Source organism: Haemorhous mexicanus, chromosome 10 (assembly GCF_027477595.1).
Source record: "Haemorhous mexicanus isolate bHaeMex1 chromosome 10, bHaeMex1.pri, whole genome shotgun sequence".
NCBI classification, from domain to species: domain Eukaryota; kingdom Metazoa; phylum Chordata; class Aves; order Passeriformes; family Fringillidae; genus Haemorhous; species Haemorhous mexicanus.
In genome coordinates this window covers 25,054,334-25,333,537 of record NC_082350.1, presented here as the reverse complement: position 1 = coordinate 25,333,537, position 279,204 = coordinate 25,054,334, and the positions used below count along the sequence as shown (strand labels likewise).

The following is a 279,204-nucleotide window of genomic DNA, read 5'->3' as shown; positions in this document are numbered from 1 at the left end:
GGCTGTGCCAGCTGGGATGGGATCCCAATGGGCACCATGGGCTGTGCCAGCTGGGATGGGATCCTAAAGGGCATCAGGGGCTGTGCCAGATGGGATGGGATCCTAAAGGGCACCATGGGCTGTGCCAGCTGGGATGGGACCCTGATTAGCACCATGGGCCATTCTAACTGGGACAGGACCCCCACGGGCTCCCCTGCATCCCAACACCCTGCAGCCCCCGCTCCTCCCAGGCACCCTGTGCCCCCTGTGCGGGTGCAGCCGTGCCGGGGTGCAGCTGAGCCGTGTGCCAGCCCCGCCGTGCCGGAGCATTGTGCCGGGGAAGGAGCTGCCTTTGTCTGGCGGGCAGCAGGGGGCCTTTGTCCCCACGGGGCCGCCTGGCTCCCGGGGCTGGAACACCAAGATCAAGGCATGGGCAGTGGGATGTGCAGCCACCCGCTCCCCCTTAGAAGTTGTTGTTGCTATGGGGTCTATTGTTGGCAGCTTTCCCCCAGTGCTTTACATCCTGCACCTTGCTTTTCACAGGGTGAACAATAATGCAAACTCTTTTTGCTCCTGGAGTTGCCTTTTCACAGTTTCCCCCCCTTTTGCAACCTCTAATGAGTGATAACTCTAAAGAACAGCACAGTTCTCCAAGAGGCTCCCTCCCCAACCCCAGCTTACACCGTGCTGCTTGCTGGGTTATTCTGCCCGAGAAGCCCAGGAGAATCTGCATATTTGGGGATGTATTAATTACCCAACGTGACATCTCTAACTCTGCAAAGATTCCCCCTGGCTAATGAAGCTGTCAGGGCAGGCTCCACACCGATGCCGCCCTGCCGTGGGTGCTGGCCCATGGCCAGCACAGCTCCTGCTGTTCCCAGCCCCAGTCTCCAATCCCAGCAGCACAGGAGCAGGATCCAGCCCTGGCTGCTCCCATCATCACCACAACAGGTCCATCCTCCAGCACTTCTGGATTGCCTCAGCAAAAAAACCAGCTGGAAATCAAAACTGTTTGGTCTCATCTATTAATCCTGGAGGTTGAACCTGCAGCAGGAGGAACCAGAGCTTTGATCCTTTCAGGGTGTGACCTCAGGCCCCTGCAGATCCTCTGTGCGCTCCTGCAGGGCTCTGAAGAAGACAAATGGAATGAATTTGATATTGTGCCAGGGACAGGAGCAGGATCCCTTGCCTGGGTCCTGGAGGGCAGAGGATGGGCAAGTCCCTGCACCAACACACCACTCATTTCCCATGGTCAGGTTCCCATCCCTGTTCCAGCAGTGGGGAAACATCCCAAGAAGCTGGTCCTGCTCCTGGGAGCCTCCCCCTGGCAGTGCTCAACCCCATGCTCCCATCCTCAGAAATCTTTCACGAAACCCATTGTAAGGGATGAATATCCCCATTATCGGAGCAGCTTTCCATGATGGGACTGATCTTTCCTGCTGATACAGACTGGGCTCCCTCAGCTCAAACCCAAGTTGTAAAATTCCTTAAATGGAAATTGATATTCACGTTTAAATAAATTGTTTTATTGGTTTAAGAATTCCTAATGATGAGGAGCAGGAGGGCTGCTGGAGCGCGTGCCAGATCGTCTGCTTTCCTAATGACAAATGTTTGAATTAAAATAATTCTAATTAAATGGATGTCAAAAAAATGTTTCAGTTCAAAACACACTTCACAACCTCACATCACATCCTATCAGGCAGCGGAGCACATGACAAAACACAAAACAAACTGAGACCTTTAGGCAAACATTCCTCAAAGAGCAGCGGTAATTCCCAGCTGGCTGTGCCAGTGCCAGCAGCCAGAGGGGTGGCAGGGCCAGGAGTCACCTGCACCAAACCAAAGCCACTTTTGGGGGCTTTAATTACTCTGACATCACGTGACTTTGTATGGCTTCAGCTCTCCTGGAGGATGTGGGAATCTTCACTCTCACCCAGCACACACGGAACCAGAGGCAAGGTTTGCTCTCCTCCTACCTAGGGTGGTTTTCAGGGTTGGATTTGGATGATTTCTCCTTTGGAGTGGTGGTCTGGGGTCACAGAATCATCAAATGGGTTGTGTTGGGAGGGGCCTTTAAGGCCCCATTATTCCACTCCCCACTGTGGGCAAGGACACCTTCCACCATCCCAGGGCACTCAAAGTCCCGTCCAGCCTGGCCTTGGACACTGCCAGGGGTGGGGCAGACGCAGGTTTTGGGTCAAGGGGTGCCCAGTGATGCAGGGCGAACATGGGAGCAAGCTGCAGAAGCTGCACCCAGGTGCTCAGTGTGATTAGGAGTGCTGCAGGAGGGGAAAGGGGGGGGGAGTGAGGAACATCAGCAGCAACATCCCCGGGACAGCTCTGAACCCCCCTCTCTGACCCCAAAGGGATCTAACAGGACTTGAGGCCATTTATCATTTTCTCCATCTGACCCTTTTAATTTCCCATCCCAGGAGTATTTCCAAGGGATCCCCAGCCCCTGGGGGCTGCAGGTGAACCTGGCAGGATCCCATGAGATCCCCCATCCTCTATCCCACATCCCACACAAGGCAAGGCCGCTCTGCCGGCAGGGCCAAACGCTGTAATTGGATCTTAATTACACAACTCTGAGAGAGGTTATTTTTATTTCTTTGTTTGTTAATGCAATTATTTAGCTGCCCTATTTTAGCCTTGACCTTGCAGGAAGAGGGTATTTTCCAGTCAGCATAATGCTTTATCTTTGAAAGCTCCAATCAATAAGGATAATTAATGATGCCTGCTGCAATGATAGCCTCAGCAATCATTATCCCACATTAATCCCTGCAGTCAGCCTGGGGTCAAGGCCATCTAAATCATTCACCTGGGGGTGGAGAAATTCAAATAATTTCCCCATTTAAATCCAAGTGAACAAATCCCACTGTATTTTTCCGAGCTGTTTGGAAGAGGCTGCAGCCTGTTGCAGCCGTGGGTTTGCAGGAGCTGTGGATCCTCCCTGCAGGAATCCAGGTCCCCTGGTGGGGATGGCAGTGGGGACATGCCCCAGGGACATGCCACACGTGCCACCAGGTTCTCCTCAAACAGGCAGGAGGATTTGATGTGGGGATGGTCCCACTGCCCACACAGCAGACCCTGGTCCCAAAACTGGGATCACCCGGAGTGGTTGTGCTGTGGGAGCAGGAAGGGGGTTGTGCTCCTCTTGCAGGGACAAAATGGCTCTGCCACCAGCCCCAGGAGGGGGGGTTTGTCAGCCTGGGTTGTGCTGGAAAAGCCTTGGGACACCCAAAGAGGGGACAAGGCATCTCCAGGACATCTCCAAGAGGAGCAGAGGTCTCTCCCCAGGGTATTCCTGTTCCCCACCAGCCCCCCAGACTCCAGCCCATGCTTGAATTCCTGGGACAGCCACCTGCACAACCCCTGTTCACCCAGCAGCTGCTGCTGCAGGTGTCCCCAACCCTCCTGCTCATCCCACATCCCATTCCCAACCAGTATGGAGTGAGAGACTGGCAACAGGGTGTGAGCACAAACTGCAAACCCATTGATCTTTCTCTTTCTTCAGCCTGTCCTTGGCACATTTATAATCTCTTAGGGGCAGGGATGCATGTGGGGCAGTGTGGAGAGCCCAAGGAAAACTCTTGGCAGGTTTTCCCTCTGGAATCTGCAGCCATCCTCCATGGCTGCTGTGCCTGGCTGTTTTTAACATCCCCTGTCAGAGGGGTGCAGCTTTTTGACATCTCTGTGCTAGCAGTGAAGATATCCCTCTGCTCCATGCAAAGATAATTTTTGGGATACAGCCAGCACTGGGGGTGCATCCTGATACCTCCCAACATAGTCAGCTGGGAGAATGCTGCATCCCTTTGACCCCAAGGTGAGGAGGAGGACAAGGATCCCATCCAGCCCCGGGTGCCAGTCCCAGCCAAAACACCCATCCGGTGCTGCTGGGCAGAAAGAGGCACCAAGGACTTTGTCAGGATATGGAGAAACCCACAAAGCCAAGCTGGTGTTATTATAGAACGGCTGCAGAGCAACGTCCTTGGCCAAAAACCGGCGTTGTTGGTAATCAATACAGTTTTGCTGATCTAAAGCTGCCTCTGGTGGCCCTTGCAGGGCTGGGTTTTACAGCTGGACGTGTGGCCTGCTGTGATGCCCACTGCAGTGTCCTCAGCAATGCCCACCACCATGCCCTCCGTGATGCCCACCATGATTCCAACTGAACACCCACAATAATTCCCACCACCATTCCCATCAGGATGTCCAGCACCTGCAGGACCAGCAGTGGAGCAGGGTCTCAGGGCTGTCCCTGTGTCCCCTCATGGTCTCAGCCCAGTTCAGGGGCTTGATGGCCCCCAGGGTGGGAGAAGTTTGAGACGTGCCAGCGTTGAGTCCCTCCATGGAAACAAAGGGACAATTTGGATTAGTTCTGATTTATGGCTCTGTTATGACCAAGTTGGTGTCTTCACCAAAGTCCTTCTCCCCCTGCCTGGAATTAATTCTATATTAACTGCAGCATATAATTTATATGTGGACACATCCACATATTCAATAAATTATGGCCTAACTCTATAATTCCACAGCTATAATTAATTACATTAAAGACCTCCATTTTAAGCCCACAATTAGATAACCCTGGGAGACAATCCCGTTAGCATTTTTAATAAATACTTGTGTTTGAAGCTGTTGAACAGAGCACCTGATAACTGATAGAGCAGTGTTAACATCTGTTCCATTATTTCCACAGGACGTTGCTTTAACGTAATGCTCCTCACATAAAATATGCATTTGTTCTTGACTGTCAAGTGCCTCTATTATTTTATTAAAAAGTCAAAAAAGAATATAATCAGACTTCATAATTTATGTGTGACATTTTCATTACAGAAAACTTTATGCAAAATTGAATTCTAAAATTTAATTTCCTGTGATGTTTAAATTACTTACTATCTGGCTCCTCTCCAAACATTGTGATCACTCCAGGCCCCATATGAATTCCATTAAGGATATGTTTAGCTGCTGCCAAAACGTATGGGGTATTTTTCTATGTAATTCCAAGAATATGCTCCCTAAATTTATTTTGTGCCAGTTTAAATAGTTTCTCTCATGCAGGAAAGAAACACAAGACATTTTAACAGCTGCTATGGCTTTTTTGGTTGTTGTTTCCCTTGGGTTTTGATGCCCATCGTGGTTCTTCAGTCCCCTTAGCCACAGGAGAATTCCCAGCAGTCTGGGAGGACTGGATGGAGACCTGAGCTTTGAGGGTGCCCTGCTCACCACGTGCTCTGTGTTGCACTGGAAATTAGCACATGCAAATTAGGTGTAATGAGTGTGTGGCTGAAGGAATATGGCTGGTGCTGGTTCAGTTCCCAACGTCTGGGGTTTTTATTGCCCCTGCTCCACATCATCTCCCTGGGATGTCTTCAGTATCCATGTAAGGAAGAGAAAGCAAATCAGGGCCTGGAGAAGGGCAGGAATTGGGAATTGTGAGATTCTTGAATGGAACCTGAGCGGGTCAGACACAGAATCCCAGAATCCCTGAATCCCAGAATCCCAGAATCACACAATATCCCAATCTGGACCCACAAGGGTCAAGTCCAGCTTCTGGGCCTGGAGCAGTGGGGGGTGTGGAAGGCCCCATGGAGGGACAGGGGGATGCTCCAACCCCACCAAGACCCACAGGATGTGTGGAGCCACCCCCTCCCTGGTCCCATCACCACCAGGGGTGCTCAGGCCACGCATTTCAGCATCTCCCAACTTCATCCCTCCCTCGGAGCAGTGTCCTCCGGCTGTGTCCATGGTTGTGGACAAATATTTGAGGAATGAACCAGGTGTCTCTGCCATCCCTGAGCTATCCCAGCTCTTCCTGGCAGCTCTTTCTAAAATCAATCTGCGTTTTGCATGGCCTCATCCACCCGGAGCCAAGGCACTCTCAGCACTGAGATCAATACATCCTCCGGCCCAGCGCTATCGGATTCGCTCCTTTGCTGAGCAGAACCCGCCAGTAAAACTCAGCCTGCTTGGGAAACACAGCCTGATCTCATGAACCTTCAGAGAAATACAGGGAAAACCTTCAGGCGTGCTTTTGGAAACAATTCCAAAATTGTTGTTGCTGTAAAATTGTCATGTTTTGTGTGCTGTGATTGACGGTGATGCAGGAACTGCCAAAATGAAGGTGCTGTGCCAGATTCCTGCTTCCCTCCCTTTGCCTGGAACCTGTGAGCAGCAGTCACACCCTGGTGCCTGCGTGGGAAGAGTGACTGGGAATAAAGAGATGCTGGGAAAAGGGGATGCCTGGACAGAGCCATGCCTGTGCTCTTCGCAGTCAGCTTTGGTGTGGATCAAGGAGATGAGCACGGTGGTGAACATCCCAGGATGTCCCAGCAGATCCCAGCACATCCCAGCTGATCCCAGCATGTGCCAGGATGTCTCAGCTGATCCCAGTAAATCCTTGTTCATCCCAGCACATCCCAGCTGATCCCAGCATGTGCCAGGATGTCCCAGCTGATCCCAGCACATCCCAGTAGCCCCAGTGTTCCCAGCTCATTCCAGCTCACTGCCTCTTTAGGGATGTTCAGGAAAGGCCTGAGCTCACTGACTCCACGTCAGAGGAGAGGAGAGAAAATCCAAAAACCCCTCACCTGCTTGGATGGAGTGGGATTTTGCAGATGCCAGGGGGTGGAATCCCCTCCCCAGGGACACGGTCCCTGCTCCCTGGCCATGGGCATCCCCCTGTGTCAGGGCTGCCTTTGGATCTGATCCCATTGCAGGTGGGGAAGCGGGAGCAGGGCTGATGCTGGGAACACTGCTGGGATGGGCCCTCTCCCAGCCTTCCCTGGGCACTGGGAGGCCAAACTGGTGAGTGGAAAGCTCCCAGTTGCCGTTGGGAGTTCCGGTAACCGGATCTACCCGGGCCAGTTGCGAGCACAGAACTAATAAAGGATGCAGCCGGGCAGATGCCGAAGGAAGGCTGGGCAGGAATAGGATGACAGAGCAATATCACAGGAGGTAGGATCCTGCTGAGTCTGGAAGTGCCTGATTTATTTATATTCAGCTAAACTGAAATATTCAGAAGGAGAAAATCTTCAAGCTGGACCCTTTCGCTGCCTCCTTCTGAAGAGAGGGATGTGTGTGGTGTTTGTCAGGGAATGATGCTCACCCTCTGCCTCTTCCAGTGCCCAGCTCCCATTAATTCAGGCAGCACAACTCCAAGATGAATTTTTTCTCTGATACCTTGTGGTTCACAGATTGGGTGATGACAAAACGAGGTAATTTATTACCAGTATATTAATTTATTTATTATTGAACATTTGATTAACCTGTACACTTTGCTGCCTGCTCTTCTTCAGGGGTTTGTAGTAAATGTATTCATTTATTCCTGAGTGTGAGCTGGTACCTTCATAATTCACCTGTTAATTTTGTACCCCTTAAACCCTCTGTTTAAGGGTTAAACACTAATGATGGTAAAGCACATTCTCATTCTGGAGAGCTGCTTCCCTCAAAATCTGCTTCCCCATTCCAGGCTCAGCCCTCCTCGTGTGAACAGGTCATGCATTTATATGGAGTCCAGCATTTGTAGCCTGTTTCCAATCCTCAATGGGTCAGAACCCTTTAGACAGACTGTAATGGAAAAGTGGGTATAAAGGGTGGTCACCATTCCTGCAGGCTGTTCATAAAACAGAATCACAAAATCTCCTGAGCGGGAAGAGATGCCCAAGGATCATCCAGCCCAACCCCTCCCTGGCCCTGCCCAGACACCCCACCAACCCCACCCTGGGCATCCCTGGCAGCGCTGTCCAAACTCTCCTGGAGCTCTGGCAGCCTCGGGGCCGTGCCCATTCCCTGGGGAGCCTGGGCAGTGCCAGCAACTTTCCCTGATCTCCAACCTAACCCTCCCCTGGCCCAGCTCCAGCCGCTCCTTGGGTCCTGTTCCTGCCACAGAGAGCAGAGATCGCTGCCTGCTGTTGGCTGACCAGGGCTGTTGGTGGGTGATGGACATGTGACCCCAGTGGGAAGATGTTCCCTTGCAGGTGAAGCTTTCCACAGCTCTGAGCTGCCCTTGACCACCGTGGCAGCCAGCGCTGGTGCTGAGGGGAGTTTTGAGGGGGATCTGGCGTTTTGGGGCAGAAAACTTGAGGGAAAAAAGGGCATCTCACAGCGTGGTAAAAATAGTATCGTGGGGAAGGGAGGGGGCTGTAATAAGAAACACGTTGGGCTGGAAATAACTTAATTCTGTCACAAACACCAGCTTAATGTATGCCCTTAAATTTGCAGCCATCTAGCTTTCCCTGCAACATCCGCCCGTATCGGGAGGATCTGCTCCATCCAGACACCGTGGTGCCTCGCGCCCGCGCTCGCAGCAGCTTTTAATGAGCATTTCTCTATTTATCTCATGTCACTGCTTCCCCAGCAGCCCCGTGCCCGGCCTGGCCAGTAAAAGCCATTATCTCTATTATGCTGCCGATAGCCCATCGCCGGGATTGCTGCTCCCTAATTGCTGCAGCACCCTCCTCCTCCTCCTCCTTCTCCTCCTCCTCCTCCTCCTCCCGCTGATAGATTACCCCGGGCTAACGGCCCCAGAGCCCGCTCCCCAGCGCCAGCCGAGCCCCAGCTATTGGGCTCTGCTCTCAGGAATAAATCCTAAGCTATCAATATATAATAGGGCTAAATAATCAACAGCTCGAGACGTTGTCTGCTCCGGGAGGGCTCCGCCGCGCCGGGCAGTTTTTATCGGCTATAATTAGCAGCAGGCAGAGCCTGTGCCTGGCCAGGCTGTGCAGGAACGAGGACAGGTTTTATGCACGTTCTAACATGATTTAATCGGCTGCTCTGCCTGTCTCGATAATGTGCAGGGGTGTAAAAAAGTCCAGCTGGCCTGGGAACGTGTGGGAAACATAAATCCTGAGGCGGGCGGCTCTGGAGGGAGCTCTGCCCTCGCCGCTGCAGAGGTGCCTTATTCCTGATAGCAGGGGAGCGGCCGTGGGAGAACTCCGGGGAGAGGATTTGGACGGGGCTTGGAGCAACCCGGACTGTGGAAGGTGCCCCTGCCCATGGCAGGGGGTGGGACTGGATGGGCTTTAAGGTCCCTTCCCACGCAAACCACTCCGTGACTCTGTGATTCCGAGATTCTGTGATTGTGTGCTCAGCCTCGGGGCTTCGATAGGAGGGGCTTTGGATCCATTTAGGAGGGGCTTTGCAGCCAGGAGCAGAGGATGCTGTTGGAAAACGTACCCAGCCAAATCCGCTTGGGTAAAGTAGCTGCGCACCAGCCACGGGAGGGGAGGAAGGGAAGGTGCCCCAAAACAAGGCAGTAAAACTATAAAGTTAATGAGGAACCCGTGTCCTTTTTTACAGTATCACCCTTTACAACCCCCTCCTCCGGAGCCAGGCTTTCAGGGGAGCGCAGCAAACGCTGTAAAATGGATGTTTAATGTAGCTGGGGGCCAAGAAAAACATTGTATAATTGTAGTAAGCAGCTTGCTAAGTAAAGTGATAGCGTTTAAAGGACAAAATACAGCTTGGGTTTGCAAGGCTGCACAGGCTCCAGCCTCAGATTGCCTCAATAACAGTTTCCTCCTTCCACTTACAAACACATCTCTGAGAAGATTTGGGATGAACATCTCTGGCTTTCGAGATCAGCTGCTGACTAGGTCTGCTCTGGGAATAAATGACTTGGAACCGTCAGTCCTTGCCCCACTCACACCAAATTTGTTTGATTTTCATCCTTTTATGCAAACAGGATCTGTCCCACTGTGTCCCAGCAGGGCACTGGGGCAGAGAGGGATGCTCCCCTGGGATAACCACCCCGGCTGCACCCACACTTCAGTTTGGCTCCTGGGGGTTCTGTGGGGCCCCAGCGCCTCCCAGCCCACCCCAGCCCAACCAAGACCACAGTTCCAGTGATTCCCAGCCTGTGTGATGTGGTTTGGGCTGGGTTTCTGAGGAGAAGGGGCACGGGGAAAGGGATTTGTGTTTGGCTGGTTGGTGGAGTTAAAGTCTTCTTTGCCTCCCAACACTCCAGGCAACGGTTGCTGTTCAGCCCTTGTAAATTCAAATTAAAGGGCACCTGTGGCTTGGCTGTGGTTTCTAATACAGAAATTACTCTGTTGTATGTAATCTATGTCCTCAGGAGGTGGGGAGTCCGCTGCTCAGGACTTGCAGTGTCTGTGCAACATCCCCCCCTGCCCCAGCGGTCCCCTGGTTCTCATCACCACTGAGAGCCACGATGCCCAGCCTGGGCCATCCCCCAGGGTCTGCAACTTCTGCTGGAAAAGGTGCTCACTTTTCATGTGATATTTCCTGTTCAGAGGTGCTGAGGGTGTCACTGGTAAGCTCAGTGAAGTGAGGGGCTGAGCCTTTCTGGTGGCAGTCAAGAGATGGTACCGCTGCAGAGAACTGTGACCAAAGCACAGCCTGGTGTTACAGCAATACTCTCAATTTGGGCAGAAACAGCAAGATTCAAGTACAAAATACCCTCCTTGGCCCCTAATTCTGGGGCCTGTTCAAGCTGAGAATAAACCCACGCACCTCTGCTTTCTGTGTGTGCACATAATGGGAAATTTCATCAGCTGCAATATTCCTGAAGACAGAACTCGTGAGATATATCACATGTAAATGGACACATCATCTGAGCAAGGCCCCATTCATCAATAGCACTTGGAAATGCAGTGGAAGATCTGATGGGATTATGTAGATCTCAACTATCTATGGGTGAATGAAATTGGGTAACCTTAGCAACCCCAGGTAGGCTTGTGCAGCTATGAATCAAACGTCAGCCCGATGAGCTCTGTGCAAAATAAAGAAATAATTCTTTGAAATATTCATAACAGGCTGCAGAGTATTATTTTATCAGGCTCTGCCTATTATGCATTTTGGAAGCCAGGTTTTAAAAGAACCAACATTAGCATTTACATCCCCCACGCTGGCATAAATGCTTATAAATAAACCCAAGATGAAACACAACCAGAAACTGAAGCAAACCAGGGCTCCTCTTCCTGCTGGTGGAAAGGGCATCTCCCACCAAGCAAATATTCCAGCTGGAGGAACAGCACTGAGGATGGGTTATCCACAAAGGTTTGGAACAGCACCTCCCATGATCAGGTTGGATAAAAACAAAAGTGGTACACTGTCCTTTCACTTGTGTGAAATTCATCAGGCTGTTTTAATGCCAGGAAAAAAAAAGGTGGGAAAAGCTGAAAGTGTCCCTTAAAAGTTGATTAAGTCAAGAAAATGTATGGTTTGGGGTACTTGTTGTGCTGTTTTGATTATTTATTTTGGATATCCAATAAATAGTTTAAATACATACTGTATCTTCATTTAAAAATCCACAATTACATCTGAATTTGCAGAGAATTCCATATCCCTCTGCCCTTGGCTCATGTTCAGCTCCAGAGAGCATTCAGGCACGCGCCAGCTTTGGTCTCCTTCACACTGAAGCACTGAAGTTTTCAAAGTTCCCTGATTTTTCACACATGGAAGGCCATCCTTTATCCCTGGCATTGCTTGGAGACCGTCGTTCTCATCCTGCAAATTTATTTTTAATTAATTAATGGCCACTACAGTGACCTGCAGCAGTTGGGATCACCCACTCCAAAACAGACAGCCTCTGAGCAATCTGGTCCAGTGGAAGGTTGGATGATCCTGAAGGTCCCTTCCAACCCAAACTGTTCTGGGATTCCATCACAAGGAGAAGACAGGGCATGGCCAGGGTGCTCAGACACCTCCAAGCCTCCTCCTCCACCTTGGTGCTCCCGGCAGATGTTCTAAGGTTCATCTGTGGCAGAATCACAGAATCCTACATTGGGTTGGGCTGGAAGGGACCTTAAAAATCAAAGCCTAAAGCTGGAATGAGGTTGCTGAAGTTTTCCATACAGCCTGAACACTAGAAGTTATGTTGATAATTTAGAATCTCACTTTTCCTTCAAAATAATTCCTCATACTTGTGGTCAATGAAAAACCCCAAACATATTTGACTCTTGGGCTCCAGTTCCCTCTTGCTTTCCAGGTCCTGAACACTGAAGAAATCAGATTACAGCTCCCCAGCCCTCTCAGCACCACGTGCCCTGAGGAGGGCTCCAATTTCAGGGCCGGGAACCACCCATTTATTTATTTTATGGTGCTTTAACCCACCCTCACACTTAACAGGCTGGCAAGCTCTGCGCTCTGTTTCTTTATTTCCCAAACAGCTCTTAAAGAATTAGTGTTTCCATAAAAGCTTCTCGTTCCCGTTAAACATTTTGGGTGGTGCTGGAGAGCTCAGCAGTGAAACCACCCTGAGAATTGCAGCAGCAGCTCTGGAGCTGCAGCCTTGTTTGTTCCAAATCACCTCCTCCGATGGCTCTCCCCAACGAGCTGGATTAATTGTTCAGGACCTATAGCACATGCTTCAGTGAAAATAAATTACTTTATTTCTATTACACCACCAGTGGCTGTGTAACTTAATTTCATTAGCTCAAACCTGTTGAGAGTGTTCAGATTTCCATGGCAGGACGCACTCGAAATGAAAAGACGCCTTCGATTCCCAATTAACAGAATCGCTCCCTTTCAACTGAAATGAATGTTATTGAAACCAATTAGCATAGACTGGAAAATCTCTCATTAATGAGGGGAGTGTGGGTGAGTAAACAGCAATGAAAAGATGAAATTAGAGAAGAGGCTCTTCTTGTTGGCCTGAATAATTACATGCTTAGTTGCCTAATTGTCTGGTGAAAAGCCTCGCCGTGCTGGTAACAGATTGCCGTGTTCATTAGGCTGCAAAAGGCCACCTGCTGCTGAGGCTCATTTTCCTGCAGTCTATATCCACGTGTTGCTCCCCAGGGACTGCTATTTGGACACAACACTGGCTGTGAAAAGCAAATGAGCTTGCCAATATGCTGCAATATTGTGTCCTTTATGCCAAGATACAGAAGCTTAATATGTCAAATATAATGAATAAAACCAACAGCGATAACGAAGTTTATGAGGAGAGTGACCTTCCAACACGGCCTGGTGCAGGAGGGCAGGGCCCTCCATGCAGATGTTCCTGCCTGGCCTGGACTGCTCCGAATTACGGAGCACAAAAGAGAAATTACAACCGCCACCCCTTAGACAATGGCAGAAGGAAAGCCCACAATGGCAACTGGTAAAATTGGAAACAAATGTGAAATTCCGAGCGCTAAGAAGGGCTCGCGAAGCTCAGCATTGTTCCGATTTGCTCCGCTGTGGCAATAAACATCAAAGGCAGGAGGCCTCTGCTCCAGCCCTGCCTCAGATCATTCCGTGTCTTATAATTGCTGGGTTTATGGGGCTTTTAAGCCAGGCTTTATTGCACAGCACTGTTGGCAGGCAGGAGTCACCCTGGGCACGGAGTCGAGGGGCTCTTGCTCCTCCGTGAGCCCCGGCACGTGCTGACAGTCCGACCTGCCGAGGGTGGGATGGAGGCATGGAGCCTGCTGGAGATGTGGGATGTTGCAGGAGTGTCCAGAGAAGGGAATGGAGCTGGGGAAGAGTCTGGAGCTGGGGGGGCTCAGCCTGGAGAAAAGTAGGCTCAGGAGGGACCTTCTTGCTCTGCACAACTCCCTGACAGGTGAGGGCTGGTCTCTGTTCCCAAAGAACAAGTGAAAACAGCCTCAAGTTACACCAGAGAAGGTTTAGGTTGGATATTGGGAAAATTACTTCATGGAAAAGGTTGTCCAGCCCTGGCACCGCTTCCCAGAGCAGTGGTGGAATTTCCATCCCTGGAAGGATTTAAAAGCTGTGTGGATGTGGCACTTGGGGACATGGTCACTGGTGGCCTTGGCAGTGCTGGGGGATGGTACGACTCCCTGATCTTAGGGGGTGTTTTATTAATTAACAGCTCCATGATTCCATGATTCCATGTCACGCACTGAGCAGGAAGAATTGCAGGGTACAGCAAGTTGGTTCACAGTCACCAGCAAAAAAATCAGGGATGTGTGGATCTGATAATGGATATGGGTATTGATGTACACATTGGGGGGTATTATACTACTGCAAGTACTACTAATGAACAGCTGAGGTAACTAATACTAATTGCACTGGGAGGGGACTGGCTGTTCCCTGCTGTCCCCCATGTGGGGACAGGATCTGTGTCCCTGCAGCATTGCCAGGACCACACTGGGTGAGGAGCAGCCCTGTTGCCATTTCACTGCACAAAACGTCTTCCTCCCCTAAGTTAAAATATGGCATGCCAGCAGTTTGAGCCCCTCACGATGGTGGCATATCCTGCGCTATCACACAGAGCAGCCCCCATTGTCCCCATGTCCCAGCTGTGCCCGAGGCTGGATCCACACGGGTTAAACACAAAAGCTCCAGTCGCTCCCAGTCGCTCCCAGTCGAAGGCTCAGGTGACCATGGGGGAACAAACGCTGCTGCTTTGCCAGGATTTGGATTGCTTTCTGTGGAGAGGTGAGCATGGAATGAGCCCCCTCATGAATGCAGAGAATGATAAGATGAGATTGAGAAATGTTTTTAGTGCTGGAAGGCAAGGATGATGCCAGCAGTGGCACAGGTGGCGTTGAGGGGAGCACTGGGAATGTGGTTCCAGCGGTGGAGCCCTGCGCAGGGCACTCCCCAATGGCCGCCCCACCCACAGGTCCTTTTTAGGGATTGCTGTAGCAAACTCTCCCTCCCTGACCATAATCACGGCCTTTATTAACTCCATAAATTGCAGCACAGGGATTTCACCTCAATTAGCCATCAAGCGTCCATTACAATCCCTTTGGAATGGCTGCTGGTATCCAAAGGTGTAGAAGCAGGCCGCGATCCTGGAGCAAGGGCCTGTTCGGAGGAAGGAAACAAACAGCAGTTCCCAGCAGGATGTGCTGATTTCTCTGGAAATCCAGAGGATTAATGAGCACACAAAACACAAAAAACACACAAAAAAACCCACACAAATCCTGCTCTGAACCAGGTCAGGAATTGCTGTTTGACTCCGGACAAACAAAACCTGCTGAGGCCTGCAGGCCCAACTCCCATGAAAATGGTGGATCTGCATCTGCTCTACCTCAGCTGAGGGGGCTGAGCAGTGACCCCAGGGGCCAAAGCTTTGAGACCCTGCCAGGGTGTCAGAGCAAACAGAGTCCCCTCCCCTATGGACAGGGACCCCCTAAAGCCACCTCCATCCCACAGCTGGAAGGGGATGTGGTGCAGCAGAGCCAGGAGGCCTCACACCATCTCCCCTCAGCAGTTACCACCACAAAAACCATTTATGGCTGTGCCTGAGGCCGTGTGCCCACCTGAGCTACAGCTCTGTGTCACATCCCAAATCAAAATTACAGTTCCATGTTACCCTGAATGATTTTTACAGCTCTCTCAGGTTTTATTCCGTGAAAAACCCAATGCGATTACATTATTTAGGCCACTTGCCAACTGGTTAAATATAATTGACTAAATTAATTACTAAGATCAGTTTTACAGCAGATTAGGATAATTTATTGGGCAGTTTGTTGTTTTCCTAATAGTCTCACCTGATTGATGGAGAGGCTTGGCTATAAATGATTTTTTATGACCAAGAACAGCAAACACAAACTTAATCAGGTGTTCCACTCTGCACTGAGGAAAGCCTGTGTAACTTGGATAACGTGCAGGTATAATTCTTTGGAATGCCTGTGCAAATTTTGAGTGATTAAAGGGGAAAAAGCTCAGAGAAAGACATTTATGTGAAGCAGCTGGTTTGGGGGGCAGCCCCAGCTCACCTCTGCTGCTGAGCTTTGGGGTGATGGGGATGTGGATGAGAGCTCAGCCCTGGCACTCACCCTGCAATCCTTTTGTACTGTCCCTGTGGGGATAAACTGGCACCTTTGGAGACTCTCTCTCTCAATCCAACACATTTTTGGGCCAAAAGTTAGTTTGTTAGTGACAAATCAACAGCAGAAAATTGAAAAACAATGACCCAAACTTAATTAAGAAGTTCAAAAAAAGAGCAAAGCCTCTCTGGGTGTGCAGCAGCAGGTTCAGAGATCCCCTCTCAGAAAGGTACCACCTGCAGGGGGTGAGGCACAGGATGTTAATTGCATTGCACCGACTCCTTTTCATGCAAAGAGGGAATGGTTTTCAGACTGCTGATGATTAATGTGGTTATTGATTAGTTGATCAATAAGGCCATGATGTCTAATTATTGATAATCCTTCCCCAAATGAAAGATCGAGTGTAAGAAGTGCTACTTACAGAGCTCAAAATATAAAGTGATTCAGTGTGAAGCCTGGTAATTGAAAGTCAAACTAATTCCATAAATTAAATCACAGCAATCCATAACATTTACCTGATAAATCCTTTGGAAAGCTTTATTTAACTCTCAGTTCTCATTGAGAAAGGAGGCTCCCAGGAAAGTGTCTCAAAGTCTGGGTTTGAGGTGCCTTTTCTTAATGCAAAAGTTTAATTTAATATAAGTGTGTATAATAATGACAGTGGTTTGCAATGGCTGATCTCACAGCTATAACTGAATATATTTTGCTACAACTTTTTGCTACAACAATTTATTTTGGAAATTTAAGGATACTGGTACCAGTCACACCAGTCTATCACCTGTACACCAAATTGTTTTCCAAACTTCCCTGCTAAGCCCTTTCCCTGCCAACCATTTATATCATAATTAGAGGGGGGAAAACAACCTCCCTTTTCCCTGACAGCCCCTGCAAGACTTTTTAGGCACTTGGAAGAAACAGAAATGAACAAAACTACCTTTTTTAAAGAAAGGGGTTTCTCTTTTGAAATCTAAGCATTGGAAGAACATTTTGAAAAAGGCATTCATTAGGAATTTGTGTTAAATACAATGTAATGGTCCCCAAATGACAGCAGTGATTTGGTTCTAAAAATTGCCCCATATTTAATAACAGCATAAATCACCTGTAAAAGATTCTTCACACCAAGTGAAACTGCTTTACATACATAAACCCCATAATTTGTTTTTATTGAAAAGATTCCGACAGTCGAAGGTTATTTATGTTTTTAATTTGTCTGCACTACTAAATAACTCCCTGCTCGGTGTGCAGCCCTGTGGGAAGCCTTGGACGGGCAGGGCAGGGGAGGCAGGGCTGGCTGTGGGCTCTGGCTCTCTTTGGGGCGAGCACATTGCACAGAACATCTTTGCCCTGAGCTGGGACACCCCGGAGCCAGGGGTGCAGCTGACCCCTCGTGGGAATGGAAAATTGTCATAAAGTCTTTGCAGTTCCCCACCAAAGCCCCAGCTCCAGCCTGTTCTAAGCTCTTCTACACCCTCATTAGTCCTGGAGCAAACATTAAAAAAAATTGTATCCCAGAGAGACAAAATCAAAGAAGTGGGTGCCATTTAAATATAAGCTGGGAAGTTGTCCTGAAAAAGCATTTTCTGTCCTTGGGGTGATGAGGGGGAGGGCTGGGCTGGGAGCAGCCCTTCCTGGCAGGTCCCACATGGGCTGGTGGCACCCTCCAGCTGGTGCTGGTCCTGCCAGGGCTGCAGAAGGCACAGAGCCACCCGTGGGGACCCGGGCCGTGCTGGCTCCGGGATGAGCAGGGCAGCGGGAGCCGCTGAGCCCCTGTGGGTGTCCAGGCTAACCCAGTGTGTGACTCCGGGCTCCCCGGAGGGCAGGGATCACGGCATGGGACAGAGCTGCAGCTCGGGCTTTCCCCTGCACAGCACAAGCCTTGTGCTGTGGGAAGCCCTCGGCTTGCCCGGGTGGCAGCGCTGTCCCCACGGAGCATCAGCAGGGCACAGACACCCCCGTGCCCCCCCAGCCCTACCCGGTGCCATCAGGGGCTGGGGAGAGCCGGGCAGTGGGGTCTGGCAGTGCCAGCCCTGCCCGGTGTCATCAGGGGCAGCCGGGCAGTGGGGTCTGGCAGTGCCAGCCCTGCCCGGTGCCATCAGGGGCCGGGGAGAGCCGGGCAGCGGGGTCTGGCAGTGCCAGCCCTGCCCAGTGCCATCAGGGACTGGAGAGAGCCGGGCAGTGGGGTCTGGCAGTGTCAGCCCTGCCCGGTGCCATCAGGGGCTGGGGAGAGCCGGGCAGTGGGATCTGGCAGTGCCAGCCCTGCCCGGTGCCATCAGGGACAGCCGGGCAGTGGGGTCTGGCAGTGCCAGCCCTGCCCGATGCCATCAGGGACAGCCGGGCAGTGGGGTCTGGCAGTGCCAGCCCTGCCCAGTGCCATCGGGGCAGCCGGGCAGTGGGGTCTGGCAGTGCCAGCCCTGCCCGATGCCATCAGGGGCCGGGGAGAGCCGGGCAGCGGGGTCTGGCAGTGCCAGCCCTGCCCAGTGCCATCAGGGACTGGAGAGAGCCGGGCAGTGGGGTCTGGCAGTGTCAGCCCTGCCCGGTGCCATCAGGGGCTGGGGAGAGCCGGGCAGTGGGGTCTGGCAGTGCCAGCCCTGCCCGGTGCCATCAGGGGCTGGGGAGAGCCGGGCAGTGGGGTCTAGCAGTGCCAGCCCTGCCCGGTGCCATCAGGGGCAGCCGGGCAGTGGGGTCTGGCAGTGCCAGCCCTGCCCGGTGCCATCAGGGGCTGGGGAGAGCCGGGCAGTGGGGTCTGGCAGTGCCAGCCCTGCCCGGTGCCATCAGGGACAGCCGGGCAGTGGGGTCTGGCAGTGCCAGCCCTGCCCGGTGCCATCAGGGGCTGGGGAGAGCCGGGCAGTGGGGTCTGGCAGTGCCAGCCCTGCCCGGTGTCATCAGGGGCTGGGGAGAGCCGGGCAGTGGGGTCTGGCAGTGCCAGCCCTGCCCGGTGCCATCAGGGAGAGCCGGGCAGCGGGGTCTGGCAGTGCCAGCCCTGCCCGGTGCCATCAGGGGCCGGGGAGAGCCGGGCAGTGGGGTCTGGCAGTGCCAGCCCTGCCCGGTGCCATCAGGGACAGCCGGGCAGTGGGGTCTGGCAGTGCCAGCCCCGTGTCACGGCGCTGTCGCGCTGCCGGCACGCGGCACTGGCAGCTGTGACAGCCTGATTTAATCTGCGGGAGCCTCGCTGCCTCCGACCACTGCGCCGAGTCATTAACCTTGACTCGCATAATTGAATTCAAGGTTGATTGCCTGTGACCCTCCTCGGCGAGGTCCTCCAAATGTACATATTCATTATGAGGCGCGGGGCTAAATGGATTGCACAGGGAAAGCTGTAGCAATCAGCCTGCTTGGTATGCGAGGGGCGAGGAGGGCACTAATTGCATGTTAGAGCTGAGGATTAGATTATGAAAAGAGTGAGAAAATGAAGATAGATCCCTGTGACACTGTCAGATTAAGGGCAGCCATGCACAGGAATATGACATTGAAAATTTACAGGACTGTTAAGGCAAAGGAGATTTGAAAGGGGGTGGTGGGTGTTGGGGTTTTTTTATTATTTTTTAAAATTCCCATCTATTCTCTCAGTTAGGAGCTGTTTAAAAGCACAAGCTGACAAATGCATGTTTTGAATCTCACTAAATGCTGGGGTGGTTTTGATGTCTTTGATGGTGGCTGTAAGGAAGAACATTTTGAATATTTTGCCCCAGAGCACCTACTTGTTGTTTAATACCACCCTGAGCAGCCTGGTGTGGGGAAGGTGTCCCTGCCCAAGGCAGGAGTGCCAGGCTGAGCTTTCCAAACCATTCCATGACAATTCCATGATTCAAGTTGTCCAGTCAGGGCCACCACTGTGCAAACACCCAATGACCCAGGGGGTGACAGGCTCAGCAGGCTCTTGGAATCCAGCAAAACTCACCTTGGGAATGGGGAAATGTCTGAGTCCCCAAAGCTTTGCCTTGTCCTGATCCCAGATGGGGCTCCCAGAGCCAAACCTGGCTCTGCCCAGCCCTGGAGGGAAGGTGGCCACCAGCAATCTTTGAGTTCACATCGCTGTTGTTGTGATAGCTGGGTAAGGATTTTCCCATGTTTTGCTGCAACTCCAACCAGATGGGATTTTTTCTTGAATTAAACGAAAGTTAAGTACAAAAACATTTTGCCCGCAGGGAATTCAGATTCTCAATGTGCTTTTAATAACTGTTTGTAAAACATTTAGGAGAATCTATGGCAACATGTTTGAGGGGAGGGGGGAAATCAAATTATTCTTGCCTGAGGATGTTATTCTGGTATCTAAACTTTATGAATCATCCTGTGTGGCCCAATTTCTAGGCAGTTACACTGTGGAACAGAATGGAAGTGTCTGAATTGAATCGATGTAAAATTTTTTAATAAAGATGTTAATCACAGCCATTGGCTGGCAATCTATTAAGGACTTTATACTAATTTAGATGTCCAAACCTCTGCAGTCTAATAAAGCTTTAAAAGCCCAGTTCAAATTAATGTTCTTGTTAGAATTGATTGCAATGGGTAGGCCCCAGTTTTGGGCCACCTCTCTAAGCCTGCTCTTGTGTTAAAATCAGACTTAAAATCACAGAATGGTTTGCTTTGGGAGGGACTTAAAACTCTCTTCATTCCACACCCTGTGCCATGAGCAGGGACACCTTCCACTATCCCAGGTTGCTCCAAGCCCTGTCCAACCTGTCCATGAACACTTCAATGTGCCATAAAAATTGTGTTTAATTCCAGCATTTCTGGAGGTGGAAGCTGACCACCAAAATCCTGATCCAAACATTTTGCCAACATCACAGGGGTTGTTGTTAAATAGAGAAATTCAGGTTGCAAATGGGGCAAAAGCTTATGCAGGTTTTTATCCCAGTCCTACAAAAGGAGGTTTTGGGGAAACTTTTCCCCTGCTACTCCCAGTTCTTGTCATCCCAGGTGTCAGGGGAGGCTGTGAGCACCTACTGATGGAAGGACCAGGCAGAAAGCACCCAAATGTCTTCACACAGATGCAACCTGTACCTTTCCCAGGCAGCAGTCTCAACTTTTATGCAAAAAAACCTCTTTTTGCATAAGAAACAAATCCTGGGAAGCTGCAAAAATCATGCAGAGCTCCTGGGATCTCTCAGCTTCCCCTCATCAAGGAGCAGAGCTCTTCAGCCAGGCTCCAGGTCACTCCCTGCTCAGGGCACCTGTCCCTCAGCCACCTCTCCAGAACAGCAACTCCATTAATTTGATTAAATTCCCAATGTCCAGACCTTGTGGTGTTGTAAATAACAATGGGATCGGAGGTGGCAGCACATCCCAAAAATATCAGCCTTGTGAATTGCTGGGGTTTTGGGGGTTCTGATGTGTTGAGGACATAATTAGTGGGACAGCTTTGCGCTTTCCATCGCAGGGCTGTGTCCTGAAAGGAGGGCTTCTCACTAAATGATCTGTCAGGACCACTGCTGGGTGGGTATGAGCAGAATTTTTATGTCCCGCTCATTAAATTACCACGGGCTATGACTTTCTAGGCACTGGAAGTCAAGGGAAATCATTGCTGACTGACAATCCGGGATTGCAGGTTACCAACAGCTGCCTCAAGTTGAATAAGACTGACAAATGACTGCTCCTTGCACAGGCCTCTAATAAAATCACCCAGCGACGTGGGGGCGTCTGTGCAGGAGGGTGGTGACACCCACAGAAGGAAGAAAGAGTTGTTTATTCACAGGGGGGGAAAAGGAGGAAGTTTCTCAAGTGTTCAGATTCACCAGCAGCACGTTGCTCTGTGGAGTTACAGGCAGGCAGTGAGACAGCTAAAATCCATTTGTCTCTAAAAATCCCTTTGATTTGTTTCAATTTATGAATGAGCTGCAGAGAGCGAGGCAAGTGCCCAAGGAATGTAAATGAAGTGGCTGTGCCATGCTCTGTGGAAAAGGCCCCCAGACATCTGATGAAGGAAATTTTCTGTGAGGAAAACCCGGGATGTTGGCATTTTGTGAATCCTAAAAATACCCCAAGACAAATAGTCTAACTCACTACTGCTGAAATTTCATTTACTTACCAACCACACTAATGAGGCACTGCAGAGGGACTTCTAATTAGATCCACTTTATTCCTGTCACTGAAATTAATTTATTTGCTTCAGCTCCTAGAACTGGTTTGATATTATCCTGATTTTTAAGCTGGGCTGTACAAAGCTGGGGCTGGCTCTGATGTTTACACCCTCGTGACCCGAGGCTGGAAGTGCAGGTTTTGCTGCTGGGTTGGTCCCAAGCAGAAGCTCTTCCTCAGCAGGTTTGGAGCATCCCTGTGCTGAGCAGGAGCCAGGGGAGCTGCAGCCCTGGGCTGGCTGTCCCCAGAGCCCCGGGCAGGGCTCTAAGTAAGCACTAAAGCAGCAATATTGTGCCACTTGGCGATTTCCTGCCTCATGCATATTCAAAGAGGGAAGAGGCTGCATGCATAATTCATCAGCCATTACAATTGCATTATACTATTTATACTATTACTTCGGGAGCTGTTTAAATTAAGGGTTACAAATGGCTCGTTTGTTTTCCCCTGCTCCGGCAAGAGGGTTCAGCCCCTCCAGGCTGCTGGGAGGGCTCTGGCCAGGGCTGGGGGCGCAGAGGGGTCCCCAGCCAGGGCACCCAGGAACTTTGCAAACTTTTGTCCCGCTGGGATTTGATTTTACTGTGAATAGAGCCCCCTGGGTGAAAGCCCAGCCCCGCGGTCCAGGAGGAGCTTGGTTGGGACTCTGGGAATGCTGAATAAATCACAGCTGTGACAGTGACATGGCTTGAAATCCTCTTCACACCCCAGAAAAACTCAGAGAAACATGGGAAACCCTCAGCTGGTAACTAATTGTCGACTAACTGCTAAACCCCAGGTCTGGCTGCACAGATTATGACTCTTGGTGCCTTTCCAAACATTATTTTATTAATATGAATAATATATTAACTATTGAACAGTCTGGACTGCATCCAAACCACTCTGTTGTAAGTGCTTTGCTAAGACTTACCAAGGATATTTACTTCTCTAAACAACAGGCAACATTTGTATCGGTTTTGGTTTTATTATTGTTTTACTAAATAGTTATGAGAGCACCAAGAGGGGGATCTGAAGATTTTTAAAACGATTTGAAAGATAGTCCATAAAGTGCTTTACATCTTGGTGAGTTTAAAAGGTGAATTACTGTTCTTTAATAATTTAAAGAAAGCCCTCCAGAATGCATTTTTAAATGTATTTCCAGCTAAACACAGGATCCTGTCCTGGGCTCTCATCACCAGGGGATCACGTCAGGATGAATCACAGCAGTCAGGGCCGTGTAATTGAGAGCAAAGCTGCCGAGGGAAGAGCTGCTCCCCGGGGACACCCAGCAGATACCTCTGTTCATTACCCTATGCCCAGGTCACAGGCCAGGGACAGATCTGATTTAGATATGACTTAAAATTCAATTTCTCAAAGTTTACTTAAAATTACTGAGTTCTGCAAACGCTTTTCTAGAGGGGTGGGGCATTAAACTGAGAGAGGTTTAGGTCAGATGTTGGGTTAGATACCCTTTGTGGTAGGAGGTCCCAGCTGGAGCTCGGGCAGCAGGAGCTGGACCCAATGATCTTTGTGGGTCCCTTCAAACTCTGGTTACTCTGTGATTCTCTGTTTCTGTGAATAGGAAGGAATTCCAGGCTGGGAGGGTGGGCAGGCCCTGGCACAGGGTGTCCAGAGCAGCTGTGGCTGCCCCTGGATCCTGGGCAGTGTCCAAGGCCAGGTTGGAACAACCTGGGATATTGGGAGGTGTCCCTGACCATGACAGGGGCTTGGAATGGGGGGACTTTCAAGGCCCCTTCCCACCCAAACCATTCTGGGATTAACAGATCACCCCCACTCCTTGCAGATCTGCAGGACTCAGGGATCACACAGCAACAGGAGAATGAAATGAAACTGGCTGTGACAGGAAGCCCTCTCTGAGTCTGCAGGGTCAGGAGAGACCCGGCCCTTCCCACGGCATTTCCCAGCCAACCTTGGCAGTGGATGCCAGGAGCCCACAGGGCTGCTCAGACACCCCAGAGCTGTTCCCCACCCCTGGCAGCATCCTCTCTTTCCCCTGCTCCGTCGAGGGGGTGGCTCCCACATCGGTTTGGGGCTGGTTCCCGCATCACTTTGGGGGTGGCTCCCACTCCATCTCCCCTTCACAGCTGAAGCAGTTTTGCTGTCCAGCACGTTCCCATTTCGCTGCCCACACCCAAACTGGCTGTGACACAGGTGTGCACAGCTCTGAGCATCCCTCGGGGTGACCCCCAGCCCGGAGAGTTTAACCTTCACCGAGCTGCGCAGACATAAAAGACACCTCTAAGTTATAAACTCTCAAAATCCCCCAGGCTTGCATTAACACGTCCCTAGGTGTATTTTTTTGCCCAGCAGACCCTTCAGGAAGGTGCATTTTGCCTTCCAGCTCGAGTTTCTGCATTTTTCTGCCTTGTGGGGAGGTGCCGTTTCACCTTTCCCACACGCTGGGGGCTGGGCTGGGAGGGGACAGTCCCTCCACGCGGGGTTAAGGCAGTGAGCTGCCTGCCCAGCAATGAGGATCCTCTTCCAGACAGCCCATCATCCACTAATGGGACTTAAGACAGTTGCTGCCTCATCGGCAGGAGCGTAATGATCGCTGGGCAGGGAGAGACCCATTATCCATCATCCATCCTTCTCCTCTGGCTGATGATAATGATTTCTTAGTTCAACAGTGGTGCACTGGGACCTCGGTGCTTTGTGCACGACTGGGGTTTAATATCCTGATCAAGACAAATACAGATCGTGGCCGGGCCATGGGGCCACTGCAGAGGACAAAGCCAAAAGGCTCCCTGGAAAACTCAGAGGATACACAAGAGCCTAAGAAAACCTGAGAAGTGCCTGTGTTTTGTGCAGTGAGGAAAAAGTCACTACCTTCCCCCCACAGTGCACAACTTTGAGATGAGGATTTGTGTGTAAAGAATCTGATTACCAGGCCAAGAGAAAACCTAAAAGCTCTTGAAAATGTATTTTTACTTCCCATTTCATTCTCTCCAGCTGTTATTCTCCAACTCAAATCACTCTGTAATTCCATTGATTGAATATCGTCATTTGAAGAATTACAACTCGTGGATTTAAACTGAAGGAGTGTAGATTTAAATTGGATGTTGGGAAGGAATTCCTGGCTGGGAGGGTGCCCAGAGCAGCTGGGGCTGCCCCTGGATCCCTGGCAGTGCCCAAGGCCAGGTTGGACATTGGGGCTGGGAGCACCTGGGACAGTGGGAGGTGTCCCTGCCATGGCAGGGGTGGAATGAGATGATTTTAAGGTCCCTTCCCACCCAAACCACGGGCATTTCACCACGGTGCTGGTGAGCAGTGTCACGGTGATGCTGAGCCACCAGGGCCGTTGTCCCCTGTCCCACCCCCAGCCACAGCAGCTGTACTCATCCCTGGCAGGGAGAGGGTGAAGCCATCTCACCACACCCTCCCTGCCACTCTCAGCAACTTCAAGTCCAATAAAGGATGCTCAGAAGAAACACAATAGCGAGAGCGGAGCCGCCGCTGGAAATTAAATCTGAAAGACGAGGATTTATTCTTGTCGGGGCTCCTCGAGGAGCACGGGCACACCGGCAGCATGTTAAACACTGCTCAGGTTCAGCCAGACAAATGTCCAGGCAGCTCTGCTGCAATATCCATTTGAAAGGAGCTTAGTGCCACGAGCCTTTCATCTCAATATTCCTGAGGCCGGATTTGAAAGTGCTTAAGGTTAAATATTGCTCACTCTTGGAAAGAACAGCTCCATCTGTCTCGTAAAGAAAAAGCTTTCAGTCTTGGAGGTGCTCAGGGAAACTCACCCATAAACACGGGCAGGAGAGGCTGCACAGGCAAAAGACTCCTGTGGGCCCTGTCCCAGGAGTAATTGGCCCCTCAAATTGAGCAAGGATTAATCCAAAACACCATATATACAAAATATAATCCATATTTTCTGTGGGACGAGTGACCTGCCTGAGTCAGCGTTGCACAGCTGGATCCTCACATCTGGGCATCCTGGAGAGTGAGGCAAGGAGAAAAGTCCCATCTGACCCTGAAGGATCCCAGAAAAGCACTCCTGACGTGGTCCCTGGCCTCAGGACAGAGCCTCTGGGTGCTCCTGGCTGACTGGAAGCTGCCACAGCATCTCAGAGGCGCCAAGAGACTCCCGGGCTGCTAAATGCCCAATTCACTTTTGAAAACCAGATTTAAGCAGCTGGTTTTGAACATTTGTGGTAAAAGAGAGACCCGAAATAGCATTGTGTGATTTGGGGTGAAGTGCCCCGAGGCCTGGTGATAATAATTGTAGTGCTCTTTAAAAAGAAAAATGACATTTTTTTCAAGGCGGTGAAAGCCGCTGACGACATCCCTGGGGAGCTGGGGAAGCTTTGGAGAGGAGGAATTCTGTCTTTTCAGAGGCTGACAAATGACAGGCTCAGCAGCCTGGAACGTGTCTCCTGGAGTCCTGGATCAGACACAGAGTGATGCTGACAGTGCCCTGGGCCCGTGGTGCCACTGACCAGAGGGACCATGAGAACCCTGGCCAGCAGCTGGAAAAGCCATCGGGTTTTCCAGGGGAGCTGCTGGGAAGCTCTGCTTTAGGAATCACTCCCTGCTCATCCTCAGGGAAGGAGCTGAGGTGGGTCCTGCTGGCAGCCTGGGAAGTGTGGCTGCTTCTCCTCTCAGCTGTGAATCATCCTCAGGGTGTCCCAAGGCCAGGAGGGGAGGTCTGAAGGGTCACAGTCCCTGCTGCTGAACAGGTTTGTTGGAATAAAACTGATCCAAGATTAAACTGCATTTAAATGGCTCCTCATCCTGTGAAAAACACTTTATTGTGCAGGTTCTCCTTCAGTTTGAAACCTCTTCCCACCACCATCCTCACTCCTGCTGCATCTCCCTGCTCTGCTCAGCCCCATAAGGTCCCAACACGACCTGGGGTGTTTTTAACCCCCCCAACTCCAGTTTAATGATTGACTGGGAAGATGGTGCCACACTGGTCATTCCACATTGCCAGGAGAGGCTTCCAAGGAAAACTGACTTTTAATGTATTGATCGCTGCTATTTGATTACACTGGGAAAAAGGTCGGAGAGAAAATGCCAATAACAGTGCAAAACTTGAAAGCAAATTAATGCTTTCCATCGTCACCCTCCTGCCTCCCACCAGCGCCACAGAGCAGCGGGAAGCAGAGCCTTGCACAGAGATTTTCTGTGAGGTCTTCTCCTTCCCACTGCTGGTGAAGCAGGGAGAGATGTGTGGTCTGGTCCTGATTAAATGGCCCCAGACTGTGCCCAAAGGTCACACCACTGAGGTGTGGGTGCTGGAGCAGCTCCTCAATCCCAAGGACACATGAAAAAGGGTGCCAGGAACCCAAAACCGAGACACATTTTCAAAACCTGTTTTCAAAGTAGGTTTGAAAGAAGGGCTCTGATATTTTAAGTGACTCAGGAAGAACAGAGAATCACATAAAATCCAGAGGCACCTACACCATGGATGTCCTTCAGCAGAAGGATTATCCTGGACATTGGGATGTTCATCTGGAGCCACTGCCAACCTACACTCACCCAAAGGGGCTCTGTGGGGGAAAAACAAACCCAGCCAGAAGGACCAATGAGAGATCTCACAGAAACACACAAAAGGGACCCAATCAATACCAATAAACTCCTTCAGATGGTGATTAATTAATAGCAATTAATTTTGAAAAGAAGAGGATATTGACTTAAATTGACAGAGGGGCTAACCTTTGAGCAATTCAGAGAAAACATCTTTAAAGCACAGTGATTAAGTTGTAGAAAGTAATAAAAGGGCTACACTGCCTCCAGGACGAGCTGAACCCAGCTTGGGAGTGGTGTCAGGAGAGCTCTAATTAAACGTTGCAGCTTGATAAGGTAAATTGATTAGCTCGGCTCTGCCAGGTGGGATTTAAACAGGCATCTCAGTTCAGAATGTGTCCTTTGTACCAGAGAGCCAGATTCTGGCAGATCATTAAAAAATGCCAAAGGCTTTGCAGGCTGGATGTGCTGCAGCAAGGGAGGCTCCGTGGTGTCCCTGCCCATGGCAGGGGTTGGAGTGAGATTGTCCCTTCCAACCCAAACCATTCCATGGGTTTATGATTCCGTGACACCTCACCTCCTGAGAGGTCCCAGCCTTTCCAAAACCTCCTTATTCATGGGAGAACAAGTGTCCAAATGTCCCCACGTGGATGCTTCACTGGAAGGCATTCCTGCAGGTTTCCTCACTCCTCAGAAGGTTTTGGCAGCCTTTCCTTCTGATCCAGGCACAGGGATTGTTGTCTTTGAGCGAGCAAAGAAAGCTCCAGAGTCCAACCTGGGTTAGGCTGGGGGTGAATTAAGTTAATTGTGAGGTGACATTAGGGACATGAGGCCTAAACTCCACTCTGACAATTTGCTGATAATTAATTATGAGTAAGTACTTGGTTGTTCTGGGGCTGCATGTGGTGATGGCCAAGTGGGCAAAGCCCGTGGCCACAGCAAACACGAGTCTGCCTTGGTTTTTGGGCTCCTTGTTTTCCTGGGAATGTAAGTTATTGAAACCCTCCTGGAAAGGAGACAGTGACATCTGGCAGCTCTTTGTGGTGGGATCAGGAGACACAACAGCTCAGCAGGTCAAAATTGTCTTCTGAAGGCCTTAATTTCTTCTCCCTTTTCTTCCTCGACATCCTGAAGTCCTGGCAGATCATTTGAAGGAAGTCCTAACCATAATCAAGCAAAACCAATTTCCCAACCTTCATAAAATGCATCCCCCAGAATGACCCTCCATCACAACAGGATGCTCAGAAATTCCTGAAACTGCTCCTGCTGGGAGCTCCCCGCAGGCAGGAGAGCCCAGCTGTGGGTTTTCCAAGGAAGAGGCTGTTTCTTTTTTAAATAACTTTGTTCTACCTTTATTCTTGAGTGGAACAACGATTCAGGAGCTGAAGGAAATGGTTAATCACAACCACGTTGTCTGGGACGCAGCACGTGGGCTTGAGCATTATCTGATCACTCTGTGGGCTTGGAAAAATCATCTCCTTTCCCAAAATGTGCTGTTTTTAGCTGGTTTTTGCAGGTCTGGTGAGCTTCTTCAGAGCAGGCATGGAGCTGTTTACTAACAATTATTTCCAAACAGATAATTAAAAGCTGATTTCGATAAAACCTTAAAAATAGAGGCATTCTAGAAACCTTCTCAGCTCGTTTTGAAATGGCTCTTTTAAATGTCAGCGGATGAAAACATCATCCAGCAACAGGGAGCTGGGCCCTGTTTTGAAAAACAAATAGCAGTGATTGGATTCAGCTGTGCAACAATGGGAACGCTGAAAAAGCCCGGCCAGGGCTTCACCCCCACGGAAGAGCCCTGTCCTTCCCCCCAGCTCCAGGGCCACAGGCAGGAGGCAGAGCCCAAGAGGTGCCAGAGCCTCATGGAGAACCCCTTGTCATCCTTGTTCTGGGCAAAATAAAGCCATTTCTGTTGGCAGAGATTTGGGAAGGATCCCGAGGTGTGGTCGGGTTTCTCCCTCCGAGCTGAGAGGCTGAAGACAGCCCTGTCTACAACGGCTCGTGGAGCAAATCATTATTGAGGCTGAGGACCTAAAATGACCTTGCAGAAAGAAAAAATTGTCATGGCAAGGGAGAAAAACCCACCCCAAGAGGGTCTATTGTTAATGGCTGGCACCGTTATAAAGTTCACAATTGGTAACTTATTTAAAGATTATTTTTGCCCGGATTTTTTGTGCTTTGTGCAAATCTGACTTGAAAGGAATGCCATTCTCTCAGCCCTCTCCCAACACTGGTGTTTGCAGCCATGAGCAGCCCCTAAACTTGTATTTCAGCACTAAAGACAATTGTAGAAGCAGATCCAGATTCTGATATGACTTTTTAAAAACAAATAAACATCCCCCACTGGGATTTGCAGCCCGTGGCTGCAGGGCCACGCTGATGAGTGGGAGCTGGAAAAGCTCATTGCTGGGGCTCACCGAGGCACAGAGGGAACCAAACCAGTTCTTGGCTGTTCCAGCAGAGAGTGAGAGAAGAAAACCAAATGCAGGCTCCGAAAATGAGATGAGGTTTTTAGATTTCTCTCAATATTATTAATCTACAATGCTGTCTTTTAGCACTCTTGACCAACATTTTCATACAATTTAGGCTGGCGCTGCTCCCGATGGCTTGGGAACCATCACAAGCTGATTTGGGTGTTGCATTTTGACACATTAACGGGTGAGGACAACACTGCATCCCACTGGAGTCAGCCAGGAGGTTTCTTCTTGCTTGTAGGGCTGGAGGAACAAGAGTGAGACCTCAGCCCTGGGGTCCCTGCAGGTCATGACCCAGCAGCAGACCCCAAGTGAGCCACTTCCAATGTGGTGGAGCCTTGAGCTGTGAAAAATGAAAAAAGAGAGGAAGAAAGAGAGAAAGAGAGAAGGAAAGGAAGGAAGGAAGGAAGGAAGGAAGGAAGGAAGGAAGGAAGGAAGGAAGGAAGGAAGGAAGGAAGGAAGGAAGGAAGGAAGGAAGGAAGGAAGGAAGGAAGGAAGGAAGGAAGAAAAGAAAAAGAAAGAAAGAAAGAGAAAGAAAGAAAGAGAAAGAAAGAAAGAAAGAAAGAAAGAAAGAAAGAAAGAAAGAAAGAAAGAAAGAAAGAAAGAAAGAAAGAAAGAAAGAAAGAAAGAAAGGAAAAAAAAAGAAGCAAATTGAAGCAACAGAACTTTGGACTGTTCTAAATGTCAGTTTATCTCTGTTTTAAATATCAGTCTAATTCAATTTTAAATGTCAAGGCCTGATTCTCCTCCAGGTCACACAGGACTGGTGTGGGCCCTCCCTCCCTGCTGGGCTGCAGAGCCCAGGGATGCTCAGCCTGGCTCTCCAAGGGGGCTGGGGGCTCAGAGCCTCCCAAAATCCCCCAGCAGCAGTCCAGCTTCCCCAAAAACTGGGAGGAAAAGGAGAAGTGAGGGTCTCTGAGCAGAGTAAAGGATCTCATGCGTGGGACACCCCTTGAAGCTGTGACCACGAAGGACAAAGCTGCCCCTGCCGTGGCCTTCCTGACCACAAGATCTCTGCTGGCTCCCAGGAGCCCCCAGGAATACTTCTGATAGAAAGCTGTGGATTTTTGGTCAAGACTTGCAGCAAAGGGACTTTTATAATAATATTTTACTGGCTGTAGCATGCCTGGTATTACATGGGAAAGAACAAGATAGGAAACACATGTGCAGATATTATTTGCTGCAGAAGTTAAATTCCATCAAAGACCACAGAAATATTTACGTTTCTAGTTTGTAATGAAAAACTGAGTTGTAATTATGGATTTGCAGAGGTGGGAGCACAATATCAGCACGGCATTTATAAAAAAAATACTCATTTCCAATCCTGAAGCCCCCAGTCAGAGTGAATCTCAGAAATACAGGGACACCTCCCTTCATAAAGCTGCTACAGCATGTCCATAATCCCTTTTCTTTTATGATCCAGCTCATGCACAGAATTTAATAACATTGTATTTGCTTTACCAAAGGCACTGAGTGCACACATGTGGAAGGATAAAGAGAGAATGTCTCAGGAAAGGGGAAGATGTTCAGCTCCATCATGGAGAGGAGTGAGGTGGGAATGTGGCTGCCCAGCAAAGGCTGCAGCGTGAAATCCTTGCTCCAGAGACACCGTCCCAGTCAAGGGAGTCTTTGGAGCCCTTGGCAGATGAAATCTTGTCCTGTGAGGAGCCAGGGAAGGGTTTGTTGGGAGGGAGGCTGAGGACACAGTGAGAGCTCTGCTAAGCTGGTCTGGAGGGGACTGAAGTGCATCCAAGGGATGTGTCCCAGCACAGTGACCATGATCCCGCTGTGTCCCCTCCCCAGGGCTCTGCCAGGGGACACTGTGCTGCCAGGCCACCAAAACACCTCCTAGAGGTCACCACCCTGGAACCAGAGTGTCTCCAGGGAGCAAGGTGTGGCTGTTTTGTCCAAATTCAGCTCATTTTCAGTTACTGACCAAATGTGATCCCCGTTGGACATCCTGTGGATTACCTACACTCAGAACTGCATCTAGGACCAGGAATTTTTCACATTTGGCCTCCAAAAGCTCCAACAGAGACAGATGTTGCTTCTGCAAAGGCTTCTCCAAAGGCAGCAAAGTCCAGAGCCCAGGAAGGGGCAGGCAGGAAGCTCCTGCTTGAAGGGATAACATTCATCCTTCAAACAGCATTTTGCACACACTTAGGGATGGAGATATTTAGTGCAGGTGCTCTGGTGACCAAGGGAGCTCAGGAGCTCGGCTTCTCCAGCAGTTTGGTCCTTTCTCCTGCACTGGGAAGGTGCAAATGCCCTCCTGGGATCACCCAGGTGGGCTGGAGGTGTTCACACACCTCTCCCATCACCCATTTGGGAAAAATCCCACTGCCTAGTGGGGGTTTTCCTGGGAGAACCTGGGGGCTGCGCCTCCCAGCATTGCTGACCCAGTGGTGATGCCCAAACCCTGCATTTGACAGCCCAGACATTCTTAGAAATACCTTCAAACCCGGTTAAAATGCAGAGAGCTAATTTTCCAGTGCTCAGTCTGAGGCAGCAAAACTCAGAATAACTAAAATAAACTCTCCTAATGAGCAAAAAAATCCTTGGCTATGGATGTGTCCAATGGTGGTGACGACTCCTTATTGATTAGGTTGAACAGGATTGCTCTCTAATTAGTGACCCACTGATGTCCTAAAAATCTTGGCAAAACCTCAAAGTTGGAGGTGGTTATTAAACAAGGTTTTAGCCCTGGGTTTCCCTTTAATCAATCATAACAATGTGGCTGAAAGGATTCATTGAGCACGTTTGGTTCCCCCCCCATTTTGCAGGAGTTGGGTGGCAGAGGAGCTGGCACAGCCTGCAGACCACCACGGCTGCTCCATGAATTATAAGGAGCTAAATTTCCAACGCTCCAGCCACCTCCCTGAGTGGTGTCACCCCACAGGCGTTAGGGGAGAGCATTTTAATAATGAAAAGCTTAAAAATTATAGATCTGTAAGGGTCGAATAAGCTGTCACACCTTCAATGAAGATAACAGATCTGTACAAGCACCTAAAATATTCCTGCAGACTTTGGAATTTAGGCTTATGGCATAATAGCATTTGCACAATAATTCAATCTAATTGTGTAGGGGAGCTGTAAAACTGCTCCATCTCTGATGCTTTACTGTGCAAGGGGAAAAAAAAAAGGATGCTGTTCCACCTTTTTCGCTGACATCTAATGTTTCAGGTTTTTAAAAATATTGTATAAAGACTGAGATTTATTTCCTAAGATGTTTCATTAATGGTTGTGGCAGGCAGCTGGCCTGAGGTTTGACACACAATAAAATCCATGTCAAGAATATTAAAGATAGTGCAAAAGATAACTATGAATTTACATTCAAACAGGCTTTTGACAAAGCCATTGCAACAGGCTCCTAATCAGGTCTTGAGACCCAGCCTGCCCTCTCTTTAAACCCGTGATCTCGAAAAGGAGCTTTAAATTGGAAATTATTACACATTAAAACCTCAACATGGAGCAGATCGAAGCGGATCGATATCTTGCCGAGCACAATAAATCAGCTGCTGCTCTGCGGTTACTGTTTGCTGAACATATTTAAATTTTCTTGTAACAAATTAATTCCAACATTTTCTCTTGATTGAATTAGGGCAAGTGTTGGAGCTGTCACAAGTATTTCACTGCTTCAGGGAGACAAATTGCTCGTCTGGACATGGGTAACAAGCCAAAGTGTTGAGTCCCTGATAATCTTTCCACTAATTCTCCATTACAGCAAAATGAAGCCATAAATCACCGTGACAGCTGATCGATGCAAACATTGTTTCCGCCATGATTGCCAGCGCTCCCCGCGGACCCACTGTCCGCTCACAATTCCCGGGAATTACTCCCCGGCCAGGCTCCCCGGCCTCGCTCCGCAGCCGCTCCCGTGCCACAAGTAACCATCTCATTTCAGCCCTCAGCCCTCCCCCAAACTGCAGACATCCGTCCTGGTGCCCCGTTTGGGGCCATCCCTTATGGCTCGGCACCCTCCCTCCCGCCAGCGCTCTGCCGGCCCAAAAAAATGGGATTTTAAACCTCCTGTTGTATAAAAGGATTCTGCGGGCTTGTAACAACATCAGGCTCCAGCCCTGTCGCTTCCCCTTAACTAACTGGTGGCAAGTTGGATGAAATTACTTGACCCTTTATCGAGTTCTGCTAATGCCTTCTAAAAAAGAAATTAAAGCCGCCCGCGGCGCGGCCCCCGGCAGCTCTCCGTGCACATTTAATTCCAGGGAAGATGGATTAAGTAGCTCCCAGGACTAATTCACACAGAGGTGGCTCTGTGGTGCTCCTGGCTCCGGACGAGGAACCCGGGAAGGCACCACAGAGCCTGGAAAGATCTGTGTGGGTTCTCAGCCCCAATCCAGACTGGGAATTCCGGATTGAGACGGGGCTGGAGCGGTGCTCCGAGGAGGAGGGCCTCAGCTCCCAGCTCCAAGTGGGGATGTGGCAAGGGGGACAGATAGGGTAAGTGCTCCTAGGAAAGCCTGAATCCCATGAAGGAACTGTTTGCAGGGCTGAGACAATGTAATAAAAGGGATGAGAACAATGGAGAAGTGGTTCCAGGAGAGCCTTAGGATTGCTGATGGAATGTTGTCCCCATGCGTGACTGAGAGCGGCACGAGGAGCCCACTCTGGGACAAGTCAGTGAGGTTGGACCTCTGACCAGGCAGGGCTGGATGTCACAGCCCTAAACTGTCCCAGCACCAGGGCACCTCAGCATCCTGGAGAATAATTAAGGTTGGAAAAGCCCTCTCAGACCATCGAGTCCAACCATCCTCAGCACTGCCAAGGCCACCGCTGAGCCACGTCCCCAAGTGCCACCTCCCCAGGGCTGTCAAACCTCCAGGGATGGGGCTCCACCACTGCCCTGGCACAGGACAACCCCATTGGTGCAGAAATTTCCCAAATATCCAACCTGAAGCTCCCCTGGCACAATTTGAGGCCGGTTCCTTTGTCCTGAGCACAGCAAGTGTGTCCCATGTCACCGGGGAGGTGCCAGGGGAGAGGGGGAACAACAAATGTGCACAGTGCAAGTGCATCCAGCAGATCCCTGCCAGGGAATAACAAGACACTTCCTAATATTAAGGTTTCAGAGCTGGATCATTCTAGATACCAGTGATGCTGTGTTGTCAGCTCTGGAACTCCCCTGTCAGGAGCAGAGGAGGCACCACCTTCCCCAGGCTGGTTATGGATGAGTGAACCCTGGGGAGGCAGCGAGAGGGATCCAAGCTCCATTTCCTCCCATCAAACACGAGGTGCTCCATCCTGTCACAGCCTCCCTCCACTCTGCAGCAAATCCCAGCCCGTGCTCCGAGGAATTCCGTGGAGGAATTCCCTCTGTGACCTCTCCCAAGGAGCCAAAATTCACCCCCCTGTGCCTGCCTCGGCCTCAGCTCCCGATTTTCCCTGCACAGGGCAGGTCCAGGGAGCTCAGCCCGGGATTGTGGGGAGGATGGGGGCTCCGGGGTATCCATCCCCATCCCCCGGAGCCGCTCCCAGCGCTCCCAGCTGGATCAATGCGGGATCGTTAGGGAGGAGGGACAGCGCTGGAGGTGACCAGAGACACAGGCAAGGATAGCAAACCCCGGGCTGCCGCGGGTGTGATGGATCACAGAATTTAAGGAGAGCTTAAAAAAATAAAAATAACCTCTGCACCACTTCTGTGCCCTTCCTTTCTTTTCCATGCTGCAGTTCCACTTTGGAAACTCTTATTATTATTGAAATACACTTAATTGAGGCACGTTTAACTGAGGTTAATTGAAATTCCACTGCCACAGCAGTAAATCAAAAAAGAGGGGGAAAGATCAGAAAGGATCTTTTCTTGACATTGCTAAACTCCAGCTTGTTTTGCTGTTCCAAACTGGAACGCTGCTAATAAAAAGCCTTGTTCTTTTGCAGTAATTGTGCGTTTTCAAATATTGTTTCTAAGAAAAAGAATCTATTAAAACCAGAGAAACAATCCCAAAGAAATGCCAGTCAAAGCCATTAAGATGTTTTCACTGATGCACTGCATGTAAATCTGATTTATGTTGGTTTAAACAGTTAAGAAATCCCCGAAATAACTTCATTTATTATTTTATTGCCTGATTAATGGTTCAGAGGAACTGATTTGTAGCTGAAGTTTTACAGAACGCAAAATTAAAATAAGAGCCTTTTGTAGAAACGTCCCGTATTTGTTCAATTATGTGTTCAAAACTGAAGCAAATATAAAAACTTCAATAAATATATTTTCTTCCAAGGAATGACATGCTGTGGGTTTGCTGTTATTGTTGGGTTTGATGTTTTTGCCTCTAAGGAGGTCAGCAATATGGAAACATAAAGGCCAATTTAATTTGTGCATCTGTGGCTGCCAAGTATTTTAATTCCGACAGCTGTGACTGAAGAGTTAATATTTTACTTGTCAAAATCCAAAAGGAGGCCAGTGAATCACTCTAATTCTCATTAAGAGGCTTCCCCCCAGTAGCACCCTAATTCAAAATAATGAAAGTAGAGACTGAGTGCGATTCTAATGCCAGTTGAGACCTATCTTTTAATATTTCTCTGGTGATGGATTAGGGATCGGGGAAATTCATCTCAGATCATAGAGCCTAATTTAATAAGGGATCATTCCAAGAGTATTGCATTTTATAATAATGTCATTTAATGTGTCGTCTTCCATTTTTACTGTCCCATATGGATGCTTACACGATGGTGCCACAGGGATAAACTTTTAAAGAACCAGGCTCGGTTTTTGTCCTGGGCTCCCCTTAACGAGGAAGTTTATCAAGGAGATGGTTTATTAGCCAGCTCTGGTAATTGTGGGGTGCTTAAAAGAACCTTTGGAAGGCAAGGGAATGGCGACAAAAGCCACACTTTCAAACCCTGGAGTGGAGGGGAAGGGAGAACATTTAAAAGTACATTAAAATCTGATTTTGGCGCCTAACGCAATTGCATGACAAATGTGGGCACCCGCTTGTTTAAAACACACCATAATAAAATCGTTTTCCCTCTGTAACCACATCTCCATACAACGTTTCCCACTTGCTTCCTCAGTGTATTCCTGGGATTATTTAGCTAATTGCTTCTTTGGGGGGTTTCATGCCTGTTTCCCAGCGTTCTTTTCCCCAAAAATACAAAGATTTGCCACGCTGCGAGGGCAGCGATTTCAACAGCCATTAAGGGATTAGATGTAATTATTCTGTCTAAATATTTGGGCTCTAATATTGAATTGAATTTGTGTTTCTTGGCATTGCACTGAGGGGGAGATCCTGGGTGACTGCCACCCTAAACCTGAGCTGCTCAAGGTCAAGGAGCAAGCCAAGCCCCCAACCATCAATGGCTGGAGATTGCCAGGAGCTGTAGAGCTGCAGCCTGAGCTTTGGGTAAGCACACAAAGCCTTTAGGAAAAATGGGGCCATAATGAGGATTTTTGTTCCAAATCCATTGGCGTGATTAAGTCTTTATTTTCAGGTAGCAACTCGAGGGCTGCACTGCAAGGTTTGACAGAATGGGATCAAACACAGGCAGGCTGAACAGGAAGCAGCTGAGGAATAAATAACCTGCTGTAAACAACAATCTCATTACAGCAGTTTTTTCCAGCGTTGGAATGGGGTGTCTGAAAGGGAACACAATTAATACAAAATGAGGTTTTTCGTATTTTCTCTTTCCTCCTGAGTGCTTTCACAGTTTTGTTGTCTTTAGAACATTGTAACTTCTGGTATTTCTTGCACTTTTCCTCATACAGCTCAATTTTTTATCCCTGCCTCATTGAAATTATTCTTCCTTGGCATTTCTTTTGATTTTCTGCTTTTCTCCTTTGACATTTCGCACTTCTTTCTTAAGTCCCCATTTGTTTATTGTTTATTCTCTTCCTTTGCCTCTTCCTTCCATTTTATTCCACTTCTCCCCAGTCCAGTTCTTTCACTCCTTTTCAGGTTTCATTTTTGAGCCATGCCTTTGCTTAAACCAACGTTTGTAAAACTCTTTGTATGAATTGGAGAAGTTTCATCGAAATTTTATAGACTGAACTCTTTCCTTCTCACCATGCTATCTCTTCATGTGCCAGTGTCCTGTTTGTTAAACTTGTTGCTTTGGATTCAACATCCAACGTTCTCCCCCCAGTAGGAATGTTACAAATGTCCATGTCTGGCATCTGGAACTGCTTTAGGGGTTTGCAATGAGAAAATTATATTTATAACTGGTTTAAATCAGAAAAAAAGGGGCTCTGGTTGCATCTGAAATAATTAAAACTGACTAGCTTATATTAAAGAATTAAAAACAAGCAAACAAAAAGTTAAATAAACAGGGGTTGAGGGCTGGTTTTTCAGTGAACGCTGCCTGTGTGAGGGACCAATTTCCATCTCCACCGTTTGTTTTTCCCGTGTCACCTGCATTCCCATCCTGCAGGTGCTCCAGGCCAGCTTGGACAGGGCTTGGAGCAAGCTGGGCTGGTGGAAGGGGCCCATGGAAGTCAGGGTGAGGGGAGGAGGGGGACACACAACCAATCCCTGGGCATTTTTTGGAGCTCTCCTCTGGAAAGGAGGTTCCCAAAGGAGGAGGCTCCTCCTGGGGCAGCAGATTTCAGGGAAGTTAAGCTTGTCCCAGCTGAGCTGTGTCTCAGGGGTTCAGCTGGCCCAGCCCAGGCTGCTGAGCTGCCCCTGCACACCCATCCCAAAGTGCTATAAATAGAAACATCCCAGTGGGACAAAGGGGACCAGACAGGAGCGGGGTCCTGGTCAGGAGAGAGGAGAGAGCAGCAGCAGAAAGTCACCCCCTGCCAAAGATCACAAACACAGAATGTTTCCAAACTGACTCATTCCTGCCTTTTCACCCCCCTTCAGCCCCCTCTTCCCTGTCCCAGCCCCGAGTCCCTCCAGGAGTGCCCGTCCTTCCCTGCACCTCCTCCTGGGGATGTTAAATTTGGCATTTCTGCCTCCCATCACAGAGCTGAGCTGCTGAACCCCCAATTCCAGACTTGGGAGCCCTGTGACAGCAGAAATACCTTCGGGAGGACACTCCAGGAAGGAGCTCTCCATGATGCTCTCCCTGCAGGTTTCCTTTCCTGCCTTGTCAGGCCCTGCCAGGGGATCCAGCTCAGCCCCACCACGGACCACAGCTGCTTCCACCCCATCCCTGGAAGTGTCCAAGGCCAGGCTGGAAGGGGATTGGAGCAGCCTGGGATGGTGGAAGGCATCCCATGGCAGATGAGCTGTGAGGTCCCTCCAGCCCACTCTGGGATCCCAGGATCTGTTCTCACATTTTCAGCCCTCCATCCACTCCAGACCATTCCCATCCATGATGTCAGGTAGCAGCTCATGGCTTTCCTTTTGTTTCTTTCTGATCCTTAAATTAATTAGAATTCATTTTTAATCAGAAATTCACAGTCAGTTCACTACAGGAATTTGAGAGTTGATACTTAGGATAATAGAATTGTGCAGTTAAGTCTTAAGGCATTTTTCTTTAGCTGTCTGGACAGGTATAAATCAGTCTGCAGAAAAAAAACCAGGCTGCCACAGCAAATATTCTTTATTACAATACAAAACTGATTTTCAACAAATAAAATATGCTGCTGTGGTCAGGACTGGCCCAAATCTCTGCCTGCTAAAGGATTTGCAGACAGCAGGCACGGGGAAAGACAAACACCCCGTGAATTGATGCTTTAAAGATCAACCCCTCACACACAGCAACTGCCAATAGTTTCACTGAGCAGAAACCAACATCAGCTAAAATCCACCTCGTCCTTGAGAGGGTTGGGCTCTTCCTGAAGCCTTTTTTTTCTTTTTTTTTGTATCCAAATAATCCAGCCTGAAATATTGACAAAGAGGTGGTAGAAATGGAACCAGATAGGCCATGGAAATGTAGCCAGAGCACTCAGCCTGTTCTCTCTGGTACTGAACTGGTATTTTTCCCTTTGCAGATACTTTATTAAATGCCATTAACTTTACAGCTGCTACTCCAAGTATCTGCCCAGTGGGGAGTGTCTGAACACGAGGTAACTCTGATTCTGCTCTGAGGCTCTTGCAGCCCTTGATCCCTGAATTCCAGCCCTGGTGGCTTTAGATGCACAATCATCATTAGCTTTTCCTTCCCTGTGGATCTCGGGGCTGGTTCCCAGGGGATGGGCTGGGAAAAACGCTGTGGAAGGTCCCTGTGGACAGCTGGAGCTCTGCTCCCCTCCAGGAGAAGAGAGGGAAGATGCTGGGATTCATCTCCAGCAGCAAGGAGCTGCTCCAGCATGAGGCTTAAGATCCCAACACGTCCTCCCAGCTGGAAACCTTTTCACATCACTTTGGCAGAGCTGTTTGCTGCCCCGTGCTTTGAGAGGGAAATAAAGGCGCTGGGAAACGACTGATCCGGGGATGTTTTCCCCTCTGAAATCCCAAACGGAGCCTACAAAGGGCTCGAGGGTGCCCCCGGAGCCCGGGGCTCTGTGTGATTTTTTGGCTGCAGAGCTGTGTTTAAACACACACAGCTCAAACACCCGGGGAGGGCTTCCACAGCTCTGCCACGGCCACAGCTTCGGCTGTAAACTGGAAACCCACTTTGATCTCTGCAAACAACTGTCTGTGGGTTTGTGCACAAATAAATGTTAAACCAACAGTTTATTTTGGGGACCCAGTGGCTCTGCTGAGAGCTCGGAACACAAGTTGTTACTTAGGCTTGAATTTCCTTTAAAATGGATGTCAAAAATAAAAATTATCCTTTGTGAAGTCGCACTCACACAGACAGAGCTCCAGCTCAGTGAGTGCTGCTCACGAGACTTTCCATGGAGTCACACCCCACTGGAATGTTATCCATGTGCTGCCAACGAGGGAATTCAGTTAGCATTAAATGGTATTTTGCATTAATTGTGTTAAAATGCTCACAGTTTGCTGGTAGCCAGGGTGAGGTTGGCAGTTCCTGTGCCTCTCTGAACAAATCCTAGGGGAGGGAAAAAATATTATTTACAGCTTGAAATCTTCTGTCTCCCTTTCCATCACTGCACATCCCCTCTCCAGCAAGGTTTCCATCACCCTCACTCTTGGAATTGCCTTGCTGGCAGCAGGTGCAAGGCCAGGGGGACATTTGAAGAGGAGGAGGATGATCTCCATGCCCTTCATCCAGCTGGGATGCCTCCAGGAACCCCCCAGCTCCCCTGAAGGAGTTTTGTTTTCCCTGTCCCTGGGAATATTGGAGACAGTGGCCATTCATGGATGATGGATTAACAGAGAGCAAGAAAATTGAATTTCCTGCTTGCACTCCATGATTCTGGTCCTTCTGTGGGACACAGATGTGCAGATGTGACATCCCGAGGGCCAAACTGGGGATTTCCCTTCCCACCTTTACCTGCTGAATTTCCAAGCTCTGGGAGGGCCAGCACTGCCAGCCTGTGTGGCACAGACTGCCCAGGCTCCCTTGGGTTGTTTCATCCAGGAAAAAATTGGTGAGTGAGCAAAGCATTGCATGAGTCCACCGGGGTTTACAGAATTCCCAGAATTCCCAGAATTCCCAGAATCCCTGGGTTGGAAGAGACCTTCAAGACCACCCAGTCCAACCCAGCCCCAGCACCCCAACTGAACCCTGGCACCCAGTGCCACATCCAGGCTTTGTTAAACACCCCCAGGGATGGGGACTCCACCACCTCCCTGGGCAGAACATTCCAGAACTTTATCTCCCTTTCTGTGAAAATCTTTGTCCTGATATCCCACCTCAATTTCCCTTGACACAGCCTGAGACTGTTTATTACAACCAGAGCATCGTGCCCAGCTGGGAGGGCATCCAGGGGACCTGGAATGCTCCTGGCTTTGTCCATGGCTCCCACCAGACTCCCCATGTCCCTCCCCATCCCCACATTCCCTGTCCCAGCTCCTCCCTGTCCCTGTCCCCATCCGTGGCCCATCCTGGTTTTTCCCTGCCTGCAGGGATGGGTTCCTGCTGCTTTGGCCCCTCTGTCACACACAGAACCTCCCTTGCTCCCTCCCCAGCTGCAGCAGAGCTGGGATGTGGCTCCCAGCCCCCCTGGCTGGGCTGGAGCCCTGCACAGCACCCACAGCCCCCAGACTTCAGGGCTTTGCTGGAATTCACTCCTCTGGCTCCTTCCTGAACCTTGCCATTCAAGGACCCACAGCAGTTTGCTCCCCAGAGGTGTTCTCAGGCTATTTATTTCCAGGGAACACAGAATCCCAGAGCAGTTTGGGTTGGGAGAGGCCTTAAAAACCATCCCATCCCACCCCTGCCATGGCAGGGACACCCCCTGGTGCTCCCAGCCCCAGGGTCCAGCCTGGCCTGGGACACTCCCAGGGATGCTCCAGGATGCTTCTCTGCAGGAGCTGCAGCTGCTTTTGACAATCCTACACCTTTTTCATGTGAGGCTGCTCTAAAGACTGCCCACATTTTGTGCCTTCCTGGGTGTCCCAGGGCAAAGATTGGGAATGTCAGAGTAGGAGAGCTGGGATGGACATTTGGCCTTAAAGTACTGCCCAGGACCTGAGCGATAAGAGCCACGCTCAGGCACATCCAAGAGCCTTGGGCTGTAATTTTCTTAGATCTTTGAAGCTAAACAAGGTTGTGCCAATTGGAGAGCTGTACAGAAATCAGGGAAAATGCAATTTGTGGCCAATGCATTTCTTCTGCGCCCAAATCTGGTTGTTTTGTTTTGTTTTGTTTTGTTTTCATTTGCATTCTGCAGCTCCTTCTCTGGAAAGGCTGGCTGGAGGCCATCCTTCCATCCTCCTCCTCAGACCACAGGGCCAGGGGGTGCTGCCCACAGAGGGACCCAGTGCAGCCTCAAGAACAACTTGCAGAATTCTGGAGGTTTTCTTTAAATTTTTGCAATTTCAATTCCACATTGAAATTGTGACCGTCCCCATTTTATAGGTGTTAAAATACAAAAGTCTGAGCATTTTTCAGGGCCAGGCTGGACTGGGCTCGGAGCACCCAGGGATGGTGGGAGGTGTCCCTGTCCCCAGCAGGGAGTGGAGTGGGATGGGCTTTCAGGTCCCCTCCAACCCAAAGCATTCTGTGATTCTCTGAATTTTAATTGCAAATGGCAGAACAAAAGTTCCTCTTTCTGCTCCAGTTTTTCTCTTGGCTGCTGGAGCCTCCAGCATTAATCCACACCTCTGCTCCAAGTTCTCTGACCTTAGACAAGACCAAACTCCCCTTTTCCTCCTTGACAACAACTGAATCCACTGAACCCCCCGAGATTTCCCCACAGGACTGACCCGTGGTTGTGCAAGCACACAGGAAACAGTTAAAAACAACCCCAAACCCTGCTCAGTGTTTGTTTTTATTTTCCTGAAAACTAAGAAAGACACTTAAAGAACTCATGCACGACTTGAAACAAAATTGAAATAAATTCTTACCTTTGAGAGCCCTTAAGACAAACTTCTCCCAGGAGTACTTCACCCAGAACTCAGCCTGGCCCAGGCCATATCTTGGCTAGTAACAACTGAAGTATGTATGTTCCATTTCTGAGAGAAGGCTTAATTCATCTTAATTCATCTTAATTCATCTTAATTCATCTTAATTCATCTTAATTCATCTTAAATCATCTTAATTCATCTTCCTGCAGGCCCAGAGCAGAGCTGGCACCCTGTAAATCTACCTCTGCATTGTCCCACAGACACAGCTCAGGGCAGAGTTCTGCCAGAGAGCTCGGAGGGAAAATCCACAGGCACTTCCCCAGCCCAGGAAAAGAAGTTCTTGATTTCCAGCAAAACGAGTAATTAGAAATTAATCCAAATTAATTACATCTGAACATAAGATAATGCATGAATTGCAAATGTTCCTATTTCCTTTAGCAGTGTTAATGTGGCCAAATTAGGTTTGAAATTCATACAGAATCCTTTACCTGGGTAGGAAAGTATTGTAAGCAGCTTGTGGAATTAAACTGATTACACATGTAAAAATTGTCATCTGCTTAACGGTGCAAAGCTCTTTGTCAGCTGCATGGAGCAGGGACAAAACCCACCAGGGTCTGTCACCTCTTGTGCTGCTGCAGGGCGAGGAGGACAGAGCTGCCACTGCTTCCACCAGGTCAGGAACTGGCCTGAGACCATCAGACCCATCAGGAAATGCTGTCCTGCAGCTCCAGCCGTGTGGGAATAACCCAATCCCACTGCAGGGATTGCACAAGGAGGAAAAGCAGCTCAAAATCGAGCAGGAGCCCTGGGATGAGCTCCCACCCCCGTGCAGAGGAGGATGGATGTTGCAGCTGTGGGGTCTCTGTAAGGGAATGGCTCTTTGAGTAACTGGGATCATCTAACCCAGGCATGGGATGCCAAAGGGAAAGATGGGATATCAGGAAGGAATTCCTGGCTGGGAGGGTGGGCAGGCCCTGGCACAGGGTGCCCAGAGCAGCTCTGGCTGCCCCTGGATCCTGGCAGTGCCCAAGGCCAGGCTGGGCAGGGCTGGGAGCAGCCTGGGATGGTGGAAGGTGTCCCTGCCATGGCAGGGCTGGGGTGGGATGAACACTAAAATCCTTTCCAAACCAGTCTGGGATTCTGTGGTTTCAAACCCATCAAACCCAGTTAATTCCTTACCCCATTGTTTCCCTTTTCTTACAGGGTCAGGACCCCAGCAGAATTCCTGCTGCAGTCACCAAAGTCACAGGGAACATCCCTGAGCTCCCTGCCAGGGACAGCAGGAACATTTCCATGTGGTTCCCATTGTCCTGCATTTAACCTCCCTGAGATATTTTGGGGCAATTCTTTATTTACATTTGCTTTAACAAAGAATATGTTTACCTTCTTCCTAAAGATTACCACATGGCCAAACACTTCCAAATCCAAATATTTCCTGAAGGAGAATCTGCATAATAATTAAAGTGTGTACATAAAGCAGAGGAGTGGTGAAAAAGATGTTCTGAGTGTTCACAGGGATTTTGTAAGGGGCTCCAGGCAGGATCTCAGCTCCCAGCAGATTGCCAGTCTGGGGAAGTGCAAGCCAAGTTTCCACTGCTTAAATATTTACTCAAAGGACAATGAGAGGGTGGGAAGTGTGTTGTTGTTAATTCTAACAGTTTGCACACTGCTGTCTGTGCTGGGGTGCCAAACCCACTCCTGGATGCTCTGGCAAACCAGGAGGGGAGGCCACCTGGGCCAGCCCTCAGCAGAATTCAGTCACTGAATTAAAACCACCTTCAGGAGAGTCCTTGTGTCTTCTTCTGGTTGCTTCCAAAATTCAGACAGTTTGTTCTAAGAGTGTGTAGAGACAGGGCAAGGGGGGGGATGGCTTCAGAGTGATGGAGGGCAGGGATGGTTGGGATTTGGGCAGGAATTGTTCCCTGGCAGGGTGGGCAGGCCCTGGCACAGGGTGCCCAGAGCAGCTGTGGCTGCCCCTGGATCCCTGGCAGTGCCCAGGGCCAGGCTGGGGCACCTGGGACAGTGGGAGGTGTCCCTGCCCACAGCAGAGGGTGGCACTGGAAAGAGATGATTTTTAAGGTCCCTTCCAACCCAAACCTTCCCATGATTCCACGATTCTGTAGCACTCAGACAATCCTGATTTCCCAACCACTGCTCCAGCAGGGGTAACTCCACCCCGTGTGCAGCTCTGCTCCAGCTGGAGCTCTCAGCAGTGGCTGCTGGGTCGTGCTCTCCTCCTGGAAGGAAAAGAGCTCAGTGGGTTTGGATTGCTGTGGAACAGGAATGGTGGCAGTGGCTGCCTAACGTGGCAGTGAGGAGATGTTCCCCTGGTACAGAAGGTGCAGTTTGTCAGCCTCTCCTGGGCTCTGGGAGTGAGGAGATGTTCCCCCTGGTACAGAGAGTGCAGTTTGTCAGCCCCTCCTGGGCTCTGGGAGTGAGGGGATGTTTCCCCTGGTACAGAAGGTGCAGTTTGTCAGCCTCTCCTGGGCTCTGGGAGTGAGGGGATGTTCCCCCTGGTACAGAGTGCAGTTTGTCAGCCTCTCCTGGGCTCTGGGAGTGAGGGGATGTTTCCCCTGGTACAGAGAGTGCAGTTTGTCAGCCCCTCCTGGGCTCTGGGAGTGAGGGGATGTTCCCCCTGGTACAGAGTGCAGTTTGTCAGCCTCTCCTGGGCTCTGGGGCTCTGCAGGGCTGGGGGAGGGAGGGTGACCACAGGTGTAAAACAGCTGAGTGTCACAGAGAACAGGACCTGTGGGGTCAGTGTGCCCCCACAGCCCCCAAGTTCTGAGCACAGCTCCCATTTCACAGTGACTGGAGAGCACTTTATGCACACCCAGGAAGGGAAAAGGCACGAGTGACAGTTCTGGTGCAGGGGACACATTGAGCTGGGCATCCCAACCTCCCACAGCTGGATGTGAGCAGCTGCTGAGCAGTTCAGCAGCTGTGGGTGCTGCCTGCCCTGCCCAGGAGATGCAGAACCCAAGGTGGGAGCTGCAAAGAGCTGCCAGAGGGAGGGGAGGAGCAGCAGCTGCAGGGGCTGCACACACCTGGGGATGCCCTGCAGGACCCCAGGTGACCCCAGGTGACCCCACACAGCCAGGGCTGCTGCACCAGGCTGGTGTCACCCCTCAGCCTGAGGGGTGCTGCAGCTGCACTCCTGAAAGCATTACTCAGACTGTCCTCTGTTCCATGAATGAGCTGGAGGAAGATGTCCATAAAGCTCTGGCACTGTGTTTTATCAACCCCAGCTCTGTATCCTCGGGGCTTTCAGGCTGGCTGTAGTTGCTGAGAGAGCCAAAGTGCCCCTCGAGCCTTTTGTGCATTTTTACCTCCCCATTTTGGAGCCCTCTCCCAGGTTTTTTCTCTGGGTGATTTTTCCCTGTGTCAAAGGAGGCTGCAGGAAGCACGGGGGTGTGTGGTGAGCAGAGTGCCCGACCCACAAAGGCCATAAACGCTTTGTGATGGGGGAAAACATCCCAAACCTCTTTCCCCGATCAGAGAAAAGCCTCCCTTCCCTCTCTAGGAAAAGTTGAGGCTCTGGTGAGCACAAAGCAGCAGTGCTGGAGGAGAGGCTGCCCCTGCAGCAGGGAGCAGGAGGGAGCAGGCACAGCCCGGGATGCACGCACGGATGATGCGGCAATTCCCGCCCATCCTGCCGGCAGTGCCGGGCACTCACAGCGCCAAAACTGGCACTCACAGCGCCAAAACTGGCACTCACTGCGCCAAAACTGGCACTCACTGCACCAAAACTGGCACTCACAGCGCCAAAACTGGCACTCACTGCACCAAAACTGGCACTCATAGCACCAAAACTGGCACTCACAGCGCCAAAACTGGCACTCATAGCACCAAAACTGGCACTCACTGCGCCAAAACTGGCACTCACTGCGCCAAAACTGGCACTCGCTGCGCCAAAACTGGCACTCACAGCGCCAAAACTGGCACTGACTGCGCCAAAACTGGCACTGACTGCACCAAAACTGGCACTCACAGCGCCAAAACTGGCACTGACTGCACCAAAACTGGCACTCACAGCGCCAAAACTGGCACTCCCAGCCCTGGCACTCCCAGCCCTGGCACTCCCAGCCCTGGCACTCCCAGCACCAACAATCAGCCTCCCACGGGGAAGGGAGGAGTTCGTGTGGCTCTTCCCCCTGCCAAAGCAGCCCCGGTGTCAGCCCAGGGCTGAGGGGTTGCTGGGCTCTGGTGGCTCTGCTGGTTCTGCCCTCGGGAATTGGGCCAGGAGGAGCTGGCAAAGCAGCACAAACACATCCCAAAGCCCAGAGCCTGCCAGCAGAGCAGGGAGACTCGGGGTGTCGAAAATTCTGAGGATTTCCTTCACTCACACCAACTTAATTGCCTAAGGAACACCTGGAGAGAAGGCTGAGTGCTGGTGTAAAGTGTGAGTAGTGACAGCTCCCGTGGCTGGGAACACTCACTGGATCCTCCAGGAAAACCAGGGGCAGTCGCTGCTTGAACAGGGAAGTGAAATTTAAAATTGAGCACAACTTTTCCAGGTCCCTGCAGAGCTTTGCTGCCCACCTCAGAACCACCAAAGGGATGCAGGTCTCCTGCTTTTATTCCTCAGACCTAGGCAGGAGGTGACCTTCAAGGTGCCCTTTCACCTGCTGGCACCTCAGAGTGGGGGAGATCAGGCTCAGAAATAGCCAGGGACTGAGGATTCAAGGGCAAAGAGAACGGGAACAGCCACAAAATGGAACAAGTATCAATATTTACTGGGCAGGAAAGAGCACAGGCTGTCCTGCTGGCACAACACATCCTTTATCCCGTGGCTACCCAGCCACAGCTCCCTCCAAGGGCTGCATCCCCCAGAGGCTCGGGAGCTTTTGCAGTGCTGCTCCTCCAAAAGGCAGCTCTGAGAGCTCGGCCTGGAGGAGGCTGAGCTGTGAGAGAGCCCCTCGGGACACAGCAGCTCTGTGCCCAGGACTCTGCCCCTTTTCAGGCACGCTGTTTCCTTCCCTGCCCTGCGTGGAGAGCTGAGATCCAGGCAGGATCTGTGGGGCTGGAGCTCCCTGCCAGAGCTCTGGCTGCTCCCTGCCCTGTTCTCCTCGCTCCTGCTGCTGCAGAGACACAAGAAAATGTGGGAGCTGCCCCTTCAGCCCTGCAGAATCCTCATCAGGGCCTGCTGGGGCACCCCACGGGCTCTGCCAGGACAGGAACAGGTGTTTGCTCCTTCCTGCAGCATTTCTGGATCCCTTCTCCAGCCCCCCTGCCCAGGCCAGCACGTCTCCCTGTCAGTCCCACACCAAAGTTTTATCTGCAGGAAGCACGGATTGTGAGAGCTGGCTGGTTCCTGAAATATCCATAATTAAATTTGGGGAAATCTACGGGGTTTTATAGAGGTTCAGACGCTCTAAGAAATAAAATAGAAACAGAAGAGTCCTGGCCAACTTCTGTTGGCCTGTAGACTTATTAGGGATTCCAGTCCAAGGAAACCAGGAATGTGAGTATTCCTGTCCAAAAACATCCCGTTAAGGCTATTTTATTTTAATCACAGCTGTGCTAAAAACCACACAGTTCTCTCACACCATCCAATCACCTTCCCTGATAGGATGGAAGCCCATTTTCCCTGACTTTTTATTACAACCATCTTGAAGACAGACGTGCCAAGAGCTGGGGGAAGGTTTGAGGTTCCCACCACGTTTGTGTTACATCCCCAAAAACCTGCACAAGGCTGCTGGGCAGCTCCACCTCCACCAGGTGTGCTTTAAGCAGAGCAGGTAGGACCTGGCAGGTTTATTTGGAGGAGGGAGAGGGTGGCTGAGGCTGGGGCTGAGCCTGCCATGCTCTCATGCACGTATTAATGAACTGCTCTATTCGAGATCAATCGACAGCACCGGTACTTTTATTGACTTTATAATTAGCAGTATCTTACTTTTGCTGGAATAAAGCCGTTTTACCTAATGCAAAATCTATCATTTCCAGCCCGTTCTTAGCACAGGAACGGCCGAGCTGCTTTGGCTCTCGCTGCCTGGGGCCTCTCCGGGAGTGCCCCGACTGTCCCTGTCTTCATCCCTGTCCTTGTCCCTTTCCTTATCCCGGTCCTTATCCCTGCCCATCCCGCGGGGACACCTCGGGCTCTCCCGTCGCTGCCCGCCGTGTCGCAGCCGGCCCGAGGGACCCTTCCCAACCTTTCCCGAACCTTCCCCGCCCTTCCCCGGCGGGGGCTCGGGGGCTGCGCGTCCCCCGCCAGCCCCGTCCATCGCTGGCCCCGGAGCGGCTCCTCCCGCCGGGATTTCCCGGAGCTTCCCGGCGCCCCGGGAGGAGCGGGAGGAGAATCCCGGCGTGGGGGAGGGCCCGGCCCGGAGCGCCCCGGGAGCGGGCGGGTGCGGGCAATGCCCAGGCGGGTGCGGGCAATGCCCAGGCGGGTGCGGGCAATGCCCAGGCTCGGTGCGGGCAGTGCCCCGGCTCGGTGCGGGCAATGCCCAGGCAGGTGCGGGCTCTGCCGGGCTCGGTGCGGGCTCTGCCGGGCTCGGTGCGGGCAATGCCCAGGCGGGTGCGGGCAATGCCCAGGCTCGGTGCGGGCTCTGCCCGAGCACGGTGCGGGCTCTGCCGGGCTCGGTGCGGGCAATGCCCAGGCTCGGTGCGAGCTCTGCCGGGCTCGGTGCGGGCAATGCCCCGGCTCGGTGCGGGCAATGCCCAGGCTTGGTGCGGGCTCTGCCGGGCTCGGTGCGGGCAATGCCCAGGCTCGGTGCGGGCTCTGCCGGGCTCGGTGCGGGCTCTGCCGGGCTCGGTGCGGGCTCTGCCCGAGCTCGGTGCGGGCAATGCCCGGGCTTGGTGCGGGCAATGCCCAGGCGGGTGCGGGCAATGCCCAGGCTCGGTGCGGGCAATGCCCAGGCGGGTGCGGGCAATGCCCAGGCTCGGTGCGGGCAATGCCCAGGCTCGGTGCGGGCAATGCCCAGGCTCGGTGCAGGCTCTGCCCGAGCACGGTGCGGGCTCTGCCGGGCTCGGTGCGGGCTCTGCCGGGCTCGGTGCGGGCAATGCCCAGGCTCGGTGCGGGCTCTGCCGAGCTCGGTGCGGGCAATGCCCAGGCTCGGTGCGGGCTCTGCCCGGGCTTGGTGCGGGCTCTGCCCGGGTGCGGGGGGTCCCGGTGCCCCCGGATCCCGCCCTGGAAAAGATTCCGAGCCGTTCCGCTTTGCTCGCTTTTATTACCTGAGGGAACCTGACAGAACTCGTAAAGACACAATTGCTATAGAGCGTCCGCCGGCCGGCTCGGCTGCCGCAGAGAAGCCCAACGCGAACGTCCCGGTTTGTGCAGCCGAAACTCGGGGAAAACTCACAGAAAGTGGAGGGAAAAAAATGTTTAAAAAAAGCTGCGCGGAGGCGAGCGGCGCTTCCTCGTCGTGCTGAGCGCTATCGGCGTGTCGCGACATCTACGGAGCGGAAAGAAACGTGCGAGATCTACAGGAGGTGAGAACACGGAAAAGAAAGAACATCACAGCTGGCTGGACACCGACAGTCCCGGCAGGGAGCTGGCACCGGCCCCCGAACCGTCCCCCCGTCAGTCAATAGGCAAAGTGTCTTAAATTCATTACTTGGCACTTATTGAAATTCGTGACGTCGAGAATGGATTAAAAAAGGTGAAGCAAACCTGAGTGAAACAAAATATATTGTACTGACAACAAATGCAATGAGATAACAGCATCTTGCTTTCTTTTTTTTTTTCTCTTTTTTCTTTTTTAAATAACTTAAAATACACTAGAAAAAATATGGTCAATATAAATAATTTTGTTTTCATGGAGAACAAATAGATACAAAGCCCGTCCATACCAAAGTTCGCGTAGAAGAGCTTTCCCTCTGTCTTGGCAATAAGCATGAGGGTCAGATGGCAAAATCTGGGATAACAATCACTGACTGCAGGGTACCCCAGGTTAAATAGCTATACGTCTCTCAAATAATAATAATAATAACCAAAAAAATCACAAGGTTACGTGAATAGATACACCTTTATGAGATAAAATGTAAATGTTTGACAGTCAACTATCAATTCACAAGTTATAGCCAAAATAAACTTTGTTCGTGTGTATCAACATATTTTACATGTACCCAGTACCTCTTATTGGAATTTGCCGTGGTGTCAAGTGGTGGATGGGAATTAAATACTCTCTTTTTTTTTTCCTTTTCCTTTTTTTTTTTCCCCCATTTATTTTTGCCCTCGGGACAGGAGATCCCCGGCAAAGGGAGGCAAAGTCCGCTCTCCTGGTGCTTTCTGCTCCCTTTTATTTCAGAGGTGGGACAGCAAACGACCAACAAAGATTTGAGAGTGGAAAAGGTAGCGCTTGATCTGCCTCTCTCTGCCTGCTTCCCTCCAAGATTAAAGGAGAAAGAACCCAGCCACGTTTGTTTGTTTGCTTTTGTGGTTGTCTCGGTTTTTTTTCTACTAAAGATGAGGGTGAAGTGCAAGTGAATCAAAGGACTCCATCAATGAAATACAAATACATGCAACCCGGAATGCTGCTGGAGGAAGTATCCCGGACAGTTTCCCATTAGAAATTCGCAGAGAAATCATTGTCTTTTTTTTTTTTTTTTCCTTTTTTTTTTCTGTTCGTCGTAGTCTTTTTTTTTCTTTTTTTTCCTTTTTTTTTTTTTTTTTTGTCGCTATTCCAGACGTGGTTGTTAAACTCAAGTACCTGATGCAACGTGAAAGGAGGCCCGCCTCTCTTATCAAATTTCTTGTATTAAAGTGAACTTCGCAGAAAAAGGTCAGTTTCAAAACCTGTGAACTTCCCAGCTGCGCGTCCTCTAATTCCTTAAATAAGTATATATCTCCCGTCCGTTTCTCCTCTCCCTCGTTTCTTTCCTTTTTCCTTTTTTTTTTTTTTTAACTTTTTTCCCTTTTTTTTTTTTCCCCTTTTTTTTTTGGAAAAAAAAAAAAATAACAACAAAGCAGCAGCAGCAGCAGCAGCGCGGTCACAGCCCCAGGGCGGCGGCGTGTTTCTTGGCCTTCAGGCGGAGGTCGGCGATGCTGGAATTCTTGCTGGTGGTCTTGGCGGCGGCGGCGGCGGCCACCACGGAGGCGGCGGAGGCGGACTCGGCCAGGGTGGCCAGCGGGAGCCCGAAGGGGGGCGCGGGGAACATCATGTAGGGGGCGTGGGCCAGGTGCGGGTGCAGGTGATGGTGCGCGTGGGCCACGGCGCTGTCCAGCTGCAGCTGCGCCTGCACCTGCGGGGACAAGCGCAGGGTGGCCCGTGTCACCCCCCGGGGCCGCGCGGTCACCGAGCCACCCGCCCGAGCGCACTTGCCTGCTGGAAGGGCATCCTCAGCGCGCCCACGTTCACGTAGGGAGCCACCCGGCAGGCCTCGAACTGCGTGGCGGCCCCGATCAGCACCCCTGGCCGGGGGAGCGGAGCGGTCAGCGCCGGGGGCCGCGGCCCGAGCCCCCCGCGCGTGCCCGCGGCGCGCCCCCGGCCCGCTACCTTTGTGCAGCTGGTTCTCCTGCTTGCGGCACTTGGCCCGGCGGTTCTGGAACCAAACCTGCGGGGAGCGGAGCGGGACACGGCGTCACGGCCGCGCCTTCCGCCGGCAGCCCCAGAAAGCCGCCCGGAATAACAACGGCCACGATGGCAATCCATAGAAATGGTTAAAAATAATAACGATAGAAATGGTTAAAAATGCCCCAAAGCCCGCGGACAAAGAGGCGCGGGTGCGCTGCGCTCCCCCCGCCCGGCAGCCCCCGCTCCCCAGCTCCGAGAGGCAGAAGGGAAAGAGCCCAAACCCCCCGAAAATGGCCAAGCGCAGCGTGCACGCCCCGGGGAAATGATTTCCCGAGCCCCGGGCTCCTCTTTCCGCGCCAGACTCCCAAAAGGCTGAAATCGCCCTCGATACCCACTGCTGGCGGGCGGTAATGGCCTGAGAAGCTCGTGCTCATTAATAAATAAATTAATTAGCTCTATCTTACAGAAAAACTCAACAACAACAGGCTTTTATGACTTTTTATCTTCTTTTTTTTGTGGGGGGTGGAGGAGAATCACGGTCCTAAAAGCTTCGCTACAAAGAAGTTTCGAATTTCTCTGTTCACTGGAGTGTAGCACAGAAGCGGAATAATTATCTCATTATCATAATAATCTAATTTGCTTGCACCGAAGAGGCTGCCCCGTTAGACGAGAACGTACTTTTAATATTGGAAATGGAATCGTTAAAATAAATTCCCAGCCTGAAGTTCTGCTGGCTTTGGGAAAGGAGGGAGGGAAAGGAGGAGAGCCGGTCTTAAAACATGCCCGTTTTAACCCAGGGCTCTGCAGCGCATCCCAGCAGCCACATCGGCCAAGGAATCCTTTCCCCGCGGCCAGAAAAAAGGAAAAAAAAAAAAAAGAAGATAAAAAAATTGCATTTTTTGAGGTCTTATTTAAAGAGACAAATATAAACGGGAATTCCTCCCGCCCTGTCATTTTCTCCAGCCAGGGAAAATCTGCCCAAGAGCCACGTTCGCCCTCAGCCTCCCGTGGAAACAAACGCGCCTTCCATAATTTACAAATTAGAGCAGATACGAGGCAAAATATTATTGAAAAGCGGTTTTTTTCCGGGAGGATTTCTAGGGAATGGGGTTTAATCTATGTAAATCTCCAAAAGTTATTATGCACCCTGCGATTTGGCATCATGGGAGCGCGGATTATGCGCCGCCGCCGCCTCCTTTGTCGAGCACCTCCCTGCTCCATTTTCCACAGCCAACAACTTTTTGCCTTGGTTTTGTTAGGGTTTGGTGAACAGAAATAAAAAATAAATTTAAAAACCACGAACAAACACAATTAAAAACCAACCAACCAAAAACCAACCGAGCAGCCAGAAAAAAAAAAAAAAAGAAAAAAAAAAGCAACTAAAAAAAATTAAAAAGGAGGGGGAGAAGAGAAGGAAAATGAAGACTTTTATTTTTTTACTTCAATTTTTTTTTTTTTTTTTTTTTGTGGTTCAGGCTCTGCCAAAAGGTGCTGGTTTTGAGTTTTTTCGGTTCCCGTGCTGGCTCTGCCTCTGTCCTCACAACCTTACACGATGCAGGGAAACCCCCCAAGGACTGAGCGCATACTTGGGTGCAGATGGTGCCTGCGAGCACAAAGATTGAGGGGGAGTATCTGTTACAGCGATACTTTCCACCAGCTGCAGATGTTCGGGGCCTAAAACTTCTCCATGTGTTCCAGCAAATAATGACCATCATTTTCTCTTCTTTTATTTTCAGAACGGAAATACACCGGAGCAGCTACATTTGTTCTCATTTGAGGGATCCCCTTCCTCCCCGCTCCTCAGCTCATCCCGACAAAACTCGCAGAAAGCAGCCCAGGGACCCGTTTGGAAAAAAACTTCGGGAGGGTGCAAAGCGCAGGTTAAACCCAGAGAAGCCGCGGCTTCCAGGGAGGACAGAAAGCTCAAAATATCTCGGGTTAATCCCAGACTTTCTGTATTTCATAAACCCCAACAAAGCACCCTCGCTCAATTTTCGTGCCGTTTCAACATCTAAGAACTACGAGGCGAAACGGTTTGAAAATGCATCTGTCATTGTTTCACTCTGCGGTGTCTAATTCAGTTTATGGTCATGGACATCCATGACGGGAATCGGTGTCCATGGATGAGCCGGGCAGCGGCACCGGGAGCGGCTGCCGAGGCAGGGATGGCACAACGGCGGAGCTGGGAGAAACCGCGGCAGAACCAAGGGACGGGGACACAAATCCCGGGCAGGCAAAACCCTGCGAGGCCGCTGGCAGGTTTGCCGGTGGAAGTTGGGAGCCGGGGAGCTGCGGAGCTGCCTCCTCTCCCTGACAGAAGGATGGGGCTCGTCCCCATCATCTCCCCGGCTCTTCCCGAGCTGCCCCCTCCCCCGAGCACACGCACCCACGCGGCCCCGGCTACCTGCACCCTGGCCTCGGAGAGCCCCAGCCGCTGGCTCAGCTCCTCCCGCATGAACGCGTCCGGGTAGTGGGTCTCGTCGAAAAGCCTTTCCAGCTCGTTCAGCTGCTCCAGGGTGAAATTCGTCCGGCTCCTCCTCTGCTTGATTTTCGTCTGCCCTTCGTCTTCCATCGCTTTCGCATCCTCCTTGCGCTCCTTCAGCTCTGGGGACACTGGGCACGACACAGCAGTCAGAGCGGCGGGGCCGGGGGCACCGGGGCTCGCCCCGCTCCCGGCGCTCCCGGCGGCCGGGGGGATGCGGGCGGGAGCCCCCCGGGGCCGGGGCAGCCGGGAGCGGGGCCTGTGCGCCCGGGCCGCGCTAGGCCGCCTCGGCCGCTGCCGTTCCGGGCTCCGCCGCTGGCTCCGGTAACCGCTGCCGGGGGGAACGGGGTCCGCACCGAGCCCTCCCCTCCGGCCCCGCCGCGCCCCCGGGGGATGCGCAGCAACAGGTCCCCGGAGTCTCCGCCGGCCGCCGCGGCCCCTCCGCGCCCCGCGCCCCCCGGGATCCGCTTCTCCTCGGTCAATTCTCGGCCGGAGACGCGCTCCGGGCCGGAGCGCCGGGCCCGCGCCCCGACCCCCCGGGGCCGCCCGGCCGGCACGGCCCGGTCCCGCCGCGGCTCCCCGCCGCACCGATCGCCTCATTGCGGGCATCCGATCGGGGATGCTCCGGGCGCTCCGCCGGTCCGAACAAAAGGGCGGCAGCGACCCGCGGGTCCCCGCAGCCACGGGCACGGGCCCGGCCGCTTCCCGCAGCGCCCGAGAGCGGCGGGCGGCCCCGGTGCCGGCCCGCGGTACCGCGCGGAACACCCGCAGGCGGATCTGCCGGAAGCCGCGGGGCTGAGCGTGGGCAGCGCGGCCCGGCCCCACGCGAGTCCGCGGAGCCGCGGGGGAACGAACGGGCCCGCGGGGCCGGGCTTTCGTTGGCGGCGCGGCTTCCCGTGGGATGCCGAACGGGAACGAGATCGCGTTCGGAGCAAGTTAAATCCGGGTTTAAATATTTTAATCTAAAAACTTCGAGGCCGGCCGCCGATCTCCCGCGGCTGGGAGAGCCCGGGCAGCCGCCCATCACCGCCGGGCGCAGCCTCCCCGCCGGTCCCCGGCCACCCGCGACCGCGGGCCGCTCCGCGCGAACCGACCCCGACGGGGAAAGGGGAGGAAGGGGAAAGGGAACGGGAGAAGGGGGAGCCCGCGGTGCCGCCGTTACCGTCGCTGAGCTTGGGGGTGGCCGCCTCGGCCGCTCTCTCGGCGGCGGCGTCGGGCTCCCGCGGCGGGGAGCGCCCGGCCGGCCGCGCCGCGGGGCTGCCCGTGTCCTCCCGGCCCGGCTCCGCCGCCGCCCCGCCGGGCTCCCGCGGGCCGCCGCCGCCGCCGCGCAGGGGCCCGCTCTCCAGCACCTCGCGGTAGGTGATGAGCTCCTTCTTCTCCTTGGCTTTGGGATCAAACGACTTGGAGACGAACGCCGTCAGCTCCTCCATGGCTCAGGGGCGCGCTGCCCCGGCTCCCCGGGCGGGCATCCACGGGGCGGGGAGGCGGCGGCGGCGCCCCGGGCCGTGCCGAGCCGGGCCGGGCCGTGCCGCCCGACGTGCAGGGCTCCCGGGGTCTGACAGCGACGCCGCGATTGAAGTGGCACTATTTATACTTTGCAAAGCCGGCCCCTTGTTCCCGGCGAATTACCTCCCCTCGGAGCTCTGAATGGACCCCTTCCTTCCTCCCTTCCTTCCTCCCGTCCTCGCCGGTCGCCCGCCCGCCGCGGGGCACTGCGGCCACGGCACCGCCCGCCCGCCGCGCGCTGCGCCCTAATTAATTTAATTAGGCGCGGGACCGTGCGCGAGGTCCCGGGCGAGCGCGGCGCGGAGAGGGGCCGGGGCGGCGGGGGAGTGGCCACCGGGACGCGCGGGGGGGCGGCGGGGACGCGCAGGCTCCGCGCACCGCCCCGCGCGGCTCGGGTCAGCCCCGCGGCCCCGGGCACGGCCAACCGGAGCGGCCCCGGCCCCGGGGGAGCCGCAAAAGTTCCTCCGTGGGCGCCCGAAGGCCCCGAGAAACCGAGGGGACAAATGACAGCGAGGCCGCGGCCGCGGAAGGAGCGGGCGCGCAGCGAGGCGCCGGATTAGAGCCGATATCGCCGATATTGGTTTCCCTTTGTTTTTTTAAATCCCACCGCGGAGCACTTTTGTCGAAGGAGCTCGCCTCTTTCCCACCTTCGCTAAATTCTAATAAATTATTCAGAATTGTTTAACTCTTGCGTGCGTATCGATTTTTCATTGACCTTTGGGGCGATGACTGCACATAACGGAGCGTTCATTTACCGGGGCGGGTTCGGGACCGGGGATGGCATCGGGGTTTATTCCGAGCCGGTCACACGCGGCCGTGTCGCGACAGGCAGCGAGTCCCGGTGGCCCCGCGGGTCGCGCCCCCCGGGAGCCGCTCCCGCGGGGCGTTTTCGATTCCCGGGGCACCGGACACCGGGGGATTCGGTGTGACGGACCCGCCGCGGCTGCCGACCGGCCGGGTGACCCTCGCCGACCCCTCCGCCCTGATATTTCGTTTATCCCCACGCGCGTTCCGCCGTTCCCGTGGCGGGGGAGCGCGCGCTCGGGAGCTCGCGTTAAACGAACCCAATTCGGTAGGAAAATCGAATTAAGCGAAGCGATCCGATCGTTCTGTTGCATTTCTCGTCGGTGCCCGGCGGAGGCTCCGCCCGGCCCGGTGGGTCCCGGCTCGGTCCGTGCCCACCCGCGCCCGGCGCGCTCCGTCCCGCGGGCACGGCCGCGGTGCCCACGCCGCGCGTGGAGCGCTGCCCTCCGCCCGCGGGGCGGCTCTCTGTGCCATAAACCCCCGAGCCTCCTTTAACTCTCTGGGACGGAACGAAAACCGCTCCGTGCCGCTGTCACCCGCGGCGGGACATGGGGCGGGCGGGACACGCCGTGCGCCCGTGGGTCGCCGCGTTGGGCACAGTGCGGACAGAGCTCCGTGGGCTCTGCACCCCCGTGGGCAGCGGGACCCCGACCCAGGGACCACCCACGCTCCCCTCCTGCGCGTCACCCGCGGCGTGTCACGCCGTGCACCCGTGAGTCGCCGCGCTGGCCACCGCGTCGGGCACGCTGCAGATAGCGCTCCGTGGGCTCTGCACCCCGGTGGGCAGCGAGACCCTGGCATGACCCCGGCCCGACCCCCGCCCGTCCCGCGTGGGCGCTCGCTGGCGCGCCGCATCGATGGCTCGGCGCTCGCTGTGGCCGCCTGGCCGCGCTCGGCGGTGGATTGGCGCTGCCTGCCCGCCGGCCCGGAAGGCGCTGGGCTCGAACCGGGGCCGCGGCGGCTCCGCCAGGTACGGGGGACAGGGGGGGACACGGGGGCACAGGGGGCACATAGGGGCACGTGATACAGCCGCACCGGTCCCCGAGGGCACGGCAGGGCGGCCGCTGCAGAGTCGGGTGTGCGCAGCGGCCTCCGGTGCGGGCGGTGCGGGGCACGGCCCCGGCGGAGCCCGCACGGGCGGCCCGGCCGTGCTGGAGATGGCCGCGGTGCGCGGGCTTGGCCTCTGGGAAGGAGACCCTGGAGGTGCTGGTGGTGGCGGGGAGCGGCTCCGAGGGGGTCCCGGTGCTCCCGGGCCTGGCCGAGCTCTGCTCGGGGCTGCGCGGGAGCTGCCCCGGCGCGGATGCCGTGCCAGACCGGGCCGCTCTCCAGGGGATGTTGTTCCCTGGTGTTCCCTGGAGCCCTGCGGCTCCCGGCCGTGCTCGGAGGGGTCTCCGCGTCCTTAACGCTGAATTTGCCTTTCTCCGCTCCAGGCGCTCCCCGGTGGATCAGGAGGCGCTGCCCCGGTGACCGGAGGTGTGAGGATGGGCGAAGCTTGGATGGAGGAGCTGAGCGAGTTGGAGCCGTCTGTGCTGGGAAGAGAAGGAGCAGAGAAGGGATCAGAGCTGGGAAGGGGCTGGAGCCCCAGGAGGGGCTGAGGGAGCTGGGAAGGGGCTCAGCCTGGAGAAAAGGGGGATCAGGGGGGCCCTTGTGGCTCTGCACAGCTCCTGCCAGGAGGGGACAGCCGGGGAGTCGGGCTGTGCTCCAGGGAACAGGGACAGGAGCAGAGGGAACCGCGTATTTATATTTATTTTTTAAATATTATAAATACAAACCAAGCCAGGGCAGCCAGCAGCCCTGTCCCAGCTGGGTTTGTCTGCGTTCTGTGCAGGTCGGAGATGGGCCGGCGCTCCTCGGACACGGAGGAGGAGGGCAGGAGCAGGAGGAAGAAGAAGCACCGCCGGCGCTCCTCCTCCAGCAGCTCCTCGGACAGCCGCGCCTACAGCCGCAAAAAGTCGGGCAGGAAATCCAGGTCCAGGTCGCGCTCTCGGGATCTCCCGTCCTGGTCCCATTCCTATGAGAAAAGGTGCATTTGTAGGAGTTTTTAGAAACTCTTTCATGTTGCAGCAGGAAGCTGGAAGGGTTTGGGTCCCACGGGTTGGGATTTTATGGCACAGGTTGTTCTGAACCTTAAGAGAAAGTGTTTTCTCTTAGTCAAAATAAAACCCCAAACCCACCAGCATGACCAGGAATGCCCACACCTCCTTCTCCCCAGGAGAACAGAGCAGGGAATGTGCAGATCCAAAGGGAAATTCTGCTTTAAACTAGGGAAGCCCCAGGAGGTAAAATAACTCTTCCTTTCTTCTGCCAGCAGGGACATGTCCCTCTGCCCCAGGGTGTTCCAAGTTCTATCCAGCCTGGCCTTGGGCACTGCCAGGGATCCAGGGGCAGCCACAGCTGCTCTGGGAATCCCATCCCAGCCAGGAATTCCCAATTCCCACTCTCCCATCCATCCCTGCCCTCAGCAGTGGGAGCCATTCCTTAGGTCCTGTCCCTCCATCCTTGTCCCCAGTCCCTCTCCAGCTCTCCTGGAGCCCCTCCAGGCCCTGCCAGGGGCTCTGAGCTCTCCTGGAGCCTTCTCCCCTCCAGGTGAGCAGCTCCATGCTCCGTCCTGGCTCAGTCTGGCTTGTGCTGGTGAATTTACTGGGAAGTGGAGCTGTAGAACTCTCCTGGTGTCCAGCTGCCCTGGGACTCCAGGAGGAAATGCTCCTGCCAGACCTTTCTGCAGTGGCTGCAGGGTGGCTGAGGAGACACCTCAGGGGGTCATTCCCAGCCCTTTCTCCTGCTGGGATCTCCATCCTCCCCAGGGCAGGGCAGGGTGCTTGGGCACCTTGGATCCCATTATTCCTGCACAGCTCCAGGGATCCCAGAGGGGCTGGGCTGCAGGGACCCCAGGGCATCCAGGAAGGATCCAGGGCTCTGCTTTTGGGGTCCTGCCTTTGCCCCTGGGGCAGGGCATCTGTCCCTGCAGTCCAGGCCCTGCTCCATGCTGGGTTTATCCCTGACCCTCAGGAATCAAGGGCAGCAGTTTCTGGAATTCCTGTCCCTCATCCAGCAGGAATATCACCTTCCCTTTCCAGGAGCAGCCCTGTTCTTCAGCAGTCACCTCTGTATCCTGTCCAGCATTCCAGCTCCTGCTGCCCCTTTCCCTCATGCTGGACCATCTCTGAGCACATCCTGAATTCCATTCTTGTTCATATTGGATATTCACAGTTTGTCAAAATATAATATAATATAATATAATATAATATAATATAATATAATATAATATAATATAATATAATATAATATAATATAATATAATATAATATAATATAATATAATATAATATAATATAATATAATATAATATAATATTTTGTATTTTAATATTAATCACATGGAAAGGCCAAAAATAGGGAGGATTGTAATTGTTAATTAGTTAACTATTAGGGAGATGAAGGAGGAAGTGTTAACATTTGGATTTTGGGTTTAATATCTTTTCTCTCACCTTTCTCCTTGGTGTAGAAGAATTTATTCTTTGAATAGACAAAACTGGGAGGGAGGGGAGAAGGAAGAGACCTTTTTGATTCCTGATTGGACTCAGGAGGGAACTGCCCTTAAATGAACTCAAATGAAATAAATTAACACTGATTAACTGGCTACTGCTAATAGTAGTTAAAGACCCCACCCCAGCTTTGTTTTGTGCCTGGGATGTGGATTTTGGAGGATCAGCTCTTTAGGGCAGCAGTGTCCCTGTGTGTGTGAGTTACTTCTTATGGATTTGAGGCTTCTGGAGGGCCCTGTGAACCCCCAAGTCTGTACATGTAATCCTTGGGTGTTTGTCCCTGCTTTTTGGGCTGTTTGGGGGCAGTGCTGGCCTCACTCCTGGCTGTGTTTTCTCAGTGATTGCTGGGGCTTTGTCCCTGGGTTTTGGGGTGTTTTGGCAGGGCCAGGCTCCCCCCTGGCTGTGTTTTCTCAGGAATTGCTTGGGGAGCAGTGTTATGTTTTTTGAGGAATCCTTGGGGTTTTTGTGCTGTTTCTGGGGTGTTTTGGCAGTGCCTGCCTCCCCCCTGTTTGTGTTTGCTCAGGAATTGTTTGGGGAGCAGGGCCAGGCTCACCCTGGCTGTGTTTTCTGAGCCCTCCCTGGGGTCTGTCCTTGTTTCTGGGGTGTTTGGCAGTGCCAGCCTCACTCCATCTATTTTCTGAGCCCTCCCTGGGGTCTCTCCCTGTATTTGGGGTGTTTTGGCAGGGCCAGCCTCACCCCAGCTGTTTTCTGAGCCCTCCCTGGGGTCTGTCCCTGTATTTGGGGTGTTTGGCAGGGCCAGCCTCACCCTGGCTGTGTTTTCTGAGCCCTCCCTGGGGTCTGTCCCTGTCTCTGGGGTGTTTTGGCAGGGCCAGCCTCACCCCAGCTGTTTTCTGGGCCCTCCCTGGGGTCTGTCCCTGTTTTTGGGGTGTTTTGGCAGTGCCAGGCTCACCCTGGCTGTGTTTTTTGAGCCCTCCCTGGGGTCTGTCCCTGTTTCTGGGGTGTTTGGCAGGGCCAGCCTCACCCCAGCTCTGTTTTCTGAGCCCTCCCTGGGGTCTGTCCCTGTTTCTGGGGTGTTTGGCAGTGCCAGGCTCACCCCAGCTGTTTTCTGAGCCCTCCCTGGGGTCTGTCCCTGTATTTGGGGTGTTTTGGCAGTGCCAGGCTCACCCTGGCTGTGTTTTCAGAGCCCTCCCTGGGGTCTGTCCCTGTCTCTGGGGTGTTTGGCAGTGCCAGCCTCACCCCAGCTGTGTTTTCTGAGCCCTCCCTGGGGTCTGTCCCTGTCTTTGGGTGTTTGGCAGGGCCAGGCTCACCCTGGCTGTGTTTTCTGAGCCCTCCCTGGGGTCTGTCCCTGTCTTTGGGTGTTTGGCAGTGCCAGGCTCACCCCGGCTGTGTTTTCTGAGCCCTCCCTGGGGTCTGTCCCTGTATTTGGGGTGTTTTGGCAGGGCCAGGCTCACCCAGCTGTGTTTTCTGAGCCCTCCCTGGGGTCTGTCCCTGTCTCTGGGGTGTTTTGGCAGTGCCAGGCTCACCCTGGCTGTATTTTCTGAGCCCTCCCTGGGGTCTGTCCCTGTCTCTGGGGTGTTTTGGCAGTGCCAGGCTCACCCTGGCTGTATTTCTGAGCCCTCCCTGGGGTCTGTCCCTGTCTCTGGGGTGTTTGGCAGTGCCAGGCTCACCCTGGCTGTATTTTCTGAGCCCTCCCTGGGGTCTGTCCCTGTCTCTGGGGTGTTTGGCAGGGCCAGGCTCACCCCAGCTCTGTTGCAGGCGCAGGCACAGGTCCAGCAGCAGCTCTTCCTACGGCTCCAGGAGGAAGCGCAGCCGCTCCCGGGGCAGAGGCAAATCCTACAGGTCCCAGAGGTCCAGGTCAAAGAGCAGGACCAGGAGGTAAGAGTCTCCCCTAGGGAAAAACAGCAGTGGTATTTTACTGGCAAAACATTACTGGGAAATCCTGCTGGAATTACTGGGCTTGGGAGAAATGGGAATAGTGGCTGCAGGTGGTGGCTCACAGCACAGATCCCTGGAGTTCCTCATTTGGGGTCTCTGCAGTGCTTGCCACACACTAAATCTTTCAGTTGCCCTGGTGAAACAGTTTTGGAGATAAGATATTTATCTTGCTTTTGATTCAAGCAAAAAAACCCCATAAATGGGGTCTTTTGGTGTGATACAATTATTTGGAAATGTCTCATGGTCTTTTTCTGCTTTGGTTCCTGCTTTCCATAATTCCCACACATAACACTGGCTCCCTGAAGTTCAGAATAAACTGATTTTCTCACCTGTGTTCCTCTTGGAAAAGGATGAGTCTTTAGTTATGCAATCTTTTATTAATATTTAAGGATGTCTGCAGTGAAAGTTTGCATGCATTGGTTTGTGACAAACAAATATTTTGCAATTTAAATATTTAAATCTTAACCAGAAGTTGCAAAAGGTATTATAAAATCTGCTTTTCTTCTTTAATTAAAAGATGCTCAGGTTGTGTTTGTGTGTGTTTTTCAATTAAGAGGTTTAGCTGAAGTTTATCCTGGCTACCAGGTTTCCCATTAGCATTTTCTATTGATTTTTAGTTAATTATTGAGTGGATCAGGCAGATCAAAGCTGTTTGGGTCCATATTTAAAATCTCCAGCCAGGTGATTTTGTGTGCCTGCACTAGGAATTTGGTAAACCTTTGGTTTCCAGGAGAGCTGTTGCCTCTAAATGTTGAACAATTGTTGGTGAAAGATGTGAATATTCCCCTTTCTCTCCTCTGTGCTGTGCCATGACTTATTCTCAGCTGTTCCCTGGAAGAGTTCCTCGGACCCTTTATTGCTGCAGTGCCTTTGTAGTAGAAATTTGATTATTTAGAGTTAGAAATAAATCTAGAAATTAAACTGCCTGATCTCTCCTGGAGTATCCCCCCCATCAGAGCTGAGCAGGTATTCCTGTGAATATCCACTTTTTTTTCTTTGCTAAAAAATGAGTTTGAACCCACAGAAATGTGAGAAGAATGAGGTGACAGGGAAGGCTTTTCACATGCTCAATGTTAAAGTGTGATAAACTGATTTAAAATGATTTTTATTATAATAAAACAACATGTAATACATTACAGACCTCATTAGCTGTGGTGTAATGGTCATACAATAATATATAAGAAATATAAATTGCAGCTCTCAGTAGCTGTGGTTTAGTGGTCATCTTTTCCAAGGGATTTGATTTTAATCATGGTTAAAATATATGGAAATTAGGCACCTAAAAACTTGCAAAACCTGGCTACTGCTGGGAAACACTGTGTATTAAATAGTTGAGGTATCAGGTATTTTAGGTATCAGGTATTTTCTGTGTTAAATATTTGGAGTATCAAACATTTCATGTGTGGAATGTACAGCCCTAGAGGGGTAGGGCTGCACATCCCTTCAAATGCTGGTTCTGTTCACACCCACAGAGGGAAAATATTGACCAGTAACATCCCAAATGATGCCACAGGAGTCCAAAAGTTAAAGTTAAACCCAGCAGGACCCATTCCATCCTTTATTGTAATTTTTTCTGAGTCTGCTGTAGTGTGGCACTGAGCAGCTCTGCACTAATCTGATTTTGGAGAGTTAAATCTTGGTTTAGCACAAAGCTGCTACTCCAGGCCTGTGCTTGCCCTGCTTGTCAGTGCTGAGCTCTTTCAGTGGTGCCAAATAATCCCTTTTCTGCCTCAAAATCACCCAACCCAGGGGCTCACCAGCTTTCCAAGGAGTTTAGGATTCCTCAGGCTGGAAAAGAGATTGCGGGAGAGAGAGGGAATGTGATTGAGGTGTAGAAAAAATAAACCTAAAAATGAAAATGATGGGAAAAGGTGGTTCAGGATTGAGGGTTCCCCATCTCTGCCCCACCTGGGGCAGGTGTGACAATGTTTGTCCTGGAAAATGTGTGTGTTTATAGTGCTGGCATGGAATTCTCATGAATTCCAGCTGCGATTCCGAGTTTTTATTTGTTCAGGGTGGCACAGCTTATTTTCCTATGGCTTTTCAAGGGAAATCCTGAAGAAACCACTCATAAATAATTAATAAAAGGCTCCAGAGGAGCTCAGGCAGCCCCTGTGTTCCTGTGGTGAGGAATGGGTTATCCAGGGGAATATTCCTGGGGATCTCCAGCTTCTGCATTGCCAGGGAGGGAGGGAGGAAAAGCTGCTCTCCACCTGGAAAGGGGAGATCAGCCTGGGTTTGTGCCCTCCTGCTGCACCCTCAGAGGACTGTCCCCTTTAGGAGCCCAGAAATGCCTTTTGTAAGGTTTATTTTATTGATTAGGAGTCTGCCTTTAGAAAATGACCTTCCTGTTGGAAGTTAAGGTCTGGCACATGGTCTCTTTAAATGCCTGGAATTGGTTTTGGAGTAAATCATGCAGGTGGCACAGGTTCTGTATCCTGTGACATCTTTGCTTCCCACAATCCTCTTTTAATTTGTTTTTCAAGGTAGTGAAGGTGGTGTTAAAAGTAATGCATTTTTCAATAACTTCTCTAACACAGGTGTTTTATTTGGGCAGGTGATTTACAGATCTCCAGCAGTGCAAAACACTGAGAGAGATCGAGTTTTACTTTGAAAAGCTGGATTTTTATAATGTGTGTAAGATATTTTAAATAGGTGTTGTTTGCAACCTAAACTGATTTCTTGTACTTTATTGGAGAAGAAGACTTGTGCATATTGTGGTTATTTTATTCTAGATGTATTTTTAGGGTGAAAAAAGTGGGACTTCCCTGTATTGCTTGTACTTTTTTTGAGAAGACAAGAAAACTTGTGCATACTATAATTATCCTATTTTAGATACATTTTTAGAGTTAAAAAAGTGGAGCTTCCTAATAATAGTTGTGTTTTATTTGAGAAGATAAAAAAACTTGTATGTGTGCTAGCTGTTTTATTTTAGATGCAGTTTTTAGGGTGAAAAAAGTGGAGCTTCCCAGTAATGGTTGTGTTTGATTTGAGAAGATAAGAAAACTTGTGCATATTATAATTATCCTGTTTGAGATGCATTTTTAAAGTCAAAAAAGTGGAGCTTCCCAGTAGTGGTTGTTTTATTTGAGAAGATAAGAAAACTTGTGCATATTATAATTATCCTGTTTGAGATGCATTTTTAAAGTCAAAAAAGTGGAGCTTCCCAGTAGTGGTTGTTTTATTTGAGAAGATAAGAAAACTTGTGCATATTATAATTATCCTGTTTGAGATGCATTTTTAAAGTCAAGAAAGTGGAGCTTCCCAGTAATGCTATAAATTCCAAGCTGTCCTACAGTGAGGGAGTACAATGCAAATACGACTTAATAAGATCACAAACTGAATTTCAGCAGAAACAACCAAGATTTACATTAAATTAGGAATTTTAAAACCGATTTAGTTTGTTTTACTGAGCATTTGCTTAATAACATTTCGCCTCCTCACAATCTTTTTAAAGGCAATAATTCGTCTGCGAGGCGCAGGCACATCCTCCCGTGGAAAAATTGGAAGCAACAGCTCCCTCTCTGCAGCCAGGCATCCAGAGCTGGGAAGGAATATTTCAGCTCCATGGAATTTAATAAATCATCCCATTTCCTAATTTGATCATATTAGATGCTGATGTGGAAGGAGCATTTCAAATAGCAGCTCCTCATTAATATACATCAGGCTGGGGAATAGCAGGGAATACTTATGGAGGGATGTCACAGTTCCTGTTCCTTAGTTTACTAAGTGGAACAGGTTGATGTGATCCTGGGTGTTATTTGTCACTGTCTTGCTAAAATGGTTTGGGTCGAGTTATGGAGTCCAGGAAGACGGGGCTGATAAATCAAAAGTGGATTGAGTGGACAGCAGGCAGTGATTGATACCGTGACAGGATATGAGGAAAGGAATCTTGATAGGAGCATGCCCGATATTGAATATGAGAAGGAAAATGGCCCTGGAGTATGGATATTATTCAAGGAAATGAGAATAATAATATCATCTTGAAATTATTGCTGGGTGAAGATTAGGGGAGTTCTTATTAGAATATTCTGCCGCCGTGGCTGCTGCAGGATGCTGGGCTGGATGGAGCCCTGGGAATACTGGGAGAGTTTCCCCTGCGATTGTTCTGCCAGTTCAGCACACAGGAAATACTCTGCAGCAGAACTTGCTGCACAAATCTTCTGATTCACGGAGCTTTAAACAGAATTAACCAGAAATGTTGACCTTTCTTCCCTGATTTCAGCCAGTCCTGGAACTGCCTGTGAATATGCAAGTTTGCTTTATTGTCTGCCAAATGGCTTTGGCTCTTCCCATTCTGTTAAACTGCAAACTGCTGCCCTGAAATACCTTTAATGCACTTCAGCTTAAAAATGGACACAAAACCAGCAAGTGCATCTGGAGGTGTTGAAGAAAAAAAGGTTATATGGGAAGTAATCCTGCCTGCAGAGCTGATCCTTGGCAGTGTGGCTGAAGGAGGTGTTGGATCAGGTTTTGCATCATATTTCCTTACCATTCCTCCAGTCTAATTATTTCGTGTTGCAGAGTGTGCAGGTTATTGCATCCAGGGCAGGGGAGCTGCTGCTTAGGGCTGGCTTTGGCGTGGGTTTGGGGGTGCAAAAGCAGCTGCCATTCTCCCAGCAGTGTGAGCTGGAATTAACCTGGGCTCAGCCTGGCATAGTTCTCTGTGTTTAGCAGTTAATTTGTGCTCTCTAAAACCAGAGTCCTCAAGTGCAGTGTGAAAAGAAAGAGTCATTTAATAACTCACAGTAAAACCCCACTGATCAGGCTTTTTTGGGGTCTTTGAGAGTTTCCCTTTTTAATCCCTTCTGAAAAAAAATGCTGTTACATATTTTATTGAAGGGTTGGTTCTGCACAGTTTGTGAGACTTTGTAAAGATGGTATCACTGAATGTTTTGTATTTGTGTTACTGGTACCTGTCTTCAGTTAATCTCCTTTTTTCCATGCAATTATTTGAGTGTGGGATTGAAGTGCTGGAGTCTTTCTACATTAAAACCTGGCCTATCAGACCTCAGAGCTGATAAGAACTAGTGGATCAAGACATAATTTGTAGTAATTTTGTGTCTGTCTGTCCTGCTCAGCGCATGCTGGTGGAGAGCTTTTCATGGATTACAGAGCAGGGGCTTCATTATGAACACTTCAGATGGGATTTCCTCAAGCAGCATTGGCCTAAAAGGAAAATCAAGCTTTTTAGGAGAGAGGAAGTTAAAAGGGATGGATGTTTTGAGTGGACAGCAGATAAATAAAGAGTAAAATTGTGATGGAGAGCTTATGGAGGAACAGGAGATGTAGAGGAGATTTTTGGTTTAAAAAAAAAGAATGGAATGTCTGCAATGGTGGGTAAAGATCCACTGTAGTGGTGTGGAGTTAGAAGAGTCATTTTTAGGGTGTCACTGTGAGAATTTCAGGGTGGTACAGCTGGGGGATTAAAGCTGGTGATGTTCCAGCTGAGAGCAGAGGTCTGGCCGTGGGACTGAGCACTGGCACAGCTGATGGTGGCTGTTCAGGGAGGGTGTGGGACAGAGGGAAGGTGTCTGGGCTGGCCATGCAGCAGCTGTGTCTGCTAGGAGGGAGGCACTGGCACTGGGAGCAGCAGGAGTGGCTCAGAGTGATGGGGCTGGCATGGGACAGGGACAGCCAGGGCCCTTCTGCTGCTGCAGGACACCAGGAGAGCAGGGCTGGGCACACAGGGACAGAGCTGTGCCCTCTGCAGCTGGGAAAACCCTTTGGAAATGCCCAAGGAGGAGTTTTCCAAGGAGAAGCAGACAGGAGCCCTGGCAGAAATCAAGCAGTGCTGTTTAATTAGAACATTGCTTTTGAAATCCCAAGCCATTCCATGCTTCTGTAATTTTATTCTTGTGATTAATTCTTAGGATTGCTTAATTTTTTTGCCTGGTTGTAGCCACTGGAGTTCCTATTCCTTTCAAGTATTGATCTGCATCTTAGGATATTTTTTCCCCTGTCCTTGCTCTTCAAGTTAACCCACTCAGGTGCAATTATGTGAGGAATCTGTGTAAATTTTACATGCTCCTTTCTCTTTCTACTGCTGGCAAAGTTTTAAACCTTTGGTCCATTAGCAAATAGATTTAATTAAGATATTGCAGCATTTCTTTCATGAAACTTCAAATAAAAGCTTGGGGCAGGAGGGTGGAATTGACATCACTGAGTGGGATCCTGCTGGTGGTAGTGTCAGCTCATGTTTATTTTTCCCCCAATAAATCCAACCCTGCAGTTTTTATTGAGGATCTTGGTGCATCCCAGGTTGTATCAGCACCAGCCTCTAAATATATCTTTTCTTTTGTTGCAATAAGTGACCTTTTCAAGAGCAATGATCACTTTGTGTCCGTGGCTGTCCAGGAAAGGCCCAGAGGTGGAGCAGGAGCAGTGAGGATATCCTGGAGCAGCAGGCACTGCTGAGCTCACTGCCCACCCTTAATTGACCACTTTGGGAAATTAAACTTCACAAGGCAGCACCAAGGGCCCTCCAGTTATCAATGGAGGCACAGAGCTGCGAGTGACAGCTGCTTTGATGCTTTTATTGGTATAAAACCAAAAAAAGGAGCCTTAGAAAAGCTCTGAGTGCACAAGTGCAGTTCATTTGGAGCTCAGGCTGGAGTCTGATTGCAGGGAAAGTTGGGTTTGTGCAGCCCAGGTGTTGGGTGCACAAAGTGTGTTTGGAGCAGAGCTCATCATTGCTCCAGAGCCTCTCACTCCTCCCTTTGGGAAAAGGTGTCTTTGCAGGCTGCTGGGGCTTTTTAGTGCTTCAGTTTTCTGTTTGGAAAAGGAGCTCCCCTTAGTGAGGAATTGCCTTTTTGATTTCAGTGTGTCTACATTCTAAACCACTATATATTCTAACATTTTTAAAAAATTCTCTTTTTTCTCTGCTACCAAGGCTCTGGCCATGAAATAGAATCTGTTTTTCCTTTGCTGCAGAGCTCGTGTTTCTCGAGGCAGCCCTGCAAAAGCAGATGTCTTGAGGATGCCCTGGTAATCCAAGACCCTCTTTGCTCTGTAAATTGTTGCTCTTTCCAGGGTTCATTTCTAGGAGTGATTTTCCCACTGTGAAACACAAAATAGTCGAATTTAGTAGTGAAAATTTACTCTTTATTCCCTTCTTTCACTCTTTGTAATTCTGATAATGTATGGCAGGAACAGAATCTGGTTAAAATGATGAAGACAAAAAAAGTGGATTTCTGCCAAAGAAGGGCCATGGAGAGGTTGTGTTGGGTGTGGAGTGACAGAGCAAGGGGGAATCAATTCCCACTGCCAGAGGCAGGGCTGGATGGGATTTTGGGAAGGAATTGTACCCTGGGAGGGTGGGAGGGGCTGGGATGGGATTCCCAGAGCAGCTGGGGCTGCCCCTGGATCCCTGGCAGTGCCCAAGGCTGGGCTGGAGCAGCCTGGGCCAGTGGGAGGTGTCCCTGCCGTGGATGTGGATGAGCTTTAGGGTCCCTCCCCACCCAAAGCATCCCATGATTTCCATAAAGCAGCACCCATGCCCTGGAATCCTTTGCTGTCAGTTTTTTCTGGGATGCCAGGCACTGCTCCTTGGCAGGACGTGGCTGTGGGCAGGGCAGTCCCTGCTGCAGGCAGGGTTTGGGGCCTTGTATCAAACCCTGTCCCATCAAAATCCATTTTCCTGTGGGGTCCAGGCTGTGCCATTCCCAGAGTGTGCTCTGGGAGTGAGACCATGATTAACCTGACTAAAAATCTGCTCTCCTGCCCCTCCCTGGCTGTCCTTTCATCCTTGGTGCTGCTGCTCCTCCCACATCTGAGCTCCCCAGCTTTCCATTTTCCCAGTTTCCCACACTGAGGCTCCCAAAAATTCCAGAGCAAGCTGTAGAGCTGATAATTCCTCTGCTCCTAGTGCAGCTTTATTGGCATCAAACCCCAGCCCTGGCAGAGCCATGGCAAAGCTGCACCTGACTCCAGTGGTTCCAGATGATCCCGAGCTGGGGTGTTCCAGGAAGAAAAGGTTCCCAAAAGAAATGGGATCATTGCAGGCATGTGCAGAGCTTTTGTCCTTTTGCTGTCAGAGTATGGATAATCCTCTGAACAAAATATTTAATGTTAAATATGGGGTGAGGGGAATAAAAAGATGGGAAAACTTGGATTTGTTTGTGCATAGTGTAACTGAAGACAGGTGTCTTGGATATATAATGTATATTTAAAAACTGAAATGTAGAAAGATATGGGAATTTAGTATCTGTACCATAACTGTAACTATAACTAAAATATTTTGATTGTGCTCTTGTAGAATTTTATTTTGAGTCAAAGTTTTCTACAAAATTCTTCCACACAAAGCCCAAAATCCTGGGAATTGTTTCAGTGGGGAATTTCCTTATCCATGGGTATTATTGTTAGGTACTCTCCAGTTGTGTCTTTTATTGGATCATCTCCATGTCTCTTAGGAAGGCAACCTCTCAATGAATTTAAAGGGTCAGGCCATGCTCAGCTCAAAAGACTGATGTAAATTCTGGTTGGAGTTCTGTGCCATGGGTTTATATCCTAGAAATGAAGGCAAGGCCAGCAGTGTGGGTTTTTTATTTGTATTTCTGTATAAGCTCTTAGATATCTGTTTTTCTTCCATGGTTTTTGGTTCTCCTCTATGGAAACATGCAGGGGTAAACTGAATTTTGATAGAATTTAAATTAATCTGTGGCACAGCACTGAAAATCTGTTCCCAGTCTATATCAAAAAGAGATGCTAAAAGTTTTCCTGTTAAAGCTCTGAGCTTCTTGATTGGAGAATGGGTGAAAAAAAAAGCAAAGCCTTTTCCTATTTTTCTCCTATATAGTCTTCTTGAAGTTCTTCCAAATTAGATTTTAAATGCCAATTAGGAGGTTGAATATACTAAAATAAAAGCAAATACAACCAAAATGGCCTCACCTTATGGCTAGTTAGGCTTTTTCTCTCAAAAGCAGAACCTTTGCTCTGAGCATGGCTTTGAGAAAGATATTCAGCTTAATGAACACATTAATTAGAACCATAACTATTTATAAGATAATTAGAAACGAAGCACGGTAAACTGGGCTTTTCCTGCAATTAATGGAGGATTAATTACTGGAGGTAATGAAGTGGATTTTTAAATGCATTAAGGTGAAGTACAGAGATGTGCAAGGCTTTGTGATAGTTGCATAATTATTCCAGGCTGTTTGAGCAGAGCTCCTATGAGCTCGCTAATAAGCATCATTGCATCATTATGTATGCACTTAAAAAGACTTACCACCAAAATGACTGCCTAATTATTTCTAATTGGCAGGACTCTGTGTAGTCATTGAGCTGTTTGTAGCCATTTTAAGGTTCATTTAACTATCCTTGGGGCCATGTGATAGATGGAAAAAAGCTCCTGCTCGGGCTGGCCTTGGCTGGCGCCGTTAATCAGTTTTGGTGGGCTCCGGTTTGAAATGCATTTGCTCCTGCAGAGGTCAAAACCTGAAGTAGTCCAAGCAAAGTTTGGCTTTTTGAAGGCACTTGACTGTATTCATTAGCAATTAGTAAAATAATTGTGTCTGTGGCTGTGTTTGGATTTCTGTCGGGCCGCGCGTGCTTTCATCACCCGCCCTTCTCACGGCACATCGGCTTCCCAGGAATCCAGACCTTCTTCCCAGAGCCCCTTTCAGCAGCTCCAGGGCTGTGCCATATGTTCAGCTGCAGCACCTTTCTTTGGTCATTTGTTCCTGAACCAGCTCCCAGCACTTCACCACCAGCAGCTCCTGGTTCCCAGGTGGAATTTGTACCTTGGACAATGCCGGGAGCCTCCGAGGAGCTGGGACTGAGCACTGGGAGAGGGAGCCAGGAGCAGGCAAACCCTGCTGTTCCCCAGGGTTTGGCAGTCTGGGCATCCATGCCCAGGCTGCTGACAGCTCTGATATCCAAGGGCATCTCCCAGCAGCAGGAATAATCCCAGATCTGTGTTGGGTCACTGCAGCCAGCAATCATTCCATTGGAAATGTCGTGGCTGGAAACCCTCTCCTGTTTGGAGAGGGTGGGATCAGTCTGGAGGGGTTTTATCTGCCCAGCTCTGTGGGGCTGGAGGTGAGATCCTGTTAGGAGAGTGCCTGGGAAGGTCCTGGGTGTAATCACAGCCACCTGCAGGGCACTGTGAGCTCCAGGAGCCACTCGTGCAGCTCAGGGCAGCACTGGCAGCCAACTGCAGCCCGAGGAAAGCAAGGTCAGCAGTGGCATTTGGGCACAAAAAATGGGCTTTGGGAATGTAGTGCTAATGCAGAACTCAAACAATTGTTGTGGCTCAAGTGTGAGGTTGATTAAAAAGAGTTATGAATTAGAAAACAACCAAAATGTCATTTATTCATCAGATATTGGTTCAAATAACAGATAAAGGATTAAAGCAAGTGCATTGTGGCAGTGTAAACAGAAATAAAAACAAATCCTCAAGGAAAACTGCAGAATTGTTTCAGTTTTTTTAAAAACTGGTTTAATTGTGAGATTTCTCTAAGGGTAATATTTTGATTACTCTGTAAGCAAATATTCCTTACAGAAAAATGATGTAAAATAGAAACAGCCTTTCTTATTCATTAGGAATTTTATTTTACGGAGTCCCATCAAATTTGTGGTGATGGAAATTGCTCAGTAGATGATCAGAACTAGGAAATGCATTTTAGAGTGAAACTACAGCTTTAATTACATCTGTATAATATGGAAAATAGGAAATGAAATTAAATTAGGCTTTCAGTGAAAATGGTAGCCCCTTCCTCAGAGGGTGATGGTGGGAGGATGGGTTGGCTGAAAGGGGCATTGGAGATGTGAATGTTGGGGGTCAGGGAGCAGGACAAAGCCAGAGCTGGAGCATTCTGGTGGCTCTAAATGACCTGAATTCTGGGGTGTTCCCTCACTTCAGCCACATGGAAGGATGGAATTCTCTCAATAATCCACTGAAGTCTTGGCCTTGCTCAGAGCATCACTCCTGGGTGGAGCTGGAGGTGGGGGAACAAAGCCTTGGGGTTTGTGCTGTCCCAGCTCTGGGGTTGAAGGGTTGTTGGGGTGGTTTCACTCACCCAGGGAAGGGTGGCACCCCCATGGCCTCTGGTCACTCAGTGCCCCTCAGGTGATGGGGACAGGGAAGGGCTGGCTGGGATGGAGCTCTTTGCCCTCTGCAGCATCCAGGAGGGTCCAGAACAGAAGTGCCAGAGACTTGGAGCTTGGTCAGCAGCAGGAAGCAGCAAGTGAGGGAGAAGAAGCTGGAGAAATGTGAAAAATGTGTCAGTAAAAACCCCAAAATACACAGCAGTAACACCTGGGGGTACCAGTGACTCCCAGAGGGGTGTCAGACACTTTTCCCTTGGTTTGTACATTGGTAACTCAATAAAAGTTACACATTTCAGTTCTAAAATCCCATTGTGTTCCCCTTCCCTCCTCTCCAGCATCCCCAGGATGGTGTTAATGGTGTGAATTACCACCTTGGTGGTGTGAACCTTCCCAGAGCTGTGGGGACAGAATTGTGGAAGGTTTTGAGTGACACCACAGGTTCTGGTTTATTTTTGGAATTTATTTTTGGAATTCCTCAGCTGCCTGGTTTGGGTAATATGGAAATAATTCATTTTTCATTTTAATTCTTGCCTTGAGGTCTGGAAATGCAGGTGAGTGTGGTCCATGAGAGCTGCAGAGTCAGGAGCCTGTCTCTCTTTCCTGGGTTTGCTGAGGCTTTGTGAGCTTCTTGTGTGTTTGAAACAAAAAGCAGAGCTTGGAAGGAAGTTCCATGAGACCCTTTTTTTAACAAAACCTAGCTATGTAGCAATCACATCATAATTCACCTTTATTCCCCATTTAAATCAGCACTGACACCAACCAGTTTGTGCTCAGCATCATCAGCTGACCAGAACAGTCAGAACTCATTCTGAAATACAATAATTAAGTACTTCTGTTGCTTTATGTATTTTTTAAAAACAATCCAGATTTTGTTGTTTCTCTCTTTCTGATGTGATTTATTTGACAATATTTTATGTAACTATTCCATGAGGAAAACACCAATTTTTAGAAGAGTAAATGAAATATTGGGAGTTTCTTCCCTGGAGTTTTTAATGAGCCATGAGAATTGGGCTTTGGGAGGGACAGGACAGGTTAGAGGGGATAACTCCCAGCAAAGGAGATTTTGGGGCTGAGAAAGGTGGCAGCTCCTGCTCCTCAGCAGTCTGCAGGAATGGAGCTGTGCACTTTTCATCCAGGAATATTGAAAACAGCCCCTGCCTTCCTCTGTCTGCTGTGTTTGCTACATGCAAAATATTTGAAGGGAGATGCATCCAGCTTGCATGGAAAAGAGGAAAATATCCCTGTGGTTATAGAGTGTGCACTGGAAAATGGACAATAAATATCCAAACTATTTGTTATGTTGTCCCTCCACAAGGTTTTGAGTGGGTGTGTGAAATATTTTTGTTCCTCTTGTGTGTTTCTAAAGCCTTTTCATGACTTAATTTTTGGAGTTCAGGTATAGCAATTTTAATTTAAAATGTTAAGTTTATTTTGTTTTTATTTTGGGAAAATGAGGTATTCTAAAAATGTTTCTGTATTCTTCCTAAACATGTGGTGGTGAAAAGTACAGGTGGAATACCTTCAATTTTTTTACATCTCATAAAATTTAAGCCTCAACCTGTCTGGTTATCACTGAATTAAAGAAAAAAAATTGCCTTTTTTAAAAGCTGTGAGCACAGAGAATGGGTTCATTTGTTTTACTCAGGAAAAGGCAGAGACACAGCTTTTCATCCAGGTGTGATTATTTGTGTTGCTTGTGGTCTTTATGAATCAGTCAGTCTCAATATTCCCAGTCTTCTAAATCAGGTATTTATTTCTAGGAAATGCTTTAATCCTGTCTTTAAGCAGATTTTTTCTTTGCCTTTTTAAAGTGTTGCAGTGTTGAAGAATGAGGAATATTCAGGTTTTTTTTCCCTGTTGTTTCAATTTTGGCTCCGTGCTGGTGGCACTTTGAGATCTCAGTTGCCAGTGCTGGTGCTGCATCACCTAAATTGGGATTTTTTGGGGTTATTTTGTAGTTTCTGAGAGCAGGTGGTGTCCTGGTGTGTAAGCTGATTTCCAGTTTCTGTTTAGGTAATTCCCTTCAGCTGTCTAATATCACTTTGGGGATGTAAGGACACACAGATATTACAGAGTCTTTAAGCTCAGCCCATCACTGGGGCCTCAGTCTTGGAGGTTTTATGATCCCAAAACCTGAACTTTGGGTTTGTCCCAGCCAGACAGAGGAGCAGTGTTTACCTGTAATTAATCTGAGCTGAGGCACGGGGGAAGTGGAAAATCTCAACCTGAAAATCTCTCCTGTCTGTCCCTTAACATTTTACCATAATATCAGAGGTGTTGTCAAATTTACAACAAATAATTGCCTGGCTGGTGATTCCATCTGGAGAATGGATTGGAGCCTTTTCCATGCTCTGGGATCCATCCAGGGCAGATGCAGAGGCACTAATGCCTGCCCAGGCAGAGAGGGATCATCTGGGCTGTTTGTCCAGGGTCCTGCAGGAAGCTGCACCTTTGTTTTTTCAAATAGATTCCAGCTGCTTGGAGAAGGGAATGGCTCCACGTGCTTGTAGGAGTTAATTACAGGGGCTGATGGATCTGCTTGCTGATAGAACATGGGGCTTGTTTGTTCTGTGCAATTCAAGTTTCCCCATTTTTTTTGGAGAAAATAAAAAATGTCTTTCCTCCAGGATTGCAGCATTTAAACTTTCATTCAGCCCATTTTTTTCCTGGTTGCTTTTCCTCAGCCTAAGCAGGGGCAGCTCTGGGGTTTGCTTGGGAGAGGAAGGAATTTCCTTGCTGGTGTCTGTGTGGCAAATGAGCAACTGTTGTGTTTTTCCTCACCTCGTGCTTTAAACTTTCTGTACTTTGTATTTTTTGTATTAAAAACAAGTTGGGTATTCTCAACTCTATTGAGCATTTTTTTTGTTTTGTTTTCAGATTATTGGAATGATATTTACTTCCCTTATCAACATCAACTTTGGTTTTATATGGGAATTTTTATCTAATGTACCTGCAGCTGGGTATTGCACCCTTTTTTTTTTTTTTTAAGGTGTATGTGAGGTTTTTGCCATTGAATTCCAAGACTGCTTTGAATGAGAGAGGACAGGGAATGTGAGGGACTTCTGGCTGTTTGTTTAATTGGACAATGTGCCAGTTTCTGTATTAACTTTGGTTTCCTTATTATTTTATTCCCTAAAGATTATTAGAATTCAATTCCAGATTTTAGTGCTCAGTCATGGCATGGCTACAGGAATATAGGGTTAGAAAAAAGTCCTGCTTTGGGACACACACTGAGCAGAGGTGAGGGAAGTTCATGCCAGGTGAAACCAGATGGGTTCTTATCTGATGATCTTAATTTGAGGTTGAATTTTAGGAAGGAGTCTTTAAGCAGATTGGCAAAGGAAATAAATGGTTTGTCTCCCTGCTTGGGTAGCAGCAGTTCAATCTGTGATCTCTCTCAGATAACACCCAGTAAAGTCTATTTTTGGTTTTAGTTTGGCTTTGAGGGGTTCATTGAGGTGCTCCTGCAGCTGCCAGGACCTGGTGGGCTTCTCTCCCATGGCCCTTTCCTCAGGGAGGGAGCTGTGCCTGGATCCCAGGGGATGCTCAGGGAGCTGTGCCTGGATCCCAGGGGATGCTCAGGGAGCTGTGCCTGGATCCCAGGGGATGCTCAGGGAGCTGTGCCTGGATCCCAGGGGATGCTCAGGGAGCTGTGCCTGGATCCCAGGGGATGCTCAGGGAGCTGTGCCTGGATCCCAGGGGCTGTGCAGGTTCTGGGCACAGCCCTGTGGCCCTGAGGCTCGTTGAGGGAGCTGGATGTGTTTGGGGTTGTTCTCCTCCTCCCAGCTGATCTCCCGTGGGTTTTCCAGCACCTCACTGGTGTCCAGGCCATGCTGGATGTCCTTCCCAAGGACTCCTTAGGACAAGCAAGGCTTTGTGGCAGAGGAGGCACCTTCATCCCCCTTGGAATCCAGAGCAGGAGGTTCTCCAGGAGTCTGGAGAACTCAACCTGTGTCAAACCAGCTGCTTGAGAATTCCAGCAGTGTCCCATCCCTGGGTTCTTCTCTCCAGCTGCATCCCTGTCCTCTCCCTGCTGCCTTCCCAGTAACTCCATCTTTTCACAATTACAGTTGTGGGAATTTTACCTCCTCAAGTGTTTGATCATGTGGTTACCATGATTTAAAAGTGCAGAGGTGCTGGGCTGAGTGGGTGCTGGTGTTTGGGGAGTGCATTTCCTCAGCTCTGCATTTGGCATAATTTGCCACACAAAGACACCAGCAAGGGAATTTTTCCTCTCCCAGCCAAATCCCAGAGCTGTCACTGCACAGGCTGAGGAAAAAGGAACCAGGAAGAAATGGGCTCAATGAAAGTTCAGTGTTGCAGTCCTGGAGGAAAGACATTTTACGTCATCTCCAAAAAAGCTTGTGGCTGTCCCAGTTCTTGTTTTTATTTCATCCTGCTTTTCTCTGGCACTGTGGATGCTACTTTTTTAAATCTTATATATTCCCTTATTCTGAAATATATTTTATCATTTTCTAACTGTCCAAACTGCTGGTTTGGAACAACTTTTCCCTCTTTGCATCAGTCTCATTTCAGGTTGGAACTCTGACTCTGCTGCTGCCTACTTTTGTTATCACTTGCCTTACATTGAACAGTAAATTGTTAAAAATTACTCTTATCATATGTATTAGCTGTATTTAACTTCCTCAAAGACATGCTTTTTAAAATTGCACTCTAATAACAACCTGCAATGTTTTCTAGAGGCAGCTACATTTGGATTAAATATACATCTTTAATAATTTCTGCATCTGAATGGCTGCAATTGATACCTGAGATTATTTTACCTTTCCAACAACTCGTACCATGATTTTTTTTTTTTTCCTGGTGGTGAAGTTGAGTTAAACAAGGACCTTTCTCTTAATATGCTTTGAAAGAGAACATGGCATTTTGCTGCAATTACCTGTGTGTTTGCACTCTGGCTTTATTAGCAGTCTGAGCAGCCAGGCTGGATGCAGTGCAGTTGTTCCATTGTTCTGGCCCAGCCCTTGGATTTATGGCTGGAGTATTAAAGAGCCCTGGATTTGTTGGCTTTTGTTTGTGGCCATTGAGCTAAAAATAATCTAATAAGGCTTGTGTCAGGTGAGAGATGCTGAGAAGAATTCCAGGGGAGAAGTTGACATCTCAGCACCCTTCTTTGGAGTGGGGGGTGCTCTTTGCCAAGATTATTGGTGCAAAAATTGATGTTTCCTGGGCGAGCTGAAAGAGAAGAAAACAAACCCTGTCTTGGTTTTGGGCTCCAGTTCCTCTTTCCATTTAAAAAAGTCTCTCTTTTGCAGTTGTAACCTTTTGAAGAGATTAGATTGGACCTCTAAGATAGAGTTCAGTGCTTTAGTGCAATATAATTGGGGAAATACTAAACGCCACTGACCTCATTTCCTTTAGAACAATGAGAATTAATAGTTGCACGTTTTATTAGGCTGATATTCCAGATGTAGTGTACATTTAATTAAGTGTAGTTTCCTTTTGGTTATGGTATGTGGCTCTGCTTTTTGTCGCAAATTCTTTCTAGTTTTACAGTTTTCCACATGTTTTCTTTCACCATTTATGATTTTTTCAAAGCGGGGCTATAAGGATTTAAATCACTTTAGCATGCAGCAAAACAGTTCCCATTCAAACAATAAACGCCATTTTAAAAAGCCTTTAGATCTTCTGTCACTTCATAAATATAAATGTATAAAAACATTATGCAGTTGTAGTGCCCACCTGCTAATTAAATGCAGATTTCCTCAAACTTGTTTTAAAATCCGCTTATTTGTTTCAACTCGGTCTCTGCTCAGAATGCATATGGCCCTTGTGAAACTAATTATGCTTATGGAGCAGCTGTTAAATTTAGTGCAACTAATTTTATCCAATATTTTACATTTTAATTGATTACCTGTGAAGAAATTAGCAAATTAACACTTATTGTGCAGTAACTGAATGGGCTTTTATGGAGACTCTCAGTTTTCACAAGCGGCCCGAGCGCTGATGGAATAAAGCCATTTCTTAGGGCTGGAGATGGGGACCTTATTGGTGAGCCTTGATTGTCTGGGGTGAGAATTTAGGGATCCCGAGTGATGCCAAGCATCTGTGTGTTCTGCAACGAAGACATGAAAAGCAGATTGGAAAGTAATGGCTTTTCACAGAATTTTGGGAACATATGGGCTTATCTGGATCTAAGAACCCTTTGAAGATCTTTGAACTTGACTAAATGACTTAACCTTTGGCATGGTGGGTGGGTGTTTTGGGTGTTGGTGGGGGGGAAGGGGATCCATGCTGGAAATCTCCTCTACAGCTTCATTTTCTGGTTGGTTTTTCTTTTTTTCCTCTGGTACTTCCGTAATTTGAACATTTGGGGTCTTGCTTTAATGGGACTAATTGTGATTCTTGTTGTTTTTCAACAGCAGATAAAATGGGAAATCTGTCTTCTCTGCCAGATCTGTGTCCTTTTGTTGTGGTTTGGTGATGAGCTGGGGACACAGATGACTTTTGGGAGCTCCATTTCAGGAGGTTTTATCTTGATTTCCTGTCCTGTAGATCTTGCAAGATACTTTAATAGGAATTAAGGAACAGTAGGGAGAGACTCTCCCCATGGCCATGGGGTGTTGGGACGAGTGGGAATGGCCTGAAGCTGCTGGAGGGGAGGTTTGGATGGGATACTGGGGAGGAATTCATCCCTGTGAGGGTGGTGGGACACTGGGGGACAGGGAAGCTGTGCCATGGCAGGGACACCCTGCACTGCCCCAGGGAGCTCCAGTCCTGGCCTTGGACACCGCCAGGGAAGGGGAAGTTGGATGCAAGAACTCTTGTAAGTTTGAAAAGCTGTTTCCTGTATGTAAATGTCACCTGCCACCAGTTCTGCACAGAGCTGGGAATGAGCAGAAATGCAGGAACTAAGCATCCAGCCTGCCTGAGCTGAATTTGGTGTTTGCACCTGCAAAAGGTAGAGCTGACCTCCAGTTCAGATTTGAGCTGAGAAACTGGAGTTCTTGAGTAATAAATAGTTGAGAGTCCTGTTGTTCCTGGTGGAGGACTGTGCCATTAAGTGAGGAGAGGCCCTGCATCAATTAAAGGTGATTTGTGTTGCTGCAGGGCTTTGTTTGTTTTGTTGTTTGGGATTTATTTTCTGTTTTGAACTTACCTGCAGAGTTCTGAGAAGCCAGGGTTACCTGGGAGTAGTGGATTTAGGGCAGTGCTCTATAAGTCTGTGCTGCCTCATCTTGATGTTGGTAAAAAGAGTGTCTCTGTGCCAAACAAAAATTAGATTTATTATCCAGAATTCTCCCTCAAGTCAAAATTTCCTCTGCCTGAGGAGTAAGGATGGATGGATGGACACTTTGACATTTGTGATGACACACTAAAAATCCATTTTGAGCCAGCAAATGCTCTCCAGTTAAGCATCCAGCACTGCAGTGGTAATTTGATCTATTTATTAGTGTTAATAGAGTGACCAGGATGGGAGAGCTGCTGTTGGAAGGTACCAGCTGCTGAAACAGGAACCCAGCCCTGACCTCTGGAGCTGCTCCTGGCAGCAACAGGGACCTGAACTCCCCTGTGCTGGACAAACTCCAGAAATGTGATTTATAGCCTCATCTGGATGCAGGATTTTCTTTTGCTTAGTCTGTTGTTGAGTTTTATTAAGCAGTTGTTGTTTCATAAAAGGAGGGATTTTGTCTGTGTGATTTGGCTTTTAAAGGCCTCGGGAGTTTTGCACTCCAAGAGGTGCTAAAGGAACTCTTAATGCTGTTTTTAAAATTTCCCCATTTCCCTCAGTACTTCGTGGAGCTTTTCCATGAGGTGCCATCAGAACTTTGATGGGAATCATGGAATTGTAGAGTCCTGGGGTGGTTGGGTTGGGAAGAACCTTGAGGCCCATCTCACTCCATCCCCTGCCCTGGAGGGACACATTCCAAAGGTCAGGGTGCTCGGGGAGGAGGAAAACTTGACCTGATTTTTCCCAAATCTCCCTGGTCCACTCAGGTAGTGTTTATCTGTGACAAATTTTTAAATAAGACTTAGAAAATCTTCTACAAGAAATTCAGGAATAATGAAATAATTTGGGACGCACAAAGAACCATCCCTGAACTTCTGGATCTTTTTTCCATTTTTGTTAATGGATGAATCCTGCTTTATGTGTTTTAAGTTCTTTTGCATCTCTTTGCAGAGCAGGAGCCAAGTTTTCTTTTTCACTTCTTTTGCTAAATTGTCAGTTGAAAGGTGTTAAATTGTGACATGTGCTACATTGTTAAATGTATTTATTAAAAGTGTTGAAATGAAACAATATAACTATAACAAGGCTGAGGTGCAGTGCTGGTGAGAAATGGCTGATGGGTTGTTCTGATGGTGAAATTTTGTGACTGTGAAGTTACAGTAGGATCTCTGAGATTTTCACTCTAGACCTTTAAGGCATTTGTAAAAGTGTTTGTATTCAGGGCTGAGTAGCCAAAAGCTTCTAAAACGTGGAACTGAAACCCTTGGTAGCAAACTAGGCCTGCTGATGTCTGACTTCACTCACTGTGGTTTTTGGAGAAAAAAATATCTGGATGTCTCTGTGGAGGAAGGCAGAGGAATTGGTGGTATTCTGATAGACTAATTTGGTATTTTACACTTTGGGGATCCTTTCTGTCTGCCTAGAAGCAGCCTCTCCTTTCTCTGGTGAAGGAGAACCTTCCTTCCCTATTTGGGTGCTTCCCACAAGAGTTTTGGTGCCTCCCCTTCTGCTGGTTTAGATAATACAATAGATGCTGTAAAAGATTTAACCTGTTTTAATCAGAATCTCTTCCCCAGTTACTTTGGGGTCATTTTTTCCTGTCAGTCTACCTGATGCCTTAAGTTTAGTGTTTATATTTCCCAGATTCTGCACTGCACTCTGACAGTGTGTGACCCTGCACCCCTCACCAGAGCCAGCAGCTCTCCTGACAGCCCAGGCACACAGAACAATCCCTGCCCAGCCCCAGGGTGACCCTGCACCCCTCACCAGAGCCAGCAGCTCTCCTCACAGCCCAGGCACACAGAACAATCCCTGCCCAGCCCCAGGGTGACCCTGCAGCCCTCACCAGAGCCAGCAGCTCTCCTCACAGCCCAGGCACACAGAACAATCCCTGCCCAGCCCCAGGGTGACCCTGCAGCCCTCACCAGAGCCAGCAGCTCTCCTCACAGCCCAGGCACACAGAACAATCCCTGCCCAGCCCCGGGGTGACACTGCACCCCTCACCAGAGCCAGCAGCTCTCCTCACAGCCCAGGCACACAGAACAATCCCTGCCCAGCCCCAGAGCCAAGGACAGCGCTGCAGCTCCAGCCCAGAGAGTGCAAACAGCAGGCATGGAGGAGAGCAGCTGGGAGGGTGGGACTGCAGAGCCTGGGGCTGGAACTGGACAGTGAACCCAGCGTGGGAAGGGACCAAACCTTCTGAAAGGGTGAGAACTCCTGACTCAGAGCCCATCTTGGGGGTATCCCTGCCCAGGCTCTTGCACTGCCCAAAGTGGATCCTTTGAGGTATTTCAATAAATCCCTGCTTGATTCCTTTAACTCTGCCCAGCCTCTGTTCCAGGTGCCCTCTCTGGGCATCAGAGTCACCATCTGCAGGCCAGGGCTGTCCAGCTCTTGTAGGAGCAGGGCTTGCCCTTGCTGTGCCAGAAATTCTTCTCCACCTGATGTCTCTGGTTGTGCAGGTGGCGGGCGCAGCAGTGAGAGGTTTGGCCACAGAAGAGCCCCCAGCAGGTCCCTGTGTTACTTCAAACTAACTCTTTCATCTGCAGGCCAGGGCTGTCCAGCTCTCACAGGAGCAGGGCTTGCCCTGGCTGTGCCCCGAGTGCCTCAGCTGTGTCAGTGTGTCTGTCTGTGCGTGCAGGTCGCGGCAGCGCTCCTACAGCCGCAGCAGCGAGAGGTCCGGCCACAGGAGAACCCCCAGCGGGTCCCGGGAGCGCCGCAGGGCCAGGGACAAGGACAGGGACAAAGCCAAGGACAAGGGCAAAGGGAAGGAGAAGGAGATGCACGGCGCCAAGGCTGGGTGAGTGAACAGCAGATGATGGAGCTGGAGCAAAGCCGGGCAGCAGCGCCCTGTCCTTTGACTCTTGTGATGATTGTCCTTTACTTTAAATTGTATTTTGTATAAACTAAGGTAATGTAAGTTCAGAATATTTGAAAGGAGATTTATTCAGGTTATTTGGAGGGTGGTTGGTAGGGTTTTACAGTTCTGCAATGTTTCACACAGTCATGGTTTAATTTTCCACCCTTGCCCTCCCCTCTTGGTTTCAGGTGGGTTAAAGAGCTTTCTGCAGTTTGTTAATATAAACATCATTCCCATCTGTAATAGCCATGATTTAGGGGGGAAATGAGGAATATTGGAAAGCATGAGGGCTTCTTCCTAGGAGAGGATGGGTTTCACTGTTCACACACACCTACACCTCCTCCCAGTGGCAGAAGTTCCTGCTGGGCTTTGGTTGAGGCTCAGAAATGCAGTTCCAGCACAAGCCTTGCTCTGGGTGAACAATGGGAACCCTTAGAGCCTGCTGTCAGTGCAGTTTCTGCTTGGAAAAACTTGGGTTGTTGATGACAGACTGTAGGAAAGGCAATGTGATTTTTTGCATTTTATGTAATTTATGTAATTCCTTCTGCTTTAAACATCAGGCTCCTGTGCAGCCTTTCCTGGGCTGTTGGTCTTTTCCTTCTTTGTCTGATCCCCTCCAAAAAAAAACTGCTGAGTTGTCACTTCATGTCCTTCCCTTGGGTGGATTTCCACTGAAAAATGCTCCTGGGGAATTTCTAGGGCAGCATCTTCCACCCACATGTGGCCTTCTGTTGGCTTCTGGAATTCTCCCTTTGTTCCCTGCAGCAGCAGGAAAATTCCTGGTGAAGTTGGATCCGGTTTGGATTCTCCAAGCAGATTTAATTTCTAGACCCAGAGTCTGGAAAGTCTCATTGTTCTACAGAGCCCTTCCAGAACCTCCAGCATCAGGGGATCTGTAGTGGAAACAATCCTGTGGCCTCAGTATTTGAGCAGATCCTTCCTCAAAGGCACCTCAAGGACCAGGTCTGGTTCCCAGTTTAAATTCATGGCTGTTTGCAATGTATTTATTCAAAATAGCTGCTTTGGAGCTGTAATGAGGATCAGCCTGAAGCCAGATTGTGGGAAGAAGGGACATAAATTCTCAGGTGCTGCTTGACTTTATAGTTTAACTTTGCATAAAAGGAGGTATTTCAGCTTGGCAGCACTGCAGCTTATCTGAGAGATGCTGTATATTTGGGGCTTTACTGCTCCTCTAAAGCACAGAAGCAAAATGCTTTTTTTCCCACTAATTAAGCAGCAAATTTGTTTGTGGCTCCTGTGAACCCTAATGATGATTTTCTGTCCTTGGCTTGGCTGTGTTTGTAGATGTGAGGGGGAAAGGTCTGTGCTTGGGGTTTTTTTGGGGCAGCTTTAGATTCTTTCAAGGGAGATCTTGTCTCAGTAAACGTCTCAAGAGAAATTTCAAAAGTAAAAAACGAAAATTATTTTTAAGAAGAGTGTTCTGGGCATTGTCCTTTGGCATTCCCCATTTCAGTGATGATTCCCTAACGCTGAGCACTGAATTTCTGCAGTGCTGGAGAAGTGCCAGCTGCTCATGAGCTGGGCTGTGAAACAGCTCAGCTCTTCTCCTCTTACACCCTGCAATGTTTTAAGGGATGTTCCCCTTGTCCAGCCATTACAGAGGGAAATCCTGCAGCAGCTGCTGGGAGTGTGGGCTGGGAGCTCCAGGGAGTTCCCTCCAGCCCCAAATCCCACGTTTAGACCAGCAACATCTACATGCAGGAAGCCTTCAGCTGTCCAAGTCTGCAGAAGTGAGGGGTTTTACAGCCCTACAATGTTTTCCCACTATTTTTTGTACTAATCAAAGCATCACATTCATCTTTTATTTATGCTTTTTGAAATTCACTTGTTTTAAAACAACCTGCATGCATGTCTTCATTGACCTGGTTGGGTGTGCTGTTGAATTTTGATGTTTCAAGTCTCGATCAGCTTCAGAACATGCAAATTCTGTTGTTCTGAGATGTGTTTTTCATAAGGCTCCTTGCTCCTTGTTAAATTGGGGGGACAAGCTACTAAAAGCTTATTAGTTTTAAATAACTTTTCCTAGATTTATGGGTCTCATCGTTGCTTGTGTACCAGTGGAATTTGGGATTACTTCTCCAAGTGATTTTGACATTTTTAATGGCATAAATGAAGAGCAGCTTCTCAGTTGTTAAGAGAAAAGAAGTGGTGAACCATTAATCAAACCTGAGCACTGGTTTAATTGCTGATCCTTAATAAGGTTATTGGTATGTTTGGGCATTCATGGTTTCACAGCTTCCTAAATAGTTGGACAGATCCCAGAATCCTGGAATGGTCTGGGCTGGACAGACCTTAAATCCCATCTCATTCCAGCTCCTGCCATGGGCAGGGACACCTTCCATGGACCAGAATGCTCCAGGTGGCCTTGGGTCCTGCCAGGGATCCAGGGGCAGCCACAGCTGCTCTGGGCACCTGTGCCAGGGCCTGCCCACCCTCCCAGGGAACAGTTCCTTCCCAGACTCCCATCCAGCCCTTCCCCTGGCAGTGGGAGCCATTCCCTGTGTGCTGGCAGTATTTCAGAGCTGAGGAGCTGCTTGTTCAAACCCAGTCTCCATTTTTCCTTTCAGTTGCCCACTTCAGGGCTCTGAGGTTTCCCTGAGGTCACCCTGTGCAGGGGCCATTTTCCAGGGGCATTTCCCCAAATCCCTTGGAGTGGGTCCATGCCCAGTGCCCCACGGATGGCACGTGGGTGACTGATGGCTCTTGGTGAGATCTGTGCTCTTTGGAGAAAGCCTCAGCAGTGAAGTGGCAATACTGGACTTTCCTGAGTCAGACTCTCCTGCAACTTGGCACACGGTTCTTTTTCCCTTCCTTCTTCCCAGCCAGTGCAGTAGGAAATCATTTATGGTAATTGGCCCTGATTTGCATATAGGTGATGGAGTTGTGTGGGGCAGAGCACCCCAGAACTGCTGGGAAGCTGTGCTGGGATCAAAGGGGCCGTGCAGGAGCTGTGCTCTGACACAGGCTGGGGGTGTTGTTGGCATTAAACATTCATCACCCTCCCAGCCTGCCAGCAGGAATTCTGGGCTGGGCTGACATGTTTTCATGCAAAATTTATTGGGCAAGACGAGGGCTGTGAAGAGAGATCTTGATGCCTTTCACCAGCAGCAGAGGGGGAATGTTTGATTGGGAGGGAGGATTCCTCTGGCACGCTTGAAGCCTGTGTTGCACCAGGAGCTGAAAGGTTGGGAAGGCTGATTCTGTCTCTCCAAGACCTTTTCCTCAAAATTTGACCTGCCAAAATCCATTTCTCAAGGAGCAGAAAGGTGCAAACACCAGTTGATGCTCAGGGTGCCACAATGCTTGTTTAATTTGCACTGCTCTGGTCTCACATTCAGGAGTTCTTGCTGGTTGTTTCAATTCTCTTTGGAGTTTATTTCAAAGAGCCTTATGAGGAAAATATAAAATACATTGTGTTTAGTTTGTAGCTCAGGAGTCCAGAAGGAAAATGCATTTGTTTTGGAAGTTTTAAACCCAAATAGAATAAGTAAGGATTGCTGCTGGGCTGGAACCTTGCAGGCCACGATTCAATCTTGATCAAATTCTTCTTGTTGAGTTATAAACGTCCTAGAGGAGGTGCTTCCAGGAAAATGGAAATGGGCAGCAGAAATGGGCTGGTGGGAATTGTAGAATGTGGCCAAAAATCCATGCTAAACACGTGCATTCCTAGAAAACTGGAGAACTTCTTTAAAATCTGTTTAAAATTAGCAACTGCATTTTGGATGCTGAAACCAAACTACTCCATCCTGTGGTGGAAAGTAGTTTGGATGTTTATAGGAGAAATATCTTTTGGCAGAGGGGAAAAATCTTTCTTTAATCCAAGCAGGTTTATTTTCAGTGTCAGCTAAATTACGAGGACTTAGAGAAGTGCTTGCAGTAAAGTTTTAAGGTGCTTGGTAGGACTTCTTGGTTCCAGTGATTTGTTTTGGTTGAAGCTTCTTGAAGAACAGCTTCTAAAATGGAATGACAACTCCAGCTCCTTTGTCCAACCTGGGATACTCCAGTGACTGCCAGGCACTTGCTTGGACTCAAAGTGGATTTTCCAGGATCTTTAGGATGTGCTGCCATGGCAAGGGAGTCACTTATCCACAGTAAAACCAAAATGCCTCTTCTATTGATTAATTAATTAATTTATTCTTACTCCTTTAGCCTTCCTCTCTACCTCCAGCCTGCAGGCAGATCCCAAGCGTGAGGTGACTGGAGCAGGCAATGAAGAAGTTACTAGAAGTGGGTCTCTGGGTGACCTCAGTGCAGAGAGATTGAATCCCTGCCCTGTCAGGATCTGTGCTTGCTGCTGGAGAAGGAGCTGAGCAGCTTGGAGCTCCTGCAGTGCTCAGGGGATGGATCCTGGGAGCACCCAGGGAGCCCCTGGGTGTGTTTGGGGTGGTGGCTGAGGAGTCTGAGCCCTGCTGGCAGAGCTGCTGCTGCTGCTGGGAGGCAGAAGGAAGCAGCTGAGAGGCCAAACCAGGACAGTTTCCTCCCAGTAAGTCAGCCAAAGGCTAATGGGAGGCAGAGGAAGGGTTTTTTCTGAAAAGGTCTGAGACCTCCATATGCCCAGAGCAGCTCGAGGGTCACTTGCCTTTGACCGAGATTTGTTGCTATTGTTGTCTAAGCTGTGTTGGCCTTGTTTTTCTTTTTGTTTGCTAAAAATCCCCTTTTAGGACTCAAAAGACTGGCCATTTATTTAATGGGCAGCAGCATATGGGGTGATTTCTTTTCCTTTCACTCCCAGACAGCTGGAAAAGCCAGCGTGGATGGGACACGTGTGTAAGCTGTGGAGCAAAACCGTGCAGGAGGTGCTGGGGAACCACTGGCTCTGGAAAATAAATAGATTTTAGTTCAGAGTAACCATTTCATTTTCATTCACTAAGTACCTTTTGTGCCAAGTACAAAAAAATCTAAGTTTTGTGTTCAAATTCTGCAGTTCAGACTGTCAGTTAGTGATGGCTGTCAAATGTGCTTCCCTGCTAAATTCATGGACTATGCTGAGGGAATTATATTTCTCCCTATTTCCAGAAATAGGTTTTGGAATGCATTTGAAGGCAGTATCTTCAAAGACACACATTCTTTTAAGCTGTTTAAAATTTTCCAAACTATCCTCTCCTTCAAACTGCCAGCCACCCTGATTGTCCTTTTAGAACTATATCATTGGCATTATCCTGGGCTGGGCTGGAATCAGCCCTTCAATGTGGAGTGTTCCTGCTGCAGGAGGGTTTTGTTTGCCCACATGTCCAAACACACACATGTTCTGAATGTAAACATGGAGTTTTGGGGTTTTTTTTTTCCCTGGGACACCTTGTGCTGGGAGAGCAGCTGACTATTGTTTTAATGGCCTCCCTTAATCTGGGCAGGAGGAATCCAAACTGAATGATGCAGAGCTGTGCAAATCCAGTTAGTGTGAGCTGTAATCTCTTTACTGGGTTTAAGGAGTTGGAGTGGCACTGAGACACCCTGCAGATACTGAGCAGCAGAGATACAGTAATCACCTCACCCTGCACCCTGCTCCTGCATCCTGCCACTAAAGCCACCAGTCCCCAGCAAGGATTTAGGGAAAACCCAGCCCCAAACCAGCAAACTGCTCCTCAGAGCAGGCACAGCAGGGGCAGGTCACACACAGCCCATCTGAAAGATAATGCTGTGGTAAAGGGAAATTGAAATTCACATTAAAATATTAAACTTGCTGTTGTACCTTGTATTTTGGATTGGGAATGCTTTTTCTGGAATGAGCTTACCTGCTGTGGGATTATAAACCATCCGTGGCTTTGATTAGGAAGGGAAGGAGAATCTTTGTTTGGAGGAAGCATTTCTAATCCTGGTCTGATTCTGGACCTTTCTGTTGTTTGGCATTATAAAATAATGTGACAAACTTAAATGACATTGTTTATATTGTTGATCAGTGACAGGACACGAGGGAATAGTTTTAAATTAAGAGAAGAGGGATGTGGATTGGATGTTGGGAAGGAATTCCTGGCTGGCAGGGTGGGCAGGCCCTGGCACAGGTGCCCAGAGCAGCTGGGGCTGCCCCTGGATCCCTGGCAGTGCCCAAGGCTAGGCTGGACACTGGGGCTGGAGCACCTGGGACAGTGGGAGGTGTCCCTGCCATGGCAGGGGTGGCACTGGGTGGGATTTAAGGTCCCTTCCAGCCCAAATCTCTGTGATTCCATGATTTACTTCCAGGCTCTGCTTTCATCCTTGGCACCTCGTGGTTCTGTGCAGGGCAGGTTGTTCCTACTCAGGAGTGAGACCCTACAGAACCTGTGCTTCCATTTTCCTGCTTCCACACCCTTTCACTGGAGTGATTTTCCACTGAAGAGGGAAAGCTCCTGGATCTTCCCATGGAGAAGACACTGGCCAACCCAGATTTTCCATTCTGGGAACTTGTGGTTCCCATAGGAGATTTGCAGATGCAGAGGCTGCTCCTGACCTCCATGTCCTTCTCTGTTCCTTGAGAATCCCCTGATCCCTTCTTGGGATGAAGCTCCTTCCGTTCCCCAGCAGGATGGGAGGATGTTCCCCAGCAGCCCCTGGAGCAGAGTGGTCCCTGTGACAAAAATTCAGCATTGTGTTGGGTTTAGTCCCTTTTTTAGATTTATTTTTAGGTTATGGCAGCCTGATGCATTGCACTTTTTCTGGGGGAAAGCTCTGGGAATGGCTTCCACTCCAGCCATCAATTTTTACATTATTTGCAGTGTAAAAACCAAAACCTTCAAATATCCATGCAAACAGGGCTGGGAAATGCTTTGGGTGCCTTCCAGGGGAGGAATGGGGAGACCCAGAGGGAACATCTTGGATTCTCCTGGATCCTGCCCCACTCCTCAGCTGCTCCAGCAGCTGAAGTTCTTGTAATACAAGGCCCATGTAATGGTGAATTATGTTGGGAATGATTTTTCCTGGGCTGAAGCTGGAGCAGCAGGATCAGTCCATTCTCTCCAGATGGATTAAGGAATTGATCAGGAAGGTCTGAGGCTGCTTAATGGGCTCATGCTGTGTCCGAGAGGGAAAAGGGGCTCTGTCATTGATGGCTGTCAGGTGGGCATTGCCTGTGCTCTGAGAAACATTAGGGAAATCCAGATAATGGATTTCTGGGAGGGTGTTCAGCACAGGATTGGGGAATGCAGGGCCAGGGCTGAGAAGGCTTCATGTGCCTGCCTCTGCCATCTCCCTTTTCCTTTCTATTTCCTCCTTTGCTCTGCCTTTATTTCCTGGCCACATTCAAGAGTGTTAAAAAAAAACCTGGGTGAAGTTTTGGGTGATGTTGCAGTGGGGGTTTCTGCTGGGAGTTCATTTACAGGTCCCCTGTGAGTCAGGAGCATGAAGAGGGAAGAGAAGGAAGAGGTTTATAAGGAGTGAGAGCCACTAAATCTGATTTAAAGGGTCACAATGTGCTTTTTATTGAGGAGGACAAAAGATTAAAGTCCATCAATTAATTTATTTTAAAAAACAAAGCAAGCTTTAGGGCCCAGAGCTTGTTGGAAACTCTTTCCATGAGCTTCAAAGATAATTTTAATAGTTCTGCTGCTTTTTTCCCTTTTTAAACATTCAGGCTACAATAACTCAGTCAATAGATAGTAGATAATTAGGTCTTTATGTTACAGGCTCAAAATTTTATATGCTGTAGGTTTTAGATATAATTTTTGAAAATTCTGCTCTGCACTGTAATTTATTCTGAGTCTTGCCTTATTTTTAGGTTGTGCTCCTCACATTGTTATGGGAGAGGAATTTTTTTCCTGACAAAGTTTCCTAGGCTTTAAAAAATTTATTTGCTCCAATGTCCAACCTGGCCTTGGGCACTGCCAGGGATCCAGGGGCAGCCACAGCTGCTCTGGCAATCCCAGCCCAGCCAGAAATTCCCAATTCCCACTCTCCCCTCCATCCCTGCCCTCAGCAGTGGGAGCCATTCCCTGGGTCCTGTCCCTCCATCCTTGTCCCCAGTCCCTCTGCAGCTCTCCTGGAGCCCCTTCAGGTCCTGCCAGGGGCTCTGAGCTCTCCCAGAGCCTTCTCCTCTCCAGGTTGGTTGCTTCTCTTCCTTCTCTGTCCTGCAAGTTTTGGAGCCAGTTTTGGAGCAGGGCCCGGGGGTGGCAGCAGGGGAAGGGGCAGGGGCTGATCCCAGGGAATTCCCCCAGGACCAGAGGGGCTGTGGAGCCTCCCAGGGACAATTCCAGTGCTGTGCCCTGGGGTGGCCCTGCTGGAGCAGGGGTGGCACCAGGTGAGCCCTGTGGTCCCTCCCTCGGCTGGGCATGGAGCAGCAATCTGGGAGAGCTGCAGAGATTCCCCCGTGGAAGTGAAGCCCCAGTGCAGGGGTTGCATTGGAGCTGCTTTGGGCATTGCTGGGAAGGGCTTCATCACAACCCATGCAGTGTTTTTGACTGGAATATTTACCCATAGAGCTGGACAGGACGTGCCTTAGCTTGGCTGGCCCTTGCAGGGTGGGGAAAGGAGGGATGGTTGACACACCTGAGAGGGAATCTTCAGGGGAGGGACCCAGGCTCTGGGGTAAACCTTGAAATCACACTGCCACAGCTTTTAAAATACACTCCCCTGCAGTGCTTTTCAAAGCTCTGTCCAAGTGGTTTTTGTAGCAATGCTGACAATTTGACTTGTCTTGGATAAATGATCCTTCCAGGAAGAGCCAGGACGTCTCTCCAAAGCTCCTTCCCATGTGGAGAATGTGCTGCAATCCCTTTTTCAGGCAGTCTGGGAAGGGCCATTTTGGGAGCCCAGGATCCAATTTCAGCGTGGCACTTGTCACACGTGGTCCCAGTGCTGCTCCTGTGTGCCAGCAGGAAGCCAGGGCTCAGTTCTGCAGGCACTGCCTTCCCTGCTCTGCCTTTAATCTCGTGCTGTGTTTATGTAATGCAATAGAAATGTTGCTAACGTGATTATACTTTTCTATCTTATTAGCTTCAATACTGAGCACAATAAAATGGAAAACTGTTTAAATGTTATGTTTAAGTGCTTGAGATAAGAGTTCTTGTAAATGAAATGTGATTACATTTCTGTAATAGATCTTCTCTGTCTGCTCGGACTTTGTTGAGCAATGTAATTCTTTTGGGATTGCTGCTTCTAAGTTTGATTTCTTTTTTTTTTTTCCCCTTTAATTTTGATAGAACCAGCCATGTAAAATGTTACACACCAGCAGACAATGCACAGAAATTGAAAAGACAGGGTTTCCTGCGTGAGGCACAAAACCAGGGCTCCATAGTTCTCTTTGTGATAACCAATTTGAATTAAACATAATTCCCCAACATCACCTTGAATTTCCATCTGTGTAACCCCGATGTTCTTAGGGGTTTTGCATTTACCTCATGCTCTGGGCTATTTTCCCTCAGCACGGATGGCAAAGTGTGACTATCTCCAAACTGGAGATGATATGAATAACAATTGTTTGCTGATCTTCCCCTGTATCTCCCTGCATAACCTGCAGCCTGCAGAGGCTGAGGAAGTGGCAGATAGCTTTTGTCATCCCTTATCCGGGCTGTACACTTGTAAGGAAGAGCAGGGATAATCGCCTAAATCTAATTAGGGGTTAAAAGAGGCCATGACTGTGATGTGGCAGTGAGACACCTTACTGGAGCAATCCTGTTTGCATTAGAAAAATAAGGTTGTCATATTGATTATTCAAATGAGCTTCCATTGGCCATGGCTCAATGGCTGCTGTGCAGCTGAAGCTCTGGAAGGTCCCAGCTTTGGAGCATACATTATGTGATGTCTTGTTTGCTCATTTCAGGGGTTTAAACCTGAGGCTGAGGGAGTTTTGTGGTGAGAATTAAGGGTTTAAGTGGCCACTGGAAAATGAAGTTGAGCTTGCCTGAGCGATGGCTGAGATTGCTCGAAGCCATTCAGTGGAGGCCAGTGAATTTGCTTCACATCTTTTATGGAAAAATCAGTATTGGAGTTAACAGATCTTGTTTGTGCATTAATTGATGTTTAGTTCAAAGTCAAACAGAGCTGAAAAGAATAAAGGAATTGCATTCAGATCAATTCCACGTCCAAGAGATAGCAAATTCCCCTGGCACTGACTCTGGGGGCTGCCTTTTAATTTAAAAAAAAATGTTTATCTGGTGCTGGGCTATTACAGCTTCTCAAATATTTCTCAGCACTTGGCTTTTTGTCACTCCCCAGTCAGGTCTGTGGCATCCTGCAAGTGCAGGAGATCTTCAGGATGGGCTGGTTTCAGCCTTCCCCATTACCTGGTGACAAATGCCAGATGCAGAATGGGAAAAAGTCTTTTAAAAGACCAGTTTATTAATCAAAAAATTATTTTTGGTCCTTTTGTAGTAGACCAAGTACCACGTGCTAGGCTGTGTTGTAGGTACAAAGAGTGGACATTTTTCTGCTGCTCCTGCCATTGGTTTGTGCAGCTTCTGTCATTACAGATTTACAGGGAAGAGCTCCCCTTGAACCCCAGACATGAAGCAGAGTTTGCAAGTTTTACCCTGTGGCTGAAATGATTTCCCCCATTTCACCTGCAGTTTGAACACTCCAGCTTTGGCTGTGCTGGATTTCTGCTGCTGGGCAAAAAAAATACATCTAGAGACAACTAAACTGTTTTATCCTCTTGTATGGAGGTACAAAGTTTTCAAAATTATTGTTTGTTATTACTGTTTAAGAATAATAATTTATTATTATTAATAATTAATCATTATTATTTCAAACTAAAGTTTTTAAATTTCTTCACTTGATTCTTCCAGGTTCTTCCATTCTCTGCTTTTGGTGCTGGTGTAAAAGTTACTCCCCCAAATGCTGACCTGGTTGAGTGCAGCCATGAGGACCAGAGGAAGGGGATTTTTGTAATATCTATATTTTTATTTATTATTTATTTATGTTACTGGAACATCCTGACCTGTTTGAAAGGCCTGAAAATTACCAAGAAATGTTGATGTGACTTTGCACATCTTGCTTGGACAGGAAGTCAGGCAGTGGCTTGTCCTGTGCTGCCTTTGTGTGGGAGTCCTGAGCTTTGTGCTGAGCCCATGGATGTGTTTGGCTGTTGGAACAGTTCCAGTCCCACCTTCTGGGATCACCCCTTTGTGGCCCTTCTTTGCAAGACACAATAATTTTGTCTGTTGAAATTGCAGCTTTCAGCCCAAACTGAAAGCAGAGGAAAAGCCAACATGTGAAGCTTTTTCTTTTCAGCAACATCAAGGTGCTGCTTGTGGAGATCAGTCCCTCATTTTGCATCTTCACTCTAAATTACCAATTTATTTACTCAATTTGTATTTTCTCTTAATCCCTTTCAGCCACAAGTATTGCAGTGTTCTCTGCCACGTCCTTCTTCCCCCAGCAGGCAGCAGAGGATGCAGGTGGTTCTGGTGACATCAGTGAGACTGTCTGGATGCATTTCTGAAAGAGAGGGAAATAAGACAAATATGAGGAGTGCTGGAATAGGAAAATCCTAATCCTGGGAGCATCACAGAGGCAGAACCTTCAGTTGACAGAGGGGTTTTGGCTGCTTCTCCTTTCAGAAGTTATAAAAGCTCAATTCACCCACGAGCTCAGCTGGCTCTGGGCTGGCTGAGGTCACCTCCTTGAAATTTGAGGTAAAAATCAGCATTTTAATGTAAAGCAGCACCACTTTGGGCTTGTCTTAGAGCATCAGACTGCAGTGGTTCAGGAGTGGTTGGCTCAGTGATTTTTGGAGATCTCTTCCAGCCTTAGTGAGAGGCAGGGGAGGTTCAGGGTGGACTTTGGCTGGAGTTTCCTCCCTGAAGGATTGGTTCAGCCCTGGCAGGGCAGCCCTGGAGCGGTCACAGAAGTGGATCTGACATTTCATGACCTGATTTCATTGCAGGATTTGGTCAAAGGCTGGGCTTGGTGGTCTTGGAGGGCTTTTCCAACCTGAGTGATTCCAGGAGGTCCCTCCTGAGCAGAGCTGGGGAGTGCTGGAGGGGACACGTGACACAAAAATCTGGATGCAGTGCACGGGGTGGGTTTGGAGCTCGAGGTGTTTGGGGGTATTCCCCTGGTCCTTTGCACATTCCCAGCTCGTTTGTATGGGCTGGGAATCCTCTGGGAGGTGCTGTCCTGGCAGGGTCTGGCCACTTTCTTGGCTTTTTATTTTAAATAGAATATTTCAGTTCACCTCCAAGATTTGCAGGTACAACAGGAGGTGCTGGTTTTAACCATCAGCCTGCAAATTCCTTAGGATCCAAGTCTCCTTGGAGCCTACCATGTTTATGGTGCTCAATTCCTTCAGGAATCTCTTCTCTCTATACTAAAAAACCAACCTTTGAAGGAAATCTTGGCTGTAGAACGAGACATCTCTTACATTTTTGTCTTTTTTTGGTCTCGTTTCGGTGGTAAGTCAGTAATGTGCAGCACTAATTATTTTGATTTCATTGAAGAAATGCCAGAACAGGAAATGCTTTTGGGAAAGGTGTCCCTGCCTGTGGTGGGGAGCTGGAATGGGATGGGTTTGAGGTCCCTTCCAGCCCAAACCTTTCTGGGACTTTGGGATTCCTGGTCTGGGTGTTGGCTGGCACTTTCCTGGGAGTTTGTTCCACCCTGCACAGCCATTCCTGCCCTGTTTGCACTGGACACTTTCTCTGGGAAGTGCTGGGAATGAGCAATGCCAAAGCAAACAGATGGTGTTGGTTTTTCGTGGCAGCAAAAGGTTAAAAGCAAATTTCTGAGAGCAAGAGAGTGAAATGAGAGAGGCCAGTGTGGGTGAGGAGTTCAGATTTAGGAGTTGCTGAGGTGGGAAGCCTGGAGGAAGTTCTGGTGCAACTCGAGGAGCTTGAAGAGCTCAGGCAGCTTTGCTGGGTCCTTTTGGGGTTTTTTTAGGCTGCCAAATTTTCTACCAAAACCACAAATAGTGGTTTAGGGGAACTTGCAGATCTTTCCTTGTTCTCACCACGCTGTGGTGCGCATCAGACTCCAGCCTGTTTCTGTTCCCAGCCCTGTCCCAAAGGTGCCCAGCCTTGTTTTGGGCTGAATCCTGTGAAAACCAAGGTGAGAACTTTGATGGTCCCTGGCCATCTCCTCTCCTTCGTGAGCTCCAAGTAGCTGGTTTTAATTTGATTTGATTTTTTCCCCTATAAAAATAATAATTTTTTATTAATTTCAAAGCGTTTCCAGGTTATTTTGTCACTCTCTGTTAGGCTTGGGTTTGGTCAGATGTGTTTGAGACTTGCAATCAGTTTGTTTTTATTTCATTTTGATGAAATATTATTTCTTCCTCTTCATTTCTGGCCAGGGAACTTGAGGAATTCCCCCTCAAGCCTGAACAACTTCAGCTCTCCCTTTTAAAATTTTATAAATTTGTCTTGCAACACAGCCCAGCATGGAAGTTGTTGGCAGATAAAACTTCCTTACTGGAAGTTGGACTGGGCTGCTTGGAATGAGCATCTTGGAGAGACCAAGAGGCTTCCAGAGGTTTTCCTTAGGACTGCATAGATTGAGATTAAAAAAAAATTATTTGTGGAGGAAAGCCTGAAACTCAAATCTCTTCTGACCAAAAGAGCTGAGGTGGGTGAGGAGATGAAATATTCTCAGATTGAGTGGATTAGCTGTGGTCAGGAATGGGGAAACTCTTGTCTTGTGTAGGAATGAAAAGCTGGGCCTGTGAGACATATCTGGGAATGTTCTGAGATCTGCCAGGGCTGGGTGGAAGGAGGGAGAGGAATTGAACCAAAGTCACCAACTGAACTCAGCAGCATTCCCAGACTGGGTTTTTATCCCTCCCAGCAGGGATGCCTGAAAACCCAGGAGGTTTCAGGCTGCTGGAATGGGACCAGATGCAGTCCCAGGGCTGGAATTCCAGCCAGGAATTTGTGGAGCTGACCTTGACCATGACTCCCAAAGGGCTGCCCTGCTCTTAGGGCTGTTGGGAGCCTCTTTTGAGTCCCAGGTGGTGAGAGCTGTGCATCCCAGGCTTGCTGGGGTCCTGCTCCTTCCCTGAGCTGTGGGGATGAGTTGCTTGTTGGCTCCTTGTTGGTTTTCAATCAGCTGTTTGTTTTTCAGCAGCGTTGGTGCCATCCTGCTGCTGCCTGGAGAGGAAGGGAGCACATCCCAAACTCCTCCTGGGCTTTTTGGGACTTTACACATCTCCCTTAAAGTCCTGACCTGCTGTTTGAAATCTGTCACTTCCTCTTAATTTCTCTTCCAAGTGCAACATCTCGTGCTCTTTCAAAGTCCTTCAAAATTGTCTGAATTTAAAATTAATTTTTATTTCAGTTTCTTTCTTTTTGGGGCAGAGGAGCAGTAGGGCATCAAAACCAGCTGTATCCTAGTACTCCATGCATAGAGGCACTTAGGCTTTGGGTTTGTTAAAGTATTTTTTCAATTATTAGAACATCTTTGTGTTTAGGAGCTTTGAAGAACTTGTGAAGTGCAACGAACAAAAATGAAGCTGTAACTTGTGGTGTGTAGATTTTCCATGAAAGAAAGCCTGAATAGAAAGGAACATTTGCATGAGAAGGGTGGGGAAGAAGTTGTCTGACTTCTAGGGATGGGTTAGAAAAACAATGAAAAATCTGAGTTGTGCAGATAGAGTAAGAAGTGATGGGTGAGGTTTGAGGAAAGGGATTTTTAAATTAATAAAATAAATAAAAAGAATATACAGCACTGTATTGGTTATAGGTTGGATAAGCTGAGCTCTGTTCAGATATTGAATATAAATTTAGATTTGTTCTCTGAACTGAGATCTGTGGGGATTAAAGAAAGAAGGAAAAAATAAGGGAAAAAAAAAGAGTAATTAGTTTCTAAAGTCAGTATAGAAGCTTTAAATTGCCACTGTAGAATCCTTGAGGTTGGGAAAAATCCCTAAGATCATAAATCCTAACCTTTGAATATGAATATGCAGTAATAGAACGAGATCTGTGCAATGGAACCAAGGCTGTGTCTTGTAATGTGAATTTTGAGCAGTGAGCGAAAGCTTGAAGAGTTTTATTCACAGGTCTTAGTGGAAAGTTGTGTGCCAGCAAATAAGTTTAAAATACTTAATAAACTTCTTCAAGATTTTCTCCTCTTGGGAAGAATTCATGGCACAGAGTCTTAGAAAAGAATTGCAAATAATTAACTCAGATAAATTGGAGGTTGCCTTGTTTCTTAGGCAGAGAGCCTTTAATTGGGAACTTTATTTTTACTGAATATTTAATGAGCAACTGGCAAATGTTTCCCTAAGCACAACTTCCATGAGCATTTAGTGGTTTTGAGCAGTTTATAATGAATTTAGACAGAGATGGAGCCGTTCAAACCCGGTGTGAAGCATTTACCAAAGATTATTGCAGAACTTGTTTAATGTGCATAGAGAGTTTAAAAAACAAAAACCAACCCCAAACTAAACAGGCTTGAGGTTTCCTTGTGGGATTTTTTCTTTTTTTTTATCACCAGACTGAGGGCCTGAAGGAATAGAGGAAGTGAATGGACACCAATGTATCCAAATATCTCATTTTGCCTAAAAGCAAGTGCCGGCAGATAAATGCCCATAAAGGGATTTCTTTCTTAAGCCCCATGGATTTTTTTTTTTCCTGCAACTTTTTGTGTGAGTTGGAAATGAAAACCATTCATCCAGTGCCCCAAAGAAGGGCCTTATTGAATGGAATAACAGTGTAATGTACCATTGAAGGCAGGATTGAAAGTGATTATCTTGTTAACTCTTGACAGTTACCGCCAGCTTGAAATAGAACTGGCAGGCTTGATTTGCAAATGAATTAGAGCTTTTTCATTTGGTGCCAGGATCATCTTTTTATATTCTGATATGACAGATGCTATGTTCCATGCTTTTGTTTCTCCTCACTCTCCTACTTGCAAATAAAAAACAAAAGATTATGATAGTAATTTTATTTGCATCTTTTCTCTAGGAGTTTATTCTTTGTCTCGAAGTTTTTAATCTTATATTTTTTTCAAGAATTTGTTTAAGAATAGTATTGTTCCCGCAGAATAAAATTTCATTAGGTTAAGTACAGTAGTAATTGGGTGAATGAGGGGGATTTAGAAGCTTTCAGCAAATGGAAAATTGATTGTACTCAAATTGTTTTAGCGCTTAGAACATTTAAATTTCCTCCCTGACTTAGGCTTGCATTTAATGCTCCTCGGTGCCAGGAGCAGAGGAGAGGCTGACACAGTTTCCAACACTCCTGCTAATGGCAGCACACGTGTAATTAGTGGCAGCCTGGGTGCTGTGTTTGTATTCTGCAGCCATCCCAACCCAGATGGGGAGGTGTTGGGTATGATAATTATTGTGCTCTGCCTCTGTGTTCCTCATTAACCTGTAACACTCTCTACCAGTCCAGAGAGTTTTTCCCATAGTTGTGCTTCCCAAGACTGGAACTTGCTGGGCTTTGTTTAATATTCAGCCCAGCCTTGTGGGCATTTCCAGTGCCGGGCTCGCTGCTCCTTCTGTAATCTGGTTTGTTCTTGGGGGCTAATTAGCAGCACTTCCGACTGCCACTGATGTCCATTATGGAAATGTTTCCCTACACTTTCACCTACAGGATGTGTTTTAATTGAATATCTACTAAATAATATTACAGAGAAGGCAAACCAGGCCAAAGTTGTCTAATTTATTTAAGGCTGGTTAACAGAGACGGTGACATTCCAGGGCCTGATGTTTAATTGCCTCTGTTTGCTGGGAATGCAGACTGGGAGGGACAAGATTTCATTCCTGGTGAAGGGAACAGGAGGAGAAATGTCACCCAGCCCAGCCAAAACCATCCAAAACCAGGGAAAAACCAACCCAACCCCACTCCAAGTAGGAAAACTCCAAGGGTTTGCACCTTGTGATGTCCTTGGAATCACCAGGTTGAGCTGAGGAGTGGCTTTAAGGCAGCCAGGACAGAGGAATCAGCTTGGGTCACTTATGGGATTTTCATTCCCAGCCTGAAGCCTCCCTGACACAAAACCAGGAGGTTTTGGGTGGTTGTTTTATCTCTTGTGATTTATGGGGTTTTCATACCTGACTTGAAGCCTCTGTAAAGCAAACCCAGGAGATTTTGGGTCTCTTGTTTACCTGACAAATACATGCAAAGAAGTGCAATGTTTTTGTAGAGTCTGTTTGAAAATACTTCTTTTATCAACACTCTACTTTGGAGTTTTCCCCCTCTGTTTAGTTTCAGTATTGATGTTCCATAAAATCTTGGATTTTACTCTCTGAGCCAGGGTTATTATATATTTCCCCTGTTGAATATTTGATAAGGTCTCTTGGGTACTGATTTTCTTCTTTCTAGGATAACATATTATGGAAATTGTTTCACCTTGTGTCCTGTTTGAAGTCCTGGTTGTAGCATGATTCAGTTTGGCTTGCATGTTATTCCACGGAGTTCCTTGGCACTTCCAAGTTATTCCAGAGTGTTTGTGTGGGGGCTGACTTTGGCTTTTCCTCCTGCTTTTGCTGAGTGACCTTCATAGGATCATCTTGGGGTCTTTGTTGCATTTAGATTTCTTAGTAATTGGCCAAACTTCCTACTGGTTTTTCCTGGGATAAATTATTTGGATGATGGGAGGGATCCACTGGGGCCAAGACCACCAGGTTTGGAGTCCTCACACTCCAGGATCAGCTCCACATCATTTGAAGTGGGTCCTTGGTAAGATCAAAACAACTTTGAAAAATCCATGATGGGTGCTTTTCCCACCAGGGTGTGAGAGTCCCAAACCATTTGCTCTTCTTGGTGAGTTTGTGCAGGAAAGATTGGAAAAAGCAGCAAAAAATGGCAAGTTCAGCAATGTCTCATCCTGGGATATGCTGAGGTAGGAATAAAGCTGTGTGATCACATGGAAATGTAATTGTCAGGAGCTCTGCACCCTCCAGGGGCCCTTTGGCTGAATTCCCCTGTAATGTCCACGTGGGTATAAATAACCCACAGGATTATCCTGCAGCCTGTGGCTTCTCACCCAAAATCTAAGGCAGAGACAGTGACTAGCTGTGAATTAACTCCACTGGTTCTGCAGTTCCTGGGGGGGACTGCTGTAAATTCACTGGAGAGAACATTGGATGTGAAGTCTTGAGCTGGTTTGGGGTACCCAAATGGGGTGTTCTGAGGATGGTGCACATTTTCAGCTCCCTTGGTTAATGATTAGTTTGACACAGGGAATGTTCTTAGGAGCATTAATATGCTCCAGGTTAAAATCATGATTTCAGCAAGTTCTAGGGAATATTTTTAATTTAATTTACTGGCAAAGGAAGTTCACACCACCCCAGTTATTGTGGGTTTAAGTAATCCCAAACCTGGCAAAACCTGGAGAATCCCAGAATGGTTTGTGTTGGAAGGGACCTTAAAACTCCTCCAGCTCCATCCCCATCCCATGGGCAGGGATGGAACTTCCTTAATTGAATTCCCAGCTTCTTGCTACAGGTCCCTGATGACCAGGATTCAGATGGAGCTGGAATTTTTTCCCCTGGCTTGGCTGAAACGTTTGGATGAGCCTGAGTATGATATTTCCTGGGTTTAATGGATGACTTTAAATATATGTGCATGTCAGGTGGTGTTTTACTGCAAATCCTTGGCTAAAGAGGGGAGAAATTCCAGAGCTTCTCTAGTAGAGGAAAGGAAAACTCAGGAATAAAATCAAACTTGCCTAATGAACCAAAGAAATGAAGGTGCTGCACTGGAGATGGTATGAAAAGCAAATATATTGGGAACTCTGGGGTTTAAAATGGAGTAAAACATAGTTAGTTACCTGGCAGTGATACCTAATTAATGCAACTTGATGGTTTCTTTTATGTTGTGAGCCTTGGAATGTTGGATGTGCATAAAGCTGCTCCTGGCTTTTATTTGTGGTGTTAAATGGTTTAAAATTCTGCAGGCACTCAAGGCTGTGGGAGAGAGACTGAGCTGTGGCCATGGGTCTGATTTTGCCTAAAACACCACCTGTAATATGGTATTCATGGGAGCCCTATTTGTATAATTTATGATACAAATAATATGATTTAAATGTCTGATTATTTCACGTAATTATACAAATACAACAAATGTTACATTAGCATTGATAGTATGTATTTTAAGGCTATAGTTATTAGATATAAATATATAAATATAAGGGTAGTTATATAATATAATTTATAGTATATCTAATGTAATATGGGATGGGATGCAGAATATAATTGTGTAAGATCTCTAATACAATCTCTTGGCTAACTAAAAGATAAAGCCCTGCCATAGCCTGGCTGATTGATGCCCTGCAGCCTCAGGCTGGGCAGAGGTTTTCATTGGAAGTGACAGGTGCCCCAAGGTTTATTTAGGACAAGCTCAGCCTTGTCCTGGTTAGTTTGATCATGTTTTCCTTATGGATGTTCCAGCAGTGCATTTCCTGTGTTAGGGCCTTGTGCTACACCAATATTCCTGTCTGGGCTGCCTCAACTACAAATTGGCTGAACAGCCCGTGACACTTTTTCAATATTATTACATTAAACCAAGTGGATTTTGATTGATAACCTAATATTCAACTAATGCAAAACATCAATCATGGCAAGTATATTAATTATTTAATATTGCAGCCTAATTCAGGAATCGATGTGCTGCAGGAGGGGAAGGGAAACTCGCTGTTCCCAGAAGGTTTGAGACAGGGCATGATTAAAAAACAGCCCCACCAAGCCCTGCTCTGCTCCCGTGTGTTGGTTCGATACAAATCTTTATTCATTTGCCAATAATCTCCTCACATTTTCCACTTCAGGACCTTTTTTATCAGTTTTGAGGCCTGGAATTGAATTAGGGCTGCTTTCAGCACGGGCTGAGGGAGGTGCACAGATATTGATGGCAGGGATGGGGCTGGCCTGGGAGCTCCTCCAGCCTTGCCCTGCATCCCTCTCCCAAGGCAGCCCCACCTCCAGGGGCCAGGTGGAACCTGCAGAAGGGCTCATGGACTCATGGAATGGTTTGGGTGGGAAGGGAGATCAATCCCATCCATCCCATTCCCAAGGCAGCCCCACCTCCAGGGGCCAGGTGGAACCTGCAGAAGGGATCATGGACTCATGGAGTGCTTTGGGTGGGAAGGGAGATCAATCCCATCCATCCCATTCCCATGGCAGGGACACCTCCAGGGGCCAGGTGGAACCTGCAGAAGGGCTCATGGACTCATGGAGTGCTTTGGGTGGGAAGGGAGATCAATCCCATCCATCCCATTCCCATGGCAGGGACACCTCCAGGGGCCAGGTGGAACCTGCAGGAGGGATCATGGACTCATGGAGTGCTTTGGGTGGGAAGGGAGATCAATCCCATCCATCCCATTCCCATGGCAGGGACACCTCCCACTGTCCCAGGTGCTCCAGCCCCAATGTCCAGCCCGGCCTTGGGCACTGCCAGGGATCCAGGGGCAGCCACAGCTGCTCTGGCAATCCCAGCCCAGCCAGGAATTCCCAATTCCCACTCTCCCATCCATCCCTACCCTCTGGCAGTGGGAGCCATTCCCTGGGTCCTGTCCCTCCATCCTTGTCCCCAGTCCCTCTGCAGCTCTCCTGGAGCCCCTTCAGGCCCTGCCAGGGGCTCTGAGCTCTCCCTGGAGCCTCCTCCTGTCTCCAGAATGGGGATAAATCCTGTAGGGCTGACAAAAACAAAATCTCCTTTCAAACTCAAACAGCAAAAGTACTTTTTTTATTTTCTCCTCTTGTTTCATTAATGACATTTAAATAGGAAAAGAATGCATAGCAGATTTTTGGAAAAGCTTTAGGAAATGATAAATAATTAGCAATTTTAGTACTAGTGATTGTAGTAGTGTAGTGTTAACTGCTTCCCTGCAGTCCTCACGGGCTGGTTTCTCCTTGTTTGCTGTGGGAATGACCCACCTTCCAAGAGGGGATGCTGGAGTTAGGTAGAACCTGGAGCTGATGGGAGCAGGAGCCATCTCCTGTCCGGTGGGTTGGGGAATTTTTAATTTTTCCATTGGATTTCATCTTTTCTTTCCATAGCAGGATGTGTTAAAGATAAATTCTCCCTCTGAATTTTTGCTTTTCAGAGTTTTTACTCAGATACTTTGGTCCATTAGTTTTGCAGCTGCCTTTATGTAAAATTCTTCCCATTTTCTCTCTCTACGTTTGTTCTTCTGCAGCTTTGGATGCCCAGCTCCAGCAGGGCTGCCATGAGCCATGGAATTAATGACAATTCCTTCTCTCCATCCCCTTGGAAAGGGGCAGGGAATTTCATTGTGGGAGTGGTGGCAGGGCAGGACCAGGAGGCACCAAATGTGGGTTTGATAAACAGCCCCGTGCCCTGGCCTGGCTGATTCTTTCCAGTGTAAATAGTGATAATTAGATAAAAAATGTTAATTTAAATGTGTATCCTGTGGCATTGCTGCAGTCTGTAGCAGGTTCAGGGCTGGTACTATCTGAGGGTTGAATTCTGTCATTGAGCATTGGGATAATCAATGTTTTTAGGTGTTACAGGTGAATATATGTATTAAAATTAAACATTGGACACGCTGGAGAAATCACCCAGCTTTGCCATTTCAGAGTTAAACAGAAATCGTTGCAGACAAGGGTTTAGCAACTATTTAGAACTTTTGTTCTTCTCTTACAGGGACTCTGCAAACATCAAAGCTGGATTAGAACATCTGGTAAGTTTTAATTTTCTCTTGAACATTTGCATCATCTTTGATATCTGCATTCCAAATGAACACTTTTGAATGAGCTTTGAATACCTTGAATTGAGAAAGTCAACCATTTCCCAGAGGGTCAGGCTACTGTTATTATGTGAAGGCACTCACATTTTCATTTATCTCCCCATTTCAAGGGAATTTTAATTTTTTTAAATTACTTTTTTTTGATGTCAAGATGAAATAAACTGGACTACAATCCTTGGATTGATGATTGCCTTAATTATAAACAAAAATTGTTTGGTGTTGGATTTTTGGCATATCCTGATCTGAAAACAACAAACTTGTGATTAAAAAAAAAAAGTAAAAAAAAAAGAAAAGAGCCAGGGACACAATCAAATATTGCATGCATAAATATGGTGTGTTGGAGTCATTTGGAGGCTTTGAAAGAAGTGCACAGCTTTGTGTTTTCTCTTGTCTTTGCTTTATGAATAATGGATCGACTTAAATTCCATTCAGGGCTGCAGGAGGAAATAATAATTGAGGTGCAAAATATTTCTGGTTTAAGTAAACATATTAAGCCCACAAGTGATGGCAAGCCAGGCTTAGCATTAAAAACTCATCAGTTGATCAAAACTGGGAAAAATAAAATCTTGTCACAAGTCAGAAGCTGGTTGAGCCTCACATGTTGGTACCAGCAGTCAGTGGAACATTAAATAGTTGATGTAAAGGGATTATTAAATCCCATTAAATGAAAATATTCACTATTAATGGCACATCCATCCTGGGAAGGGTTTAATTTTTTCATGGAATATCTAAATAATCCCTGCTGTTCCATAGGGCTGTGAAAAACATCGTGGGTCTCTTTGGACAGAGCTGCTTCCCTCTTGGTGCTTCCCATTCTGGGAATCACTTGGGAAGGATTTGGGGGAGCTTGGGCATCTCCTTGGAGTGCCAGGGGCGTGGAGGGGATGGAGGTCCTGGTGGGATGGAAAGGATGGAGATCCTGCTGGGATGGAGATCATGATGGGATGGAAAGGATGGAGGTTGTGGTGGGATGGAGATTGTGGTGGGATGGAAAGGATGGAGATCCTGCTGGGATGGACATCTTGGTGGGATGGAAAGGATGATGGAGATCCTGGTGGGATGGAGATCCTAGTGGGATGGAAATGATGGAGCTCCTGCTGGGATTGAGATCCTGGAGCTCCTCCTTTCTAGAGATGCCCTGTGAAATGTGTTGGGAATCATCAAATGCAATGAAGAGCGGAGTTCTCGGAGCAGTTGGAAGACCCACCTTGTTTGCTGCTTCCAGGGTGTCTCACTTGTGAGTTAAATCCCTTAAAGAAATCTGAGGAAGGTTTTGTTGCCCTGCTGGTGGCAGGGAGTTGTGATCCAGCAGATTGCTGGGATTTTTCTCATGCATTGTAAAGCTGCTCCCCTCCTGACAGAGTCACCATGGCTGGGGCTTGTTCTAAATCAGGGTTTCTGCCCCAGCAGGAGCTGCAGTGCTGATTTATAACAACAAATATTCCCAAAAAGTGGCAAGGAAGAGGCTCTGTGGGCTTGGAGTAGCCTGGGGAGGTGGGAAGCAGGAAAGGAGTTCAGTGGTGCTCAGGGTTTCTCTGGGACTGGGGCAGAAGGTACTGGAAATATTCCCTGTGGGATGATGATGATGCCTGAAGTGCTTTGAGGGTTCACTCACAATGCTTTGGAATGAAATTGTCTTTGTTAAATGAATTGGCTGCTTTGTGTTTGGAATCCCAGAGCTGGGCAGGAAGGGACCTTAACGATCTCTTGGAAGGGATCTCAAAGATCTTCTTCCACCCCCTACCATGGACAGGGAACATTTCCCTGAAAGGTCTGTCAAAAACCTCTGGATTTGAGACTTGTTTTCTGTTTTCCCTTTGATCTTACAAAATCTGTCCTGGAAATGGTGCTCAAGGAAACAAACTGGTTCCCAAGGCACCCACAGGTAGGAGTATTTGTGCTGGAAACTGTTCTATACATCAGCATTTTGTTCATAAAGACTTTTTGGACTCCAATAAATTATAGGGATATCCCTCCAAAGATTTAAGCCACATGGTTCTGGCTCTACTGGAATCTGCTTTTGAATTCTACTGAATTCTGCTTTAATTTCTGCATCTCCAAATGCTTGCAAGGAGGTTTTTCCCACCTTAAGAGTCTTTATCTTGATTTGATAATCTGTTATTGGATTCCTTCTGTAAAAAAAGGATGTTTTACCATTTGGAATTTACAAGAGACTGACAGGAGGCAGGGAATGGGTTTAAACTGGAAGGAGCAGGGTTAGGTGGAATCCTGGCAAGGAATTCCTGGCTGGGAGGGTGGGCAGGCCCTGGCACAGGGTGCCCAGAGCAGCTGTGGCTGCCCCTGGATCCCTGGCAGTGCCCAAGGCCAGGCTGGACACTGGGGCTGGGAGCACCTGGGACAGTGGGAGGTGTCCCTGCCATGGCAGGGGTGGCACTGGGTGGGCTTTAAGGTTCTGTATTTCTTTGATCTAGTCAACCAAAAAAACCCCAAACCCAACCAAGAGCCCTTCTCCTTTATTCAGTGTTAATATTTGGTCAAGCATTTCTTTTAATTAAATGTCAGTATTTATTTCCTGGCTGTCCCTGGGTTTTCCAGGGAGTCTGGTTGCAGTGCTGGCCCCTCACTGCTCGTGGCTCTCTGAGTTTGTCACCTGTGGTGTCACAGCTCTGTGGCCCTTGGGTGGCCACCAGACAGCGACGTCTGGCAGAGTCCTTGGCTTCCTAACGAGCTGTAAACCAAGCAGCCAATTATTTGTGTTCACAAACAATTAATTAACGCTCTTAATAGGAGTAATTATGTTTATCTTGCTGTCCTGGCAAAATTCCATGCTGGTCAATTATGCTCTGCAGGCTTGAATTGTCTCTTCTGTCTCCTTTGAATTGTGTCTGTCTGTTCCATTCTGAGAGGAAGGGAGTGAAGGTGAGGCTGGAGAGGTTTCCCTCCTGTGGCCAAAGTGACACTTGTGTCCAGGGACATTCCAAATTTCCCTTTGGATAGGCTGGAGAGCCGCTGAGTGTCCGGCTGGATGCACCAGCTGGGAAGGTGCTCTTTGAGGAGCAGTGCTGGCTCTGGCTGTGTCCCCCACTGAGAGGAGACCCCTGGTGTCCCCAACCCGTTAGGTGTCAGTGGCTGCTGAACCCTTTGGCTGTGCCAGGGTGGGCATCCCAAACATTCCTGGCTCAGCAGCAGCCTGGCCCTTGGAAATCATTCCAGCTCCTTCAGGAGCTCTGGGCCAGGTTCGTACCAGGTGATCTCACTGCAGCAGATCAATGGCTTATGAATAGCCATGGGGAGAGCAGCTCTGTGTGCCTACAGGGCTGGAGCCCAGGCTGCTCCTGCAGAGGGGCTCCGTGGATCCGAGGGTTTGAGGAGAGCTCTGCAGTGAGCGTGTATTAAACGGTGTGCGCACACCGCTTTATTTGTTCCAGGGTTTTGCTGCTGGGAGCTGCAGATGTGAATCAAACAGCAGTGCCATCAAACCATCAGAGGCAGAGCGTTCTCATGGCAGAATATTCAAAGGCTTGCAGCAGTTTGTTGTTCCAACAGCGACAAATTTTGTGGAAACTTTGTAAGAGAGGCGAGTTTTACCCTGTCACTTCCCATTACCAGCGGGCTCTGAAACCAGAGCCGCTCCACATGAAACAGCACTTTAATGTCTCTGTGTCTTTATTAAAAAGTAAACTTTGATCACTCTCACTTACCACCGAGGCTGAGGTGCCTCCCCCACCCTTGGCCACCCGTGACCCTCCACCCCCGTGACCTTTGTGCCTTTATTTTCCTTTCCCTTTGTCACCCCGCTCATATTTCCCCCATAAATTCGTTTCCCTGCCGTCCCGCGCCGTAAATTCGGAAAGGCGGCCGGGAGCGTCCCCGATTGCCGTTCGGCAGGCTGAGGAGAGCGGAGATCAGCTGAAGTAAATAAGGCTGTAAAATATAAAGAGTGTGATTCTCCCTGGCATCTGCATAAAACCCCCGGCACGTGCGGGTGTTGTTTCCAATCGCGCCGGCGGTTTGTTCGCAATTCCCGTAATTTGATCGCGGCTGATGAAAAGCTGACAAGATTTCCACAGCGCCCCATTAGATGAAAGCAGCATGAAACCAGAGGTTAATCTGCAAACAGATTTTCCTGCTTATTACTCTAATGATTCCATCAGATTTGATGTAGCAGGCTGCGAGGCGTCTCTCGGCAGCAACAGTGTGCTGGGGTTTGATCTCGGTGCTCATTAAATGATGGAGTAATTTGGGTGACCTCTGCCCAGGTGCACATCTCCTCATAATTGCACGGCATTCTGATGGGGAAATTACCGGCGAGCACCCCGAGTATTCATCCCGCTTTCCGAGTGGAAAAACTAACAAAAGAAATATTGCATTAATTTTCAAATGATGATATTACATTTAGTGCCTGGGCCCCATATATCAAAATCTGAGAACTGCTCAGTTACTCGCCGCTCTTAATCTTAATGGTATCTGTGGATGTCAAGGGCATGGAGGAAATTAAATCGGAAAGTGCAGATAGACCTAAGAAGACATTATCTCTTGATGATTGCAGTTTTGATAGGTATTTCAGTGAATTTCATTTTCGCAGAATGGTGGAAGATGAGTTAGCCACCAGATTTTCTCATTTTTCTTCCCCGTGATTTATGTGAGTTGAGTATAAAACTTTTTATGGGAGTGCAGTTACGGCGGATGAGAGGTAAATTAATGCGCCGGGTTTCCATCTCGGCCCCGCGCGCGATTGTCAGAGCTGTACATACGTAATGGGGCCCATCATTATTCAGGGTTGTTTACATTCAAAATATGTAATGAAATCTGTTCAGAATAATGAGGGAAATAAAAGTTTAGAAAATTGTAAAGGTCATGAAGTTTGAGAAATGATGCAATGCTCCCAAAATAACATTTAGGCAATATAAATTACATTATTATGCACCAACTCTGCCTTATAGAGACATGAAGATAAAGTGCTTTCGACGAGTAAAATGCTGTTAGTGCTCTCTGAAGTATGAGAATGTGTAAAATGTTTCTGATTTCATATTCTGGTTTTGTGCATATTGTGGAAAAATACATAAAGGAACTTTATGGAGGGCAGTGGCTGCTTCTCTCTCCCAAGTTCAAGTGCCTTTCCTGGGAGGGTTTTCTCCGGCAAACAAACACTTTGGCAGAAGTGGAATTGATTTTTAATCTAATTATTGAGGCCACCAGCAAATTCGTCTTTTTAGGGGGTTCTTGCTCCTCTTCTTTTGGGGATTTTGCGTGGAGATCTTTGCTCTGAAGGTGTTTTATTGCAGATACTGAAGGGGGATCTTGGCACAATACCGAGATGAAGCATAAATTTGCCCAACTATCTGTGATCTGCACCTAAAATACAAATCTCTGCACCCTGGTTTTATGCAGGTGCACCTCAGAATAATTATGTTTTGCCCTGCACATTTTATATTGTACTTATTTGTCAGAAGGAGCAGCCAAACATGAAACACGAGTCGTTTTTGGAAAAGTTAAACCAGCACATCTGTGCCAGCCCGAAAAACGGTGCAGTGGGGGTGAGCTGATCATTGAATCTGAGAGCAAAGACAAAATGCACTTTTATTCAGAGTATATAATCTTGATTAAGTTCTGGTTGATTCCTGTGTAATTAGGCATGATTTGGGGTAGATGATCAGATTATTTTGAAACTGAGTGCTGATTTAGAACCCACTGGATCCTTCTGGTATTTGAAATGCTTTCCATTTTCAAATTTTTTTCCTATTATTTTTCAATTGCTACATTTCAGTGCAAAGGTTCCAAAGGGGATGGGGTTCCCTTTTTCTGAGAAATTCTAATTTATTTAGAGAAAATTCCTCTCTTAGTGGAAAAAGGAAAGCAGTAATTCAAGTATTAACTGCTCCTTTTGTTAATTGATCCCTGTTACCTGTTGGTTGTGCTCCTGCTTTCCCAGCCAGTCCAGCCTTGGCTGGAGCTGTTCCACAGCAGTTTATGATGTGTTAATTAAAAATTTTCATTTCAGAACCTGCATTTATCTGCTGCTATTTTTATGTTCCCCCACGTCTTTGTTGCAACATAATGCAGCAAAAATTTGAAACAGTGATAAAAGATAAAGATCCATCTTTAAGAGTTAAATATTAATAATTTTATAATTTTTTTAAGCTGTGGGGTTAATTCTACTTTTAGTTTTTAAAGGTTTAATTAGGAAATAGATTAATTTATAGACTAATGACTGGATGATGTTGATCATCAAAAATCTCTGTTCTGTCAGCTCTTTATCAGAATGTTGAATTTTTTGGTGATTGTTCCTGCATTTCCATGCAAATGTAAATCTGAGGGATGATATTCCAGGCTGCAAGGAGATAAATGGGGGGAGGTAATTTTTTAGCCTTTAGTGCAATATTATCCATATTTCCTCTCTTAGTAAAGAACCCTCACAGAGTTTTATGGCTGTGGAAGTTTGACACTTCCAGGAATTTCTCCTTTTAAGGACACCTGGATTTACCGATTAATTTTTAAAAATCTTTTTTGCAGCTCTCCCTCTTTCTGCTGAGTGTTTAATCCATTTTGCTGTATCCACTCCCAGTAGGAAGGCCTTTTTCCTTGCTTTTCCTCAGGAATATTCACTGAAATGAGCTCATTGTTGTTTTCTGGTGCTTTTAAAGGAGCCCTTGCTGCAAAAACTGCTTTAAATCCCCCAAATCCCGTCCGTGTGCCCGAGCCACCCGGGCTGTTTGCCACAGCCATTCCCTCCTGCCTTTGGTTTGCTTCCAGCAATCCATTGTTGCTTATTCCTGACATTTTGGGTTGGTTTTAGTGGAAACAAGATGGGATTTTCCACCCACCTGGTGTTGCAGGGTTCTCTGGAGATCCTGGGTTAAAGTGGCTCCTGCTGAAGTGGAGTGAGATGGAAAATCCACAGTTCAGGTTAACAAATCCAAATGTTTTAGTGGCCATGTGTGTCCTGGGGGAGAGGATTTGGGGAATCCTCAGCTCTCAGGTCCAAGTGCTGCTGGTGTCTGGGGACACTTTCAGGTTTTGTCCCTCTGATCCCAAATTTGAGTGAAAATTCCCTCGGATGGAAAGCTCAGAGTCCAAATATCTGGTGGTGCTGAAATTTGGGCATTCCATTCAGAGCTGGGATTTTACAGCTCTGCCTCATTTAGTTCCTCCCTGGGCTCTGAGTTTCAGGATTGAGCCTTGTCATTGTTGGCTCTGTCCTTCCCAGTTTTGGTGAATTGGCAATCTTGGAGGAGGAGAACTCTGGGGAACTTCTCTGTCCTTTCTGGCAGTGTTCCAGGGTTTTTTCCTGGCTCTGGCTGGAGGAGCCACATTCCATACCCAGGCTTTCCCTTCTCTGTGGGGTTGGTGTCCAGTTAAGATGGACTCTTCCCTTCATCTCTGGTCATATTTTCAGTGGCCTTTACATAAATTAAAATTTCAGGTTTTATGCCCATTGTTTTGGTTAATGATTTCCCTTTCCTAATTGGTCCATCCCTGATGCTGGATTCTTTATTTCTGTTGAAATACCAAAAGCATCTGTGAATTCCATGGACAAAAATTGCCATTATTCCATGTTTTACATGATTTTTCTCTGCTGGTAGTTCACTTTGATGAATTTAAGATGATTTTTTTGGGAGCAGGTGGATCTGTATCCAGTCAGGACACTCCTACCATAGCCTGTTCCTGAGCAGTGTTGTTGATTAATTGTATCAGAGCAAAAACTCAGACATAAATATAATTTTACCATCCAATCTTTTCAACAGATTTATGTCTGAAAATGCAGGGGTTTAATTCAAATAGTGCCAGATGTGCTTATTATATTTCTGTGCTATTAATTCAGATTAGGGATTCTTCTGTGGGATTTTATTTTTATGTTTTTAATGTGAAAACCATTCCTTTGTCAATCTGGAATTTGCCACCTTCAAAGACTTATATGAGGAAAAGATGACAACTGCAAATTCTTAGTCTCCTTTGGTTTTATTTTTATTTTAGTATTTTATTCTCTTATGAAGTGTCTTCTTATACAAATAAGTATTTTCAGTTTCTTTGGTAATTATTTTTTTTAATCACCCGAAGAGGAGTAAATGGCAGGAAAGGAATCCAGCATTCCTATGATAAACCTGTCCCACAATCTTTTCCATAATTTGATCAAAATCTGTTTAAAAGCTGGCTGGGCTTAGGCTCCTTTGTTGCTCTCTCCTGTTGGGATTTGCTGGAAGTGGGATGGGTAATATTGTAGGTGGAGGCAGGCCCCTGACTTACAGAATAAATTCAAGTATCATTTTAGGTGCATCCCCCCTGTTTGATTTCCTCCTTGGCTCTTCCCCTCACTGACATTTGAGGGCTCCTTTTTGCTGCCCACAGCCCCAGCCTGGGGATTTCTCTGCAGTCAAACTTGGAATTGTGGTTTCAGGTTTTCCTGGGAATGGGGAGGGCTGGATTTGTCTTTATCAAATACAAAGAGAAGATACTTGTGCAAAACCCCCCAAAACTGATCACCATCACCAGAAGTTTGTTGGGCTTTTATCCAGATGTTTTGAGCCAGAAAAGTCCTGCAGATGAATTTTCCCCCAGCAGTGTCAGGGATGAGTGGGAGCAGTGGCACTGCCCAGTGTTAGCACATCTCAGCCATTTTCCATATGAAATTCCATAATTATAAAAATTCAGGCAGGCAGCATTGCAGCTCAGAATGCTGCAGGCTCATGACCTGCTGGAATCCTGGGATAAAAGTTTTCTGTGCCTGCCAAGAGCCACATGCTCTGCTCCACAATATTCCCAGTGGCTGGCTCCAGCAGAAACTTGGCCTCTCTTTATAAACTTTATGTTTCTCAAATGTTTTTCCTCGCTGTTCTCAAATTTTCACTTTGTTTCCTCTGTCAAGAACATTTGCTATTCATCCCAAATAGCAGGAATAATTTTAATTCAGCTTTAGAATGTATTTTTTAAGTGTTTGTACTAATCTATTAATTGAGGAGCTGCATGTCCCTTGAATATTTGGGAAGCCATCCATGGCTCTCCTGCCCATCACACACAGCACTTGTTTCCTGGAGCTGTGAGTGACAAGGAACTTGTGTGGGGATTTTTACACAAAACTCACCAAATTTCAAGTTGTGGGTCTGTTTTAGTGTAGTTTGATTAAAATAACTATTTGTGAAAGTGTTAATAAAATAAAATAACTATTATTTATTAAAATAACTATTTGTGAAAGGAGTAGTGATGGAATGCAGTGGATGAACTGCAAAGAAATACAAGTCAAGGGTTGTGCTGCATCCTCATAAATCAGCTGCCATTAAAAATGGAATGATCTGATCCAATTTTTGTTTGAAATATTAAAAGCTGTTATTAATCACAGGGTGTTGATGGTGTCCTATGGAATCCCATCCTTTTCTGAGCTGGGATTCCAGTGTCTCACAGACACTTTTGGACACGTGTTAAATTCATTGCTGGGGGTGACCTCAGGTCATTTTACAGTGTTCTTGTTAAGGAATTTTAGGGAATTCCTCTCCTGCTTTTACAGTTAGTGGGCTGCCTCACCAGCTGGCACTAGAAATACTTTTATTTTTCCTCTAACTCTCTTTGAATTCTTTTTCTTCTGTGTTATGCTTAAGAACATAAGCAAAGTACAAGGGTTTATTTTGCTCGACATCACTCTTGGTAATGTCTCCTCCACCAATCATTTCACCATTTTGAAGTTTCCTGAGGCTCTTGCTGAATTTTTCCCTTAATGGTCCCCTGAATCAATACTGACCTGGGGTAGCTGCTTGTTCTCTCTCATTGCTCCCGGCGTGTTTGAGGCTCTAATTGTGGTTTTCAGCTGAAATCCCCTCTGTCCTTTTTCCTTCTGGCCCCATCCACCAGTTGGAGAGATGTTTTCTGGGGCCAAGCCAGTCCCCTTTATTTCAGAATCCTCCTGTCACTCCTTGGTGAGGGCTTATTGATTGATGAGGAGGTGGCTGTGCCAAGTTCTCCCCTGGAGTAATTAACACCTGGGGCCAGGGCAAAGGGGAAGATGCCTCCAGAGAGGCTGCCCAGGCTGCTCCCGGTGGGAAACTGCTGAGCAAAGGAAGAACTTGAGTCTTCCCTCCCTTATACCAACAAGGCACATCCATAACTCCATGGGAGGAGTGGGAAGAGGTGCTTGGAGCTGCTCAGAGCAGTGGGATCAGTTGTGGAACTCTGTTTAGTGCTGGGAGTGACATCTGTGCAGCTGCTGTTGCTTCCCTTCTCCTCCTCTGGAGCCTGCTGGGCGTTTGCTCTTTCATGGAGTTCTTGTGGGAGTGCTGCTGGACATGGATGTGCTAGAGTGCCAGTGGAACACCTTTCTCCAGTCACTGCTGCTGAGCAGTCGTGGTTGTGTGGCCAGCAAGAAAGGATCCAGGGGTGTTTGGTTAAATATCTGAACTGGATAGCTGTGTAAGAATAGGAAATTGTGTTTTGGGATGCCAGAGCCCACCTGATGCATGAGGTGCACAAAGATTTGGGCTGTTCACGTGCAGACGTGAGCCCAGGTGGTGTTTGACACCAAATACTTTTCCTTCTCTGCTTGTCCAGCAAAATTTTGCCAAACTCAGCTAATGCTGGTGGGATTTTTTAAATTTACAGTTGTCATGGAATGGGGAAACCACAAACCCAAGTAAAGCTTCTCTGAAACTGAAGCTGGGCAAGTTGGTTCTGAATTAAAAGCAGATCTTTCCCTTCCTCTCCTCCCGTGATGTCTGAAGATGCCAGAACAGATTGCAATGATTAGTTCATGGCAAGAAGAAGAAATGGGAAGGAAATTTATGATAAATTTCAAGATGTGTCTTGCTGCCACCAGGATTAGTGGTCAGGTCTGGTGGTAGGATCCATATTGCAGCTATAATAATAAATTCTGCCCAGTAATTCTGGGTTTGTGCAAACAGCAAAAGTCTGAACTAAAAATAATAGAACTCTGTACAACCAAAATCTGGATCTTCATTTAAATTGCATTTTAATGCAGCATCTCTCCTATTGGAAGGAGCAGTCTGTAAATTCTTGGAGTAGAAATGGAATTGTTCTGTCATTGTCAGCCTCTCCTTGTGGGTGTAGATGAGGGTGGTGAGGCCATGCAGAGCATCACCAGTTGGGACATTCATGGCCAAGAGCTCTGCCTAATGAAAATCATGGAACCATGGCATGGTTTGGGTTGGAAGAGATCTTAAATCCCATCCCTTGCTGTGGACAGGGACACTTCCCACTGTCTCAGGCTGCTCCAAGCAGCCTGGACATTTCCAGGGATCCAGGGGCACCCACAGCTTCTCCTGTCTGTATTTTCCTATTTAAATTTCCCTTTTGCAGCCATTTAGGCTCTTGAGAAGAGTTTCCTAAGCTGCAAAACGCCACCAAAATTCCAGTCAGGTTTTGTTTTTAGTGCAGAGCAGAAACCTCCCAAACTTCTCCGACGCTTCCAGAAATAATCAACTTCTGAACCCCGTGACAAATAGGGTTTGTGTATCAATTTAACTGTGGCAACGTTTGAGTGGCTTCACATTTGGAGGGATGGCAAACACATTGGACACAGTGCAACATCACTGGGACGATTAGCATAGTGGGGCCACGGCCAACAGTGTGCTCCTCAAGCCAGCAGATGTGCAGCAGTACCTTCAGGAGAGGGAAAAATCACCCCAGAGAAGAGAAAAGTGTGGAAAACTCACCACATTAATCTCGTTAAACCCAGTTCTGGAGCGTTTTGTGGAGCTGTGTGTTTGTGTGGAGCGGGGTCACCCAGGAGCCGGGCAGGGTTTGGGGTGGGAGGGCTGGGAGAGGAGCTGGGTGTGGGGATGGTGCTTTGGGTCAGTCCTGGAGATCTCCGTGATAATCCCTCCCTCAATGACTCCAGTCTGGAAGTTCCTCTGGCTGCTGTGGCTGTGGAGTGGCTGGAGGAGGCAGGAGCTCCCTGGGGTGGGAATGTCCCGTGGAGTGCCCAGTGTCCCGTGGGTGGGAATGTCCCATGGAGTATCCAGTGTCCCATGTGTGGGAATGTCCTATGGAGTACCCAATGTCCCATGGAGTATCCAGTGTCCCATGGGTGGGAGTGTCCCATGGAGTATCCAATGTCCTATGTGTGGGAATGTCCCATGGAGTGCCCTGTGTCCCATGGGTGGGAGTGTCCTGTGGAGTGCCCAGTGTCCCATGGAGTATCCAGTGTCCCATGGGTGGGAGTGTCCTGTGGAGTATCCAATGTCCCATGGGTGGGAGTGTCCCATGGAGTGCCCAGTGTCCCATGGGTGGGAGTGTCCTGTGGAGTATCCAATGTCCCATGGGTGGGTGTGTCCCATGGAGTATCCAGTGTCCCATGGGTGGGAGTGTCCCATGGAGTATCCAATGTCCCATGGAGTATCCAATGTCCTATGTGTGGGAATGTCCCATGGAGTGCCCAGTGTCCCATGGATGGGAGTGTCCTGTGGAGTGCCCAGTGTCCCATGGAGTATCCAGTGTCCCATGGGTGGGAATGTCCTATGGAGTACCCAATGTCTCATGGAGTATCCAGTGTCCCATGTGTGGGAATGTCCCGTGGAGTGCCCAGTGTCCCATGGAGTATCCAGTGTCCCATGGGTGGGAATGTCCCATGGAGTGCCCAGTGTCCCATGGAGTATCCAGTGTCCCATGGGTGGGAATGTCCCATGGAGTGCCCAGTGTCCCATGGAGTATCCAGTGTCCCATGGGTGGGAATGTCCCATGGAGTATCCAGTGTCCCATGGGTGGGAATGTCCCAATGTCCCATGGAGTATCCAGTGTCCCATGGGTGGGAATGTCCCATGGAGTATCCAGTGTCCCATGGGTGGGAATGTCCTATGGAGTGCCCAGTGTTCCATGGGTGGGAATGTCCCGTGGAGTATCCAATGTCCCATGGGTGGGAGTGTCCCGTGGAGTGCCCAGTGTCCCATGGGTGGGAATGTCCCGTGGAGTGCCCAGTGTCCCATGGGTGGCAATGTCCCATGGAGTGCCCGGTGTCCGTGCAGGTGTGAGCTGATCCATCCTCTCTTGCAGACTCCTGCTGAACAGGCCAAAGCCAGGCTGCAGCTGGTTCTGGAGGCAGCTGGTGAGTAAATGACAATCTTCAAAACCTTGCTTCATTTTTGTGCTGTCAGGTGGGATTTTATCCCTTTGTGTTTGGCAGATGCTGATCCTGTTCTCCGTGGCTCGCTTGAATTGCAGGTTAAGATTAAATTGCTTTGCATCATCATTGGCACTTAGTGAAGCCCTTTAAGGAAATAAAAATAAGCCTTTTCCTACACTAAAACCTCATGTTTATCCTCTGGCTCTTGCTGCTACTGAGACATTATTCCGTGCTCTCAAAATTTTGGATTTGTTTGTTTTTTTTGCAATTTTCTTTATTTTTTTAGCATTGTTTTAAATCAGTACAAGTATATATATTTTTTTTCCCCCCAATTTGGATACCCTCTGTTTAGAGGGAGCTCCTCACATTGCTGATGTACTTCTTTTTCCAAAATCCATCCAGCCTTTTGCATTGTCTCTTTTCCAATATATTCCTTGTTCTCCAGAACTTTTAATAAATCTTTGAAGCATGTAATTATGAAATGGATGTGACAGCCCTGACCTCAAAAGCACAATTTGTGTATTCTGCTGCCATCCATCACATCTCATTTTTTAATTTCACACCTGGGAGATGTACAAAAGATAACTGGGGGTTGTATATCATCGTGACCTGGGCTCCAGAATTTTCCAAAGCTTATCAAAGGTCTGTGACATTATTAAATTTAAATATCCACCATTGAGGGCTGGATCTTAGATGGAAGCTGCAGGTTGTTCATAAAGAACAGAAGAGATTTAATCTTTGTGTCTCTTACAATCCAAAATTCAGAATCAAGTTCCTTCCTGGCTTTAAGTCTTGGTCATCCCAGGCATTTATGAGATCATCCCTCACCTTCTTCCCCAAGTCCTGCATTCAGTCAGTTAAATTTCATTTTTATTTAATTGCTGTGAGAAGAGGTTGGAAGTGTTGCTAAATGTTGTTTCAATATATTTTTGTGTGTTTACTCCTTGCAAAATCGACACCTTTTAGTCTTCAGACTTAAAACTGAATTTCTGCTGAGCCCTTGCCCAGCAGCTTTTTGAGGAGCTGAGGCTCAGCAGGGTCGTGGCTGTTGCTGCTGGGGTGATGTTCTATTTGAATATAATTGAAATTAGCTCTGTGCCTCAGTGATGGTGGGTGGAGCTGTTGTTGGTGTGCACAGGGCTCCGTCCCAAGCTTGGGGATGAGCTCATGGAATATCTGTGCCCCTTATGGGGATGCTCCCACCCCACTGAGTGGGAATAGGAGGCTGTGCTGTGTTCCCAGTGGATTGTCCGTGGATCTGGTGCTGAACACACACTGCTCCTCCCTGGCTGGGACAGACAAAGCAGGGGCTCCAAAGCACCTGCAGGGCTTGTAGGGACACTGGGGACCATCCCTTCCTGGTTCATCCCTGCTCTCATTGTGGAATCATGGAATGGTTTGGGCTGGAAGGACCTTAAATCCCACCCAGTGCCCCCCTGCCATGGCAGGGACACCTCCCACTGCCCCAGCCCCAGTGTCCAGCCTGGCCTTGGGCACTGCCAGGGATCCAGGGGCAGCCCCAGCTGCTCTCCAATTCCCTGTTTGTGTTTCCATATCTAAATTTCCCTTGTGGAGATATTTAGGATCTTGAGAAAACCTGCTTTTAGAATTTAATTATTATTTTAGGAAATAGAAGCTGCTGTCTCTGAAAGGCAGAAATCAGCAAGTAGTAAATCAGGCTCTTATTATTGAGATTTTTTTATTTTCCTGGTGTATTTGGAGATGGGAATTGTGACTCTGCTCTCTCATTAGGACAGCAGGTAAAATAAAAAATATTCACCTGTGTCTGTGGGAGAGGAGGGTAAGATGGCCATTTTTATATTTAGATTATACAGTGCTGAGGAGGTTTTTCTCCAAGTCCTGCATTCATGCTGACTTCATTAAATAATTGTTTTTCTTTTTGAGTGTAGATTAATGTCAGTGTTTTGTTCTCATTAAGCAGGGTAACATTGGAAGGCGCTCAAACACTTTAATTCTCGAGGCAACTGAGTTTTGATTTATAAAACCCTTCCTTCCTCAGAAGTTGTTGGTCCCAGCTATAAATTGATATTTTAACATTTATTGAATTAGATTTCCTAATCTTGAGGTGCCAGGGAGCCTTTTTAGGCTCCTCTGACAGCCTCCCCCAAGTCGCCGTGCCCGAGCAGATGTTAAGCAGGCAGTAGTTGAATGTTAATTTGGAGAGGGTGGGATGTTTAAGCCCATCTGAAGTACGTTCCATGTGGGCCTTCCAGACTGAGCGACAATGCTTTGTCTCTTGGGAGAATTTCCAAGCTAAACCTCTTTCTTTCCCTCGCTCTATATGGACTCTCTCAAGTCAGTATAAAGCAGATCATCCCTGGGCTAAAGCTCTCCAGCTTTTGTTAGCGGGCTCTGTAGGGCTGTAATTAGGCCTCCTGGCAGGCCCTGCCGGCCAGTTAATGGTCATATGGAGTTTTTCTGAGGCAGACTGGCTTTGTGTAAATCCTTGCTCACCATCTCCTTCTGGGTCACTTCCTACCAGGCCGGGGCTTTGTGCCCTGCCCCACGGGCGGACGGGGAGCAGCGTCCCCTGACCAGCGCCGGCTCCGGGAGCGCCGCACAATCCACCCGGATAATCCCCAGTGTAAACAGAGGATTTAGCTCAGCTTCTGTCACTTACAGTTGCCAAACCACTTGGGTGTCTGTGATTTCTTTCCCAGACTTCATTACCGAGGGACGGGGTGGATCCGAGCTGGGGGTTTGTGCCGAGCGTGGCTCCCGGCGCTGGGTTTAGGGAGAAGTTTCAAATCTGAAATCCCAAGCTTAGGGCAAACCTCAGAACCTGGAAGCTGCTTAGCGCCTGCTGTAAATTCTCTGGGCACCTGTGCTTTCTCATAAAGATTAAAATATGGATGAATATTCCCAAAATGTCAATAAATTCCCGTGCAATAGCGCACGGATGTCTCAAACTGTCGATGCTGCCGCCGCTTCCAAAGGGCTCCGGGAGCTTTTCCATGGAGCTAAGCAGAAATTTCTTACTCTCCATATAAAGGCGATGACAAAAGGCAATTGATCTGGATTTTCAAAGGTCTAGAGTTGAAATAAGTGACTGATGTATTTTTGGGATCTGCATTTCAATCTCTGGCTGAAAGGGCAGTCAAGAATAGGGAGTTCTGTGCAAAGAATCCGCCGGAGTTTATTTAAAGGAAACTTCGGGACCGAGGCACTACATGTGAGGTGATGAAAATGGGGCAATACAAATCCCAAACATTTGCCATTTATCAGATCCAGTTCTGGATATTGCATATTTAACCCATCCAATTATGCTCTCAGATTGCTGCCTTTAATTCTGTACCCTGCATCTTTGTTGTATTTTACATATTCCTCAAAGAGAGAATCTTGGAATACGATGAGTGCTTCAGCCTTGACTGTGCTAAATACAAATGTTTTATAATTCTGACTGCTTTTCTTTTTTAATCTACCCATTCTGCCAGGAGTTATTGAGGAGAACAAGCCTGATTTGCACTCGGTGCCTGATAAATATGGGCAAATATTCTCTGCTTTTGGGTATCAAAATGGCTCATAACAGATGTGGCTGAAAGGACCACATACGTAGACTGTATGATTTTAGTCTGGTGGAACTAATAGGATCACTTGCTACTTTATAGATTCTTGCTTTTCTTTTACTTTAATAAAAACTGTTTAGTTAAATAGGTTGGCCTCTATTTTGCTCTTTTCTAACTATGCAAAGCAGTCGGGCGGGCAGGTGGCAACAAGTATGAAAAATTTCCTTTTATTGGGGCTTCTTTTCAACTGCCAAATTTATCAAATGTTTATGGATTTCTCGTTTTGATGATGGGTTTCTTTCAGTTTTCTTATTTGTGTTCTTTCCACTGAGAACTCGCTGGCTTTAATTTAAATTTCTAATTATGCAATGAATTTTAGAAGGGTGGATAACGTGTGCTGTTATATACAAACAAAGGATGAAATAATACTTAAAATATTTTACTTGTTCTGTGGAAATTTAAAGCAGGCTTTAAAAAGAATTCTTGCCCCAGAAATTGCAAGAATGTGAACTTTTAACAAGCTTAAAAGTTCTGAATATTGAAAAAAAGATTAATTCAGTTGCTGTGTAGGTTTGATTTAATATAAAATTCTAATTTTTATCAGTTTGAAATATTTGTTTTGATTAGTGGCAGTTGACACTTTAAATAATTGAATTTTACTTCTATTTATATAAAAATCTTTATTTGGAGAGCAAAGGACTCTTTCTTGAATCATGTTTTCTTTTTTGAATCATGTTTGAATCATCAAATTTTTCCTTGAATCACGTTTTATCTTTGTGACACATGTGGATGCAGGGGCTACAAAGGGTTTGAGGGTGTTTTATGGAGCATTTTCTGAACCCCAAGCAAGGAGAGGAACTTTCATCCCTCGTGAATTTTCATCACCAGCCTGGGAAGGTTGTTCTGTTCCCTGTGTCAAAGGAAAATAAACTGGAATTCCTTGGCAAGAGCCTTGGCAGTGATGGCTCAAACACCTTCTCTTCAGGTCCTGCTCTAGGGCCACCTGAGATTCCAGAATTAGGGAATGGGTTGGATGGAAAGGAACCTTAAATCCCACCCAGTGCCACCCCTGCCATGGCAGGGACACCTCCCACTGTCCCACCTCCAACCCCAGTGTCCAGCCTGGCCTTGGGCACTGCCAGGGATCCAGGGGCAGCCACAGCTGCTCTGGGAATCCCATCCCAGCCAGGAATTCCCAGTTCCCACTCTCCCATCCATCCCTGCCCTCAGCAGTGGGAGCCATTCCCTGTGCCCTGTCCCTCCATCCCTTGTCCCCAGTCCCTCTCCAGCTCTCCTGGAGCCCCCTGAGGCTCTGAGCTCTCCCTGGATCCTTCTCCTCTCCTGACTCCATAGGGGAGTTTATCCTGCTCTTGGACACCAGCTAATTTAGGGAATCCATCTCAGTGTGGAGTTAATGAACCCAGAGTTTAGGTCAGCTGCTGATTCCTACTCAGCAGATTTTGGTGTCAAAACCCATTTCAGTGACAGCATCAGGGGAAAGAACACTTGAAAAAGCTCTGAGCAATAGAAGAATTAAACAATTATTTTAAAATCAAGAAGGTGTACATTAGGAGAAGTGGCTGCTTTTTACTTTATGGGAATTTCCCATTGATGGGAGTTTCAGGTGGTTTAAGACTGAATTTCAGAAAATTCAGGAAGTTTTTGAGCTCACCTGGATGCCCCACACCAATGAGCTTCACAGCCAAGCTGGACAGGGACACATTTCCTCAGCCCTTCCTTGCCCCTGAGCTCTTGGCAGAGCTTCATAATCTCATCAGAGTTCTAAACAAAAGTGAGAATTTCTGCACACAAAGTGGCAGCTGTAGAAAAAAAGGGTCTTTCTCCAGTTAATTGCTTTTTTAACATACTAACAGGGTTGTCTTTACAAAATTTGTGATTGCTGAAGTGCAGCTGGTTTGTGGTGAGCAAAGTAAACACTTGGATAATAGTAATTCAATAATTTAAATTAATTTGCAGGATTGCTGAAAAAATCCAGGGTTTTAATTGAGTGTAGGTAGAGAATAAATGTGTTTGGAATGAAATAATTCACTTTTGCAATGTATAATATCATTCTTTTGGTGTCTGAAAGTTTTTCACTTCAGGGACCTCTTTTAGGTTCTTACAAGAGACTAAAAAAAATTGCTTTGAACCATTTTTGTGGAATATCAATTTGTTTTTAGAGTAAGAAGCCAATGAGGAGTTGTAGGGATGCCACAATATAAACCAGAGCCTATAAGTAGAGTTTTAGGAGCTTTATTAGTTAATTAACATTTATTGCCTTCAGAAATCATTCTAAAGCTTTCAGAATTTCTATTTTTTGTTAGATTTTTATCCAAGGTTTTTTTTTTTTTTCTTTTGTGGCACCAAAAGTATCTCAGGCTCACATGGTGCCTAATGGCTCTCTGTAATATTGCAGCATATGGGATCCAGGATTTTGATGCAAATCTCTCTGCTAATTATGTGCAGATGAGTCTTGCAGGCCTGCTATTGATCTGCAGTCAAAGACAATTTTTCAGTTAGCTGAAGTTTTATATCAATTCATATTTAGCAACTTTGCTGTAATTTAATTATCCACTGGTTTGGCTGTGCAAACCATATGTGGTGGTGGGGCTCGTTTGTTTTTAGCGAGTCTTTTGGGAAATGTTATTTCTTCATATTGATGGGGAAATCTTTAGTTGTGGTGTTTTACATGGTCTGTCACAGCCTCCTCTGTGTGCAGCTGCCCTCTGTGGGCTCTGGGCATCCAGGCATTCCCAGGAAAGGGTGTCCTGGAGCTTTGTGCTGGCAGTTTCCCTTGTAACATCTTTGGATGTTTAGATTTTCCACAAGTGAGAGTGGAGACTGTTTTTATCCACGGATACACATTCCAGGGATGGATTTTGTAGCCTGAATGCCCAGGAAAAGGTTTTGAATTGCCCCATCTGCTCTGGCTGGTGCTGTTCTGGTGTTGGGGGCCTCCCTAATTTCCACGTGGGAAGTGTGCTGGAATCATCTTGCTGAAAGGAACCTATGGATGTGATTAAATCAAATTAATTACAAATCCCAGTGAGGGTGGGCAGGCCCTGGCTGCCCAGAGAAGCTGTGGCTGCCCCTGGATCCCTGGAAGTGTCCAGGGCCAGGTTGGACTTCGGGCTTGGAGCAGCCTGGCACAGTGGAAGGTGTCCCTGCCATGGCAGGGGTGACACTGGGTGGGCTTTAAGGTCCCTTCCCAAATAATTTCATTGTTTTCCTGAAGTGTTTCACAGGAAGTAGAGATAAATCCCTGCTGGTTTAGTGCCTTTCCCATCCCTCCTTTCAGGAAAAGCTGGAATGCCAGCACAGGAGCTCAGCACTCCTCCAGCACCTTGTTGTGTGCCTGCACCATCTCCTTGTAACTCCCAGATATTAATTTTCTCAGGGACAGTATTTAATATGGGCAATAACCCCCTTGTTTTAGTTATTGAAAGCCCATTTATCACAACTTTATTAAACACGGAGAGCTAAGTGTGCCATTTTGGCCGAGTGCTTTCTCTCACTCGTGTTCTCTTTGTTGCCCCAAATGAATGAAATTAGAACAAACAATCTCCGAGTCATTTGTAATCAAGCGCTGATTAATGGACTTTGGTTTCACAGCCATTATTCATTCAAGAACACCTGATATCTTTCCCATAAACAAATCGTGTTTGTCCAAATTAAGAAATTAAATGAAGCATTTGATGAGTTTATGATTGACCCTTCCAGCTCGGAGCCCATTAGTCAACGTCGTTATCATGCAAAAGCTCCTGACTAATGTGCTGCCTGAATGTGCTGTGTGGATTTATTATGATTTCTGATTAATGCCTGCTGCAAGCCAGGCCACGGGATTGTAATAATTCCTTGATTTCCATTTGAGCAGCGCTGAAGATTTTCATCTGTGATGAAATGCATTTGTGTCCCATTAGATTTAGGGATGATTATGAGGTGTCGGCCAAATAAATCTGAGCGTGGAGCAGAGGGTGCTTGGCGAGGGCTCCTCAGTCCTGGTGGGTTTTTGCAAGGCTGAGCCTGTCATTAGCAGGGATTTTGGGGTGCTTTAAGGGCAGTTCTCATACTTAGGCTTTTGCAAATGTGGGGGGTCATGGAGGTTGATAGAAACAAGATCCTCAACATATTTTTATATGTGAAACGTTTCTCCTCATACCTAAGAGGCTGATAAGAAAATTTTCTTTTATTTTCTTTTTGTTGTTTACGGACCTTTATTCTATGAATATTAAATATCTGTATGTTCAAAGGTATTATCTTTGGGGGTGTTTGGTAACTTTGGTGACTTGGACAGGATTTTATGCAGCGTTTTCTGCTCTTGAAAAAGCAGATGTCAGACTGTTCTAATAGTAGGTTTTACCACTCCTCCAAGTGTGAAGCAAGCTAAGTTCACACTGAGTTAAATCTGCATCAGGTGATCTGAGCCCTGTTGCCACAAGCCCGTGAAGGAATCCATTGAAAAGGGCAGAACAGCATCGTCAGTAAAAGGCAACAGCAATGGAAACTCATGTCCTTTGCCAGCCTCTCATATTGATCACCCCAGCAAGGAAAAAAGGAGTGTTTCAAAACACAGCTTATGTGAAAAATCAAATTAGGTGCCTTTATTGCAGATCCTCCCTTTAGTTCCAGTTCTGTTTCTCTTCTCTGTGGCTGCACTGTGATTTATTACTGAAGATTTCTGAGCTGCTTTGTTTAAGCCATCGTGTATCGCTGCATGTTCTTAAAATACCCACTGAAACTATTTAATCAGTAGTTTCTTAAAGGTTTTGAGCATTTTGTGCTGCTGATCTGAAGCCCTGGGAGAGTTTTCTCTGAGAAATGTGAATGATTTTATAGTGATGAGTCCCTTTGAGGAAGAGGAGATTGTGGTTGCATTGGACAGGGCTTGGAGCAGCCCGGGGCAGTGGGAGGTGTCCCTGTCCCTGGGAGGGGATGGGACTGGAGGGGCTTTGAGGTCCCTTCCAACCCAAACCACCCTGGGGTTCTCACTCTCTGCAGCTCTGCCTTTGCCTCCTGTACATTCCAAACTTGCAGCAGCTCTGGATTTGTGTCTGCATTTTCTGGTCTGAAGTGTGGGCAAAGCTAAGGGGGAAAGGAAATAAGTTGTGGAAGAGTACATGGAATTTCAGACTGGTTTGGGTTGGAAGGGGCCTTAAAGCCCATCTTATTCCAGCCCTGGACCAGGGTCCCCTTCCCTGGGCCAGGGTCCCCTTCCCTGGACCAGGCTGCTCCTTGGCCTCCTCCAGAGCTGGGGCACTCTGTGCCAGGCTAGTTAGAAACACATCATTTTAAATCCATCTCAATATTACCATTTGGCCTGTTTTCCCAGGTTTCCCTGCAGTAGGGACTGATTTCTAAAAGTTCATTTTCCAGCCTTATTCTCAATATTTTTGAGCCCTTCTCAGCGTGGCCATCCCCGCTGGCGCTGGCCCTGCCTGGCCCTGCCTCTCTGGCCCTTGCAGCTGGCCATCCCTGACATTTTATTCCCAGGCTCAGCAGATAAACGTCCACGTTCAGCTGGTGGAGGTGATTATGTGGGGCTGCCACCAAAGAAACCCTAAAGCATCCTATTAGCAGGGCCTGAGCCTGGGAATAAAGGCCCCAATTACGGAGCGCTGGCGAGGCCCTCCCGTGACATTAATGGTGTCTTTATAACCTTTTGCACTTCTGCTGCCTCTGACAGAGAGCCACAGTCACAGCCATGGCTTTGCCCTTGGCAAGCAAAACCTCATTTGGGGAGGATAATAAGTATTTACTATTTAGATGGCTGGCAATAAAATTTCTCTGAATGAGATTTTACGGAGAAAACGCAAACTGATTCAATTACTTCCTTTAATGGACTGGGGAGACCTGAGATAACACTTTGTGGGAGCTCCAAGTCTCATGTTTAGCTTTTTCTTCCCTTTTTTATTTATTTTTTATATGTGAAAATACAAACTGATTCTTTTCCCAAGTAGAAATTATATCATGGAATCATTAAGGTTGGAAAATACCCAACATTGCCACGTTGACCATTTTCACTGGAAAACTTAATCCAACTTTTCCCTGCACTGCAAAACTTAATCCAACTTTCCCACAATATTTTTCTCATCTTAAATGTGGATAAAAATCTCAAATACTGGCAGTGTTGTAGCAGCAAAGAGCGTTGGGAATCCCTAAATATTCTTACAGAGAATTCCTATCATCTGGCCTTAGGGTGGAATGGGGATGTCAGTTGTGTGTTAAAAATAGAGATTTCTTGTAAAGCCATGGAGCATCCACTCCCTCTCAAAGCATTGGAGAACACAACAGCTTTAACAGCTGGGTGTGTGCCAGCAGAAGGGATTTCCCAGGTGATGAGGAATATTTATGGGATTTAGGAAAAACTCCTTTTAAGGACAGGTACGAGAAACAGTTACTGAAAGTTTTTGGGTTTCTTGTATTTCTAAGCAAAAAAGCAGCTTGTGAAACTGATCTGCAAACATTCTTTATTCTCTACTATATCCTAAACCTAGCTGTATATTGAATAAGTAAAATCACCCTGATCCATGTTTTAAGGAGTACTTCATTTTGTGTCTGGATCCAGGATGGATCTTGGAGAGCCAAATACAAATTTTGGAAATCCCTGAATGTGTGTCCGTACCACACCACCAATTCCATTCTTTTCATTCATTTGGTGAATTCCATGTTGTTGCTGCGATAAAATTAATTGAAATTGAATGAATTTAAATGTTTACAGAAGCATTAAAATGTTTCTGTACATGCATATCTCACAATTTACCAATTTCACTGATTTACCCCTTTTATCCCCTTACATCAATGTGGATTTTTCTCTCTTTTTTTGGGAGTTTTTAATAATTTCAGGAAATCTGTGTTTGTGGCATTAGGGAGCACCAGGGACAGCACCAAACTTGGTTAGTGCAGCTCTGGAAGAAGACACAGGATAATATTTCCTTCCCTTTTTTAACCATCAGTCGCTGTACGGAGCCGCTGCGCCAACAAATTCATAACCTCCTCTGTATTTGATTTAAAAAAAATAAACCCAACCAACTTTTGCTTTCCCCAGTTCAATAACTCCCTAGAAATGTGCTTTTATACAGTGTAACTCATACAATCCTGCACGGGCTTATAAATTGAAATCCCACTTTTTTCGGACGTTCCTGCCTGGATGACTGATGGCTGTGTGTATTTGCCATAAAATTTTAATTATGACAGAGTTATGAATCACTGCTCTCGCTGGTTAAAGTGTTAAAAAATGATGGGTTTGTTGTTTATTAAACTTGGGAGCGTGGAGGAAGAAAATGGAAAAGGCTTGGAGTTGTGTGGGCTGGATGCTGAGCTGGGGTATTTCCTCGGGAGCTGATTTTGGAAGTTCTTCCCTCCCTGGGCTCTGCTGCTGCCCAGGGTGACAAATGCCAATAATTTCATTGCTTTAGGCACCCCGTGGGTGTCCTGGGTGGGCTTTGTATCATCCCATCCCTTGGGATCAGGCTGTGGCTGCAGGAATAGCAGAGCAGCCCCGCTCCTTCCCGTGTGAGCATGGGGATAAAACCAAGGTGTTCACTCAGAAACAGCAAATATTGCAAAAATATCAAGGGGCCAGAACCAGAGCTGTGCAGAGCTTTCAATGTAAGGGGGTTTTTATTGCAAGTGTCAGGTTTTGTTACCAGGATCAGTGTGTTAGAACATCATAGCTCTCAGTATTTCCCAGTTTTCCCAAATTTTAAGCAGCAAACGTGTGCAGCAGCACCTGCTGTATTTGGCACCTGAGGGTTTGCTTTAAAGGATCCCACTTGGACTTTTTCTGCCTTAAAATCAGCTTTCTTTGGTTTCCCCCTTGGCCTGGCTGGCAGGGCAGGGCTGTTCCACACAGCAGAGGAACAGCTTGGAGTGGTGGCAGGGCTTTGGTCCTGGGGGATGATCCAGGCTGGGCTTTTCAGGGATGTGCTGCACAACAGGTTGGTGCCATTTGGGCACGAGCAGGGAGAGCACCTGGGGGAATTGGGGATGAATGGGGGGAGCTGGGGCAGCGGGGGCCCATTAGTGCTGCCCACTCCTGCCACAGGCTGGGATAGGGCTGAATCACTTTTAAAGGACAAAGCTGGGGGATTAGGAAGTCCTTCAGGGTTTGATCCATGTGGAATTGGGCCTGTAATAAGGAACAGCCCTGTTGCACTGTAAACTAAGGGGAAAAATTTCAAAATTTAAAATGCTTGTCATTTGTATTGTAATTTCAGGAGTAGCATCTCATTTTTCTTACTCAGGGACATGAAATGTTGTTTGACAGTACATTCTATTTGGAATTATTCATATTTAAATGATTTAGTCACCTGCTATGCAAAGAAACTTTGAACAACAACATAAATAATTCTTGAAAGTTGGACTGGATGGCCTTGAAGGCCTTTTCCAACCTTAATGATTCTGTTGGTTTATTTTTAGTAAATGAAGTTTCAAATAAAAGCTCAGCTTCATCATTCATTTTAACTTACTTAATGTTTTTGTTAGTCTCGGTGAAAATAATGGATGTGTGTGTTGGTGATATTGTTTTAATTGATTCAACTGGTACCAAAGTAGTGAATGTTACTGTAACAAAGGAAAATACCAAAATATAAAATACTAAATACTGAATATGAAAAAAAAAATCCAGTTTGCTGGTGTGAGGAATCAATGGCACTTGGAGGAAACCCATCCTAAAGCTGGGGTGGGATTAAAACCATTAACCTCGCTCGCCTCGACTCCCTCCCTCTGAGCTGGGAATTTTCCATTAGAAAGGAGGGTTAGGGATCAATATGAAGATCTGTTGATAATGTTATATTAATTAGAGTAATCAAACCCACGCTTGGAGTGTGCCAGCTGCCAGGGAGAGGGAGCAGAGCCGAGCTCCCTGTGCTGCCCGTGGCTCTGAGCTGCACAATTCCCAGCCGGAGCTGCCGCTCTGCCTCCCCTGGAAGTTGGGCTGGGGGCAGCGGGGTCTGCCAGCACTGCTGGGCTGCCATTCCCTGCCAGCAGAGCTGCAAGGAAAAGCTCCAGCCCTGGTGGGGCTGCCTGGGCAGTGATCAGCCCAGAGATGGGAGGGATCCATGGGGGGATGCAGGATGGGACCCCCGAGAGCGCTCGGAATGCGGCTCCGGACACGGCAGGGCTGGAGCTGGAGCTGGAGCTGGCCTAAACCCTGATGATCCTAACCCTAACCCTGATCCTAACCCTAACCCTGATCCTAACCCTAACCCTGATCCTAACCCTAACCCTGATCCTAACCCTAACTCTAACCCTAACCCTAACTCTATCCCTCACTCTGATCCTATCCCTCACTCTGATCCTATCCCTAACCCTAACCCTGATCCTAACCCTAACTCTAATCCTAACCCTAACTCTAATCCTAACCCTAACTCTAATCCTAGCCCTAATCTGTAGGAGCAATGGAGGATGGGACAGTTGGGTCAGACGGAGACCTGAGATCTCTGAAGCCAGGTCAGGAACTTGGGGTTTATTGCCCAGGGTCTGGGTGCAGGGGCCCTGCTGGGAGCTGCCAGCACAGCTCAGAGCAGGCCCGAGAGAAGGGAGGGGTAGAGAGGATGAGAGAGCAAAGGAGAGAGCACAAAAGAGTGAAAGAAGAGCGAGGTTCCTGTTACAATCCAATAAATCTTCTTCTGTGCTGAATATTCTAATTCTCACTAACCAGTCTAGTACAAGACACAAATCCTACAGCATTTACATACATCCTATAAGAATCATTACATCACCACACTGTGTTCCATTTAAAACCCTAAAAACTCCTCTTTGGGCCCTTGTGCCAAGCTGGCAGGGTCTGCTCTGCCCCTTGGAGCTGCCTGCAAGCAGAGGGTGCTGTTCCATCCAAAGGGGATTGCCTTCAGCCAGCCACACCATTGTTATCCAGGTGTTCAGTAACTGAGGGATCTCAGAGCTTGCTTTCATTTCAATCTCACTTATAATTTTCCATATTCTCCAAATCTTTTGCCAGGCAATCATATTGATAAGGCTTTCCTGTTTGATCTTCCCAACCCTACCCCTGCCCTGTGCCCAGCACTGCCTCACACCTGCTCTCCCCACAGGCTCAAACCAGCCTGGCCTGGGTAGCAGTGCCTGGGGGCTCTTCAGGGGAATGGAAATCCAGTATTGGCAGAAAATGGGGATTAGAGCAGTTCAGTGGGTTTTTGGAGATAGTTATTACCCTGCTTGCAATATTTGTACAAATTGTAAAAAAAATCTTTTAATATTATTCCCAAAAAATGTTATGATGGAAGTTATCGGAAAAAAGGGGTGATTTAAAAAAAAAAAAATTAATTATAGAATCCCTGAATGGTTTGGGTTGGATGGAACCTTAGAGACCATCCAGTTCAACCCTCTGCCACCTTCTGATGGGCACCCCATCTCTGGCAGTGCCCAAGGCCAGGTTGGACAGGGCTTGGAGCACCCTGGGACAATGGCAGATGTCCCTGCCATGGCAGGGATGGCACTGGATGGGCTTTAAGGGCCCTCCCGACCCAAACCATTCCATGTTCTATGCTTGGGTGATTGAGCAGTGCAATTAAAAGTGTGATTAGCACAATCATCTTCATGAAAAAGCACAAACTCCATATAAAGGGTACCCAGACATGCTGTGCTCGTGCGAGCTCAGAGCCAGGTTCCTTCTGATGGATGAAGGATGGTGAGCCTCAGTGGTGCTCTGCTGCCAGTCCCACACAGGTATGTGCATTCCCTTTCCTCATGGTTGAAACCCTTAAACACCCAGTGACATTTTAACATTTCAAATTATTTCTGTTCTCTAAGAATGAGAGAAATGCCCCCCTGAAGTAGCTGGCAGAGCTCTCCCATCCGGAGTTAAAGCTGGCTGGAAATGGAACCTAATTGGAGAAAGTTTATGGAAGTTCTGGTGTTGAATAAGGCTGCTTATTTATTACTTTGCTACAGCTTTATACAAATATATGGATGCACATGTGTCTGAGGGAAAATTATGCTGTCCAGACTTATGAGAGCCAGTTGGAATCTCTCAAGGTTGCAGATGAGCAGAGGAAATGCATGTGTATATTATCAGCTCCGTGCCCTTGGCGGTGACTTCCTCCCTGATGACAAATCTTCCTTCACTCCTCTCTGGAAATCAGTGCTTTGGTGGTTTTCTGTCGTGGATTTGTCTGTTTTCCCTCTTGCTCTAATGGGCTCTGCTCGAACTTTTAAAAACAAGCGTTTATTTGAAATAGATGAAGCCACACAGTGCTTCAGAAAAAGTGTTTGCTACCCCAGATTCCTTCCTGAATTATTTAAGCTCCGCTGCAGCAAACTGTTTACTCAGGGATGTTCAGCCTGGTGTGTAGTAGGGGTGTAGTTTTCTTTTAATGCAGTTATTGAATTCCAGCCCACAGAGCCTCTGGCGGGGTTCCAGGAGCGCTCTGCTGCGCCCAGTGAAGATAAATTGTTTGTTTTCAGCAGCGTTTCTTCATCTTCATCACTTAATCTGCAATGAAATTTTACAGCCAGCCACTGAATATTTAAGCAGTATATTTACCTCTTTTATCCTGGGGGAGTATTTAATGAGCTGAGTACAGTAAATGGTTAGAGGAGTTCAGGGGACAGGCTGGGCACTGGCGTTTCCCATCCCTTCCTCCGCCGGGATGAGCCCGGCGTTCCCAAGGCTGCCGGGCTGGAATCGAGTGTGTGCTGGCATCGCCCGGGAGTCCTCCCCACAAATCTTCCCTTGACACACGCTCCCCCTTTTGGTGCCAGGTTCTTGTGGCTGCCTGTCTCTTGATTCCACAGTTCCAGCTCAGTAAATCCTGGGACTTCGCTGCCTCCACCCCGAAGTTTTCCTGCTCCGAGTTTTCCTTTCCTGATTTTCCAGTGCCCTGTTCAGTATCTGTGTGAGTTAACACTCCTTGCTGCTAACATTCTGTTTCTTTACCCGTGTCTTGGTGTTTGTGCACTTACAGGGTTTAAAAAAAAACTTTAAAAGTGTTTTTTGATGGTTTTTGTGCTTTGTTGCTTCACGAAGGTTTTTTATGAACATCGTGGTCAGAGTGGGAATGATCATACATAGGGTGAACAAATTTCCTTCTTTCTTCAGAAACTCCTCAAAAATGCTTCCTTGCAGCACAATTTGAATATTAATTGTGCTCCATTCTTGATTAAGTATGCTCCACTTACACAGCTTTATTCCTTATGTTTCCACTGCCGATGTTTTTATCCGGTTGGAAAACAGGAGCTGGAAGTTCCCGGAGCCCTGCGAGGTGCTGGGGCTGCTTTGGCTCCTCTCAGAGCTGTTCTGCACTCAGCTGTGTGTGCTCTGTGCTTTATTGCTTCCTTCCCACAGCCACTGGAGTTGTCATCTACTTGATTTTCACTTAACGTGGCCGTTCCTGACGCTGGGAAATTGGCAGATGAAAGAAGGGCTCGTTTGGAATCGAAGTTTTGGGAGTGAATTTTTCAAGTTTGCTGACAAGCTGTCAGGCTGAATTCTGCCCTCACCCCAGAAAGAAAAGCTGACTGTCATTGCCAATCTGCAGCCTGTAATGACAATTGTATTTGAGGCACAGTGCCATTTTTTTCCCCAGAAATCATTTAAGTAATTTGTCTTGGTGGTTATATTTTAAGCAAGGAAGTGTTTTTTGAATTAGAATGATTTATTTGTGGAATGAAATGGAGGAGCTGGTATGGTTTCACGTGAAGGTAGGTGGGTAGCACAAGAGGAGGGTGATTTCTCCTGCAGATGCAGTGGCTGGTGGAGCAGGGTGGCTGGCAGATCCCGTGAGGATTGAGTGTTTGTTGGGATGTGGCCCTGTGGAGCTGCAGGGCTTGGCTGGTTTGGGCTGAGATGCTCACAGGAAAGGGAGCTCTGAAGTCACTGAGGAGGAACAAAGCTGCCTAAATTTGTCCTTCAGAATTTGAGTGGTGGCTTTGACAGCATTTCCATCAGGCCTGGGCAGGGACATCTCCCACCAGCCCAGCTGGCTCCAAGCCAACCTGGCTTCCTCCTCTCACCTGCTCACCAGATCTGTGCCAGCCCTGCCCATTGTCCTCTCCTTTCCCCACCCATGGTGTGCCAGGGGGAAACAAACAGCTCCAGAACAAAAACTGCCTGAAGAACAATTAAAATAAATTGAATTAAATCAGAGTTTTTCATAGGGATCATTTCTTGGTTTTCTTGTTGAGCTGGGAATTATTCCTGAAGAATATATAGCACTAAGAGCATTCTTTACTCCATCCACTTTTATATATGGCATTTATGTTTTTGCTCCTAAATGTTGCTGCCTCCTTTGTCCCAGTAGTTTAGGGCAGGTTTAACTCCAGGCCATCCTTTTACTTTCCCCAGCTCTTAGTTCCTTGAGGAAGAAGAATCTCTTGCTTTCTCATCAGCTGGAGGAAATGGCCTCAAGTTGCTCTGGGGGAAGTCTGGATTAGATTTGAGGAGCAGTTTCTGCCTGGCAGAGGTGGTCTGGCTTTGGAACGAGCTTCCCAGGGAAGTGGTGGAGCCTCCATCCCTGGAAGTGTTCAGGTGTGGATGTGGCACCTGGGGACAGGGCCAGTGCTGGACCTGGCAGTGCTGGATCAGCAGCTGGACTTGATAATCTTAGAGGGCTTTTCCAACCTTCTTGATCTCCTGATTCCATGATTCCCACCCTCTCCCCTCAAACTCACCTGGGAGGTGCCATTTGAGCACTTCCCTTGGGATCACTGAGTTGTTCTGAGGACTGGTGTCCTCCCAAGGCTGCAGACCCGAGGTGAAGGAGCCACATCCAGTTCTGCTGTTCCCTGAGCTGGGCTGCAGGCTGGGGCAGCAGATCTCAGCTGAAACATGGCTTGGTTAGATGTCCAGGAGGATAATGCACAGCCTTTTCTGGGATGGACACAAATCCTTGGAATATTTAACAGCAGCCCCTGCAGTCAGTCAGAAGCCAATTAATCCTTAGTGTTAAACCCTGTTTAAGGTTGGATTTTTCCTTCAGAGTGTGTTTGGGGGGGAAACTGTGACAGAAAGAAGGAAAGAAATTAGGGATGCACTAAATAATGGATGAATGTACCTAGCCAAGAGCTGCTGATTGAGTCTTCTTTAGGATTATTATTATTATAAATAGGGAGTGCCAGATCCTCAGCTGGAGTAAATGGGCTTGGCTCAGCTCAAGTCAGTGGAATTGTGCCAGCTTGAACTCACTGAGGATCTGGCCCTTAATTCTGGAAAAGGAGGATATTTGGGGAGGAGAATGATGGGGGCTCCGAGAAGTTTGGTGATGAGAACATTGTTTTCCTGGTGATATCAGGGAAAAAAAATGTAAATGACTGTTCTTTTGAATTTTGTAATGAGATTCAAGGAACTACTTGATGTGATTTCATTAGATGGAAATGACTTTTTCCCCAAGTAGCTGCATCTTAACCCCCTGCCTGTAGGAAGGGAATATGCATGGAAAATGTGGTGGCTTATCTCATTTTGTGGGTGACTGTCTCTTGCACCAGCATTTCTGCCATTCCTACCCCAGAAATGCCTGGATAGCCATCACGTGTTCCTTGGAAGGAAACAGGAATAAATAGAGTTGATTGTGGAAATCTGTTTCCCACTCTGCTTTCCCACCCTGAGTGAGGTGGGCTGGAATTTCAGATGGCAGTGATTGCAAATCCAATGTGGGGTCTCATTTGGCTGCATTTTAGAAAGGTATCAACAAATCAGATTGCAAACCTGCTGATTTGGTCATTGCTGAAAAAAGCTCAACCAACTATCCATTTGCACAGCAAAGGAAATGCACATTGTTCAACAATACCTTAAATGCAGTGTTTGACCCTCTAGAGTGGACTCAGAAAAATCCAGTTCTGAAATAATGTTTGGAAGGACTAAAAACAAAAACACGAAACAAGTTTTCTGTATTCCTAATTGTTCTGACCATAGAATTAATTTCTCAGTCAGAGAGGGGCACAGCTTTTTCATCATTCTCCAGTACCATGAAATCCAGTGTTTGGCCATTTGGAGTGGCCACATTTATGCTTAAAAACCAAAAAACCCTCCTTTCTGAGGGGGGCTATCTCAGCAAGCCTAAAAATAACACCACGGAGCAAGTTTGTTATATTCCTAATTGTTCTGACCACAGAATTAATTTCCCAGCCAAGGGGGGGGCATGGCTTTTCATCCCTGCCAGGCTGGAATATTCAGCGTGTCACAGATGTTCATGAATAATGTCCATTTAGGAGCGTTGGCAGCGAGCGGGCGAGATGAATGAAATGTTGGGGGGATCTGACAGGCAGCACGCTGCTTTGTGATCATTCCAAAGTTCTAATAATCTCCCTCACCTTCCCTGCCTGCCTCTAATGAAAGAGAATAGGTGATTGCACCTCGGGCTATGTTCTGCGCCTAATGACTCCTCCAAAGGCGGATTTATGGAGAAAAAATTAACTTTGAATGAGGATTGAATTGGCCCTGACAGCCTGATAGACTGTGACACAGATTCTGTGGCAAAACAGACGTAGCCCTAATTGATTATCAATATTTTAAGCAAAGTGATGAAAATAAGCATTAAGTGATGAGAAAGGCAGTCTTAATACAGCAGGCAGTCACCGGGATCCGGGAGCCTTTGGGGAGCGCGGCCCCGCTCGGCAGAGGGGTTTCAGCTCTCAGCTCTCCCTTTCCCTGCCCTGCACCCCGTGGCCCTTCCAGCCCTTCCCCTCCCAGATCCCTGCCCAGCACGTGGATATTCCAGCCAGGGATGAGCCTGCCTCCCTCTCTGCAGAGAAGCTGGTTCCATATTTCACCCCTCTGGACTGGGGCTGTTCCGTGGGGTTTTGGATATTCTCTCTTCCCTGCTGGGCTCTCTCCAGCCCTGTGCCCTTCCTGGCCAGCAGGTGAGCCACAAACTGCTTCCTCAAAATGGTAACAATGAAAGAAACCTGGGGAAATTGCCTGCTGGGTGGGAAAGGGTTTATCTTGATTATTATTTTGGTTGTACCCAATAGAAACAAATGCCTTGGTTACACCAAATAACCACAAATGTCTCTGATATCCTTTGGAATAAGACAACGTTTGGGTTTTGCCTGTGAAAAACTGTGTTTTTTCAGTTGGATTGCACATGGCTGGGTTTATCTTCTACCAAAAATCCATTTAATGTTTGGGAAAACCCTGGAGCCAGATGCTCAGTAGCTGTGCCATAACGGGACATTTATCCCTAAATAAGGAATATTTTCTGAAATGACAAAGGCCAGAGGTGGGAAATAGCATTCCTGCAGCAGGAGGAATCAGTGGGGTAACATCTCCCTTCCAAACACTGGGAGTGTTCCCCTGGGAGCTCAGAGAAGTTTAAAATAACCAGATTTGGGCTTCTGGGGAGTTTTTAAGTGTGACTGGCAGAGCAGGGGAGGGGGCACTGAGCTCCTCCCTCACCCTCATGCTCAGGGCTCTCCAATATCCATAATTAGAGCCTGGTGTAATTAAATCACAGGGCAGCAGGGGCAGAGCTTCCCATGTTTGGGAATTGGGTGCTCCAGGTGTAATCAGGGAGGACAGGGAGAGCTCCGTGGCCATGGACACGATGGACTGGGCAGTGAGCCCCCAAACCATGGATTTATGGAATCTCAGAGCCCTGTGGGGTTATGGGGTGATGGATTAATAATTCATACTCTCATTTAGGCTGGAAAAAGCCCTCTAAGGCATCCAGGAATGTTGGGTGGAGTGTTACTAAAGGCAAAAATACAGAAAAGCAGCTTGAATCTGGGCTGACAGGAATGTGTGTGCTGGTGTCACTTTTCCTCTGGAGCTCAGAATTCCTGGGTGCTGCTCCTGGTGTTCCTGTCAGGGGCATTCTCTGAGCAAGTGGTTGTTTGGAGTTTGTGCTGGAATCTGTCAGATGGATAACAGATAATTTTACACGTCAGCCCATGAATATTCAGCGGAGAGGATTTCCACAAGCCTTGATAAATTTAATATACCAGAGAAAAATAGCATGTAAATTAAACAGGGCCTTGTAAATTAATAATGGATTCCACTTGTATTTTTATATGTGAGCTGACTGAATATTTTATAAGTGCAAAAATGTTTGTGTTTAAAAAAAAAAAGGTGAAGTCTTTCTGATGAGCACCGTGGATGGTTGGCTGCATTTTAAATGAGATGTCCATGTGTTTTTACAGTTTCTTGGCTTTCTTTTCCTCAGACACATCTTGTATTTTCAGCTCTGAGCAGTTGGAAAGTCCACAATTATGTTGAATTAATTTATTTTTCCAGACCTCTTGTGGTTTGCAGTTGTGGGTGTTCTGACACTCCTCTCTTTTTTAGTTTTGACAGGAAAGTGAAATCTCCTTAGAGAGGGGCTGAGTGTTTTCCATGCACCTTCCCTGCTGCTCCCATGCACTGGGAGAGGGCTCTGCTGCAGGGGCTCCTCCATGGCCACACTTTCCAAAATGCCCTTTCCAGCCCCAAACCATCCCTGCCCTGTTTCTACCTTGGAGTAACTCACAGTTCTCCTGGCTTCTCTTAATTAGCAGCTTTGCTTGGAGTAATTGCACCTTGGTCCAGTGTGAGGCTGGTTGGGATTAAAGAATCAAGGAGTGACTCTGCTTCCCAAACCTCCAGCACTTCCAGGGCTTCCATGGAATTGTTTAGGCTGGAAAAGCCCTCCCAGACCATCACATCCAACCCTCAAGCTCTAAAGATCTTCTAATGTTGTTTAATTGCAGCTTGCTTTGAGAAAAGTGAGTCTCTTCTGGTGCTTTTGATGGCACTTGGGCAGTGAACAACAATATATAGTCACTAAATAATAATAATAATAATAATAATAATAACAACAACAATAGCATTGAGGAGGAGAAGAAAAGAAGAGGAAGAGAAATGAGAAGGAGGAGAGAGGAAGGGGAAGGAGAAGAAAAGGAGGAGGAGAAGAAAATGAGAGGAAGGAGAAGGAGGAGAGGGGAAGGAGAAGGAGGAGGAGAAGAAAATAAGAGGAAGAAGAGGAAGAGAAGAAAAGGAGAGGAAGGAGGAAAGAGGAAGAGGAAGGAGAAGAAAAGGAGGAGGAGGAGAAGAAAAGAAGAGGAAGAGAAATGAGGAGGAGAGAGGAAGGAGAAGGAGGAGGAGAAGAAAATAAGAGGAAGAAGAGGAGGAGAAGAAAGGGAGAGGAAGGAGAAGGAGGAGAGAGGAAGGGGGAGGAGAAGAAAAGGAGAGGAGGAAGAAGAGTGGACCCAATGCTGTGCCATGTTCTCCAGGATGATCCTCTCAGCCCGGCCCATTCTGGGATTCTGTGCAAAAATGGCAGAAAATGTGAAATGTTTGAGGAGAACCTTTGGTGTTAAATGCTGAAAGTAACGTTGCTGGTGTTGGACAGAGCCCTGTGAGCTCGAGGACTGCTCTGGAGATTTATGGGCTAAGTTAAATTGTTGTTAATGAGCAATTTTGTGTGGAGAATTGTCCTCGTGATATTCCTAAATTGCCCCATTGTCCCTCTAATTAACCAGGACTTGAAAGGCCAAGCTCTGCCTGGGCAGCAGTTTTAACTTGACTTACAAGGGCTGGAAATCAGCAATTTAAAGTTAACAAAGACAAGCTAAAAATTTATTCATTGAGCAGCAGCATCTTTCCTGTGTGTTTTAATATCTTTTTGCCACGGAGATACCCAATGAATTGTTCCTGTGCAGCAACAAATCGGGCAGGAAGAACAAAGTAGCTCAGTGGAATAGATAAATCAAATTTAGGCCTGGTAGTTTATTGAATCTAAATTGTGCCCAGTTGGCCCATGAGCTATATGAGCAATCCATCTTGTGCTGATAATGGAGGGTCTTGAAATCCACCTGATGTTTGCATTATTAAATTCCAGCCTAATGAGCTCTGCTAATACATATTGAAGGCAGTTGTAAGGAGCAGAATGGGAATGGGAGCGGGATAATTTGAAAGAAACATAAGCTGAGCATTTTACATGACTCAAGGGGTATATCTACAATTACACATATCACCAAAATTGAATTTAAATGGAATTTCTATTATCCCTGTCCTTTTACCAAGGAGAATAAAGTGTAAATGAAGTAAAAGTCTTTAGAGTTACTTGTGGTTTGGTTTTATTATGGGATTTAATAGATTCTTGTAATGATCTTCAGTGGCAGAAAAAGTTTTAATATTTCATGGCTTTAAATGTTGTCTAAACAAGTGTAAAATTGTGGAGGTGGAAGCAGCTGTCAGTGCAGTGATTGGGTCACTTTGTGGCACCCTGGGCAGGTTGTGCATTTTAAGGTGGAGCTGGTGGCTCCAAAAAGGAACGAGCCCTTCACCCCCTCCTGAGCTGAGTTTGGCTTTCATAAATTATTGCTTGATTCAGGAGGTGCTGGGATTAAATACTTGCACATCTGACTCAGCTCTTAGCACCCAGACCACGGTTTGTGGTGGTTTCCCTCCCTGAGAAGGCCTGCTGTAAATGCTGCATTCCTGGTCCTTGCTGCTGCTTCTCTTCCTGGCCTGGTGATACTTTTGAAAACTTAATATTTCATCAAGTATAATGTTATTAGAGACTTATTCTCACTTAGTTCACTCATCAGGCAGTGAGATGGCAATAAAAGAGAATGGCTCCTTTGAGACATTAATGCTTTGGAATAAATGATGTGCTAGAACAGAAATTTAATTAATTTACAGAGTATATTGATAGTCCCTTGTTACTGTGCTGTATATTTTTAATCTTCTTTAACATCTGTAGGATAGTGTTTGGAAACCCCTGCAGTTGAGCAACTGGTAGATAATTAAGTAATAAGGGAAGAGGTTTCTAGAGGGAAAAAGATTCTTTTTAAAGAAGATTGTTGTAACATGGATTAAGTACTGCTGCTGTGATTTGGAGTGAAGAGGAAATTGTGTACCACCTAATAGAGTCCTGAGGAAGAGCTGTCTGACTCCCCCTCTGAGCAGAGCCTGCAGCCCTGGAAATGCTGTTTGGTTTCTGTTTTAGCCTCAGAGTAGGTCTGTGGATTCCTCACTGTGGCACAAATCTGGCACTTCATGGGTGCACCACGTTTGGTGCAGTTCGGTCTGGGGGCAGCTGGGCTGGGCAGGTTGGGGTTTAAAGAAAGAAAACCTCTCAAAAGTCTCTGAAGGGCTTTACTTACCCCAAAATGAATGTGGGGATTTGTGTTGAATAAATATTGCCTCTATTACTGACCTGGTATTACCCTCCATAATCCCATTTATGCCGTTCCTTGACTGTGGGAGTGACTTGAAATGAAATAAATGAAGAACCAAGTTCTGCTCTGTCAGGCACGTGGGTTTCATTGTGGGGCCTGCAGGAGGGAACATCAAATTGGGCTTAAAGCCCAGGAAATACTGTTTGGCAAGAGGTTGTTGACAGCCCATCCCTGGCAGTGTCCCAGGCCAGGCTGGACAGGGCTTGGAGCACCTGGGACAGTGGGAGGTGTCCCTGCCATGGCAGGGGTGGCACTGGATGGGATTTAAGGTCCTTCCAACCCAAACCATTCCATGATTCCTTGATTTGATAGGATAAATTTAACTAACTCCAGCTCGTTTTCTTCTGTTTAGCCAAAGCAGACGAAGCGTTGAAGGCCAAGGAGAGAAGTGAAGAGGAAGCCAAGAGAAGAAAGGAAGAAGGTGAGGAATGTTCTTTTATTCCATACTAAACTAAAGCCCAGGAAGTCAGAAATGATTCTTTTTAAGTGTCCAATCTCCAGTGGTGCTGTGGGATTTTCCTCCCTGGGCTGATGATGGGATTTGGTGCCCTGAGCTGCTGCTTTGCAGCCCAGCAGGTGGAATAATGAAACCACAGGGACTGAAATGCCAGGGAGTGATGGGAAGAGACATTCCCAACGTCGTGAGGGAGCCAATCCAAACAATCCAGGAGCCTCCAATCCTCACTGGAGCTCTGTGGAGCTGGGTGGGCTTTAAGGTCCCTTCCAACCCAAACCATTCTGGGATTCCATGATTTACTTCCAAGAGGGAACTCAGGAAAATTCCCCATTTTTGAAACAGCAGCTGCTGAGAACATCACTCAAAATCCAAATGTTCTAATTTTTAGTTTCTTTTACCTGTGGGATGCTGAGAGGAATTAATTGGTGCTCCCAGTTAATCCTGCTTGGAGAAGGTTCTTGTGATCCCAAAGGAGGAAATTCAAGTGGAAAAGTGGGATGGCCCAGACAAGGCAGGAGGGGCAAGGGGCACTTCCAGATCTGGCTGGAAAAGGAACCAAACCAAGGAGCTGTGCCCCCTCCCTGTTGGGATTCCTGGATTTTGGAACCAGTGGCCCAGGGGGAGCCTTTCCACCAGGAGGAGTCACCCAGCCAGGCTCCCACGGGCACAGGGATTTTGGGATGAGCTGGCTGTGTCCCACCAGCACCCATGTGCAGGGAAGGTTTGGGGAAGTGCAGGGGTTTATTTTGGTGCTTAGATCCCATTGTGGGTGGCAGACGTGCTGGCAGTGGCTGTGCCAGCAGGGATTGGGAAGGGTGGGTGTGGAAAGGCAGAGGGGAGAAAAAAAGGGGGGCAGTTCATGGCTTGGGAACAACGGAATTTCCAGGGAAATGGGGAGGAAAACTTCTCTACAGTTTATTCATTAGCCATGAAAACTGTCCTGGGGTGGCTTTGAAGGGTTGTGAGGATGTCACAGTGTTGGAAAATGAAGAGGAGATTTTCTCTGAATAGCTCAAATCCATCCATTTGCTGAGGAGTTGGCTCCCAGTTAGGAATGAAGGATTCATTCTCCCTGAAAATACAAAGTGTTACTAAATGAAGCATTGAAGCATTCCAGGACATCCAGGGGAATTGCACACTGGGGAATTCCAGTTTTTGTTAAGTTTATGTCCCATGTGGATTCAAAAATCCAGTTTTGGGTAGGTTTGTGTCCCATGTGAATTTTCAAAAAGGACATTTATCCCCTGCTTAGAGTGTGTTCCCTTCCCTGTCCCAGGCTCCAGTGGCATCTTTTGCTTGGAAAAAGAGCATTTTGCATTTTTTCTTGGTTCTTCTTTCCTCACACAACATCTCTGGGTGGTTTTTAACCCTCTTTCATCCCTCATGGGATCCCTGAGGTTGGAAAAATCTTTCCAGACCATTGATTCCAAACTGTGACTGATCCCCACCAGAGCACCGAGTGCTGCATCCAGTTATTGAAATCAAATAAGATAAAGCAAAATTATACTAAATTAAATATTTTAAAAAATTTCTAAATTACTATTTTAAAGGAATTTTTATCTTAAAAAAGTTCTAAATTACCATTTTAAAGGAATCTTTTTTCTCTAGTATTCCATATTTTATTTCCCTAACTAGAACCCTCCAAAAGGAAATTCCAGCCTGTGACTCCTTTACTCAGGAGCTGCAATAAAAATAATTCTACAAACAAACCAATCCTCTCCCAAGTCATAAAAGCTGGTGATTGCCCACCCCATAGCCAGGGTGTCTTAACATTCCTTTTATTGTCATTTCATTGCCAAATCAGGTGTGAGATTAGACGTTGGATGTTCCATGTAATCTGCTCGGAAATCAAATTATTTGACCTCCAAGCCCAGCTCTGCCCCTTCCCGCTGGTTCCCTGTTAAATATGCAGCATTTCCCCAGCATGAATAAAAAATTGAGGACAAATTAGAATCTACAGACAGCTGACCCCAGCTCCAGATTAGAGACTGGGGGCTTGTGCTGGTTTAAATGTTTTAATTACCACAGTCCCTCCAGCCCAGTGAAGGATACACAGCAAAATGCTGATTTTTTTTTTTAATTTTTTTTTAAAGTGACTAAAAAGCAAAGAAAGAAAGAAAGGAAAAGGCTCCCCCCGCCTCATTTGAATTTTTCAGTTTGATTACATTTGCACTTCCATTGGAGCTATGCTAATTTGCTGCATGGAATTAGGTCTATTAGCAAACCCCACCACTTTTCCAGGAGTATTTTCAGTGCTTGGGTTTTCCTCCTTTGGTTTTTGCTTGCTTGCTTTGGGGCTGCCTGAAAAGTGACAAAATCCAGTGGGGGTTTTGCCACCCAGCTGGGTTTTACTCCAGACAAATTCCAAATAGGTGAAGTGGACAAGAGGAAAATTGAAAGAAAAAAAAATGCAAAGGAAAAATTGGAACACGTTGGATGATGTTAGGGAGAGGTTTTGGGCTCGTTTCTCTTCATCTACCACCAATAATAATATTTTTAAATATTGAGTTTAAAATACACCACAGCAGGGGCATGTGTGGGGAGGAGGAGCTGGGGATGCATCAGAAAGCCAGGAACAGAAGTTGTTCAGGGGCACAGCAGAACAGAAAATCAGCATTTCTGGCAGTCAGTCATTCCATAGGTGCTGGGTGGGGCGGGTGCTGCCCGGTGCCTTCATCCCAGGCTTTGCATTTCCTGCTGCCTGCAGCCTGGAATTTGGATTTGCATTTCCCGGTGCCTTCATCCCAGGATTTGCATTTCGTGGTGCATTTATTCTGTGATTTGCATTTCCCAGTGCCTTTATCCAGTGATTTCCATTTCCTGGTGCCTTTATCCCAGAATTTGCATTTCCTGGTGCCTTTGTCCTAGGATTTGCATTTCCCAGTGCCTTTATCCAGTGATTTGCATTTCCTGGTCCCTTTATCCCAGGATTTCCACTTCCTGGTCCTTTTATCCAGTGATTTGCATTTCCCAGTGCCTTTATCCAGTGATTTCCATTTCCCAGTGCCTTTATCCAGTGATTTCCATTTCCTGGTCCTATTATCCAGTGATTTGCATTTCCTGGTCCCTTTATCCAGTGATTTCCATTTCCTGGTCCCTTTATCCTGGGATTTCCATTTCCTGGTCCCTTTATCCAGTGGTTTCCATTTCCTGGTCCCTTTATCCAGTGATTTCCATTTCCTGGTCCCTTCATCCCAGGATTTGTGTTCCCGTGCCCAGCGTGTGCTGTCCCAGTGCTGAACTGATTCATTCTGCCCCCCCCACCCCCGGTAAGCTCTGCAACATTTTGATAAACTCTGGGGAAATAAATTTGGCAGCAAATCAGCAGGAGTAGATTTAATTATGGCTCCGAGACCTTTCCCTTTTCTGGCTTAGTGATCCCCAAACTCCGTGCCTTTCCCCGGGATCCGCGCCCGGCTCCGCTTCCCAATTTGTCCCTCCATGCCGTGATAAGCCAAGCAATTACTGCTCTATTGATTTTTCATCAGGGCAAATTTGAAGTTGATTTTTTTCCCTGCAAAGGCAGGGGTGATTAAGTGTTTCCCGTCGGTTTGGTCCCGGAGAGCTCCGTGGCAGAATCCAATATCCTGAGGTCAACCTCTGCAGGGAGATAATTCGGTGTCCTGGCCACGTGTGAGGGAGAGGAATCAGGGCTACAAATGTGAGGGGATATCTGTGGAGACAGTTTAATTTGTTCCATTTATATGAACAAGTCGTGTGGCACATGCTTGGAAAATATCATTTTGAATAGGCTTGGAAATGAGGCCCACGTGGGCAGGGGAGGGAGGGCGGGATGCAAACGAGAGCAGGAATGTGGCTGGGAGGCAGCTGGCCCTTCTACAGGGAATGAACCCCCTCCCTGAGGGTCATTCCTGGGTTTTACTGAGCTCTCTGAGCTGCTGGGGTGACTTTCCCTTAGTAAAGTGAAATTCTTCAAGTCTTAGGTCCCTCCAAGCCAAACCACTCTGTGGTTCTGTGATTCCATGGTGAGTGATGGGAGGGTCGTGGAAGCAAAGTTAGAATGTACAAAAAGCCTGGAGGACTTCACTTGTAGAAAATCCCCAAATTATAAACTCTACAAACCCAAATTAAGAGTTTTAATTTTTTTTAACATTCATCTTTAACCTGCTGGCCAGGAGTTCTCTCATGAAGAATCTCATCCATGGCCACCACAGAACATCCTGAGCTGGACGAGGCCCACAGGGATCGTGTGTCCAACCCCAGCCCTGCCCAGGACACCCCAACCCACTGATTTCCCTTCCCACTTCCTTCAGAGAGAGTTAAAAGCCTCTCCCTGGGTGTAATGGATATTAAACCACAGGCTGGACGTGCCAGGAGAAGATTTGCTGGGGTGAGGTCAGTGTGTAATAAGTTAAAGTGCTTTACTCAGCCCTGGATTGGGATGCCCTGAAGTTCATCAGTTACTGCCTGAGCTCCTCATTTATCTTCAGTAAATTTTCCTGAAGTTCATTGTGGTGGCAAAGACCAAACTCAATCTGTTTAACCCCCAAATTATTTCATACAGATAATACATTTAGATGAAGGCATCGATTATTTTTCCCTGCCTCCTCAAAGCTGGAATTTCCAATATTCCTCGTTTTTGCCTGGGTTCTGGCAGGTTTGGAGCCCCGCCCTGGGTGTCCCTGCTGTGCCAGTGTCACTTCATTAGGCTGCCACCAGCACCTGGTGTTGTGCTGCTGCTCCCAGGGGGCTGTTCCAGCAGCTGGCACGCACTGTGATCTTCTTTTATCTCTGTTTAATCTTCAGATTGCTGGGCTGGAATTGAAAGGGGGCAGGAACAGATCAAGGGGAAAACAAAAAATGCCAAGTTTGGGTGCAGTGGCAGAGTGGGGCTTGTGAGGAGGAGCAGCCACGTGAGGAAATGAGAGAGGGGAAGGGTAGGGGGAGTTTGGTCTTGGCCACTCTCTGTGTCCAGAGCTAAGGAAAGGGAATTGGAAAGGGGATCAATGCCCCCCAAGGATAGTGGCTGCTGGAGGAATCAATTCCTGGCTTTTTATTAAAGCTGCTGTAATTAATAATCACTTCTAAATGTGTTCCTTAAATCTTGCCCTGCTTTGTGCCCGCCCATCCTCTCCTGGCCCTTTGTATTCCAGAGTTCCCTCTTTGGCTTCCCTGCTTTCCCTGAAGAGGGTCCCAAAGCAATCCCAATGTCCTGGAGCTGCTGCAGGGCTGGAGCCAGGCTGGGAGAGCTGGGGGGGCTCACCTGGAGAGGAGAAGGCTCCAGGGAGAGCTCAGAGCCCCTGGCAGGGCCTGAAGGGGCTCCAGGAGAGCTGCAGAGGGACTGGGGACAAGGATGGAGGGACACGACACATGGAATGGCTCCCACTGCTGAGGGCAGGGATGGATGGGAGAGTGGGAATTGGGAATTCCTGGCTGGGATTGGATTGCCAGAGCAGCTGTGGCTGCCCCTGGATCCCTGGCAGTGCCCAAGGCTGGGTTGGACATTGGGCTTGGAGACCTGGGGCAGGGGAAAGTGTCCCTGTCATGGCAGGGGTGGGAATTAAATGATCTTTAAGTTCCTTCCCACCCAAAGCATTCCATGAATCTTTAAAAATATCAAAGTATATTTGAAGCTGATATTTGAGTGATTTTATTTCAGCAATCACAGCTGGTGTCATTAAAGTTTTACTGTTCTACAAGTGAAACAGAAATTTATGATCTCTCTAACAGGAAAATTTATGATTTATTTTTACAAATTAAAAGTCTTGAAATAGTCTTCAAATTTCAAGATGAGAAACAAATCTGATTTCTGTACCTCATTAATGTTGTGTGTTTCCCTGTCATCTCCATGGCATTTATTTGTGCTAAAGGAGAAGTCACTTAGGGGAATGGGTTGTAAAAACCATCATGGAATTGCTTATTGGACTTCAGTCAGTGGAAACACAAATTTATGGCTACGTATTGAAAAGCTGTTTCTAAAGGGCAAATAAACAGGGGTGTGTGGGAAATAAACAGGGGGTTATGGGGGAAATAGACCAGGGTGTATGGGAAATAAACAGGGGTGTGTGGAGAAATAAATAGGGTTGTGTGGGGAAAATAAATAGGGATTATGGGAAAATAAACAGGGATGTGTGGGGAAATAAACAGGGGTATATGGGGAAAGGAATTAGGGGTGTATGGAACAAAATTCCAGACCACAATCCCTGGTGTGGGGAATTTTATTTAGATTAAAATTAGGGTTTTGTGGATCTGGGCCCTCAAACAGGTACCCCAGAGGGGTTTTTTCTGGGAATCTATGGGATAAGCATGAGACTTCACTGGGAATGGTCCTAGGCAGGCTGGCTAAGGGCCAGATAAATTGTGAGTTTAGAGGTGGCTGATATTTCATTGGTGCTGGGCAGACCTTGAGCTGGAGTGAGTGACTTTATTCCATATCCCAGCTAAAGTCTGGGAAAGAAACAGTAAAATAATTCCAACCCAGCAGCATTCCCTGCTGTGCATTTCCTTTTCCCTGCAGCCAGCCCAGGGTGTCTGGGGGCAGCCAGGGGTGGCTGGAGCTGCTGTGCCTTTCCCCTGACGGAGTTCCCAGGATCAGAGTGGGAATCAAGGGCTGGGAGTTCCTGACTGGGGACCCCGTGTGCCAGCAGGGATCCCACGGGACACAGGATCCCTTGGGAGGGCTCTGGGGGTCACCACACACTGGCACAGGCCAGGGGGAAAGCAAGGAGCCCCAGGCACGTGCCAGCAGCACTTTTTGAAGTGACAACACAAAGTGATCCCTGGAAAAGCTGGAGAGGCTCCAAGCTGCAGCCCTGCTGTCCTGCACGCTCTCCCACAGCTCATTTCCACTCCACTGCCCCAGTTTCTTCCCTGGGTCCATGGCAGGAACCCATTTTCCTGTCGTTTCTCTGGCTCCTGGGCTCCTGCAGCAGGAGCAGTTCTCACTCTGCCTGTGTCAGTGTGTGGTTTGAAGGTGGGCAGATCTCTGTGGGAGCATCGTGTGGGATCCCCACTGGTGAGTCTGGACCTCCAGCACAGAGGTTGTTTGGGATGGAGCTAGGGAAGAGGGAGAGGCAGGCAGTAATTGCCTTTAAGATCAGAGCACAAAGCATTACCTTGGATTTTACAAGGCCAGCGAGCAACAAAAGAGCAGTAATTTATGAGCTCAGCGTAAAAGAAGAGCATAATTGCATTAAAAATTAATGCTAATGAACACTAAAATGGGGAAGGTGGTTATGATGAAAGTTTGGATTCATCTTCCCCGGGTTGAATGATGGCTGGTGCCTTGATTAATGGCTTAATTTCTATCAATTAGCGGGGAGAAATCTCCACTGAGACAAGGGTAAATTGAGCATTGAATTACAGGCCTGGCTTTGTGTGCCCAGGCAGGAGCACGGTGACAAACACGGGGTGGCCACAGATCCTGCACGATTCCCTGGGCCACAGCTCCTGCACAATTCCCTGGGCCACAGATCCTGCACAACTCCCTGGGCCACAGCTCCAGCACAATTCCCTCAGCCACAGTTCCTGCATAATTCCCTGGGCCACAGATCCTGCACGATTCCCTGGGCCACAGATCCTGCACGATTCCCTGGGCCACAGATCCTGCACGATTCCCTGGGCCACAGATCCTGCACGATTCCCTGGGCCACAGATCCTGCACAATTCCCTGGGCCACAGATCCTGCACGATTCCCTGGGCCACAGCTCCAGCACAATTCCCTGGGCCACAGCTCCTGCACAACTCCCTGGGCCACAGATCCTGCACAATTCCCTCAGCCACAGCTCCTGCATAATTCCCTCAGCCACAGATCCTGCACGATTCCCTGGGCCACAGCTCCTGCACAATTCCCTGGGCCACAGATCCTGCACGATTCCCTCAGCCACAGCTCCTGCACGATTCCCTGGGCCACAGATCCTGCACGGTTCCCTCAGCCACAGCTCCTGCACGATTTCCTGGGCCACAGCTCCAGCACAATTCCCTGGGCCACAGCTCCTGCACAATTCCCTCAGCCACAGCTCCAGCACAATTCCCTCAGCCACAGATCCAGCAAAATTCCCTGGGCCACAGATCCAGCACAATTCCCTGGGCCACAGATCCTGCACAACTCCCTGGGCCACAGATCCTGCACAATTCCCTCAGCCACAGATCCTGCACAATTCCCTGGGCCACAGCTCCTGCACGATTCCCTGGGCCACAGATCCTGCACAATTCCCTGGGCCACAGATCCTGCACAACTCCCTGGGCCACAGATCCTGCACAATTCCCTGGGCCACAGATCCTGCACAATTCCCTCAGCCGCAGATCCTGCACAATTCCCTCAGCCACAGCTCCTGCACAATTCCCTGGGCCACAGATCCTGCACGATTCCTTCAGCCACAGATCCAGCACAATTCCCTGGGCCACAGCTCCTGCACAATTCCCTGGGCCACAGATCCTGCACTATTCCCTCAGCCACAGATCCTGCACAATTCCCTGGGCCACAGCTCCAGCACAATTCCCTCAGCCACAGATCCAGCACAATTCCCTCGGCCACAGCTCCTGCACAATTCCCTCGGCCACAGATCCAGCACAACTCCCTGGGCCACAGCTCCTGCACAATTCCCTGGGCCACAGATCCTGCACAATTCCCTGGGCCACAGATCCTGCACGATTCCCTGGGCCACAGCTCCAGCACAATTCCCTGGGCCACAGATCCAGCACAACTCCCTGGGCCACAGATCCTGCACAATTCCCTCAGCCACAGATCCTGCACAATTCCCTCAGCCACAGATCCAGCACAATTCCCTGGGCCACAGATCCAGCACAATTCCCTCAGCCACAGATCCTGCACGATTCCCTGGGCCACAGATCCAGCACAATTCCCTGGGCCACAGCTCCTGCACAATTCCCTGGGCCACAGATCCAGCACAATTCCCTGGGCCACAGATCCAGCACAATTCCCTGGGCCACAGATCCAGCACAATTCCCTGGGCCACAGATCCTGCACAAGTCCCTCAGCCACAGATCCAGCACGATTCCCTCAGCCACAGATCCTGCACTATTCCCTGGGCCACAGATCCAGCACAATTCCCTGGGCCACAGCTCCTGCACAATTCCCTCGGCCACAGCTCCTGCACGATTCCCTGGGCCACAGATCCAGCACAATTCCCTCAGCCACAGATCCTGCACAATTCCCTCAGCCACAGCTCCAGCACAATTCCCTGGGCCACAGATCCTGCACAATTCCCTGGGCCACAGCTCCTGCACAATTCCCTCAGCCACAGCTCCTGCACGATTCCCTGGGCCACAGCTCCTGCACAATTCCCTGGGCCACAGCTCCTGCACAATTCCCTCAGCCACAGCTCCTGCACAATTCCCTGGGCCACAGCTCCTGCACAATTCCCTCGGCCACAGATCCAGCACAATTCCCTCAGCCACAGCTCCTGCACGATTCCCTGGGCCACAGATCCAGCACAATTCCCTGGGCCCACCCCTGTGCTGCCTCTGCAGGGCTCTTGCCCAGGATGGTCTCAAAAACGCCCCAAAAAGCCCCAAAATAGGGTTTGAGAAGGGCAGTGAGGAAGGCACTTGCAGGGCTCAAGCAGAAATTTCACCTTCTTAAATTCAAAGTTCTTAAATTTTTGGATATTTTCTTAAATTTAAGGTTCTTAAATTCAGAGCTCACCTGCTGAACTTTCCCCTCCTGTTTTCTGCTGCATTTTATACCTAATGCTCCCAGGTCTTTAAAGGAAAAGCTGTTAGTGTCCAGACTTGGTTTAAAATCCTATAAAAATGAGGTTATTATCACTATAATGTATCAAAATAGCAAACTTTGAGTAGTCTGTACTCTCTGTAGTATTACCTGTAGTAAGTACCACAGTGCTCACAAAATGTTTAATATATTTTAATGATAACTTCATTTTCACAGGATGTTAAAACAAGCTAGACAAAGTTTTTCTTGTTAATTTGTATTTTTCTAACCTTATTTGTAAGTCTTGTGTGCTCCCTGTTGTAAACAGTTGCTGGAGTACTCCCAGCTTGCTACTTTAATACATTTAATTGTGTTTTTCAAGTGCTTGCAATGAAGTTGGGAGCAGAGGAATGAGCAGGCAAAGCTTTCTCTGCCCAGTTTCTGTTTTGGGGGTGTATTTATTGTTATTTTGGGGGTGTATTTATTGTTATTTTTGGGGTGTATTTATTGTTATTTTTGGGCTGTTTTTATTGTTATTTTTGGGGTGTATTTATTGTTATTTTGGGGCTATATTTATTGTTCCTGTGATTCTGGCTGGGAAATCCTTCCCTGGAAATCCCAACAGCTGGGAAAGAGTGTGGGAGCAGAGCTCAGGGATCGGAGAGTGGGAATGGGAATTATCTGGGATGAGTTGTGGGAGGGATGGAGGGGAGATGGAAGCTGATCCCAAAATCTGGGATGGGTCCTGCAGGGTTGGATGGATCCTGCAGGGATGGATGGATGGATCAGATCCTGCAGGGATGGATGGATGGATCAGATCCTGCAGGGATGGATGGCTGGATCAGATCCCGCAGGGATGGATGGATCAGATCCTGCAGGGATGGATGGATGGATCAGATCCTGCAGGGATGGATGGATGGATGGATCAGATCCCGCAGGGATGGATGGATCAGATCCCGCAGGGATGGATGGATGGATCAGATCCTGCAGGGATGGATGGATGAGATCCTGCAGGGATGGATGGATGGATCAATCCTGCAGGGATGGATGGATTGGATCCCGCAGGGATGGATGGATCAGATCCCGCAGGGATGGATGGATGGATCAGATCCCGCAGGGAGGGATGGATGGATCAGATCCTGCAGGGATGGATGGATGGATGGATCAGATCCTGCAGGGATGGATGGATCAGATCCTGCAGGGATGGATGGATGGATCAGATCCTGCAGGGATGGATGGATGGATGGATCAGATCCTGCAGGGATGGATGGATCGGATCCCGCAGGGATGGATGGATCGGATCCCGCAGGGATGGATGGATGGATCAGATCCTGCAGGGATGCTCCGCTCGGAGCATCCTCGGGCTCGGCATCCGCGGCTCCGGCGCTGTTGAGTGAGGCGGTGCCTCCCTCTAACGGCAGCGGAGCCCGGGGAAGCGGGATCAGCTGCAGGAGATCCCGGGGAATGTCCCGGGGAATATCCCGGGCTAGCCGCGCTCCGGCCGGGGCAGGAGCGGGAGGGGCTTGGCGTGCCGGGAGTGCTGCGGTCAGGGCTCGTGGCCATGGCACAGGGCTGGGCTCATCCCTCGGGATTGGGCTCCGGCTCCTGGGAGGGCTCACCTGGAGTGGGGTGAGGCTCTGGGGAGGGTCTCCAGGAGGAGCTCCAGGGGGGATTCCCAAGGAGGGTCTCCAGTGGAGATCTCCAGGGAGGATTCCCAAGGAGGGTCTCCAGTGGGGATCTGCCAGGAGGATTCCCAAGGATGGTCTCCAGTGGGGATCTCCGGGGGGGATTCCCAAGGAGGGTCTCCAGGGAGGGTCTCCAGGCAGCTCCCGCTGGCTGCAGTTCCAGCCCTCGGGCTGGGAAGGGTGTCAGGGCTCTGGGAGACCACGGGATCAGGGTCAGCACAGCTGCTCCTCTCCTGACCCAAACAGAAAGGATTTGAGGCAGGAGAATTCCCTGAGAACCAGAGCCCCAGGGCTGGTGAAGCCCAGAGGTGACACAGCCACACTGAGTCCCACCTGTCCTGCTGGATTTTCCTCCTTTTCCCAGTGTTTTCCTTCTGCTTAGGGCAGAATCCAGGATCTTCCACAACCAGGGAGGTTTTTGTGTCATCCACAAAATTACCCAGGCTCAACTTCATTTTTCTTTAATTTGTCAGCTTGTGCAGCTCGAGTAAAACTGGGATCAGTTAAAAGCCACGGGATGTGTGAAAACCCAGTTCTGGTGGAAAACACACAGCTCTGAAAGGCAGCTGGATAAAAATATCACTTCCAATAATCCCAAATAAAACGGGATCAAAGGGGAAATATTTTCTGCTGCAGTTGTTTGTTTAGTCTGGGATCTGGGGGTGTTTCCTTCTTTTAATCCTCAACTCAAAAGAGCAAGAAAAAGTAGCAGCTTTTTTCTGTATTTCAAAGCTTTTTATGTAAAATGTGTTATATTTTAAAATTAAATTAACCCCTTAAATCTAATTAGTAAAATAGGAAGAAACAGATTCTGAGGAATATTTGAGGTTTTTTTGTCATTGCTTTGATTCTGGAGTTAGACCTGCTTGAAAAAATCTCTTTACGTTCATGGTCTGGATTATGGATAAGCAATGAATCCATAAAAATTCACACCCAGAGATTATCCAAAAAATACTTAAAACATGTTTTTGTTTAATGGATCTTTCACAAGATATTATTGGTCATTAAATGCTTCTATTTCAGTGACTTTAAAACTCTTAGTGGAATAAATTTTGTCTTTAAGGAAGAAATGGGAATATTTTAGGCAGAGCTCACAGGGAAGGTTTCCTTTCTCCTGATTTGTAGAATCACAGAATTCCCTGTTTCTTTTACTTTTACCTGACTCTCTGCTGTTTCTAATTATTGTGTGTGTAGTGTTTTGGGGTGGCACGGAGAGAATTCCAGCACATTTTAGCTCTCAAGTGACCTTCCAGCCCAATTCCATAGGAATTTACAGCTGTAAAGCTGGGTGTGTGCATTTATCCATGGGAGGAGAGCGGTGGGTGTAAATAGGGAATTGTAAAATACTGGATTATCCCTGAAGGATGATGACATTCCCAGGTAAACTGGGAAAGCTCCCCCTGCCAAGGTGACAGGGCTGGAAATTGTGCCTGCTGCTGGAATCACCTTTTTATTAAAACCCAGCCCTAATCCAAGATTTAGTTCCTTTATTTCCCCCCTAACAGGGTGAAAAGACTCACAGAGCACTGAGTTAGTATTGATTTTTTTTTTTGTCTGAAGCCTGGGAGCTTTCTGACTCCATTATTTTTGATTTTCCTATGAAATACATATCCTTGCCCCTGACAGCTGACAAACAACAGCTGGAAGTCGTTTTATCTCCCCATAATGTGTTTGTCAAAACTCCCTGCACTAATGGGCTCTGCTTCCTCCAGTCCATTTTCCCCCGTTAATGTCACTGATGTCATTGGCAGCTTTTAGTGATTTTTGCCCCTTCCCTAATTTGTCATTCCCATCACTTTGTGCAGGAGCTGGGTGGGATCCTGGAGCTGCCTGGGATTTGGTGAAACTGGAGATGAGCTCTGGATTTGAAATCTCCTGTTCCTGCCCTTCTATGCCTGGCTTTAATCAGGGTCCTTTATTTACCCTCAGACCAGGTGTATCCAGAACCTCAGTGAATTCTGATTCCCTCTCCTTTGATTTATCCCAAAAATCCTTGGGAATCTGTTCTAAAGGAGAAGGCCTCAGCACCAAGGCAGCAGGACTGGCAAACACAGCTTTAAATGTAGCAAATCCTTTTTTTCCTTCCAAATCCACTAAAAAATTAGGTTTGAAGTTGTATTTATGGTCTTTGCTGTAGTGCAGCTCCTGTCAGCTTAGAATTATGGGATGGTTTGGGTTGGAAGGACCTTAAATCCCATTCAGGGACTGGGCGGGACACCTCCCACTGTCCCAGGGTGCCCCAATGTCCAGCCTGGCCTTGGGCACTACCAGGGATCCAGGGGCAGCCACAGCTGCTCTGGCAATCCCATCCCAGCCAGGAATTCCCAATTCCCACTCTCCCATCCAGCCCTGCCCTCAGCAGTGGGAGCCATTCCTGTGTCCTGTCCCTCCATCCTTGTCCCCAGTCCCTCTGCAGCTCTCCTGGAGCCCCTTCAGGCCCTGGCAGGGGCTCTGAGCTCTCCCTGGAGCTGCTCCTCCCCAGTTATCCCACAAACCCTCAGGTCAGCATCTGGAATGTTCCCAACCTCACTGCTGTTACTTTTACTCAGAGCTTTCCCTTGGAACTGAAGATTTTGGGCTGCACTGCACCAGCAGTTTCTCCTGGTGTGCCCCAAAATCTCCTCCAGGGACAGGGCCTGGCTCCCAGGATCCCACCAGTCCCACCAGTCCCACCAGTCCCACCTTCCTGTGCAGACCAAGCCACCCTCCTGGACCAGGTGAAGCGAGTGAAGGAGATCGAAGCCATCGAGAGCGACGCCTTCGTCCCGCAGACCTTCAGGTCCAGCAAAGAAGTCAAAAAGGTACATTTGCCTTCCAAAAATGACATTTTCCTTCCAAAAAAAACATTTTCTTTCCAAAAAGGGACATTTTCAGTCCCTCCTTGCTGCATTATCCTCTCAGAGCCAGGAGTAAGCTGCACTATTAACATTTTCCATCGATGAAAGAGCATCGAGGTTGAGAACCTTAAATCCTCCTGAATCCCACCAAGGACTCCCTGATGGTCTCAGGGTGGGCTCAGGAAATTTAAATGTGGCAGAGTTTAAGGAAATCACCTGGTTTGAAGACTTTTGTTAGGAGAAGCAGAAGAATCCAAATCCCCAAGTGAACAGACATTTACTTTGTAATTAAAGTGGAGATGATTTAACGCTGCCTAAAGAAGCAGCTTGGTTTTCAATCAGCTTTCCAGAAACCCAACAGGAGACATCCAGATCCCAGAATTTACCTGAATTTTGGCCTGCAGGTGTTGCAGGGAGCTGGTGTGGGATGTGTTCATTTTCCCACCTGGGTGTTTGGAATTACCCCTGGCTGTTTCCCCAGAAATGTGCAATCTGCCTTTCTAGAAACCTCCAAGAATCTGGTGCAGCTTCTTCAGGAAGTGATCCAAAATCCCAGTGGTGCAGTTTTTCCAGCTCTCTCCCTACACCTTTTTTTGGTCACTTTATGTCCTTTGTCCTTGTCCAGTGTGTCCTGCTGAGGATCCATAAGGATCCTTTCAGGGAAAACAGCCAAGTGCTGGGTTAAAATACTGCCACAGTTGGGAATATTGGGATAAAACACTCCAATTGTGTGTGTTTCTTTCTTTTCCAGTCAGCAGAACCTCCTGAACTCCAGCAGGAGCCTGTGAATGTGGGAGCAGGAGCCACTGAGGCAGCTGCTGCTGAGAAAGAGCCCCCGGCTGCCAGCATTCCCACTGCCATCAAGTACCAGGATGACAATTCCTTGGCACATCCAAATGTGAGTGTTTATCCATCTTTTTAGCCAGAATTTATCCCACCTTTGGCTTTAGAGCAGCCCCTGGGATGAGGGCAGGGTTGTGTGACCCCACAGCTCCTCACAAAATCCCTGCTCTGGGATGAAGAGATCCCACTCCTCCCACCACCCAGCAGAGCACTCCTACAGGAGGTTCCCCAGGAGTTTTGGAGAATTTTATTATAATTAATGTAACATTGGGGAATTTAGGATAAATAAAAATCCAGGACAAACTGGTTTCTGTAGTTGGAAACCTGGTGGAAAACTCAGAGGTTGCCCACTTTGCCAACTTGCAAAGTTTTAAACACGGGACAGAGTTCAGCTAATTTCAGATCATTGTAGCTAAACTTGAGCAAACCCCTTTGGGAGAGCTTTAGGGGGAAATAAAAGGGTTTTTAAGAATTAGCAAGGTAAAAATGACTTGCAGTGAAGCAATCAGGGTGGGTTCTGTAGAATGGACACAGAGAGCAGAGACCAGGACATGTCAAGGACGAATTGCACTGGAGCCTCTCCCATGATGAGGATCCTTAGGACCCCTCCCAAGCCCAGCTGTTTCAGGATTCCCTGAACAGTCTCTGCTCTTCTGGCTGTTTTGGGCTCACCTTGGTCTCTGAGCCCCCTGAGCTGTTCCTGTGGGCACTGAGGCAGTGGTGGGTGCTCCAGGGGATGATCACAGCCCCAGAGTCTCTGACTGTGCCCCCTTCTCTCCCTGTGGCAGCTGTTCATGGAGAAGGCAGAGGCTGAGGAGAAGTGGTTCCAGAGGCTGGTGGCTCTGCGCCAGGAGAGGCTGATGGGGAGCCCCGTGGCCTGAGAGCCCCCAGGACCATCCCAGGCCCCTTCCCACGCTTGGGGAACTCCACACTCAGCTCTTCTTGTCTCTCAGGAGATTTGAGTGAGCTGGGCACGCAGGGAGGGTTTCACCTGGATAACCAGGAATCTTCTGTCCTGCTCCACCTGGAGAATCAAGAGTGTCCTGCCCTGATCCATCTGGATAACTGGGAATCTTCTGTCCTGGTTCCCCTGGATAATCAGGGATGTTCTCTCCTGGTTCCCCTGGATAACTGGGAATCTTCTGTCCTGGTTCCCCTGGATAACCGGGGATATTCTCTCCTGGTTCCCCTGGATAACTGGGAATGTTCTCTCCTGGTTCCCCTGGATGACCAGGGATGTTCTCTCCTGGTTCCCCTGGATGACCAGGGATGTTCTCTCCTGGTTCCCCTGGATAACCAGGGATGTTCTCTCCTGGTTCCCCTGGATAACCAGGGATGTTCTCTCCTGGTTCCCCTGGATGACCAGGGACGTTCTCTCCTGGTTCCTCTGACTAACCAGGGATGTCCTGCCCTGGTTCTCTCCAAGCTCAGTGCTGGAGATGGGCAGGGCAGCACAGCCAGGGGCATTTCTTTTTTTTTTGGAGGGAATTCCTCAGGTGAAGAGCACCTGGCAGCCCATGAAATACCATTTTATCCCTCCCAGCCCAGAAAATTTCCCAGAGGCAGGCAGGAGTTGGGAGCTGGGGGCTGGGCCAGGTAGGGATGGGTGGATCCATCCCAGGCCACTCCATGGCTGCAGAGGATCCAGGCTCCATCCCTGCCATCCCCTCCTCCTGGGCAGTCCTGGGCAGGCTCCTGGCTGAGGGAATCTCTCCCTGGATGTGCTCATCCCTCTGCTCCCACTTCCTCACTCTGGGGGGAAATGCTCCACCTTTCCTTGAGCATCTGCCACTCCTGCAGCTCCAGATGGGGAATTTTATCAACCTCATCATTGCTGTAATTACCAAATGATGGAATTACCACAGACCTGCTTCTGGGCAGGGGCTGCTCCCAGCCCATGGAGTTCCCTTGGGCCTGGTGGGACTTTCAAATAATCAAAGTTTAGTCTCAACATCTGAATTTAGCCTGGACAAACTTCCACAAAAATCTGCCCATCATCCATCTAAGTGTAGGAAATCAACCAAATCACAGAAATAAAAGACAAAAGTGTTTCTTTGGCAAAGCTGGGAGGAAATTGTCACATCAGGAGAGGAGAAAACTGAGCCCCACCTCTGGGTGTGCTCCCTGGAACTGCCCTGCACCAGCATTCCCTTGGGAAGCTGCTTTTGGGGCTCTTCCTCCTGGTTCTCAATCTGTGGTGATAAAAAATGGAGGCTGACTCTGCAGATGGACTTTGGTTGTTTTGTTTTTTATTTTAGATCCTGGATGTAAAAGGAAAATGTATTGAATTTGCATTCTGATATTTTTACTTCCTTTATGAAGTGTTAGTTTGACTTCATCCTGCATCAAAATATTCCGAGACCTTGGCTGCAGGAAAAAGTTGGAAAAATTTGTTTCCCTTCTTTCATTTCAGCATTTTTAAATGGTAGGATTTCTCAGTGCTGCATTTTCTCATCACCTTTTATGTTTCTTTCATAGAAAATAAAAACTGTTTGATGTCCATGGAAGGCCCAGGTGTAAATTCCTCTTTTCACACATTGTGCTGGATAATTTTGGTAAAATGTAAATGATTACTTTTATTTGCAGCCTTGTGGAATATTAGAAAATGTTACAATAGGCTGTAAATAGATTTAAAGTAGAGTTTGTTTGTTTATTTATTTATTGTTTATTAATCAACATCTCAATTTGCTGGAGGAGAGTTGGGAGCAAGAGCTGGAAAGGAAATGGAAATACCATTCAGATAATTTAGATTCCCATCAGGGATGGTCCCTGCTCCTCCTCCCTCAGCAGCTCCACCCTGCAGGTGTGGGGTCACTGCCTGCAGAGGAGCTGGGGGTGCTCTTTGCCTGGTTATCACTGTTATTGGTACCACATCTTAGGAGGGTTTTGCTGCTCAGGTGATGCTGTCAAAGCAAACCCTCCTGGCCAGGAGATCAGGTGTTGCTCCTCCTGCTCCAGTCACTCCAGGAGGGCAGCTCTGGGTGATCCCAAGGCCTCTGGCCCAGCTGTAACCCAAAACCAGCCCCTGCATGATGACAGTTTTCCATTTGTCAGGTTACAAGGAGGGAGTTATTTTTAGTGGGGATCCTTGAACTGCAGAAGCCTCTGTGAGGAGGGATCAGCTGGAGCCTGGCACTGAACCCGGGGCTGGGGCACTGCTCAGCTGGGAAGTGATACAAAACCTAAAGCCACAATTAGCCAGGGTTGGGAATGCTCCCCTCTTGTAGTCTGGACTCAGGGCAGCATTGCCTGGTGTGTTTTTCCCAGGATGGACACAGAGCAGCAGTGGCTGGGCTGGGAATGGCTCGGTGGCCCCCAGTGCCTCTGGAATTGCCACTCAGGAGACTCCAGGTGGCTCCTCTTCCTGGAAGGAAGCAGAGGAGGAGGAGGAGGGTGCTCCCAGCAGGGTGAGCTGAGCTCCCAGCCCAGCTCCCACATTCCAGGTGCGCTGCTCCCACATTCCAGGTGCTCTGCTCCCACATTCCAGGTGCTCTGCTCCCTCAACAGATCTGCACTGCTGGAGAGAGCCCAGAGGGGAGCACGGAGCTGCTGCAGGGCTGCAGCCCCTCTGGAGCCAGGCTGGGAGAGCTGGGGGTGCTCACCTGGAGAGGAGAAGGCTCCAGGGAGAGCTGAGGGTACCTAAAGGGGCTCCAGGAGAGCTGGAGAGGGGCTGGGGACAAGGGATGGAGGGACAGGACACAGGGAATGGCTCCCACTGCTGAGAGCAGGGATGGATGGGAGAGTGGGAATTGGGAATTCCTGGCTGGGCTGGGATTGCCAGAGCAGCTGGGGCTGCCCCTGGATCCCTGGCAGTGCCCAAGGCCAGGCTGGACACTGGGATTGGAGCATCTGGGACAGTGGGAGGTGTCCCTGTCCAAGGCAGGGGTGGGAACTAAATGATCTTTAAGTTCCTTCCCACCCAAAGCATTCCATGGTTCTCTGATTCTCTACCAGTGATTTTAACAGTATTTTGTTATAAATTCTTTTTGTCTTATTTCAGGCCTTGTACAAATTCCTGAACTGGGCAACTGGGAGCTGAAGAGATATTTAAATCAAATATTAATTCCCATGTTCTTACACATCTCCCTCCAGTCCTTGCTTTTATCTGACATTTACCAACAATTTATCACCAGCTGCCTTGGCAGGAGCTGATGTCACCTATGGACTGAAATCAGCTGTGGAACAGCACAGTCCAAAGGCCTCTCCCACTAAAAATACATTTAAACCTCTGGAAACTGCAGAGCAGCAGCTCTGAGCCCACCTGGAAAGGAGCAGCTGCAGGAGTGAGGACACCTCATTTCAGTCCATGGGAAATGGAAACAGGAGCTGCTGATCCCTCCTGAGCTGCTGGGGATGGAGCCCTGCTGGTCTGAGCCCTCTCAGGTTTCCTTCAACCTTGCTCCTGACATTGCTGGGCAGAGAATGGAGCAGGGCCCCCGGGTGCTCCCATTTCTCCCAAAATAGTTGGGAAACTCCCATTTTTACTAATTCTGCTGTTTCTCACTAGCTGGGCAAGCAGAGCTAAATGTTTGGAAGTTTGGGGCTGCAAGAAATGTAATTAGGAAGTAATTGTGTAATAACAGCTGGGACTTTCTCAAGTGAGCAGTGAAACCTCTCCTGGCTGCTGAGAACTGACAATTTATCCCTGCCCTCCCTGTGCCATCAGCCAGAACCTGAGCTGGGAACTCGATGTTGTGATAACTTGTGCACTCAGTTTGTCCAGGACTAATTGGAACATGGGATTAATGGGATCTGCTGAAGTGGCAGGAGGCATTTTTAGCTGCAGCCACAACCAGCCTGAGGCAGGAGAGCCCTTTGGAACAAACACAGCATTGCCTGAACTGGGCACGGGCTGTAAACGGGGACTGAAGGTGCCTTCACCTGGTGTCAGTCCCAGGAAAACTTGGGTTTGGATCCCTCTGGAAAGGGCTCCTGGAAGCCCCTGATAAATCAAGCAGCTTCTGCTGCCCAGGTGAGATTTTTTATCTGTTCTGTATCTTTGTCTGATTTTCCAGCTTGAGGCCGTGGCCAAGCCTGGGCTCAGTTCTGTGACATCCACCATTAACCTGAGACAGATTTTCCTGGGCAAAACCTGCAAAATGCCAGCCCAAATCCCAGAGCTCTGCTCCTGGTGCCTCTCCAGCTTTGCAGAGCACTCAGGGCTCCCCAGAGTTGTTGCTGTCCCTGATGTGCTGCTGAAGGAAGCCCCAAACCCAGGTGGTTTTCCCTCTCCTCCCCCAGTGCTGGAGCTGAGTGAGGCTGGAGCAGTTTGTCCCTCCCTTGCAGTGGCACAGAGAAGTTGCCAGGAGTTAAGGAATAACTCTGACATCCCACTGAGGGTGTTCAAGCACCTTCAGGGGGTATTTTTGGTGCCTTGGGAATGGCAAACTGAGAGAGAACTCCCTGTGCTTCCAAAGGCTTTATCCATCCCCAGGGACTGCCCACCATGGCAACAGAGCCCATCTGAACAAATCTTAGTTGGGATCAAATCCTGGAGTCAGGGATGGAGCTCCCACTGCAGCCAGCTCTTGGTGTTTGGGAAGCATATTTCTGTGCTTCAGTTTCTACTCTGCTAAACAAAACCAAGAGGAGAAGATAAAGGTCACAAAATTTGGGCTGACTAAAAGAAATGCTGGCTCACAGGATGGGAAATGAGGGTCAGGGTTCATTAAAGCCCAAACCTTAGGGACTCCCCACTGGATCACTGCTGTGAAAAGCAACATCCCAGAACTTCTCAAAAGACCCAAAAGCTTCTCCTGGCTCTCTTGGGAATGAGCTGGGGTGCCAGTGCAGTGCCAGGCCCTGGCTGGCTGTGTCACATCCAGCTCTTGGGGACACTCTGCCACTTCCTTACCCAACACCAGCCTGGGGAACCCTAAAGGGGACACCAAGGAGCCACCCAGCTGCTCCAGCCTGGCAGTCCCTGCAGGTATTTTGTGCTCAGATTGGTGCCTTCCTTTGGATTTTGTACCAATTCTCAGCTTCCCCAAAGAAGCACCCCCAAAATCCCATTCTCCCACTTTGCTGAGGCATGATGGGCACAGAAGTCTTGGACTGCCCACCCCGAGGGTCCCTCCTGCTCCCAGAGGGATCTGCTGCCCTCCAGCAGTGTTCATTAGCTCATCCCTAATTGCCAGTCTCTCCTTTGTGTGGGTGGAGGGAGCTGGGCTGCAGTCAGCTATAAAAGGAAGGTCCTCAGCAGCCTGCACGAGCTGCTGACAGCTCTATTTATAGCCAGGCCCAGGCCCCAAAATGTGCTTCTTCCCCTTTTTTGGTGCTGCAAGTTCAGGGTTAGGAGTTCCTGCGGGCAGGAGTTCCTCCTGCAGCCTCTAAGTGACTCCTTTTATCAGCTGCAGACACATAAGGGCACTTTTTTAGGGATATTTCTTAATTATACACAAAGAGAGGACAGGGGAGGTTTTCTGTCACAAGTTGTTGGGTGGGAAATGGAAAATACTGGATTAATAGTAAAAGAAATTGAATTTTTTTTTTTTTTTATAGAAAGGAGGAATTGTCTTTCCTGACAGCATAGTCCTCAACAGGTATTTTATATTTCATCAGAACAAAACCACCTCTGGTCAACACTTGGCTCTGATTGCTCCATTTCCCTCGTTAGGGTAATTAATTACCCAAAATTTAAAGCTTGTCAGATCCAGCATCTTCAGAGGAGATCACAGGATTCAGATTGGATTTCAACAGAAAAATCTGCTGATAATGAGCTGAGGAGCATTAATTCTTTCTTTCCTCTTGGTTTCTTCTTTGTGTGTACAAACCAGGTATTTCCTTTGAAATCTGCTGTTTAATTTCCATCTGTATTTCTGTTGTAAAGCAGGGAACCTTGTCATTTAGTTCTAATAATGGATGAATTTCAGCCTGGCCAGCAGTGTTGTGTCCAGCCTCAGGGAGGGCTCTGGCTCCAGTTCTCCCAGCCCAGTTTGGCACTTTTCCCATTCAAACACATCTGCAGGAATGCAATTTTCACCTCCAAGTGTTAAAGCATTCCTGCTGCTTTAGAATAATCCTTTGGATTATTAGAGGAATTAGAGTGGATGATTTCCCAGAAAGGCAGAAATATTCCCAGTTTTCAGCAGCTGCACCAAGTGTTTCCCACAGATTTTAGTGTATTTTATATAAAAAGTTGATCACAATCAGAGTCTTTTTGGGCATCACCAGAATTGATTTTTGCTCTGCGGGGAACAGAAAACACAAACCCAGATTGGTGGGAGGAAAACCTCTCAGCATGAGGAGTTAAGAGGAACTCAAGGCTGGAAGGAAATGTCTGGGGCAGGAACCTAAACAGGGATCTTTGGAACGGGGAGAGAACAAGGGAATTACAAATACCAACAAACATCAATATGGCAAAATGACCTTTGGTTCAGGCTGAAAGTGCTCAAGAAAGCTCTGAAGTCTGGAGCAGATTTAAATAGTCCTATCACCAAAATGAATAAGAATTAAGAAGGTAAATTAATTCCTAAGGGAAATCACTGTAGATCTCATTAGCTCAGGAACAAGATACCTTAAAACTTTTAATTAAAGATAATATTTACTGCAAATGAATAAGAGTTGGCAGGTTTCAGCAGAAACCATAATCTCATTTATGCAAAGTTTTCTCCTATGAAGGCAGACATCATTAATCTCATTGGAGATGCCCTCCAGCCTGCCAGAGCTGCAGCACGAGGAGTTCCTTACAGAACTCGTTTAATCTGCACAAAGGAACTGCAGCTGCAGCAGCCCCAGACCTGGGGAAGGGCTGAGCAATTAAAGAGATCCCTGTGCCAGCACAGCCCTCATCCCTGGCACCCAGCATCCCATAATGAGCTCCTTCCAACAGCTGCAAAAGGAATAACCTCTGCAGCCAGATCCTCACAGGATCCAGGGAAATGGGGAATTAACAACCTCTGCAGCCTCATCCCCCAGATCCTCACAGGATCCAGGAAAATGGGAATTAACAACCTCTGCAGCCTCATCCCCCAGATCCTCACAGGATCCAGGAAAATGGGAATTAACAATCTCTGCAGCCTCATCCCCCAGATCCTCACAGGATCCAGGGAAATGGGGAATTAACAACCTCTGCAGCCTCATCCCCCAGATCCTCACAGGATCCAGGAAAATGGGAATTAACAACCTCTGCAGCCTCATCCCCCAGATCCTCACAGGATCCAGGAAAATGGGAATTAACAACCTCTGCAGCCTCATCCCCCAGATCCTCACAGGATCCAGGAAAATGGGAATTAACAACCTCTGCAGCCTCATCCCCCAGATCCTCACAGGATCCTGGGAAATGGGGAATTAACAACCTCTGCAGCCTCATCCCTGGGTTCCTGCACAGGATCCAGCACTGGAGCTGCTCTGGCTGGGAGATTCCATCCCTGGGAGTCAGAGTGGGCACAAAATGAACCAGGGGAGATGTGGGTGCTGTGGAGAGCTGGGAACAGCTGTGGGAAAGTTTCACATCCCTGTCCCAGGGTTAGAAATAATTTATTTTTACAGGGCTGAGTTCAGGGAGTCATGGAATGGTTTGGGTTGGGAGAGACCTGTAGGCGAGACTGGGGGTAGCACGGTCGGGACGGACGGAGACGAGAGATCTCTGAAGCCAGGTCGTGGAACTTGCGGTTTATTGCAAAGGGCGTGGGTACAGGGCCCTGCTGGGAGCTGCCAGCTGCAGCTCGGAGCAGGCCCGAGAGAAGAGAAAGGATGAGAGGGTAATAACGTAAAAAGGCAAGAGCTAAGAGCAAGAGTAAAAGCAAGAGAACAAGAGCAAAAGCAAGAGCATAAGAGCAAAAGCAAGAGCATAAGAGAGTGAAGTTCCTGTTACAATACAATAAATCATCTTCTGTGTTGAATATTCTGATTCTCACTAACCAATCTAGTACAGCATACAAATCCTATAGCATTTACATACAACCTATAAGAATCACTACATTACCATATTGTGCTACATTTTAAACTCTAAAAACTACTCTTCGGACCCCTTCTGCCAAGCTGGCAGGGTCTGCTCTGACCCTTGGACCTGCCTGCTTGCAGAGGGTCTTGTATCATCCAAAGGGGATTACCTTCAGCCGGCCACACCATTGTTTTCCTGTTGTTCAGTAACTAAGGGATGTCAAAGCTTGCTTTCATTTCAATCTCGCTTATAGTTTCTATATTCTCAAAATCTTTTGCCAGGCAATCATATTTGTAAGGCTTTCTTGTTTCATCTTCCCCAACATCACCTTCAAGATCCACCTGGATGGGCAGGGACACCTCCCACTGTCCCAGGCTGCTCCCAGCCCCAGTGTCCAGCCTGGCCTTGGGCACTGCCAGGGATCCAGGGGCAGCCACAGCTGCTCTGGGAATGCCATCCCAGCCCCTCCCCACCGTCCAGGGAACAATTCCTTCCCAAAATCCCACACGAACCTGCCCCTGGCAGTGGGAATTCATTCCCTGTGTCCTGCCCCTCAGATTCCCTACAGGAAACTTGCCTGGGATAACCGTTGGGATTAGAAGAGCCTGAGTCTTTCCATGGCAGTCAGGAGAGGAGATCCTCATTCCATCAGGATCCATCAGGCTGCAGGGATGTGGCCCAAAGGGGAGCAGAGACATCAGAGGGGAATGAACTGAGGCTGCAGCATTGCTGCAGATCACAGCCCCCGGGTGATTCTGCTCTCAGCTGCTGGAATTCCCTCACATCCCAGGGTTTGGGATTCACTCCTGGCTGGAATGTTTCTGGGGAGTGACTGGTGGCAGGGAATGCTGCCAGGGAAAGGAGCACCCTGATGCCTTCAGTTTAGCTTTTGTATTGAACTCCACAGCCAGAGCCAGCAGCTCTCCTCACAGCCCAGGCACACAGAACAATCCCTGCCCAGCCCCAGGGTGACCCTGCACCCCTCACCAGAGCCAGCAGCTCTCCTCACAGCCCAGGCACACAGAACAATCCCTGCCCAGCCCCAGGGTGACCCTGCACCCCTCACCAGAGCCAGCAGCTCTCCTCACAGCCCAGGCACACAGAACAATCCCTGCCCAGCCCCAGGGTGACCCTGCACCCCTCACCAGAGCCAGCAGCTCTCCTCACAGCCCAGGCACACAGAACAATCCCTGCCCAGCCCCAGAGCCAAGGACAGCGCTGCAGCTCCAGCCCAGAGAGTGCAAACAGCAGGGATGGAGGAGAGCAGCTGGGAGGGTGGGACTGCAGAGCCTGGGGCTGGAACTGGACAGTGAACCCAGCGTGGGAAGGGACCAAACCTTCTGAAAGGGTGAGAACTCCTGACTCAGAGCCCATCTTGGGTCTGGTTTGGGTGTATCCCTGCCCAGGCTCTTGCACTGCCCAAGGTGTGTCCTGTAAAGGCCTTTTAATAAATCCCTGCTTGATTCCTTTATCATTTCTATCATTTCTTATCATTCTCTGTTGCAGGTGGCCTCTTTAGGCATCAACCCCAGGTGACCTCTGGGGATGAGAGGGCAGCAAATAAACCAACTCCGGGAGGCAGCTCTGCCTCTGCTGGGCTTTTTATGACCAAATCTCCTGCCAGCTGGGATGGGTTTTATTGCTCACACACAGAATTCAGCTTTGTTTCAAGCCACACACAGAATATTACAAATATTTTAGTAACCTCCACCTCTGCACTGCAGTTACTCAAAGATTTTGGAACTATTTAAAACTGCTCTGAATGTTAAAGTTTATTCGCACTAAAAACACCACAAGCAGCGTTTCTAACATAGTGATTAAATAATTTACAGCGGTCATTTATTAATTACTTGTCAATATTCTGATTAACAGAGATGCTGTGGTTGGTTTTAGGGCAGCCATTCCAGGTGGGAATGTTCACTTGTCACAAACCAGCCAGGTGGATTTCCTTTAACACAATTCCTCCATCAAATACAAAATTCTGCAAATTCTCCTGCTCCTGGAACTTCATCTTCTCAAAACACCCTATGATTAAGGCTGGGAAAGATCTCCCAAATCTGTGCTTTTACTGAAACCTCCCTTTGACAACAATTCCAAAGGAAGGCGGGGAGTTGTTATCTGCTTCCTCTGGTAAAACCATGACTCGTTTTACCTGTAACCGAGCCCAGGGCAGGGAAGGGACCGTGAGCTGCCCCAGAGCCTTAGGAAGGGGCTGTGTCCTGGAGCCCCGGCCCTGGAGCGTCCCGGTCCCTCCCTGCCGCATCCCCGTCCTTGCTGCATCCCGGTCCCGGTCCCGCTCCCGGTCCCTGCCCATCCCGGTCCCTGCCCATCCCGGTCCCGCTCCCGGTCCCTGCCCATCCCGGTCCCTGTCCCGCTCCCGGTCCCTGCCCATCCCGGTCCCTGCCCATCCCGGTCCCTGCCCATCCCGGTCCCGGTCCCTGCCCATCCCGGTCCCTGCCCATCCCGGTCCCTGCCCATCCCGGTCCCGGTCCCTGCCCATCCCGGTCCCTGCCGCCTCCCGCCCTCCTGACGCTGGATCCCTGCAGCAGCTGCTCCTGGTCCCTCACCGCAGCCTCTCGCTGCTTTCCCACGTTCGGCCGTTCCCAGCCGCCGGGAGGAGGCCGCAGCTTTATTTTACTGCCATCTACTGGAAAAAAGGGAATTTTTTCTCAAATCGCCGAGGAGCGGCACGCGCCGCAACCTCGCTGGGGCCGGGCCTGTCCTCGCCTCGCACTACCCAGGACCGGGGCGCAGCCCGTGGCAGAGCGGGGCTGCGGGAGGGGCAGCGAGGCCGTGATTCCCGCAATTCCCGCATTTTCCACATTTCCCGCATTTCCCGAATTTCCGGAACTTTCCCGATTCCCGGGACCCCACAGGAGCGGCGGCCCCGCGGTCGCCACGGCAACGGCGGCGCACGGAGGAGCCCCGCCCCTCGCGCCGCGCCGGCCAATGGGAGAGGCCGGGGCAGGTCACGTGCGCGGGCGGGGCGGGGCGGAGCGGCGCGCGGTGCGGTGCGGTGAGGAGGGGCCGCGCGGGACTGGGGGCGCGCAGAGCGCAGCGGCCGTCGCCATGTTCGGGGGGTTCGGGCGGTGCTTCGAGGACGATCCCTTCTTCAGGTGAGGGCCGGGCGGCTGCGGGGCACGGCGGTGAGGCGGAGGGGGACCGGCCGAGAGCGAGCTGAGGCGGTGGTGGGCTCCGACGGGCCGGTCCGGGGCTGTAAAAGGGCGGGCGGGGTGGGTGTGTGGGACCGACCGTTGGCTGAGGCAGCTCCGGGGGTCCGTGCTGATTAAAGGGATCGAGGCGGGTTAAAGGGGTCGGGGCACATTAAAGGGGTCGGTGCAGGTGTCAGGACCAGGGCAGGTTAAAGGGGTCGGTGCCGGTGGAAGGACCGGTTTCGGGGCGGGTGAAAGGGACCGGGGCCGGTATCACGACCAGGGCGGGTTGAAGGGGTCGGTGCCGGAGCCGCTGTCGGGACCGTTGGACCTCCCGTGTGTCCCAGCCGGTACCGCCCGTGCCCCCCTAAAGCCGTGCGGGGGTTAAACGTCCTCAGCGAGGTTCCGTAGCCGAGACTTGAGTTTGCCTCTCCTCTCAGCAGGGAAGGGTTTAATCCACATTTCGTACAGAGGAGATCTTCGCCTCCTCGGCTGGAGATTCTGGAGTTTGTTTGCTCTTCAGTTTCCTACGTACAGGTTGTGAGCAGTGCAGCTCATCCGGATTTATGTACGTGTTTAATTAATCGCTTAGCCACAGGCTGTCTCTGAACTCCTCTCAGTGCCAGCCCTCCTTAAAACACCAGGTGTCCTTCAATTAAAACTCTGCCGACGCGTGTGTGAGAGCGCTGATGACAAATTGTCTCCCTGTGCTCGTTTCCCGAGGGGACGGTGCTGCTTTACCCCCCAGAGTGGGGTTTTATCCCCTGTGAGGCGCAGGTTATCCGGAGAAGCTGTGGCTGCCACATCCCTGGAATTGTTCAGGGTTGGATGGGGTTTGGAGCAGCCTGGGGTGGTGGAACAGGACCATCTTTTAGGTCCTTTCCAACCCAAACCATTCTGTGATTCTTTTTCCATACCGTGAGCACAGTGGTGGCTCCTGTCTGTGAATTCAAGTCTGAGCCCAATTTATTCCCTGTGGGAATCTTCTTTTGCCACTGGAATCTAAATATAAGTAGTGAGTGAGGCAAATGCTTCTCCTCTCAGCCAGAGCTGCTGAATTACCTGCTGTGGCCCCATTTCATGTCTTTGGTCAGAAACTGATTTGTAGTGGATGAAAATGGGATCAGAGCACGCTGAGGAGCCTCGATAATTATTTTAAATCTTAGAAAAAACTCTCAGGAATTTAATTAGCAGCCAAGATAAGGGGTAGGTGAGGAAGGGAGCAGCAGGCCCTGTGATGTGGTTTGTTGTCTGGATCTCCTGGTTACTGGGAGCTCTGGCTGGGGCTGCTTAATGGAGAATCTCCTGCTGAGCTACAGCACATTCCAGGAGAATTCCCAAAGCTGTGCCCCACAGATTAGCACTCCTGGTTTCTAGGAATATTCCTACTGTTATAACAGTTTGTGAGCTCTGTGCAGGAAACTTCCCTATGCAGATCCTCTGCATGAAATTAAAGTTATAATAGAAATTATGTCTTGTTTGAAATAACAGTTGCTTATTTGTTAATTTATTCCTTGTTATTGTAGCCACGAGGATGGCAGGAGGTGGAGGCAGGGAGTGTGTGTGAAAGATGAGCTGGAAATTGAGACTCATTTTCTCAGCACAGTCCTGTCAGGCTGCTTTGCATACAGTGAAGGAAATGAGCTGATTACCTCAGATAAGATTAGCCTCCAAAACAGAGTCATAATGGGCTCCAGCTGCCTCATAAGGAGAGAGTTTGGTGCTGAACTGGAAATAGTGCCTGGGTTGGAGCCCCTGTGGAGCAGCTGTCCCAGGGAAGCAGCAGTCACTCACCCAAAGGTGCTGGGCCAGCCTGGGCTCCATCCCTGAAACCCTGCCCAGGTGCAGGAGTTGTGTTTGCCCTGCCAACTCCACTCTCTGGATTTAATTCTCTTTAGTTTGTTGTGCCAGGTGTTCTCTCCAGAGGGAATCTGCAGCTGCAGCCTTACATAACTTCCTGAGTGGGGGGGTAAAATGTAATATTTCCATCTAATATCTAATAAAAAGAAGCACATCTAATACCAAGTACAGTTTACAAAAGTAATAAGTGGGATTTATTGTTCTAGGACTGATTTTTCATGCAGTGAAGTAATCAGTAACGTTAGGCTTGCATGTTTAATGTCAGGTCAGGGTCAGGTTAATACATATTAGACAAATTTCTGTTACTGCAGAGTGCTGGAAGAATAAATGTATATGTTGTTTGTCTCCATCCGGAATTTAATTTTAAAAGTAATCTAGTTTAACATGTGAAGGGCACAGATGTGTGCAAAGCCCTGTGAACCCCTCACTTTCTCCTTGTCACTGTTATGCTATAACAAAAATCTCAGCCTTCTCATCAAAAGTATCTTCCCCCCCTAAAAGTCATATTTAAGTCAATAACTGTTACATTAGAGTGTCCTGCACCTGCTGCCATCCCATAAAATCTGTGCTTGGAGCAAGGACCTTGAAATCCTGCAGGTCCCCTGCAGAGACTGTGCCTTGTTCAGTACATCTCTGTTTGTCAGGGTGAGCTCCTCCTCTTGGAATTCTGGCTTGAGTTTCAGTCATTGGAACCACCAAGGTTTAATTCCTTGGAAGCTTTGTCTTCCACATGGATTTTCTGTTCCCTTTCCATTGCTTTTAGCCTACTCCAGATCATACCAAAATTGGGGTGTTTCTTTTGAGGCTCGACAGCATTAATTCTTTTTATTAACTGCTCTCTAAAACTGGGAACTGGGATCCTTTCCTCGAGTTCCTGAGCCTGCCATTCCTCAGGTTGTGTCTGATTTCCCTGTCCCTGGTACCAAGGAGCTCTCTGTGTGACAACCAAGCCTCTCTGGGGTTTGGGGTCTGCTGGAGTTGTGCACATCCCGAGGTGGTGCTGGTGTGATTCCTGCCCTTGGCTCATGCCAGCACTTTTTCCATCTGTTCTTCATCCTGGGCTGGGTGAGCTCCTTATCAGCCAGGGCTGGAGCCAAAGCTGGGAGCAAAGCAGGGGCTGCTCCATGGCATCACTAAAGCACTTTCTGGGCTGAGTTTAAGTCTGGGTATAGCTTAAAGAGATATTTTTGTGTTAAAAAAAAAAAAATCTTATTTCAAAATTAATCCAACCTCACGTTTGTCTTTTTCACTTGAAAGGGAAAAAAAGAAACGTTAAGTGTGACTTTGGCACAAGATCAAAGCAGCCACGTGATGTGGGATCTGCTTTTTGTGGGGCTGGAGATAAGGGGTGGGGAGCAGCAAAGCTGGGCAGGAGATAACTGGGCAGGGAAAAGTCAGAGCAGCCTGGAGCCTTTCCTCCTGAGATGTCCCAGGAAAGGCTCTGCTGTCCTGGAGGCTGTGGGGAGTGCCAGGAACTGAGGGGAGGGAGGATGAGCTGTAGTGAACCTGAATAACCATAGCTGGGAAGTGAGTGTTCATGGTAATAAAGGGTTTTCAGTGGGATAGCAAGGAGGAAGATGAGACAGAAGGAGGAAATGAAGCCGGGTCATTTGTGTGGGAAGTGTTCATTTGCAGCCTGGCCCCAGGCAGCAGCACTGCTCATACCCTGCACTTCAGAAAAGTTCCTGCTTTGCTCCTCCTTTGGCCTTAATTAGGAATATCAGGGCTTGTCCAGCTTTGAGAGTTAGGGAAGTTGAGCAAGGTTTTCCTTGCAAGCCAAGCTTTGGGAATACCAGTGGAGTTCTGTAGGTTTTTGGCGAGGAGAGGAGAAATAAGAGGGAAAGAAGAAGCCAGTGAGAATCTCCTTCCTAAGCACAGGAAAGGGGCGTGGGAGCAGGAGTTGTGGAGAGGGAAGGCACGGGTGCAGCAGTGGGTGACTGTAGGAGATGGAACTGGCCTGAATTTAGAGGATAATGGGTATTTTTAAGCATGTGGGACAGGGAGGAAAAGTTGGGAACTGCCAGCAGGATAAATTTGAGGGATGAGTGGGATCCAGTGGGACACAATGAGTTCAATGAATAGGACTGTGCTAAACTTTGGAAAGATGAAGGGGGAAAACTTGAATTATTTTATTGTCAGGTGTTGGCGGTGGAAATAATAAATATAATGTGGGCCAGTTTATTGTTCTGGCAGGTATTAAACACAGGCTGGAGTGAAAGGTGCAGCCAAGGATGGATATTTTGGAGAAGATGAGGAAAAGGAATAGGGACAGCCAGGAGTGCAGGAGAGCAGTGAAGGCAGCTGAGAGAAAATAGATCTCAAACACCCAACCTGAGAGATGGGAATGGAAGAGGAAACCAGAGTTTATTAGGAACTGGAGACTGCCAAGTTGGGTCCTATTAAAGTGAAAATTTAGGATAAAAACCCCTGTGGAATATTAAAAAGCAGAGTTTGAACTATGCTGGAGCCGTTGTCCATCAGCTGGAATAACGCAGTGCCTCTCTGGCGTGCAGGGATCCCTTTGCTGCCCACCATGAGCACATGAGGCAGGTGATGAGGAGCTTCGCCGAGCCTTTTGGGCGGGATCCGCTCCTGAGCCTCCCGGAGGGAGGGGAGAGACCGGCGGAGAGGAGAGCGGGCGGCAGAGCCCGGCAGGACTCGCAGGTGGCCACGAGGGGCACCCGCAGGGTAAGTGTCCTGGGCTCGGGACTGCTCTGGAACGGGCATTTCCTGGGAAACAGCCTGGCTCTGCTCCTGGAGCCCCCTCCAGCTGCTCATCACTCAGGGAAATGGAAGGGTTCCTCTCCTGCTTCCCTCATGGCACATTCCTTATCTCTGCTGAACATCTGTCTGGGTTTAGTGATCACTGAACAGACATTTAATGAACAAACTGATCACCTATCCAGTGCTTGCTTTCATCAATACAATACATTAAATGTTAGAGGGAGGCACTACAAATGTCCCACATATTCTCCACGTGTATTTCCTTTTCATGGTAACTTAAAAAGGTGCCTGGATGTGGCTGCACTACCCTGGAAGTGTTCAAGGCCAGGTTCTTTCCAGGTCCCTTCCAACCCAGCCTATTCCTTAATTCTATGTTATATTTGTGCATTTCAGTCCCTTGTGTGCAGCTGTTTCAGTTTGATTTCCACAAGCCTGGGTTTCACCACGTCAGGAATATCCATCCATGGATTTTAAACCCTGTTTCAGTTTTGCAGCTGGGAATAAACACTTCATGCTCTGAATTTGGGCTGATTGTTAATATCATCTCAGATACAAACCTGTAAGAACTAAAGCTCAGGGTAGCTGGTGTGAAATTCAGTATTTCTGTGTGTTATGAAGTGAAACTGATGGTCTGTGTTTAACTGAAGTGTTTTTTCAGCTCTGGGCATGCAGGACCACCATATCTAACCCTTATCTAGAGCTGTATTTATAGAGGATGAACGTTGGGAGCTGGTTCCTTTCCCTGCAGATACTCAGCAGCTGCCTCCCTGTTGCCTTCATGCTTCCCACTGGATTTTCAGAGACTGTTGAAGAAAAGGCAGGTGACAGGGGCTGGTGGCCAGGCCAGAGCTGGAACAGAGCCTGCCACCTGCAGCTCCAGAGGGGAGCTGGCACATTCCTTCCCCTGCTCATCCAGTTCCTGGCAAATATAGAAACTGCAGCTAATTAGGGCATCATCCTCCCTCTGCTGATCCTTAGGCCTTGGATCAGTGGTGCCTAAAGCCAGATCAGAGCTTTTCCTTTAGACAAAGAACCTGTCAGAGCTCAGGGGTTGTGTCCCTGTTCTGCAGTGAGGGACAGAGGTGAGACCCAAACCCTTTATCCGTGGCTGCAGCAAAAGTTACAGGTACAGGAGCTCTGTCTTAAAAGAATTCCACAGCTGCCAGACCCTTCCCAGGCTCCTCTGATGTTCCTCCTGTTCCACTGGAGAGCTGTCAGATGTCACACCAGACTCAGCACTGGTTGCTTTGCCTTGTCTTCTCAAACTGCTGCTCCACCAAGGACTGAAACCCTTAAAATTCCATTTTTATGTAGGGAAAGGTGGAGCTTTGCTGCCATGTCAAAATACACTTCATTCAAATTACTGACACCGATTAGTAGTGTTGTAATTCTGTGTTTAATTAAATTGCAGCAGGCCTAAAACTGCTTCAGAAGGAACCAAATGAGTTGGGACAGCTCAAGGATTCAAAGTTAAAACTGCTTTTCCTTTCTCCAGCAGTTTTGTAGTTCAGTTTTTAGGGAAGGAGGAGTGAGCTAAAACATATTAAGATATACTGTTAATTGGGTTTGGGATATCTGATAATCCTGTAGATCAAGCAAATGTTTAACAGATTTTAGTGTTACAAAACAGAGTTGATAAGCTTTGTATGCCTAATAACTCTTACTGGTGAGGACTTGATATTGAGAGAAAAAATACTTATTATTATTTACAGCTCTGCCTAATCCGTCCTGACAGAAACCTGAAGAGCTCCTAAAGCTATTCCAGAACTGGAGAATTCCTTTTTTTCCATTAAAGTTCCTGCCAAGGGTTGGGTCCTTCTGGCACCCCGTGTGTCTGCAGCCCTTATCTGACTCTCCAGTCTTGGTTTCCTGGAAACACCCCTGTGTTTCCCAGGATCTCACTGCCCTGCCATGTAGGAATCCTCAATATCCATGGGATAATTTGTTGATCTGTTGATTTTAATCAGCTTTCAGTGCTGCCTGACTGGATTGGACCATTGCAGGGTGGGGCCTGAAGTGTGAAATCAGCACAAAGGTTCTTGAGGGTTTGCCAAGCTCTAAGTGCTTTTCACACACTCTTATCAATATTTATTAGATATGTGGTGGCAGTTACCATTTTCTAATATCATCAGTATGAATATATTATTTCCACATACCCAGGGATTAATTAATTACCAAGGCCCTCCTGAGTGATTTTGATTAGATGGGGAATGTTTCATGTTATCTGCTTCATATAAAAGTAATTTCTGCAGTTCCTGATAATAATTCCAGATGTTGCTCCTTTTTTTCCAGGCCACCAGCTTCTCCCTCATGCCCTTTACAGGTTTTGGGAGAGGGGTTAGTATCCCTGGAGTAGCTCCTGTGTAAGCTGTGTGTAACCAAAGCATGGCAGAGGCTGAGCTCTGTGCTTGCATCCTGCTTTTGGTGCTGTTTGCAGTTTGGGAATAAGAAAATCCAGGGAAAAATCCTTCCAGGGGCACTAACCTCTGGATATGGATGGGACAATCCCTGGGGAAACTGCAGACTTTGAGTGCTGCTGGAGAATGCTTTTGTGGGGGTGGCACAAGCCCACTGCTCCCAGCAGGGCAGAGCAGCCCCTGGAGATGGGCTTGGGGGGGTTCCAGCTGTGGTTTGGGCTCTGGAATGTCCTGTGAAATATCCATCATCTGTCCATAGCTCTTGCCAAGGATTCCAATTTCTTGTACTCAAAAAATAAGCTGAAGATTTCCTGTCCTTTAATTTTACTTCATTTTGAGTTTAAATGCAGCTTTAATTTTGCAAGGCTGAAATACATCACTCTGGAAATGAATTCATTGACATTTCAACCCTGAAGGGTCATGCAAGACTTTCAGAGCAGAAGCTGATGAGATTCATGAATGCATTTGTGAAAGAATTGGATACTTGAATATCCAGTGAACATTTTTGTTCAATAAACTCATTTTGTGGCCAGTTTGACATCTGGGTGACAAATCTTCCACTTTCATCTTCCCAGTATTTCCATCTTAATCCAACTCCCTCAATTTCCTTTTGAAAAGATGCATTTTGGCTTGTCTGTGTGGGAAGTGCAGTCTGAAAAGCTTTTTGAGTTAAAAATGCATGTGAAAACCAGCTTCAGGACTGGGAGAGTTGAAACTGTTTGAACTGGAGTCTTTTTTCCCCTTTTTTTAGTGGGATGCAGATTTTGTGGATCCGTTTTCTGCGATGGACAGGATGATGTCAAACATGAGGAACAACATGCTGGAAATGCACAGGAAATTTGTGAGTTCTTTGGAAAATCATTCTGAAATTTATTGCACTGGAGAGTGCCAGTTGTTGCAAATATTCCTCAGAAAATAATGCCAAGAAAAATGGGACTAATCTCAAGGAGATAGTGAGAATTAAAGGGGTTTTTGCCCAGACTGTATTGTGTTTGTAAATTTTCTTTATTCTCTGAAGATAAAACTGAAGTTTAATGGGGTGCCAGGAGGGTTAATTTTGTGAAGGGATATTTTCCATAATAAAATAATAAGGAATAACTCTTACCCACAAGTTTTAACTTCCAGTAATGAGCCTGCCTTGCTTTGTAGGATGACCTGTCCATCCAGCCCGAGGGACACAGTTTCAGCTCCTCCTCCATGATGACCTATTCCAGAGTGGGGGATGAACCTCCCAAAGTTTTCCAAGCCACGGCCCAGACCCGCACAGCTCCGGGAGGGGTGAGTGGTGCTGGGATCCAGCACACAGGAGCTGGGCACTGCCCAGGATTCAGGTGCAGCCACACCAAAGCAGTTTCTGCAGCTACTTTTCCTGCAGAGAGTTACTCCTGGGATTTACAGAATTCTGGCATTACTGAGCTCGGATTGAGTCCAGTCTGTGCCTGATCCCCACCTTGTCACTGAGTGCCACCTGCAGGCATTCCTTGGCACCTCCAGGGATGGGCACCCCAAACCTCCCTGGGAGCCCCTTCCAATGGTTATTCACCCTTTCCATGGGGAGATTCCTGCTAATGTCCACCCTGAGCCTGCCCTGGCCCGTCCTGAGGCTGTTCCCTCTCCTCCTGTCCCTGTTCCCTGGGAGCAGAGCCCGAATCCCCCTTGACTGCACAAAGAAATTTAGGGATTGAGGAAAACACAGGGCTCTCAAAGCCTGCTCTGTAGTAAAGGTCTGATTTCCTCCCTGTAATTTTGTGCTTTAAGTACACCCCAGAATAAATTACAGACCCATCCAAGGCTGAGAAAACAGAGCACAGAGCAGCAATTTTCCAATGCCCTTCTCTTTGCTGTAATGAATCCTTTTCCCGTCCACTTAAACTGCAGGAGAGGCATTGATTTATGCAACCCCTGCCTTCAAAGCACCCCTTTGCCCAGACACTTACATAACCCTGAGCTGCAGCTCCCTTGCAGCTGTTGTGTCTAATCCTACTGGGAACTGAGAGTGGGAATGTGAACCTGGCCCGGGCCATGAAAGCCTAGACAGGATCCCTAAAGGCCGTGGGCAGGATTGGCTGGGAATGTGTGCCAGCTCCAGCACACCCGTTATCACAAGGCTTCTAATAATAGCCCAGGACACTGATAAGGGCCAGCCTGCCCTCCAAGCCAGTCAGCACCACAGCCCAATAGCTGGTTTTTCCTCACGCTGGGAATTTTGGCATCGGGTGGTGCTCTTCTGTTGCCAAGGAGAGTGTTGGAAACTTGGCTCTAGCATTTTTAAACTCAGGGGTTTTTTCCCCAATAATTAATAGCCAGTTAAAAAACTTGAGGTATTGTTTCATCTTCCTCTCTGGTGGCCAAAGGAAAATAGGCTTGATTTGTGTTTTGTTGGTGTGTTCACAGCCAACACAGGAAATGAGAATTGGAGAAGCCTGGAAAACTTGACTTTTGTAAAGGAAAGATATAAAACTATTGGAGGATTTAACCCTTTGCATGGGCCTGGAGTGCCCAGTGGGAATGACTTCCCACTGCAGAGAGCAGGGTTGGATGGGATAGTGGAAGGGAATTCTTCCAGGGAAGCTGTGGCTGCCCCTGGATCCCTGGCAGTGCCCAAGGCCAGGCTGGACACTGGGGCTGGGAGCACCTGGGACAGTGGGAGGTGTCCCTGCCGTGGCAGGGGTGGCACTGGATGGGCTTTAATGTCCCTTCCAATCCAAACCATCCTGGGATTCTGTAAATTCTTTTTACCTTATTTTTAGTTGGAAGGACACTCAGTTCCCTTTTTTTTTAAACAGGTTAAAGAAACAAGAAAAGCACTGAAGGATTCTGAAAGTGGCCTGGAGAAAATATCTGTTGGTCACCACATCCAGGATCGGGCTCATGTCATCAGGAGATCCAAGAACGCCAAGACTGGGGATGAGGAGATGAACCAGGAATTCATTAACCTGGATGAATGTAGGTCTCTTCAGGCAGTTAACGGCCTTTGCACTGTTTCACACTCTGATTTGGAAGTTCCAGTTTGAAGTGTCTTAAAAGGCACTTTTAGACTGAAAGTCTCCAAATCCAAATTCTCTTTTATAGATCCCAAAAACAGTTGCAGGCCTTCTGGAGAATTGTGGACTACAAAGCTTAAAATCGCTACCCAAACCCCCTCACACTCATTAAATGTTTTTTCCTCTCTTTATTAGCATTTCAAATAAATGTGTCTGTTTTCCAGCTGAGGCTGGCACCTTTGATGAGGAGTGGCAGAGGGAGATCATGAAGTTCAGGCCTTGCCGAAGCAGAGAAGCTGTGGAAGCTCCAAGATCCAGAAGTGGCCATTACAGCTCCAGGGAAGGTGGATCAAGAAGGTAAAAACAGTTCCCTGCTGTCCTGCAGGATAAAGAAATTCCAGCAGCAGCAGAAAGAAAATCCAGTTCTGGAGCTGTGCTCCAAGGGAACTGCAGGTTTTATTCCTCCTGTTTTCATGGAGATTGTGACCACTGTTGTTCTTTTTCCAGAGAGAAGCCTCTTGGAGCTCCAGGATCCAGAGTGCCCAGGGATTCCTTGGAGGCTCTCAGTGTGAAGGGAACACCTGTCCCCCTGAAGGGCTCCAGGAATTAACTGTCCCCGTTCCCTGGGGACGGAGGTTCCCTGGAGCAGATGAATGGTGCTCAGTGCTCGTGTCCATAAAAATACACCTGGATTTGTGACCAATCTCTGCTCTGTGTTGTGCCTTTGCTCCTCCTGCTTCTCAGTGTCCTCAGACCTCAGCTCCTCAGTGAATTCCAACCCAACAACTTTCTGCCTAAAAGCACTTTATGGAACATCTCTAAGCCTGGTAAAACCAGCTTGGATTTGCAGAGCTGTTCTGCTCCAGCTGCACCAATCTCAGGCTTTACTGAGCCTGGTACTGCAGCTCCTCCTTCCCACTCGGAGTTGCACAAAAAGCAAATTTCCTTTTTTCTAGGTTGCTGAAGTAATTACTGATTTTCTAGGTTAATTAATAGAACTTGAATACACTGTAAAGCACTACTTTAAAATCAAATTATAAATTGTTACAGAACCCCCACACTCACCTTGGTGTAACATAAAATGAGAGGAAATACTGAAATATGACAATACTTTACATTTATCAGAGTTTTTATGTTAATAAGCTGTGCTTGTACCTCATTTCCTGTGCCCGAACTGTCAACTTTGTATTCCTGATCCTTTGTTTCCTGTGGAGTTTGCCCATCATTTTCCATTTTGAGGATTGTCTGTAGTACTTAATTACTTTAATTATCCTGTAGTAATAACAGTGTCCTGAGATCAGCTGCAACTAGGAATTACTCATGGGAAAAATACATGGGAGAAAGGAGTTTTAACTGGAATGATTTCACCTTTTCTTGTGATCTAAAGAGCCCTGGATACAGGAACCCCTCTCCTCTCTGTGTTCTTTGTGTTTTACTGAGGGTAGAATGACCCTAAATGTACATTTGATAGCAGTTCAGAAGAGGCAGCAGTGTCTGAGAGCAGGAAAATCCTGGGATTCCAGGTGTTCAGTCCTTGTAGTGTTCTACCATGCAGAATTATTCCTGTGGTGTAGCAGAATTTCTGTAAATTAAATAATATAAATAACATTGAAGCATTACATAAATTCAAGGCTCTGTTATAATGTAGCCTTTAAAAGTGCTGTTTGTATGATAAAATAGGGTTTAGTAAGTCAAGAGTAGTATTTGTTTGGCCAAAAAGCCACTAAATCATATTTAATCTTCCTGCAGTTTCCCCAGGTTATTTAATTTTAATTAATGTTTATTAATGTGCAAACCCAATCAGCAGCACTTCTGTTGAGCTCTGAAAAGGGAAGGACAGTTATTTGCTTGTGGTCCCTTCCTGAGTTAGAGAAGTATCAGTGGCAATAAGTTGATGTGATCAATATTAATGGCATTAATTGAACCCTTTAATGAGCAGTGGGGGTCGGGGGGGTTGGACACCCCTTAAAGTCAGAGCTCAACCCAGGGACTCGTTTTCCATCTGCTGGAGACAACATGGATTCTGCAATTAATTTATGAGATAATCTCAGTAATTAACAGCAGCAATGTTTTGTATGTTGGAATTTGAGCAGCAGTCTTGGAGACCTGCTGCTGTAAAATTGAAAATTCACCTGATAACTCGGATTTTTGTGTGAAATAAAACAAGAACATCCTGGGTTTGAAATGACAGTGGGAAGAGGTGAATGCTCCCTCCAGATCCCTTTGCTATGCCAAGACTGTTCTCCGATGTAAGGCACAAGCTGTGCTCTGTAAAAGCATCTGAAACTGCAATTCTTTATTAAAGTTATTTATTACTTATGGGGTTTGTTGGTTTATTCTGCACTGCAGAGGGACTTGTGCATTACTTTGGGCTGCTTTGAAACAGTTCAGTGAAGGAAAACTGGGCTCTGGGAGGTGTCCCTGCCCATGGAGGGGTGGAATGGGATGGGATTTAGCAGAACCACTCCGGGGTTCTCTGGAAATCCCTTCATTTCTAGAGGTAACCATGCGTTTTCCACAAAAAAAAAAACCTTGATGGAACCAAACAGTACGAAGAGGGCTTCTTCCTCTGTTTCAGAGCAGCTCCTGGAGCCTTTGCGGGTATGAAAAGCAGCTCCCGGGGAGTAATTTTGTATCAAGAGTAGATTTCAACAGCGTGTGCCAAATGCGTCCCTGTGCCCCATCCCAGCCTTGTGTTCCCCTCTCCCGGCACTTCATCCCCCCGGGCCAGCGAGCGCTGCTCTCCAGCTGTCTATAATTCCTGCTCTTTCCCAAACTCCCGGGATGTGACCCCGCCGCCGATGCCGCGCTCCGTCCCGCTCATGGTTTGGCTGAAATCCGCCCCTTTCAGGCCGCAGTGGGAGAATTCCGCTTGTGCACACCGGGAACCGCCACGGCTGGCTCAACATCGCTCCGGGATGGGCTCGCTGCGAGCCTCCCCTCTCCATCGGCCCTCAGGGCTCGCTGCGTGCCTCCCCTCTCCATCGGCCCTCAGGTCTCCTGCCGCTCCCTGAGGGGCCCGAGAGGGGCTGGGGGGCAGTGAGAGCCTCCCCTCTCCTTTCCGCCCTATGGGCTCCTGCCCGGCGCCGCCGCTTCCTGAGGGCCCTGGGGGGCAATTTGAGCCTCCCCTCTCCACCCGCCCTCACAGCTCCCGCCGCTCCCTGAGGGGCCCGTGAGGGGCCGGGCAGTGAGAGCCTCCCCTCTCCATGCAGCCCCTGGAGCTCCTGCCCGGCGCCGCCGCTCCCTGAGGGGCCCGTGAGGGGCCGGGCAGTGAGAGCCTCCCCTCTCCATGCAGCCCCTGGAGCTCCTGCCCGGCGCCGCCGCTCCCTGAGGGGCCCGTGAGGGGCCGGGCAGTGAGAGCCTCCCCTCTCCATGCAGCCCCTGGAGCTCCTGCCCGGCGCCGCCGCTCCCTGAGGGGCCCGTGAGGGGCCGGGGGGCCGGGCAGTGAGAGCTCCCCTCCCCATGCAGCCCCTGGAGCTCCTGCCCGGCGCCGCCGCTCCCTGAGGGGCCCGTGAGGGGCCGGACGGGACCGCAGCGCCTGCGCGGGGCCCCGGAAGAGGCGGGAGCGACCCGGGGCTGGAGCCGCGATTGGAGCCGGGGCCGCAGCCGGGATTGGAGCCGGGAGTGGGGCCGCAGCCGCAGCCGGGGCCATGCTCAGGGTGTTACGGGCCGGGCTGGCCCCCGGCCGCCCGCGGCACATCCAGGTACCGGCGGCGGGACCGCCCCGCGCCTCCATGAGGGAACGGCGCCCCAGGGAGGGGAGGGAGCCGGGAGCAGAAGGGATGGAGGGCGCAGGGACGGCCCCGGACGGGCTGCAGCAGCTGCAGGGAACGAGCAGCCGCCGGTCACATGGATGAGGACAGGGAAACCGGGAATGGGCAGCGGGGCGGGCGTGGAGGGGCCGCGCGGGGTGCGCGGTGCGGTGACAGCTCCGAGGTGACCCTGGAAAGGCCACTCGGCTCGAGGTGACCGGTTCGCCATAGATTGACAGGAAGCCGTGGGGAAGCGGTTTGGCAGGTTAGCCATGGGCATAGTGAATCCCAGGGTATATTACTTTGGAAAAGCCCTCCAAGACCATCGAGTCCCCGCTGTGCCCGATGCCCACCCTGTCCCCAGCCCAGAGCACTGAGTGCCATCTCCAGGAATTCCTTGGACGCCTCCAGGGATGGGCACTCCAGACTTCCCTGGGCAGCCCCTGCCAAAGCCTGACCACACTTTCCACAGAGAAATTCCTCCTGGTGTCCAACCTGAGCCTCCCCTGGCACTGCTTGAGGCTGTTTCCCCTCGTCCCATTCCTGGTGTCCTGTGAGCTGTGTTGGATCCACTCCTGGCTGAGCCAGTGCCCTTCTCTTGCCTTGCAGCTCCTGCTGACCTCCTGCAGGCACTGCTCCTCGGGGGTCCTTCCCAACGAGAGGATCAGGAACATCGGGATCTCGGCTCACATCGACTCCGGCAAGACCACGCTGACGGAGCGGATCCTGTTCTACACGGGCAGGATCGCGCAGATGCACGAGGTTGGGCTGAGCTCCCACCGGGATCTTCCTGCGACTTACTCACCCCCACACTGTGTTTTTCTGCGTGAGGGAGGATGCTCAGTCCGTGCAGCATCACTCCTGCACATGGATTCACGGAATCCTGCAATGGTTTGGGTGGGAAGAGAGCTTAAAGCTCTCCCATCCCACCCCTTGCCATGAGCAGGGACACCTTCCACAGATCAGGTTGCTCCAAGCCCTGTCCAGCCTGGCCTTGGACACTTCCAGGGATGGGATATGAATTCTTAGCAAACTCCTTGGACTAATTTTTTTATTTCCCCTAAGGTGAAAGGTAAGGATGGAGTTGGAGCTGTCATGGACTCCATGGAGCTGGAGCGACAGCGGGGCATCACCATCCAGTCTGCAGCCACTTACACCATGTGGAAGGACACCAACATCAACATCATCGACACGCCAGGTAAGGGCAGCTGGCAGCACCTGGGGATTGCTGCTCCTCATGGATGCAGGGGATGTGGTGCATCTTTGTGTCCCTGGTTGTGATAGAACGTGGAGTGATGGGTCCAAACTGGCAGAGGGATAGATGGGGTATTGGGAAGGAATTGTTCCCTGGGAGGATGGGGAGGCCCTGGCACAGGGTGCCCAGAGAAGCTTGGCTGCCCCTGGATCCCTGGCAGTGTCCAAGGCCAGGTTGGATGGGGCTTCAAGCAGCCTGGGATAGTGGAAGGTGTCCCTGCAGGGGTGGAATGGGCTTTAAGGTCCCTTCCCACCCAAACCATTCCATGACTCTGTGCTCCATCACTTGAGCTGGTGTCAGTGTGATTCCCTTGGCTGTTGTTCCTTTCCAGTGCATTTATCATTTTTATTTGTATTTGTTATCCAGGCCATGTGGACTTCACCATCGAAGTGGAGAGGTCTCTGAGGGTGCTGGATGGAGCCATCCTGGTTCTCTGTGCCGTGGGAGGTGTCCAGTGCCAGACCATCACTGTCAACAGGCAGATGAAGCGTTACAACGTCCCCTTCCTCACCTTCATCAACAAACTGGACAGGATGGGCTCCAACCCGGCCAGAGCAGTGCAGCAGCTCAGGTTTTGGATTTACAATGATTCCTCCCTCCCCATGGCAGGTCATTAGGAACAGTATTGGAAAGGATCCAGCTGCAGTTTGGGGAATTCCTGACACAAGGTTAAATCCTGATCTGACCCAGGACAAATCTCCATTGTCCCAAAACCCCCCAGTATTGGTGTCAGCCAAGACCTGCAGTGACCAAGGGCTGGGGTTTGATGTTTATTTTGTTGATGGAACTGTATCAGGACCCACTTTGAGAGCAGCCTCTTAGTTTTCCCTGGATCCTGCTGAAATTCCAGCAGGGAGGTGACACAGGGTGCTTTGGGTTCCTGGAAATCCTGCTTACTCCCAGCCTTTCCCTGCCTAATTTGATCCATGAGATAAACTCATTAATACTCATTAAGGAAGAAGCAACTCCCTTAATCAAGCAATCAATCTCAAACTGGTTTCCCCTGCTGCCTTTCCCATGGGAATTGCTCCTTGGGCCTGGTGGGATACAAAAGGTGGGATACAAAGCCCTAAACCACGGCTGGGTGGTTTTTATCCATATTGGCAGATCTTGGCACTGTCTAAAGGGCAAAACACAGATTTCGTGGGAGAGGAATGTTGCTCAAAGACCATTTGGAGCACACACATAGAAATTACTTTTTTATTCAATAATTCCTATTTTCCCTTTTTCAGATCCAAGTTGAAACACAATGCAGCTTTTGTTCAGATTCCAATTGGGCTGGAAGGAAACTTTAAAGGAATTATAGATCTCATTGAAGAAAAAGCAATCTATTTTGATGGGGCACTTGGGTAAGTCCTGGAAATTGCTTCTTTTCTAGCTGGAGCTGCTCTTTGCAGGAGGAATTCCTGCAGTTTCTCTTCAGAGATAAACGCAGCTCTCTGGAAGTTTGGGAAGGGCTTGTGCTGGGGCTGAGGGTCCCCCTGCAGCTCTCCCAGTGCTCGGGGCCTGCAGGGAGCTCTGGGTGGGGGTGGCTGCAGCAGGACTTGGTTGCTGTGAAGGGGTGGTGGCCACACTTCCCACCTGGAGAAGCAGGAGACTGCTCCATGAGGGGATCCTGCAGCGTGTGTGGCTCCCTGGGATGAAGATCAGCTGTGGGTGAGCTGCTGGGAGGTTTTCCTGATCCCTGCCAGGAGTGGGAAGGACTCTCCTGCACCAGAGATAACACGCTGATGTTCACAGGGGATTTTTTTCCCAGGATCCATGTGAAGGGTGGATTGTTCTCAGTCAGGGTGGTCACACCAGGGGTGGGCAGGCTGATCCCTGTGCAGTTCCTGGGGGTCACTGTGCTCCCTGTGCAGTTCCTGGGGGTCACTGTGCTCCCTGTGCAGTTCCTGGGGGTCACTGTGCTCCCTGTGCAGTTCCTGGGGGTCACTGTGCTCCCTGTGCAGTTCCTGGGGGTCACTGTGCTCCCTGTGCAGTTCCTGGGGGTCACTGTGCTCCCTGTGCAGTTCCTGGGGGTCACTGTGCTCCCTGTGCAGTTCCTGGGGGTCACTGTGCTCCCTGTGCAGTTCCTGGGGGTCACTGTGCTCCCTGTGCAGTTCCTGGGGGTCACTGTGCTCCCTGTGCAGTTCCTGGGGGTCACTGTGCTCCCTGTGCAGTTCCTGGGGGTCACTGTGCTCCCTGTGCAGTTCCTGGGGGTCACTGTGCTCCCTGTGCAGTTCCTGGGGGTGACTGTGCTCCCTGTGTGTGCAGGCAGACCCTGAGGGTGGAGGAGATCCCGGCTGAGCTGCGGGCGGAGGCTGCGGAGCGGCGCCGGGAGCTCATCGAGTGCGTGGCCAACGCCGACGAGCTCCTGGGGGAGCTGTTCCTGGAGGAGAAGATTCCCACAGCTGCACAGTTAAAGGTACCTTCCTCCTGCTGGCTGTTCCCTCACCTGTGTCCCTGTCCCCTCATTCCTCAATAAATGTATCAGGAATTCTGTTGGCTGGAGTTGTGTCACGTCAGCTGAACTCCAGTTCCCCCAGGGAGGGCCCGTTCCCAATCTGTTGAAGAATTCTGGAGAGCAGCTTTTATGGGAAGCCCTTGTGCTGGGGGTGTCCAGGGGACTGTGGGAGCAGCTCTTTGCTCCAGGAGTGGAGAAGCCCAGGAAAGCCAGGGGATTGGGCTGTGCTGCAGGAGGAATTCACAGGGATGTTTTTCAGCTGGCAATCCGAAGGGCAACGCTGCAGAAATCCTTCACCCCTGTCCTCGTGGGAAGTGCTCTGAAGAACAAAGGGGTGCAGCCACTGCTGGATGCTGTCCTGGAATACCTTCCCAACCCTTCTGAGGTGGAGAACTACGCTCTCCTCAACCAGGGGTGAGTGCATCCAGCAGCAGCAGGAGTGTCCAGGGGCAGGGCTGTGGAGAGTGTCCCTGCCCACGGCACTGGGCTACCTTTAGGGACCCTTCCCACCCAAACCAGTCAGGGATTCCATGGAATAGTTTCAAAGCAGGAAACATTTCTAACAAGATCCACAGTCCTTTACCATAAATGTCAAACAGTTTCACCAGCATTTGGCACAAAGTCCCAAAGCTCCTCTCTCATTCCAGGGTTACTCTCTGTGCTGGGATTTTACCACATTCAGTTGCATTTGGACAATGATTGTCAGATAATTCTTTAGAATTAATGCAGCCCTTAAAGCATGGCCTGCCTAGAGCAGGGAGCACATCCCAAGTGTGCAAATAGTGTTTTATTCTTATGGACATGAATCCCAGAATCCCTGAGGCTGGAAAAGGCCCCAGGATCATCAAGTCCAAGCTGTGCCGAGTCCTCCCTTTGTCACCCAACCCAGAGTACTGAGTGCCACCTCCAGCCCTTCCTGGGACACCTCCAGGGATGGGCACTCCAAACCTCCCTGGGCAGCCCCTGCCAAAGCCTCATCACCCTTTCCATGAGGAAATTCCTGCTGATGTCCACCCTGAGCCTGCCCTGGCCCAGCCTGAGGCTGTTCCCTCTGCTCCTGTCCCTGTTCCTGGGAGCACAGCCCACCCAGACATGTGAACCCCAGCAGCAGAGCCTGTAAATGTTTGGAGGAGGCTCCTGTGTTGGTTCCTAACTCTGCTCCCTCTCATTCCTGTTTCTCAGGGATTCTCAGGACCAAACCAAGTTCCTGTTGAACTCTGCTCGTGATGATTCCCAGCCTTTTATCGGCCTTGCCTTCAAACTGGAGGTGAGTCTCACTCTGCACCTTCCCAGTAATGGAGAGAGCCCAGGTGGTGCTACCAAAACTCACCTACAGCAGACTTTTAAATCCCTTTATACTGAAAAGCAGTTTATGTTTGACTTCAATTGAAATTTAACTTCTTTTTGAAGAAAAGGCTTCAACCCTAAAATCCATAAACTCTGCCAGTTTGGAACTTCAGGGTGGGTTCTGGACCTCAAGTATTTCCTGGTTTTCTTAGTTAAAACTTGAACATCTGGGGGGTTCTTGGCTTAATTGAAATATTTTCAGGGAAAAATCCTGCACTTGGAAACAATGGGACATGAGAGAGAGAGGAAAAGGCACAGAAATTAAGGCAAATAAGTTGTTTGCTACTTAGAGAGCAGCACTTCAGGATTCCTATGGAATATGGAAAATGGCTGCCACATTCCATGGTAACGTGTCTCTTGGGAAGGTTTGGGAGTGAAAAATTGGTTCAGGAAATTGCCAAATTCCATTGCAGAGAATCTTTCATTTCCATTAGTAGTGTGGAAATTCACACCACATTTAGTCAGTGCAGCTGGTACTTGGAACTGGTGCTGGTGATGCCTTGTGCAGGCTGACCTAGAACAGACACTAGATGGGGTTCCAGAATAAAGCAGGGATTGATTCCAAGGATCTCCTCCATGGACCCACCTTGGGCAGCACCAGAGCCCAGCCAGGGCTGCCCCCAAGATGACCCAAAATGGCCCCAAAATGCACGAGCGCTCCCAGGGTCTCTCCCTGGGATCAGCTCTGCTCCATTTGCACCTTGCAGTTCATTGTCCCAGCCCAGCTTTAGCCCAGGCACTCCCACCCTGCTTGTTTTTCTCTCTCCAGCCCACGGAGTTTGTGCTCCTGGGCTGAGATTTGGCTCATTTGTCCTTGGTGCCCAGCTGGAGCAGGAATTGTTTTGTCTCCCTGCTCTGTGCACAGAGCTCAGCAGCGCTGAATGTGAAGCTCAGACCCACACACCAAAGCAGCACAGAATGTGAAACATGGAAAAGCTCAAACCTGAGGCATCAGTGGTTCCCAAATGATGAGATTGTGGTGGGTTGTGCTTGCAGGCTGGCAAGTTTGGGCAGTTGACCTACGTCAGGGTGTACCAGGGGATGCTGAAGAAGTCAGATTACATCTACAACACCCGCACGGGGAAGAGGGTCAGGGTGCAGAGACTGGTCCGGATGCACTCGGACAACATGGAGGTGAGTGGATCCCCAGGGATGGGCTGCCAGCCCCTGCATCACCCTGGGTGGGTCAGCTCTGCTGAGCCCCTGCATCACCCTGGGTGGTGATCCTGAAGCACAGGATGGTCTTTGCTTCATTTGATCCTGAATTAATCCAAGCTGAGCCCTCCCTTTTGTCCTTGGAATAAAGAGGGAGATTTGCAGGGTTTTTAACCAAGCTGGAAGGTTTTAAGAAGCTCAGTGTCAAGCTTTAAAACACAGTGTTTATGGATCTTCTATAATCCAGGTGGAGTTTGGGTGTGAGGGAAGGACAAACTCAGTCCTGGAATGGCTTGGGATGGAAGGGACCTTAATGATCATCCAGCCCCAAGGGCAGGGACACATTCCACTATCCCAGGGTGATCCAAGCCCTGTCCAGCCTGGCCTTGGACACCTGCAGGGATCCAGGGGCAGCCACAGCTTCTGTTATCCCAGTGTTGTCTGCAGAGGAATTTTCCTTCCCTCAGGATGTAAATGAAGTTTATGCTGGGGACATCTGTGCCCTGTTTGGGATCGACTGTGCCAGCGGGGACACGTTTACGGATAAAACCAGCACTGACATCTCCATGGTGAGCCCCCCCGGCCCTGGCTGCCTCAGGCACTGCCAGTCATCAGGATTTTGCTGGAATTTATAATCCCCTTTTCCTTGGCCACACAGGAATCCATCCATATCCCTGATCCTGTCATTTCCGTGGCTATGAAGCCTTCCAACAAGGTAGGAGCCTTTGGATCAGCCTCTTCCCCCTGAGTTCCCTCCCTTTGCTGCTTTGTGATTTCATGGAACAGCCTAAGCACTGTGGCAAAGTGTTTTATCCCAAGTATCCAAGACTTTATCCCTTGGATAACCTAGAGCTGGATGCTGTCACTCAGCCAGCAACATGAACTTGAAATAAATAATTAACACTTTAATCAGGAGTTATAAATCTTCCATAAAATAACCCAAAGAGCAGAAATGCTCCAGCAGTGGGTGGGAAAACTTGAGGCTTTCTTCTTGGAGGGACTCATGGATGCTGAGTAAATCTTGGCTTGTGTTTCAGAATGACCTGGATAAATTTTCCAAAGGCCTGGGCCGCTTCACCAGGGAAGATCCCACCTTCAGGATCCACTTTGATGAGGAGAGCAAGGAGACCATTGTCTCTGGGATGGGGGAGCTGCACCTGGAAATCTATGCCCAGGTAATTTGGGAAGCACATCCCATGGACTCTGCTTCTGCCTGCTTTTCCCATCTCCTCTTCCTCCTTCCCAGTCCTTCCAGCTGCTTAGGGAAAAGCTGAACTTTTAAGTCAACATTTGAAGTTTCTTTCTCTCCAGTGGTTCCATTCTGAAGGCTTCTAAAAGGAAATATTTCCTGGAATATTTTTAGAATTTGGTACAATCCATAAAAAATGTATTAACGATTACACTTTTCTCTAGTAGGCTTAGCTTACAATAATTAATAATACCTTATTATAATTAATTTGTACAGAAAAATCCTCTCTGTGGTTTTAAGTGTATCATTGCCTAATAAAAGCTGGTGCAGGGAGAAAGGAGTAGTTAGAGGGATTTGTTTCATTCCAGCTGATGTCTATATTTTAATCTTAACACAAAAAGATGCATCTTAAATATTGACAAAATGAAGAAAAAGTAATTTTTGCCTTGAAAAACTTGAATTTTAATAACATAATTAATGTTGTTTCCTTTTCCTGCATTTGAAGATGCACATCTTAAAGAAGTTTATGGGGAATAATTTGTTAATTAAAAAAAAAAAAAAGCCCCAAAAATCAATCTAACCCCCAACCAAAAAAGTGACTAATCCTGATGAAGTTCCTAAATAATTCCCAGTGGAATAACCCAAATCACTGTGGGTTTCTTCCTGCAGAGAATGGAGAGGGAATATGGTTGTCCTTGCACCATGGGGAAGCCCAAAGTGTCCTTCAGGGAGAACATCTCTGCCCCTGTGCCGTGAGTATTCCTGCTGGGAATGGTTGCATTCGTCCCCTTGGAGGCAGAGGAAGTCCCTTTGGAATTCTGGGATCAGAAACACCCAGGAAGGTTTAATTTAATGTCTTGTACTGTGGTTGGTCCCCACTCCCATCACCTGCTCCTTCCAGGTGCGGGAGCTCTGAGATGTTCCCAGGGGTGGTGCTCAGGTGTTCCCAGGGGTGGTGCTCAGGTGTTCCCAGGGGTGCTGCTCAGGTGTTCCCAGGGGTGGTGGTGCTCAGGTGTGCCAGGGGTGCTCAGGAGCTCCCAGGGGTGCTGCTCAGGTGTGCCAGGGGTGCTCAGGAGCTCCCCACTCCCGCGGGGCGGCTCTGGGCCACTCGGGCCCCGTGCTGGGGGTGCCACAGCAGGGTCACCTCCCAGGGCAGCACCTCCTGTGGGGCACACACAGCACAGTCAGCAACCCCTGCTGCCCCCCTCTAGCCAACCAGGAGCTTTCTAATGGAAAACTTGGGAATTAAACCCAAGGGAATGGGAGTGCAGGGGGTCAGGAGCAGCAGAGCTGGAGCTGGGAGGGAGATCCCTGGATTTTTACAGTAAGAACTTCCCTTCCCAATTTTCTGTGGTTTTCCTATGAAAACACCTGCTCAGATCCCAGAATTTTGCTGGAGAGTAGCACAGGATGTAAATGCTGTTCTGGGAGTTAGTTTCTGCTGGAAGTTACTGGGATTGCTGAGGTCTCTGTCCTGGGCCATGGAGGCATCCACAGCCCAGCTGGAATTCAGCTGAGCATCCAGGCTGCTCCAGCTGCCCCTTCCCTTTATCCCTGCCCACTGTGGCACTGGGATGTCCCAAGGGAGAGCTGTGAGGGACCAGTTCTGAACCTCAGCTATTCCCACCAAAGGCCCAAGGCAGCTGGACTTGCTGCTGTTGTTCCTGGAGTGCTGAGACAGGCAGGGATGGGGACCCTGAGCTCACCCTGCAGGATCAGATCTGTGTGTGAGCTGGAGCTCACACAGCTGCAGTCTCAAAACACCCAAAAAAGGCTTTTCAGCAGTAAAATTATTTACCTGGGACACCATTTCATGGAGTAGAACCACAAAGTCAAACTGAAGATCTTCATCACTTCTTTTCTGGAAAGACAGGATGAAAAGAGCTGAATTTGGGGATTCTCCCACCTCAGAGAAAGTGGTTCAGTTCTCTGTGGTTATCACAAAAATTCTCTGATGGATTTCAGATAAAACTGGCAGCTCAGATCACAAATGAAGCAGGTGGAGCTCAGGCACTGCAACAAAATGAAAAGCTCCTGGTTTGAATTTCTGTGAATTCTAAAACTGCTCTGGAGACAGTGAATGTAAAGCTTTAAACTGCTAATTCCTGCCTTACAGAGACCAGATCTGTCAGGAATTCTTTGGGATGGGAACACCTCATTCTAGAAGGTGTCAGTTTAACCCAAACAATCCCAAATAAAATTGTCAAGAGCATAAGGACACTCCAGAGGCCTTTCTGGGAGTGACAGCCAGGGATTCTAAATGACAAAATAATCCCTGGCCTTTGGAATAGATCATTTTCCTGTGTTTTCAGGGGAAAAGGGATAAAACTAGAGAGATGGCAGTTAATCTGGGTTAGTTAATAGTTATTTGTCTCCTTTGTCCGTAAGTTTGTTAGAGAGGATCTTTAAACTGGTGCACAGCTCTGCAGCAGCTGTGAATTCTCTAAAATGCCATCAGAGGGAGCAAAACATTCACAAATCCTATTTTCACAAGGAATTCTTGTCTTTCCTTCAGACCCAGAACTTCCTGGGCATTCACTGTCTGTTCAGAGGGAAAACTTCTGGAGCTTTCTGTTTTCTAAACACTAAATCCTGCTGCTTTTTCCTGGCTCCTGTGGAAAATTGCCTTGAATTGAAAGCTGATGATGACTTTAGGGTTATTTTTAACTCAGAATCGATTTTCTCTAATAGAACACAGCAAAACTGTGAGGATCTATGGAATTCTGTTAATTTAATTTATTGTCCTTGCCACAGCTGCTTAGCTCATGAATGCTTTCCAGGGAAAACCAAGGCCAGGCTGGATGGGCTTGGAGCACCCTGGGCTGTAGAAGGTGTCCCTGCCTGTGCAAGGGGGGAATGGGATGAGCTTTAAGGTCCCTCCAGCCCAGACCAGGCTGGGATTCTGTTCCTGCTGGTAACTCACCACTTGCTTCACGTGTTTAACTTGGGCAAGGTGGAACTTGGTGTTTTCGGTGGAATTCTGCCAGATCACGTAGCCAGAGGCCACCCAGGCCAGCAGGTGGATGGGCTCCAGCTCTGGGGGAACGTTCCCATGGCTGTCTGCAACCAAAAGAAACACTGGGTGTCAAAGAGAGCCCTTAACAGAGCATTATCACCTCACACAGGGCTTGCTGCTCCAGTCCCTCCTGTCACACAGCCTTCCACAGCTTTGGAAGAGCAGCGCCATCACCACTGGGTTTTCCTCCCACTTCACACACTCCTGCAGTGGTTTGGGTTGGAAGGGCCCTTAAATCCCATCCAGTGCCACCCCTGCCATGGCAGGGACACCTCCCACTGTCCCAGACTGCTCCAAGCCCCATCCAGCCTGGCCTGGGACACTGCCAGGGTGTTCTCCACTTTTTTCTCTGAATAGAAATCCCAGGTCTCCAAGGCAGGGCCTGCTCTGAGGTGAGAGCAGCCCCTCGTTGTGCATTTGGGGAGTTGGATGAGCTGTGCCTGGACACCCTCAGAGGGAGCAGGGACAGCTGGCAGTGCCAGTGCCAGCTGGTTTTCCAGAACACTCAGAATCAGGAACGAATGCAGTGGCTGTGCTTGCAGACCCCCCCAAAAAGAGAAAGGTGAAGGCCTGAGCCCTCTCCCAGCTCTGGCTTGTACCTGGGATGTTCTCAGCCACAAGCTCCTTTTCCAGGCTCCTGATCCGATTGTAGAACTCCTGGTCTGCTTCCTCTGTGCTCCTGAGCTCTCCTTGCACTGTGACCTGCACATCTGGAGCAGAGGTTTTGCTGCCCAGGTGATACAGAACCTCAGCAGTGCAGGTGACAGTCCTGTCCTGTGGCAGAGTTCATGGTGTGCATTATTATCTGATAGAATACGTGTATAACCAGGGTTGTTTGCACTTCTGAAAATGTCATTTGTATGTAGTTGCTGTTTTCTCTGAGTCTGGTCCAGAGAGGTTTGTGATTATTTAAGACAAGTTTAAATTCCTGGCATTTCTGTGAATGTTTGAGGGTGGCATTTGCTTTCTGCAGTGATGGAAGGGGCAGTGGTTGGGTGCAGAATGTCCCCTGTGCTGTTCAGTTGGAGCTGGGTGACACTGAAATGTCCTTGTCCTCCCTGCAGCATTGCCTGGTGGTGTAGTGGGAGGTACCACATGGACAGTGGGTTCCTTTTGGTTAAAATTCAGCCTTTTTGGGGCCTGATTGGCAGTACAGAAAAGTCAGGAGCATGATTCAAAATATTAAGTGCTGTGTGCACAGAGTGTGTAATTAAACCAGTCTGACTCACTTTGTCCAGGACATCCTCCAGCTCCAGCTCCAGGTAGTACTTGTGCCCCACATCATCAATGTCCTAAAAAAGGGAAAATATCAATAACATTTGTTTTGGCAAATATTGAATGGCTGCATCCTGGACAAAATCAGAGCATCCCAGGATGGTTTGGGTCGGAAGGGACCTTAAATCCCATCTGGTGCCACCCCTGCCATCTGCAGGGACACCTTCCACTGTCCCAGGTTGCTCCAAGTCCCATCCAGCCTGGCCTTGGACACTTCCAGGGATGGGCACTCTGTGCCAGGGCCTCTCCACCCTCATTTCTATCCTTGAACACCCCTGAATTGCCAATTTTGGGCTCCTGTGTGATGCTACCCAAGAATTTGCTGCTTGGTTAAAAACTCACCTAAAGGCCTTCAACGCTTCCTTCTATTAATTCCATCGTGCAGGTTATTATGAAGTGGATCATGCCCTGTATTTTTTTGGCTATCAAGAAGGGAGCAGGTGGGGGTTGCTGTGCCCTTGTTTTGGGAGGGGGTTTGCTGTGCCCCCGCAGTGCCAGGTGTCCCTGCAGACCCAGGGCAGGGCTGGGCTGTGTCCTGGCACGCACAGGAGCACCCAGCACCCTCCTCCTCCTCCTCGGGAGGTTCCTCCTGGCCCTGTGCCGGTGCCGTGCCCCGGGGCTCTCTCGGCGGTGCTGTCACCGCAGGTGACACACGGGGTGTGTCCCAATGCGCTGACCCGCCCGCGGTGACACCGAGCTCCTGCCAGGTGTCACCGCCGCGGTGGCAGTGCCACAACGCCAGAGCAGCTGCGGCGGGCAAGGACATTGCACATCGCCCAGCCCAGGCGGGTCACCTGAGCGGTGACACCGGGACGCGCCCGGCAGGTTTGGGATGTCCCCGGAGCGGGACCCTCCACACCTCCCGTGCAGCTGTCCCCGTGCTCTGCCCGCTCCGTGGGAAAGGCCCTTGCCGGTGCCGGCTCCCGCTCCCCGTGCCGGTCCCTGGCGCTCACCTGGCGTCGGACGCGGCGCAGCTCCCGCACCTGCAGCCCCCGCCCGGGGCCGCCCCGCAGGTACCGCAGGTACCCCACGGCCGCGGCCGCGGCTCGGGCGGCCGGGAAGTGGCTGGGAGGCAGCTCCATGGCCCGGCTGCTCCGTGGCCCGGGAGGCTGCTCCATGGCCCGGGAGCCGCTTCCTCCTCCCGCAGGAAGCGCCGGGCGGGGCCGCAGCGGGCGGGGCGGGCTCCGCGGGACGGGCCGGGCGCTGCGGGGGCAGCGCATCCCTGCCCAGCTCGGGAGGGCGTGTCACACTGCGTTAGGTGGGATATCGGGAATGAATCCTTTCCAGGAGGGTGGGGAGGCCGTGACACAGGTGTTCCGGGGAATTTGTGGCTGCTCCCTGAAAGTGTCCAGGTTGGACGAGGCTTGGAGCAACCTTGGATAGCAGAAAGCGTCCCTGCCCATGGAATTTTGGATTTAAATTCCCTTCCAGCCCAAACCAGTCTGTGATTGTCTGAAATGCAGAATGGATTTCCACAGATAGCTGTGGATAGTGTCAGGAGTGACGTGGTGTTTGGGGGCTTGTTGGGGTTTAGGTTTGAGTTCACCCACAAGAAGCAGTCAGGAGGAGCAGGCCAGTACGGCAAAGTGATCGGAGTGCTGGAGCCCCTGGAGCCAGAGGACTTCACCAAACTGGAGTTTGAGGACAGAACCATTGGCACAAATATTCCCAAGCAGTTTGTGCCCGCTGTGGAAAAGGTACAGACCTTTCTCTGTGACACAGAAAATCCTGATTGCTGTCGTGTTCCTGCAGTACCACCCACATTTGCTGTGCCTGCCTTGCCCCAGGAAAGGAGGCTTTTCCCATTGCTCCAGTGGCAGCAGGATCACAGCTGTGTGGTTTTACTCCATGTCTTGCATTCCTGGAGTTTCCAGCTGATTCAGGAGCTGCTGTTGTCTTTGGTGGTGTGTGCTGCCTCGGTTTCCCTTGTGAGAGCCTCCTGCTCAAGCTGCTTTTTCCTGGCCTCTTGTGCTTCTGGTTGTGGCCCCACAGTTCTCCTCCCAAGCCCAAAATATGCAACTTCTCCTGTGACTTCTCTAGGTCAGTTATAGAGGAAACTGTAATTAAGCTCCATTTCCTGCCTCAGTTCCCAAATTCTCTTTCTTTATCTCCTCTGTGACTGCCTCACTGTATAATTTATTACACATAGCTTTAATTAACCTACCAACATCTTGGAATTCTTGTAATAACCTACAATTATTCCTTCATTTTTCCATGCTGCAACACTTGAAGATTTTTGCCAAATCTTGAAAAAAAACAGTCTTAAAGGAATCTTGTTCCCCAGGCAAGAGCTCTTTCCACACTAAGCATTCTTTGGGGTTTGGCCGTGAAATCCCTTAAAAAGGCAAACCCTGAGGCCGTTTTTCCTTATTGTGTGGTTTTTGTTTGTACAATCAAGCTGAGGTGGCAGAGGCTGGCAGTGCAGAGGCTGCAGTCCCTGCTGGTGACAGGGAGGTGTCGTTCCCAGGGGTTCAGAGACGCCTGTGAGAGGGGTCTGGTGTCAGGACACCGCATCTCCGGGGTGCGCTTCGTGCTGGAGGACGGCGCCCACCACATGGTGGACTCCAACGAGATCTCCTTCATCAGGGCAGGAGAGGGAGCCCTCAAACAAGGTACAGCCTCCTCCTTGGATGGGTTCTGCTGGCTGGTATCCATCCATGCATCCATCTGCCCGCCGATTCCCCCTTTCTGTCCATCCATCCCTCCTTCTTTCCTTCCATCCATCCATCCCCCCATCCATCCCTCCCTTCATCCCCCCAAAGCTTGCCCAGTTTTATGGAGCAGAACATGTACAAGAGTTTATAGAATTCCTGAGAGAGGCACAGTAATTCCTGTGACTGTACGAACAAAATCCTGTTTTTCTAGAATTCAGTGCAGCAACGCCAGCAGTTTCATCCTTACAGGGTAGGAAGAGAACATTTGGCCAAACTGGGCCATTTTTAGGAAACATTCCTTCACTGAAGGAGAGGTTGAACACTGGAAGGGGCTGCCTTGGGAGTGGTGGGGTGACAATCCCCGGATTGCTTAGGCAAAGTGTGGATGTGGCTTTTCACAGTAGGTTTAGTGAGCACAGGTTGGTCTCGATGATCCTGAAGGTCTTTTCCAGCCTTATGGATTCTGAGATTGTGGCTCCAGGAATGAAAGGCCGGAGCTGGAACTCCATGTCTTGCTCATAGTTTTTCCCCGACATTAACCATAAACCACCTGCTGCTGGGCACGGGAGCAGCTTGCCTTGCGCCAGGATCCCCTTGGTGTTGGATTGCTCATTGTGTTCTTCCCGCAGCCATGGAGAACGCTGCCGTGCGCATCCTGGAGCCCATCATGGCCGTGGAGGTGGTGGCTCCCGTGGAGTTCCAGGGGGCAGTGATAGCTGGGATCAACCGGCGCCACGGCGTCATCACGGGCCAGGACGGCTCCGAGGGCTACTTCACCCTCTATGCTGAGGTCTGTGCTCGCTGCTCCTCACCTCCCCTTCCCCCACCCTGGGTTTGATTCCATTGTTTTCCTCGGTTTACATGGGTACAGTTGTAGGTTGACTCAATTTCAGTGTTCCTCCATCTCCCTCCTGAAAATGATTGGAGAGGATCACTGGGTGTTTTCCTGCTGGGTGAGGGGCTCAGGACAGCCACACCCTGTGGCCCTTCTGCTTCCCAAATTATCCTTGGAGAAATGTCTGCAGACACCTCAAACCTTGCTGGTTGACTCATCAGTGAATTTAGGACATTCCAGTTCCTGGTGCACTCAGACTGTCAGATTTTCTTGCTGAAAACACACTGCAAATAGAAATTAATTAACATAACAGATACTTTATAACAGCAGACTAGTAAATCAGAGCTGTTTACAGACAGCACTGACTCGTTATGTCATAATTGGGATTAATTAGCTGATAGCCCAAAAGTGATGGGAAAAACTTGATTTTGAGCAAACATGTTTGCATTTTAGGTGCCACTGAACGATATGTTTGGATATGCCACAGAGCTGAGGTCTTGCACAGAGGTGAGCCCCCCTGGTCCTTTTTGTTAAAACATATTTGAATCTGTAAATCTGGGCTCATTGGATCATCCTGTCCCTGGCAGCTGCGGCAGGGAATGAGATCAGATCAGACCAGAGCTGTGGAATTCCTGGCAAACAATTCTCCTGTACCTGAGGAGTTGGTTTGGGTGGGATTGTGGAGGATCCCTGGGATCCCTTCACAGACAGGAACTGTGTGCCCAGCAGGGTTGCACACGGCCCATCCTCTCTTGCTTTTCCCAACTCTGCAGGGAAAAGGGGAATACACCATGGAATACTCCAAATACCACCCCTGTTCAGCCAGCACTCAGGAGGAAATCATCAACAAATACCTGGAAGCAACAGGGAGACTTCCTGCCAAAAAGGGCAAAGCCAAGAGCTGATGGGATTCCTCTGGAGTTCACTGAACAGTCTGTCCCAGCCTTCTCCAACAGCTCGCTTTTCCAAGCCATGGAGCAGCCCAGGCTGGCTGGGTAAGGTGGGCTCCAGTGGGATTTGGACTTGGAATTTTATCATGGAACCTTTCCTCTGGGGTGGTGTCAACAGCACCAGGGGATCACCACGGGATTGCTCAGTGTAAATGCTCTTGTAACAAATAGATGTTAAAACACGGCTGATGATTTGTCTTAATCAAGATCTATTAAAGTAATTTTATTTTTTACTTGATACATCTTTATTTGGAAATGTTAAAGTGAGGTAAGAGCTGCTGGACCGGTACGGGGTGTGGGACCTCCCTTGGCACGTGGTGCTCCAGCTTCCCTCCAGGGAGCAGATGGAATTTTCCCCTCCAAATCCTTTGGAAATGGCACAGGATCCTCCAAAGTCCCAAGCCACTGGGCAAAGCCATCAGTCACTGCTTGTCACCAAATCCATTTTCACTGGTGCACAAGGATGGAGCTGAGTTGCCAAAGCTGGGAACAAGATGGAATTACTGTGTGGCTTGGAGATGTGGATTTAATGCGTTTGGGGTGTGGATTCATGTACGGGTTTGGCTTTTGGCTCTTGGTTGGAAATCCAAACCAAAGATCCCTTTTCCCAGAATCTCGCAATCCAGAGGCCGAGTTGCAGCTGATGTTCAGCTCAGGAATCACTTGACTTTGCTGACTCAAAGGCGTTAGGTGAGAAGATATTCCCATCATTCTGTATTTGTAATTATTCCCAGAATGTCCACATTGAGTTTTCTTTCCTCCTTCCCGCCCTGCTCAGCTGAAAAGTGTTTTTGCAGATTCCAGTAAACAGGGAGTGAAGTTCCAGTTCAAACCCAGCGACATTCCTGGCACAGCACTGGCGTTGCTGCTTCCCAGACAGAAACAAGTGGAGCAGCCAGGCTGCTTCTCCTCTGGAAGGGCTGGAAAACGATTTATGGAAACCTTGGGAAAGGATTTGCCAGGGCCTGGAGCTGCCGGTGGATCCCAGGCGAGAGGTGGGGTGTCCCTGTGGTGCTGCCTTGGGACAAATCCCTGATTCCCGCACATCCACGGCTTTGGTTTTGGGAATGCTCAGCTGGAATTCATCCCCAGAAAAGCCCTGCAGGTTCTCAGACATTTGGAAGTTTTCTAAAACAAGCAAATGTAGCACTTTCCCCAGAATTTGGAGATGTCTGATAAAAGCAGTGTCAACATAGGACAAGAAAAAGGGTGGGTATGATTTTATTTGTGGTTTTGGGGTTTATATTTGTGTTTCTGAGGTTTATTTCTATTGATGTGATTTATATTTCTGTTTATGGGGTTTATATTATGTTTAGACCAGTTGTGATGTGAATTCCTGGCTGATGAGTTCTGCCAGATGTGCTGGTTCTCCACAAACCCGGGAAAGAAACAAACCCCAAGAACTTTGCTGTATGATTTGAGGTTTTAGGCTGAAGCCTTGGCCTAAAAGCAGCTGGGGGAGACTTTGCCTTAGAATTCCACAGCTTTGCTACTTGTCCAGAAGTTCTGTGGAGGTGCTGAACTGCTGTGAGTTTGTGAGCAGCCAGTTCCACCAGCCTGGGGCCTGGGAAGTGCCTGATGCTCTACTGCAGCCCTGCAGAGCAGAGGCAGAAACAAGGTAAGGAGACAAAAGCAGAGTCCCAAAGGGCCAAATCCATCCTACTTTCTTGACTTAATTCCAAAAAAGAAATTTTAATCAACAGCTTCTTTAAGGAATTTTGGAATTTTACTCCCTGATTTCACACTTCTGATGATGAGAACTGTTTTCTCCCAGCAGGAAAGAAAACACCAGGAGGGTGTGGGATTCTGCTTCCCTGAGTTTATTGGGTGCTGAGGGGAAAAGCTTCAGCCAGGAAATCAGACTTATTTGTGTAAAATGCTGGAATTGGGGAAGCTGACATCACCCAGCCTGAAAACATCCAGGGAAAGCTGTTGTGTGAAATCCTTGAGTTGTTGTTCCCAGTTACAGCTCGAGGATTGTGAAAACCACCCCAAGTACAACAGCAGAGCCACCCCAGAGCCTCTGTTCCTCAGGAACGTGGTGTTCTTGGGAAGGGTTTGATTTATCCTGCCACAAACCTGGCTGATGGGGAAAAAAGGGGACTTTGGGACAGTCTGGCACATTGCAGTGAGCAGAGGTGGGACAGGGAGGATCTGCTGGGAACCCAGCTGGAGAATTTGGTGGCACAGGACATGGCAGGAGTGACACAGGAGCTGTTCCTAAACATGGGGATTCATCCACAAGGAGCCTCCCTGGCTCTGCAGGTCTGGTTTGATTCGAGGTGACAGAGAATGTGCAAATTTGGGCTCCAACAGCAGCAGAAAGAAAACCCAGCCTCGACCCTGAGTGATGGCATTTGGTTTATTGGAGATGTGAGTTAAAAATCAGCATGATTCTAGCCCAAAACATGGCAAAAAATTAGTAGGCAAATCTCTCTTAGTGACAGATTAACACTTTGCTCGTGATTTTTATCCAAATATATTAATTTTGTTTACAAACTCTTAAGTAACAGTTAATTAGTGACATCAAATCAATTGCTGTATGTTCATCTGTGTATATATGGAGTAGCAGAGGGTTCAGGCAGAGCTGCAGAACTTGAATCTCGCTGTTGAAGAAGTGACAGGAATTAATTTTGGCACAGAACAATCAGTGAAACCACTCCCAATCACTGACTTGCATGGAAGGACAATGCCAGGTCCAGGTCTGTCAACACAAGGGTTTGCTGACTGGATCCATATCCACAAAACTGAGGATTTCACTTAGAAACTGGCTCCCTTTTCAGCTGAAGGCCCAGCAGCTGATCCAGACTCTGCCCCGGATCCCTGGTCTGCCCCGTGGGCCTCGGGAGCACAGAAATGTTTCACTTTCAGAGGCTGCCCGGGGAGCCACATCAGGCGCATGTGGCAGGAAATGATTTCCTGGAGCAGGGAATTAAACACAGATCTGATCATCCTGAGGCAGCTCAGCCCCTGCTGGCAGGAGGGGTTGTTCACCTGCACTTCCTTACCTGGGTTGGGATTTCATGCAGGAGCACAGTGTAGTCAAACTCAATAAAATCGTCTTTCCTGATCTGGGCAGGTGTAAAAAAAGGAAAGAATTATCAGGAGCACAGGTTTATATTGTTAAAATTTAATGTCTGCTGTGATTTACTGGAGCTCAGGGAAGGAGGTGAGCAGGGCCCTGTGGCTGTGGTTGCTGGCTGCAGTGAGATGGGTTTTGATTGTGGAAAGATGGAATTAGGAGCCCTTCCTGCATGGAATGTTTGAGGCCACCAAGAGCTGTGTGGCTCTGCAGCCTGTCTGCACTGAAACCAGGTGCTAATTAATTGACTTTAACCCTCAATTACATCTGAGAATTGCATGAACCTCCCTTCAGAGAGATGCTGAATAGCTGAGGAGGCAAAGCTGGATCCTGCCCATGGATCCCAGCTGGCTGAGGGCTCTGGAAGTGCTGCTGGATGTGCTGCAGCCTTGGAGCTGCTGCCCAGCTCGGGCTGGTGTCAGGTGTCAGCAGGGGGCAGAGGCTGCTGGGCTCTGCCCAGGGGCTCAGGAACTGCAGCCCCTGCAGATCCAGGTCAGGACAATTTTCCCAGCAAAACCTGGCCAAAGTGCTCATGCAGAGGTGGAGCTGCTGGTGAGGAGCAGGCCCTGGGATGTGGGGAATCCCCCTCAGGGCAGGGCTCTGTGCTGCCCCTGTCCCTCCTGCCCCACTCACCCACTGCCTCGCGGACTTCACTTGGGCCAGGAAGTATCCCAAGGTCTCCGTGGACTTTTCCCACATGATGGAGCTGCTGCCAGCCACAGCCAGAGCCCACACTGGCTCCAGGGCAGGCTCAATGTTGCCATAGCTGTCTGCAAGGCAAGGAGAAAGAGAAAATAATATTAATTCTGGCTGGGCAGCAGAAGAACAATGAACCTGAGAGCAGTTTTGCCTGGCACAGCACCATTCCTGCATGGGGCTCCTCCCTCTGATGTGTCACAGGGAGGGCAATGGTGCTGAGCCTGCAGTCCCAGGGGAGTATAAAGTGTGGCACAGCTGACACTGCCAAGAGAGGGATCCCCATGATGAGGTGAGAAACCCAAAAATCCACAGTAATGGGAGTCCTTACCCAGCTGGGAGAAAAGATGGGATTTTTCCAGGATGGAAAAATTGTGTTGGTCATCCTCAGTGAGTTTCCAGCCACAGCTGGGGAGGTGTGTGGGTTTGGTGTGTTGTTATTCCTGGAGGACAATCTGCATTGATTTGACTTAGAAATGGTGTGGAGCTGCTTTTAAACCCAAACCACCCTCACAGGATGGGGCTGAGAGCCAGTGGTAAATCCAGAGGGGCTTTGTTCTCCCAGAAATCCCTGGGGAAGTGGGACTGCTCTGACAGCAGGAGGGGCTCGGGGTGCTGCTGTCAGGAATGTGTCTCCTTTTCAAATGCTGGTGTCCTTCACGCCCTTTAGATAAAGTGAAATACTGGTGAATACTTGGAGGAGTGTACCTGGAATGTTGTTTGCAGTTATGGATTTGCTTTGGTGCCTGATCCTTTGGTAAAATCTGTTGTCTTCTTCTTGGATTTCCTTCTGGTCTTTGGTGTGGGAGCACTTGATGCTGACAACAGGACGGGACTTTTTCTTTGGAAAGAGCACTGTAGCCAGGCAGTTCCCAGCATCTTCCTGTCAAGGGAGAGTTTGAAACTGTTCTTTTAAATCAAGATTTTATCTACCAGCAACTCACTCTTTGTATGAAGCTGTTCAGGGATTAGGAGAGTGTCAAGGAGGATTTTATTTGTCTTTTTTCCAGGAATGAGGTTAAAACCACAAGACTAGAGGGATTTAACAGAAGGTTTTAATTAATGCTTGTCCTGCTTTCAGGACAGGACAACGCTCCAAGTCATCTTGGAAATATGTTTGTGAGAGCTCAAAAAACAACATTAATTGATAACAGGGGACTTTTCATTGTGCCAGCCTTGAAACAAAAATAATCTAAGGCTTCACAGTAAGTTCTGAAAATCATTTGAATTCCACAAAGTGTGTGTGAAGGAAGAGGGCAGTAAAAATGCTGCTGACAGCTGGGGCAGAGTGAATGGAGGGGGGTGGAATTGGAAAGACCGTGGAGCTGTCAACTCCTGATTCCCATTTTGGGGTGTGGACAGCAGGAAAATGGGGACCTGAGAGGGTCCAGGGGCCCAGCCTGGGGCCACTGCACAGTTCCACTCAGGCCTTTGGTTGCCTCAATGACTTGAGCAAGAATTCCCTTTGGGACTGAGGCCTGGTGCTCACTCAGGTGAGCCCTGGAGCAGAGACAGGCAGGGAGGAGCAGAAAGGTCCTTCCATGGTGGCAGATCCGTTTAGGACACACTGTCCCTGTTCTGGAGCTGCTGGAGTGGATTTAATGCCCAGGGTGAGGAGGAAGAGCAGGAACTCACCCCAGTCCTGTAGTCCTCAGTGCTGAACTGCAGGTAATACTTGTGGCCAGACTCTGGGATGTTCTGGAAGAGAGAAGATGGAGCCAACAGTGGAATTAAAGCCTTACATGCTGCAAGGAGCTCTGAGGAGGGAAGGTCCTTCTGAAATTCCCTGGTTTTGAGTGCAACATCACTGATTTTTAGTCTTTTTTGGTGTTTAAACACAATTCTGGCTGTTTGCAAGACCCAAAGCAAAGCTTTGTGTGTTATTTAGCTAACCCTGAGCCTTCCTGTTCCCAGCACACTTTTCCCAGGAAATGTCTACTGGTACAAGGTGAGTGGAGTTTCATACCCACAGCAGATCCTCAGCTCAGCACCTGCCTGTGGCACCTGCAGAGAGCTGGAAAATGCAGGTAAACAATTGCTTCACTCACTCTATTTTTATAAAATCCCCTCCTGGAGCTTTAGGATGAGGCAAGTCCAGTGTGGAGCCAAATCTCACCATGAAGGAGGTGCAGGAAACAGAGAGGATGAGCTCAGACTTTCTGATAATTTCTTTCTTCTCTGTATTCTCCTTCTCCCCTTCTGCCCTTTTTGTGTACTGCCTCAAACATTGTCCTCAAAGTGACAGTGGGACATGGGCAGAGTAGTGAAAGCTGGCCTTCTGAAATGCAGGATCACCAAAGAAGGAGTGATTGCAATGAAATTAGGTTTAGAAGGGTCTCACCTCGTGCAATAACCACATCTAAGTCTAAGATTCTGACTGCTGTAAAGCCACCCAAGAGGTGTTATTGCTGTGCTTTACAACACCCCTCATCTGGTTAAATGTGGGGATTTTTACAGTGACCCAGGTTTACTCCTGTGCATCCTCAGTCCTGCAGGAGAGAGAAGCTGCAATAGTCAGCAGGACTTTTCAAAGAGCACAGAATTCTGTGTTTCTGGGGGTTCTGAAGCAGAGATTCCCTCCTGATTTGCAAGAACTCCCCCAGAGCACTGCTAGCAGCTCCGACCACCCTACTTCTGCTCCCTAGACAGCTCACAGATGATGCCACACAGCTGAAACAAATATCTAGTCTGGTGTGAACACCTGAGCTCACCAGGGAGAAGCTCCATTTGGCACAAAATAATTGTACAAAAGTCTTTGTGGTCCTGAAGGAAAACTTTTATTTCCACAATTTTTCCCCACTCTCATCCCAAAATGCTGTTACTCAATCCCAGAGTGTGGGCTGAGCAGAGCTCAGGGATGTCTGGCAACCCCCAGGGAAGCAGCCAAAGATAAAAGTGTCCAAAAAGAGAAGAAAACAAGTGAGTAATTCATTTTTCCACTCAATATCTGGGTCACGGGATTATTTTACTTCTGGGCTCCAAATTACTGCAACTTTCCTGAAAGATTTTCAGTCCTGGGAGGGCCAAAACAGCAATTTCAGAGCAGCTTCACTGCAGGTCCCTGAGGAATCGGTTTCCAATCAGTTTCCAATCAGTTTGCACTTCCCTCTCTCCCCACCTCCTGAGGAGGTTTCCCTCTCTCCCCCTCTGTTTTCCCACCAGGATTTTCCCCTGGGATCAGTTTTTGCCTGGATCACTGGGCAGGGAGAAGCTGGGAACAGGAGTCACAGCTGTCCCTGCCATGGATTCTGCCCTTCCCACCCAACGTGGGGCTCTGACTGCTGGACATTAAAGAACATTTCTAACTGATTTCTGAGATCAGGGAGCAGAGCTGTGGTGTTGCTCTTGTGTCCAGCTGAGGCTCTGAAATGTCCACCTGGGTATTTGAAACTGGATTTTCTAGTCCAATATAAGCAAATGTTACACGAGGTCACCTGGCTTTTCCCTTTCCCCTTCACCTCCCTACTCCTGAATGAGGATTTCCAGGGCAGCTTGGGATGGGAAACTGCTCCCAGAAGCTTCCCTTTCAATTCTGGGATCTTCAGCTGGCACAAACCAATGCTTCATTATCAAAAGTCTATTTTAAAGTGCAGGACACCAACTCCACGAGCTGCTGTTTCCTAGAAGATCCTCACTCAAGAAAAAATAAGGGACAACAAAAACCATCTGCATCCAACAGCAAGGTAAGGATTATTCCAGGTTTGGCATTTCCTTGCCAGGAAAGAAAGTCTCATTTTGCCTGAACTTGAAAGATCTTTCCCATCTAAGAGAGTTCCCAGTCCTGTTTCCAATTACCAGTTTCACCAGCCCATGGGCTAATAAAGTTAGTATTAAATTACTGTGCTCATTATTAAATTCCACTAAAAATTTATCCTGATTTTATGAGCTCCAGTAACAGAGTAACCAATAGGAAATTAGCCCACTTTCAAAAATAATTACAAGCCAGACAAACCTAAAAAAATACCCCAATCCCAACATTTCTGCCTCTTGCCTTCACGTAATACAGCAAATTCCTTGCAGGAAATGCTTTTCATTTTTTTCCAGGGGAGGACAGGAAAGAAGGAAGTGCCCACTTTTCTTGCATTTCTCCTCTTGTTTTCACAGAGTGTGCAAAAAAAAAAAAAAAGGGGGGGAGGGAATAAACTGCAGAGACTGGTTCCAGGGAGCTCCTACAGCACCCAGCACTGAGGAAATAAGGAGCAATTTCACTTCTCTATAATGAGCCAATTATTTTCCTTCCTGTATGAGGAGGCAGGTGGCTGATAGGGGGTGGAAAAACCCCTTTCCCTCCCCACAAATATTCACTTATTCCTCAGCCAGGCACAGGTGTTTATATAAGGAAATATTTACATGCAGACATATGCAAAGTGCCCAGGAAATACAAAAGGAGCATGTATACTTTTGGAGAGTATAAAATAACAGAGAATTCCTGTCATAGGTGTTTGTAGCAATTTCACAGGAAAACTTCAATATCCCAGGAGCACCTCCATGCTCAGCACCCAATAATCTCTATAACACAAGGGCTGCATTAATTAATGCATCCCAGATATTCCTGGTTGGTTTGGAATATCTTTTTTGCAAGGGGAGATTTAACACTACACCCTCTTACTAAGTTTTAGGAGCTGCACAGGACAAGTGGTGGAAGATCTCCAGATCCTGGAAAGGATCCAGTGGAATCCAGGGCTGGCTTTGGCACCTCACACAGGGAACCCAGAACAAGCAGCCCTTGCTCTCAGGAGCTGCCCAGCAGAATCCAGGATGCAGAATTTGTTGTTCTGGGAACCCAGAACAAGCAGCCCTTGCTCTCAGGAGCTGCCCAGCAGCAGGAGCACAGGGCTGGATTTAAATCCCATCCCTCGGCTCTCCAGGAAGGTGATGCATTCCTCCCAGGATCTACAGCCCGGGACAAACATTCCCCAGAAGTTTTTGCCTGATCCTGTACTTTCAGAAAGTGAATAAGCTGTAAAAAAGCCCCCAAACCTGGAGGAGGAGAAGGGCTGTACCCCAGTACCACCTGGAGCATCCCCAGCAAGCTCCCCATGACGGGAAGGCTCTGTCCCTGTAGCTGCTCCTCTCTGGGACTCCTGTCCCGTTCTGCCACCTCAATTCCAGGTGATTTTTATAAGATTAAGGTATGTTTTCTGTGGGAACTGCATCGCCTTCAGATGAAGCTCGTGGTAGAAGGGAGGGGACTGCAGGACAGCAGCTCCTGAGGAGAGCCAGGGGTCCCTGAGGAAGGGGAGAGGGGACAGCGGTCCCTGAGGAGAGCCAGGGGTCCCTGAGGAAGGGGAGAGGGGACAGCGGTCCCTGAGGAGAGCCAGGTGTCCCTGCGGAAGGGGAGAGGGGACAGCGGTCCCTGCGGGGACCCGGCTGTCGCCGAGGATAGGGCAGCAGCTCCTGAGGGACGCGGGAAGGCGCCCGGTGCCCTGCGTGGGAACGCGCTAATCTCAGTTACATATACCAGTACTAATGTAATAATTGCTGTTAATTACACTTTCCCAGGGCCCCTTTACACCCCACCAGCTCCCCGCTTACCTTCAGCGTAGCCTTGCGGACCTGCCCGAGCGCCCTGAGCCCGCCGAGGGATCCCGTCTGGAAGTTGCGGTACTGCAGGGCCACCCGCGCCGCCGCCGCGGCCGAGCGGCTGCCGGGCTCCAGCTCCTGCACGGCGAGGCTGCCCCGGGGGAAGGCGAGCGCGAGGAGCAGCAGGAAGGCGGGCGGTGAGGCGCGGAGCCCCGGCATGGTGCGGGCAGCGGCGGGCACTGGGGCGGGCTCGGCCCCGCTCCCGTACAAATAGCGGGGCCCGGCCCGCTGCTCCCGCCCGCCCTCCGCCCGTTGCCAGCGCCCGCCGGAGGGCCCGGCCCGGCCCGGCGGCGACTCCCCTTCCCTCAGCCCTCCCACCCCAGAGCCCCGCGGGCTGAGGGCAGCTGAGGACGTTCTGGGGACCCGGAGGGTTGAAGATGCTGAGGGGACTTGAGAGGGACCGGGGTATTGAGGGGAGCCAGGGGGGTTTGAGGGGGTCTGAGGTTTCTGAGGGGAGCCGGGGGAATTTAAGGGGTGTCAGTACTGAGGGGAGCCTGGGGCACTTGGTGGGGACCAGGGGTTCTGTGAGGAACCAGGAGGATTTGAGGGGGACTGAGGACTTGGAGGGCAGCCAGGGGGACCTCAGAGGGGCCAGGGGTTATGGGGAGCTGAAGGGAATTGAAGGCAGCCAGAGGAGCTTGAGGGGGACCGGGGGTTCTGGGGGGGTCAGAGGGATTTGAGGGGTCCTAAGGGGGGCTCAGGGGGGATCAGGGGATCTGAGAGGAGGTGAGGGGGACTGGGGGTGCTCGAGGAGGGCTGAGAGCCACGGGGACCTGAAAGATGCTGGAACTGGAGCAGGACTGGGGGTTCTGAGGGGAGCCAGGGGCACTGAGGGTCACAGGATTTGTCTGAAGGGAGCCTGCAGCTCGAGCCAGATGTGCAATCCTGGCACAGATCAGAGCACACACAGGTAGTGGTTGGAAAAACACACTTAGCTCCTTCTCAGCGTTACCACAACTCAGCACCTCCCAAAAGTCCAGAGCCTTGCTCAGACCATGGCACGCTTTGCCTGGGACACAGCTGAAATATTCCAAATACAATGCACAAAAAGCATTCATCTCTGGGATAAATCTCACTTAGTGAAGTTTTTGGAACCAGTATAGTCATGTCTTGGTAACATGAAGAAAATCAACAGAGAGAGCAGCCAGATTCCCTTAAAATGGTGTTTGGGATACAAGTGGGCTTGTTGCCTTGCTCCTCCTGGAAGCATCTCCTTTGGAGAGACTGAATGTGGTAAAATGTAAAAGGCTGCAGCACTTCCTGTGTTAAAAAAGCTGATTTTTAATGACCTGCTCTATTACCATCCCAGCAGACAGGGGTTTGTATGTGCAGCTGGGAATCTATTTTTGTGCTCTGCATGAGTATTGGGGCAGGTTTCTGGGCTGGGATCTCAGAGAAGTAAATCAAAACTAAATCAAAACTCTGCTTAAGGACTCAAACTGTCTCCTGTGGAGCTTAAAGTCTCTTTTTATTACTGGAATGCTTTTTCACAGAACTGGAAGTTGAGTATTTCTGAGGCTTTCCTAAGTGAGGGAAAGAATTAGTACAGTAAAGGTACAATATCATTCTTTATTACAGTTTTTTATACCACCCAGCTAACTTTCCTGAATTTGTTTATTATGATTTTCCCTCCTGAAACAGATTCTGTAATTAACAGTTTGTATCTTTTCATGCCAGGCTGGAGGGGGCTTGGAACAACCTGGACTAGTGGAAGGTGTCCCTGCCTGGTGCCAAGGTGAGCTGAAGGATGATTTTTTCCTTACTGGGACATGTGCCCTGTTTATCTCCAGTATTTTTTGGAAGAAACCAACATTTTCTCGTTTATCCTCGCAGTGGTGGCAGCGCTGATGTCCCTTTCAGACTGAAATCCAGACGCCGATTGCCCTCCCTGGCACTGGGAGGGGTCGGGCAGTGCCAGCCGTGTCCTGCTGTCCCCCTCCTGCCCTTCCTGCAGCACGCTGGGTGTGGGACGAGCGCCGGGGGTGCCGTGGGAGCGCAGGAAGCGCCGATCCATGGAGAGGCGAGCAGGGATGGCCGGTGAGGAGCCTTTGGTGCAGGATGTCGGGGAGGGTGGGGCGGGAGCGGCTGCTCACGCTGCTCAGGGAAGGAGTTAAACCCACCCTGCGCTGGGGTTTCACACTCACAGCTTCGGTGGTGGGGGAGCTTCTTAAAAAGAGGTAAAGCCTCTAAATGCAGCTTGTCACAAGAAGCCTGCCAGGCTCAGAGCCGAGCCCTGGGACTTTGCCCCCATCCCTGACTTTGGATGCACTTCCTTTCCCCTCGTGCTCTCCTCCTTTTCCTGCTGTCCCAGTGTCAGGGCAGTTTCCTTCCTCCCGAGGGCAGCCCGGAGGCTGTGGGTAACCGAGAGTCAGCGAGACAAGGGCACTGAGCCCCTGTGACAAAGCAGTGACAATCCCAGGGCAGTTTCCAACGCTGCTGCAGAGGTCACGCTGCCGTAATCTGCCATTCATCTGAATTTACAAAACAATTTCACTTGGGAAAAACAGAAGTTCATGTGCTGAACAGGTCCAGGTCAAGGCTGGGGTGTGTTTGTAAATGTGTACAAGCACAAGGTTTTGTGCTTCCACAACATTCAGGAAATGTATTTCTTTTAAACTCTGATGGTTTTGGACCCTGAAAAGCTGGAAGTGTATCCTCCAAGAGGCAAGGTTGCTTCAGGCTCTTTGCTGAGGTTGAAATGAAGCTCTGCCGTGTGTCAGAGCTGAACCAGAGGAGCTGAGGTGAATTACCTGACCTGGAGGAATGCATCCACTGCTGGAGTGAGTCCCGAGGATGATCCGAGGGATGGGGCAGCTCTGCTGGGAGGAAAGGCTGGAGAACTGGGATTGCTCAGCCTGGAGAAGCTTTGGGTGACCTCACTGTGGCCTCATCTGAAGGGGCTACAAGAAGGATGGAGTGGGACTATTTCCCAGGGATGGAGGGACAGGACACAGGGAATGGCTTCCCACTGCCAGAGGGCAGGGATGGATGGGAGAGTGGGAATTGGGAATTCCTGGCTGGGAGGGTGGGCAGGCCCTGGCCCAGGTGCCCAGAGCAGCTGTGGCTGCCCCTGGATCGCTGGCAGTGCCCAAGGCCAGGGTGGACACTGGGGCTGGGAGCACCTGGGAGTGTCCTTGCCCATGGCAGGGGTGGGGCTGGATGGGATTTAAGGTCCTTCCAACCCAAACCATTCCATGATTCCATGATTCTGTATATTCTGGTTAATTAGAATGTGGTGCAGGGGGTTTTTGTCCTTTACAGTATTTTCCCCTCTCATCCCACATCATTTGCTGCAGCCCCAAGGAGGAGAGAGCTGGTGCCAGTTCCATCTCAGAGCCTCTCTCCCTGTCCCCTTCTCCATCCCCTGTAGGAACCAGGACATTCTGGGAAGCTCCCAAGGTTTGCATCACACTTCTGCCACAGCTGACTTGGACCCTTTGGAACTAGAAACAAGGCTTGGTTCAGGCAGTGGCTCTAAAAAGCATTCTGAGGTTTGCATTTTCCTTTTTCATACATGAAGTGCTTGTTTAGTGCCAATTATTCCTAATTAGTTTCATATTTGGAGGCAATTTCTATATCCCCTGTATACACCAGACCTCACTGGCTCACAATCATTACCAGCTGACTGTAATTTAATACAGTGAATTTGGACAAAATTCACTTTATTTGGTTGTGCAACTTTTCCAGTTTTAACTTCACCATCTTGTTGTAGTTATGAACAAGTTCTGTTACTTGATTTTAACTGATTCGGGATTTATTCTCAATAATTAATCCCAAGAATTTATTTTTAATTACTCTCCAAATATTCTGCTGGCTAAATCAAGAATTGGTCACCTTTTAATGCATTGCTGGACTGACCTTTCCTATAGGAATAAAATATGGGTATTGATTTAGTGAGGCTCATTTTTTCCAGGAAAATTTGGGTTTGAAGGCTTCTGATTACTTTTAAATCACAAAGAGGTTTTTTTTTAAGAAATATTTGTATTTTGTGTCAGCAGCACTTCTGTCACTCCAGGCCCTTACAAATTGTCTCTGTCCATCTTTCCTGTAGCTCCTTTCAGGTACTGGAAGGCCATAATCAGGTCACCCCAGCACTTGACTTTTAAGGGACAAGATTTAAGGCAATATTTAAGCCAGCCAGGAAGCTCTGGTAACACCTTCTGGCCAAAACCAAGCTCATTGATGCTGTTTGTATTATTTTGTGTATGTTGATGTTGGGTTTAAGATGGGTGCCAAGGTCCTGCACAACTGCAATGGCCCCAGGAAGTTTCTGAGCTCTCTTAGCTGCTGTTCCCACTTTTCCAGTGAATTACCCATCAGCACCTCTGCTGCTGTTGCTTGGAGGCTCCTCCAGCCTGAAGGCTGATGGTGTGAAGTCACCTTTAATGCCCCATTTCATTCAGTTGGGTGTTTTTACTGTATCAAACCAATACTTCTGCAGTGTCAGACATGCCCACTCAGAAAAATCCCCTTGTGAACCCAGGGAAACAGAGAAGCACAGAAACTCCAAGCACGTCAGCATTTACAGGATCCTCTTTTATTGCACTTCCCCAAATGTTTTGCAAGGAAATTGGAATAAATCTGCCATGACCTTACCCAGGAAGGTGAGAGGACATGGATTATAAACAGGGAGTCAATCATTGCAGATGATCACTGTGATACTGACGTTGGAGGGAGACACAGAACACTGGCAAACCTCTTTGGGATAATTTCCTTTGAATCTGGAGCTGCTATGGAACAGAGAAACCTTTCCAGACAAACAAATCCCTTCCATGCCCAGTGAGATCCCATCACCCAGAGCCAGGAATAAACAGGGGCAGTAAATAATCCCTGCTAATAACCTGAAATCGCTGTGTTGCCTCGTGAAACTGTAACAAAAGCATGTGGGATCATGCTCAGGCCTGTTTAAAAACAAACAGTAATTAAAGCAGCCCTTTGGAGCTGAGCTGCTGAGGGGAATATTTGCTCTTTGGAGCGCCTGATGGCTGTCACAGGGGAGCTCAGCTGGGATGTTTGGTTGTTGGACAGCTCTTGCAGCACTTCTCTCCAGAGATGTTTGGGCAGATCCCTAAAAGATGGGAATCTGAAATGAAGCCTCTACAGCACTGTTCAGGTGGAATCCCTGGCAGATGATGGATGTGGAGGCACAACCCCTCACCCCACAAAACTTTAATTTGTTTGAGGTTAACATCTGCTTACCTGATAGCAATAAAAATCCCCTTGTAATGCTGACTTTTTGACACTGATTCTGTAAAGATTCAGTGCAGGTCCCTGTGAAAGGGTTGCAACAGCACAATAACTTGGGAGGTGTTTGGTTGCACAATGTTTGGAGAAGGCATTAAATATTTGCACAACAAGGGGGTGATGCCTCAGGGATGTTTGAAATAAGGTGAGGACAGCAGAGGGATTCTCACCAAAATTCCCCAGCATTGTCTCAGCAGGCACCCCTCTCTGCAAGGTGACAGTGGCCCCTCAGAGAGGAAGGAGTTTTCCATGTCCTGCTCACTGGGTCCCCTCTCTGTCCCCTCTCTGTGCCCTTTTCCAGGAGCTGGGGATGCTGAGCTCTGAGGTTCCTTTCATCAAAACCCAGAAGGAACAGAAACCCCTGTGGGGACAGCCCTGCACTGTCACTGCTCTGGGCACACCTCAAAGGTGATCCCAACATTATTGGTTTCATAACTGTTAACATCTCCTAGACAAATAAAGCACAAAAATATTCCTCATTGAGACCTTCCTTGAGTAGCTGGGGATGTTTTTAGAGTGGAAAACAGGTAGAATTTATTGTTCATTCTGTTCTGAGAAGAATTTGTGTTGCAGGGAGATTAATTAACTTAAATGAGGTGTTTTATCTTCACATACAAATTTTATACTTAGGTTTTTTAAAGGTTTGCTCAAAGTTAAACACTTACAGCCTGTATTTATGTCAGTAGCTACATAAATTACTCATGGAATTATTCATTGAACTCGATGATGTTGGAGATCTTTTCCAGCCTTAATGGTTCTGGGATTCTATTACCCAATTTTCAGCTCACCCTGTAAAATGTGTGATGACAGTTGGCAGGTTTTTAATTTTACTCTTCTGCAGGATTTCCAGTAACCAGGTGATTGAAGCAGATTGAGCACCCTGACAGCAGGAAAGGCAGGTTATCCTTCAGGAGCCCCTACAATTATTTCACAGAACAAATCAAAATCCACATTGTGATTCGTCTGTATTGCAAAGTTCATATTTGGTTATTGTAGGCACCACTCCTGAGACTTAAAAATCAACCAGGATTACATTTTAGTCTGAGTTTTAGATGGACATGGAATTAAAACAGAGCAGCTATATCCAGCTCTTTAAGTAATTAATGTATATAAAATCTCATTTCCATATCGATGAATGGTTTGGTATCTCTCATTGGTCAGTGAATTATCTCATAATGATCTCGTTTTCTTGGTTGTGATTAGCAATAACTCCTCCTTTGTTCTTCTCTGCATCACTGTGTGTTCCCAGAACTTCTGAGAAAAGGATCTTTTTCCCTTGGATTAGTCACGGTGTTTGGACAAACATGGCCTTGTTTCCTCAAGAAATGTACCAGCACCACTGTGTTTATTTCTCCACAGCCTCAACCAGCAGGAGGATGGGGGAGCCCAGCTGAACATTTGGATGAGAAAATCTGGTGAAATATCAGCTTTTACAAAGTTCAGTGTGGGCAGAGTGGTGCTTTCATGAGTGTTGGAGTGCCTGGCCAGTGTTGATCCTGTACAAACTCCAAGGGATGGGCGAGAGCTGTGAGCTCAGCGTGGCTTTGATCCAGCCAGCAGCTGCCCAAAGGGCTTCCAGACATGTCAGGCTCAAGGAACAGCTTGTGGAGAGCAGGAGAGGGGCACAGTCATTCCCAGCAGCTTTCATTCCCCCTGGAGGCACTCCAAGGAGAAAGCTCTTCCACTTTGATCACTGGGAAGGGGAGGGAGTTGGTGTGAGAGCTCTCCCAGCCATCAACAGCCCCATCCCAGAGAGGGAGTGACCAGGGCTGGGCTCACCATTCCCTGTGCTCTGCTGGAGGGATGGACCAGAAGTGCTGCAGTGGGCACTCAGGTTTACTGGCTTTCCTACAGGAGAGACAGCAAATGAAATTGGGAAGAGCTTCATGTCTAAATGTCTATTTAATGTCTAAATGGTGGTTATGGCTTGGAAAATGGCCCTTTGGTACCTTCAAATGTTCACAGAATCAGGAATTCCAGACTGGATGGGTTGGAAGGGGCCTTAAATCTCTCATTCCCACCCCTGCCATGGCAGGGACACCTCGCACTGCCCCAGGCTGCTCCAGCCTGGCCTGGGACACTCCAGGGATCAGGGGCAGCCACAGCTGCTCTGGGAATTCCAGCCCAGCCCCTCCCCACCCTCCCAGGGAGGGATTTGGGTTATAATATTTGGGTTTGGCTTAGAATACAAAACCATGTCCAGGATGGGTTTGGTTTTGGTTGTGGGTTTTTTTTTTGTTGTTGTTGTTGTTGTTGTTTTTTTTTTTTTTGGTCTTTTTTTCCAGAGAAAAAATGCCTTCAGACTTGTGGAATTTTATTCTTCCAGGTATTGGTGTTACAGAATGTGCTGAACTATTTTTATGGATGAAATGAATGAAATTATCCCAGATTAAATTGCTGCCAGGTAAGAGCCTGGTGCTATAATTTTTTTATAAAATATAGATCTCTTTAAATTGGTGATGTGTTCACAAACAACACAGTGCCCCATATATAAAAATTGTAAATAAATATGTATATGTATTTAGTGAGAGAGGTGTAACCCATGACTGAAGTGATATTGTGGCTGAATCCCTGATTCATCCACCTTTCCCTCTGAAAGGATTTTTAATTGAGTATTTAATCCTCCAGACAAATAGAGAGAGTTTAAGGGAAATTCTTACAGAAAGGAAAAAGGGAGAACTTTCCCTTTTTTCTGTGTAAGCCATTGCAGAGTTTCCCTGCAGAAAGCTCCAACCTGTGTTGACATTTTGGTTTCCTTTTTTTCCCTCATCCTGGCTGCCCTTGATTCCAGAAGAGAACAATGGGAGGGCAGTGAGTGCTGAGGGTATTTCAAGCACAATCATGGGAAATGCTCCCATCAGCACAGGGCCCTTTTCCTTCCCTGGTGGATCCTCTGGCTGTGCTCAGCCTCTGGCTCCAGAGCCTCTTTCCCAGGGGAATGGTTAACTTGGAAAACTCCTGGATTGCAGGGGCACTGCTGGAAGGCACAGGGACACCCCAGCCAAGGCCCAGGATCCTTTCCTGCTGCATCCAGAAGGTGCTGCTGGGGGACTTACACTGATTCTAACAGCTCCAAAGGTCAGAGATTTATTCTTAATAAATTGTTTTTCCAGCCTTGTTAAGTCTAATGATCAGCTTTCCATATCTGCAGTGGTGGCAGGTTTGAGAGGCAGCAGATACCTCATCTATACCTAAATTTGATTCAGGTTTGATTTGCCATTTCTTAGCAAGACTCTTAAAAGGGAGGGGAGTGATGTTACTGTTTCACATGGCTGGGAGAGGAAATGCCTGGCAGTCCCAGGGGAAGAGTCACAGCACCTGTGCTGAACTCACCCAGATTTTTGGCAGGATCTAATTGCTCATTGTGAATGGAACAGAAAACAATTCTGACACAAAGCAAGAGAAGCCTGGCTCAGGAGGTGCCATCACTGCAGTCAGAAAAGGTTTCAATGAGCTGGAGGAGGTAGCAGAAATAGGTTGTGTATTAAAAGAAATGTCAGGGGGTAGGAGATCAATACCAAAAACCAAACCAAATCAATTCTTCCTTCTTTTATTTTTGCTGTGTTTCCATCTTTCCATTTGCTGTGTTTCCATTCCAGAGCAAGGAAGGGGCAGGAGTTTAGGAGAGTCTGGTTCAGATCAGTCTTGCTGATAAAGCAATTTGGGTTTCCCTGATCAATTTGTTTAATCAACTAAAAATGCACAATTTGAGAAGCTGTTGGATAGTTGTGCATTTTTCTGCATTTGGCTGCAGGAGACTTTTCCAGACTATTGGCTGAAGTCTGGGGGTGCCCAGCCTGGGAAAGAGAAAGATCTGGGGAGATTTAATTGGGACCTTCCAAGACCTAAAGGGAGCCTGAAAGAGCTGGAGAGGGACCTTGGACAGGGACCTGGAGTGCCAGGACAAGGGGGAAGGGCTTTAAACTAAAGGAGGAGAGATTTAGATGGGATCTTGGGAAGGAATTTCTCCCTGGGAGGGTGGGAGGGGCTGGGATGGAATTCCCAGAGCAGCTGCCCCTGGATCCCTGGCAGTGCCCAAGGCCAGGTTGGACAGTGGGACAGTGGGAGGTGTCCCTGCCCTTGGCAAGGTGGGGCTGGATGAGCTTTAAGGCCCTTCTATCCCAAACCATTCCATGATTCCAAGCCAAAGAGAGCCTGGTTATGGAGCCAGCAGGGTCTGGGGGCTAAAGCACCTTCCCAGCTGTTGATCAGAACAGGAATTTCAGACATTTTATCCATTTTTTTCTTGCTTATCCCTTAGCTGAGAGGTGATGGGAACAACCAGCAGGAGCATCCCCAAGCCCTGGGGAGGGACACTTTGGGAATGGGACACTTTGGGAATGGGACACTTTGGGAGTGGCACTTTAATACCCATTATTAGCTTTGAGACTTGTCCTGAGCCAACAGAACCAACAATAAATTGTCACCTCAGGGCCAGCATTTAGTGCCAGCTCAGAGAAATGCAGGATGGCTGTGGCAGGTATTGAACACCCTGAATAAACCCTGGAGGAGGATCCCAGGGTAACAATGCCTGCTTGCCAAATCTGTTTGCAGAGTGCACAAAGCAACAAGGAGAACATTGCAGCAGCACAAAGGTTTCCCTGCAGATCCAGCGCGGGCTGCTGTGTCAGCAGAGCTGTTTGTTGGTGCTTTTCTTCCAGCCCCAGAGTGGGATTGGGCCAGGCACTGCATCCATGGGGATTGGGATGCTGTGGCTGGAGGACAGACCCCCAGCCAAGGCCCCCAGGGAGCCAGTTATTCTGTTTGGAACCCATTTATTTTTCCTCATTTCCTTGAAGTCTGTGGAGAGCAGTGACTCATCCAGGCCCTCTTCCCAGTCCTGTGGGATGTGTGTTTGTTTCCCATTTCCTGGAAGCACTCAGTGTTTGGGGAAGGTTGCTGGGCCACAAGGGAGGAGCTGCTGGACACCACCCAGCCACTCTCAGGCACTTTCTGCTGGGTGGAACTCCCTGAGAATCCCAGCCCTCCAGCTTGGGAGGGAAATCACTTTTCCTTTGGGGCACACAGGGTGTGAGGCTGGCTCTGGGAAATATTCCCAGGGAAGAAAGGCTGGGAATGTGCTGACAGCAGCACTGCTCTTTCAGGTGTCAGTGTAAGAAGCTTATAAAAAGCTCCAGTTCTGCTTGGTGAGCAGAAAGTGCAGGAAAATGGGCTGGGAACTTGTGGAGTAGAAGCTGAAATGGTGTTGGGACGGCTCGGGCTGGAGGCAGGAGTGCTCAGCAGGGAAGGAACAGGCAGCCTTAAAAGGAAAACTTGAACATGTGAGTTCTAGACAAAAGAATGATACAAAGCTGATGAATTGTGACCAATTTGCAGTGTTACTTTGGGGAAGTGACTTTGGAAAAGAAGGGTTTGGATTCCTAAGGATGCAGATTTGGAACCCCTGACTGCCAGAGCTGTGATCTGAGTTTTGGGGCCATCCCTCCTCCCCAGCAGCACCAGAGCAGGGCTCAGATGTGCTCGTCCCAGCCCTTATCTCCAGTGCATCTGCTGGCTCTGATTCCCTGCAATAATCTGATTTCAAGGAGCCATAAAAGCCCTCATCAGCTGTTTCTCCTCTTTTGGTGGGGATGTAAACTCAGAGGAGCCAAGCAAAACACACCAGTGGTTTCCAGGCTTGGGCAGAGCCCGAGGGGTGCAGTCCCAGAGGAATGAGGGCTCCTTTCCCAGCAGGCTCCATGTCAGCTGGACCCAGGGAGTTCAGCTGGGGGTGCTGGAGCCAAGGCTGCCCCAAAGCTCTTATTGTTGCAGTGGAACATAAGAAGTGTGAGTTCAGGGTTTGCCAGCAAACTCAGACAAGGAAGCAAACACTCCAGCTGCAGGATGGGATGTCCTTACTTGGCCTGGCTCTCTAAAGCAGGATTTTTATCTGTTCCCTTTCCTGAGTTCAGTTTTCCCTCCCCATTTTCCATTCCCTATCACTTTCCAGAGCCATGCCCCTGGCACTTGTTGTCAGATGTCAGATATTTGAACTTGGAGCTGTATTTTCTATGAATGCTTTGTGGTTGTGGATCTCAAATTTCCAGGGGGAAAAAAAAAAAAACCAACCCAAAAGCTGTATTTGCCTTCCAGATAGGAGAGAAAAAGAAAACTTCATTTATTTTCTCTCCAATTTCTTCTAATCTGACTTCATCTCCTGGTTCCCGTGGAGGGAGTGGTGGAGTCCCCATGCCTGGAAGTGTTTAAAAATCCTGAGGATGTGGTTTAGTACTGGGTTAACAGCTGGACTGATGGTCCTGGAGGTCGTTTCCAACTTTAGGGATTCTGGGATGATTCTAAAAGGACAAAGAACTTGTGGTTCAAAAGGGTTTCAGCTCCTCTGAGTGTAAGCAAAGCAGGTTCCACAGGAGCTGCCCATGGCCGGGTCAGCTTGGTGGGATTTCCTCCCCATCCAAGGAGAAGTTGGTTTATATGTGCAATGCAGTCATTTAAATATTAATATCATTGGGAATGTTGTTCCCACTGGAAGCAGGGAGAGGTGAAATCCCATGTGGCCTCCCACATCTCTGGGATCCATTCCTTGTGCTGCTGGTGAGGGGTGGATGGAACTCAGGATTTGCCTAAATGGAAAAGGTAAATATAGAAACAAACCAAGTTGTGAGGGAAAGGTTCTCCAAGCACAGCACAATCTCCACTAAAACCATCTGGGAACTTGCTTTACTCATTTCCTCCTGCTCAAACCAGGTTATTGTCAAAGAATTCTGTTCTTTTCCTCCTTTTCAGGGACCATGTGGAGCCCAGGAGCAGCTCAGACTCGGGTGGTGAAAGCACAGCACCATTTCCCTGCCTTGAGGGAAGAAGGTGAGTCCTGCAGGTCCCCTAAGAAACGACAGCATTTTCCAAGCCAGGGAAGCTGGAATGGGTTTCCTTGAAACTCTAGGCTAGGAATAATTCCCTTCACCTTTCCTGAGAGGGGATGAGCTGGCTGTGGTGCCAGGAGAGCTGAGGGGAGTGTTTCAGTTACTCACCTGGAGCACCTGTATTTATTCACTTGTCATTTATGGGGAACAGCGTGAACCCTCTCCCAGGCCATGAATAATACTGAGGAAATTGTTTGCACTTGGAAACCACAAGGTGGGGAGGTCAGGGATATAAAAATGCAAAGAATTATAATCTGTGAATGAAACTGTGAAATCAAGTGTTGAGCAAGATGCTTCTAAAGGAAACAATATATTTTCAGAATTAGATCACAAGGGATTTTTTTTTTCTGTGCAGAATAATTTCTCATTTACTCTTTGAAGGAAATGAAAAAGAAAATTGCATTTCATCTCCCTCTCCAGCCCCTTACTTTAACAAATACTTAGGCATAATTTCTTGTCCTCTTATTTGAATTATCAGTTTGTGAAATGGTTTTTTCTTCCCCTCTCCAGCTTGTTTCCAATTCTTTGCCTATAAGGAAATGGTTATGCTCCCCCTTTCCCATCCTTTTCTCTTTTCTTCAAAATTAGAGCTTTCTATAATTTTTTCCCCATGGTATCACTTTCTTGAGTTATGAAGCAAAGCCTCATACTTGGAGATAAAGCTGGATATGTGGAGATGACTCAGGATTATTGGAATAATTGTGATTTTTCATTTTTGGTTTTATTTTAAACCATCTCAACCCAATGAGAATATTTAACATGACCATGTCATCTACAGGGATAGAATTTACTTGGATTTCCTCAGATTCAAGGCCTGGGAGAGCTGCTGAGAAGGAATTCCTCTGAGAGGAGGAATGAATTTGCAAGTGAGGGATCAGGTGTATCAGCAAAGGAACTCAAGCTCAGGGAACAACGGGACCACTGAATCGAGTTGTTTGCTTGGAAAGTTCTCCAGGCTGCAGCAGAGAGAAGGAAAGAAATCCAGCCCACCTCAGCCAGGTCTTGGAAAGGCTCCAGCAGAGTTCAGCCACTCGAGGGCAGAGGAAATGCCTGAGGAGGAGCTGCTGGATGTGCAGAAAATGCTCAGCCTTGGGCAGGCAAAAAGCAGGAGCCCAGCAGGAGATCTGCCTTTGGAATGAAGGAGCTGAGGGACAGAGCAGAGCTGAGAGGGGACTGCAGGAGCCTGGAGAGAGGAGGTGCATCCCTGGGTGTCCCACAGCCCTGGGAACAGGATGGTTCCTGTGTTTACAGGGCTGCCAGGGGGGCACTGCAGCCCTGCCCTGGAGGCAGTGGGAGCAGTTCCCTCTGCCACCCATTTCCAGCACTGCCTTCTCCAGAGGATGAGGAGCCCTGGTGACAATGAGCTCTCCTTGGCCTTCAGCCAGGGGAGGGAAGCAGAGCCCTTGTCCAGGGTGGGAACTTCCTTCACTCCCAGGGCACTGAGGCTGGGTGGCACCACCCTCCAGCCTTTGAGTCAGGATCAAAGCTTCCTCCTCCAATTCCAGGGCTGAGCTATGGACTCCTTCATGTCCTGAAATCCTTCATGTCCATCCTGCTGGAAGAAACAGGAGAGTTTTAAGAGGTGTAGATGTTTTGAGAAGGCATCTTTTCAGAGATGAGCTATCCAGGAAATGCTCAGTGGCTCTCAGGAACTGTTGTTGTTCAGTATTTCCACCAAATAACCTGGGGGTTTTTAGAATTTAGCACTGTTAAGGTCCACCAGGAATTTTTGTATCCTGAGGAAAACAGGCACAAAGGGAAAGTTGTGCAGGGAGCCAAGTTCAAGTGTTATCTAGACATTCAGTTACAATCCCCACAGCCCAAAGCTCTGAACTCCCAGAATCACAGAATCCCAGACTGGTTTGGGTGGGAAGGGACTTTAAAATCACCTCATGCCACACCTTCCACTGGACCAGGCTGCTCCAAGCCCTGTCCAGCCTGGCCTGGAACATCAGAAAAATCTCCTGGAGCTCCTGCTTTGGCTGAGAAGCTGCACATCATTAACGGTGCTCCTACACTCCCCAGGGGGTGTTTTCACTCCTTTACCTGAGCTGGCTCTGGAGCAGGAGCCTGGCAGCAGCTGCCCTCGGGAAGAGCTGTGAATTTCAGGAAGGATCAGAGCAATATTGAACAATATTAACACCAGGAGCCATAAACCCACCCCACTCGTGCTCGTGGCACTCAGCAGAGGCAGGCAGGAGCTGTTTGCTGTGGCACAGGATCCTTCCCACCCACAGGAGCCTCCTCAGGCCTGGATCTTTGCTCTCTGAGAGGTTTATCGGGCAGAAAAGCTTCCTCAGCCTCTTCCCAGCACTTTGAAGAAGCCAGACTTGTCTTGGGATGATGCACACCCAGTAACATTTGAGTGAGACAGAGAGGTTTGTAATAACCCATTCCTCACATGGAGGGATTAAAAACTGTTTGCATGCCTGTGTATGAGAGATCCCTCATCCTTTGGGGGGAGAGCATAAGAGTTTTCCTTCAGGAAATGGATAATGGGGCAGTGATGGTGGAGTCAATTTAATCATGTGGAACACAGCTCCTGCTCCACTGCAGCTTTGGAGCATCTCCCCAAAGACAGCAATGACTGAGCAGCTGAACCCTGAAACAACTCCTTGTTTCCTGGCAGTGTTTACTGTCCTGAGTGCTCCCTGCACCTGATCTGGGCAAGGAGGGGAGGCCACAGGCACAAGGGTTTTATGGCCCCCATAAAGCCCTGTACACAGCATTTCCTCCACTAGCTGCTGCTACCCACAGCACTTGGGATCATATGGCAATTCAAGTGCTCTGATTTATGGCGAGGCAGCAACTGCATCTGTAACCAGCATTCTAAAGGCTGAGTTTAAGAGCAATCCACTGTATTTATTTGGGGTGTAAACACTCACTGCAATGCATGTGGGAATCAGGGCTGAGCTCACAGGAACATCACAGCCACGAGGAGGCTCAGGCTCAGCAGGGGCACAGCCAAGGGGAAGGTGGAGGTGACTGGGGGAAAGGCAAATACTGGGAATTTGCAAATGGAAAACTTTCTTTTCCTCCTGTTAAATATTCTGGATGCATGGCTGTAATTTCCTACTCTCTGATAAGGAGTCTGATGTTACCCAGAACGAGATAAACACAACCCCTGGCTCGATTTAGCGTTGCTTCCCAAAGTTACCCGTTTGATCTGGGGATAGACATCGTCTCCCTGCAACCAGGAAACTCCAGGTGGCTCTGCAAGGACAATTATCTTTGAGCTCCCTCAAGTGGCAGTGAAACCTTGGAGTTTGTCACTGGAACCCTCGAGTTTGTCACTGGAATCCTTGAGTTTGTTAGTGGAACCCTCGAGTTTGTCACTGGAACCCTCGAGTTTGTCACTGGAATCCTTGAGTTTGTCACTGGAATCTTCAACTTTGTCACAGAAACCCTCGAGTTTTTTACAAAAACCCTTGAGTTTGTAATTGAAATCCCTGAGTTTGTCACTGAAACTCTTGAATTTTTTACAAAACCCCTTGAGTATGTCACTGAAACTCTCCAATTTTTTACAAAACCCCTTGAGTATGTCACTGAAACTCTCCAATTTTTTACAAAACTCCTTGAGTTTGTCACTGAAACTCTCCAATTTGTTGCACAACTGCTTTTCCGAGGAAGCCCTGTAATTTCAGACCATGTTTTTCACAGCCACTGTGGTAAACTGAGATGCTCAGATTTCAAGGAATCTAAAGGAGTTTGGAGCAGTTGAACATGATTCCTTTAATAGCACATTTCTCTTTTGGCAGGTCTCTGAACAGACATGCATCAAGTGAAATGAAGTGATTTATGTCCCAGAGCAGTCTGCAGCTCATTCACAACATGATACCTGCATGTTTTGGGAGGTTGGTTGGGCTTTCTTCCAGGGCTCCTTATCAAATTCATGACAGAGTGGCTGGGAGGTGAATGTGCTGTTCAACATCTCAGGTAAAACTCAGCCCTTTGCTTTCTACACCTTGAAAAGGTAAATAAATCCTTTGGCTTAAATCACAAGTGGTTGTGCCTCATTAAGAGCATATTTTATTCAAAAAGAACATCTTTTAATCAGAGAGCAATTTATTATATCCTGCACACAGGATTCAGGTCATTTTTGGTGCAAGAAGGTGAAATTTGGTGGCAGATGGAGCTTTTGACAGTGACAGAGTCATTTTTCCAAGGGTTTGTCTGATATGGCAAGAACCTTTTGGAGCAAAGAGCTCAAGAAAAATGACTTTGGAGAAGCCTTCCAGTGTTGGAAAGGGCTCCAGGGAAGCTGCAGAGGAAGTGTCCATCAGGAATGGGAGTGCCAGGACAAGGGGAATGGCTCCACTGCCAGAGGGCAGGGCTGGGTGGGATATTGGGATTTGGGAATTGTTCCCTGGCAGGGTGGGGAGGGCTGGGATGGGATTCCCAGAGCAGCTGTGGTGCCCCTGGATCCCTGGCAGTGCCCAAGGCCAGGCTGGGAGCACCTGGGACAGCCTATGGCCTTTGAGGTCCCTTCCATCCCACACCGTGCTGTGATTCTGTGATCCCATGACTTTAACACCCAAAGTAAGGACAGAGGAGGGATTTCACAAGCTGGAGCATTTCCCTGGATGATCACTGTGGGCTGCTTGCAGCCTGGCCCTCAAACTCCACTTCCATTTCTGTTACAGACACATATTATAATATTGGCTTTTTGCAAATATTAAAGTGGATTTTATACGTGTAGTGTTAAAGTCACTCTGTTATAAAGATACAGTTTTTATTTCTGTTGTTAATTAAGTTTGGACATAATAATGAAATAGCTGATATCAGTGTGCTTGTGTTAAAATGCCTGCTGGGATGGGATAACACCCAGTGCACACGGGATGAGCACACCTGGACAGATGTGCCAGCCATCAGCACTCGCCCTCTGAAGAAAACCTGGAGGTGATGATAAAAAAGGACTAAAAGCACAGCCAAGGAATGTGCATGCTCTAAAAAGGCAGAGCCAGGGAGGAGCCAGGCTGAACAGTTCTTGGAACATGTACACGAGTTTGGGAAGAGTTTACTGTGCACAAGGGTGTTGTGGTGTTGGGAGGGTCCCCAGGACGAGGTGAGAGATGAGAATTGACTCCAAGTTCTCAGAAGGCTGATATATTATATCATATCATATATCATGTCATGTCGTATGTCATTTATCATATCATTGTCATATCATGTCATTATCATATCATATCATTATATGAATATGATATACTAAAACTGTACTAAAGAAAGAGAAAGGAGACATCAGAAGGCTAGAACAAGAATGAAGAATAAAACCCCGCAACAGACTCAAGAGTCCTGGCACAGCTGTCTGGGATTGCCCATTAATTAAAAACTCATTAATTAAAAACAATTCACAAGCTGGGTAAACAGTTCTCCAAATCACATTCCAGAGGAGCAAAACATGGAGAAGCTGAAGCGTCCCAGGAAAAGAAATCCTGGTGAAGGGATTTTATAAAATATCACGGTGCCATAAGGGCCTGTGGCTGTGCAGCAGGCTGATGCAATAGAGACGGTAAATAAAGGGTGTTTGCAGAACAGCAGGTGTGCTCTTGGCTGAGTGCCAGCCACCCGGCCGTTTTTAACCCTTTGCTTTACTTCTGTCCCCTGCTGTCTTTTTATTAAACTTTTTAAATTTTACCAGGAAACGGAACCTCGTTTTTCACAGTTTCCATTTCCGTTTTTTATATTTATTTCACGTTTCACCTTCCCCTTTCCCTGCCCACCCCCCGCCCCCCGCAGGCCTGGGCCCGGCGCTGCCATGGCAACGGTCACGTGTCTGACGGGAGTCACGTGCAGGGCGGGTCACGTGCGGGACGGGGGTCACGTGCGGGGCGCTCACGTGAGGCGGGCGCGATGGCGGAGGAGCAGCGGGCGCTGCTGGGCGCCGATGGCAGCGATGGCTCCCCCGGCTCCCCCGGCTCCCCCGGCCCTCCCCGCGCCCTGCCCGCCGCCTGCGACCCCCGCCGCCTCCCGCACCGCCTGCTCGTCCTGGCCCTCATGTGCTTCCTGGGATTCGGTGCGGGACGGGCCCGGGGGGCTGCGTGTGGGGGGCGGGTTGGGGTGCGGCGGCCGGGACAGAGCCCTGAGGCGTCTCCTTCTCCCCGCAGGCAGCTACTTCTGCTACGACAACCCGGCCGCTCTGCAGACGCAGGTTCAGCGGGTGAGTCGCTATCAGGGCCCTTTGAAAGACACGGAGAGTGACCTTCTGTGTGGGCATGGGCTGACGGGGCAGCGGGGAAGGGCTTCCCGCTGGCAGAGGGGAGATGGGATCTGGGATTTGGGATATGGGATCTGGGCAGGAATCCCTGGTAGGGCGGGCAGGCCCTGGCACGGGGTGCCAGAGCAGCTGTGGTGCCCCAGGAGCCCTGGCAGTGCCCAGAGCAGCTGTGGCTGTCCTAGAGCCCTGGCAGTGCCCAGAGCAGCTGTGGTGCCCCTGGGTCCCTGGCAGTGCCCAGAGCAGCTGTGGCTGTCCCAGAGCCCTGGCAGTGCCCAGAGCAGCTGTGGTGCCCCTGGGTCCCTGGTAGTGTCCAGAGCAGCTGTGGTGCCCTTGGAGCCCTGGTGGTGCCCAGAGCAGCTGTGGTGCCCCTGGAGCCCTGGCAGTGCCCAAGGCTGTTTGAAGCACCCCCTGATAGTGGAAGGTGTCCCTGGGAACAAAATAAGTCCTTTCCACCCAGCCCATCTAGGAATTCTGTGGATTACAGAAATGCTGTTTCTGTTTGGCTCTTGCTGAGTGCTCGCTCTGTGTCCCTGTAGCTAGCTCAGCAGTAATGGTTTTCCCACTGCCCCTGTGCTGTGCAGGACATGAAGGTGAACACAGCCCAGTTCATGGCACTCTATGCCTGGTACTCGTGGCCCAACGTGGTGCTGTGCTTCTTTGGAGGCTTCCTGATAGACAGAGTGTTTGGGATCCGGTGAGTGCAGCCTTTGTGTCTCTTGTGTGCAAGGAATCCTGAGCTAAAACTGCAGGTGAGGCTTACACTTTATAATATAAAACTTTTCAAGGTTATAATAAACCTCTTCAATATTTTTCCCCACTCAGTTTAAGATTTTTTAACAATATAGGTGAGCTTCCTTTCCTTTATAACTTGAATAAATTTGTTTCCAAACCAGCACCTTGTCCTACCTGTTCTCTCTGGGAATTGTTGAGCTGCACAATTGATGACACAAACCTTTAAACTGCCCTTCCATCTCCCCTTGATTCCCTGCTGCAGGTCTGAAATAGAGTTTTGTAGGGGGAAAAAAAGGACTCTGGTTGTGCATGAAGTGATTTTATTCTCTTTTCAGGTTGGGCACTGTAATATTCAGCATCTTTGTGTGTGCTGGGCAGGTGAGTGCAAGGGAGGGAGCAAAGGATGGGCTGGGCCTGCAGTTTGTGTTTCACTGTAGAGAACTGGAATGGGAGAACCCTGGGCTGTGCTGGGAAGGGGAGCCTTGGAATGTGGCTGAAGTTGTGGGAAGGATCCACGTGTTTGTGTGTTTGATGTGAAATTGGTTGAGGATGACACAGTCCCAGGTGGGCCAGGCTGGAGGTGATGAACAGCAGAGGGAGCAAAACCCAAAATGAGCAGGAAATGGATGTGGGAAGGGAAAATTAATTTTGTTCCTGTTTTCAGACAGTTCTGCTTTGTTCCATGCCTGGAATGCACAATGACCATTTTCCTTTGCTGCTGTGCAGGTGGTTTTTGCTCTGGGAGCACTGTTCAATACCTTCTGGCTGATGGAAGTGGGCAGGTTCATATTTGGGTGAGTCTGCAAGGGCAGATTTGTGCTCTTTGAGGTAAGGCCATCTAGAAAACTACAAAAACCAACCCTAGAAAGCTCTCCCAGAAAAGTGCTGCCACATGGAGCCAAAACTGGGGCATTCTGAGACCTCTGAAGCTGAGGAATGCAGGATCTCCAGTTCTTTCCCTTGTGTAACTTAGAAAATCAAAACCAGGACTTTGTAGGTGTTGCTGGATCAAAACCTCTGGAATTGTTCTTCAATCACTGCACTTCCATTTAGGAACTTTTGCTTTCTGTTGCCCCGTGTACATGGAGATGCACTAAATGGGGCTGTGCACAGGCAGGTTTCCCTGGAATCCCCTCTGACCAGGCCCCTGTGCTGTGCCTGCTGCAGGGGGATGCTGTGTTTGCTTTTGCAGGATTGGGGGCGAGTCCCTGGCCGTGGCCCAGAACACCTATGCAGTCAGCTGGTTCAAGGGCAAGGAGCTCAACCTGGTGTTTGGACTGCAGCTCAGCATGGCCAGGATTGTGAGTGGGCACCCTGGACAGGGGCTCTGCTGCTCCTTTGGGGGTTTAACCACTGCAGGTGTTTCCCTGCTGGAGCTGGGGGATGTTCACCAGTGGTGGCAGCCATGGATCCTGCTCTGGGGCAGAAAGAGGGAAAAGGGGGCTTTTTCCTGGTCCTGTCAGCTGGGGATCCTGTTTGATCAAATCCATTAAATTCAGCTCAGTTTATGAGCTCCTGCATGTGGATTTGTGCACTTCTCATCAGTGAAAACTCTTCCAGGCCTGTGTAAATTCCAGTTTGTGATGTTGTATCCTTGGTGCAGTGATTGATTTGTTACCAGCCCAGCAGGGAATCCCTGGGATCCTTTTCCCTGCTGTCCCCTGAGTAGCATTTTAATAATAAACACTCCTGGTCAATCCCTGGAGCTGGGAGGTGCTGGGTTCTTCACATGGCTCTGTTGTGCCTAGGGGAGCACGGTGAACATGAACATTATGGGATGGATCTACTCCAGAGTGCAGCATCTCCTGGGCTATGCTGGTCCCAGCACCCTCGGGCTGGCTCTGCTCATAGGTCAGTGATGTTCTGGTTGGTGTGCTACTGCTTTATTAATCACTTAAAAGCATTTATTTACCCCTTAAAAGCAGCACAACTCTGAGCTTAGGAGGAGGAATTCCAACACCTTTTGTATCATACTCTCATTTTCTCTCAGGTTACTGCAGCTTCTGAAATTCTGTGGCATTTTTGGGGTTGCCAAATTCAAGTTTGTGTCTTGTGGAGATGAAATATTTCACATCCTCTGAGCAAAGGACAGGCTTGAAAAATTTTCTGAGGAGTGTCAAAGCTTGCTTGTGGTTATGTGATTGTAAAAGGAGAATTTGAGCAATTCTGGGGTGTGTTCCCTTCCTTCAGAGCCATGGGCTTGGAGATTTTGGTGTTGGGAATGAGGCCAGGTTTGTTTCTGTTCCTGCAAGGGGCAGATGAGGAGCTGAGGGGGAGTGGTGGTGATGATTTAAATAAAATAAATCCATGGCCATGTCTGTGCTCCAAGGCAGGTGTGTGCCATGTCAGGGTTCAGTTCTGCACCTGAACCTCTGAGTTGTGCAGCTCTTGAGCCTTGCAGCTGGTGCTAAACTTGGTGCACCTGACATGTCAGCAAAAACTGCTCCAGTTGGGCTGGAAGCCCAAGTGAGTGCTCGAGTTGTCAGCTGACCATGTGGTGTTGCCTTCTCCAGGTGGGGTCACCTGTCTCTTCTCTCTGAGCTGTGCTCTAATCCTGGCTTACCTGGACAGGAGAGCAGAGAAGCTGCTGTGTAAAGAGCAGGGGAGAACAGGTGAGTGCTGGGGCTGAGCTGGAGCCAACCCTTCCATGCCCCCTGCACCAGGCAGGTTTCAGGTAATTCTGTGCCTGCTGCTTCACTCTGTCACACTTCTAATCATAATTCTGGCTCATTTTTACATGGAGTTTTGGTTTTAAACACCAGCTCAGCAGGCAGATGCTCTGCCCCCTGCTTTATTTATAAAAACAAAAGTTTGCACCAGTTTGTGCCACTGGTTCTGTGTTTTCTTGGAGTTGATTTCCTCTGGCAGGGGTGCAGAGCCATGGAGCTCCTCCCTGTCAGTGTGTGCTGGGTTGAGTTTTCCATGTGGCACAACTCAGGCCAATTAAAAATTGAATTTGAGATCCAGGGGAATCCCAGATGGGTTTGGGATGGAAGGGACCTTTCACCTCCAGCCAGGGGTGTGCTTTGGGAGGGATTTGGGATCACCTGGGTGTTCTCCAGTGGGGGTGAATCCCAGGTTTGCTCATCCTGACTGATGCCATGCTGTGTCTCCCCCTGTGCAGGAGAAGTGATCAAGCTGACAGATGTGAAGGATTTCTCCCTGTCCTTGTGGCTCATCTTTGTCATCTGTGTCTGTTACTACGCTGCAGTTTTCCCTTTCATTGGCCTTGGGAAGTAAGTACCACTCACTTTCCCAGCCATTCCCTTGGAATCTGGCCAAGCTTGTAACCAAAATGCTTGAAAACTTCACATTCCTTGGGAATGATGAGCTCAGGGGCATGAGGAGTGTTTGATTTCCTGATTAAAACTGGATGCAGGTTTGAAACATGGGCTGGAATTTGGGGTCCTGTAGGATCCCTTCCATATTTACAACCTCATTATTTGGGTTAAATGTTGGTTATGGACTTCCTGGAATGCTGGGATGAGGGGGAATGGTTTACTTTCCCCAAAGTGTAATTTGGATGATCCTTAAAATCTGTGCAGTCTGCTAACAAGCTCCTAAATTAATTATAAGGGAGGGTCTGGGATATTTATGTCAAAGCTCTATTTATTTTTTTGGTAAATGAGATTCTCATGTCTTTGTCTAACTTAATTTTGATTTCATGTCCTTCAAGTCTGCATTTTCCTAAACATTTTTTTTTCCTTCCCTTAGGGTTTTCTTTATTGAAAAATTCCAATTTTCCCCTCAAGAAGCCAGTGCAATCAACAGGTACATTGTGGTTGATTTAATAAGGAGCACTGCCAGGGTTTAGGGTGCATTTCTGGGCTCTGGGCAGGTGGGAAGAGATTTGGGATCTCCTGTGAGTTGCATTTAAGTGGAGAAATAATTTCACATGGCCCAAGGAATAACTGGGAAATGTAGATGTGTTTTTTATTAAAAACAGATGTTCCTACTGGAAAGAAAAAGCTCTGGAGGGTTTTATCTTAGTATTTAGTGATTCTTTTCTGAGTGATAAAAGCAGTTTAATAACAGCACTAAAGGAACACAGTTTGGGTAGTTTGAGGGTGAATTTGTGACATGGCCAAAGCCCAAAGCAGTAAAACCCCACAAGAAAACACTGGCTGGGCTCTGAGTCTGTCACTGTTGGATGCTGAGCACTTCCACGACCTCAAACCCTTTGGGAATTCTAAATTACTGGGATTTTTTAGGGGGTGCTGTTTTTCACCTGGCCTTGGAATTAAGGGGCTCTGGGGTGTTAAATCTTGAGTTTCCCTCTCCTGCAGCATCGTGTACATCATCTCAGCCCCCATGTCCCCAGTGTTTGGCCTGCTGGTGGATAAAGTTGGCAAGAACATCATCTGGGTGCTGTGTGCTGTGGTCACCACTCTGGCCTCACACATCATGCTGGCCTTCACCTTCTGGAACCCCTGGATAGCCATGGTAACTCAGTCCTCAGCAGAAATAAAACATCAAATATTTATTTCTGGGGTTTAGGCCTGAATAGAAATAAAATAGCAAATATTTGGGTTTGAGATTTAGACCTAAATAGAAATAAAATAGCAAATATTTATTTCACAAATATAAAATAAGCAATGGGATTGGCACTGCATTATTCTGTGTATTGTGAGGTGCAAAAGATTCCTCACTCCATTACTAAATTCCTGTGCCAGGTGCTCACTTTTCTCCTAAAAATTGTTCTTTTAGTTTATTTCTGAAGTTTTTTACTATTATCCACACTGCTCACTTTTCTCCTAAAAAACTGTTTATTTTTCATATATCTTTTTAGTATAAATATCTTTTATATATCTTTTATTATATTTTTGAATTACTATTTGGATTACTATTACTCAGACTGCCTCTGATGTGCTGGATGGAACCTCAGTAAAAATCTGCAACATTGAGGGCAGATTCCTGACATGTTTGTTTGGAGCTGAGGATTGTGGTGCTCATCAGTGGGGCAGGGATTCAAAACTTTGGTTTTCAAGCATGTTTGCAGTGAGGTGCAGCTCTGGGTGCTCATTCAGGCCCTTTAATTTAAATTACCAGTGTTAATTTGGGGGTCACTCCTGGGAGAAGTTCCAGGTGTGGGTATTTATTTAGACTTGTATTGCACAGAGCGTTTCTTGAGCTCCTTTTGGGAGGAAGGGAGGGAGGGGAATGTGTTGATTTGTTGGAGCTTAGCTGGGAGGTGACCTGTGTGCTGTCCCTGTGTCCCCAGTGCCTGCTGGGCGTGGCCTATTCCCTGCTGGCCTGTGCCCTGTGGCCCATGGTGGCCTTTGTTGTCCCCGAGCACCAGCTGGGAACTGCCTATGGCTTGTGAGTATTCCGTGGCCTGGGGGGATGCAGGGCTGGGCCCCTCCAGCCTGGAGAGGAGGAGGAGGAGCTTTGGGGTGACCTGGAGGGGCTGGAGGGGCAGGACCCAGGGGATGGCTCCCACTGCCAGGGGCAGGGATGGATGGGAGAGTGGGAAGGAATTATTCCCTGTGAGAGGGGGCAGGCCCTGGCACAGGTGCCCAGAGCAGCTGGGGCTGCCCCTGGATCCCTGGCAGTGCCCAAGGCCAGGCTGGACGGGGCTGGGAGCCTGCAGGAGAGCTGGAGAGGGACCTTGGACAAGGAGCTGGAGTGCCAGGACGAGGGGGAATGGTTTAAACTCAAGGAGGAGAGATTGAGATGGGACATTGGGAAGGAATTGTTCCCTGGGAGGGTGGGGAGGAGCTGAGATGGAATTCCCAGAGCCTGGCAGTGTCCCAGGCCAGGCTGGACCCTGGGACAGTGGGAGGTGTCCCTGCCCGTGGGACTGGGTGAGCTTTAAGGTCCCTTCCATTCCAAGGCATCCCCTGATCCCTGACACTCTGGATCCACTGAATCTGAGCAGATCCATCCCCTGCTGGTTCCAGCTCCTCCAGGCTGGGAGCAGGAGTTCCTGGCTGCTCTGGGATGGGCTTTGGGACAGAGCCTGAGGCTGGGGAGGCTCAGGAGCTTCTGCAAAACCCAGCCCTGGCTTCCCCATGTCCCAGCAAATGGGGTCTGTGCAGCTCTCAAGGGCTCAGTGCCACTGAGGAGCTTTTCCTGAGCAAATGAAAATCCATTTTCCTGAGAAAAGAAATCCCTGCTGTTCCTGCTCTGTCCCAGCATGCAGTCCATCCAGAACCTGGGCCTGGCAGTGATTGCCATAGCAGCTGGCATGATCCTGGACACCAGAGGATACCTGTTCCTGGAGGTCTTCTTCAGTGCCTGTGTTTGCTGTGAGTCTGGAACACGCTGGGAGTGGGCCCAGGGAGCTTCACTGGGCTCTTTGGCTTCTTATTTCCTGGAAAACAGAAACCATTCCCCTTCTAGAGCTGTCAGCTGGGGCAGTGATGGGATGAACTCACAGCCAGTGAAGTGCTTGGGGTTTCCTTGAAGCATGGAGAGTTTCAGTGTTTAAAAAATTGAGTGAAAGTAGACAAATAATGCTTTTAAAGTGTAAATTAAGTTTAAAATTAAAATCCTTTCTGAATTGCCACGTGCTGTGAGCACAGGGAGATGTACAAAAGCAGAAAACTCCTCTGAGTCAGAGCTACCCTGAAGATGTTGGCTGTGGGTTAAACCTGTTCACTTCTTGTCAGCTAAAGCTGTCCCTTTCCTTTTGCAGTGTCCCTGCTGGCTGTGGTCATGCTGTACTTTGTGAATCACCTCACAGGTGAGGCTGTGCAGCTTCTCCTTACCTCAGGTTCTACTTCTGTAAAATTATTCTTCTGCAGTCTCAGTGCCCTGAGAGCTCCTGGGGGAGTTTTGATCCCAAAGCCACCAAACCCCAGTTTTAAAGGTCTCAGTGCTCATTGCTGCTCTTACAGGTGGTGATCTCAACTGGTCTGCAAGGAAAAGGGCAAAACTGCAAAAAGCAGCTGCTTCTGAGTAAGTACAGAGCCAGCAAATGTCAGTGGCCTTGGGCAGGGTTTGTCCTGAGGGGATTAAGCAGATCATTTCTCCAGTCTGATTTCTGGTGGATTTATTTTCTTACCTTCAGTCTGTTTTAGGATTTCATATCCTGCCTCTGTGAGTCAATATTTGAGGCAGCATTATCCAGGTGTCCTTTCCTGGCACTGTTCCTCTTTGCCTTCCTTTATTTCAGTGGCCTCACAACTGAAATGTGGCACAAAATGGGGTGGTTTGAGCCTAAATCACAGCACTGATGGGATCTGGGATGTGCCATCCCAGTGTTTGTCACCCTTCTGTAACAATTCCAGGGTTCTGTGGAGTTTGGGATGTTCCATCTCAGAGTTGTCACCCTTGTGTAACAATTCAGGGGCTCTGTGGGATCTGGGATGTGCCATCCCAGTGTTTGTCACCTTGTGTACCAATTCAGGGGCTCTGTGGGATCTGGGATGTGCCATCCCAGTGTTTGTCACCTTGTGTACCAATTCAGGGGCTCTGTGGAGTTTGGGATGTCCCATCCCAGTGTTTGTCACCTTGTGTACCAGTTCAGGGGCTCTGTGGGATCTGGGATGTGCCATCCCAGTGTTTGTCACCATGTGTACCAATTCAGGGGCTCTGTGGAGTTTGGGATGTCCCATCTCAGTGTTTGTCACCTTGTGTACCAATTCAGGGGCTCTGTGGAGTTTGGGATGTCCCATCCCAGTGTTTGTCACCTTGTGTACCAGTTCAGGGGCTCTGTGGGACGTGGGCTGCCCCAGGGCAGGGTTTGCAGTAATTGTTGTCCCCCTGTTTCTTTCAGAAAGGAAAGTTGAGTAGCAAAGCCCCTGCCAGGTGGCAGCTCCAGCACCTCCCCAGCTGCCAGCAGCAGAGCTGAGGTTGCTCTGTAGCTCTCTGGAAGATCCACTCACCCTGGGGGTTCCAGCACTGCCTCAGCTCCTGCTTTGTGTTAACAATGCCAAAATCCCTTTTGCTGCTGGGCTGAGGGCCTGGCTGAGCTCTGCTCCCCACAGGCACCTGCAGTAAAGCTGAGCTCAGACCCCTGTGCTCACAGGGCAGAGCTTTCTGAGCAAAAAGCATTTTTGTGTTCTCACCCAGAGCTCCCAACAGCTCACTGCTGCTGCTTCTGTCACTGTCTTAATGCAAAATCCACTTTTTAAATGTATTTACAGCGTTGGGGTCGTGTCCTTTCCACACAATGCAAAAAGAGCCACAGATGCTCTAAGGGACTTTTTTTTTTTTGTAGATTTCTGAACTCTGAGACTGCTGAGCAGTCTTTTATTGCCTTCTGGATTCTCTTTGTATTGTAATGTTTATTTTAAGGATGAAAGTTTGTTTAATAGATAGAAAAGTTGTTACAGAATTCCCTGAGCACGTTGTAATCTGGGAAAAACCAAAAGGTTTCTCTTTCTACTGAAATCTTGGAATGAAATAAAAGGAACCTGCAGAAATCAGCCTCTCTCTTTCTTTGCACTGAATTATTGAGCCCTGCACATCTCAGGGTCATTCACCTGCTACCCCAGAACATTCCCTAGCTATTAAAATAACAATATTGAATAATATCCCAGTAATTCCTTGCTTGGCAGGTTTTCCCTCTGGGCAAACACCTTTTTGCCACTTTTCTTTTGCAGAGCAGAAGAGCAGGAGAGGCTCAGAAGGCAGAACGAAGATGATTTGGCAAAATTGCTGCCAAAAGCTGATGCCTTTAGTTTAAGGAATAAATACCTGTCCAAGCTTGGAGCTCAGGTATCACTAACAGGGGTTCACAGGCAATTCAAAACCTGAATAATCAGGGGTTTATTTAAAGAATTTGGCTGGTTTTAACAGCCAGCCACTCCACCTTGAGTGAGATTCCTGGGATTTGTTCTCAGAAGGAAATCTCTGAATAATTCAAACTCTAATGAAGGAAAGGGATCAAAGGCTGGCCCACCTCAGAAGCTGAGGAATGTCTTAATTTTATTTTTTTGCAGCTCCCAGCTCATTACTCCTCCTGTTTCTCAACCCTGGCCCACAGAAGTGTGCTGAAATAGCAGCTTGGCCCTGTGGAGAAGCAGGAATGCTCTGAATTTCCTGGGACACAGAGCCCAGCACCAGCAGACGCTCCGTGCTTTGCTGCCAGCCTAGATCCTAGATTTAAAATATTGCCTCAAACTCCTCCTGCTGGGCAGTGCAGAGATCCTGATGGGGAAGTGTGGCTCTGTGGAACCTCTGAGCAGCTGCTCCAGCCTCCTGTCTCAAATACTCCGTGAGTAGCTGAGTCAGGGGCCAGGATTTGATCTCTGGGTGAGAAGTGGGAAAAGTCAATCCTTCAATTGCTGGGATGAGCCTGGATGAGGTGGGGATTGCCAGCCTCTCCTCTTGGACACCTTCATTGCTCTGGTTTGTTTTTCTGAGAGAAGAAGGTGAGGAAAGGCTCCCAAGTGAGTATTTCAGAGGAATCTCCAATTCCAGAAGTGCAAAAAGTGTTCACCTTGGAGTTTGTCCCAGGTCAGGAACAGCAATAACCTCTTCAATCCTGAATAATGTGAAAACTGATTTATTTTTAAGAGTTTGTGACTGAAAACTATAAAAAGAGTTAAAGCAAGAACTGAGTTTTGCTTCCAGAGGGAAAAGCCTTGAATGCCATGGTGGAACTCATCATTTTCCCATCATTTCAGTGGGAATTTAATTTCATTCATTTCTCCTTGCTGAACAGGGAGTTCCCAGAGCTCCTGCAGAGTGCCCTTTGCTTTGGTTTAGTTACTCCTCGAGGTAATTGGATCAGTTAGCCCTGAAGTGAGCAGATCTTGCTGTACAGGGCAGGAGGTTTGTGGAGCCCCAGGAATGGGGAATTTCCTGGGATGGCTCCAGGGAATCCCCCTGTGCCACAAAAAGCTCAGGAGCCTTTGCCATGTGTTTGGCTGCAGAGAGAGGAGTCTGTTAGGATACAAATGCTGCATTTCATGTAGAATATTTTAATTTAATATTTTTAATTTAAGCAGAGCTCACAGTCTTAAAGTTGGTTTTAAGAGAGACTTTGCAGTGGAGATTTCTTTGATGTCCCTGGAAAACTCTCATTTTCCTGGAGGACCTTTTGGGTGAAAGTTGTGGATTCTGAAGGACCCTGTGGGAAAGCAGAGCAGCACTGGGAGCTCCCTGCCCTGAGCTGTGCTGGTTTTTACTGGTCCTTGCTGGCTCCTCAGAACCAGCACGCTGGGCTTGCCCGGGTGCTTTCCCTCGGACTGGTGAATTTGGGTGTTTTTAAATAAAGCCTTCCACTGCACACTGGCACCTGTGGTTTTTGCTTGCTGAGGTTCTGTTGTTGCCTTTGGGGGTTGTTGGGGCATTTTTCCCCTGAGAAGGGTGGAGGGTTTGGGGGAAGTTTCTCTTGGAGGCTCCAGAGGTGAACCTGCCCCCACTGCTGGGTTGTTGATTTTTTGCTTGAGGAGGGAGAGATTTAAATTGAATTTTGCTCTTCTGCTTCTCTTGAAGCCTGGAGGGGCGAGCTCCTCTGCTGCTCCCTCCAGGCTGGCATTTCCAGCCCTGCAGTTCCTGTTTTAGTTTCACTTCTGAATTCCCTGCACCCTTCAGGATCCTGCCCCACTCCTGGGGCACAAATTCCCCTGCGAGCTGCGGCCCCTCTGGCTGAGCCTGGAAAGGGCTTTGACCCTCCCTGGGCGCTGATGGACACATTTATTGAAAATATCTCAAACCCGGGGGTTTATTGGGCCGGTGTCTCAGGATCTGCCTCTGGCCGAGGAGCCCTCGGGCAGGAGGGGCAGGGGATGGAGCTGGGCACGGCTGGGAAGGGAGATTTCTCCCCGGGAATCCTCCCTCTTCCAGGCGTCTCTCGCTAGAGGTCAGCAGCGCCCCGTGCTGCCTCGAGATGTTGGGAAATTGGGAAATTGGGATAAAACCTTGCGGGCTGCGGCTGCTGGGGATGGTTTTGGTGCCCGATTGGCTCGGGGTGCCCATCCCTGGCAGTGCCCAGGGCCCGGCTGGGCAGGGCTTGGGGCTCCCTGGCATGGTGGAAGGGGTCCCTGCCCATGGCTGGGTGGATTTTGAGGTCCCTCCAGCCCAAACCAGTCTGGGATTCCGTGGGATAGAGTCCAGTCTTCGGGAAAAGCACCTCGATCCCTCACTGCTCTTGGACTGAATTCATTTCCAGGGTGGCTGAAGTCTTGGTGTTCTCTGCTGGGTTTTACCAGGGGAAGTTCAGGTGGACACCAGCAGGAATTTCCCCGTGGAAAGGGAGCTCAGGGCTTGGCAGGGGCTGCCCAGGGAGGTTTGGAGTGCCCGTCCCTGGAGGTGTCCAAGGAATTCCTGGAGGTGTCCCCAGTCACAGCTGGGACTCCATGGGCTGGGAGGGCTTTTCCAGCCTCAGGGCTCCTGGGATCCTGGGGTTACTCCACATGTTCCCGAGTGGGCCTGGGGAGCTTTTGGTGGATGAGCTTTGTCTGATCCAGCTGGGCCTGACCTTTGGAAGGAAAATTCCTCATTTCTTTGGGATTTGGGGCTGAACCTCTCTGTTCTTCAAGCCTAAGGTGGGGCCTCCAGGGAACAGGAGGGAAAAAATTCCTGCTCTGTCCCCCCTGCCCAAGCTGCTCTTCCTGGGGTTTGGATTTTGCAGCTGTGGCTCTGTGAACACGGGGCTGCTCCTCAAATGATCCCAATCAACATTAGCCCTTAATTAATGGAGTTGTTAACGAGTTTACAAAGCTCTGTGTGTGTGGGCACAGCTGGGAATGGCAGAATTGAGCCCTGGTGGAGCTGGCACACCCCACATCCCTGCTGGCAGCTGGAATGGGATGGAATATTTGATAATCAAATATTTAATCTAATTGATCAAATAAAGGTCAGGGAAGGAGCAGCCTCCTGGCAGCTGGGGAGAAATGTTCATTTGGGGCTGGGCAAACCCAGAGGGACATCTCAGGTGTCCCCTCAATCCTGATGGAAATCTCCTTCAACTCCAGACTCCAGGACTTTGCTAAAAATCCAACTTTATTCCCAGACTGTTTGCAGGTAAGCATTACATGGATTTCTAATTTTATTTGATATTTTTTAGATAAGAATTTTGGGGTTATTTTACAGTGTAGCAGTAGGAATAAATCAGCTTGGATTTGTTGGACCAGAGGAGGGTTTTGGGTGTCCCTCACTGCCCATCCTGCGTTCCAGACCCCCATGAAGATGAAATCCAGAGCAAACCTTGACTTCCCAACCTACCAGAAAAGGCATTGCTTGCAAGAGCTCCCTAAAGCAAATTCCCCAGGGTTTTAGATTAGAGAAATCCCTGCAAGCAGTTTGCAGTGAGACTGGAGGTGGCATCCCAGCTCAGGAGAGGTGTCAGGAATGAGGGAGAGCTGGAGGGGAGAGGAGGCTCTCCAGGCTCCACGGAAATCCAGCAGCTCCTCGTGTGCACAGATGGATTTCCCTGCCCGTGGACTCTGAGATGAATTCAGTGACAGAGATGGACTGGCTGCAGTGCCAGTGGGATTTCAGAGCTGACTCCAGGGAAAATCTCTCACTGGTACTGCTGGAGTTTGGAATCCTGGGCTTTGTTCTGCTGCAGGGGAAGCAAATCCAGCCCTTTCCTTTGGCAATGGCTCCAAATGGGGAATGAGAGCAGAGGTGGCTGCTGGGGCACTCCGTGGAATGTTCTGGGATGCTGGGGGCAGAGGGAGGCTGCAGGGGGAGCTCCTCCTGTCCCGGAGTGTCCTGGGCTTGGCTCGGAGCAGGGAGAGCCCCCGAGGCAGGGCTGGGTGGATGCTGGCCAGGAATCCTCCCTGGGAGGGAATTCCCCAAGGCTGCCCCTGGATCCCTGGCAGTGCCCGAGGCCAGGCTGGGCACTGGGACAGGGGGACGTGTCCCTGCCATGGCACTGGATGGGCTTTGAGGTCCCTGCAAACCATTCCAGGATTCTGGCTCTTCCATAGTGCCCCACCCATCCATTTTTGTGCCATTTCTATTCCCATTATCGTTTGGAGGGTGTCAGATGAAGGGCACAATCCACAGACTCACATTTTTCCCTTTGCACAGGATAATTTTTTTCCCTTTTCCTTTCCTGCACTTCCTGCTCTCCCTTTCCCAGGCTGCTGCTCTCCAGGGTTTCTTGATGAGCTTAACCCAATTAGTGCCCTCAGGAGCAGAGCCTGATTACCCTGCACATCCTTTTGGTATCCATCACTGGAGCATTCCTAACAGAGTTAGCCATTGGCCTCCCAGTGAACCAGAGGGGGCCAGGAGCACATCCCCCTGCCCCAGCACTGCCAGGGAGGTTCCACGTTCCCAAAGTGGGGCTTTTCTGGGGGATCAGTCTGTGCTTTTGGGGGAGAAAGCACAGTTTGGATTCCATGCAGCAGTTCCAGAGCTGCTGCTGGGATCCCTGAGGCTTTTTATGGACACACAGAGATTGCCCAGAGCAGCTCCCCTTGAGGGGCTGCAGGAATGAGGAGCTCAGAGGCATCCCCAGGAATGAATGAGGAGCTCAGAGGCATCCCCAGGAATGAGGAGCTCAGAGGCATTCCCAGGAATGAGGAGCTCAGAGGCATTCCCAGGAATGAATGAGGAGCTCAGAGGCATTCCCAGGAATGAATGAGGAGCTCAGGGGCATCCCCAGGAATGAGGAGCTCAGAGGCATCCCAGGAATCAGGAGCTCAGAGGCATTCCCAGGAATGAGGAGCTCAGAGACATTCCCAGGAATGAATCAGGAGCTCAGAGGCATCCCCAGGGCTGCAGGGCTCAAGGGCAGCAGTTCAGGTGCCTCCATCTCTTTTCCTGGCTGGGATCAAAGCTGGTTTTCCACCTTCAGTGGGAAATGCTCTTCCCCAGGAGAGCCTTGCAGGAGGGATCTGATGCTCAGAGGGTGCAGGTTCCAGCTCTGAGCCAGGCTGCTATCCAGAGGAAAATCATAATTCCAGCTCCTCCTTCAGCAGCTGCTTGGGCTGGGGCTGCATGGATGGCAGCCTGGCATCATCAGCCATTGCTGGGCTCCCTCTGGTTTCTCTTTGCTGGCAGCCTCCCCTGCTCCAAGCAGCATTCCCAGCCCCCCAGTTCCCTGCTGGGGGCTGAACCTGGGGCCAGCTGCAGCTCTGGGGGATCTCCCACCCCTCTGAGGGTCACTTTTGGGATGTCACACCCCACAAGCTCCTGGTACCCTCTGGGCTGCCCTCTGCTGCTCCCCAGCCCTTGGGGCTGCTTTTGCCATCACAAACCTCTTCCCCAGCTCTTCTCTGTCTGAAATAAGGAATGGATCCCAGGGACTTGTGCTGGGGATATTAAAGTCAGTATTTATTGTGAGAGTCTCTTTGGGGGGGCCTAATTGGAGCAGGTTTTCTGCTCAGGCTGCAGAACGGGGCAATAAAAATCAGAGATTGATGGTTAGGAGCAGATTAAATGGGCATCAGAGTTATAAATGACAGCCCTGCCCGAGCTGGGATTGGCCACCAGAGATGCTGCTAAGTGCCAGGGGTGTTTAATCAGCTCGTTTATTTGCAGGCCTCCAACTGCATCCACTTGGGGAGTTTTTTGAGAATGTGTTTAAAATAACAACGGGGGCCAGGGGGGCTGGGCATGGCTGGGGCAAACAGCCCGGGGGGAAGAGCAGGAGCTGGAAGCAGAAATTTGGATTTCCAGGGGAGTCTGAGGGCTTGGGGAGCGTGAGGGATTTATCCTGTGGTTCTACACTCCTGGATTTTGTTTCCTTCTGGTTTTTGGTCATTTCAGTGCAAACACGAGGCCTCAGCATGTCCAGTGCCAGAAGTATTGGGTGTGGGCTGTGGTGAAACATTCCAGGGGGAAGAGCAGGAGCTGGAAGCAGAGATTGGGATGTCCAGGGTGGTCTGAGGGCTTGAGGGGCAGGAGGGGCTCTGCCCCTGGGTTCTCCACTGCTGGAACTTTGGTTTCTCCTGGTTTTTTGGTTATTTCACTGTAAACACGAGGCCCTAATCTGCCAGGTGTCAGAAGTATTGGGTGTGGGCTGTGGTGAAACATTCCAGGGGGAAGAGCAGGAGCTGGAAGCAGAGATTGGGATGTCCAGGGCAGTCTGAGGGCTTGAGGAGTGTGAGGGATCCATCCTGGGGTTCTGCCCTGCTGCAGCTCTGGTTTCTCCTGGTTTTGGGTGTTTCACCTGCAGCAGGGGCAGGTGCTGTGGGGTGTGCCTGGCATGCTGGGCTGTGCTGGCTGACCTGGTTATCCATGGCAGTGAAATGTTTCCACTCCCAGGGGTCGTGGAGGGACCTCAGCAGCACAAGCAGAGCCTGGAGGAGCTCATGGAGCCCTGTGGGACAGCTTGGATAAGATGTAAATGTTGTTTTTTCCCTGTTGGGAGGCTGCCCCTGGTGACTCCAGAGCTTCCCCCTCTGCTCATGAAAGGAGAGGGATGGAGAGCTCTGTAGGTGCAGGAGAAGGGAATATCCTGGTGGTGCTGGCTCCCAGCTGGAATCCAAAAGCACAATGTTCACATCACAGAGACTGATGGCAGCAGCTCTGGGGTCGTTCTGCTGGATTGTTCCTGAGCTCCAGAGCTGGAAACTCAGAGAAGAGCTGGAACTTGGGCTGCTCTTAGAGGAGACTAAATTCCATTTCCTGATTGCTGAGGGAGGTTTGTAATCGGGGTAGGAGCTGAGCTCTGGGCTCGGCTCAGTGCCGGGCTCTGGCACCAGAAGCTCCCCCTTGTGTCCCTGTCCCCGGGCCATCCTTTGTTCCAGGATCATTTGTTCCCCTCCTTTTTTTCCCCCCTCCTTTTTTTCCCCCCTCCTTTTTTTCCCCCCTCCTTTTTTTCCCCCCTCCTTTTTTTCCCCCCTCCTTTTTTTCCCCCCTCCTTTTTTTCCCCCCTCCTTTTTTTCCCCCCTCCTTTTTTTCCCCCCTCCTTTTTTTCCCCCCTCCTTTTTTTCCCCCTCCTTTTTTTCCCCCCTCCTTTTTTTCCCCCCTCCTTTTTTTCCCCCCTCCTTTTTTTCCCCCCTCCTTTTTTTTTCCCCCTCCTTTTTTTTTCCCCTCCTTTTTTTTCCCCTCCTTTTTTTTTCCCCTCCTTTTTTTTTCCCCTCCTTTTTTTTTTCCCCTCCTTTTTTTTTCCCCCTCCTTTTTTTTTTTCCCTCCTTTTTTTTTTCCCTCCTTTTTTTTTTCCCTCCTTTTTTTTCCCCTCCTTTTTTTTTTCTCCTCCTTTTTTTTTCCCCCTCCTTTTTTTTCCCCTCCTTTTCCCCCCTCCATTACAAAGTTGATCTTTTTTCCTCGTGGCTGCCTCTCCCCTGGGAGTTCTGATGAAACCCTTCAGTCCAGGGGCTCTGGGTCTGCTGGGGCTCAGAGCTGCATTATTGCAAGTGGGATTTAAAAAATGATATTATTGAAAGTGATATCACTTCAGGGGTGTTACTTAGGGGGATAACTTTGGAAGTGATATTTAAGGTGATATATTTAAGGTGGTATTTTTTCAGAGTGGCATTTTTTTTTGGAGTGACTTTTTTTTGGAGTGATATTTTTGTGGAGGGTTTTTTTTTGGAGTGATATTATTTAAGGGGATATTATTGAAAGTGATATCATTTGAGGTGGTATTATTGAAGGTGATATTTTTTGAAGTGGTGTTACTTAAAGGCCTGTTATTTAAAGTGATATTATTTAAGGTGCTGTTATTTAAAGTGATATTGTTTAAGGTTCTGTCATTTAAGGTGCTGTTATTTGCAGTAGCTGTGGATGGACTCCCAGCCCCTGGTGCAGCTAAATGGAATAATGGCAGCTGCAGCTTTGAACAAAAATTGGGTTTTTCTAAAGAAATGAGGTGAAGTCTTGGACACAGGGCAGAGCTGGAGGAGTTTTTTTTTCCCTGGCTGAGGAGGAGCCATTCCCACCTGGGAAACAGAGGCAGGAGGAGGCTCAGGGGGGCAGGAATTCTGTCCTTGCCCAGAGCAGCTGTGGCTGCCAAACCCCTGCAAGTGTCCAAGGCTGGATGGGGAAGGTGTCCCTGCTCAGGGGATGGGATGGGCTCTGAGATCCCAAACCATTCCATGATTCCTCTCTGCTGGAAAAAAAAAAGGAATTAGTGTGGCCTGAAGCCTGGGCTGGGGTTGATCCCTCTGGGGATGGGAATGCTGCTCCTGCAGCTTCCTGGGAGCTCTGGGAGAGCAGCCCCCTCCTCACATCCAAGGGAAATAAAGCACCAGAATGATCCCAATAAATTACAATAATTGTGCCTGGCAGCATGTGGTAATTTAAAATGGATTAATCTAACAAGGCTTAAGGAGGAATAAATAATAAACATCTCCAAGCAGTGGGAACCCTGCTCTCCTTCATCCTGCCTGGATATTAATTACTGCTCATAAACTGCTGCAAAAATCAATCTGGGAGGAGAAGGAAGGGGGGATCCAGCCCAAGGAATGGGGCAGAGCCAGGGGAACATTCCCAGCACCCACGAGCAGTGGGAATGTGCTGCCTCCATCCCTGGGGTGGGGCTGGGCTCTGGGGGCTCAGCTTGGGGTCTGTCCCTCATTCCAGGAGCTGGGATTCCCCAGTGTCCCCATGGATAAAGGATGGAGCTGAGCCCCGGGGCTCTCCTGGCTTGTAAATCCCAGAGGAAACCTTGCTGAGCTGGGGCAGGAGGGGAGGCAGCCCCAGGGCTGGGCCTGTGCTTCTCCTGTGCCCTGACCCCTTGGCTTGGCTCTCCCCCACTCTGTGCCGGGCATTCCGTGCTGTCCAAGGACAAAGCAGGGCTGGCAGCCTCCCCTTTCCCCCATATCCCCCCATTCCCCCATCCCCATTATTTCCCCCATCCCCATTATTTCCCCCATTATTTCCCCCATTATTTCCCCCATTATATTTCCCCCATTATATTTCCCCCATTATATTTCCCCCATTATATTTCCCCCATTATATTTCCCCCATTATATTTCCCCCATTATAATTTCCCCCATTATTATTTCCCCCATTATTATTTCCCCCATTATTATTTCCCCCATTATTATTTCCCCCATTATTATTTCCCCCATTATTATTTCCCCCATTATTATTTCCCCCATTATTATTTCCCCCATTATTATTTCCCCCATTATTATTTCCCCCATTATTATTTCCCCCATTTTATTTCCCCCATCCCCATTATTTCCCCCATCCCCATTATTTCCCCCATTATTATTTCCCCCATTATTATTTCCCCCATTATTAATCATTTCCCCCATTATTTCCCCCATTATTTCCCCATATTCCCCCATTTCCCCATTTCCCCATTTCCCCCATCCTCATTTCCCCCATCCCCATTTCCCCATCCCCATTCCCGGTGTCCCAGCAGGGGTGGGAGCCGTGGGCCAGCTCAGCCCCTGGCTCAGGGACGTGTCCCCCCCTCCCAGGCGGGGCTGCCCCCGCTGCTCCCTCCGCGGTGTTCCTGCCCTCGGCTCGGGATTCCTGCCCTGGAATCGTTCGGGCAGCTCGGGATCTCCTTTGGGAGCTCTGGGTGGTGCCCGGGGCTGTGCTGGGATCTCCATAGTAACGGGCAGGGAATGTCGTGCCTGGGATTTTCATCCTGCTGCAGATCTCGGGGCCGGCTGAGATTTGTTTCTGTCTCTGCCCAGGCTCCTCCCGAGCTTTGGGACCTTCGGGGGCTGCGGCTCCTCGGGGGTGGGTCCGGCTGGGATGGGCGGGAGCGGCCTGGGATGCTCTGGGAATGTTGGGGGTTCCTGCGTGCCAGCAGCAGGAGGGTCCTGCCTCCCCCGGGAGCTGAAAGGCGGCACAGCCCGACTGAGGGACGGGAAACCCGGGACTGAAGGTGCGACTGTCCCGGGGGATGTGCGGGGCGGGAGCGAGCTCTGGGCTTTGGGAGGGATTCCTGGCTGGGCTGGGATTTGGGGAAGGGATTCCTGGCTGGGCTGGAATTTGGGGAGGGATTCCTGGCTGGGGCTCTGTGGGGTTTGGGAAGGGATTCCTGGCTGGGCTTCTGTGGGATTTGGGGAAGGGATTCCTGGCTGGGCTTCTGTGGGGTTTGGGAAGGGATTCCTGGCTGGGCTGGGATTTGGGGAAGGAATTCCTGGCTGGGCTTCTGTGGGATTTGGGAAGGGATTCCTGGCTGGGGTTCTGTGGAATTTGGGGGAGGGTTTTCTGGCTGGGCTGGGATTTGGGAAAGGGATTCCTGGCTGGGCTGGGATTTGGGGAAGGGATTCCTGGCTGGGCTTCTGTGGGGTTTGGGGAAGGGATTCCTGGCTGGGCTGGGATTTGGGGAAGGGATTCCTGGCCGGGCTGGGATTTGGGAAGGGATTCCTGGCTGGGCTTCTGTGGGGTTTGGGAGGGATTCCTGGCTGGGGCTCTGTGGGATTTGGGGGAGGGATTCCTGGCTGGGCTGGAATTTTGGGAAGGGATTCCTGGCTGGGCTGGGATTTGGGGAAGGGATTCCTGGCTGGGCTGGGATTTTGGGAAGGGATTCCTGGCTGGGCTGGGGTTCCCAGAACAGCTGGAGCTGCCCCTGGCAGTGCCCAAGGCCGGGGGCAGGGGAAGTGTCCCTGCAGGGCTGGAGGAGCTCCAGGCTCCCTCCAGGCTCCCTCCCAGTCCAAACCAGTCCGGGATGGGGATCCTGGGCTGGGTTGGGGTTGCACCCCGCTGGTCTCTGCTCTCCTGTGTCACTCTCCTGAGTATTCTCAGTCATTAATTAGTTAATTAGCCTGATTTGGTGTCATAGTAGACAGACACACGTGGGGTTTTTGTGTAGAATGGGTGAATTTTTATTTACAGAGTTGATTTTGGTATGGTATTGGAGGTACTGTGTGTGACTTTAATTAATTAGTAAATGAATGAAATTCAGCTGATTGCCTGGTAATGACCAATGTGTGTTTATCACATTTTTCTCTTTTTAGACAGTTTACATCTTTTGTCTCCTGGGGAGTGTTTTGCACAGGTGGAATTTTCTTTGTAGGTGTGAGCTGGTTTTTCACAGGAATAGATTGTTATGTAAACTGATTCTTATCCTTATAATTATTTTTTATGGGAACTGGACAGGTTAACTCAGAAGAGCAAGGCTTGAACTGTGTTTTATAAAGTTTTTAATTGTATTTTTACTTCCATGTAGCAGGGTTTGAAGATCAGCTTCTCCTGCTCCTCTCAAGCCCCAGTTTGGAAAATATCACTGTTGAAAACGTGGAGATTTCCACCAGACATTTTTTTAAACAAAAATACAGCAGTGCCATTAATTACAATTCTAACAGCAGAGTTTGATCCTTGCAGATGTTGAAGAAGAAGGAAAACCAGGAGGGAAATGTTCTCCCAGGGAGCAGCTGAGCTTTAAGGTTTGAGTGTTGGTTTTGTTTGCAGATGCATCATTAATGTTCAGAGGTTCTATTAATATTCACAATATTATTAACATTAAATATTAATAATTAATCTATTATAAAACGTATGCATTTCATTAATAAAATTTGAAATACTGATATTAATAAATTTAATGTTGTTTGTTTGTTTGTTTCCAGCCTCGTGTGCTGCCCACTCAGAGTTTCTCTGTTTGCAGTTCTGTCCCCGTGTCAGTAAGAAAGAAACCAAAGCAAAGTTTTATTGTTGCAATAAAATTTCCTTTGTTGGACACAGGCTGGGTCTGCTGTGGTGCTTCTGTGACTCCTGGGAAAAAACATTTCAGGTTTCAGGCTCCTGGATGCTTTGCAGGCTGATTTTGGGGCTGGTTTGGAACTGTTTGGGCAATTTTCTGTTAAATTCCAGATCATAGCGTGGGTGCTGTCAGGGAAAGGTTAAAAGAAATGAAAAATATTCTGAGGGAATCATGGGATAAAGGCTCTGATCCACCAGGGACGAGAAGGACACACAGGAACCAGCCAGGAAGGGAATCTGAGGGAGTCTGTGGGAATAATCTGCAGGATTTGAGAGTTCTTGCACAGCAATTCTAGGAATATATTTTTAAAAATTTATATTTATATCTAAAATATATTATATTTATATAATAGAAATATATATTATATATAACATAATATAATATATAATATATACAAATATATATATTTATATATCTATAATATATAATATATTATATATATCTATATCTATATCTATATATTAAAAATATATATATATATATAAAAAACCTATATCTATAAATAACCACCCCATTCTAGAATTCCATAATTTATCTCTCTCCCAATCCTAGAGTAGAACTCTTGGCATTTTTTATTTATTATTGCTGGGATGAGGAACTGTTGACCTGTGTCTGGGTCCCTGAGCCATGCAGGGCTCTGTGCTCAGTGATCAATAACTGATCAGGAATTGCCAATTTACTGATGGCAGCCATCAGGCCCATCCCAAAGGATTGAAATGTGGGCAGTGGTCCCCAGGGCCACTGGGGTGGGACAGGGGAGAGGCCCTGACACCCTGCCAGGCTCTGCCCCCTGGAACTGTCCCCGGGGCTGTCCCTGGTGCCATCTGGGGCTGTCCCTGGTGTCCCCGGGGCTGTCCCTGGTGCCATCTGGGGCTGTCCCTGGTGTCCCTGGGGCTGTCCCTGGGATTGTCCCTGGTGCCATCTGGGCCTGTCCCTGGTGTCCCTGGGATTGTCCCTGGTGTCCCCAGGGCTCTGGAGCTGCCACCCCCAGCACTGCAGGGCCTGCCAAGGGAGCAGAGCCCCACAGGGACACAGAGGAGCCCCAGGACCTTGGGGGGACACTTGGGGACAGCCAGGGGACCCCCAGAGAGCCCCAGCTGGGGGCACTGGGGACAGGGGGACGAGGGAGGGAGCGTGAGGCCCCCGAGGAGCCCCTGTGGGGTCAGAGCAGGGAACTGAGAGTGAGGAGCTCACGGGGCTGCTCGGGGTCACTGAGCCCTGACCAGGGACACTTGGGAGCACACTGGGGTCACTCGAGGTCACTGGGGTCATGTTGGGGTCATTTCAAGGTCACTTGAGGTCATTTTGGGGTTACTTGAAGTCATTGGGGTCATTTGAGGTCATTTTTGTGGGCTGAGATTTTTCAGTCCCCGTCTGGGGTTACTGTAGGTCATTTCAAGGTCATTTCAAGGTCATTTTGGGGTCATGTTGGGGTTACTCGAGGTCACTGGGGTCATTTCAAGGTCATCCAAGGTCATTTTGGGGTTACTTGAGGTCATTGGGTTCATTTGAGGTCATTTTTGGGGGCTGAGATTTTTCAGTCCCCGTCTGGGGTTACTGTAGGTCATTTCAAGGTCATTTTGGGGTCATTTTGGGGTCATGTTGGGGTTACTCGAGGTCACTGGGGTCATTTCAAGGTCATTCAAGGTCATTTTGGGGTTACTTGAGGTCATTGGGGTCATTTGAGGTCATTTTTAGATTTTGAGATTTTTGAGTCCCTGACTGGGGTTACTTTAGGTCATTTCAGGGTCGTTTCAAGGTCATTTTGGGGTCACTTTAGGTCATTGGGGTCATTTCAAGGTCATCCAAGGTCATTTTGGGGTTACTTGAGGTCATTGGGGTCATTTGAGGTCACTTTTGGGTTTTGAGATTTTTGAGTCCCTGACTGGGGTTACTTTAGGTCATTTCAAGGTCATTTTGGGGTCATGTGGGGTTACTTGAGGTCACTGGGGTCATTTCAAGGTAATCCAAGGTCATTTTGGGGTTACTTGAGGTCATTGGGGTCATTCGAGGTCATTTTTGGGGGCTGAGATTTTTCAGTCCCCGTCTGGGGTTACTGTAGGTCATTTCAAAGTCATTTTGGGGTCATGTTGGGGTTACTCGAGGTCACTGGGGTCATTTCAAGGTCATCCAAGGTCATTTTGGGGTTACTTGAGGTCATTGGGGTCATTTGAGGTCATTTTTAGATTTTGAGATTTTTTACTCCCTGACTGGGGTTACTTTAGGTCATTTCAGGGTCGTTTCAAGGTCATTTTGGGGTCCCTTTAGGTCACTGGGGTCATTTCAAGGTCACTCAAGGTCATGTTGGGGTTACTTCAAATCATTGGGGTCATTTGAGGTCATTTTTGGGGGGCTGAGATTTTTCAGTCACCGTCTGGGGTTACTGTAGGTCATTTCAAGGTCATTTTTGGGTCATGTTGGGGGTTACTCGAGGTCACTGGGGTCATTTCAAGGTCACTCAAGGTCATGTTGGGGTTACTTGAGGTCGTTGGGGTCATTTGAGGTCACTTTTGGGTTTTGAGATTTTTGAGTCCCTGACTGGGGTTACTTTAGGTCATTTCAAGGTCATTTTGGGGTCATGTTGGGGTTACTTGAGGTCACTGGGGTCATTTCAAGGTCATCCAAGGTCATTTTGGGGTTACTTGAGGTCATTGGGGTCATTCGAGGTCATTTTTGGGGGCTGAGATTTTTCAGTCACCGTCTGGGGTTACTGTAGGTCATTTCAAGGTCATTTTGGGGTCATGTTGGGGTTACTTGAGGTCACTGGGGTCATTTCAAGGTCACTCAAGGTCATGTTGGGGTTACTTGAGGTCGTTGGGGTCATTTGAGGTCACTTTTGGGTTTTGAGATTTTTGAGTCCCTGACTGGGGTTACTGTAGGTCATTTCAAGGTCATTTTGGGGTCACTCAAGGTCATGTTGGGGTTACTCGAGGTCATTGGGGTCATTTCAAGGTCACTCAAGGTCATGTTGGGGTTACTTGAGGTCATTGGGGTCATTTGAGGTCGCTTTTGGGTTTTGAGATTTTTGAGACCCTGACTGGGGTTACTGTAGGTCATTTCAAGGTCATTTTGGGGTCATGTTGGGGTTACTTGAGGTCACTGGGGTCATTTCAAGGTCACTCAAGGTCATGTTGGGGTTACTTGAGGTCATTGGGGTCATTTGAGGTCACTTTTGGGGTTTGAGGTTTTTTGAGTCCCTGACCGGGGTGACTTGAGGACATTTTGGGGTCACTTGGTGTCCTTTGAGTCCCCAGGAGCTGACCCAGGGCTCAGAGCTTGACTTTGGAGTTAATTCCTGTTTCCCTTGTGTCAGAAGCGCTGGTGCAGGAATTGGGGGGGGGCTGCCTGGAGACCCCTGGGAATCCAGGGGGATGCACAGGGATCTGCCATGGCAGGAGCTGAGCTCCTTTTGGGGTGGGGGTGGGAATGGGGCAGGGGGATGGGGAAATGGAATGGGGAATGGGGATGGGGAATGGGAATGGGAATGGGGAATGGGGAATGGGGATTGGGAAATGGGGAATGGGGAATGGGGAATGGGGAATGGGGAATGGGGAATGGGGAATGGGGAATGGGGATGGGAAAGGGAAACGGGAAATGGGGAATGGGGAATGGGAATGGGGTATGGAAATGGGGAATGGGAAATGGGAATGGGAAATGGGGAATGGGAATGAGTTCCTGTCCCAGCCCCAGGGACCCCAGCAGGGCTGGCAGCCCCGCCTGGGTGTGGGGATCCATCCTGGGCTGGCAGCAGCAGCACATCTGGATCTGCTCCTTGTGTCTCCTAAATGGGGAAAATGGGAAAAATAATGGGAGAAAGGGGGGGAAATTGGGGGGGGGGATAGGGGGGAAAAATAATGGGAAAAAATAATGGGGGAGGGAATAATGAGGGGAAAATAAGGAGGGAAAAATAAGAGGGGAAAAAATAAAGGGGGGAAATATTAAAGGGGGAAAATAATAAAGGGGTGGAAATAACAGGGGGAAAAATAATAATGGGGAAAAATAATAATGGGGAAAAATGGGGGAAAACAAGAAAAATAATGGGGGGAAACAATGGGGGGGAATGTCAGGGGAAAATAATAATAAGGGGGAAAATAATAAGGGGGGGGAAATTATGGAAAAAATAATAATGGGGAAAAATGGGTGGAAAAAATGGGGGGGAAAATGGGGGGGAAATGGGGAATAAGGGTGGGAAATAATGGGGGTGGGAAATAATGGGGGCAATGGGAGAAAACTGGGGAAAATGGGGGAAAAAATAAGGGGGGGAAATAATGAGGAAAATGGAATAAAATAATGGGGGAAGATAATAAGGGGGGAAATAATAAGGGGGGAAAATAAGGGGCGAAAATAAGGGGGGAAATAATGAGGAGAAAAATAGGGGAAGAAATAAGAGGGGGAAAATAAGGGGGGAAAAATAAGGGGGAAATTGACAGAAATGGGGGAAAGCTGGGGGGAAAATGGGGGAAAGGGGGATGAGAAGGGGGGAAGGGGGTAAAAAAGAGAGGGAAATTTGGGGCAAAAATGGGGGGGAAATGGGGGAAAATGGAGAGGAAAGGAGGGGAAAGGGGGGGAAGGAGAAGCGAGGGGAAGGGGAGGGAAGGGGGGGTGGAAAAAAAAAAGGGGGGGAGGAAAAAAGGGGGTGTGGGGGGGGGATTTCTCCAGCCCTGTTTAAATGCAACTCTTGCTCTGCCAGCAGCCAGCCCGGGATTTCTGCTCCTCCCGGATCCTCCTCCTGCCCAGCCTTTGGGGTGAATCCCTTTGTCCTGGTTTGAAGGACAGCAGTCTGCCAGGAGGGCAGGAACCTTCCTGGAATGGAAAACCCCAGGAAAATCCCCTGCTCTGCAGGCTGTAACTGTGAAATTATGGGGTTTGCAGGCAAAAATGTGGGGAGAGGAGCAGCTGCTCTTTGCTAGAATGGATATCATGAGGAAAACAAGGAAAACAATCCCAGTAACAATCCCCTTTTCCCACCCTTCAGGCCATTCCCCCTTGGCTGTAGCTGTGGGAACTGTGGGATGTCTGGGTGGGGTTTGGGTTAAAGTGGAACAAAAACCCCAAAGCAGCTGCAGGAAACACCTGCAGGAGGGAGAAGGTGGAGGAGAGAGGGATTTTGGGGAGGTTTTCCTGGGCTCTCACCTGTCCTGTGTGATGTCCTGGGGGTGGCAGTGGGGACAGGGGTCAGGGATTGGGGTCCTGGGTTCCCCTAAGCACAGGGATTTGGGTCAGGGATTGGGGTCCCAGGTGTTCCCTAAAGCACTGAGCACAGGGTGAGGGTGCCCCCAGAGAGGAGTCGGGGATTGGGGTCTCAGGTTTCCCCTAAAACACCAGGACTGGGGTCAGGGATTGGGGTCCTGGATCTTCCCTAAAGCACCGAGCTGAGGGTCAGGGTCCCCCTGGAGAGAGGGATCAGGGGTTGGGGTGCTGTGTTCCCCCCAGGCAGAGGGTGAGGGGTCAGGGATTGGGGTCCCAGGGTTTTGAAGAGACCCCCGTTCCTGGAGCACAGACTGACCCACAGCAGCAGCCCAGCCCCAAACCCATCCCTGTCCCCTCCCTGATCCCCAGAGGACCAAGGGCAGCCCTGAGCCCAGCCCAGCCCCCAGATCCCTGCACTTCCCTGGAAAACCCCCAGGCACTGAGCTCAGCCCCAGATAAAAACCCCAACAATTCCTCATCCCCATCCCAAGCAAAAAAAATATCCCAACAATTCCTCATCCCCATCCCAAGCACACCTCGTGTCCCTGAGCACCTTCATTCCATCTCTGAGGAGCAAAAGGGAGCAAAAGTCCTTGGGAGAAAGAAATAAAAAAAAAAAAAAAAAAAAAAAAAAAAAAAGGGGGGAAAATGTAACCTGGCACACCTGTGGGGGTTTGCACAGGTGGGATCTGGTTCTGGTTCCCCTGGGCTTGGAGGGAAGGGCAGCACCAAAAAAAGGAGAGCAAGGACTGAAGAAGCCACTCAAATGTCTTTGATACAGGAATTAATTTTTTATTTAGCAGAGCTTGTGGACCAAAAATGCAGCACCAGAGGAGAGCAGCACTTCATTTAAATTAAGATTTAAAAAATATTGGAGAAGCCACCCAAATGTTTTTTGATACAGGAATTAATTTGTTATTTAACTTTTGTTTTGTACCAAAAGTGCAGCACCAAAGGACAGCAGCACCTCATTTAAATGAAATAAAAAGTACTGAAGAGGCCACCCAAATGTCCCTGATACAGGGATTAATTTGTTATTTACCTGTGTTTCTGAACCATCCCTGGTGGTGTCTGCCCAGCACCAGCCCCACCCCAGCTCGCTCTGAGCAGAATAAAATGTTTATTTTGGAATAAACCTTCCATTTAAACCCTGGCAGCCTTTGGCACAACCTCAGGTTACCTCTGGTTTGGTGTCTGTGGCTGTGAATTTCATAACCAGATCATTTTCCTGCCCTGGCTGTCACAGGGGTTTTGTCCCCTGTGGCTTTGGGGGGTTTTTGGTGTCGTTGTGGCTTTTATCAAACCCCACAAGTGCTGACTCCATCTCTGGTTTGGCCTCAATAATCCAGGCTTGGCAGGCCAGGCTGCTGGGGAAAGGAAATGCAGTTCTCAGAATGGAAATAACACCAAACCATCACCAAATAACACCAAACCACCACCAAATAACACCAAACCACCACCAAACCATCACCAAATAACACCAAACCATCACCAAACCATCACCAAACCATCACCAAACCATCACCAATAACACCAAACAACACAAAACCATCACCAAACCATCACCAAACCATCACCAAACCATCACCAAATAACACCAAACCATCACCAAACCATCACCAAATAACACCAAACCATCACCAAACCACCACCAAACCATCACCAAACCACCACCAAACCATCACCAAACCATCACCAAACCACCACCAAATAACATCAAACCACCACCAAATAACACCAAACCACCACCAATCACCAAATCATCACCAAACCATCACCAAATAACACCAAACCATCACCAAACCACCACCAAACCCCAGGCAGGACCCCATCAGGGAGCAGTTTGCACTGGCAGAGGGCAGATCCCTCACTGGGAATAGTGGAGCTGGTAGAAAATCAGGAATTCCCTGGATAATGTGCCAATGGTTCACTTTAAGCCGGGTTTAACTGCCTACTGTGCCAGTGGCTCACTTTAATCTGGGTTTAACCACCTACTGTGCCAATGATTCACTTTAAACCAGGTTTAACCACCTACTGTGCCATTGGCTCACTTTAAGCTGGGTTTGTTGGGGCCGTGGATTTGCAGGAGCAGAGCTGGGAGCAGCTCCAGGGCTAAGCTGGCTCCTGTCTGCACAGAACTTTATTTTTGGGAGAGTGGGAAGGCAAAATCAGCATTCCAGAATAAACCTGGGGCTGGGGCTTGAACGGGGATTTGGGGTCAGGTTCTGCTGAGTGTCCTGGAACACCCTGGGCTGGAAGGGATCCACAAGGATCCAAGTGCAGGATCTGCCATGGGAAGTGCCCCAGGAATGCAGGAAAATCCCCCCCTGCTCCTCATTTCTGGGGGTTTCCATCTCTGAACCCTGCCCTGAATTTCTGGAGGAATTCCCCCAGATCCCACCCAGGCTCATCCATCAGGGATAATTCCCAATTTTCCTTTGTTTGGACTGATGCAATCTCTGGAATGTTATAAATCAGGAGAGACCATGTATCTTATTCCTCAGGCAGCACTCATGACTAATTAAAGCCCATCATTAACTGGAGCAGGCCCACGAGGAGCAGCAGGAACACCATTCCCAGACAATGGAAGAGCATTTCCCACTGGATTTGCATCCCGAGGGCTGAGCAGGAGCCAAACAAATTCTATTCTTTTACTATTTGCTCTCCAACATAAAGATTTCATATTTAAATGTGATGATTAATTTGTCTAGATGAATTCTGGTGGGTTTTCCTAAAGCACCAGAGCAAAGGGATACACTCAATTTTTCCAGGGATTTTTCTCTCAGCAGCACCAAAACCCCCAAAGATTTCATGGATGAACCATGAACATTTCCCTCCAAATTATCCCTCACAAATCTTTGGGGTTTCAGCTCCTGTAATCCCTCTGCTCCTGGAGGAAAAGGCTGGAAAGGGCACTTGAACAGCCTGAGCCATGTCCCCAGGGAGCAGGACGGGATCTGGGAGCTTTCCCATCCCTCCCTCCCTCCCTCAGGCTGATGGATGCAAGGCCTGGCTTTGATTTAAGCTCTGTGACAGTCAGGACTGGGTTTTAAGGGAGCAAGGGCAGCACCCCCTGGAAAGGAAAATGGATTTTCCAAGAGTTCCACTCATCCTGCACAGCACAGGACACTCAAAATAAACATTTGGGAGAGATTTGGGGACCTAAAATCCATAACTCACTGCAAGAGCTCCTGGGTCCTGCTCTGGGAAGCCTCTGGAGTGGGAAAAAAAGCACTGGGAAGTTTCAAATGGAGCAAAATCCACAATAAACCTGGGGAGGGGATGAACAGACACAAGGGGTGCTGGGCAGGGCAGTTAATTAGGGATAATAAAGGGGAGGAAATGACAGCATCCAAATTAAGGAGGGATTAATGGGAATCTGCATCATTCCTGCTGCTTTTCCTAGGAAAGATGTGCTTGGCATGCCACAGCTCTGCTCAGGATTGGGAGGGAGGTTTCTGCCTTAAATCTTTGGGGTTTAGAGCAGAGGCACTGAAAATCCTTCTTTATTTCAAAAAATGTGGAATTTATGGTTGGACCAAGAAATATTTTTTGAACCAGCAGCATCCAGGGAAATGCCTCTAAATTAGCCATGGAATTAGAATAATAATTAAGAAATATTTACTTACAATTATATCCAATCCCCCTTTTTTTTAATGCTGTGATTAATTAAACTCCCAGATTTCCTCGTGGTCCCCGAGTATATCACACAAGGAAATTAATTTTCTCCAACAACTCATTAAGGGCCCCAAGTGCTGCAGATCCCACTGGAATCAGTAATTCCTCATTTTGCATTGGAAATCTTCCCCTGCACATCCCTCATGGGGATGGAACATGGAGCCAACCCAAGGCATTTCCTGGGAATTCCAGGGAATTCAGAGCAGAGAAAGTTCTTTTTGGGACATTGGGTTTTGTTCATTAACCAGGTGGGACTGAAGGGGGAATTTCCCAGCACCAAAATGGAGTTCAGGAGGCATCCAAAGCCATCTCCAGGTGTTTCCAGGCATAAATCCAGTGTTTTCCAAGTGTTTCCATGTGATTTTATTTTAAAATAATTTAATCATTTAGAATTCTTGAAATGATATCATTTGAAAGTAAAATGGTGATTTTAAGGTATTCAAATAATAATTCATAATGATTTTATTCCAATGCTCAAGTGCTTTTATCTGGTGCCTGAAATGGGGAATTCTCCATTTTCATCAGACCAGGAATCCAAGGCAGGGATTGGGGTTTGCTGGGAGAGCTGGGATGGGGTCTCTGCTGCCCAGGCCCATCCTGTCCTGTCAGGAAGGGTGGGCTTTGCATGGATCCCCCGACCCCCCAGTCCCATGGAAAAATTGGAGCTGGGATCCCCATCTTATCCCAGAGCCATGGAATGGTGTGGGTCGGGAGGAACCTTAAATCCCATTCCAGCCCTGCCATCAGGAACTTCCACTGCCCCAGCTGCTCCAGCCTGGCCTTGGGCACTGCCAGCGACCCAGGGGCAGCCACAGCTGCTCTGGGAATCCCATCCCAGGGCCTGCCCACCCTCCCAGCCAGGAATTCCTTCCCAATATCCCGTGTAAATCCCACCTCCACACGCAGGTCTGCAGTTCCCAGGATTTTCCTTTCTTCTCCTTCTGAAAGCAGGAATGATGTTTCCCATCTTCATGGCTACTGGAAAACTGCTTTTTGGGCTTCATTTTGCAAGGAAATTGAGGTTCCTTCAGACACCCAGCAAGGAGCCACATCCAGGATTTCATTTTCTCTTGGATAAATCCATCTGGAGTGTGGGCGGGATGAGACAATTCCAGCTTAGTCCAATATTTGACTGAGGCAGTTCAATAATTTCATTCTTGAATATCTGGGAATCTGTTCCTTGAGGTCTGGGGGAGGCTGTGGGAGCCCCCCAGGAGCTTCTGTTCAGCTGGAGCACCAGGAGTGGGAATCCCAAGCAGAGGCAGTGCTGAGGGATTGATGGAAATCTCCTGCAGGTGTTTCCACACTAACGAGCTCCCCCGGGAGAGCAGAGGGAGCCAGCTCTGCTCTCCCTCTCCATTGGCATTCCAGGAGTGCAGAGCTGCAAATCCTGGGGCTGATCTCCAGAAATGATTAATCTGCTCTTCATAGGACCAGTTCTTCCATGGGTTTAGTCAGAAATTCAGATTTTAGTGCCAGACCCCTGTTGGCCCAGTTTTAGTCAAAAGCCTGGAAAAACCGAACACTTGGGCTTGGTTTGGTGAGGGTGTCGTGGCACAGCACCCACAGCACGTCCTCCTGATGGAGCATGAGGAGCTTAGGCCTGGCCTGAGGACACACAAGGCCTGGCCTAAACCCTCTTTGCTTTGACAGGGGACAGATGTGGCCGGGGTGTGGCTCTGGAGGAGCTGCAGGTGTGCCCTGGAGAACAGGGCTGGGATGTGACCAGGAGCTGGGAATGCTGAGGAGCATCATGGGCAGGCTGGAGCACCCTGATCCAGATGGAGCACCTCGCTCCAGAGGGACCATCCTGCTCCAGAGGGACCTCCCTGCTCCAGAGGGACCTCCCTGCTCCAGAGAGACCATCCTGCTCCAGAGAGACCATCCTGCTCCAGAGAGACCATCCTACTCCAAAGGAACCATCCTGCTCCAGAGGGACTTCCCTGCTCCAGAGGGACCTCCCTGCTCCAGATGAGCCATCCTGCTCCAAAGGAACCATCCTCTTCCAGAGGGACCATCCTGCTCCAGATGGACCAACCTGCTCTGGATGGATCATCCTGCTCCAGAGGGACGATCCTTCTCTTAATGGATCATCCTATTCCAGATGGATCATCCTATTCCAAATGGACCATCCTGCTCCAGAGGGACCATCCTACTCCAGATGAGCCATCCTCTTCCAGAGGGACCATCCTGTTCCAGATGAGCCATCCTGCTCCAGAGGGACCTCCCTGCTCCGATGGACCATCCTGCACCTCCCTGCTTTGTCTGGATCACCCCACCCCACCGCTGACCAGACCCCCACAGCTCCTAGAGCACAGCCAATCCGTGGTTAAGTCCAGGAGAAGGGAATTGCTCCTCTGGCAGGACCTGGCTCAGCCGTCCTGGCCTGCTGCAATCCCAGGGTGGGGCTGGCTGGCACCTGGGGCAGCTCCGACTCCCGGATCCCACTGCCTGCCTGGGGGAGGAAATGATCCCTTGGCTTCCTGGATTGAATTCCTGAGGCAATTCCTGCCTTTAAGGATGTTTTCAGGGGTTCCCAGGCAGTTCTGTGAATGCAGGAGCTGCTGGATTTTGGCTGCTTTGGATTCTGTTGGTTGGGCAGGCAGTGCTCATTATTCCAGAGTCCAGTGGGAACGGAGCAGCCTGGACACAGGAACCTGCCCAGATCCTGCTTTCCCAGCCTGGGCTCTGTGTCCTTCCTGCTCTCCTGAGGAGCAGGAGCAGCTCCTCTCCCTTTCCATCTGCTGGCCCAAGGCCACCCATCAGATCCTTGCCATGGGATCGCTCCTGGGAGCACAGGGGTGGACAAGACTCTTGGGAGGGGCAGGGGGAGTGAGGGAGAGGGGCTGGAGCCCAGAGACCAAATAATTCCATGGGCATCTGGAGTCTGGAGGTGTGAGGAGCACCAAGGGTTCTCTGTCTGAGCCTTACAGAGTCTTCTGGCCTAAGAAAAACCAGCAATTATTACTATTTTGGATTATTATTTCTTTTCCTTTTACTGGAAGGACACTGCCAGAGCAGAAATCTTTGCACAAGTTTAATGTCAGGGCATGGACAATGCCTCATGAAATGCTTGAAATCCTTGGAATTACCTCTGGAAAATGGATTTTTGGCAATGTTAGGGAAAAACCCCTTAAGGAATTTGTGCCTGAAGAGCATCATAAACCCCAGTGAAGCCACCTGGATGCAGATTCGGGGTTGGAATTGTGTATAATAAAATTGCCATCGAGGAGCTGATGGAATGAGCTGTTTGGAGTTGGTGCTGGCAGCTGGGTTTATTTATATAAAATATAAAATCTAAACGAGAAAATAGAACAGAGAACCTTTAAAATAAAATACAGAAAATAGAATCGATGGAAAATGGAATATAGATATAGAATATAGAAAATAGAATATATGAAATAAAATCTAGAGAATAGACTATACAGAGTAGACTATGGGGTTGCTGTATTTCTGCGTGCTGCACACACCCACCCCGCCATTCCCGCTTGGAGCCAGCCTCGCTGATTCCCTGCCAAATTCCCTTGCAGCGCTCAGAGCGGCTCCGAAGCCGCCCGTAAATCCAAATTTCCCCCATTCCCACGGCTGGGGATGACAGCGGATCCATCCCTGCGCTGGAGCCGTGCCAGAAGTTTCTCCTCTCGCTGCTCGCTGTGGCTGCTCGCTCCCGCTCTGGCTCTTCCCATTTTCCCCCCCCCTCTCTTTGAGGTTTTTCTGGTGCCTTTAGAGTGAGCTCAACTCCGAGGTTCGCAGCTTCCCTGTCTCCTGCTGTTCCACGGGAGGCAGCGCCGGGAGGAGCCGCATTCCTGCCTCCTTTTCCTGGGAAACTTCACCATGCGGCTGGTAAGGGATGGAATTCCTAAAGGCACGGCCCGGGATGGAGCACTCCGGGATGGAGGAGTAGCTCCGGGATGGAGGAGTAGCTCCGGGATGGAGGAGCGGCTCCGGGATGGAGGAGCACTCCGGGATGGAGGAGCACTCCGGGATGGAGGAGCACTCCGGGATGGAGCAGCTCCCCGGGATGGAGCTGCTCCCCGGGATGGAGGATTAGCTCCGGGATGGAGCCCTCGGGGATGGAGCCCTCGGGGACGGAGCCCTCGGGGATGGAGCCCTCGGGGATGGAGCCCTCGGGGATGGAGCACTCGGGGATGGAGCAGCTCCCCGGGAATAACCGGCGGCACTTTTTCCTCGGGCGAAGGAGTCTGGAGCGATCGCGATGCGATTCCTGATGTGCTGTAGGTTTATTACGGGAATTAAGGGCTGGTTTCTGTGCTCGGGAAGGAGGGAATCATCTCCGGGTGATAACAATTCCGAACAGCGCTCGGAAAAGATGCCCGAGGATTCTCAGGGATTCTCAGGGCTCTGCCGAGCCGTGGCCGGGTGCTGGGGCAGAATTTCCCTGGATTTCACAGCCTTTTTTCTTTTGGCTGTGTAATTACTGGGGGTAAAAAACGTGGCTGTGCTTCCCGGGCTCTGAGCCTCGGGATTCCGCAGGGATTTCAGCTCCAAGCGCTGGAAGAGCCGGCGGATCGATGCAGGGCTCCTGGAGCCGAGAGTTCGGCTGTTTGTCAACACGGAAAAGCGCCCGGCTCGGGGCTGGATCCCCATGAAGTCATCCCGGGAATGCTGCGGGACCAATCCGGGCTCTGGGCAGAGCACTGGGATAATCCCAGTGCCGGACTGATTGTGGGGTTTTGCTGGAGCAGTTGTAGCAGGGCTGGCTGGGTTGGGCATCCAGGCTCTTCCCAGCACGTTGGGACAGATTCCCTCAGGAGCAGCTTCCAAGGGTGCTTCCTTCCTTCCATCCCAAACTCCATCCCCTCTGCGCTGGGCACAGGCAGCCCACGAGGCTTTCCCAAAGCTCACTCCAAGGCTATCCATTGGGATGGGATGGATGGGAGTGATACAAACACCAGAGGGTGGAAATAAAGCAGGCAGGGACTCTGGGAGGCAAGGCAGGGAGCTGGGGATGGTTCCTCAGGAATTCCAAGGGCAGGGAGCCGACACTCAGGCGAGGATCCATCCTGCACATCCCATTCCTCACGGGAGGAGGAGGCTGAACACGTTGGGATTGATAGATCCTTCATAGCTCCAGAGTGGGTGGCTGGAAATCAGCAAATATTGAATTCTCATTTCTCCCAAGCTGGAATTAATCTGAGCTTCTCTGTTTTCCCAGACAACTTGTCAGACACTGGAAACTCATTTGTTAAATTGCACAGGGAAAAAAGGCTGCATTAGGAATATCTCACCTGGAGATGAATTTGTTTGGAGTCCCTTTGCTGCTTCAAGTTTTTCAGCTTCCCAAAAGGCTGGAGAAGCTCTAGAGGAGTCTTATAAATAAAAGAAGCCCATAAGAATTTCCCTGAGCTGTAGGTGCTGGGATTTACTTCATGTTCCCAGCACAGCACTGTCTAACCTCTGGAATTGTGTTCAATACCTTTCTTCCCTGCTCTCCCTGAGTATTCCAAGGCACAGACAGAATTGGAGTCCTTTCCCTGCTTTAAATCTCTTAAAATTTGTATTTTCTGTCATGAGGCTCCTGCTGTGGCAGTCTGGGGATTCCTGGAATCCCAGTAAAACCAGGGAGACTCTTTGTGTGCCCAAGGGCTAAAGCTTGGCTTTGTGTGCAAAAGCTTGTGCAGACCTGAAATACAGGGAAGAGATCAAATGCCAGGGAATGTTTGTACTTCCAGCAATTTCCCTGGATGCCAAAATAAACCACAGGAATAAACAACCAGCTGGTTGGGATGAGCTCTCTGAAGGGGAAATTTTCCTGTTTCAGGGGCCCTGTGGCTCTCAGTGCCCTGATTGCAGCTGGGAAAACACAACAAAGCAAATATTCCATATTTTCTACAGCTGGAAAACCTGATTGCAGCATCCTGGCTTCAGGTGGGCAGGAGGGGTGGGACACCTGCAGGTGCTGTCCCAGGTTTCTGTGCTGTCCCCTGAGAACAGGGGCTGGGGGCTGAGTTCCAACTCACTCCTCTACAGCAGGCTGGGTGAGTAACTACAGGGTGTAACTACAGAGAGTAAAATCACCCAGAGAAAACACGGCAATGTCTCCTGAAACAAGGATCCTAATCCAGGTTTAGCTGGAGTTTGGGCAGCTCTGCTCATCCCAGGTTTTGAGCAGGACCTTGCTGTGGGGACGTTCCCATTTAGCAAGGTCAGAGCCTTTGAAGGGGATAAAGAGTGGTTTTGGGGAAAAACAGAGCTGGGAAAATATCCATGAGGAAAAGGAATTCCCAGCTCTCCTCTTTCTCTGAGAGACCTGGAGATTGAACTGGGACAATCCCTCATCTAAAGGGATGTGAAGGGAGTGGAAACAGGAAAACTGTGGGATTTGAGGTCCCATCTGACACTGAACTGGGCCAGTGAACCCCCTGGATGATCCAGGCTGGGCTGATGGGAACCAGGTAGAGAGGAGCTCCCATCCCTTGGGAATGATGATTTCCAGGCAGATCTGTTGGATTTAGGAATACCCTTGAGGCCTTTCCCAGCTTCAATAATTCCATGATTCCTGCTGAAGGGAGCTGGATCTGCTCTCCCAGCTGCAGGAACGCTGCCATTAGTTTTGTGTGTAAATCCAATTACATCCTCCAATGTTTTTTGCATTTCCCTTGCTCATGATTAATTTATTTGCCCTCGATTTCACCAAAATCCAGAATTTTCTGTCAGGTTTCACTGACTCCTGGTGTCACCTGCAACTCCTCCCCCTTGCTGCTCCTCTGCTTTTCCCACATAAATAATAAAAGGGATTTTGGGGAGCTCTGGGAAGCTCTTTACAAGCTGTGCAAGTTGGGCTCATTTAATTCCTGAAGGCTGCACATCCACATCCTGATATCCAGGCAGGGAATTCATTAACATGCCATGGATGGCTCAGCCACCCCTCAACTGCTGGCATTTCGTCCCTGCTTTGGAATATTATTTACATTTATTAAAAAGCAGTTGGAGAAGGTTCAACTTGGTGCCTTTTAAAACAATGTGGAGTGGCTGCTTTCAGAAAGACACAGAGAGGGTCCTTTATTCATGAATTTCCTGTTAATCCTTTAAATTCCTTCCATTATCAATTATTTAAAGTGGTTTTTACGTGCTAATAACTGAATGAGAAGTGTGGAGCCTTCCATTTTTCCAGGTACCTGAAATTCAGGGTGATTTTAGCTCATCTCCTGTCTTGTTTTCCCTCTCCTCAAACCATCCCAAGCTTTTATCCCATCCTTTCCTTCTCTCCCTGAGGAATGCAACGGGGCCAGCAGTGCCTGAAGGGAATTTTCCATCCAGTGATGTGGTTGTGTGGTCATTGATTGGAATCCTGATGGAAAATGTCCTCTTGCAAAGGGAGAGACGCCAGAGGAATCTGGGAATGCTGGTGGGGTTTAGGCTCAGCCTAAATGGGGGAAGGTGCCTGTGTAAACCCCCCTCAGGGTTGTTCTAGGCCAGCATTTCAGCAGCTGATTTGTGTCAAACTCCTCATCCCAAAGTTCTGCTGGAAAGGGGATCTGCCTACACCTAGAAATAAAGACCCAAAGTGGGTATAATTAAAATTAAACCAGTGTTCAAACTGCTGTGTACCCCAGGCAAAACAAACCTGAATTATCCATTGACAAGCACAGTTGCTGATGGAAAATGATCCTTATAATTCAGTGTGGGCACACAGCACAGCTGATTGTGACTTTGGGCAAACTCATCTTCCATGGAAAAAGGGAAAAGAGGGAATCTCTCCCTTAGTCCAGGAACCAGCAGCACACGGGTGTCACTGGAGCAGGGAATTCCATGGGTGCTGTGCAAATGAAAAGCTCCTTTCTCCTTGGATTTAGATTTTGAAGGAAGGATCCTGGGTGTTGTAATTAAAAGTGCAGCAGGGGCCTGAGGGTGATGGATGTGAGCCCCACTGAGCAGCCCCTGGGGTTTTTCCCTGGCAGAAAGTTGATGGGAATTCACCATCAGGACAGGGCAAACACATCCACACCGGGCTGGGGGGAAGGAATTGCACTGGGGGCAGCCTGGGAATATTCCAAGGCAAATTCTAATTGAAAATATGGCCTTGATTGTGTGGAATTTCATGGTCCCTCCATGAGGGGATGGAGGTGTTCCCTGCCTGGGGATGAAGTGGCCTCAGCCTTGTGGGGACTGGCACGATCCCACAAATAATGGAATTAAGGAATAAAGGAATTTAGCATCTGACATCTGTAAACACAAGTTCTGACAGTGGAAAAGGGGTCAGGGAGCCCAACCTCAGGACTCAGGGAGTGGCAGAATTAATGCCCATTTCACAGGGAGAGAAGGCCACAAGCACTTGGTGCAGAAATGAAAATGCATTAGTTGAGACATAAGACACACAAATGTTTGGAGACATTGGCTTGCTCGGGGTGCTTACAGATCAAACCAGCACTTTTTGGGTTCATTGCTGTTTCCAGCATCCCAGATGGCTGCAGACTGTAGGGTTGGGGCCCGCTGTGTCTGTCCTGGTGCCAAATGGACAAAGGAATGTTCAGTCCTGGCCAGCCTCAGGGCAGTGCATGTGCCAAGGCTGGGAGTGGCTCCACTGTGCCCCAAATGATGGGAGCAAGGCAGGCTCTGGGCATTGTGTGTGTTTTGGGGGATTGTCTGGGGATTCAGGCTCCTGCTGGGGGGCTCTCTGGAAGAGGATTGTTTGTGCTCCACGTTTGCCAGCACATTTCTGCTCCGAGTGCTTCCATCTCTCAGCTGTTCCCGGGTGTGTTTTGGGACAGAAACTTGTGTTTGGTGTACACTGGAGCCTCTGGAAGGTGAATAATTCATTTTTGGCAGGAGTGGTTGCATCCCAAGTGACCCCTCACGTTTGGGATCAGTTTGTGTGCTGTGAATCCCAAAGAGGTGATTCCAGCTCTCAGCCCAGCTTCTGGGGACTGCAAAGTCAGGAAAGAGATTCACTGACCGTGGATTTGTCTCAGCCTTCCTGGAACACCCCCAAAGTTGTTTTTGTCCTTGAGGGAAAATCCAATTTTGTCACCAGGAGCTCTCCTTGACCTTCTCACTCCAGAGCAGCCCCTGAGCTCCTGGAGCTCACTGGGGTGCTGCTGTTTGGAGCACATTCCCCTGGGAATTATCATTTCCTGGAGGAAATATTTCTGATTTCAGCTCTTCCCCGTGCCATGGCTGAGCCAGGGTTCTCCAGAGTCACCTGCAATTCCTGGGCACTGCCCAGCCCTGGCTGTGAGGAGCTGGAAATCAAAGCCTGAGCTGTGTTGTGCTATAATTTATGCCAGGAAGCAGATTTAAATTATGCAAATTGCTGTCTGCACCGAGGCTGCCATCTGGAAAAAGTTCTGCATGCAAAAATCTGTCGGGGCAAGGCAAGGGACAAGGGATCATTGGGAAGGGAGAGCTGATGGAATAAAAACAAGCTGCTCCTGGAAAATTGATTCCCCTGCTCCAGTCCAGTGGCAAAGCTGCTGTTCTGGAGGAGCCAGATTAATATAGTCAGGGTAAAACGGTTTTTTAAATTATAATAAATGTTTAAAGCTGCTTTGGAGCTGGAAGAATTCCTTGTTATCCAGGAGGGATAAAATGCAGGTTAGGAGGGAAAGGAGGAGCCCAAGGGAAGGGTGGCACATCCAGAGCTGGAGGTGGGCAGGGATCAGCAGGGAAAGGGTGAGGCTGAGAGAGGAGATGTGGCCTGGAAATTCTGGGACACAGGATAAATCCTGGAGCCACCCAACACGGAATATTTCTGTAATAAATGGGAATTGGAAAGGTTAAAGGATTTGCTGCCTCTCTAGTGTTGGAAATCAGGGGAAGGTTCTTCCCCCAGAGGGTGCTGGGCACTGCCCAGGGAATGGGCACATTCCCAAAGCTGCCCGAGCTCCAGCAGTGCTGGGACAGCAATGCCAGGGCTGCCCAGGGTGGGATTTTGGGGTGTCTGTGCAGGGCCAGGGACTGGGCTGGGTGATCCTGTGGTCCCTTCCAGCTGAGGACATTCCAGGATTCTCTATTTTCCATCAGAGCAGACTCGGGTGACTCCTCTCCCAAAGCCAGAGCTCCTGTGGCAGGAGGAATGTGCACCTTGGAGTTACATCATCTCCTGGGGGGAATTTCTGGGGCAATCCACCCCTTTATGAGCAGGAATTGCCTTTCCTTGCTCCCCCAGGATGTCCCCAGGTAAAACTCTGCAGAGCCCTCTCCAGAAATCAGTGTTGGTGGGGTCAAGGACTTTTCCACACCCTCACAAATGTAAAACCTCTGGCCTTTCCAAGCCCCCTCCACGTGCCCACTTTTTGTGCCTCAGTCTGGGGGAGTGGCAGTGGCGCCGTGTCCTTTGTCACAGAGCAGCACGGGGTGCCTGTGCTGACATCCCATGAAGCAGAGCAGTAATTACAGAAAGCTTTGTCAGATTTTATTCTCTGCTCCTGCAAAGGATCCTGAGCACGAGGCCAGGCTGTGGAGAGACCCCTTGCTGCCTGCACTGCCATTAACTCCATAGGCACAGCGTTAATTTGGAAAAATAACAGTTGGAGGCTGTCAGGGATGCTCCATAAAAACCCTGCCAGCTCCTGCTGCAATGCAGACAGAAAACAAATGGTTCCCATTTCAACTTGGCACACTGTAACCCCGCTGAGCTGACTTCCCAGGATAAACTATTGCTGTGGAATTGTATTCCCACAAGCAGCACGAGATCCTATTTAAAAAGCATCACACAACCCTGTGTATTCCTAATTATTTGTGTGATGAAGGAAGGAACACTTCAGTGCTGGTTTATTCTTGCTCACCATCCTCATAACTATGCTGGGAGTGCTTTTCCTCTTTCCATGGAGCTGTTCTGGTAGATGGGATATTGGGAAGGAATTCCTCCCTCTGAGGATGGGGAGGAGCTGGGATGGGATTCCCAGAGCAGCTGTGGCTGCCCCTGGATGCCTGGCAGTGCCCAAGGCCAGGCTGGACAGGGCTTGGAGCAGCCTGGGCCAGTGGAAGGTGTTCCAGGTAGAATTGGATAGGCTTTAAGTTCCCTTCCAACCCTGGGATTCTCCAGCAGGAGAGTTTGGCTCTCAGGAGTTCCTCAGGCTGGGATGGCACAGCTCTGCAGTCCTGGTGCTTTGGTGTTTTGTGTTGCTTTCTTCTGTCTATAAAAATGGATTTTCCAACAAGGAAGTGGTCACTGAACCAGGGACCCAATTGACACTCCTGGGCTCAATCCCTAAATGCAGGGCTCATGTTTTATGGTGGTTTTAATGCTTTGCATAGCATGGTGTGCCCTGTGCCTGAAATTCCTCTGTCCCAGCTCTGTCCCACCAGAGCCCTGCACAGGGATGGAGGGATGGAATTCCTGCCTGTGACAGGAATGCCCCAAACACCCCAGCAGCCAAAGCATGTCTGCAGCATTGCCAGCACTGAGCCCAGATCACAAAGCATCACCCAGCTGCCCTTTCCTCCCACAGCCAGAGCTGATCTCCCTGGAAAGCCTTTCCCGTGGGAGCAGTGATCTGACCTTTACCAGCTCCAGCAGCCCCTGACCAAGGCAGCAGGAGAACACCCAGCACCAACATTTGGATTTGTTTTGAGCCAGATTGTGACAGATCCCTCCTGTGACTGCTGCAGCTGCCAGAGGTCCAAGCACAGCATTAAAGCAGCAGCTCCAATGTAACATTTCCAGAACATTTCCTTCCAGCTCCCCTCAGCCCTGCACACACACAGGACCCACAGGGATGGCCTCCTCGTGCCCGTTTGACCTTTTCTGCTGCTTCTCAGTTGATGAAGTTCACTCCTGTGACCCCAGTGCAGCTTGGCAGTGCTTGTGTGTTGTTCCTGTGGTGTTCCTGACATTCCTGTAGCATTAAACCTGGCAAAATGGGGAAGTTTCACTCTCAGGCTCAGCTGTGAAAGGTTTTTGGTGTCCCTGTGAACTTTGAGAATTAAAGGTGTTCTAAAAGCAGCTGGAAAAGAAGAGATTTAATCAGTGAGTGCTGCCATGGGGGAGCCCCTGGGCTCTGCCTTGCTTTGGATGGCAGAGAAGTTCAAAGCCCTGATGGATTGAGTTTCTGTCCTTTCTGTCCCTTGGATGGAGGCAGAGGGAGACATTTCAAAGGAAGGGTTTTGTCGTTACTCTGTCTGACATTTGAATTCAGTTTTGGTCTTGGAAACCCAAAGCAGAGGCTCCTACCTGGCAGAGACTGCAGGGAGAGCAGGCAGTGAGGGAAGGGGGGTTTTGTCACTTTTGGGGGTTCTTTTATTCTGAACAATTATGCAGCATTTTGCTTTAGTTTGGAGAAAGGTCCTGGAAGGGCAACAAAGCTGATGTAATTCCACCCCCTCCCCGTGGCCAGGGCCTCCTTTCATTATCCCAGGTTTTGTTTGTGAACACTGGGATTTGATTTGGTTTTTGATCTGATCTTGTGATGTCTGGGAGCTGAGACCTTTAATTTCCTGTCCTGGTGGATCTGTCTCTGAAATCCTCCTAGGGATGTGTGCTTGCAGGAAACTGGGACTGGGAAAAGGCCCCTTCCCTCTGTAAGGATGCACCAAAAACCTCAGCCAGGGAGGGCAGAATTAACAACCCAATCAAGCCAAGATTGTTCAATTCAGTTCATTATAAGCTGACCCCACCTGAATAAGCTGAGTATGCTGCAGGTCCTGGGGTCACCTTCACATTTCCCAGCACAGAAATTCAGTGGAGCAGGACCAGCTGCTGCAGAAAACTGGGATTTTGGCTCTGTGATTGAAGAATTGAACTTCCCTGGAAAGGCTCAGCTGGGATTGTTTGCTCTCAGGCACCAGGAGCAGTTTTATCTCCCAGGAACTTGTTAAAAACTTGCAGTAGGCATAGTTTGGTCATAATGGGGACTCCCACAAAGCCAGGTGGGGTTTCAATCATTATTTCATTATTATTTTATACTTATTTATATACATGAGTGGCAGGTTTCATTTGGAGAGTATTTCAGAAAAAATCAGAGTTGAGCCTGGGAGTTGTGTGGCTGCCTGGGTAGAAAAGCTGGGAGGAACCAAAGCTTTTCCAGCTTCTCAGGAGGGAGCAGCCACTGGCATTTGACAGAAGAAAAATTGGATGAGGTGTTGAACGAGTTCTCCTGGCAGCTGCTGTGAGCTGAGGAGCAGGGTTAGGGAGAGCTGGAGATTTGGGAAGCTAAGCTCAGTTTTAGTCTGGCTCCAGCATTTGTGATTAACTTCTCCTGCCTCTGGCTCTTCAGGGCAGCGAGGCTGCAAAATCCAAAGCAAACTGCTCCAGAGACAATTTTCCATTTCCACTGCCCATTAAAGATCAGGATGTTTCTTTATTAGAATGAGGTTGATGGGAATGTTGGCTGTTTGTGGCTGAGCTCAGGGAGATTAATTAATGAGATCCCCATTAATGCTGTGGCTGGGGTGATATCTGGAAATAAAGCATAACCTATTTTTTTTACAAAGTGCTGTGGAAAAATATCCAAAAGCTTCTCTGGAATTCAGAAATCCAGCTCTGCCCAACATCTCAGCCCTGGAGTCACGTTCCCATGGATTTTCCACAGAAGTAGCCACAGCAATGCTGATTTGGGAGTTGTCTGGGGAGCAAACTTGGAGTGTCAGAACAAGACTAATCCCCCTCGGTGTTTCCTCCAATAAAAGGGAAGAACACTAAATAATTAACATCAACAAATGAAAACTAATTTGCCAATTTTTAATTTTTCCCCCATTGCATGATCCCTGTTAATGAATAATTCACCAGCCAGAGATGAAAATAAAATGAAAGGATTTCTCTGGGGTCTGCTGTGCTCTCTCAACATCCAGCCTAACTGCTTAGAGATCCATATATATATATTTTTTTTTAAAGACTAAAAAATAACCCCAGAGAAAACACCATTCAGCAGGAAGCAGGCAGGAATAAAAAGAGCTGCAGCCTCCAGAGGTTTTCCCATTTCCTTCTAGACCTGAGATCATTTGTCTGAGGCTGTTTGTGAATTATTCATACCCAGATTGAATGTGACCAGTTTCCATCTCAGGGCTTCCCACGCTGCTTTTTTTGTTTGCCTTTCAGGTTTTCCTGGGATGCCCTTTATCCCAAGGCCCTGCTGGATGCTGGGGGACTCTGTCAGTCAAACACCCAGAACCTGCTCCGTGCTCAATGGCCAGCACTTCCCACAGCACACAAGGGAGCTGTGGGAATGGGATAACTGAGTTGCTGGGAAACCCTGGGAATGATGCCCTGGTTCTGCTTTGGTTTTGGAGTGGGACCTCCAAGGGAAAAGTGTTTGTTATTTTAGCTCGGGGTTGATTTTAAGGGTCCTGTGCATCCCAATCCCTGTGTCAGATTAGCACGAGCATCCCAGTCTGTGGAAGTGTGGCAGATGATGGAAGGAGATGGGGTTTAAGATCCCAGTTCAAACCCTTCTGCTTCAGCTGCCACTGAAACCTGCTTAGGTCTGGGTGTGCTAAATAGGATTGGAAAAACAGATCCAGGACTGGGGAAAGAGATCCAGGATTGGGGAAACAGATCCAGGATTGGGGAAATAGATCCAGGATTGGGGAAACAGATCCAGGATTGGGGAAACAGATCCAGGATTGGGATGATCAGTGTGTGCTCCAAGGCTTCCTGGGAGTTCCATGCCCCACCAGGCTCCAACATGAGCAGCATCTCCACATCCCATGGACACTGAGGGCAGTCTCATGCCATGGAATTCCAGACTGGTTTGGTGGGAAGGAGGAGGAGCAGAGACGAGTTCCACCTGCAGTTGAGTTTCCTTGGCTTTTCCTGATGCTGGGCACCAGAGGCACAACCTGAGGAGGAGCACTCGTTGCTGTCACTGTTTCCTGGCCCTGCTCAGGTCTGGGAGGAGCCATCCTGATGTTCCTGAGGAGCCATCCTGATGTTCCTGAGGACCACCCTGATGTTCCTGAGGAGCCATCCCGGTGTTCCTGAGGACCATCCCGGTGTTCCTGAGGACCACCCTGATGTTCCTGAGGACCATCCTGGTGTTCCTGAGGAGCCATCCTGATGTTCCTGAGGAGCCATCCCAGTGTTCCTGAGGAGCCATCCTGATGTTCCTGAGGACCATCCTGATGTTCCTGAGGAGCCATCCCGGTGTTCCTGAGGACCATCCCAGTGTCCCTGAGGAGCCATCCTGATGTTCTTGAGGACCACCCTGATGTTCCTGAGGACCACCCTGATGTTCCTGAGGACCATCCTGGTGTTCCTGAGGAGCCATCCCAGTGTTCCTGAGGACCACCCTGATGTTCCTGAGGACCATCCTGGTGTTCCTGAGGAGCCATCCCGGTGTTCCTGAGGAGCCATGCCGGTGTTCCTGAGGACCACCCTGATGTTCCTGAGGACCATCCCGGTGTTCCTGAGGAGCCCTCCCAGTGTTCCTGAGGACCACCCTGATGTTCCTGAGGACCACCCTGATGTTCCTGAGGACCATCCCGGTGTTCCTGAGGAGCCATCCCGGTGTTCCTGAGGACCACCCTGATGTTCCTGAGGACCACCCTGGTGTTCCTGAGGAGCCATCCGGTGTTTCCCTGCTCCAGGTGAAGAGCAGCGCTGCCGCACACGGATGTGGTTGCTGAGCAACCGCCAGAATTAAAGACATCTTTGGAGCCATCGGCACATCTGAGAGATGTCACTGCTCGGCAGCTCCAGAGTCTCCTCCTCCCATCTGTGCTCGCTCCCCTGGAAACTTGGCAGGGTTTTCTTCTCTCCAGTGCTGTGATCTGTGCACATGCCTGGAATCCCGGGATCACCGAGGCTGGAAAAGCCTCCAGGGTCCAACCAGTGCCCGATCCCCACCTGGTCACTGAGTGCCACTGCCAGGAATTCCTTGGACAGCTCCAGGGATGGACACTCCAAACCTCCCTGGGCAGTTCCAAAGCCTGAGCACCCTTTCCATGGAGAAATTCCTGCTGATGTCCACCCTGAGCCTGCCTTGGCCCAGCATAGGCCGTTCCCTCTCCTCCTGTCCCTGTTCCTGGTGGCAGATCCCAATCCCAACCTGGCTGTCCCCTCCTGGCAGGGAGTTGTGCAGAGCCACAAGGTCCCCCCTGAGCCTCCTCCACCCCCAGACTCCTCAGGTTTCCTCCAAAAACCCCAGGAAGAAAATGCTGTAGAAATAATATTTTTTCATAGATGGGATTGTTACTTTTTACAGGAACCTTCTGATTCCCGAACTAGTTCATCCCTCTTTTGTGAGGATTACAGACATTCCCCCCCACTGAAAGGCTGAAAATTGGATTAATAGATTTCCTTTCAGTTTTCAAACTCTCCTGTGTTGTTGTCACTAGAATTAACAGGCTCAGGAGCTATAAAAAGAGCTCCCTGCTTTTTCTGGGGAAACCCCCTCCCCTGGGAATTCAGAAATGGAACTGTCATGTGAGATTTCCCCCTGCCTTCCCCTCCCTGCCATGCTGGAATTCACTCTGCCTGCTTTCCAATCTCCAAAGTAATCCAGACTCAAGTGTGTTGTGCAATTAAAACAATTTAAAAAATGAAAAAAATTAAAATTAACCAACCCCAGGATGCTGGGTATGCTCAGGCTGAAAAATAATTAATGGATAAATGGAATGAGCACGTTAAGGACTAGGAAAAGACACTTCAGGTTGCTCTGAGTGTGCTCCTCAAGCTTTCCTGGATTTTTTTCCCTCAGTGTCTCCGTGCCTGGAGCTGCCCAATCCCTGTCCAGGTCTGTATGCAGCTGAAGGAGGGAAAAGAAAAGCCCAGGAAGTTTCACAATATTTTTGTTTTATCCGGGCTCAGAGAGGCCCCGTAACTCATCCTGGGTTCCAACAGAAGCATGGATCCCTTCCCGTGGAATTCCCTGGAGCTGGGTGGCTCTGGGCAGGATGTGGAGCTGGGGGTGGCACCATGCTGGCTGTCCCTGTCCCCCCCAGTGCCCCGGCAGCATCCCGGCCCTTTTCCATGGCTCAGCACCACGGGCAGCTCCATAAATCCCGCAGCGAGGAGCGCCGCTCGATACCCCACGGTTAATGATGCCCAACTGAAATTAGGATCGATTTCCTGTCTCCTCCTCTTCCCAATTATGCAAACGTGGCTGTGCCCCCTCCAGAGCTGCCTTTTATCCCAGCTTTTAGAGGCACTGCCCAGCGAGGTTTCATTCGGAATAGTCAAGAACATCACAACCAATTCTGCCTTTTGCTTTTTTGCTCTCTGCTCAGTCCTCACCCCGGGGTTAATGGAAAATGATGTCAAACACCAGGAGTGATTTATGGAAGTCAGGCAGCTTGTGGCACCCTGAGCTATGGATAAAGTCAACTGCAAATTGTTTTCACATTCTAAATTACTGTACCCAGCTCTGGAGGAGGCTGGAAAAACTGCCAGAGGGAAAATGTGGGAGAAGGAAAGGTTGTGTGGGTGTCTCTGAACTGAGCTGTGCCTCAGAAGAATTCCGTTTTTTAAGCCAAACCTCTGTGCTGAACGCCAGGGATGGATTTTTCCTGGGAATTACCATGGATGTGGGGATTCCCAGCTCCACATCTGCCACATTAAACTGCTGGAACAGGAACTGGGGCAGGCTGGAAATCTCTTCATTAGAGCCTGAATAGGTTTTGATTGCAGAACAAAGATTCTGGAAGCAGGAGCTGGTGCTCTTCCCAGGAGCATCTCTGGAATCAAAGACATCCAAGATGGGAAAAAAACCTTCCCTCTTTTATTTTGTGTATTATTTCTGTGGCTCTGATATTTCCTTTCAAACTTGTCCTGGATTATCAATAAGATATTGGTTTCTTTGTCATTGTTATGGATTTCTAAGTTTAAAATCTTGTAGGAGGCACTTGAGGGATTTTGTTTTGGGGTTGACTCAAAACTTGGTTTGTCTTGAGGCTCAGAGGAAATCTCCAAAGGCTTCTCATAAAAATAATTATTTTTCTCTCTCTCTCTCCTTGCAGGAAGAACTCAGGAGGCTCCAGCACACCCTGGAACAGGTCAATGATGGCAAAGACTCACTCCAAAGGTAAACGTGCCTTTTCCAAAATAACTCACCCGTGAGAAAGGGAAATGGATTTTCCAAGGTGGGAACCCTTTGCTGAGGGCTCCTCTTTGTCACAGAAAATATCCCAAATTTTGCTTTTCTCCCATTTACAATGGCTATTTTTAGTTCCAAGAGGACAATTTCTGACAATGATATCATTGAGTGCCCAGCAAAGTCTCAAAATAACTCCACAGGTCGGGGTCTGACCTCCCAGATTTCCCTGCTAAGAGCTGCATTCAATCCATGCTGCTGCTCCATCCAGGGCAGTGTTCCCAGATGCTGGAATTGGATATTCCAGCATTTTCAGATTGCTTTCTTCCAGCCATCAGTTCTCAGCAGCAACTCCTTGGCCATCATTTATTACAAAGAATTTATTCCTCACCCCCCACGTGGCTTTTGCTGCTGTAACTCATTTGCTGTCAGCATTCCCATTGTTCCTTTCCATTTCCCTCCCCAGCTTTTCCGGCGTGGCCACGGGGATGGAAGTTAATTTAGCAGGAATATCTGCTAGATCTGCCAGGGTTTGTTTTGTTGGTTTTTTTTTTTTTAATTTACAGCAGCTCTTTTGCTGGCTGTGCCTGTCACTGGAGCTGTGGCAGCTGGGAGATTTAAAACAGGAATTCAGGCAGGTTCCCAATGGAAAACTGGATCCAAATTCCCATTTTTTGTTGGGAGTGGACACAGAGGTCCAGATAACTTCTTCCAAAGACAGCAACAGCCCCTGATCAGCAGCTCTTGTTTGTTCCTGTCCAGATTAGGGAATTCATTCACTGGGTTGCAGGAGTGTCAGGCTGGAACACATTAAACTCATTTCCTTTTCTTTCCCACAGCCATCAGCTCACCATGGATGAAGAAAATAATATCCAGGAATATCCTATCAACCTCCAGCCCTTGGAATCCAAAGTGAAAATGTGAGTAAGGAAAAATGTTGGCTCTGCCTTGGAATGCAGCTGGGAGTGTCCAATTCCTGAGCTGCAGGATCCACCCTGGATCCATCCTGCATTTCTGTGTAACTGGGTAAAAGAGCTTCCAATTAGCAAATTAATGAAGTTCTCTATGTGTAAGAATGGGGAGCTGGGAAAACTGGGATTTTTCAGCCTGGAAAAAAGAGAAGGGTCCAAGGTGACCAAATTGTGGCCTTCCAGTGCCTAAAGGAGCTCCAGGAGAGCTGGAGAGGGATTTGGGACAAGGGACAGAGGGACAGGACACAGGGAATGGCTCCCACTGCCAGAGGGCAGGGATGGATGGGAGAGTGGGAATTGGGAATTCCTGGCTGGGAGGGTGGGAGGGAGTGGGATGGAATTCCAGAGCAGCTGTGGCTGCCCCTGGGTCCCTGGCAGTGCCCAAGGCCAGGCTGGATGGGGCTGGGAGCAGCCTGGGACAGTGGGAGGTGTCCCTGCCATGGCAGGGGTGGCAGGGATGGGATTTCCATTCCCTTCCCACCCAAACCATCCTGGGCTGAATCACAGAATCACATGGATTCCCTCTGAACCGAGTTTCAAATGTGAAACAGCAGTGTTGCACTCATTTTGTCATTTCCTCTGTGTAACTCAAGAATATTTGGGAATCTGCTGGATTTTTCCCTGTGTGCAGAGGCGCCAGAGGAGGGCAGGGCAGCACAGAGCCTTTTCTGTGCCGATTCTCCCATTGAACATCAGTTCCCCAGGGATTCCCCGGCAGGAGCAGCCCTGGAAGTGCGGAATTCCTGCCCTGCGCTCGGGAGGAGCGGGGTCAGGGGGAGGCTCAGCCGCGGCACACGCTGGCAGCGAGCGCACGGCCGGCGGGAGGGATGCGCGGCCCGCGGCTCCGGGAATGAGCTCCGGACTTCCCAACGCCACCCAGCCATGGAATCCTGGAATGGTCCGGGCTGGAAGGGACCTTCAAAGACCTTTCAGTCCAGCCCTGAGCAGGGATGTCAGCAATTAGGGCAGCTTATCAGCCTGATTTGGGGTGGTTTTAGGGGTGGGAAATCTTCCCCCCTGCCACCCTCATGGGAAGAGAAATCCTTCCTCATATCCTAAATCAATCCTCTCTTTGAATCCTAGAATCACTTTAATTTTTGCTGTAAGTTACATGATACGGAGTTTCCCCTGGTGTCAGTTATTCTATAAGTCCTGATTTTGAATTATTAAACTTCCCCACATATTTATCAGAGTCCAGGACTCCTTTTGGAGCCTCTCCCAGCGTGGATCCTCCAGCCCTGGAACAGGAATTGCCTCCATCCAGAGAGCACTGCCTCACTTACAGACCATTCAAATATTAATGCACATTAAAATAGTAAAAGGACATGAAGTTTCAAATTAAAACCCAGTCTTTAAAGCTTTTAGTCATGCAGATAAAAGCCAGATAAAATAATCCATTTTCAGGGAGCTTTTTAGGAGAGTAATTGTGACTTAAGCTCAGTCCATTTTCCAGCTTTAAAATAGAAATACATGTAAATATAAATATGTAGATATAAATATATATAAATATAAGTATGTAAATACTGCTCATCCCAGTGAATAAATCCTCAATTGCTTAAAAATCCTTCAAGGAGCTAATCCAGCAGAGAAGTTGTGGATGATGGAATTGTTCCAGGCCAGGTTGGAGGGGGTTTGGAGCAACTTGGGATAGTGGAAATTGTCCCTGCCCAAGGCAGAGGATGGAATGAGATGACATTTTCCAACCTAAACCATTCTGGAATTCCATGATTCCATGATACTGCTCTGGCTCTCAAATTCCAGTTGTATCTGAATTATAATTGGAAATGTGGTATAAAAATAAGATGTTGAAGTTTGCTGATTTCTTTATATGGTCAAATGGATATTTTAATTTTGATTGGAGAAATTCTGAGTTCTGGATGGCCTCAACTGAAATCACTTCCATAGGTTCTGGGATTGGGTTGGACTCTGAATAACATGGTAAGAGTCTGGAACCAGATCATCTTTAAGGTCCTTTCCAACCCAAACCACTCCGGAATTCCCCGCTTCTCCTTCAAAAATATCCTAAATGAAAAGTGGTGTCTTATAGAAACCCTACAGAATATCTCCACGTGATCCTTATCCAGATCAGGAAACAAAACCCAGGAACCCCCAGCCCCAGTGTTTTGAGCCAGGATCTGGACTGGAATCCTTTGTTCCCTCAGCATCCAGCGAGCATGGCGTGAGCACCTGCAGCACCAGGACCTGTCCCCATCCCCGGAGCTGCGGGACAAGGGCAGCCCGTCCCCGACGTCCCCGACACCCCCAGGGTCCCCAAGGTCCCCAGTGTCCCCAACGTCGCCGGCCTCGGGCAAGATGAGCAGGTCTGTCAGCATGAACACCTTCTCCGACAGCAGCACCCCCGTGAGTCCGGCTGGAGTTCCTCCTTCTTCCTTTCCTGGCTTCCTTTCTGGGGTTTGGGATAAGTGAAAGCTCAGCTGAGGGTGCACGGGCTCGGTAATGGGTTAAAAAGGGGTTTTAGGGGTCTCAAATCACCTCCAGGCAGAGACTCCTCTTGTGGGCTCATCAGGATGTGTGACTGTGGATATCAGACCTGGCATTCAGCAGATTTTGGAGGTGTTCTTGCTGGTAAGAAGGGGCTTCCAAAGTGGTCCTGTGTCCTGTGTGTTTAGGATATTGTGTTCCCAAAAAACCTCAAATTGTGGTGCTTTTCATGCAAAGAAATGTGGTTTCTTGGCTGATTTTTGGTTTTGCTTTGTTGTTTGATTTTTAATCAAAAAAGAGACTAAAAGAGACTAAAAGGGACTTTGAGAAGTGGATTTAGGAGATCAAAATCAAATTTGATTTTGGAATAAATATTCTGCCTTGACCAGTGGTTGGAGGCTGCATTTCTCTTTTTAAGGTGACCCTAAATAAACCCCAAATACAGATCCCATTTCTGGAATACAAACAGCTCTGTGACTGTCTCTGAATTGGGATTTTTAGGTCAATAAATAAATAAATACAGAATCTAGAGATGTAGCCTTCAGCTTTGTGACAGAGACAAGATTTGAGGGAATTGCAGACTGGAGCTCGTGGGATAATTCAGGAATTCCAGGAGCAGGGATTGCCCTGGTGTGTGGTGCAGGAAGTGTCTCCCTGCTCCTGAGGAGAGAATGGTTTGGTTGGATCCTCACTGTCAGTGGCTGTTGTCACTCCCAGAACAGTATTTGGT

At 48.9% G+C, this 279,204-nt stretch overlaps 8 protein-coding genes and 1 long non-coding RNA gene across 20 annotated transcripts; 6 read left to right on the top strand and 3 right to left on the bottom strand.

Annotated features, from left to right (window-relative positions):
- Positions 1-50,145: 50,145 nt before the first annotated feature.
- Positions 50,146-56,456, bottom strand: SHOX2 (SHOX homeobox 2). Its single transcript, XM_059855873.1, has 5 exons — positions 56,096-56,456; positions 54,856-55,064; positions 52,434-52,491; positions 52,246-52,348; positions 50,146-52,201 (listed from the first exon to the last, which is right to left on the bottom strand). The coding sequence occupies exons 1-5, from the start codon at positions 56,361-56,363 to the stop codon at positions 51,928-51,930; spliced, it is 912 nt and encodes a 303-aa protein (XP_059711856.1). The 5' UTR covers positions 56,364-56,456; the 3' UTR covers positions 50,146-51,927.
- A 1,709-nt stretch (positions 56,457-58,165) lies between these two features.
- On the top strand, positions 58,166-159,979 carry RSRC1 (arginine and serine rich coiled-coil 1). The gene is made up of 11 exons (XM_059855872.1): positions 58,166-58,213; positions 58,674-58,716; positions 59,072-59,266; positions 62,503-62,622; positions 83,562-83,720; positions 105,251-105,287; positions 118,305-118,356; positions 142,369-142,437; positions 156,487-156,593; positions 157,381-157,527; positions 158,261-159,979. The coding sequence occupies exons 3-11, from the start codon at positions 59,079-59,081 to the stop codon at positions 158,351-158,353; spliced, it is 972 nt and encodes a 323-aa protein (XP_059711855.1). The 5' UTR covers positions 58,166-58,213; positions 58,674-58,716; positions 59,072-59,078; the 3' UTR covers positions 158,354-159,979.
- A 9,378-nt stretch (positions 159,980-169,357) lies between these two features.
- On the top strand, positions 169,358-181,812 carry MLF1 (myeloid leukemia factor 1). Of its 3 annotated transcripts, none has more exons than XM_059855863.1 (8): positions 169,358-169,472; positions 173,882-174,056; positions 176,385-176,429; positions 177,261-177,350; positions 177,659-177,787; positions 179,296-179,455; positions 179,718-179,850; positions 180,001-181,812. In XM_059855863.1, the coding sequence occupies exons 1-8, from the start codon at positions 169,426-169,428 to the stop codon at positions 180,101-180,103; spliced, it is 882 nt and encodes a 293-aa protein (XP_059711846.1). In that variant the 5' UTR covers positions 169,358-169,425; the 3' UTR covers positions 180,104-181,812. The 3 variants fall into 3 exon arrangements, with proteins under 3 accessions (XP_059711846.1, XP_059711847.1, XP_059711848.1); XM_059855865.1 differs by lacking the exon at positions 169,358-169,472 and adding an exon at positions 172,780-172,895; XM_059855864.1 differs by lacking the exon at positions 176,385-176,429.
- Positions 181,813-183,039: 1,227 nt separating this feature from the next.
- GFM1 (G elongation factor mitochondrial 1) lies at positions 183,040-199,602 on the top strand. Its single transcript, XM_059855862.1, has 18 exons — positions 183,040-183,197; positions 183,855-184,007; positions 184,311-184,443; positions 184,867-185,071; positions 185,733-185,849; positions 186,754-186,904; positions 187,203-187,357; positions 188,126-188,210; positions 189,287-189,424; positions 189,913-190,014; positions 190,104-190,160; positions 190,483-190,620; positions 191,304-191,386; positions 196,460-196,622; positions 197,393-197,537; positions 198,209-198,369; positions 198,868-198,921; positions 199,188-199,602. Exons 1-18 carry the CDS (start codon positions 183,144-183,146, stop codon positions 199,317-199,319), a joined length of 2,226 nt encoding a protein of 741 aa, XP_059711845.1. The 5' UTR covers positions 183,040-183,143; the 3' UTR covers positions 199,320-199,602.
- LXN (latexin) lies at positions 190,330-196,071 on the bottom strand. 5 transcript variants are annotated; one of them, XM_059855869.1, is made up of 7 exons: positions 195,879-196,069; positions 194,880-194,942; positions 194,250-194,424; positions 193,558-193,694; positions 192,433-192,495; positions 191,689-191,796; positions 191,073-191,620 (listed from the first exon to the last, which is right to left on the bottom strand). In XM_059855869.1, exons 1-6 carry the CDS (start codon positions 196,041-196,043, stop codon positions 191,704-191,706), a joined length of 696 nt encoding a protein of 231 aa, XP_059711852.1. In that variant the 5' UTR covers positions 196,044-196,069; the 3' UTR covers positions 191,073-191,620; positions 191,689-191,703. The 5 variants fall into 5 exon arrangements, with proteins under 5 accessions (XP_059711850.1, XP_059711853.1, XP_059711852.1 ...); XM_059855868.1 differs by having other exon boundaries at positions 191,073-191,622; positions 191,669-191,796; positions 195,879-196,068; XM_059855867.1 differs by lacking the exons at positions 191,073-191,620; positions 191,689-191,796 and adding an exon at positions 190,330-190,793 and having other exon boundaries at positions 195,879-196,071.
- Positions 199,603-201,712: 2,110 nt separating the features above from the next.
- On the bottom strand, positions 201,713-208,930 carry LOC132331918 (ovocalyxin-32-like). Its single transcript, XM_059855866.1, has 6 exons — positions 208,678-208,930; positions 204,778-204,840; positions 203,851-204,025; positions 203,080-203,216; positions 202,373-202,435; positions 201,713-202,283 (listed from the first exon to the last, which is right to left on the bottom strand). The coding sequence occupies exons 1-6, from the start codon at positions 208,882-208,884 to the stop codon at positions 202,125-202,127; spliced, it is 804 nt and encodes a 267-aa protein (XP_059711849.1). The 5' UTR covers positions 208,885-208,930; the 3' UTR covers positions 201,713-202,124.
- Positions 208,931-209,494: 564 nt separating this feature from the next.
- On the top strand, positions 209,495-224,852 carry LOC132331915 (uncharacterized). Of its 3 annotated transcripts, XR_009487702.1 has the most exons (11): positions 209,495-210,279; positions 210,403-210,460; positions 210,559-210,762; positions 211,368-211,505; positions 212,096-212,216; positions 214,271-214,377; positions 215,219-215,384; positions 216,296-216,373; positions 216,939-217,047; positions 220,714-220,791; positions 224,609-224,852. It is a non-coding gene; the product is annotated as an uncharacterized LOC132331915 (long non-coding RNA). The 3 variants fall into 3 exon arrangements; XR_009487701.1 differs by having other exon boundaries at positions 211,368-212,216; XR_009487703.1 differs by lacking the exons at positions 211,368-211,505; positions 212,096-212,216; positions 214,271-214,377; positions 215,219-215,384.
- Positions 224,853-226,727: 1,875 nt separating this feature from the next.
- Positions 226,728-248,243, top strand: MFSD1 (major facilitator superfamily domain containing 1). Of its 4 annotated transcripts, none has more exons than XM_059855858.1 (17): positions 226,728-226,866; positions 226,958-227,010; positions 227,649-227,761; positions 228,135-228,177; positions 228,526-228,593; positions 228,992-229,100; positions 229,548-229,650; positions 230,313-230,411; positions 230,924-231,035; positions 231,514-231,570; positions 232,086-232,242; positions 233,021-233,118; positions 233,935-234,047; positions 234,437-234,484; positions 234,639-234,699; positions 236,349-236,463; positions 236,688-237,979. In XM_059855858.1, exons 1-17 carry the CDS (start codon positions 226,848-226,850, stop codon positions 236,745-236,747), a joined length of 1,428 nt encoding a protein of 475 aa, XP_059711841.1. In that variant the 5' UTR covers positions 226,728-226,847; the 3' UTR covers positions 236,748-237,979. The 4 variants fall into 4 exon arrangements, 3 of the variants coding, with proteins under 3 accessions (XP_059711841.1, XP_059711842.1, XP_059711843.1); XR_009487700.1 differs by lacking the exons at positions 236,349-236,463; positions 236,688-237,979 and adding exons at positions 247,888-247,949; positions 248,130-248,243 and having other exon boundaries at positions 226,729-226,866; XM_059855859.1 differs by lacking the exons at positions 236,349-236,463; positions 236,688-237,979 and adding an exon at positions 235,520-236,168 and having other exon boundaries at positions 226,729-226,866.
- Positions 248,244-272,382: 24,139 nt separating this feature from the next.
- IQCJ (IQ motif containing J) lies at positions 272,383-278,498 on the top strand. The gene is made up of 4 exons (XM_059854879.1): positions 272,383-272,496; positions 274,988-275,052; positions 275,901-275,981; positions 278,195-278,498. Exons 1-4 carry the CDS (start codon positions 272,383-272,385, stop codon positions 278,457-278,459), a joined length of 525 nt encoding a protein of 174 aa, XP_059710862.1. The 3' UTR covers positions 278,460-278,498.
- Positions 278,499-279,204: the final 706 nt, after the last annotated feature.

Excerpts from the sequence above, each read along its gene's own strand:
- LOC132331918 (XM_059855866.1), bottom strand. The coding sequence starts at position 208,884 with ATGCCGGGGCTCCGCGCCTCACCGCCCGCCTTCCTGCTGCTCCTCGCG. Across the intron at positions 204,841-208,677 it reads TCCGCAAGGCTACGCTGAAG|AACATCCCAGAGTCTGGCCA; the intron begins GTAAGCGGGGAG and ends TCTCTCTTCCAG. Across the intron at positions 203,217-203,850 it reads AACTGCAAACAACATTCCAG|ACAGCTATGGCAACATTGAG; the intron begins GTACACTCCTCC and ends CTTGCCTTGCAG.
- SHOX2 (XM_059855873.1), bottom strand. The coding sequence starts at position 56,363 with ATGGAGGAGCTGACGGCGTTCGTCTCCAAGTCGTTTGATCCCAAAGCC. Across the intron at positions 52,492-54,855 it reads TCTCCGAGGCCAGGGTGCAG|GTTTGGTTCCAGAACCGCCG; the intron begins GTAGCCGGGGCC and ends CGCTCCCCGCAG. Across the intron at positions 52,202-52,245 it reads CAGCAGGCAAGTGCGCTCGG|CACCCTGCGCTTGTCCCCGC; the intron begins GCGGGTGGCTCG and ends GGTGACACGGGC.
- LXN (XM_059855867.1), bottom strand. The coding sequence starts at position 196,043 with ATGGAGCAGCCTCCCGGGCCACGGAGCAGCCGGGCCATGGAGCTGCCT. Across the intron at positions 193,695-194,249 it reads TGTGGCTGAGAACATCCCAG|ACAGCCATGGGAACGTTCCC; the intron begins GTACAAGCCAGA and ends TTTTGGTTGCAG. Across the intron at positions 190,794-192,432 it reads TCCATGAAATGGTGTCCCAG|GAAATATTTCCTTTTAGAAG; the intron begins GTAAATAATTTT and ends AAAATATTCCAG.
- MLF1 (XM_059855863.1), top strand. The coding sequence starts at position 169,426 with ATGTTCGGGGGGTTCGGGCGGTGCTTCGAGGACGATCCCTTCTTCAG. Across the intron at positions 176,430-177,260 it reads TTACAGGTTTTGGGAGAGGG|TGGGATGCAGATTTTGTGGA; the intron begins GTTAGTATCCCT and ends CCCTTTTTTTAG. Across the intron at positions 177,351-177,658 it reads TGGAAATGCACAGGAAATTT|GATGACCTGTCCATCCAGCC; the intron begins GTGAGTTCTTTG and ends CTTGCTTTGTAG.
- IQCJ (XM_059854879.1), top strand. The coding sequence starts at position 272,383 with ATGCCGGTGTTCCTGAGGACCACCCTGATGTTCCTGAGGACCATCCCG. Across the intron at positions 272,497-274,987 it reads TTCCTGAGGACCACCCTGAT|GAAGAACTCAGGAGGCTCCA; the intron begins GTTCCTGAGGAC and ends CTCTCCTTGCAG. Across the intron at positions 275,053-275,900 it reads GGCAAAGACTCACTCCAAAG|CCATCAGCTCACCATGGATG; the intron begins GTAAACGTGCCT and ends TCTTTCCCACAG.
- GFM1 (XM_059855862.1), top strand. The coding sequence starts at position 183,144 with ATGCTCAGGGTGTTACGGGCCGGGCTGGCCCCCGGCCGCCCGCGGCAC. Across the intron at positions 186,905-187,202 it reads CCACAGCTGCACAGTTAAAG|CTGGCAATCCGAAGGGCAAC; the intron begins GTACCTTCCTCC and ends GATGTTTTTCAG. Across the intron at positions 191,387-196,459 it reads AACATCTCTGCCCCTGTGCC|GTTTGAGTTCACCCACAAGA; the intron begins GTGAGTATTCCT and ends GTTGGGGTTTAG.
- MFSD1 (XM_059855858.1), top strand. Across the intron at positions 227,762-228,134 it reads GACAGAGTGTTTGGGATCCG|GTTGGGCACTGTAATATTCA; the intron begins GTGAGTGCAGCC and ends TTCTCTTTTCAG. Across the intron at positions 234,048-234,436 it reads CTTCAGTGCCTGTGTTTGCT|TGTCCCTGCTGGCTGTGGTC; the intron begins GTGAGTCTGGAA and ends TTCCTTTTGCAG.
- RSRC1 (XM_059855872.1), top strand. The coding sequence starts at position 59,079 with ATGGGCCGGCGCTCCTCGGACACGGAGGAGGAGGGCAGGAGCAGGAGG. Across the intron at positions 83,721-105,250 it reads ATGCACGGCGCCAAGGCTGG|GGACTCTGCAAACATCAAAG; the intron begins GTGAGTGAACAG and ends CTTCTCTTACAG. Across the intron at positions 105,288-118,304 it reads AAGCTGGATTAGAACATCTG|ACTCCTGCTGAACAGGCCAA; the intron begins GTAAGTTTTAAT and ends CCTCTCTTGCAG.